Source organism: Balaenoptera ricei, chromosome 10 (assembly GCF_028023285.1).
Source record: "Balaenoptera ricei isolate mBalRic1 chromosome 10, mBalRic1.hap2, whole genome shotgun sequence".
NCBI classification, from domain to species: domain Eukaryota; kingdom Metazoa; phylum Chordata; class Mammalia; order Artiodactyla; family Balaenopteridae; genus Balaenoptera; species Balaenoptera ricei.
Window position 1 is genome coordinate 90,666,479 of NC_082648.1, and position 203,186 is coordinate 90,869,664.

Consider the following 203,186-nt stretch of genomic DNA (forward strand, 5'->3'; position numbering starts at 1 on the left):
TGTTCTTACATACACCTGATATCCTTAAAATAAATTTCCTATTTTTTTATTAAACTATATCCAAGTTTACTTGTAACCCAAAGAGTTCAAACTAATACTCTACAGAAGACTGCAATCAGCATAGATAAGATAATATGTGCACATGCATTATAAAGATATTTAAAACAATGAATGCATGCATATTGAGAAAGCCTTCCTCAGATTATTTGGGACACACATGGGAAATGTGGCAGAAGGAAGCATAAAGGTTGCCATGTTATAAGCACAGCATCCGGGGGAAAAATTAAAAGGATAGAAGAAGACATACTACTCTATAATACTATCCAGAAGAAATCTGTAGTAGCTATATTAATTTCAGACAAAGCAGACTTCAGAACAAGGAAAATTATCAGGAATAAAAAGAGACATTATATAATGATAAAGGGGTCAATTCTCCAAGAATACAAAATAACCCTTAATGTATATGCACCTGACAAGAAAACATCAAAATACATGAACCAAAAACGGATAGAATTGAATGGAAAAATAGACAAGTCCACTGTTATAGCTGGAGAGTTCAACACTCCTGTTTCAGTAACTGATAGACCAAGCAGACAATCAGTAAGGACATTTAACCTGAATGACACAGTCAGTCACCTCAATCAAATTGACATTTATAGAATGCTCCATCCAACAAGAGCAGAATATGCATTCTTCTCAAGCTCACATGAACATTCACCCAACAAAGACCACTTTCTGGGCCATAAAACATACTTGAACAAAATAGGTATAGGATCTATATGAAGAAACTGCAATACTCTAATAAAAGAAATCACAGAATACCTAAATACCAATAAATAGATATTCCATGTTCATGAATTGGAAACTCAGTATATTAAGATGTCAAATTTCCCAACTTGATGTATAGATTCAGCATGATCCAAACCCAATGTTATTTTGTGGATATCAACAAAAAGAGTCTAACATTTATATGGAAAGGCAAAAGATCTGGAATAAGCAAAATGGTCTTGAAAAAGAAGAACAAAATTGGGGGTTTCACCTACCCAATTTCAAGACTTACTGTGAACCTCAATAATCAAGACAGTGTAGTATTGGTGAAATAACAGACATATTGATTAATGGAACAGAATAGAGAACCCAGAAATAGACTTACACAAGTATAGTCTACTTACCTTTGAAAATGGAGAAATAATAGTCTTTTCAACAAATGATGCTGGAACAAATGGATGTCCATATGCAAAAAAAAAAAAATGAACCTACACCCAGACCTTACATTTTTCACAAAAATTAACTAAAAATGGATCAGAGACCTAAATATAAAATTCAAAACTAAAAACTTCTAGAAGAAAACCTAGGAGAAAATCTAGATGACCTTGGGCTCGGTAATGAGGTTTTAGATAAAACACTAAAATCATGAGCCATGAAAGAAAACTTGATGTTATTAGACTTTGTTAAAATTAAAAAGTCTGCTCTGTGGAAAACAAGCCACAAACTGGGAGAAAATATTTGCAAAACACATATCTGATTAAGCACTTGTGTTTAAAATATACAAAGAATCCATAAACCCCATTCATTAAAAGGAAGCAAACAACTCAAAAATGGGCAAAAGATCTGAACAGACACCTCAACAAAGAAGATACACAGATTTAAAATAGCATGTGAAAAGATGCTCAACATCGTTTGTCATTAGGGATTTCAAATTAAAACAATGAGATGCCACCACATACCTATGGAGTGGCAAAACTCCAAAAAAACTGACAATACAAATTGCTGGTGAGGGTGTGAAGCAACAGGACTTCTCATTCATTGCTGATAGAAATGCAAAATGGACAGCCACTTTGGAAGACAGCTGGGCAGTTTCTAACAAAACTAAACATTGTCTTACCATGCAATCTAGTAATCATGTTGCTAAGTATTTATCCAACTGATTGGAAAACTTATGCACACAGGAAAGTCTGCATAGGACTGTTCATAGCAGCTTTATTCATAATCCGCAAAAGAAGGGAAGCAACCAAGATATCCTTCAATAGGTGAATTGATAATCAAACTATGGTACATACATGCAGTGGGATATTATTAAACATTAAAAAAGAGCAATCAAGCCACTAAAATATGGTTGAATCTTAATTGTGTATTGCTAAGTGAAAGAGTCTGGAAAAGGCAAAACTTTTTGATAAAAAAGAGATGGTAAAAATATCAGTGATTGTCAGGTGTTTTGGGGCAATGCAGGAAGTAGAATAGGAGAGGTGAAGCACAGGAGATTTTTTTAGGGTGGATAAATTATTGCATATGATGCTGTAGTGGTGAATACATAATACTACGCATTTGTCAAAACCCATAGAACTTTATAGTACAAAGAGTGAACCTTAATGGATGTAAAGTTAAAGAAAATCATTTAGGAGGTTGGGGGATCCCAGGATGGGACGTAAAATGGGACAAAACAACCTGTGTTATACATTTATGAAGCAACTTCATTGATGGGAGTGGGAGGAAAATGCGCTGACCTAAGTAACCTCGGAAATTAGTAGTCTGTAAGACCTAGACCCTGTACTCTAGTTGATAAAGTTGTTTCCTATGGGGTATGGGTTAACAATTTTGGTACCACTATAAAATACTGGAATTGAACAGTTAAGAAAATGATGTAATATGGTGAGAGCCAGGTTTCTCACTGTTGGAGAGGGAGGGGCGAGAGGGAAACAAGAGGACCCTAAGGAAACATGATTACTAAATGTAATATGTATCTTGGACGGGATTCTGAAATAAGAAAAGGACATTTAGGTAAACAGTAAAGAAATCTAGATAAAGGGCCGACTTTAGTTAATCATGAATCAATGTTGGTTCATTAGTTAGTAAGTATACTATACCAATGTTAGATGTTAACAAGGGAAAATGGGTGTGGGGTTTATGTGAACTCTCTGTATGATCTTTGCAATTGCTCTGTAAATTTAAACTGTTCTAATAAAAAGTTTGGGAAGTTCCCTGGTGGCTTAGTGGTTAGGATTCTGAGCTTTCACTGCCATGGCCCATGTTCAGTCGCTAGTTGGGAAACTGAGATCCTGCAAGCTGCATGACATTAAATAAATAAATAAATAATTTGTTTAGAAAAAAGCATTATAGAAAAGTGAGAGTTCCTCAGAATTGCAATTAGAATGATCTAAACTGATATTTAATCTGTGTATGACAGTAAAATAATAAATGAAACAATACTGAGTGCTAAAATTTTGAAGAAAGGATTAGAGAAAACCACAATGAGATACCAATAAACCCATTAGAATGAGTAAAATTTTTTAATTTGACAATATTGAGTGATGATGTTGGCAATGATGTGGAGATATTGGAACTCTCATACATTGCTGATGGGATTGTAACATGCTACAACCTCTTTGGAAAACTGTTTTTGACAGTTTTCTCATAAGTTAAAAATTCACTTACCCTATGACCCAACAATTTAATTTCTAGGTGTTTCCCCAAGAGATATAAAAGCATATGCACGCACAAAGACTTGTTCGTCAATGTTCATACAAATTTTACTCATACTTGCCCAAAGCTGGTAACCACCCAAATTGGTGACTCACTAAACAAATTTTGATATTTTTATGTAATGGAATACTACTCAGAATTAAAAAGTAACAAACCTACTGCATATGCAATGAAATGGATCAATATAAAAAACATTATACTGAGTGAAAGAAGCCAGACAGAAAAAGAGTATATACTATATGATTCTATTTTGATGAAGCTCGAGGAAAGACAAATCTAATCTATAGTGATAGCAGATCAATGGTTGCTTGAGGCTGAGGATGGGAGGTGGAAATTGAGAAGGAACAAAAGGGAACTTTTTAGGATAATGAAAATATTAAATATCGATTCTGGTGATGGTTATACATATGTATATGTTTATCAACACTCATCTAACATTGTACACTTAAAATGTGTGCATTTTATTATAAATCATTTTATAATGAAGTTTATTTTTAAAAAAGAGTAGAGGGGGAAATGACAGATTAGAAGGTGAAGGTGATTAAATTTATGCAAAATTGACATCCTTGAAGAAGGATACCAAACAAATAGAACAACAGCCACAAAATCTTCAAAGTACAATTCAAGAAAAGTTTCTAGGAAAAAGAAAAGGCTCAAACTAAAGCTTGACAGACTCATCATATCCCAGGAATATTTGATACAGAAAAATCAACACTGAAATTAGAATATTTATTAGGTATCAAAGCAAAATAAAGAATATTTGGGGCTTCCATGTAAAAAATCAGGTTACTACATATTGTAACATAAAAAGACTAAAAAATACTAAATGTATCTGTTGCTATCAATAAATTCAAGTGGATAAACTAACTTATTAAAAGGAGAAATATTCTGGCTGGGTCACAGTGCAAGACTCAGCTATTTGCAGTAATGAATAGACACAAAACATGATAACCAAGGAAGTTTAAAATAGAGATATGGGGCAAAATCCTGGACTATATAAAAAAAAAGAATGCAAAAATGATCACAATAAAATTCAGGGCAAAAAGTATTAAATGGGGGTAAATAAAGGCAATTTATATTAAGGGGCAAACTGCACAATGAAGACCTTACATTTAAATTTATATACCAATTACAATGTAATCCTAATTTATGAAGCAAAAATATAAGGAAATAAAAGAAGAGGTAGAATACAAGTAGGACACTTCATCTCTCTTAGCCTAAGAGATAATGTTCAGTAAGCTGAGAGAAGACTTAAATAAATACATAAGACAAATTTAATGCACTGAACTTTATACAACCAAAACAAACAATCATTATCTTCTCAAGAACCATACAACATAACATTCTCCAGTCCCAATGCAAGAAGACTAAAAATCAATGGCAAAACTAGACGACAAAGGAAAGCAAAAAACCGTCACCAACTGCTGAATCAAAGAGAAAATCAAAGCAAAAGTTAGAGAGTATTTAGAAAATAATGGTAATGAAAACATATTTAAACTGATGAGATATGACTAAAGTAGTCTAGAGAGAGAAAAATCATAGCAAAAGACATAACAGTTATAAATAATAAAAATGAAAATTAATTAATAATCTAACTCAAGAAATTAGAAAGAGAACAATGGAATAAAGGCAAAGAAGCAGAAGGAAAATGAATATAAGAGTAGAATTTGGGCTTCCCTGGTGGCGCAGTCGTTGAGAATCTGCCTGCTAATGCAGGGGACACGGGTTCGAGCCCTGGTCTGGGAAGGTCCCACATGCCGTGGAGCAACTAGGCCCGTGAGCCACAACTACTGAGCCTGTACGTCTGGAGCCTGTGCTCCGCAACAAGAGAGGCCACGATAGTGAGAGGCCCGCGCACCGCGATGAAGAGTGGCCCCTGCTTGCCGCAACTGGAGGAAGCATTCACACAGAAACGAAGACCCAACACAGCCAAAATAAATAAATAAATAAATAAATAAATAAATAAATAATAATTTTAAAAAAGTAGAATTTAATGCATTAGAAAGTAAAAAAAGGTATAACTAATAAGTAAAAGAGGTTATTTAGAATAAAAACAAGAATCTAATCAAGAAAAAAGGAGAAAGCACAAAAAACACAAAATGTAAAGAAGAACAATGAAAATAATCTGAGAGTAAACTAGAATAATTATGTCTAATTTGTTCAGTTTCAAAATAAGATTTCCAGGGAAATATGAATATCTAATATTAACCTTAGAAAAGACAGTAAAATCTAAACAGACCATTAGATAGAGAAGAGTTAAGTGTTAAAAGATTTAGTAAGCTATCTTCCACGAAAGAAAAGCCCACATGGTTTCCCAGGGGAAATTGAACCAAAATTCTAAGGAACCGTAATGCTTTAAATTTTTTTTCTTTAAAATTAAAGAATAACGTTCTGTAAGTTTATGCATTGAGGTACTCCCTTTTTTCCCAAAGATAGCAATAATGGACAAAATACTCAAACAGAAAATTAAACAAACATAGCCAGTTTCAAAAACAAATTCAATATCTCTATGCACTGGGAAACAGGACAGTAACACAAAGTGCAAACCTCAGCTAAAGAACTGGCAAACTGGGTTCAGAACCTGCCATGGCAGCTTTTTCAGGGTCAACTGGGTCATCACCAGAAATCAGAGGCTGTACCAGGGCTCCCCCATCTGTGAAAGGAGGCTGAAAAATCATTGCCAGCTGCTGCCTTACAAGACTTGCATGAAGCTCTGGTCCTGGGGAGGCACAGTTTATGACCAGGAATTAAATCAAGCTGACCACTGACAGCTTGGTAGCATATTTGCCATTGCTTCAATATCACCATAGGGCAGGAACCCTACACTGCCAAATAAGACCTGGTTCAGGACCAAGAGGATGGGGTAGAACCACTAGTCTGGCTGGTGGGAGAGTGAAGAAAGGGGGTGGGGTGGGGTGGGGGGGGGAATGATGACAATAGAGACATTTTCCAACATACAAAGACTAAAAGAGTTTATTATCCTTCAACAAGAAGAAAAGAGGAAAGCTGTAGGATTCAAGAAACAGTGGTGAACAAAGAAATTAATAAATGTGTGGATAAATTTAATTAACTGTAGACTAAAAAAGCCGTTAACTTTTTGTGTATAGAAAAGTGAAACACATTATGGAAATCAGTATTAGGTGGGGTTATGTTCAATGGGCAGTTACAGCATGTTCAGATTCATGTTTTATTTGTGACTTTAGGCTTTTTATAAGAAAATTAACTAAGTATATATGCTGAAACTTCAAGGGCAACCCTTAAAAGAACAGAAATCCACTCAGCACAGAGGGAGGTAAAAGAATATAGAAAACCTTATTTGTTATACCATAACAAATTACTGCAAACTCGGTAACTTAAAACAACTGAAATTTATTCTCTCACTGTTCTGGAGGCCAGAAGTCCAAAATCAAGGTGTCAGTAGGGCTGTGCTCCCTCTGAAGTGTCTAGGGGAGATCTTTCTTTGTGTCTTCCAGCTTCTGGTGGCTTCAGGAGTTCCTTTGGCTTGTGGCTACATAATTCCAACCTCTGCCTCCTTTGCATGGCCTTCTCTTCTCTCTGTGTCTCTCCCCTGTGTGTCTCTTATAAGGACACTTGTCATCAGGTTTAGTGTGCGTCTGAATAATCCTGGATGGTCTCTTCTCAAGATTCTAAACTTATTTACATCTGCAAAGACCCTTTGTCCAAATGAGGTCATATTCACAGGCTCTGAGGGTCAGGAAGTGGACATGTCTTTTGGGAGGGCACCATTCAACCCACTATAAAGGTTAACTTGCCTATTATAAAAAAAAAGAGAGACTATCAAATTGGATTTTTATAATACATCTGTACACCAATTACAAATGATATGCCTAAAAGTAAATTATATATAATGATTGAAAATCAAGGGAAAAATATATCTACCAAGGACGTGCTAATCAAAAAAGTTATAGCAATGTTAAAGCAGACAGCTTATAACTTGCACTGTCACTTTATTTTTAATGTCTTTTGATGAATAGTTCTTAATTTTGTAGGGGCAAATTTGTCAGTATTTTCACTTTTTGAGTCTTAAGCTCTTCTTATCTACCCCCAAATCAGAATAATATTCACCTATATTTTCTATTAAAACTTATAAAGTTTTGCTTTTGACATATAAGTTTATGATCCATCTGAGTTAATTATTTGTGTGGTGTGAGGTAGGGATCAATTCCACTTTTTTTCAATATGGATAACAGTTTTTTTTTTTTCAGATTCACTTACAGAATAATACCTCTTTTCAACACTCATGTGCCCTGACAGATAAGTGAGTCTGTTTCTGGGATCTCTATTCTATCCAGTGTTCAGATTGTTTATCCTGTCCCTATACTGTGTTATCTTGGTTACTATAGCTTCATAATAAGTCCTAATAGCTGGTAGGACAAGTCTTTCCTCCCTACTTTTTTCTCTAGAAGGTATTGATTCTTTGGACCTTTTATTCTTCTATAACAGTTAAGAGACAGTAAAGATCTAAGTAAAGAAATCTATTATGTTCATGAACAGGAAGATAACAATATAAAGATGCCAGTTCTCCCAAAAATGATCTATGAAATTCCAATCACAGTTCCAACAGGTTGTTCATGGAACTTGATAAGCTGCTTGTTCTCTTTGATCCAGCAATTCTGTTTCTAGTAGTATATCCTACATATACTAGCACATATAGGCTAAGTGAATGTACAAAGCAATTCACTAAAGCATTATTGATACTAGAAAAAAGATTAGAAACAATCTAATATCAACAAAGATGGAACTGATTAAATTATGGAACATCCATATGAAGAAATATCATAAAAAAATTTTAAAGATAAAGCCAACTCCATATACATGTACTATGTCATGAACTCCAACATACATTGTTTAGTGGAAAAGAAAGGAGCATAGTAATTTAAATTATACTTCTAAATTATTAATTGTGATTTTAATCATTATCATTAATATCACTAATATTTATTGAGCATTTATTATGAGACAGACACTTTCCTAGGTGACAGAGCATGGCTGAGATGTTTTTACCCTAGTGGAGTTTTGAGAGGCGGCATTACCAGTCATCTACCATTGCCAGAGAGAAGGGTGGTGCAATGGAGGCAGCACACACTTATATTTAAATGGAGGGTTCAGCCCTGTGTTGAGGAAGAGGGAGGCAAGCTGGAAGACACCACGTCTATCGTGTGGGCCATCCTATCCACCATTCCACTCAATGGGCACATGGACAGAGGAGAAAGACCTATAAGGGAGATCAACATTGAAATAGTAATTAAGACATTGACTCAGTGTCTCAAAGGAGAACTGGGGATGATAAAAGTCTATGATGTAAGAAATTATTTATGTTGGACCTTTTGGTTGCAAGTAGCAGAAACCAAATTCAAACTGCCTTAAGCAAAAAGATGAATTTATTGGCTCACATATCTGAAAAGTCCAAAAGAAGATTGAATGTTGGGCATCATTGGATCCACTCAAAAGGCATCACTGGGACTCTCTCTCCCTTCATTTCTTGGCTCAGCTTCCATCTAGGTGGGATTCAGTGTCAGGCAAACTCCCTTCTCAGGTGGCCTTCAGCAGATCCAGAATTTCATCCTTCCAGTTTAAACTCTTGTTTGCAAGAATTCTAACAAAATCCCTGGCTATGTGTGGACCACATGCCCACACCCTGGCACTGGGAAAGGGGACAATTCCATATAGTTCAACCACATAGACTGAAGCAGATGGTATCAGAGAAGAAACAGAGCTGTTTTCAATAGAATGAGTGTGAATAGATAGATGGTGAGCAGGCGGAACCTACAATTGTCTACAATTGGGGCTTAACCTAGTTTGCAAACCCAGGAATGGCTATTTTGGGAATATGGAATTCAAGGTGGGGGTTTAGAAAACTCTAGCAAATATGAAAATGCTTACCGCTCTTCTGAATAAAGGTCCTTGGAGGTGCCTTTTATTGCTTCTACCCTTATGTGACGGTATTGAAGGGTCCCCTAAATTGGGAGGTAATAGAGGAAGAGCCATGATAGACTTGTCTTTTACTTTTGCCTTTATCTTGCGTCTATCCCTGAATTTAGGAGCAACGTCTTATTCATATTATATTCCTAGCACTTAGCCTGGTCTGTAGTGGGGAATAAATAAATATTTGACAATCAAAGGATAAACTAATGAATAAAATATAAGTTCTAAGAGTATCTTTTGTCATTAGATCTTCTAAACCGTATTCTTGCAATGAACTGTTTTGTCTTCCCACTTCACTTGCCATTCTTTTTCCTGGTTTCCCTGGCTCTTCTACCCCTTGATTTTGTATCCTGGTTCCTGATAACCACTTCAGGCTACTCGTGTTTTGATGACCCATTTCAACTCTCTGTTAGATTCCTCATTCTTCCATGGAAGTTTAACCCTCAGTTTTTATACAGCTACATTGATGCTCAGTTTGAAAATGATAGTTTCAAGCCTCCCTTGTAGCTAAGAATGGTCATGTGACTTAGTTCTGGATAATAGGAGGTAAGCAGAGGCGTATGACAACTTCCAGGAAACTTCCGTGGTCGCTAGCCTCCAGAGATCGCCCCCAACAATTCTTCCCCTCCTGTACATACCACTCTTCACATCAAGAGGTGGAGTGTGTCCACTTTCACCCCTTCTTTGGGCTTGTCCGGTGACAGCTTTGACCACTACAATGCAGAGGAAGGACATTCAGGGAATTCCAAGCTTAGGCTTCAAGAGGATTGGAACTTTCATTTTCTTCCTCTTGGGACACCCATGCTTGGAATGATACTTTTTGAATGCACTTCCATGCTATGAGGAGCCCAAGCAGCTGTGAGGAAAAATCCTCATGAAAGAGAACGGAGGCTTCAGGCAATGGCCCCAGAAAGCTCCTAGCTAATAGCCAGTGCCAACTTTCCAGCATTGTGGTTGAGGACCCCTTGGACCTATCATTTGTCCCAGAATGCTGGCCAACACCAAGTGAAGCAGAAGAACTGTGCAGTCTACTCACACAATCATGATGTATAATAAATTATTACTATGTTAAGCCACTAAGTTTTGGGGTGGCTTGTTATGCTTCAGTAGAAAATGAAAACACTTTCCTTAAAATATGGTTATCATATGTTCTTCGCCTCTTCTTTTTCCCTTTCTCCTTCATGTATATAGGAATATATACATGATAAATAGAGCTGAAGCAATCATATTGGACTATGAGGTAATCTTAGGAATGTAGGACATGCAAGAGAAAATAACTTGAAGTATCTCTACTTCATGTAAGAAATATAGCTTCTGTCTTGAATAAGCCACTCTTATTTTGGGTCTCTATTCAAGCTGAACCTAATTCTAACTGTATTGACTCATTCTCAGGCACCATTCAAATGATAACATCTGCACATCCCCTCAGTTTTTTCAGTTTGCTTGTTCTTCCATTTATTTTTTAATTAATTTTGGTTTTATCAAATATATGTGTATACAGTTTTTAAATCCACATAATTTTGGAGTTCCAGTTCCTGACAACATGAAGGATCAGCTTAATCTCACTAATTCCTTCCTCCAAATCCTACTTCATAAATGCTACAAAAGCCAGAAGGAAGTTGTGTGAAACTAACACAAATGCATGAGAAAACTCTGTGCAACAGGAGGTGTTTAGGTCCTGGTGTGGGGGAGAAGTAGAAGCCCAGAGCCAAACATGGCTGAGCCCCATGGATGAAAACTGGGTCAGGTGGGTTGCAGAGACTTTGAGATGTGCCTTTTGCTCTTTAACATTGTCCTGGGCAGACTTTGCTCATCTCCATGCCATGGTGAAGCAGAAAAAACAGCAGCCAGCCATGTAGTGTCCGGACTACCAATGTAACATCAGAGCAGGCACACTAGCCAAGTTGGGTGGTTAAGAGCTGGTTAATAATGGGTGCAAGCAGACTGGCCATCCCCTTAGCATTCCTTGCTTGCCCCACCCTGTGTTATGGTGACTGCTGCTTCACAGACAACGTTTGAAAAAGAGCAGGTCCAGGATGGAAGTCTAAACCATAAAGTCCTGAGGTGTGTTCTCACTCTCTCTCTGCAACCCCTATGTAAACTTACCAGGAAAGATAGAAAGTAGGGCTTATGCTTTGGTCCTCCTCACCAGCTCAGACATCACTACTTCTAGGATAGGATTTCTCAGTCTTGGCTCTATTGAAATTTTGGGCAGATAAATTATTGTTGTTAGAGGATGTCCTGTACACTGTAGGGTTTTTAGGAGCATCCCTGACCTCTACCCACTAAAAGCCAGTAGCAGTACTCTACTACTGCCCCCCTGCCCCTCGCCCAGATTGTGGCAACCCAAAATGTCTCCAGAAACTTCTAAATGTCTCCTGTTGGAGCAAAATCACCCCTGGTTGAGACCTCTATTTTAGGAGAATGGGTATAGGGCCCCTGCATTGCAATGTGATAGCCCTGAATATGAACTCATAGGAAAAAATAATTAGGCTTGTTGGGAGAGCCACTGGGTTAAGAGAGAAACAACAAATGGAAAACTCAAGTATATTAAAGATATAAGAAAGGATACTGCTATAATGCCAAAGGCGTAAAGGAGACCCAAGAATTTCTGAGTATAAAAAAAAAAACTGAAACCAGAAATTCAATAGGTTGACTATTGAATAGTAGATGGAATAGCAGAATAAATGTAGAATAAATAAATGAAGTGGAGGATTAGTTCCAGAAAACATCAGGATGGGTTATATAGTTGAAATATTAAAAGGAAAAGTGAAGAGACACAGAAAATAGAAATATAAGGATCAACATTCAAATAATAGAAGTCCCAGAAGAAGAGGAAAAATAGAGATAGTGGAACATTTAAAGATACAGTAACAGAAGATTTCTCAGATTAGAGGAAGTTTTAAAACCTCAAAGTACAAATATAAGTACTTAGACAAATATGATCAATGAGGAAAAATATGCCTAGATATATTTTTGTATCATTTACGTGCATTGAAGATGAAGGGAAAAGTCTAAGCAGTTCTAGATACAAAGCAAATTGCCTCCAAAGGACAAGAATCAGACCAACATCATATTTCTCAGAAGCAACATCTGCAAGGAGATCGCAGAGCAATACTTCCGGTGTTGAAGTAAAAGAACCTGGGACCTAAATTCCAAATCCAGCTAAACTACCATTTAAATGTGATGTCAAAATAATTATTTTTACCATACGAAGACCCTCTTTGAAAACCTTCTGAGAGCAAGTGCTCCAACAAGAAGCAAAAAAACACCAAGGGGATGTGACCAAAACTGGAAAGGTAGATAAATAACTTGGTGAATTTCACTGTTGTAAAACTCAGCAATCATTACAACAAAATAAGCAAACAAAACTTTACATGCATGGCAATCAGTAACTAAAATTGATCAGCTAGATTGAAATTTCTTTTGCTTAAAATTATACATTCAATTTTATTCTTCTGGTTGTTGCTCATAACTACTAAAATAAAACTTGGTTTAATTTTACGCTTTGTAATGGCAAGTAATAAGGACGACAAAAACAAAAAGAAGGTGTGATGAATAGAATACATGAGAAGAAGGCTGATATTATTTTTAAAGAAATTTAAATATAAGAGTAATTACAATAAGTAGAAATAGATAAAACAGTATAAAATATAAAGACACAGAGAGGATTAATGTGTAATATTATTTACAAGAGAAACACTTAAAGCAAAAGGATACAAAAGGATTAAAAATATAGGGATGAGAAAGACAAGTTAGAGAACTATGAATTTTTTAATATAGCAGTTTTATCATCAGAACCAATATGACAAAGAAGGATGCTATATATTTGTAAAACATTTCAATGGACAGTGACCACATATATATTCACCTAAGAATTCTCTGAAATATATATATATATATATATATATATTTAATGACCATTGAAAGAAATAACTAGGTCAACAAGTATAGTCGGTAGTGTGAGATACACAGGTGTAAGCATTTGTCATACTGACGGAACAGAAAACAAGGTCTGTGCACTTTACTGTATGTAAATTATTCCTTGTCTCAGCTCAGGTCCTCCAAGAAGCAGGAGCCAAAACACGATTAGATATGCAAGACATTTATTGGGGAGAAATACCCGTAGAGAGTAAAGGGAACAGAATGGAAAAAGATGGGGAGAATCTTCACACTGCAATGCACATCTGATCCCTGTGAAAGGAGAGGGGAAAGGCAAACTGGGCAGAAAGACTCCCAGACTTCGACATGGTTCTAGAATGTTTCAGCTAGGGGAAGAGGGAGACCTCAAGCCAAAGTCTGCATCCTGCAAGAATGAGCAGCCCTATTCCCCCTGCTGTGCCCAGTGACTGAAGTGTGGCCTCAGCAGGCAAGAATGCGATGGTGGATTCAACCATGTCCGTCAGCCGTGCTCTCTGCAGCAGGTTCTCTTGAGGGAAATCCGGGCGGCATATCTCCATGACTGTCACGTGCCTAAATAAGGTTATGAGAAAATAATCCTATAGTGTTCCTCCACACCAGCAATAACCACTTATGAAATATAACAAACGAGATGTCATGTACAATAGCAAATCAACCATAAAGTCTCCTGGAATAAATCAAACCAAGGCAAAGACTTTTACCAAGGAACTCAATTAAAGGGCACACAGATTTTTTGAATAAATGGAGAGATTATACTGTATTCATATATGGAATGACTAACATGCTGATTCAACTCAAAATGATTTTAATTTTAATTCAAGTCCAATTAAAATTCCTCAAGGATTTTTAATAAAGCTGACAAATTTATTCTAAAATATATATGGAAAAATTAGTTCATGAGTAGCTAAACCAATTTTGAAAAAGAAGAGAAGGGAGAACTTGCCTACCAGACATAAAGAAATGTTATAAAGCCATAGTAATTAAAATAGAGTAGCACCAGATCAGCAATAGGCAAAGAGATGAAAGGAAAAGACTAGAGAGTACATGTACAGGAAATTAGAATATGATTGCAATGGTACCAAAAACCAGTGGGGAGAGTATGGATTAACAGTTGGTTGCTGTGGACTGAGTTGTATGCTCTGCACCCCCCACAAATTCATGTGTCATGGCTCTAACCCTCAATGTGACTGTATTTGCAGATAGGGCCTTTAGGAGGAAATTAACGTTAAATGAGGTTTTAAGTGTGGGGCCCTAATCCTATAGGATTGGTGGCCTTATGAGAAGAGGAAGAGAGAAAGATCTCTCCATCTCTAGGCATGCACACCAAAGGCCATGTGAGGATGCAGAGAGAAGGCATCCGTCTGCAGGCCAGAAAGACAACTCTCCCATGAAATCAAATCGACCAGAACCTTGATCTTGGACTCATAGCCCCAGAACTGTGACAAAATAAAATTCTGTTGTTTAAACCACCCACTCTGTGGTATTCTGTTATGGCAGCCTGAGCTGACTAAGGCAATAGTTTGGTGGGGAAAAAAATGGTTAACTATATTGAAAGAATATATATATATAAAAGATGAACTGTAGTTGGATTAAATGTTTGGATGGAATGGTAAAAAGAGTAAACTAATGAAAGAAAAATAGAAACTTTGTAATTTTGGAGAAAGGAAGATTTCTTAAATAAGATCCTCAAAGCATAAACCATAGTGTGGAAAAAAAATTGGTAGTGATATCCCATCACTTTTGCCAAATTCTATTCATTAGAAGTGAGTCAGTAGGTCCAGCTCACACTCAAAGAGGGAGAATTACATGAGTGTCTGAATACCAGAGGTGGGGATTTAAAGGTTGCTTAACATAGGATAGAAATAAGCAATCCACAAAGGACAAAATGCTACAATCTAATAAATACAAGAAAAGGTGCTGAACCTTACTAGTTAAAACAGCAATTATTCACCATTTTTACTCCACATTTGGCTAAAAGTTTTTAAAAATAATAACATTTAGCACAAGCAAGGGCACGCATGCACTTTCATATATTGCTGGTGGAAGTGTGAACTGTTAAACTTTTGAGGAAAGCAGTCCATCCATGTCATTCAGATATTAAATGACCTAGCATTTCCCTTCATGGCAATCTATTTGATAGAGATAAAAACACCAGTACTTAAGAACATATGTGCACGGATGGTCTATTGTAACATTATTCATAATGGGAAAAAATAACAACAAAAAAACCAAATCTGGAAGCAGCCCTAAAAACCTTCAATAAAGTAAACATTGGAGAAATTATGGTACAACTACACTGTGAAATATTCTCATCCAGTTAATTTGTTTATGTTTGAGCACGGAGAAAGATGTAGAATCACATACACTAAACTATTAATACATGTTACCACAATATGATTATAGGGGGAAGGGAGCTTATTCATTTTTAATACATGCTCATATATAATTTGAGTTTTTGTAGCAAACATATTACTTTTGTTATTTAGCAAAGGCAAAAATAATTTTTTAAAAAAGATAAATTTACATTTCCAGATGAATTAAAATCACACTGGAATTTCTCTTGGAATTGCATTTAAGTGTGTAAATTATTTTCTCCCAGTCATTTATGCATTTAAAAAGCTTTACATAGTCCCTGAGTATGATCTGTCTACTATATGTAGGAGCACCAGCTACCAAGAGTCAAGCATTTCACTGTGGTTAATCAGTTCTCATGGACAACAACGGGAAGAGAGATTTTTGCAGGACTGGGGACATGGGTCTTCTCTGCACCTGTCAAACCAAACCAAGGAAGTGAGTTTTGAAGATTCCATCTTGAGGAATGGGTGGAGTGCAAAGCTTTGTGCCATTCTCAGTGAATATTTTTTCTCACGAGTGAACTGTTGATGGGAATCAAATGGGAGAGTGTTGGAGGTCATGTGCTCCAGCAAGGCAAGGACCTGGAGTGAAGGTATTCATGGACAAGATGTATGTTTTGTTAGTTGAGCAGAGGGCCCTTCCCACTACACAGCATGAAGTTATGCAAGGCTGATCTTCTTTTAAATGGTATGGCAGACACTACTGACTGCCTACCCATTCCTCTCCTTCTTCCTTGGTAACTGAACACAGATTTGGTTCAGGTACCTGGTGTCTGTGTATTTCAGAGGAAGATGGACCCCTTTCCAGCCCCCTGGGAGAGTTTTGGTTCATCTTAGCCTATCATGGTATTTATTTGCCCTTTGTCTATTATTGGTAAAGGAATGGACAGACAAGTCAATTGTCCCATGGGACAGGAAGAAAAATCTTCAAAAAGGCATTTTAGAAAGTTTTCCTACTCTTAAGAAAGGACAAAAGAAGAGAGATATTCTCTTTTCTGCTTCCAGTCTTGGCAAGGGGTTATTTATCTTGTAATTCTCTTAATTGACAGTTCATTCCTTTCTCCTTTCCTTTCCTTTCCTTTATTTCCTTTCCTCCCTCCTTCCTTCCTTCTTCATTCTGTCTTTCTTTCCCCTCTCTGAACTCCTTTTTGCAAATGCACATTTATTGACTCCCTCATAAGACATCTCCCTAAGACAGTGTTTCTTAAAATGGGTCCAAGAACCTTCATCATATCATGTAGGGCATTAATTTTAAAATAACAACAATGGGACGATAAACAAAAAGTTTTTAAAAAAAAGTTACTATAGAGGAAAGAGAATACAGAATAGATAGGGATAGAATAGGAAATCTTTATTAATATACCTTGTTTTGCCGATTTGATCTGCATATTTGGCTTTGGAAACATGCAAATGACTTACATGTGTTTTTTAAAAGAAATCAAAGTGGAAAGAAAAATCTAAATGAAACAAATGAATAAACTTCCAGTTTCAGCTCTCATGTAAAGAGCTTGGAAGTCATCAGTCCCATCCTTACAACAAGTAAAGACTGGACAAACTGAAAAGTAATGATTTTTTGGACCCATTAGAGAACTGAGGTTGCAGGACAAAGTACCACCCCAAACCATGGAGAGAGATGAGGACCTAGAGCATCATAATGAGATCTACTTACCTGGAGCAAAAGCCACTGGAGCCATGAACTGATAGGCGTTTAAATGGTAATGTTCATGAATTGTTGGAGACTGAGTGTGGATTAGTATGAGTGACAGCCCCTGGGGATCTCAGTCTTAAGGGGACCCCCAAGCTTCATGGGCTTTATCTTCAATAACCACACCAGGGTCTCAGGATAAAGAGCTGAAAAAACCCCTCATAGCTCTGGCAGGGGGAGGGAAAGAATAATAATTGTGAAATATGCCCAGAGCTTATTCCATAACAAATGCCTACTCTCCAGGGCAAAAGACTACCAGCACCTTGTTCCCGAGCCCTGGGAGAAGGGCATTGTTCCCGCTCCAGCCCCCTCTAGCTTTCTTGTCTTGTCTAAGGGGAGGGGAGGTAAGAAAGTTACTATAGAAGAATAAACACTTGTGAAAATTACAGTCCAGAGACACAGGCCCACTAAAAGACTGAGATTTAGTTGGAATATTAGGGAAGGCTCCCCGTCCCTCACACCTTACCACCACAACAACAGGGGTCCAGGATAATAATGGATCCACTGAAAGAGCTGCAAGATGCAGACCACGCATGAGAAGGAGTAGTTAAGGGAAGCCTGAAGTTGAAAGGGGAGCCAAAAACAAGGACACTGAGGGAAACTGAAGCCTCTGACGCCTACAGCTACAGCAAACATCAAATACAGCGCAGCTCCTCACCAGATTAATATAAATCCTCACACTAAAGGCTCAGTTCCTATTACCCAATGCAACATACCCATTTTTCAACAAAAAATTACAGGACATGCCAAAAGGCAAGAAAAAAACAGTCGGAAGAGACCCAGCAGACATCAGAACCAGACTTGGGTATGACGCAGACGTTGGAATTATCAGACATTTAGTTTAAAATAACTGATTAATATGTTAAAGGCTCTAGTGGAAAAGTAAACAACATTAAGAATAAGGCAGGTAATTTAAGCAGACAGATGGAAATTCAAATAAAGGATCTAAAGGAAATGCTAGAAATCAAAAACAGTGTAACAGAAATGAAGGATACTTTTGGCCCATTAATAGACTTGACACAGTTGAGGAGAGAATCAGTGAGCTTGAAGATAGGCCAATAGAAACTTCCCAAACTGAAATGCAAAGAGAAAAAAAGAATGAAAAAAATGGAACAGAATATCCAAGAACTGTTGGACAATTTCAAAATATGTAATATACATGTTGCAGGAATATCAGAAGGAGAAGATAGAAGAAAGGAAAAGAAATATCTAAAGTAACAATGGCCAAGAACTTTCCAAAATTAATGACAGACATCAAATCACAGACCCAGGAAGCTCAGAAAACACCAAGCAGAATTCAAAACAAAACAAAACAAACAAAAAAATCACCCTACACCTAGGCATATCATACTCAAAATGCAGAAAACCAGAGACAAGGACAAAGCCTTGAAAAAAGCCAAAGGGAAAAACACCTTACCTAGAGAGGAACAAGGGTAAGAATTACAGTGGACTTCTCATCAGACACCATGCAAATAAGAGAATAGAGTGATATATTTGAAGTTTTTTTTTTAAAAGAACCCCAACTTGGAATTCTGTATCCAACAAAATTATCCTTCAAAGTGAAGAAGAAAGACATTGTCTAACAAACAAAAACTGAGGAAACATTGCCACCAGACCTTTCTTGCAATAAATGTTAAAGGAAGTTCTTCAGAGAAGGAAAAAAATCAGAAACTCAGGTCTGTGTAAAGAACGTAAGAGCATTGGAAGAGGAAGAAATAAAGGCAAAATAAAATCTTTTATTTTTCTTATTCTTAATTGATCCAATAAGATCAATAAAAAAATAAAAGCTTACTGTTATTTAAAGGAATAATAGTAACAACGTAATAGGTGATTATAGCATATGGATAAGTGAAATAAATGGCAGCAATGTCATAAGGGACAGGCAGGAAGAATTGGGCCTACTCTGTTACAAGGTACCTGCACTACATGTGAAGCAGAATAGTGTCATTTGAAGGTGGGTTTAGATTAGTTAGAAATGTATATTGAAAACTCTAGGGCAATTACTAAAAAATTTTTTTAAGTATAATTTACTAGGAGAGGAGATAAAGTGCTCAATTAAAACTTAAAACCAAGGAAGGCAGAAAAAGAAGTTTCTGGCAATGACGAGGAAATGGTTACAAACATATTAATGTTTGGTTGACATTAACCCAAATATATCAATAATCACTTTAAATATGAATATTTAAATATACCAGTTAAAAAACAGAGATTGTCATGGTAGATTAAAAACATAAGACTCAACTATGTGTTGTCTACAAAAACACAATTTAAATATAAACGTTCTGATAGGTTAAAAGTAGAGAGATACAGAAAGATATATGTCCTGTGCTAACACTAATCAAAAGAAAGCTGGAATAACTCTACTAATTTCAGACAAAGCAGAATTCAGAATTAGGGAAATTATCAGAGGGGCATGACATAATAATAAAAAGATAAATTGTCCAAGAAGCTATAACAAATGAATAAAGTTGATAACTTATCTACACAGATATTTTCCCCATGGAACTTTAAAACAATTATTTGTACGGTCCTTGGAAAATATACCCTAATGACAAAATGCACCAAAAGAAAAAGATCTTAAATGACTTTCAGTAATCACATTGTTAATAATAATATTGATATTCTGAAACTATCACACACACATGCACACCACTATAAAGAGCCGGGTCCTATCCTTCAGGGACTTAGGGCCAAGTGCAAGAGACAGACATAAAAGCTATTAATCATAGCAACATGATAAGTAATATAATAGAGATATGAACAACTGCTGGGGTAATAGCCAGGAGGAAACACTTAACTTTGCATAATAAGGTCAGGAAAAGCTTCCTAGAGAAAGTAACAATTGAGCCATTATTTTTCCTTAGGGATTGAAAAAATGTAATATTTAATTCTGTCATTCCTTCTGCATATATTAGCTGGAATTCTCAATTTAAAAAATTTCCATCAACTATTTTGTTGCTGTGAGATAGAGTTCATATAGGAAAGGCAGGATAAATGTTTGACTTTCCCCCTTTACTTACTAGTTTTTAAGCTAATAATTCTGTTCCCTAGATTCCTCCAAAGGTGAACCTCTTCGGGTATTTTATTGTAGTAGTATTATGACCTCATAGCATTAACACATTTGATGTGCTTCAACCCATTAAGTTATTATTTCCAATTCTAAAATTGTCACATCTGTAAGCGCCCTTAAAGAATCTTGAAGTTTTTCATAGCTTCCTTTCTCGTTGGCATGACCAAATGATCCAGGCTCATCTTTTACATTTCTTGCCCCAGACATGGAATCAGCCATTTCTCCAAGACTCTGACTCCTTCAGTGGGAAATAGTATTTAGAGCATTTGGGAAGCTTTTTAAATGGTGGTCTCCTGTCTCTAGTTTCCCTCTCTTTAAAAACATTCTCCCCCTTTATGCCAGTGTCTGATGATCTTTCTCTAATGCAGATCTGATTATGTCCCTTACTTGATGATAATTGTCCATGCTGCATCATCTTCCACAGGTTCAAGTCTAAGCTCCTTAGATTGGCACACAGGACCCTTTTTTGCCTACCTTTGTGGTTCACATTTCTATCTACCTTTCTAGCCTACTTTCCTGGGCACATACTGCCCTCCAACCATGTCAAAGCATTTTGTAGCTTTCCAACTGAGCCCTGCATTTTGTCTTTATAATACATGTTTGCGACTGTTTTCTATTCATTGCCAGAAACTTCTTTTTCTGCCTTCTTTGGTTTTAACTGAGCATTTTCTGGATATCAGTGACAACTGTGGGCAGAAATCAATTCAGCCTTCAGGTGGTTCCAGAGTGAGCGGGGGGATCCCTTCCTGCCACAGCAGCTCCAGGCACCCTACTTGTAGATTACTTATCCAGATGTTTTATAGTTCTTCCTGAGTCACCTTCACTGAAACAAGACAACGTAAGGTAAACACAGTCTTATTGGACTATTTATCCCCACACCTTGCAGAGGTGCATTGAAGGTGCTCCGGCAATGTTTGTTGAAGTAAATAACTATGTAATTAACAAATGAGTCATTAACAAACATGAGGTTGGACTCATATCTTTACTATAATATAAGATCCATGAAGGCAGGAATATTGTTTAACATTTGTTTGTTTATCATCAGCCCTCCCAACAGCATGGAGACTCCAGGAGGTGGAAGGGAGGGGAGGAAGCTTGTCTATCCTGTTCACCTCTGAACCTCTGCCTAGAACAACACTGATTGTTCATATATTGGCTGAAATAAAGAAAGTAAGAAAGGAGGGAGGGGGATGAAAGGAGGAAGGGAAGGGCAGGGATGGGAAGGAAGAGTGAGTCTTCCTCAGCAGAGGTTTCTCTGCTGAAGGTGATCCAGGCCTAGACCCACACATAACGCAACTCTACAGTATAAACCCACAATTGGAGATTTTGATAGAGGACATATTGTCTTCCAGATTTCATTTTTAGAATTAGTTGCACAGGCCTCTGACTTTCGCTTAGAACCAGAGTGTTTCAGTGCTGTGCAAAGTGTGAAACTCGTGTCCGGTGACTTCACCGCACAAGGAAATCCATCACCTTGTGCTCTTGTGGGTCTGTGTCACCTGCTACCAGTCAGACCAGTGGATGGGCCATTCATAGCAATCAATAAACACTGTCCAGAGACAGGGATGACAGCAAGTGAGCAAGAGGGACAAAGTTCCAGCCCTCCTAAGGCTTGTGTCGTGGAGTGGAGAGGCATGCAATGAATAAGGAAACAAAACGAACAATTTTAGATGGTGGTAAGTTCTCTAGAGAAAATAGAACATCAGACAAGTAAATAATTACAATAAGGTGAGTGTTAGGATTGGGAAGTACAAGGCACTATGGAGACAACAGCAGTGGGGGGCAGAGCATTCCGGATGACCTGGGAGGGATTCACCCTGCACCCTCCTCTTCTGTGCTGCTCCTTCATCCATTCCAAGGGCTTCAGCAGCCACCAAGGTCTACACATCAGTGCCCACTCCACGCTTTCATGGGGCTACCTTCCAGTCATTGCCACTGGGCTACTGGGAAGTTTTATAAGCACTTCACGTCGCCTCTGCCTTGCTGCCAGATCTTCCCTCCTCCTGCCACTCCCTCCTCCCCCCATCAGACAATCTCTGTGAATGGTGTCAATAGCCCAAGTCAGAAACCTGTACATCACTCCACCCTGCCCCTCACTGGGCACATCCAGCTAACACCAAAGCTGATAGATGTGATCTCCTCAGTATCTCCTGAACTCAGTCACGTCTTCCTGCCCCCACTGACATGTCTCTATTTCAGGAAATCCATCAGGATTCCTCCCCCGCCCCATCAGTGACCACCACCTCTAGCAACCAACCCCCATCCTGGTGTCACACTGTGGCCACACTGGTATCTCCAAAATACAAGTGTAGTCCTGTATGCTCAGATCCCTTCCAGGATGGGGTTAGCATGACCCTCCTGACCTGATCCTCACCTACCTCCCGAAGAAATTGCCTGTTACTCCTCCCTCCCGTTCTATGTGCAGCCACGCCAGACTCCAGACCCCAAACGTACCACAGAGGCTCCTATGTCTATAACACCCCTCAACCCCCCTGCCTGCTGAATCCAGTTCCTGGCTTAGTCATCACTTCCTGGAGGAGGCCTGCCTTGACACCAGCCTCTTGGGCTCAGCTTCACATCCCCGCCCTTGGTTCCCACAGTACTCACACTTTCTCCACACCCCCACCCCCGCCGTGTATTTGTTTTGGAGGATAGGAGCTGGGTCACTCATTGTTGTGTCCACAGTGCCTGTGAAGTGCAAGAGTGCTACACTGCACCGCAGTTGTCCTCCTCTCTAAAAGTGGGGACAACAATAATACATGTTAGCTGTATTGTGAGGATCAAATGAGATAATGCGTGGAAAATACCTATCACAGTCAATACATAAAGAGTAAATGGTAGCTATTATTACTATATGATGTTGTTCATACTGAATCTAAACAAACATTTTATTGAAGTTTGAAATACATTCAGGAAAATACATAAAATCATAAGCATACAGAGCTCAGTGAATTTTCACAAATGAATGCACCCTTGTCACTGGCCCCCAGATAGTGCTATTTTATTTTATTTTATTTTTCTTTATTGAAGTATAGTTGATTTACAATGCTGTGTTAGTTTCAGGTGTACAGCAAAGTGATTCAGTTTATATATATATACATATTCTTTTTCAGATTCTTTTCCATTATATGTTATTACAAAATATTATAGTTCCCTGTGCTATACAGTAGGTCCTTGTTGTTTATCTACTTTATATATAGTAGTGTGTATCTGTTAATCCCAAACTCCTAATTTATCCCTCCCCCCCTTTGCCCTTTGGTAACCATAAGTCTGTTTTCTATGTCTGTGAGTCTGTTTCTGTTTTTGATTGGCAAGTAAGTTCATTTGTATCATTTTTTTAGATTCCACATATAAGTGATATCATATGATATTTGTCTGACTTTATTTAGTGTGATAATCTCTAGGTCCATCCATGTTGCTGCAAATGGTATTATTTCATGCTTTTTTATGGCTGGGTAATATTCCACTGTATATATGTACCACATTTTCTTTATTCATTCACCAGTCGATGGACATTTAGGTTGCTTCCATGTCTTGGCAATTGTAAATAGTGCTGCTCTAAACATTGGGATGCATGTATCTTTTTGAATTAGAGTTTTCGTCTTTTCTGGATATATGCCTAGGAGTGGGATTGCTGGATCATATGGTAACTCTATTTTTAGTTTTCTAAGGCACCTCTGTACTGTTCTCCATAGTGGCTGCACCAATTTACATTCCCACCAACAGCAGATAGCACTATTTTAAAGCTCAAATGTTACCTTCTCAGAGAGGCCCTCCCTTATGTCCCACCCCCTACACAGCACTCATCATCAGACATCCTAAATAACCTAATTATATATTTTGTATATTATCTATCTCACCTCACTCCAACATAAACTACAGGAGAGCATGAATTTTCTTTTTAGTCTATTTTGTTCACTGCTGTATCCTCAGCTCCTAGAATAGTGCTAGGCACATAGTAGGTATGCAACAAAAATTTATACTAAAGAATGAATGAATAAGTGCTTATATTCATTTCTTTAAGCTCCTGGGTGCTGCAGCACTGTCATGTCTGAGAAACAGTGCCCTCCCAGGTTAGACAGCGCAGGGCAGGGACCTAGCCCAGCCTGCGTCCTGAACTGTGCACGGCACGCATCTGCGCGGCCCACCTATGAGTTCTTTTTCCTCACTCCTCCCTGGCGAGTCTGGCCCATCCCGCCCCAATTTTGCGTGCATAATGATTAAAATAAGAATACTAGCAACAGCCATAATAATAGTCTCACCCGCCCTCTGGAGACAACCCGGCCCCTGGCATCCCTCAAGGATTTTCCCAGGGCCTGAAGCACGGGCTTCCCCGCAACCACCGGAAGGCACCTGGTCAAGCTCCCCGCCAAATCTTCTACCTCCCAATGGGCCCCTGCAGCTGGCTGGTGGAGGTTTTTATCATTCGCCCCATTTCGTCCAGGGAAAAACTGAGGCTGAGAAAGGAGAACCCGGCCTCTCTACTCTTCTGACTTGGAATCCCGCGGTCTTTGCCACCACGCACACCACGACCACGTGCGGTGATCACCACCGTCGCCTTTGGTTGGTTTCATACCCCCCTTCCCTTCACCAACCATCGCGGCCGGAAAGAATGTGCCTGGCGCTGCTCTGGGCTCTGAGCAAACGGCTGTGCAAGGTGTTCCTGCAGAAACAAACGGGTAATGAACCAGGCACCGGCCGGAGCAAGAGAGGCGCCTCACACAGAGTGGTCAGGCGCACTCCGAGGAGGCGACGCTAGCTGAGATCAGGGTGGTGGGAAAGAGCCGGTCACGCGGGGACGTGTTGGGAGGAGGTAGATGGTAAGGAGAGTTCCAAGTAGAATAGCGAATACTCAGCCCCTTTTACATCCACTACCTCGTTTAATCTTACCCCACACTTTGAGAGGGGACATCTTTGCCCCATTTTACAGACGAGGAAACTGAGGCCCATAAAGAGTAAAGCATTTATCGAATGGGATTCGAACCCAGCTCTCTGAAATACGCTAAGCCCGTACTCTCCAGCCCGCGTTCCGCGCCGCCTCCTTTCTTCCGCACCGTGACCTTAACTCGGCACGTGCTGGCCCCTCGCCCCCCATCCCAACATTGTCCCACTTAGGAGGGCAGACGGGGGGGGCTTTCGGAGGGACCGCGGAAGCCGCGCCCTGCTTGGGGTCCCGGGTTAGAGACTCCCTCGCCCTGAGTTGGGGACCCCTCCCGCGCGCCCCGCCCCTTCCGCGGCCGGGCCGGCGCTGCCTCTGTCCATGGTCAAAGCACCCGGGTAATCCGCCTTTCTCTTCCGCCCGCCGAGCCCCATTCATATTCTAATCACAGCGCGGCCGGCCCGCGAACAGCCACTTTATCGGGGCCTGCGGAGACGCAGCCGGCCCCCCCACTTCCACTTCCAGCCCCCCAGCTCCTCGCCCCCTCTTTCTGCACTCTAAACTCAGCCGAGGAGGGGGTCCCTGGGAAAACCGCGTCCCCACTCGCAGGCCCGGGCTTCTCGCAAACTTCGTGTCTGGCTGGGGGCGGGCGCGGGAGGAGGGAGGAAGGGACCGAGACACAGACAGACTGACAGACAAGAGTTACGGGAAGAGGCGGGGGCTGCGGGGAGTGTCAGAGAGACCAAGGGGGATAGAGACAGAGAGGGGCAGAGTCCTAGGGAGAGACAAAGAGGTGAGGGGGCAGGGGCTGGACCGAAACGCACGCAGCCCAAACCGGAGACATAGAGGGACACAGAGGACGAGGGAAGGACAGAGGGAGACAGAGACAGGGAGGCAGGCGGAGAGAGAGAGGCAGATACACCCAGAAGATAGAGAAAGTTCTGGAGATGAGTCAGCGCCTCACACCCTCCCTGCCAAGCGGCCTTCTCGCCGCCCGGGGTGGGGGTGGGGTCTTAGGGCTGCAGTTCCCCTTCCCCTCCCCCTTTCAGCGCTCTCCACTCCCCCACGCGTGTCCGCGGATCCGCGTGGAAGGGAGTCAAGGCTTACCTCATCCCCAGGGCTCTCACTCAAAATCTAACCCGGGACCAAACTTGGGGGCCCCAAGAGAAGAGGGAAAGGAGTGGGGCCCACTCGTGGCCAAGTAGGCGACTCCCCAGGCTCCTCGGAGTCCCCTGCCCACCCCCCAAGCCTGCGCCGCGCCTGGCCGGATCGGGGGAGGGGGGCAGGGGGGAGGGGGCCACATCTAAGCCAATTTTGATTTCGCCTATAATGAGTGCCGGGCGAAGGCTGGAGAAGGCCTCTGGAACTTTAAATAAGAAAAACGTTGCTAATGCTATAATAGAAGGGGGAAGTCGGAGGGCTGGGATTGCGTCGCTCTGAGCCCCCCTTTTCGGAGGAGGCTTTTCTTATTCAAAACAGGCCCACAATGGGCTTCACAGTGCGCCTCGCCACGGCCCCATCTGACGAGCGGCCATTCATCAGGCCGGCTGGCCTATCAATGACATTGCTCCCATCGGGGCTCCTATAAAATGATGCTTTTTCCCATGAAACATCCGCAAACATTTTGACGGGTTTGGCTTTGCCCGGCTGGATTACTGAGTGTCCCCTTGCTCGCTCGCTCTTTCTCTCTCCCCCTTCTCCGAGCTCTCTCCCTTCTCTCTCTCTCTCTCTCCTCTTTTCTTCTTTCTCTGTTCTCCTTTCTCTTTCTGCCTTTTCCTTTTCTTCTTTATCCTTCCGTCCTTGCACTCTCTGCGTCTCTTTCTCCTTCTCCCCTCCTTCCTCCCTTCCTCCCTGGGCAGCTCTAGCACAGGGGACCCCCAAACATCAGGACTTTTGGGGGGCGCCTGTGCTGTCCATGGGAAGAGCATGCATTGTGGGTTACTGGAGGAACCCGACATGGATTCCACAGGTTAGTCCTGGTGGGGGTTGGGGGGAGACATTGGGAGGGAAAGAAGAGGTAGAAGGGGAACTTCAGCAAGAGTCGCAAAAAGTTCAGAAGGGTCAACTTGACAGCGGAACCCCAGGAAATAACGGAGCCTGCAGAAGTTTTCAATCCCATGCGATGTGCGATGTCTGTAAGCGGATGCGTGGAAGTGTGCGCGTGTGTAAGCGTGTGACTGTGTAAATGTGTGTGTGCGCGCGCGCGCGCTGAGGAGCGCGCTTTTGCTAGCCCCGGACACAAAGTTATGTAAAGATTCGCTGGCTCGCGGCGAGCTCGAGGTGCCACTTGCAGAAACTTTGCGAGCCGACCGCCCCCTCCCGGGCCCGGCTCCTCCCCCGGTTTGGGGGCCCCGGAATAGCGGTGCGCTCTGGAGCTGGTGGCTAGGGCCAGGAAGCCGAGCGGAACGCCCCAGAGGCGGGGGAGGGAGACGGCTCCGCACAGCGCCTGGGAGGTGGGGACAGAGGCTCCGACTGGTGGAGATGCGCAGCTGGAGAGAGTGGCGGCGGCGAACCCGGTGGTCCTGGGGAATCCGCGCCTGGTCTGGAGGAGGGAGCCCCGGGCCGCCCGAGGCGGGGTGTAGCCTCCTTGCCCGGAAGGGGCACCCGACGATGCGCTCTGCTTGGGGATCGTAATTCTGCTGAAGGGAGGACAAGACGCCGAGCGGCTGGCGAGAGGCCTGGCGTCTGGGTGTGCAAACTGCTCGGCACTTTGGGGTCTGTTGGCTGTGGGCATCAGGTTTTGGGGTTGCGGCCGTCCGTAACAACAGAGAAAGCAAGCCAAGGAATCTCTTACAACGAAAAAGCCCAGCGTCTCGGTTCTTTCTCCAGTAGAGTCTTCGCCACCTCCCAGTTCTAGCGCCTTTGAAGAGCCGCCAAACTTCTAGATCAGAGTTATGCTCCCTACGCCCCTTCCAGGTGAAAGAAATTCTCTGGAAGTTCACCTCCTCCCCCAGCCGCAGTCTTCCAACCAGTGCAGTCCTATCCCGGCTTGGCTGCAGCCTTGGCGTTTCTTGGGGAGAGGCAGAAACAGGGCAGTGAGAGCAGCCTGGGCCGAGGCAGCAGCCTGACGCGATGCTGGAGGGGCTGCCTAGGAGCATCCGCTGCCGGACTTTGCAGCGCGGAGCAACAAGTGCCTTCCAGCCTCTGCCACCCCCTAACACACGCGCGACTCCTCCCTGAGCAAATAAACACCACACGATTGCTTCCCCATCTCCACTCCGAAGCAGGCTGGAAATGGATGTGGGGTGGGAGTAGGGGTCATCCGGGCATTGCCCCAGATGGTCTTTCTTCCGTCCTTGCAGAAAGATTTCCAGCCTCTCCTGGCTTCTGCTGGGGCCCTGGTGGACAAGACGCCCACCCCCTCTGACCAGGGGTATCTTTGATTTTCCAGGGTAATTGTCTGTCTCTGATCTCAAGAGCTAAGTCCCTCTCCATTGCGCTCTCCCGAGTGGGTGTGGGTCCCCCGGGAGTGGGGAAAGGCTGAGCCCCGCGGAACTCCTTACTATGTGCAATGACAAACGAAGGTAAGGAGAGGCATCGCCTGCCGCCCGCCCGGCTGCAAGTGCGCGGCCAGCCCTGCTGGATCCTCTCCACTGGCGGTAAAGAGGGCGCCCAGAGAGGGAAAAGAGACCCTCCCTGCATACTGCTATGCCAAGTGTTAGTGTCACTACGCAACTCCTGAGCACCCCAACTTTAGAGGTTAATATCCTTGAACAAAATTAAACCCACGTCTGCATGGTTTGCGACCAAGTATTTGCAAGGGGTCCACGTAGGGACTTGGGGTCTCCACGCCCCACACCAGCCATGGCCCAGCTGGGGGTTTTAGCCACCCCTTCCACACGACTGGAGCTTCTCGGTGCGTTCTGGGGAGAGCTGCGGGGTTGTGGAAACGTTCTGTTTTCTGTCCTCTAGCTAGTGGTCGTGGAGACACCTGGTCATTACTTACAGCAGACACCCCCAACGGGTTCTGAAATCTTTTCTCCCATCCACTCCCCTCCCCTTTTCGAAAATCTGAGACATCCCTAGATCGCCATCCTGAACTCAAAAAGTTCTGGGAAACGGCAGCGTGAAGAAATGACACGAGGCGCACCAGGTGACATTTTCACTCGGGCTTGCAAAACCGACGAGAAGGGAAGTGCGGCTCGGCGCGGTCCGATCCAGGACCTTCCCTCACCTCGCTTCCAGAGAACTTAATCCAATTAGCTTTTCTTTGGAGTTTCCCTTGTTATGTAAAGGTCCTTTCTCCCCGGCTTGCTGAGACCTGCGCTCCTTGGAGCAGTTCGATTCTGCTCCTTTTACGGCAGATTGCGCGCACATCTTACGGCAGAACCACGAATATTATCGTTATTATTATTTCATTCCGAAAGGGCTGGAACGATCGATTCGCAGCAAGTGCTGGGGCGATGTCCGGAGCGTCCGGGGTCGGAGAGGCCGGCGGGCCAGGCCTCCGTCCCCTCCTCTTAAAAGGAAAATTCCCGCAACGTGCCTCGGGCCCGGGAGGACAGTTTTGCAGGGGCCGGGGCTCTAGTGGTCCGCCTGGGGGCCCCTTCAGCGTGACCTGCGGAAACGCGCCCCTTTGTTCCGCGCACCGAGGCGGTAATATATTCCTCGACTTTTCCCAAAATACTCAACAAGTGTGAGGGCTGAGACAATGCCCCGTCGGAGGAGGCCGGGGAGCCGGCGCGCGCCTCTGGGCCCTGGGCTAGCCCGCCGCCGAGTGCCACAAAGCAGAGCTCCTCTCCCAGGAGGCCCGCAGCGCGGCCGGGCTCGGGGAGGCGGCGGAGGCCGCAGGCGCACGCGTGGGGCGGTCGACGTGCCCTCCGCCCGGTGCGCGGTTTGCAGCTGCGTCGCTCCCGGCTCGCGCCTCAGCCCCGCGCCGCGCAAACTCTGCGCCGAGCCCCGTGTGGCCCGCCCTCCCCACGAGGGTCGCCGCCGGCGCCTACGTGTTCGTGGCCTGTGGCTCCAATCCCGGCTGCCCTTCCCAGACGAGCGTTGCTCAGTTACTCAAGGTACCTGGAAATTCGAGAACGAGGGGCGGGGTGGGGGGAAAGTAGGTAGAGTTTTAGGCCACGGAGAACTTGTGCAAAGTGGGCCGGGGCCAGGTTGGTCGCCTACGCAACAGAAGGGTTGTTTCTTGTTAAACGGGATGGCGCCTTACAGAGGGGCACTGACGAACCCGACCTGGAAACTTCTGCCTCTACCCGCTTTCCGCCGCGACCTCCAAAACCCAGAGAGGCCAAAGCACCCCTGCAGCCGTATTTGAGCTCCCTGGGCCACAACGGCGGGAAGGCACTCTGGTGTACAGGCCCCCGGCTCAGCACAAGGCCCGACCTGGCTCCGAGGGCCCGCAGGTGGGGACATTTCAGTGGCTTTGGCGTGGGCCCGGTGGGGCAGAGAGCGCCCGGGTGGGAAGAGGCCCCGGGCCTAGGAAAGCAGTCGTCTTCTCCAGCCCCGGGACCCGGACTGCGAGCTCGGGGAACAAGGGGTCGGGGCTCTGAACTTTGCCCCCGCGCCCAAATCAGACTGTCTCGCCCTTCCCGGCGTGTGTGTGTGTGTGTGTGTGTGTGTGTGGCCGGTAAAGGGGACGTGCTCGCCCCACCCTCGCCACCTGCCAAGTGCCGACGTCTGGGTTTGGCATCAGGGTCAAGTAAGAGCCGCGTGGTCCCCAGGTCCCCTGTCCGGGTGGCTGCAGCACTAGCCAGCGCGGACGCGGGTGCAGGCCGGGCTCGGGGAGCCCCGCACGCGACTTGGTGCGGCGGCCGGGGACAACGCTCTTTCCCACCCGGCCTGTAGGTCCTGGAGACCCGGAAAAGTTTGCAGGGGCCGCCCGGCGGCTAGGCCCTGAGATTTCCATAGCTGCGCCCGCCCCCCTCCCCAGCGCGTCGCCATGGAGACTGCTGGAAGTTGGTGGTGGAAAACAGACCCAGCGCAAAGCAAAATATTATGAGTGCAGTCGGGGTGACTTCAGGGGGGGCAGGGGACCGGAGGGCATGAGCAGGAGCCAGAGGCAGAGGCGGACAACAAAAGGCCGAGTACGAGGAGGAGAGAGGAGTTTGCACGGGGCCTCCCCGCCGCTGTGTGAGAGCTGGACCATCCTGCTTCCCAGAGGCGCCGAGGTCTCTAATTTCTCTCCAGCAGCTACACCTTTTCTCAGCCCTCCTGCGCGCCCTCTCTCCCACCCCTCCTCCTCCGGGTTCTCGTCCAGCCTCCCTCCCCATCCCGAAGTTAGGCGCCAGCTGGGCAGTGCGCCCGCCCCCCCCAGGAGCCCCAGGCTCACCAACGTGAAAGGTTCTGGCTTTTCTTCCCCACGACCCGTGGGTCGCCCCAGATGAATTTCTCATCGCCCCCCCCCCACCCCAAACTGGATCTGAAAGGGTAAGGGGTTAGGATAAGGCGGGAAAGAGAAGAGAAGGAGGTGCTTTCTCCTTTGGAGGGGTGGGGAGGGTACTGAAGAGAAGATCCTCCGGATTTTTTCCTCCTTTGTACAGTGAGGAAAGCTCGGGGTTATCATTCTGACTCAGCCACTTGTAATGATACTTCAGGTAAATCTTCTAGCCTTTACAAGATTAATTTTAATTGCCTGTAAAATGAAGGGTAAGACAACTCACAGACTGGGATTCTCTGACAAGTTAGACGTATCCCTCTTTGTTATAGAACCCAGGTTACCACTATCTGAACTACGATCCACTGCACAATTAGTGACTCTCTCCCCAAACTAATAATATACTAAAATATTTTTACAAGTCATTTAGGATTTTAAGACTCAAGAACCTTGAATAACCCCCTTTTAAGGACCTGCAATTGCCTTTCTCAGTTACACCTGAGGTGCGTCCCTTAAGGTGTTAGATTTTATGGGGCTGTACCCGGCGTCAACACTGAAATGCCTCTGGGTGATGAAGCCAGCATCACAGACCCCCACAGATGCTGGATAAGAAGCCACACTGGCCCATGTGGTGAGATGTTGCTGTCAAGAGTACACCAGACTTCACCCTCCGTTGCTCAAGCTTTTAGGAAGAGGTGAGGCTCTTCTCACACCTGGCCACCCCTCCTGGTGATATGTTCAGCAGAGGAGTCCTTCCATTCTCCCCAGACTCTGTCGCCTCATCTGTAAATGAACGGATTGGATGTAAAGATTGCCACGGTCTGTCTGAAAGTGTATGACTAACTTACATGCCCGTGTCTGTGATATCTGCCTGGTACTAGGTTTATAAAGTAGTTCATCACACATTGATCCTCACAAGCGCTCCACGAGAGAGGTAATATTGTGACCTGCATCAGGCACAGGGTTTCTCTTCTATTTCCAACACTGCAAAATCGTGATTCTAAGTCAAGTTGATGTGTGTGTTTGCCTTGGTGTCTGTGCAAAAAAAAAAAAAAAAAAAAAAGGCTGAAAAGGTATGGAATGGTGACATCACAAGTTGGACGCCAGACAGTCAGGTCTCCACTTGCGTAGGCCCCTGAGAGCCTGCGCTGCCTGCTGAACAGGTTACTAGGGACGCTCTCCAGCTGCCCCTCCGGGATGCACGGCCCTGCAGGATGGAAAAGGCGGTGGGGGGGAGAATCTCTGACGTTGCTTCTCCCCACACCCCGCGCTATTTGAGATGTCTTTGCAATTTTATCAAGGTTAGGGGAGAGAATAACTCAAAGACAGATAATTTGGAGGTGTCAGGTAAAAGTTAAAAAAAATGACTTTGGGTGAATTTATCGGAGGTTTTATTCAGTCTCGCTCACTGAGCACCTGTTGGGTGGCAGAGCCTGGGGATGAATAAGGCCACAGTCCCTACTGTCAAGGACTTTAGAACGTTTTGATGAGGGAAGGCATGGACATACTGAGAGTGGTGAGCGCTACAAGGGACAGAAAAATAGTGTCCCCTTGGGGCTTGGAGGAAAGGTTGCTCTCTGTTGTTGAGCACCCACCATATGGCAGCCCCGTTAACAGGCACTTTTCCACACGTTAGCCATTTAAGCCTGACAGCAGTTCTGCGTTGTCCCTTTTTAGGATGAAAGAGGGTCTGGAACTTGCACAGGGTCACAACTTGTACGTGGCAGAGCTAGATTGGAGGCCAGCCTGGGAGAGCCCGTTCCCTCGCCCCACCCTGCCTGCTTCAGCCGGACACTGGTAGAGCGCTAGCCTGGCAGGGCTTGGTGATGACACTGGCCGCCAGGTGGATTTGAGTCCCACTTGGTGAGAAGGGAAATGCATGGATGAGAGTGGAGGAGCAAGGAATGTTGTGTCTTTGAGCTCCAGAGAAAACGTCTCTGAAGTTGTCATGTGATTCTGGATTTGAAGAGGATTTTAAATGATGGCAGTGGTAGGAGGCAGTGCATCATAAGGGTTGAGTAGAGTTATAGACTTTGGGCAAATTTTAGCTTGTTTCATCTATCCATTCATTCAAGAATTCTATGTGTCTTCTACATGCCCTGCATTCTGCTAAATGCTGAGCTTTAAAATGCCATCTCTGCTCCTCTGGAGCATAAATTCTAGACAGACAAACAGATAAACACAAAAATAGATAATCTCAGCTAGTGATACGTACTGTGAAGAGAAAACACTATCTAGATTAATGAAGATAGAGTGTGGTGATGGGGAGGTTGCTACCTTTCACAGGGTGCCTTTCTGCCACATGAAGCTGTGTGTCTTTGGTCTGGAAGCTAGATATTGCTGAGCTTCAATTTTCTTACAGAATTGAGAGAACTGTCTGATAGGGCTGTTGTGAGTCTGCAATGCGAAAGTGATAATAAATAACATATTCAATACTTACTATATATTTTCACTTTGCTAAGCATTTTAATTTAAATGCATTATCTAGGTAATGCTCACAACAACGCTACGAAGAAGGAACTGTTATAATTCGCAGTTTAAAGGAGGAAACCAACAGGCTCAAAACTGAAAAGTTTCTGAGCTCTAGAAGTTGGGCTGTGAGACATACCTTGACTGCATGGGAAGCAAGATCGATCTTAATTGCGTGTGTGCCAAACTTTCCTGAGACAGAATGCAAGTAATAAACCTAGGTTTTTGTTTTCATTTTTAAAGCTAATGTTTGTCAAGTGCCTTTCACATGCCGGGCATGTACTAAGCACTTTAAATTCATTATTAGTTGTATTTTAAAATATATGTTAGGGGTACTATTATTATCCATTCCATTCTATGCAATGGGAAATGGAGGCAGATAAAGGATATCCTTGAAGGGGGTAAGTACCCTAACCTGCAGTGATCCGCACCCTTAGTCACAAGGCTACACTGTCTTTCTCTTCTTTTTTGTTTTAGCGAGGGAGAGGGTTGTGTTGGAAAGGATGTCCAATGAAAGCGTATATTATTTTAGCAAAAGCATGCTATTTTCTTCCTGTTAGAAAGTGTTAGGATAGTCTTTTATACTGTGAAGACAAAATTGTAAATTATCGTTGGCAAAAATAGGTACATAAAGGGACACATCTTTACTACAGATATGAAATGCACTGTAGTCTTCTTGGGGATTCATTTGAAGTTTAGTTACCATTCGCTTTGTGTCTGTGAATGTCTAGGCTTCATTCATGCTCACATACAGACATACCTCAGCCAGAATAAACTAATGAGGCAGAAGCCATTAAGTACTGTGATTATATATGTAGCCTTTTGGTAATTTAACAAACCATATATTAGAGCTAGAAGTCATTCACAGATACGTGTTCCCCTGTGACTTCAGGTAGATGTGGGTGTGCTTTAATGAAAAGAACATGGGCTTTGCTATCAGATAGACCAAGATTTAAATCCCTGCTTGGTCACTTGCTAGCTGTGTGACCCAGGGCAAATGACCTAAGTTCTCAAGCCTCAACTTCCTTCTTTGTGAAAAAATCCACTCTTTACCTTCTAGGGTTCTTAAGAGGATATACTGGGGAGGGGGAGGTTGTTGGGTGAAATAAGTGAAGGGGATTAAGAAGTACAAGCTCCAGTTATAAAACAAATAAGTCACAGGGATGTACTGTAACAGCATAAGGAATATAGTCAATAATGCTGTAATAATTTTGTGTGGTGACAGATGGTTACTGGACTTGTCGTGGTGATTGTGTGGTAATGTATTTGTCGGATCACTATGTTGTACACTTGAAACTAACATAATATTGTATGTCGACTATACTTCAATAAGAACAAAAAGAGGATATAATGAGATTGTGCACTTTAAGTTAAGCCTGGCTCCTAGAAATTGCTCAGTAAATGGCAGACCTTACTATGATTGAAAATAACTATCTGGCCTTCCTGTGCCAAATCCTAGGTGTCTAGTTGGGAAAAGGGGATAAGAATGCTGAAAAAAATTTAGATTGTTTCAGCATATCTAGATGTTTTCTGTACCACGTAGACATAGTCTCAATTCTCACGTCAAGATAAATCATTCTCTTCTAAAAGGTTTTAGGCTGAGGGATTCATGTCATTTTCATTTCTCTACCTTTCCCATGAACAAGGCATTTTATGTGCTTCTGTTTGCCATGGTTTCACCCTTGCATTTTCCAGTTTGTTAAAGGAAGTGGAAAATGTGTCTTTGTAGAGGCAACACCTGTTGACTGGGATTTGAATCCTGCAAGAGAGTTCCATGGAGCTCTCAGAGGAGACGTATGGTGCACACCTCTGATGAAGGCCCCTGCACAACCCCTGACGCCCTCCCAGTTAGAACGTGATGGCCCACGTTCTTCATCCACTGCCCTCCCCCAGCTGCCCAATACTTGTAGGCATCACTGTTTTATTAAAGACTGAACCATTTTACACTTGACTTTCAAGAAGGGGAAACCAGTTTCAAGGGAGTCTTTCTCTGAAACTCGCCTTAGCAGGAAACTCGTTTAGTTCTTTGGCCTTTCTTGCATATTTTTCTAACGTGAGGAGAAAATGTCCATTTGTTCAGTTTCTGTCTTTATAACTTGATTTTATCTACATTGTGGTTTTTGGGCTTTTGAAATATTAACAGCTTTCTTTAAGAGAGAGAGAAAGATCATAAAAAGCAGAAAAGAAAGAATGAAATTCAGCCCTTCTGTTTTCAGTTGAATACGATCTGAATTTAGGCAACCAGGGCTGGATTACCTGTGCCAGTAGATTACGTTGTTTCTGTGGTCAGATCTGATCCTCAGAGCAGAATTTCTTTAAAATAGGTATATAGTTTCCACTCTTGTGGTTGGTTAATCCTCAATAAAATGTAAAAGCATAATCTGCCTCTGAGCAATCAATAATTATTAGTAGACAGGTGAACCTGGACGTGTTGGGTTTATATTGTTGTGATGGTTTTGCTTTAATTCAAGGGGATAATAAAGCCTTTGAAAAGGCTTCAACCCAGTGAAGGTTAGTTAGGGCTTAGTGCCCTGCGTGTTTTCTGACTACCCAATTGTGCTAAAGGTCAGCATTGTTTAGACTCAGCCTAAGTGAGATTGATGAATATAGCAGATTTTTATTTAATTGGAAGGGAGAATTACTACTTCATAAGCATTGATCTCCTGAATCCATCATGTTGGAGAAAATGCAGTATCAGTGAACACGAGTGAACTACTCCTGGACTAGATTTTGAACTGTCATTTGAATAATCTAAAGAGTGATTAGTGATTGCTAATTATACCGCCAGCAACCAATTTTTGAGGCACGAACGCATTTCGTGGAGAAGCTCATGTTAACATGTTTGTCTTGAATCTTGTGACGGCTCTGAAGTCATTTCAAGCTAATATTAGACTTCTGAAGAAGGAGGCGTTTCTTTGAATGTTACAATTACAGAATTTATAATTTTTTTAAAAAGCAGGGGTGATATTTGAGTTCCACATCATCTTTTTCTGAATGATGAGTCTAAATTTGGGGGTGTTGATACATGTGATGTATTTATAGTTTGTGAACTGGTTCGCAGAGCTCATGGGTAGGTGAAATTCTTATTGAAGTTGTTGGGGTTTTGTCAAGTTCCGGAATTGGGCCCGTGGCGTAAACGCAGATGTGTTTATGGTGGAATTGATTGATCACCTTAAGTATTTCGCCGTGTTTTCTTTCTGGTGTTCAGTTCCACTGCTGATAACAAATGCAGAGTGGGGGCAGGGGGAGAATTTGGCCGCCTCTATAAGTTCTTTGTTCTACCAAAAAGAAAATGAAGTAATTTTGTATCATTCTTACACGACTACAAAAAAAGCTAAAATTTCTGTTTCTAGGATTTTTTTTTTTCTTTTACTTGATGGCTCCTTTTACAAAAACAAACTAGTTTCTCCACAAAGCATTATTAGACATCATAAAAAAATACGTAACTTTGGCCGAGAAAGCCCTGGGAGTTTACAAGGAAGGAAGATCCCAGAGGGCTTCAGGCCCTCAGTTAAAATGTGAAAACTTTCAAGCATTGGAAAGAAGATTTCTAAAGCGTTGAGCTGTTGTTGTGAGAGGGCCTTTGGTCTCCATGAACTTTTATTTTCAACTCAGTGGGCAGAGTTTTTGAGGTTGCTGTGGTTTGGGTAGGGGACCTTTTCAGAAATGCCAGGCTTTTAGAAAAAAAAAAAACACAGCCTTTCTTCTAATCAGGGCTCTGTTTTAAAGTTTGAAAACTTTGCTGTGATTAGAAGAATGAATTATTTGTCTGCTTCGTTGGGGTTTTCTCTGGGTGCCCAGGTTGCGGGGCGTTCTCCGCCTGAGCTACCTTGCAGGGCACGGCTGAGGAGGCACTGGGAGCGGGGAGAGCTGCCTGCCTGGACCTGGTCTCACCCGCAACAGGCGTGAGCCTCACTCAGGCTGGTTGAGCCCCGAGCATAGCAGGGAAAGCGTGCAGGGCAGAGAGGTCCAGAGGGTTCCAGAGAGATCCAAGAGACGAGGAACCTAAAAAAAGGATTCCCTGTGGGTCCGTGTTCTGTTCAGAGTTTTTTTTAGTGTTGAGACATACGTAAAAAAGAAGAAGAAAGGAAAAAAACACCAAAGCCGTATGATTGTACATAGTACCTGGAGACTACATACTGATACGTAGATTGTTTTTCAGAAGGAAAGAATGAAGGAAAAGGGAATGAAGAGAGAAAGAAAGGAAAGAAGGAAGGAAGGAGACAAGGGAGGAAGGAAGGGACAGAGGGAGGATGGGAGAGAAGGAGGGAACTACACAAATTATTTTGGTAATTGACGGCAGGCTGCCTTAATGAATTATTTTCAAAATTATTAGTTGCTTTTTTTTAATCAAGTGGCTCCCTTTTTGAAATCGGGTAGCAGATTAATAACATTTATAATCTTTTCCAGTCACTGTGCTAAATGCTTATGCATGTTAACTCATCTAATTTTCATACCCAACCGATGGCATTATTTTCCCCATCTTACAGAAGAGGAAACCGAGGTGCAGAGAGCCTAGGTAACATGTCCAGGCCAAATGGCTAGTGTCAAACGAGGATTTGGGCACAGATTATTCTGATTTCAAAGCCAGGCTGCCTCCTTCCTCCTAAGACCTGGAGTTAGAAGGAGGACCTCGGAGATGTCCATCCTAGCTCACCTGCTCTACTGTATAACGAAGTTCAGGAGGTCAAGTCACCCCTAATCCTGGGGGAGATGGCCGCTCATGCTGCAGTTCTCTGGAGCACACTGTCACGGGTGTCAGTGGGCTTCTGGCTGACATGGGCACCTGGATGTGACTTTGGCAGCAGACTGCTGACTGAGGACACCCACGGGGGCTCCTTCCTGCGGGGGCACCTTCATGTCAGGTGTTCCTTTCATCTCTAAGTGTTCTCAGAGCTTCTGAGTTCAACCTGGCACCACCACTGGGGAGGTATCCCCCGCCTGCCAGTTACTCTGGCAAATTTGACATCTTATATCATCAAAGGCTTCCTACCTATTTACTTACAGACATGATTTTCCTTACAATAGGTTAAGCATAAAAACCTTGGGTGTTAAAATAACAGCCCCTTCCATGGCGTAGCATGTCGCAGTTTGCAATCACTGTTACAATCATATTTCAAAATATTTATTTATTCATTTTTTCATTTATTTATTTATTTATTTATTTATTTATTTATTTATTTATTTATGGCTGCGTTGGGTCTTCATTGCTGTGCACGGGCTTTCTCTAGTTGCAGTGTGCAGGGGCTACTCTTTGTTGCGGTGCGCAGGCTTCTCATTGTGGTGGCTTCTCTTGTTACGGAGCACGGGCTCTAGGTGCACGGGCTTCAGTAGTTGTGGCATGTGGGCTCAGTAGTTGTGGCATACGGGCTCAGTAGTTGTGGCATACGGGCTTAGTTGCTCCACGGCATGTGGGATCTTCCCAGACCAGGGCTCGAACCCGTGTCCCCTGCATTGGCAGGTGGATTCTTAACCACTGCGCCACCAGGGAAGTCCACTGATACAATCATTAATAGCAGGGAGTTTGCAATCACTGATACAATCATTTAACTGCTCTGGCTTTAGAATCCCATAGACTTAGTGAGAACCGGCTTTGCCATGGGCTAGATGTATGAATTCAGCAAGTCACGTGACTTCTCTGAGCCTCAGTTTGCTTGTTAGTAAAGTGGGATCATGCAGAGTACCTACCTTAGAGGGTATTGTGAGGATTAAATGAACTAATGCATATAAAGGGGTCCACACAGGGCCTTGGCATGTTGTAAAAGCTCAATAAACAGAAGGTGCTTCGAGCACTTGCTTCTCCTTGTGTCCCCCTAGTAGCTTCCAAGACCTGCCTTCTCCCCATTCCCCTTTCTGCCCCTTCCCCCAGGACTGCTTAGGAGAAGAAAACATTTTATACAACACTTCCACCGTGTTCAGTCTTTTCAGTACATAACCTCATAAACCTGTGATCTGGGCAGGATCATTCCCATCTTATACTTAGTGAAACTACCACTCTGTGGGATTCAGTCACTGTACGTGCATTGGTTCGTACAGCGAGAGTATCCGAACTGAGGTTGTTATGGCACCAAAGCTGGTCCTGCTTTCTTAAACCAGGCCATCGCCATTCCAATTAAAAACATGCAGTTGTAATGAAGGTGCTGGTGGTTTCCCTTCCACATAGAGCTCTGACTGTCTTGACTTTGCCTCACGGTGCTCTTATCCACCTGAGCCTAAAGTGCACATATTTCCAATCCTTGTTTTCAGTGTTTACTTGATGCTTCTTCCTTTGTTTCTCAAGATTTCCACCTGTGTCGTTATTCTCTGTGCTTAGCACAGGGTGTCTCGCACAAGTCAGTGCTTGATGAGTATTTACTTAAGATATAAATCAATTCCTCCTTCATATTCTGAGGAATGCTGCATCTCTTTGCCTGCTTTCTAGGAAGGCTGGCTCAAGGCTCCATGCAAGCAAGTACTTGATAGATTAACTGCAGATGAACTGACACTCTTGAGCCCCTGTGAGCCAGGCATGGTGCTGGTGCTTCATTCATTTCTTTCTTTCCCTGCCTCCTCTCAGCCCTTCCTCTTCTCCCCTCATTGATCTGCTCTTCTGTGCCGAGCACCGTCCTAAGTGTGGGGAATAAGGTCCAGTCAGCTCTTAAGGAGCTTATATTATTTCTCCTAATCCTCATAATAACCTCATGGGGTAAGTATTTTTAATATAGGCAGAAAATTGAGGTCCATGAGGTTAAGTAATTTGCCCAGGGTTGCAGAATTTACTTGGTCCCTTGTAAGGGGAGGATTAGAATTAGTGTCCTGCCGGCTCCCAAGGCCATGCACCAAGAGATCCAAGAATCAAACGGAAAGAATGATAACAGGAAGGAACTAAAGAGTAATTCCTGGGAGGTGGGCATGATATAAAAATTATAATAGCTAAGACTTATATAGTGCTTACCATGTAAACATTCTCTGTGCCTTATTCACTTAATTGTCATCCAAACCCCATGAGGTGCTATTATTACCACTCCCATTTTGCAGATTAAAAAAATTGAGGCTCAAGGAGGTCGAGTTGCTCACCCAAGGTCATACTTCAAGGAAGTCAGACTTGAACCTGGCAGTTGAGCTCCACGGTCTGTGTCCTTAACTACTACTTTGTTATTCAAACAAACCAGAAAAGTGCCTTAGTCATAAACAGGTGCCTGGGACTCACAGCGGTTCCATATATTTAGAACGTGCTCTGTGCCAGGCACTGTGCTCTAAGTGCTTTCCATGCATTTGTTCACTGCAATCTCACACCACTAAGATGAGGTAGGCACATTATTATTACTCACATTTTAAACAAGGGGACACTGAGGTTTAGAGAATTTGCCTAAAGTCTTTTCACTAGTAAGTACTAAGGCTGTAATTCAGACCATTCGTCTGTAGCTAGTTACGAAGCCCACATGCTTACTTTTCCTTCTCCTAGGTGATTCTCAGGAAATGATCCAAATGAAAGAAAACATTACCTGCACCACGTTGTCCATTAAAACATTGTAAAAAATAGGAACATTAGCTCAGTGGAACACTGGGCATGTATTAAACAATGACGAACGTGAGGACTGTAGCAGCAGAGGGGAAATCTGCATGATAGCATGTTGAGAGGAAAAGGAATAGAAATTGTACATTCCCTGAGCTTACAGTTCACATGTGCACAGGTGCACACGAGGCTGGGGAGCAATGCAGAAAGAGGACAAGTAGTTCACAAGTTCGAGGGGTGGGACTGTGGGTCAATATGTTTCTCTTTTCAACATTAAAAAGTATAGGGCTTCCCTGGTGGCACAGCGGTTGAGAATCTGCCTGCCAATGCAGGGGACATGGGTTCGAGCCCTGGTCTGGGAAGATCCCACATGCCGCGGAGCAACCAGGCCCGTGAGCCACAACTACTGAGCCTGCGCATCTGGAGCCTGTGCTCTGCAACAAGAGAGGCCGCGATAGTGAGAGGCCCACGCACCGCGATGAAGAGGGGCCCCCCGCTTGCTGCAACTAGAGAAAGCCCTCGCACAGAAACAAAGATCCAACACAGCCAAAAATAAATAAATAAATAAATAAAATTTTTTAAAAAAGTATAATTTCTTCGATAGATTAACACAGGAAAGAAAAAAGCGCTTTGCTTAAGAGAAGGATATTTTGTTGATTTATCTCAAAAGTTCAGGCTAGTTTGAAGTTTCTTTGGGTCCGGCAGCCAGGAGTGCCTGACTCCTGAGTTTTCAGAGGGGGAATCCACATCCTCTAATACAGGCGGTGAGAAGAAATGCAGGAGAGGTAAACAAACAAACAAAAACCTAGGAAAGGCAGTGATGTCAAGAATCAATACCAGATGATGTGCACAGCGAGTAGCCGTGGCTCCAGTAATCTTTTTCAGATTTTCTGTTTTAATAATATTGTAATAATAGCAATAGAAACAAAGAAAAAGTCTGTCAACATTGGGTAAGGGTAGGTATGCCCCCCCCCCGAGAAGTGGAGGGGAAATGAAATTTTTACAACCTGGTTATGCAATTGTGTACATTAACTCTGGTGTTCCCAGAGATATTTTCAGAGCAGAGATCTGCTTTTACATTGAGTTTATCTTCGACAGGAGATGGCACTGAACACCTTAGCTTTAATTTTCTCTAGTCTCTGGAGACTGTTGGTGAGTTCATGATCTGTGAAATATCAGCATTGGTATACCTTCAGGGTTCCCTCCCTAATTCTTGTATATTGCAAACAATGACATCTTAATTAATCTCTTTGCCCACTTTAGAGTTTTCTATATTGAGTTTTCCTGAAGTAAGAAGGAGCAGTAACATTACTGAGCACATATTGTGTGTTTGGTATTATTTTAGACACAGCTTAGTGCTCACAATGAGACTTTAAGGCATGTGTAATTATGCGTATTACAGTATAAGTTAATGGTTAGGTTAGAGTCAGATTCAAACCCTGGCTCAGCTGCTTACTGGCTGTGTGATCTTGGGCAAGTCATTGCTCTGATGATGATGTTGACGAGGATGATGGTACTTCATTGAGAGGCCACGTTCCAGGCTGTGTCATTAGTGGACTCACTTGCGTCATGCGGTGATTGAGACCCCAGCTGATGAAGAAGAGACATGGGGACACTGGTCACGTGGATCGGCCAGAGGAGTGGATACAGTTAGCTAGAAGGAGGATAGAGTTCTTATCTTTTCTCTTCTCACTCATCTGTTCTGGTTCAAGCATCGAAGACTTAGACTCTTGCAGTGGCCTCCTACTAGGGGGACATTAAGTCCCAGTTTGCCTGGGACAATCCTGGTTTACACATATGGTCCTGGCAAAATTATTACTAACACTGCTTTTCAGTCTCAGAAATGTCCAGGTTTAGATGATAAATGATATGGTCTCCTGCTTCCCTTTCCCTCCCCACTAAAATTGTGTTTAGCAGCCCCCGATGGAGCTGCCCACAGAACTGATTTGTTTATGCCACACTCTACCCAAAAACTTTTAGAGGTTCTCAACCATCTACTGAATAGAATCCAGACTCCTTAACCCAGCCCTGAGTACAGAGGCAGGGCTTTTATGTGCACATGCCCCTTAGCATGTTATACAGGATAGTCTCAGTAAACACATGTTGAATTAACACCTGAATGAATGTGTCCATTCACGCTCAGGCTGCTTGTCAATTTCTTGAGCGTGTCATTCTTCTGCCAGCTTCAGGGACTTTGCATATGCCGTTCCTTCTGCCAGGAACACTCCTCCCTCTTTTCCCTGGGGTAGTAACACATGTCTTCTTACTCTTTAGCTGTCAGTTTAATGCTGCCTCCTCTGAGAAGCTTCCTTGACTCTCACAGATTAGGTCAGACCTTTCTTTTTTTTTTCTCTACCCTGGCTTTCTTGGTAATTATGTCTCTATTTGTGTGATTATTGAATAGCTGACTTCTGCACTAAACTCTGACCTTCCATGAAGCCAGAAACTGTCTTGTTCCCTGCTATCTCCCTACTGTATAGCTCAGTGCCTGCAACATGCTAGCGCATAAATAGTTGATAAACGGACAGTGGGATGAATGAATGTAAGTCCCCTCACAGCCTGCCCTTTCTGAGCCAGTGCAGTTCATGTCACCTGGTTAAAGCCTTCCAATAGCGTCTTGGCACACTTGGAATAGATGTGGGGTTCTTACTCTGGCCAGCAAACTTCGGGCCCTTCCTAACCTTCTGACCTCAGTTCGCACTGCCCTCCCCCTTCCTTCCTCTCCTCCACCATACTGGTTTCCTGGCTCTTCCTCACACCCTCCAAGCCCACTCCCACCTTGGCCTTTGCAGTTGCCTCAACATCACCTCCTCCGAGAGGCCCTCAGCATCCCTGCCACCTAAAACAGCACCCCCATCTCTCTCTATCCCTTTCCAGGGCTTCGTTTCTTCAGAACACTCACCGTGCTCTAAGTCCTCTTGCTTATTTGTTTTTGTCTGTCTCCACCACAGAATATAAGCTCCCTGAGAGCAGGGACCTTGCCTGCCATGTTCATCACTAGATCCTCAGAGCCTGGCAAACAGTCGGCACTAAATCACTGTTTGGTGGGCGAGGGAAGGAATAAAAGCAGCGGCAGCGTGGGGCTGCCCCTTGGAGGCAGGGCAGGGACCCCTTCCTGGAACCCAGCAGCCCCTGGGGCGGGGCCTGTGGTGTCGCCATGGCAACCCACTGACCTGAGGTACCTCCTGGGCCCGCCTCCTGGGCCCACTTTCCACAGCATCCTGTGTGTCACCACCATGGGGAGTCCCGGGGAGAGAGGAAAAGCAGCATCCTGGTGCATGGGGGGACGGGAGCAGGCCCCGGTGGCATGGTTCGCCTGATAACGACCAGGGCCTGGGGGAGGGGACACTGGGGTGTGCTCTGGCACCTCCAGAGGGATCTGGGGCCCTGTCCTCCCTTGGTAGCTGCGAGTGTGGCATGTCAGCTCTTTCATGTAGCATTTCTAAAGCTGCAGGTTCCTAAAATAGGCCTCAGCACAGCACCCCAAAAGACTGTTGATATAAAGAGAATGAATAACGCCTTCTATTAAAACCCAGTGACACTTTATAAGTCAGGCGGTGTTTTCTTCAGGTATTGCATAAGTCAAAACTCCCTGTTCTCATCCAGTTCCTCAGAAACAAAGCTCATCGTGTTACTCCCCCACTGCTTAAAAATCATGGCTGGCTCCCAGCTGCCTGCAGGCTTCTTGGCCTGGTGGGTGAGGCCTTTGCAATCTGCTCCTAATGGAATCTCCCACTTGTCTCCCACCACTCTTTGGGTCACGGGTCAGTGGGCTCTTCACCTTTCTCAGAACCCATTTTGTGCCTTTGTCTGCGACGGTGGCCCTCTTCCCCGGAATGCCCTTTCCTCCTTGGTCTGGCCGATGCCGACTCCTTTAAGGACCAGCTGAAATGCCTTCCCCCCACCCTCTGTGAAGCAGCCAGGCTGAGCCAGAAGCACCTTATTGTAATCTAGACGTACTCCTGGTTACCTGCTGGCTTAGCAAGGCAGGGTGCCGTGGTGACAGCCAACAGCTTTGGGGTCAGACAGACCTGTGATGGTGACATCACCTAGTTTCTCCGAGACTTTCCTCTTCACAGATCGGAGTTGTTCAGGTCTCTGTTTCAGAGCTGCTGGAGGTGAGCAGAGGTGAAGAAGAGTGACCGGCATGGAGAGGACGCTCAATAAATGCTAAATGTCACCATTGCCGTCTGTCCCTATCATGGCTGTGAGCACCTGCTGGATAGAGACCAGGCTTTCCTCATCTTCCCACAAAGCCACGCATGCTCAGTGCCTCACCCGTATCATTTCAGTTAATTTTTGGAGAAACCTGGGAGGCAGGGCTTTAGGAAGGTTCCAGAACCATGTCAGTGTCTCATAGCTAGTGAGTAGCAGGACTGCGATTTGAAATCCAGTTGTTCTGACCCCAGGCCCCACATTCTTCCTGGCCTGCCTCTGTCTCCTCTTTCATCTTGTACTGTCTCCCCCATGGCCACTCCACATCAGCCCCCGGGCCTTCTTCCAGTTCCTTAAATAGGTCACACGTGACCCCACCTCAGAGCCTTTGCCTCTGTGGTCCCCGCTGTCAGGACTTTCGAAGGCCCTTTTTGCTCCCTCACCGCACTCGGTCCCTGCTCAAATGCTGTTTCTTCCCAGAGGCCTTCCTGGGGAGGACCCCCCGTCCAGCATTCCCTGCTCCTTCATTCTGCTTCGCTTCATCACGGCCATCACCGCCAGCTCTGTGCCCGACACCGCTCCAGGCTCTTGGGAACTAAGTGCTGAACAAGATCCTCAAGGTTGTTAGAACTTACAGTTTTAAGAGTGGGGGACATCAATAATAAAAAAAGAATACATAAGCAACCAAGATACTTTCAGGTCCTGAGACCCTGGTCCATCAGAGATATCCTGCTCTACTATATTGGCTTCCTGTTAAATAGCTTTTGTCCATCTCTTCTGTTAGAACTTTACACTGAAGACACTTGATAACTATATATTTGCAAAATGAATGGATAGACGGATGAGAGAGAACAACTAGCCTGTGCCCAGTAGGATGCAGCAGGAAGAATAAGCATAGGCTTTGGAGACTGAAGATCTGGGTTTGAATTCTGACTTTTACACCTTTGAACTGTGTGACCTTGGCCACACCACTGCCAACAAGCCACTGCCATGTTCAGTCTTCTTATCTGTAAAGTGGTGTAAATTTCTGTCTCATGAGGTAGACTGTCAAGCTCAGATCAGGTTCTCCATGTCAGTGTGCTCTGTAAACTTCAAGGATTACCTGCCTTTTGACAGCTAACTCAGTTGACTCCTCCTGCCAGGCCAATATATGTTCATGAAGCACTGCTCTGAGTCTTGGACCGCCTTGGACGTGCCATGCCTCCGATACAGCTACTTCCTGGTTGTTTTTGCTGCTGGAAAGGGAACCAAGTCTCCTAGGAAACCCAACAATCATTTATGGCTCATTCTATGAACTTGAGAAAGTCACTTCAAATTGGGGTTTCCAAATCTCCGATACGAAGTGGGGAGGAGTGAAGATTTGCCTCTAAGGAATGTGGGTTAAACTCCTTATCAGATGAAAATCTATAAGGCATTATCTGCATCCTCCTTCCTGCCCATGATCCCAGATGAGTCAGGTGAGGGATGCCTCACAGCCCAGGAGCCTATGCTCACAGCCGTCAGTAAATCCTGTTGGGCACTTAGAGCAAGCTTGGTCCTTACTAAAAGGTCTGATGGTTTTTATTATTATTTTTTAATCAGTCATCAATTTTATACACATCAGTGTATACATGTCAATCCCAATCGCCCAACTCAGCACACCACCATCCCCACCCCACCGCGGTTTTCCCCCCTTGGTGTCCGTACGTTTGTTCTCTACATCTGTGTCTCAACTTCTGCCCTGCAAACAGGTTCATCTGTACCATTTTTCTAGGTTCCACATACATGCGTTAATGTACGATATTTGTTTTTCTCTTTCTGACTTACTTCACTCCGTATGACAGTCTCTAGATCCATCCACGTCTCAACAAATGACTCAATTTCGTTCCTTTTTATGGCTGAGTAATATTCCATTGTATATATGTACCACAACTTCTTTATCCATTCGTCTGTCGATGGGCATTTAGGTTGCTTCCATGACCTGGCTATTGTAAATAGTGCTGCAATGAACATTGAGGTGCATGTGTCTTTTTGAATTACGGTTTTCTCTGGGTATATGCCCAGTAGTGGGATTGCTGGATCATATGGTAATTCTATTTTTAGTTTTTTAAGGAACCTCCATACTGTTCTCCATAGTGGCTGTATCAATTTACATTCCCACCAACAGTGCAAGAGGGTTCCCTTTCCTCCACACCCTCTCCAGCATTTATTGTTTGTAGATTTTCTGATGATGCCCATTCTAAGTGGTGTGAGGTGATACCTCATTGTAGTTTTGATTTGCATTTCTCTAATAATTAATGATGTTGAGCAGCTTTTCATGTGCTTCTTGGCCATCGGTCAGATGGTTTTTATGGATCAAGAATGAGGCAGTTGGGAGCAGGAAGTTATCCAAGTGTGAACTAAGCTCTCCTTCTCCCATGTCCCAGAGCACAGCGCCAATACTGCCACACTGATCACAGTATTAGAACTTTTGCTTCAAGCCTCAGTTTTCATATCAGTAAATAGAGATATTAAGACATACCACATCATACTGTTCTGAGGTTTAATTCAGACCGCACGTGTGAAAACTTGCGTAGTACCTGGCACACAGTAGGAACTTACTGTTGTTTTCTGAAGAAAGTAATACATTCAACAACATGTTTTTACTGCACAGTATCTGTGGGGCCAGGCACAGTGCCAGCCACTGGGGACAGGTGAATAAAGATGACAGGGTGGCTGCACTCATGAGCTGGCGGAGTAGCACCTTCCTTGCTTTCTTGATGGCAGCTAGAGGGCAGAAACCAGTCTTACTCATGTTTGTATCAGACTCACTCTACTACAGCTTCTTGTATCTAGACAGTATAAAATAAATTTTTGTTGAATTTTCCTTTCTTTATTTGGAAAATTGCCTTTGATGTGTTGTCCTTTTTCATGCCTTATGTGGTAAAAAAGAAAATGATTAGGAAATTCTGTAGATATGTGGATGTACCTCCTTACATGCTGTGCATTCTTTGATATCATGTGTGTCAATAAAGTAACGTCCATTGAGGCCAGACTATAGGAAAAACTTCATACCAGGCACTATTGGAGAGTCAAAAGAAATAGAATAAGATGGACAGCATTCTTAAGATGTTTATGTTTTGAACTGAAGAGCCTGTTATGTATAACAAAGGCTTGCAAAGAAATATGTAAGTGAATTTAGCAAAAATTGTAATATGTAAATTGAGTTTTAGCAAAAGTTGTAATGCAAGGCAGACTGTGATCAGTGCTGCAATATTGGCACCGTGTTTTGGAAACCATATGGGACACAGGATAAGGAGAGCTCAGGGTACACTTGGAGAGAGCGTTGTGGTTATGACCTGAGATTGAATGCTTGTCCTAACCCTACCTCTTACTAGCTGGGTGACTTTGGACAAGTCACCTAATCTTTCTGAGCCTTAGTTTTCTCATCTCTAAAATGTGCATATTAATAGAACCTACCTTGTAGAGCTGTTATGAGGATTAAGTATGATGGTGTATGGAATGCATTTGCATAATGCTTATAAGGGCTCAGTATATGGTGGCCTTTATTAAGTCACTTAATGTACAAATGAGTAAGATAGATGAACACAGTGCTTTATTAAAAATTCAATATACCTGTCATTCTGGTTGAGTAATTCTTGATCTTTGCAAGACAAAAATCCATTATTAGTAGTTTTAAAGTACATAAAGTTTACTTCAGGTGACCTAAATAGAGGCCTTCCAGTCCTGTGGAGCAACCTAACTTATGGGACACGAGTTTCAGATGCCACTGTTGAGGGTCCCCCTAGGGAAGAAGACAAACGTCAAAGGGCTCCAAGGCCCATGGCCTGTATAGATATTTCAGAGTGTTGCATCCATGCAGTCTGGAATGCAAGACCTTTGAATGCACTGGAAACCCCCATGTCCAGAGCAACACATGTGATGGTTCTGCTGTATTTGGCACTGCTCAGACCCCATCTGAACTCTCAGAGCTCATCCTGAGTGCGACATGTTCAAACAGACATAGAAGACAGCCAGAAATAGATGAACAGGATGGCAAAGAAGTGGGAACAATTTCTCCCAAGAAAGAGCTGAAACAAGTGGAGTACTTTGACTAGAATAATGGAGACAGGGACTTCCCTGGCAGTCCAGTGATTGGGACTTTGCCTTCCGATTCAGGGGGTGTGGGTTCGATCCCTGGTCGGGGAGCTAGGATCCCACATGCCTCGGGGCCAAGGGACCAAAACATAAAGCAGAAACAGTGTTGTGACAAATTCAGTAAAGACTTTAAAAATGGTCCACATCAAGGGCTTCCCTGGTGGCGCAGTGGTTAAGAATCCGCCTGCCAATGCAGGGGACACGGGTTCGAGCCCTAGTCCGGGAAGATCCCACATGCCGCAGAGCAGCTAAGCCCGTGCGCCACAACTACTGAGCCTGCGCTCTAGAGCCTGTGAGCCACAACTACTGAGCCCTTCTGCCACAACTACTGAAGCCTGCGTACCTAGAGCCCATGCTCCACCACAAGAGAAGCCACCGCAATGAGAAGCCCGTGCACAGCAACGGAGAGTAGCCCCCGCTCGCCGCAGCTAGAGAAAGCCCGCACGCAGCAACGAAGACCCAACGCAGCCAAAAATAAATAAATAAAAAGGAAAAAGAAAGGAAAATGGAGACATGGTGGCTTCTCCCTATATCTGCCGTCTGCAGCAGAGACCAAACTTACTCTGTGTTGCTCATGGGAGCAGAGCTGGGTAGCAGAGTGGCTACAGGCATAAGCCATGAGTCAGAGAGCCCTAAGTGGGGGCAGTGGGTGGGGGAAGGGAGTACTTGGTGGGATTTCTTCTCTCTACCCTCTTTCCCTTCGGTAACCTTGCTTTCATCTCTCTCCAGGGTTGAGGCTGGGCAGTGTGGGGAGAGGTACAGCCATCAGCAAAATTCTTTGACTTGAACTCTCGTGGGTGGGTGTTGCCTCTCTTGGCCCACATGGTGCTCAGAGCCACCTCCTCTCTGGGATGTTGCCATGAGTTCTTCAGAGAGTGTGCCCCACCAATCACTGGGAATTCTCACCTGCAACAGTAGGCCCTTCCAGGACTCCAGCGATAACAGGCCTGATCCTGGCACAGGCAGCTGGGTGAGAGCGAGAGTGTTGCCTTAGTTCCCTGTTTCTGATGAAAGAGGGTGGTGGTGTATGTGTGAATGTTGTGTGCCTACATGCACGTGAGAGTGCGAAGGTGTGCATACCTAGCTGGGAGACCAGGGACTGGCCCAGAACAATAGAAATTGCTTTTGGTGGTGTGCTTTGGTGGAGGAAGGGGCCGCAGATTTCAGGGAACGCCATCCAACATCAGCCATAGCTGTTGCCAGGGAAAACGTGCCAGGACTTGAAAGGGTTAGAAGATCTGAGTAGAGACATTCTAGAGAGTTCTGAAAAGAATTCCAGAGATTTGCATCCAGATGTGGTTTTGCATAAGATGTGATGAGAAACACCCATCCTGTGCCATCACAGCTTTGAAAACATTACAGGCCATTTGTTTCTATGTTGTGCGTTTGGAATCTGGAAGGGGGTAGCGTTTTAATGTTTTGAATCTCTCTGCAGCTCAGTGTTTCCTTAGAAATACCAGATTTCCATATACTCTTTAACAAGCTGGCTCCTGTTCCTCCCCTGATATTTCTCTCCTACTTATTTACAATTTTGGAAGCAGCTTTTAAAAGAGCAGTTTGTTGGGACATAAAATACAAACCAAAACCCTAACATTTCTCCCTGCTGTTGACGTTTGCTTTCCCCTCACTACACAGCTTACTCGCCAGCGTGAGCATGGCTTCCTTTTACAATATGTTACTAAGAGCCAAGGAAAAGTAATGATCTTTTCCTTGGCTCTTTGAATTACGAGGCGTCACATTGCTCGATTAAGCTTCAGTTGCTCTCTAGGGAAACTGGAGATGAAAATCCTTACTTCAGAGAATTGTCCAAATTCAATGAGATAACATATGTAAAGGGCCTGGCATGTTAAAATAGGGATTCAGTAAATGCTAGCTCCCATATTATAAAGAAGCGGGAGACAGCACTGTTCAAAAAGCACACATCCATAGGTATAGTCAGTTCTGCTGTAATACCACATATGCATTCCCCCAAATCGCCGTCATTCTACAAAATTGCACAATAAAAAGTACAGAGATCACTGGAATAATAAGCTAGGGGCACAACACTCAAAAACTTTGTCAGTGACGCATGGGAAAAGAGATAGGAACCTAATAGGATAGCACAGTTTTACACTTGTTAAATGGTTAAGAGGCACATAAATACAGTAAATATGGCATTTCACCTTGGACTTGAAGTTGCTTTTGAAGCTCTACGAGTCCTTAATAGTCTTTTTTTTATAATACATTTTTTTTTTTTTTAAAGGATGATAATTTTGAGAAACAGTGACCCCAGGGCAAGTTTAGGCAGTTCACATTCTATTGTATGATGGGTGGGGGACAACATTTAGTGCCATGTCAAATGAGTTTCTTAAATTTTTATTTATTTATTTATTTATTTATTTATTTAATTTATGGCTGTGTTGGGTCTTCGTTTCTGTGCGAGGGCTTTCTCTAGTTGCGGCAAGTGGGGGCCACTCTTCATCGCGGTGCGTGGGCCTCTCACTATCGCAGCCTCTCTTGTTGCGGAGCACAGGCTCCAGACACGCAGGCTCAGCAATTGTGGCTCACGGGCCCAGTTGCTCCGTGGCATGTGGGATCTTCCCAGACCGGGGCTCGAACCCGTGTCCCCTGCATTGGCAGGCAGATTCTCAACCACTGCGCCACCAGGAAAGCCCTATAATACATTTTTAAAAATTAATTTAATTTAACTTATTTATTTTTGGCTGTGTTGGGTCTTTGTTGCTGCACACGGGCTTTCTCTAGTTGCAGCGAGCGGGGGCTACACTTCGTTGCGGTGCGCAGGCTTCTCATTGTGGTGGCTTCTCTTGTTGCAGAGCGTGGGCTCTAGGTGCGTGGGCTTCCGTAGTTGTGGCACGCAGGCTCAGTAGTTGTGGCTCGTGGGCTCCAGAGCGCAGGCTCAGTAGTTGTGGCGCACGGGCTTAGTTGCTCCGCGGCATGTGGGATCTTCCCGGACCAGGGCTCGAACCCGTGTCCCCTGCATTAGCAGGCGGATTCTTAACCAGTGCACCACCAGGGAAGCCCTGAAGTTTGCTTTTGGAAGTGGACTTCGGAAGGGCTGCAGCTTGTGTGTTATTGTGAAATGTTAGAACGTGGGTTATCTGGGCAGGTGTGGCTCACAACCCACACTGTAAACTCAAGTAGCTGGTAGATGTTTGAGGTGTGAGCACGTGTGCATTTTTGCATATTCCTACAGGGCTTAGTTCAGCTAGGTGCACTTTTCTGCATTCATTCGATGTTTTTTAAGGAAGAAATCAAGCATAAGCAAACAGAAAGTTTGTGCTAGGCACAAATTGTTCCCTAATGTATCACTTGCATTGAATGCATTTGTGTTTTCAAAACAAGCAGTATAGCAGAAATGATGTGCTTAGCTGATGCTGTTGAATAAATGAATGAATAGTGGGTGGTCTAGATCAGTGATCCCCAACCTTTTCGGCACCAGGGACCGGTTTTGTGGAAGACAGTTTTTCCACTGATGGCGGTGGCGGGGGTGGTGAGGGCTGGTTTCGGGATGATTCAAGCGCATTACATTTATTGTGCACTTTATTTCTATTATTATTACCTTGTAATATATAATGAAATAATTATACAACTCACCATAATGCTGACAGGAGGCGGAGCTCAGGCCGTAATGTGAGGGATGGGGAGAAGCTGTAAATACAGATGAAGCTTCACTCGCTTGCCCGCCTCTCACCTCCTGCTGTGCGGCCCAGTTCCTAACAGGCCATGGATCGGTACTGGTCCGTCGGCCCAGGGGTTGGGGACCCCTGGTCTAGATGATAGAATAAGCATTATGCTGCATTGTGGAAAGTACATTTGTAGCCTTTGGAATTGGATTTTAAAAAAACCATGGTCTTCTGGATTTCAAAAGTAATGGATAACTATTACAGAGCTTTTGATGCCTCCTCCTGCAGTGACCTTCAGTCTGTGCTTGGAAGAGCCCCTTCAGGGGTCGCTGGCAAAGGGAGGGGAGCTGTAAGGTTCCCTGCCCTCCTCCTCTTCAACCAGAGCCCTCAGGGTTGTATCTGCTTTTCTTTTTTGTTTTCTTTTGAAGAAAGGGTTCTGCTGCTAATTTACAAGTCTCCAAACCACCACTAGTGATTCAGTTGACCAAATTTTGTTTTACAAACTAGTTCTCAGGAATGTGTCTTTTTTTGAAGAAACATAATCCTCAGTTGGTACTATTGGGCTATGAATACTCCAGAATTAGTAGAATTTGACCAAGAAATACTCAAGTGGGGCTTCAAATTACCATTTTGCCTCCAAACTACTCAGCCAAGTCTCATCAGCAACGGTGCATGTGGGACTTCCTGTCAAATCCAATTCCAGTCTGGGCAGATCTCAGATGAAAGTTGATGGGCATTTAAATCTAGCGCATTGATGATGTTCTCTTCTCTTCACAGACACCAACAACATGATTTTCTTTCTTTTCATTTTTAGAGAGCTGGATTGAAAGATGTCTCAACGAAAGTGAAAACAAACGTTATTCTAGCCACACATCTCTGGGGAATGTTTCTAATGATGAAAGTAAGTGCTTGAAACTCATTCTTCCACGGTGTCCTGGATGCGGACTGTGTCCTGATGAGGAATGGTGCTTCTAGAATGCTAGACTGGGGCAAGTTACCTGAAACAAGAGGCTCTCCAGCCATTTATGAAATACCCCAGGCCCTCCCTGTAATATCCTGCAGTAAGGAGTGCAATGCAGTCAGGTGAATGTGGAAACTGAGGCCACGGCACAAACTTGCTGTTTACACATTTTTATTGTCTGAGTCCCTAAAGACCCCATCTCAGTGATGCTCCAGTGGGAAAATGTGGACCTTGAATGGGAAAGGCCATTCCATGTAGATGTGGGTTTAAAGTGTGTCATGGGACCGTTGTTTTAGAGTCGTGAATGTCCTTGGTGTTTGAAAGTAACCATTTCTCCTGGATCTTGGGCTAGAGAATTGGTATTAATGGACAGATACAAACTGCTCTGTTTACACCTTTCCCTGTGTTATGTCAGACTGGGGCTGTGGGTGCCTTATATTAAGAGCAGAAGACTACTTGGGACTTGTATTTGTTCCTAAAGCACTGCAAAAAGGGGACAGCTTATTATAAAAGTCATTTCCAGCAGGGACAGAGTGTCTCTCTTGGTTGGTAAAGAGCATCTCCTTAGTTCAATTTTCTCGAAGATTCAGGGAATCTTCATGGAAGATTTAGCCATACTGTTGTATGTCACAGTAGTTTTTCTTTTTCATTGCTGCATAGTACTCCACTGTATGCATATATCACAACATATATATCAATCTAAACGTTGATGGATATTTAAATTGTTTCAAGTTTTTTACTGTTTCTTAAGCATCTCTGAACATTCTTTTATTAAGTGTATTTTATTGTGGTGGAATATACCTAACATAAAATGTATCATTTTAACCGTGTTAAGTATATAATTCAGTGGCATTCAGTACATTCCCCTTGTTTTGCAACCATCACCACCATCCACCTCCAGAACTTTTTATATCTCCCAGACTAAAATTCTGTACCCATTAAACAATAACTCTCCATCCCCCTTTCCCCCTAGTCCCTAGCAACTACTCTTCTACTTTCTGCCTCTATGAATTTGACTACTGTAAGAATCTCATTTAAGTGGAATCACATAGTATTTGTCCTTTTGTGACTGGCTAATTTCATTTAGCTTAATGTCTTCAGGGTTCATCCATGTTGTAGCATGTATCAGAATTTCCTTCCTTTTTAAGGTTGAGTGACACTCGCTTGTATGTATATACCACATTTTGTTTATCTGTTCATCCACTGATGGACATTTGGACTGTTTCTACCTTTTGGCTATTGTGAATAATGCTGCTATAAACATGGGTATACAAATACCTGGCCGATATCTGCTTTCAGTTCTTTTGGATATATAACCAGACGTGGAATTGCTGGATCATGTGGTAATTCTGTGTTTACTATTTTGAGGAACTGCCATATTTTCATGGTGGCTGCATCATTTTACATTCTCACCAATAATGTGCTAGAGTTCCAATTTCTCGACATCCTTGCCAATACTTGTTATTTTCTATTTTTCTGGGGGGTTTTTTGTAATAGTCATTCCAGTGTATAAGGTAGTATCTAATTGTGGTTTTGATTTGTATTTCCCTAATGATTAGTGATGTTGAGCATCTTTTCATGTGCTTATTGACCATTTGTATATACACTTTGGAGAAATGCCTATTCAAGTCTTTTGACCATCTGTTAATCAGATTGTTTATTTTTGTTGTTGTTGAATTGTAGGAATTTCCCTAATGATTAGTGATGTTGAACATCTTTTCATGTGCTTACTGATTATTTGTATATATTCTTTGTAGAAATGTCTATTCAAGTCTTCTGACTGCTTTTAAATCAGATTGTTTACTTTTTTGTTGGTAAATTGTAGTTCTTTATATATTTTGCATATTAACCCCTTATCAGATATATGTTGTGCAAATATTTTTCTCTCATTCTTTGGGTTGCCTTTTACTCTGTTGATTGTGTTCTTTGATGCACAGAAGTTTTCAATTTTGATGTGGTCTAATTTATTTATTTTTTCTTTTGTTGCCTGTGCTTTGGTGTCATATCCAAGAAATCATTGCCAAATCCGATGTCATGAAGGTTTTACTCTATGTTTTCTTTCAGAAGTTTTATAGTTTTAGCTCTTATGTTTAGGTCTTTGATCCATTTTGAGTTAATTTTTATATATGGTATAAGGTAAGGATTCACATTCATTCTTTCGTTTGTGGATATCCATTTTTCCCAACACCATTTGTTGAAAAGACTGTGCTTTCCGCATTGAATGTTGACACCCTTGTCAAAAGTCATTTGACCATGTATGTATCTGGACTCTCTATTCTGTTCATTGGTCTATATGTCTGTCTCTATGCCAGTACCACACTGTTCTAATTACTGTAGCTTTGTACTAAGTTTTGAAATCAGGAAATGTGAGATCTTTAATGTTGTTCTTTTTCAAGATTGTTTTGGCTATTCGGAGTCCCTTGAGATTCCATATGAATTTTAGGATGGATTTTTCTATTTCTGCAAAAATGTGTTGTTAGGATTTTTATAGGGATTGCATCGAATCTATAGATCTCTTTGGATAGTATTGACATCTTAACAATATTAAGTCTTCCAGTCCATAAACACAGGATGTCTTCACATTTACTGATGTCTTCTTTAATTCTTTCAGCAATGTTTTATAGTTTCAGTGTACAAGCCTTTTGCTTCCTTGGTTAAGTTTATTTCTAAGTATTTTATTCTTTTTGGTGCTATTGTAAATAGAATTGCTTTCTTTCTTTTTTTAAATATTTATTTATTTGGCTGTGTCGGGTCTTTGTTGTGGCACGCCGGCTCTTCATTGCAGCGCGCAGGCTTCTCTCTAGTTGTGGAGTGCGGGTTTTCTCTTCTCTAGTTGTGGCACAGGCTCCAGAGCATGTAGGCTCTGTAGTTTGTGGCACATGGGCTCTCTAGTTGAGGCGCGTGAGCTCAGTAGTTGTGGCACTTGGGCTTTGTTGCCCCCCGGCATGTGGGATCTTAGTTCCCCGACCAAGGATCGAACCCGCATTCCCTGCATTGGAAGGCGGATTCTTTACCACTGGACCACCAGGGAAGTCCCTAGAGTTGTTTTCTTAATTTCCTTTTTGGATTGTTCATTGGTAGTGCAGAAAAATGCAGCCGACTTTGTATGTTGATTCTGTATCTTGCAACTTTGCTCAATTCATTATTAGTTCTAGCAGTGTGTGTGTGTGTTCTTCTTCTGGTAGTATGTTGAATAGAAGTGGCAAAAGTGTTCCTCATCTTAGAGGAAAAGCTTGTAGTCTTTCCACTGAGTATGATGTTTGCTGTGGGTTTTTCATATAGGCTTTACTCTGTTAAAATAATTTTCTTCTCTTCCTATTTTGTTGAGTATTTTTATCATGAAAAGATTTTGAATTTTATCAAATGCTCTTTCTGCATCAATTGAGATGATCATGTGGTTGTTCTGTTAATGTGGTTTATTATATGAATTGCTTTTTGTATGTTGAACTATCCTAGCATTCAAGTAATAATCCCACTTGGTCATAGTGTATAATCCTTTTAATACACTGTTGAATTATGTTAACTAGCATTTTCTTGGGGATTTTTGCATCACTGTACATAAAGGATATTGATCTGTAGTTTTCTTATAGTGTCTTCATCTGGCTTTGGTATCAGGGTAATGCTGGGCTTGTAGGATGAGTTTGGAAGTGTTCACTCCTCTTCCATTTTTTGGAAGAGTTTGAGAAGGATTGGTAGTCTGAATATTCTTGTGGACATCCTCTTTTATGAACTACCTGTTCGGGATTTTACTTGTCAGGTTTTGTTGCTGTTGTTGTTGTTTGTTGTTGTTTTTTGATTGTGCTATTTGTCTTCCCCTTAATGATTTGTAAGAGTTGTTTTTATATTTTGAATAGGAGATATTTGTCAGATAAAAGTGTTGAAGTTTGTGGTCTGCCTTTTTATTCTTTTAGTGGTATCTTTTGATGAACAGAAGTTCTTACTTCTAATAAAACCCAGTTTATCAGTGTTTTTCTTTTATAGTTAGTGCTTTTGTGTCATATTCAGAAATTTTTGCCTACCTAAGGTCATGAAGCTTTTCTTCATGTTACTATCTAGAAGTTTTATTATTTTACCTTTTACTTTTCTATCAACAGACATCTGGAATTTTTATAAATGGTGTGAGGGAGGAGTCAAAATTCTTTTTTTATTTTTAATTTTGACTGATAGAGCACCATTTTTTCTGAAAAGAATGTTCTTTACCCACTGGTCATAAATCAGGAGATCATATACATGTGGATCTATGTCTTGATCTTTATTCTGAATCACTGGTCTGCTTGTCTGTTTTAGAGCCAGTACAATAGTCTTTATTACTGTACCTTTTATGGTACATTGTAATACATGGTGACATAAGACCTCTTTTTCAAGATGGTTTTGGTTAAGTTCTTAATATTTCTATATAGATTTTAGAATCAGCTTATCTATTTTCACATGCACAAAAAAAATCTAGGATTTTGATTGGGATTACATTGTATCCACAGTTAATTTCAGAAGAATAACATCTTGCCGACATCAAATTTCTAATCTGTGTATGTGCTTTAAACCTCCATGTGTTAGATGGCCTTTAGTTTCTCTCAACAGTGTTTTGTAGATTTCAGTGTAGAGATTTTGTACATCTTTCATTAGATTTATTCCTAGATAATTGATATTTTTCAGTACTATTGTAAGTAGTATTATTTTTAAATGTTTTCTAATTGTCAGTTGCTAGTATATGAAAATGCAATTTATTTTTTAGATAATGACTGTAACCAGGCACTTTGCTAAATTTGCTTATTATTTATGAGTTTACTATGAACATAATCATGTCACCGGATAATGATAGTTTTGCATTTTCTTTTATAGTCTTCAAATTTTTATTTCTTTTCTGTACCTTAGTGCACCTGCTGGGACCTCTACTGCAACGTTGAGTTGAAGTGGTGATAGCAGACATTATTGCCTTGTTCCTTACCTAGGGGAAAACATTTAATGTTTCACCACTAAGCTTGTTGGTTGTTATGAAGTTCTTGTAGGTATCATTATTGAATCCCTGGTTTGCTGAGAGACTTTTCTTGAATGGGTGTTGAACTTTATCAAATGGTTTACTGAGCTGAACATATGAGCTGATCATATGTTTTTCTCCTTTATTCTGTTAATGTCATGAATTACATTGATTAAATTTTTGAATGTTAAACCAATCTTGCATTCCTAGAAGACACTGCACTTGGTCAAAAGTTTAATTTTTGTATTTTTCTAGGTTAGATTGACTACTATTTTGTTAAGAATTTTGACATCTCTGTTTATGAGATTTATTGACCAATGATTTTCCTTTTATCCTCGTCAGGTTTTGGCATCAAGATTATACAGTCCTTATAAAAAGATGTGGAAACTTTCTTTTTTTTCTGCTCTTTTGAAAAGTTTGTGTAAGATTGGCTTCATTTATTTCTTAAATATTAGGAAAAACTTAACACTGAAGTCATCTGGGTTTGGAGTTTTCCTTGAGGGAAAGTTTTTAATGATGGATTCAGTTTTTAAAATAGCAATAGAATTATTCATATTTTTCTATTTCTTGTTTTGTTACTTTAAGCAAATTGTTATTTTTAAGGAATTCATTTCATCTAAATTTTCAAATTTATTTACATGATATTGTTTAAATTTTCCTTTTATTACTTTTTGTCATGTTTTTAGCATCTACAATATTGTCCTCCTTTCATTTCTGATATGTTTTCTCTATTTTTCTTGATCAGTTTTGCCAGAGTTTATCAACTGTATTAGTCTTTGCAGGTATCCAACTTTTGGCTTTTTTTTTCTCAATTTACATCTTTTAAAAATTTCATTTACTTTTGCTCTTTTCTCTAGTTTTTCCTTCCTTATACTTTCTTTGAGTTTAATTTTTTGTCTTTTTCTATTGTGAGATAGACATCTAGATCATTGATTTTCAACCTTTTCTAAGATAGACATTTAAAGTTATAAAATTTCCTCTAAGTACTACTTAACTGTATCACATAATTCTTCTGGTGTCATACTTTCATTACCATACAGTCAAACTTACTTTCTAATTCCTACTGTGATTTCTTATTTTACCCATGATTCATTTAGAAATCTATTGCTTAATTTCTAAAAACTTGGGGATTTCCTAGTTGCCTTTCTGTTACTGATTTCTATTATAATCCACTGTGGTCAGAGAACATATTCTGTATGACTTCAATATTTAAAATTAGTGAGACTTGCTTTTTTGTCCAAACATATGGTCTATTTGGCAAATGCACATGTATGCTTGTAAAGAATGTGTATTCTGCTGTTTTTGGATGGAATGTTCTGTAACTATCAATTAGGTCAGGTTGGTTAATCATGTTATTCAGATGTGCCATATCCTTATGGATTTTGTTGTTGTCTATAAGGTACTGAAAGAGGTGCTATATTGTGGTTATCTACCTCCTCAGTTTTGTTAATTCCTGCTTTACGTGTTTTGAAGTGTTCATTCCTTAGAAATTTAGTATTGTTGTATCCTCTTGTTGAAATGATCCTTTTTATCATTATTAGATGTCCCTCCTTATTTCTAGTAATACTTTTTGCCTTCAAGTCTATTTTGTCTGATATTAATATAACTACACCAGCTTTCTTTTTTATTGGGGTTGTTACGGTGTATCTTTGTCTTTTAATTTTCACCCTTTCTGAATTCAATATTAAGATTTTTTATATAGTTTTAAAAAGCCAGTCAGATAATCTTTATCTTTAATTGGAATATTTAGATCATTTAAATTTAATATAATTACTTACATTGTTGGGCTTAAATCAACAAACTTGGTACTGTATTTAATTTTTATTTCTCCCATCTGACTTTATTTCTTTATTCCTCCCTTGTTCCCTTTTTGGGAAGGATTAATGTAGTTAAATATTTTTAATGTTTTTCTCTGCTAGCTTTCCAATTAGATATTCTTTTAGAGTGTTTCTCTCGGGGATTACACTATGTACCCTTCCTTTCATGTCTGCCTCACGTTAATCCTTCCCCCACTTCAAATACAGTGCACGAACACTGTCATAGTTTAACCTCATTTACCACTTTCCCACCCTCTGTGCCATTGCTTTAATGTATCTTACATCTACATATGTTATAAGCCCTATAAGACATTATTATTATTATTGTTTTAAATATTAGTCATTCACATATTTTAATATGTGAATGTATTTATTCACATATTTGCCCTTTTCCAGGGCTCATCATTCTTGTCAGCAAGTCCATGCTTCCATCTGGGATCATTATTTCTTTAACCCAAAGAAACTCCTTTGCTATTTCTGGTAGTGCAGTATAGAGTAGTATAGATCATGAAAAACATTGTTATTTCACCTACATTTTTGAAGGACGTTTTTGCTGGATATAGAATTCTAGTCTGGTAAGATTTTTTTCCTTTCAACCCTTTAAAACTTTTATTGCATTGTCTTCTGGCTTCTAAAAGTTAGTCATCAGACTTATTTTTACTCCTTTGAATACAATGTCTTTTTGTCTCAGGCAAAAGATTTTTTTCCTTCTCTTTAGTTTACAGCTGTTTGACTATGATGTACATAAACATGGTTTTCTTATATTTTTCCTTCTTGGGTTCACTGAGCTTCTAGCATCTGTGGGTTGTCATTCATGAAATTTGTAAAATTGTTCACAATTGTCTCTTCAAATATCTTTTCTGCCCCATTCTCCCTTATCTCCTTCTGAAATTCCAGTTACATGAATACTAGACCTTTGACTGTACCCCATATGTTTCTTACACTCTGCTCTGGTTTGTCCATTTTTCTCTCTTCATTCTTCAGTTTGATGTATCCTGTTGACATCATTTTCAGTTCTCAATTCCCATTTTCTGTCATGTCTAGAGTCTGCTATTAAGCCCATCCAAGTTATCTTTTTTTTTTATAGTTTTGCGGTCTATTTTCATTTATTTATTCATTCATTCATTTATTTATCTATTTATTTGGCTGCACTGGGTCTTAGTTGTGGCACGCGAGATCTTCGTTGTGGCATGAGGGATCTTTCTTTAGTTGTGGCATGCAGGATCTTTTATTTGCAGCATGAGGGATCTTTAGTTGTGGCATGTGAACTCTTAGTTGTGGCACATGGTATCTAGTTCCCTGACCACAGATCAAACCCGGGCCCCCTGCATTGGGAGCTTGGAGTCCTAGCCACTGGACCACCAGGGAAGTCCCCTACCCAAGTTATCTTAATTTCAGATATTGTATTCTTTCTTTTACGGTAGATGTTCAGTTGATTCTTTTTTTTTTTTCCAAATCTCAGTTGATATTCTACATTTTTCGTCTGTTTTGTCCATCACTTCCTCTATTTTGACTGTCCTTTATCTCCTTAACCTTACTAACCATAGTTATTTTAAAGTCTCTGTCTGATAACTCTAATATCTCAATCATCTCTGGATCTATTTCTATTATCTGTTTTTTTCTTGGATTTCAGGGTTTTGGTCTTGTTTTTCAATATACCTTATAGTTTTTGATTCAGTGCTCGACATTATGGATGCAAAGTTGGAGAGGTTTTGAGTGAATGATGTTAACATCCTCCACAGAGTGTTAAATTTTGTTCTAGCAGGCAGATAGAGAACCAGCAAGTCTCCTTGATCCTGTCAAGCCTTGGTTAAGTCCAGTCTATTTCAGTTTTGTCCATACTACCAGAGTGTGGTCTTTACTCCTAGGTCATAGCTTTTCTGGGTCCACAACTGAAAGCCCTGGGTATTTACCAAGTTCCTTCTACCTTGACCCAGCTTGAACTCCAACTTCTGACACCCTAGCTAATCAATGACCAGCTCTTTAGCCTCTAAGCTGATGTTTTCTCTTTGGTTTTTTTGGTTTCTCACTCTCTGCATGTGCAGCATAGGAATGGGCTAAAGACTTGAGGGGAGTTTGAATGCAGGCATGTCTGTCTTCTTCTCTTCTCTCTGGAATGTTGCTCCTTATATCTTAGCCACTCTGTCATCTCCAAACTCTGACTTCAGTCTCATCAGCCCAATAGACTACACTCTTTGCTTAGGTTCCAGTGTAGCAATTTAGAAATATCCTCAGGAACACATCTAAGGTTGATGTGGAGCTCATGTTGGTGCCAGTGCTAGATCTAAAACGTGGGCCACCTGACTCCTATCAGTCCATATTTTGTTTTTGCTTTCAAAACGCAAAAATACTACATTAAAGAAATATACCCCCTGGCTATATGAGTCATGCGTGTATATATTTGAAAAATGTAGGGGAAAAGATATGAGGAAGAAAAATAATTGCCTCTATCCTGCTATCCAGAGGTAACCACTCTTGATGTTTTTGTATTTCCTTCTGGTTGTTCTTCTAAGCATATATTGTTAAACAAAGTTTCATATATGTATATATTTATAGCTAATATGTATATATGGCTATCATCTGTTAAGCAATGAGAAGTGCTTTAATTCCAATATCTCATTCAGTTATCACAGTGGTCCCAGGAGGTAACTTATTCTTATGAGCTTCAATTATACATGTGAAAACTGAGGCTCAAAGGTGTTACATAATTTTCCCAAAGTTACACGGCTGGTAAGTGGTAGAGCTAAGATTTCAGCCCAGGTCTGTATGTGTGCCTTTGAACATTAGGCAGTTAGTCTTTGCACTGTTCTGCCTCTCAGAAGGTAATGCTTCAAAGACTTGCCATTGAGGATTTCATACCTTGTCCATAGGGATACCAAGGCCAGAGCTAGGAAGGCCCACCACTCCCTCTCAGTGGCTGATTGGTATGTTAATACTTGTCTGTGCCTTGTCATCTCTTCCACTCGACTGAAAGCCCCATGAGGGCGGGAATGTTGTGTGGTTCACTGTTGTAACCCCAGGTCTTGGCACATAGTGGGGGCCTTAGAATATGGTTGAAGTTTCAAAAATTAATTTTTCTCTTAATTTTAGTATTTTAAGAATGTTTTGGATTGTAAAAGACAGTAACCTGACAGTGGTTTAAACTGTGTAAATATTTACTATCTTATTTAAACCAGAAGATGAGAGGTAGAAAGTTCCTAGGTTTATTCAAGAGCTCAACATCATCCGGGACCCAGGCTCTGTATGTATTTCTGCTAAGTCTTCCAAAGTTGTTGGCGTTTTGTCCTCATGTTGGCTTGTGACCTCATGGTCACAAGATTGCTGCTTCAGGTCCAGGATTCAGGTCCACATTTAAAACAGATGGATGGGGCAAGGGGAGGCACCAGGTAGCTTTCCTCTTATGTGTTTTCCTTTTATCAGAAAACAACAATAGGGACTTTCCTGGTGGTCCAGTGGTTAAGACACTGCACTTGCATTGCAGGGGCACGGGTTCAAATCCTGGTTGGGGAAATGAGATCCCTCATGGCATGCAGAGCAGCCAAATAAATAAATAAATAAAAATAAATTAATTAATTTTAAAAAAGGAAGAAGAAGAAAACAGCTTTCCCAGAAGCCCTCTGTAGACATTTTTTTAATTTTGTTTGTTTGTGTCCAAAGCTTTATCTAGTAGCTGAAAGGGAAAAGATGAGAGTGAATATTTGTCAAAATAATAGAAAAGAGTAGAATTATGATGGTTGGATTGCCCCCACTTCAAATCCAGCCTGTCTCTTGTTTTTATACAGCCCATGATCTAAAATATTTTTTTGTTTTGTTTTTTCCTTTTTCTTTTATTTTTTAAAATTTAAAAAAAAATTTATTTATTTATTTTTTTATACAGCAGGTTCTTATTAGTTATCCATTTTATACATATTAGTGTATACATGTTAATCCCAATCGCTCAATTCATCACACCACCCCCTGCCCCCACCACTTTCCCCCCTTGGTGTCCATACGTTTGTTCTCTACATCTGTGTCTCAGCTTCTGCTCTGCAAACCAGTTCATCTGTACCATTTTTCTAGGTTCCACATACATGAGTTAATATACGATATTTGTTTTTCTCTTTCTGACTTACTTCACTCTGTATGACAGTCTCTAGATCCATCCATGTGTCTACAGATGAACCAATTTCCTTCCTTTTTATGGCTGAGTAATATTCCATTGTACATATGTACCACTTCTTTATCCATTCGTCCGTCGATGGGCATTTAGGTTGCTTCCATGACCTGGCTATTGTAAATAGTGCTGCAGTGAACACTGGGGTACATGTGCCTTTTTGAATTACGGTTTTCTTTAGGTATATGCCCAGTAGTGGGATTGCTGGGTCATATGGTAATTCTATTCTAAGTTTTTTAAGGAACCTCCATACTGTTCTCCATAGTGGCTGTATCAATTTACAATCCCACCAAAAGTGCAAGAGGGTTCCCTTTCCTCCACACCCTCTCCAGCATTTGTTTTTTGTAGATTTCCTGATGATGCCCATTCTAAGTGGTGTGAGGTGATAACTCACTGTAGTTTTGATTTGCATTGCTCTAATATGTAGTGATGTTGACCAGCTTTTCATGTGCTTCTTGTCCATCTGTATGTCTTCTTTGGAGAAATGTCTATTTAGGTCCTCTGCCCATTTTTTGATTGGGTTGTTTGTTTTTTTAATATTGAGCTGCATGAGCTGTTTATATATTTTGGAGATTAATCCTTTGTCTGTTCATTCATTTGCAAATATTTTTCTCCCATTTTGAGGGTTGTCTTTTTGTCTTGTTTGTAGTTTCCTTTGCTTTGCAAAAGCTTTTAAGTTTCCTTAGGTCCTTAGGTCCCATTTGTTTATTTTATTTTTATTTCTGTTACTATAAGAGGTGGATCAAAGAAGGTCTTGCTGTGATTTATGTCAAAGAGTGTTCTTCCTATGTTTTCCTCTAAGAGTTTTATAGTGTCCGGTCTTACATTTAGGTCTCTAATCCATTTTGAGTTTATTTTTGTGTACGGTGTTAGCGAGTATTCTAAATTCATTCTTTTACATGCAGCTGTCCAGTTTTCCCAGCACCACTTATTGAAGAGACTGTCGTTTCTCCATTGTATATCCTTGCCTCCTTCTTATAGATTAGCTGACCATAGGTGCGTGGGTTTATCTCTGGAATTTCTATCCTGTTCCATTGATCTATATTTCTGTTTTTGTGTCAGTACCATACTGTCTTGATTACTGTAGCATTGTAGTATAGTCTGAAATCAGGGAGTCTTATTCCTCCAGCTCGGTTTCTTTCCCTCAAGACTGCTTTGGCTATTCAGGGTCTTTTGTGTCTCCATACAAATTTTAGGATTTTTTGTTCTAGTTCTGTAAAAAATGCCATTGGTAACTTGCTAGGGGTTGCACTGAATCTGTAGATTGCTTTGGGTAGTATAGTCATTTTCACAATATTGATTCTTCCAATCCAAGAACATGGTATATCTCTCCATCTGTTGGTATCATCTTTAATTTCTTTCATCAGTGTCTTATAGTTTTCTGCATACAGGTCTTTTGTCTCCCTAAGTAGGTTTATTCTTAGGTATTTTATTCTTTTTATTGCAGTGGTAAATGGGAGTGTTTCCTTAATTTCTCTTTCAGATTTTTCATCATTAGTGTATAGGAATGCAAGAGGTTTCTGTGCTTTAATTTTGTATCCTGCAACTTTACCAAATTCATTGATTAGCTCTAGTAGTGTTCTGGTGGCGTCTTTAGGATTCTCTATGTATAGTATCATGTCATCTGCAAACAGTGACAGTTTTACTTCTTCTTTTCCAATTTGTATTCCTTTTATTTCATTTTCCTCTCTGATTGCCGTGGCTAGGACTTCCAAAACTATGTTGAATAATAGTGGTGAGAGTGGACATCCTTGTCTTGTTCCTGATCTTAGAGGAAATGCTTTCAGTTTTTCACCATTAAGAATGATGTTTGCTGTGGGTTTGTCATATATGGCCTTTATTATGTTGAGGTAGGTTCCCTCTATGCCCACTTTCTGGAGAGTTTTTATCAGAAATGGGTGTTGAATTTTGTCAAAAGCTTTTTCTGCATCTATTGAGATGATCATATGGCTTTTCTTCTTCAGTATGTTAATATGGTGTATCACATTGATTGATTTGCATATATTGAAGAATCCTTGCATCCCTGGGATAAATCCCACTTGATCATCGTGTATGATCCTTTTAACGTGTTGTTGGATTCTGTTTGCTAGTATTTTCTTGAGGATTTTTGCATCTGTATTCATCAGTGATGTTGGTCTGTAATTTTCTTTTTTTGTAGTATCTTTGTCTGGTTTTGGTATCAGGGTGATGGTGGCCTCATAGAATGAGTTTGGGAGTGTTCCTTTCTCTGCAATTTTTTGGAAGAGTTTGAGAAGGATAGGTGTTAGCTCTTCTCTAAATGTTTGATAGAATTCACCTGTGAAGCCATCTGGTCCTGGACTTTTGTTTGTTGGAAGAGTTTTAATCACAGTTTCAATTTCATGACTTGTGATTGGTCTGTTCATATTTTCTATTTCTTCCTGGTTCAGTCTTGGAAGGTTATACCTTTCTAAGAATTTGTCCATTTCTTCCAGGTTGTCCATTTTATTGGCATAGAGTTGCTTGTAGTAGTCTCTTAGCATGCTTTGTATTTCTGCGGTGTCTGTTGTAACTTCTCCTTTTTCATTTCTAATTTTATTGATTTGAGTCCTGTCCCTCTTTTTCTTGATGAGTCTGGCTAATGGTTTATCAATTTTGTTTATCTTCTCAAAGAACCAGCTTTTACTTCTATTGATCTTTGCTATTGTTTTCTTTGTTTCTATTTCATTTATTTCTGCTCTGATCTTTATGGTTTCTTTCCTTCTGCTAACTTTGGGTTTTGTTTGTTCTTTCAACAGTTCGTTTAGGTGTAAGGTTAGATTGTTTATTTGAGAATTTTCTTGTTTCTTGAGGTACGCTTGTATAGCTATAAACTTCCCTCTTAGAATTGCTTTTGCTGCATCCCATAGGTTTTGGATCATCGTGCTTTCATTGTCATTTGTGTCTAGGTATTTTTTGATTTCCTCTTTGATTTCTTCAGTGATCTCTTGGTTATTTAGTAAAGTATTGTTTAACCTCCATGTGTTTGTGTTTTTTACATTTTTTTCCTTGTAATTGATTTCTAATCTCATAGCATTGTGGTCAGAAAAGATGCTTGATATGATTTCAGTTTTCTTAAATTTACTGAGGCTTGATTTGTCAACCAAGATGTGATCTATCCTGGAGACTATTCCATGCACACTTGAGAAGAAAGTGTAATCTGCTGTTTTTGGATGGAATGTCCTATAAATATCAATTAAATCTATCTGGTCTATTGTGTCATTTAAAGTTTGTGTTTCCTTATTAATTTTCTGTTTGGATGATCTGTCCATTGGTGTAAGTGAGGTGTTAAAGTCCCCCACTATTATTGTGTTACTGTCGATTTCCTCTTTTATAGCTGTTAGCAGTTGCCTTATGTACTGAGGTGCTCCTATGTTGGGTGCCTATATATTTATAATTGTTATATCTTCTTTTTGGATTGATCCTTTGATCATTATGTAGTGTCCTTCTTTGTCCCTTGTAACATTCTTTATTTTAAAGTCTAGTTTATCTGATATGAGTATAGCTACTCCAGCTTTCTTTTGATTTCCATTTGCATGGAATATCTTTTTCCATCCCCTCACTTTCAGTCTGTATGTGTCCCTAGGTCTGAAGTGGGTCTCTTGTAGACAGCATATATATGGGTCTTGTTTTTGTATCCATTCAGCAAGCCTGTGTCTTTTGGTTGGAGCATTTAATGCATTCACATGTAAGGTAATTATCGATATGTATGTTCCTGTTAACCACTTTCTTAATTGTAATGGGTTTGTTTTTGTAGGTCCTTTTCTTCTCTTGTGTTTCCCACTTAGAGAAGTTCCTTTAGCATTTGTTGTAGAGCTGGTTTGGTGGTGCTGAATTCTCTTAGCTTTTGCTTGTCTGAAAATCTTTTGACTTCTTCATCTAATCTAAATGAGATCCTTGCTGGGTAGAGTAATCTTGCTTGTAGGTTCTTCCCTTTTATCATTTTAAGTATATCATGCCACTCCCTTCTGGCTTGTAGAGTTTCTGCTGAGAAATCAGCTGTTAACCTTATGGGAGTTCCCTTGTATGTTATTTGTTGTTTTTCCCATGTTGCTTTCAATGATTTTTCTTTGTCTTTAATTTTTGTCAATTTGATTACTATGTGTCTTGGCATGATTCTCCTTGGGTTTATCCTGCCTGGGACTCTCTGTGCTTCCTGGATTTGGGTGGCAATTTCCTTTCCCATGTTAGGGAAGTTTTCGACTATAATCGCTTCAGATATTTTCCTGGGTCCTTTCTCTCTCTCTTCTCCTTCTGGGACCCTCTATAATGCGAATGTTGTTGCGTTTAATGTTGTCCCAGAGGTCTCTTAGGCTGTCTTCATTTCTTTTCATTCTTTTTTCTTTATTCTGTTCCGCAGCAGTGAATTCCACCATTTTGTCTTCCTGGTCACTTATCCGTTCTTTTGCCTCAGTTATTCTGCTATTGATTCCTTCTAGTGTATTTTTTATTTCAGTTATTGTATTGTTCATCTCTGTTTGTTTGTTCTTTAATTCTTCTAGGAGTTTGTTCTTTAATTCTTCTAGGTCTTTGTTAAACATTTCTTGCATCTCCTTGATCTTTGCCTCCATTCTTTTTCCGAGGTCCTGGATCATCTTCACTATCATTATTCTGATTTCTTTTTCTGGAAGATTGCCTATCTCCACTTCATTTAGTTATTTTTCTGGGGTTTTATCTTGTTCCTTCATCTGGTACATAGCCTCTGCCTTTTCATCTTGTCTGTCTTTCTGTGAATGTGGTTTTTGTTCCACAGGCTGCAGGATTGTAGTTCTTCTTGCTTCTGCTCTCTGCCCTCTGGTGGATGAGGCTATCTAAGAGGCTTGTGCAAATTTCCTGATGGGAGGGACTGGTGGTGGGTAGAGCTGGGTGTTGCTCTGGTGGGCAGAGCTCAGTAAAGCTTTAATCCACTTGTCTGCTGATGGGTGGGGCTGAGTTTCCTCCCTGTTGATTGTTTGGCCTGAGGCGACCCAACAGTGGAGCCTACCCAGGCTCTTTGGTGGGGCTAATGGCAGACTGTGGGAGGGCTCACGCCAAGGAGTACTTCCCAGAACTTCTGCTGCCAGTGTCCTTGTCCTCATGGTGAGCCACAGCTACCCCCCACCTCTGCAGGAGACCCTCCAACACTAGCAGGTAGGTCTGTCTGGTTCAGTCTCCTATGGGGTCACCACTCCTTCCCCTGGGTCTTGATGCGTATACTTTGTGTGTGCCCTCCAAGAGTGGAGTCTCTGTTTCCCCAGTCCTGTTGAAGTACTGCAGTCAAATCCTGCTAGCCTTCAAAGTCTAATTCTCTAGGAATTCCTCCTCCCGTTGCTGGGCCCCCAGGTTGGGAAGCCTGACGTGGGGCTCAGAACCTTCACTCCAGTGGGTGGACTTCTGGGGTGTAGGTGTTTTCCAGTTTTTGAGTCACCCACCCAGCAGTTATGGGATTTGATTTTATTGTGATTGTGCCCCTCCTACCGTCTCATTGCGGCTTCTCCTTTGTCTTTGGATGTGGGGTATCTTTTTTGGTGAGTTCCAGTGTCTTCCTTTCGATGATTGTTCAGCAGTTAGTTTTGATTCCGGTGCTCTTGCAAGAGGGAGTGAGAGCACATCCTTCTACTCCGCCATCTTACTCTCTCTTGTTTTTTAAAGAGTAGAGAAAAAAGGAGAAGCATGTGTGACAGCGACAATATGCCTGAAATATTTACTATTTGGCTCTTTACGGAACTTGTTTGCTGACCCCTGGATGAGACGAATCATGAGTACCTCTTTGGTTGTCACGTTACTACCTTGAATAAAACTGGGGTTTGATTAGCAAGCAGAAAAAATGAAAGACTAGCTATTGAGTGGCAAGCTAAAGGGTGTGCTGTAGAGTTTATCTCTGAGCCACACCAAGCAGGTCAAAATGCCTTCTCAGGGTGATTTGAGAGAGGTCAAAATTCCACCTGCTGAAAAATATTTCTTCCACTGGCCTGAGTAAAAGCTGGGCATTAGCACCAGGAGGGTGCTGGTTCGAATGAAATGGAGTGGGAGGATAATCAGTTTATTAGCCTAGAAAAGACTATGAGCCTTTATAGATCATGTTGGCCCACTCTCCAGTTTTATGGATGAGGAAACTGAGGCTCAGAGAAGGGAAGTATTTGTCTAAAATCTTACTCTTGGATAGTGCTAAAACCAAAATTGTAAACCCAGGTTTTCTGATTTCTATCTAATGCTCTTCCTGTTATGTCCCTTTTAGCAGCTCAGAAAAGATCAGTTTAATTGAGTAACTAGAGCTTAAGGGAGCATGAATAAATGGGACATGGGACATTTTGATGGAATACATTTGGGAAGAAAACCCTGGACCAGTGAGGTCAAGCCCTGAATGCCTGATGAGTGGGAGTCTGAATGAGAGTGGATGGGTTATTTACCATAGTTAGGGTCAAATGAATTTTCATTCCCAACCTGAATAAGTTGCAGTTTATCCCTGGTAGATGTCAGCAGATCTTTATGTTTAGAAACATATGGCATGCCTACCAACAAATAGGGAGACTATGACTGTAAAATATTATCAGGTTCATGACTGGTTAGAGCATTCTATCTAGAGAGGAAAGCTTAGCAGTGTGCATTGATGAGAATTGTACACGTTGGAACAGACGTTTCTGCAGAAATTGGGCCCAGAAGATTCCCTGCGCACTTATTACATATAAGACTCTGTGGAAAGCCCGAAGTTATACATGGAAGGAAAGAGCAGGGAGCCAAAATTAAAATATATTCAGCATCAGGCAGCGTGCTTGGCATAATCACAGCCACTCTTTCCTCTAATACTCTGGGAGGGAGGTTTTTTTAAATTTCCATTTTACAGATGAGGAAACTGAGAATCAGAGGTTATATGACTTATAGCCTGGCAAATAAGTGGTAAAGAGTCAAACTTAGAGCTGTCTGATTTTATAGCTGGTTCTCTGTCTACTGTATAAACTCTCTCTTCTGTGGGTCCCTGCTCTCAAAGAATTTTCATTCCCGAAGGGAAGCTAAGGCACATGCTTGAGTATTAATAATGCAAGATTGTATGTGATAAATTCCACTTGAATTACGCAAGGTGTTCTACCTTGCTATACCAGGTATGTTCCTGGACTCCAGCACGACCTCACTGGAACCTTGTTAGAAATGCAGAATCTTGGGCCGACTCCAGACCCACTGAGGCACACTCTGCATTTGAACAAACCCCCAGGTGATCAGATTGCTTGGTAAAGTTTGGGAGCAGTCACAAAGTTGGAAGGTGACCAGGGAAGGCATCTCAGAGAAGGTGGCATTTGCATTGGGCCTCATAGGATCCATGTGGTTCCTTTAAGTAAAGGGCTGGGAGGCAAAAGGCCACAAGGCAGGTTTTGAGCTTGGAGGGTTTTCTACATTGTCTGGAGCAGAGAGATTGAAGAATCATGGGAAACAGGGCTGAGAAGGGGAGTTTGGGCCATATTGTGGAAGGATTTTGATTCCCACAAGTGGTTTGGAGCTTGATAGTTAAGGTGCCACTGAAGGAGTTGGGTGGAGGAGTGACAGGTCAAAGTGGAGTTTTCAGAAGGCTAGTGTGGAGGTTCTCTGCAGGTGGGTTAAAGCCAGGAAGGCACTTCAGGGGCTTCCACCTGGTCCAGGTGAGGCAATGACGCTGTAGACCAGCATGGTATCAGTAGGATGGAGAGAATTGGAGAGACTGGGGTGATAGGATGTTGCCAAAGAGCAGGAACCCCGTGGGATTCCTTGGGATTCCTGTTTCCCTCCTTGGGAAACAGAACAAATTAAATATAAGCCCAAGCCCGCTAGTCTTCAGGTCATCGTTTCCTTAATATCTAAATCAAATGACTTCAGCCTCCATCTTATATCCTAGGCAGGAGTCCAGAGTTTTCCCTTTATCGCCAAGAGTTATCAGGCTCTGTGTGTGTGTGTGTGTGTGTGTGTGTGTGTGTGTGTGTGTGTGTGAGAGACAGTCCATACTGAGTCCCGTTCCCTCTGTTCTTCGACAGCTCTTAACAACTGCCATCCCCCATCCTGCCTGCCCCACTGGAATGTCCCTGCTTCCTTTATCCTCCCCAACCCTTCACCAACTCATCGTGGCAGTTACTGACAGACTGGTGGTGACAGAGGATATTTATAACACAGGGACAGGAAAAGTTGGAATTCATCAGCACGGTGGCGTAGAACTGGGGTCACAGTGGGTCACAACCTAATGTGACTCATCATTAACATATTAAAATCTCATCACATTTCAGGGCTCACATTTCAGGGCTATATTTGTGAAAGTCACATATCTCACTCCACTGAGCATGTCAGGTTATTATTCCAGTTTGGGATCTTATAACTCCATAGAAGGGGTTTCAGAGAAATGTGGTTAAACTCGTCCATATTCCCATCAAGTTGTGGACAAAAGCCCCCATCCCTGCCAACAGCAGAAAGGTTCTCAGACAGCTCCTAGAGCAAGGGCAGTGGCTTAGAGTGGGAAGTCCGGGGTGGGGAAGTTCACAGAGAGTCCTCCCATGATGGCTTTAAAAGCTGAATTGTCCTCGTGGGGTGAACGCTGCAGTTTTAGTCCTGGCTGGGAACTGAGGTACAACACTGCTGGAGAGCTCAGGAGGCCCAGTGGTTAGGTTATGATTTAAGACAACCCACCGACTCTTCCCCTTTCTCAGCCTCCATATCCATCACGGGCTGCCCTTTCTGCCCCCTGAGTGTCTATCTGTCCTCTCCTTGTGGAGAATTAGGCTCCCTCCTCTGTGTGTGGAGCACACTGCCAGGATCCTTCTGCACCTCCGCTCCCTCCCTCCACGGGCCCTCAGTCCCTGAGGGGAAGGGAGCCTGTCTGATTGACTGTGTCTCACCAGCACTTAATATGGAAGGCCTGGTACATAGTAGGTGCTCAGTGAGTGTTTATTCAGTAATGGATGTTAGCAAAGCAAAATACTATAAAGCCATGCTAGATTACGAGTAATAGTTGTAATTCACTTTCAGTTTTTGGCACTCCAGGACCACTTAGCCATTTGAAGAGGTTCTTCCTTCTGACGTTCCCTCCTTAATAGAGTCTTTTAATTTGTTCAAAATTAATTAGAGTATTTTTGAATGGATAATACATTCATACAGTCAAAAATCAAAATGCTGTAAAGGTACTCACTGAGAAGTCTTAGTCCCACCCTTGTCGTACCTCCTGAGCTCCCTAGTGGGAAGCATTTTTATTTGTTTTTTATGCATTCTTCGAGTATTTCCAATGTTTATTGTGTATTCTTCCAGCATTTGACTTTTTTATGCAAATAAAAATTCAAATATATGTTCTTTTTTTGCCACTTTATTACACACAAAAAATAGCACCCTATATGCATTTTGCTGTGACTTGCTTTTTTCACTTAATAATAAACCCTGGCGTGTTCCATATGAGTAAGAACAGAGAGAGCATTCTCATTCTTTTCTTGCTTTTAATCTTCTTTTTTTCACAGCTGTGTAGTATTCCACTGTGAGCATGTATTGTGATTTAGTTAACTAGATGAGCGCTGGGCTGTTTCCAACACTTTCGCTGTTACAGCCAAGTTGCAGTGAATAACCTCGTGTGCGGTCGTTTCCCATGTTTCCAGGAGTAGCGGCAGGATCTGTTCGCAGACGTGGGACTGCTGGATAAAAGGGCATGTAGGATTTCAGTAGATTCTGTGAAATGTCTTTCCATGTGGGGAGGCACCATTTTGCACTCCCCCTGCACCTGTTTCCCTATGGCAGAACACTTCAGGGCAGAGTTGTGTCATTGTGGTTTGGATTTTTGCCAATCCGATACATGAGAAATGGTATTGTAGTGTAGCTTTCATTTTCATTGATTGAGATTGTCTTTTCACATTTCAGGAACATTTGCATTTTTTCCACCAACTGTGTATCTTGGTCTTTTTCCTTGTGGTTTTATTGGAGCTGTTTCTGTGGCAGGGAGGTGAGACCATTGTCTGTGGTTGCAGTTTTCCCAAGTGGGTCATTATCTTTGTACTTGCAGTGTGTTTTTTTCCCTCACATAGAAGCTTTAGATTTTTTTATGTAGTAAAATTTCTCAATATTTTCTTGTATGGCTTTGGGTTTTGTATCAAAGTTAGAAAGGCCCCTTCCTACTCCAAGATTATGAAGGAATTCACCCAGAGGAGGTGAAAGGAAGCAGGTGTGGGCCCCCTCAGAGCAATGCTGCCAACATCCCAGTTTTGTTTGGGACTTAGCTCTGTTCCCACGGAGAGAAGGGTTTGCTGCCAGGGGCTGATGCACACTGCCAAAGGCCTGGTCCAGGCACCCTGAGCATCAGCTGATGCTCTTTGCAGGGGCTGGAAAGGAGGTAGATAAGGGGAAATGAAACGTTTGGCAGCCCCATGTTCCCAACAGGTGAGGTCTGGCCAGGTGCAGCCTGATTAGGATAATGAAAGGAAATAGAATTAGAACTTTGAAGTGAAACTTGAGATTCACATAAATTTGAACCGTTCTTGGGATTTGAAAAGAAGTAATTAATTTAGAAATGTTCTCCGTCAGTGTTAAACTCTGCCACATTGGCTCTAGGCAGGAAATATTCTAGAATAGGTTCCCAAATATCATGAATTCAATCAGCATAGAGGCAGAAAATAAATGATTAAGTAGATAGTTCCCTGAACATCTCTAGTTCAGTGCCACAGGTTTAAGGAGAGAATGAGGCTCGTAAATGTTTGTATTCAGGGAGGTTGAGATGTCAGCTAGCCTGGGTCCCTTTCCTGGCTCCATTGCTAAACTGTGTGACCTCAGACAAATTGCTTCACTTCTCTGAGCCTCAGTTTCTTCCTCTATGAAAGGGATAATACTCATAATTAAACCTAACATTGATTAAGCACTAAGTATATATCAAGCACCATATTTGATGTTTCACATGCATTAAATTATTCACTGTCTCAGGAAGCTATGAAAATTAAATGCAGTAATGTGAAGAGCTTTGCCCAGTGCCTGGCACATTATAAGACTCCAGTGAACGTTCCCGGATAGTATTGTTATTTTATATGCTTACTGCAATCAGATGGGTAGGCTCAGCATTTGACTGTGGTTTTATCTTAGCCATTCATTCATTCCACAAATACTTACATGTGTGGGTGCTGGAGACACAGTGGCAAATGTGGTCTATGCCCTACAGAGCTTACAAACCAGCAAGGCAGATGCACTGGTCAGCACGTAGCGACCACACCCTGTGACAAGGGCTTCGCCAGGGACCAGCCAAGGTGCTGTGGGAGCACAGGGGAGGAGTGGATAACTCTGGCCCAGATGCAGGACTTGACAAACCCAGGCCTACGGGCAGGACAGGGATCCAGGTACATGACCTCTCCGGAGGAGTGACGACTGTTATTGTAATCAGGAACACGTAGATAGCACGTGCCTTGTGCCAGGAGTGGTTTAGTTAACCCTCACAATTAGGGCTTGGTACTATTATTACCCCTATTTTACAAATAAGGAAACTAAGGCACCAAAAGTTTGTTTGAGGTCACACAGCTAGCAAGTGAAGGAGCCAGGATTTGAGCCTGGAAATTTGGCCCCAGAGTTAATATTAGGAAATAGATCCAGAAAGGGGAGTAGAGATGCTCACCATTGGGAATTGGACCAGGATTCCCTGGGCGGGGACGTATTAGGAATCATAATTGAAAAGTGGGAGGGAACAGGGTGTCAGGGAGAAGTCCAGGCACTGGGCAACATCTCGGTGGGAGGAATTTTAAACAGATGCTGCTCTCCGGCTTTGGTAGGACGAGCAGGGTGGGCCTGGAGGGTGGATGGCTCCGTGTGTGCCGTGAATGGCTCCAGGAGTCTTGTCAGCCTGGAATTCGGCCTTACAGGATGAATCTTGTTTGGTTTCTGCCTGTTAAAATGAAGAGGCATTTGGGAAGGCCAATTCCTAAAGTCTCTACCAACCATGGCTACTTCCATCTTCCTAAGATGTGCTCTCCTGTCCTCTTTGTCTAGCTGGCTCCTTCTTCTCCTTCAGATCCCAAGCCTGGGCTCGTACCCCACACTTGGTGCTGCCATAGCATCTTGGGCCTGCCCTTCTCAGCTCTTGCCCAGGACTTGCATTTTATTTGCTGACAATCTGAGCTCAAGAGAGTAGAGACCATGTCTGCTTTTTCTCCCCGATTAGCCCCTGGCATAGGGCTGGAACATACTAGACACTCAATAAATATTTGATGAATGAGTGCATGAGTTACCAGCACTTCTGGCGAATTAGGATTGAGAGCCATCAGATAGGAGGGTCAGGCCTGGGTGTGACACATAGTCTCTTTGGGGAAAAAAGGCTGGGAATGAAGTCACCAGTGTCTGGAGGGAAAGGGGCCTGCAGAGGTGGGAGGCACCTGTTTGATGACTGAGCGGAGGGTCCCTTTTGGCTCCAGGTAGACCAGTTCTTATCTAAATACTATCAGTAGCTGCCACATGCCCATCACTGAGTGAGGTCCAGTCTCCACTCACGGGCCGCATGGCTTCCTGCAGATTTTTCAGCCTCACGCAAAGCTCGATTTCCTTACTTATAAAATAGGGATATAGGGGACTTCCCTGGTGGCGCAGTGGTTAAGAATCCACCTGCCAGTGCAGGGGACACGGGTTCAAGCCCTGGTCCGTCAAGATCCCACATGCTGCAGAGCAACTAAGCCTGTGCGCCACAGCTACTGAAGCCCACATGCCTAGAGCCCGTGCTCCACAACAAGAGAAGCCACCACAATGAGAAGACCACGCACCACAACGAAGAGTAGCCCCTGCTCACTGCAACTAGAGAAAGCCCGTGCACAGCAACAACAAAGACCCAATGCAGCCAAATAAAGTGAAATGAAATGAAATGAAATAAAATAAAAATAAAACTAATTAATAACACTGTTGGGAGGAATAAAATGAGATGGCATATGAAAAGTGACACACAGTGCCTGGCTTAAGTACTTGGCCAATGAAGGCTATTAGTATTGTTATGGTATTCTTTTGAAATGTATCTAGTTTTTAACATATTTTATGATATTTAATCTTCAAACCATCCTTGTAACATAAGTTATGATTCTCATGTTTTAGGTGAGGGCCCTCCAACTTGGATGAGTCAAGTGACTGCTTAGGCTTCCACAGAGTTAGGGGCAAAGATGGAATTCAAAGCCAGGTCGGCCTGCCCTCAAAGCTAGTTCTCTTACCAGCGGTTGGTATTAGGAATGGGCCCTAACAAAGTTTAGTTGGGAAAAAAAATCTGACACGATAGAGACAGGTACCCCCTGAATGGGAGACACTGTGGTGGAATCCCAGAATGGGGAACTTTTCTGGCTCCAGGCAACAGACCATTTGCCTTTTCCCTCCCCCAGGACTTTTCTCATGCTGCTTGCTCCCCCTGGAGTACCCCTGCCCTCAGCATCCTTCTCTCAAAGTCTGACCTGTCCTTGCAAAGGTGACTGAGTAAAACAGGTTACAAGCCAGGAATGTGCTATGTGACCCTCACTTATTTTAAGTTAGGGGTGTGTGTGTGTGTGCGTGCTTGGTTGTGAAAGAGAACATTGAAAAAAAAGACTGGAGGTAGATAGGATAAAGAGTTGACAATAGTTTGTTCTATTGAGAGGGGCTTGTATTTCCAGAGATTTCTATTTTCCCTATGTACACTACTATGTATAAATAGATAACTAATGAGAACCTACTGTATAGCACAGGAACTCTACTCAATGCTCTGTGGTGACCTAAGTGGAAAGTACATCTAAAAAAGAGGGGATGTATGTATACGTATAGCTGATTCACTTTGCCGTATAGCAGAAACTAACACAACACTAGAAAGCAATTATACTCCAATAAAACTTGAAAAAAATAAAAAATATTTTCCAAATTAAAATGCAAATGAACATGTATTATCTTTGCAAACAGTAAACAAGGTTGTCTTTTAAATTCTGACCATCTCTTCAAGGCCAGCTCAAATGCCACGTCCTATTTGGAACCCTGATGTCCCTTGCTGTGTGTTTGCCTTGCAGAGTCCCTGTCGATGCCGTTGTGTTTGCCCCTGTAAACCTTCCCGAGCAGAGAGGCGGCCTCCCTTGCCTGCTTCCCACAGTAGATCCCAGCTGAGCAGAGTCACTCCAAGGCCTCCCAGCCAGAGCAGCCCAGGGCAGCCTTTGCCATGCAGCTCCTGCACTGATGTTTTCCAGCTCTTAGCTCTTAAGTTCATTTCACTCAATCCTCCCGAATATCTTTCCAGGTAGGCATTATTATTACTGTCAGTTTAGAGACCAGAGACTGTCTTAAAGATTGAACGGGATTACTAGATGTCACAGAGCACCGCTTCAGTGCCCTCACTCCACTCCACCGCTTGACCAGGACCCGTGCTGCAGCCACCTTGCTTCTGGGAAGGCTGCCTGATCTTTCAGGTCCCCATGGCTTTATCTGTCCCCCACCTTCTCCACCCTACCCCTGACTTCATCCCACCTTCCTTGACACCTGGTTCCCATCTCTGGCCCACTCAGGGCTCAGCTTACTTGTGGCTTCTTCTCGGAAGCCTCTCTTGACAGGCCCTGCTTTTTCATGCAGCCTGGGTTGGCAGGATCCTCCTTGCCTACCCACAGGACAGCATTTATCACTTCTTACTGAACTTGGCCTCTCTCTCTACTGTTCGTCTTTCTCTTTTCCCAACCAGACCAAAGGACAAGAGCTTAATTTCTTTATTCTCAGTGTCTAGCTGGCATACATTAGGTATTCAATAAATTTTTGTTGAATTAATTAATATGATCCCTTCAATAGCCCTTTAAAATGACCAGTTTTACAAGCGAAGAAAAATGAAGCTCAGAGGTTGAGGGGTTTTCTCAGTCATGGCCAGTAAGCTTTTAAATTGATTTTAGAATATAGATCTTTCGACATGTGGCCCACGTTGACTGATGTGTTGAAATTTAAAGAAGCAGAGAAAAAAAATACCCTGCCAATTCTAGGGGGGGACAAAAATGTAAATCATGGGCCAGCATAAGCTGGACAGAGATATATTTAGGTTGTTTATGTATTTTTCCTTGTTTAAAAAAATGCAATTGATCTTGTTTTTTAACATAGCCTTTCAATTATTTACTTAGTGTAATTCCTAGGAGTTGGGCTTGTTAGGCCAAGTGACTGGATATTGTAGATAGCTCTCAGTATCATTGCAAAATTACTTACCAAACCACTGTACCAGTTAACACTACCTTCAGAGAAATGAGAGAATGTCAGTTTTACCATTTACACACCAGCACTGGAGATTATTATTTAAAATTTTTGTTGTTCTCGGAGGTATAAAGTTGTGCCTCATTATTATCTTCTTTTTATTTCTTTGTGAACAGCTGAGGTTGAGTATTGTTCTTTGTGTCTGTCTACCTACATTCTTCTGAGACTCACGCTCCTTTTCGTGCTATTTGTTTTTAAGATTGTTGAAGACAGTTGTGAAAGGCAGACTCAACTATTTAATTAAGTGTGAATGGAAGGCATTGGCTGGAGGGAACACAAAGATGACTAAGATACCATCCCTGCTTTCTTCTTTTTTTTTAAGTTGAGATATAATTGACATACAAGACACTATATCAGTTTCAGGTGTACAACATAATAATTTGATGTTTGTACGTATTGCAAAATGATCACCACAGTAGTCTATAAACATCCATCACCACACATAGTTACAGAATTTTTTTTCTGGTGATGAGAACTTGTAAGATCTACTCTCTTAGCAACTTCCAAATATGCGGTTCAGTGTTGTTAACTGCAGTCACCATGCTGTCCACGGCATCCCCGTGACTTATTTATTTTATAATTGGAAGTATATACCTTTTGACTCCCTTCATCTATTTCACCCCCCACCTCCCCACCCCCTGGCAACCACCAGTCTGTATCTGTTCTTTTTATCTATGAGCTTTTTTTTTTTGTTCCACATGTAAATGAAATCATATGGTATTTGTCTTTCTCTTACTTAATTTCACTTAGCATAATGCCCTGAAGATCCATCATTATTGTTGCAAATGGCAAGATTTCATTCTTTTTTATGGCTGAATAATATTCATATATATATAAAATATTTTCTTTATTCATCTGTCATTGGATGCTTAGGTTGTTTCCATATCTTGGCTATTGTAAATAGTGCTACAGTGAACATGGGATGAGGATATCTTTTCTTATTAGTGTTTTCATTTTCTTCAAGTAAATACCCAGAAGTGGAATTGCTAGATCATGTAATAGTTCTATTTTGAATTTATTGATGAACCTCCATGCTGTTTTCCATAGTGGCTGCACCAATTTACATTCCCACCGATAGTACGTGAGGGTTCTCTTTTCTCCTCATCCTCACCAGCACTTATTTCTTGTCTTTTTGATAATATCCATTCTAAAAAGTGTGAGGTGATATCTCATTGTGGTTTTGATTTGCACTTCCCTGATGATTAGTGATGTTGAGCATCTTTTCATGTACCTATTGGCCATCTGTATATCTTCTTTGGAAAAATGTCTATTCAGATCTTCTGTGCATTTTTCAGTTGGATTGTTTGGCAGGGGCAGGGGGTTTGCAATTGAGTTGTATGATTTCTTTCTATATTTTGAATAGTAACCCCTTATCAGATACATGATTTGCGAATATTTTCTCCCATTCAGTAGGTTGCCTTTTTGTTGTTTTCACTGATTTCCTTTGCTGTGCAGAAGATTTTAAGTTTGATGTAATCCCACTTGTTTATTTTTTGCTTTTGTTTCCTTTGCTTTTGGTATCAAATCCAAAAAGTCATCACCAAGATGAATGTCAAGGAGCTTACTGCCTATGTTTTCTTCTATGACTTTTATTGTTTCAGGTTTTACATTCAAGTCTTTAATTGGTTTTGAGTTAATTTTTGTGTATGGTGTAAGATAGTGGTCCAGTTAAATTGTTTTGCAAGTTGCTGTCTAGTTTTCTCAACACCATTTATTGAAGAGACTGTCCTTTCCCCATTGCATATTCTTGGCTCCTGTGTCATAAATTAATTGACTGTGTGTGTGGGTTTATTTCTGGGCTCTCTGTTTTGTTCCATTGATCTATGTGTCTGTTTTTAGGCCAGTATTTTACTCTTTTGATTACTATAGCTTTGTAATATAGTTTGAAAACAGGCCTCCTTGCCTTCTTAAGTAGGATACATAAGTCAGAGAGATGGATATGGATATGCATAGAAATAATGATCCGGATGGCTAAACCATTTGACTGAGAGACAAATAATGGGGTACAGAAGAACAGAGTTAGGATTAATGATTCCTGACTTGGAGGCTTTGAAGAGGTGGTGTTGTATATTCTAAACTGGAAAGGATGACAAACATTTAGAAGTAACTCCAGGTTGACAAAGCAGCATGAACAGATGTTGAGCCCAATGATGTATTGGGACATTTTGTCCCTGAGAACATTTAGCGTTAGTGTTGTACCAGTTAACATGGTTTTGGAGGCAAGGAAGTGAATACCCAATGAAAAGAGGATTTATTAACTCAGAAAATTGTGTTATCTCATAAAGAGGCAGCAGTTTTTAGGGTTGGTTAGTCAGAGGCACATCATGACATTCAGAATCCCCAGGTTTTCCCCCTTTTTCTCTCTGCCTTCCTTGGCATTGACTTTGTCCTCAGGCTGCTCTTTTCCCAGTTGAAAGTTTACTGCTTCACTCCAATTATCTACTCACAGCTGTGTTCAAAAGCAGGACAGGCCAGTGTGTCTCTTCTGTTTCTTCCCCTCCTCCCTCCTTCCTTCCTTCCTTCCTTCCTTCCTTCCTTCCTCCCTCCCTCCCTCCCTCCCTCCCTTCCTTCAGTTTTGGAGGCCAGAAATTGACATCAAGGCCCCCATTCCTTTTTGTTAGGGAAAAATAACTTTCCCAGAAGCACCCAGAGGGCTCCTTCTTAATCTGATAGGCCACATCACCATGTCACATGCCCCACCTAATCCATCAGGGGCTAGATGACATAAAATTACCGTGATAGATTTAAATTAATCAACATTCATCTCTCTAGGATTTGAGAGGGGATAACCCTCCCTGAACACGTAGTCCCCTTTAAATTGGGATTCTATTAATAAGGAAGAAGGTGAGTATGTACAATTGTTGAATGAGCAACAACAATATCTTCACAGTTTTTATGAGCAGACATTTTAATCAGAATTATACCAATATTGATAAGCTTTCATCATGGAAATATTTTCTGAGGGCAACTTTATTAAGCTACTTCCTTTGCAGTATATTTTACTTTCTTCCACTTTCATTTTAGTTTTACTTAAATTATTTTCACAAGTACAAATTCTTTCCCATATAAATCTTATACCACAGATTTATTTCGTTGATTGTTTTACATGTTCCTATTAAATTTTGTTGATTATATTTGTAGGTTTTGACATTATTTTCTTTTGAGACTGTTATTTGTACCAGTTTTCTTGGGTCAGATTTTGTGGGTCAAGAAATTTTATTATTTTTTTATTTACTATTTCTTTTTGCTGTGCCATGCGGCTTGCAGGATCTTAGTTCCCCTACCAGGGATCAAACCTGCGCCCCTGAAGTGGAAGCGTGGAGTCCTAACCACTGGACCATCAGGGAATTCCCTAGAAATTTAATTTTATGTTGATTATTTCTATCAATAATCTTCATTAAGAATTGGATGCAACTAATTAAATCTATTTCTAGTTAATTCATGATAAAACTGTGAGCAGTTCTTCTTAGGTATGCAAAGATTGATCTGTTGTTCAGATTGCTGTGTTGCAGAGGTCTGCAAACTAGAACCCCACAGACCAAACCTGGCCTGACACCTGTTTTCGTAGGGCTGTAAACTAAGAATGATTTTATAGATGGATATTTGTAATCTGTTGGATGAAAGGGAATGTGAGCTTTGAACCCCAATTAAGAAAAATGTTACCCGCTCCCCCAAATTAATTTCATTTTTAATTAATAGACCTGTATTACAAAAATTATAATCAACTAGTATTATTATATTTTGAATTTTGTCAATATGGAAATGGAATTTGTTTTCTCTCGTGTTATATAAATATTGCATAATATTTTTGATTTTGCCTCTTGGCTCCCAAATCCTAAAATATTTACTAACTGGCTCTTTACAGAAAAAGTTTGCCAACCCCTGTTCTACTGTATTGCTAACCTGATTCTTCTGAACACTTACACTCTCCCTTCCCTACACTAACTGTCTGTTCCATTGGAGTTACAAGGAGCAGATAGTGTGCAAAGTCAGTGTGTTCTTAGGGTCAAAATCATCGTGTCAAATGTCCAGCTTCAGTTGCGAACATAGCACGTTGGGGGAGTGCAGTCATATTGTTCAGTGATGAAGAGAGATAGCTCTTCAAACTGTAACGTATTATGTCAAATAAAAATACAAATTGATATAAGAGTCTTCCGTAAAAGTCAGTTTCTCCTTTTTCTCTTATTAAAGTGTGATAAATTCAACATGTTAGAAAAGCCAAAATATCATTGCTTTCAAAGCATCAACATTTGAGGGCAACGTAGTCTTTTGAGACTTGGGAGAGCTGAAAGGCCTTGTACGTTTTCCTACTGAAGTTCACTCCTTTTTCTTTCATTTAACAGATGAGGAAAAAGAAAATAATAGAGCATCCAAGCCCCACTCCACTCCTGCTACTCTGCAATGGTAAGTTCCATTCTGAGCAAGTTCTCTCTTGATGGGAAGCTCATATAACTATGTCTTCCTACAGATAGGACAGCATATTACTTGGATATTTTGACATTGTCATAATAACTTGACATCCAATAGCCCATATGCAATCAGTTTAATTTGTAAGTATGCATAAAATACTCAACTTAGACATGGGCAGGAGATTTGAATTTTTCATATTTATTTTATTTGGGAGTAGATTTTTTTTCCCATCATCAAAACACTGGCAAGAACTGGATTCCACATGGATGTTATTAATTGATTTTAATAGAGTCTATTATTTTAATAAATAATGTTCCAGCCAATTATAGAAACAGGTCTGTTCACCCCTACCAATGAACTCTTAATAAATTAATAATTTATTGCAACTATACTACATTTATTTTAACATTAATACAAATTATCTACTTGAGTGGCTCTCCCTTTAATACTTGGAATTCCTGGACTTGATGTTATAGTTAATGATGTTGTTTAAGTGTTTGCACCCATGTTTGGTATTTACAGGTGAATTCTCCTCTAAGAGTTTTACTTAGAAATTATGTTGTAGCTTTGAACACCAAAGCTATTCTATACCTGAGACTCACCTCTCAGAAGAACTTGTCAGTTAAGTGCTATTACTACTCTCGTTCAGCCCAGCGAAGCTGAAGGAAGTAAGGAACAAAGGGGAAGGAGAGAGAAGTGAGGAGGGGAAAGGAATGAATCTACTGTGTGCCAGCCTGCATGCTAGGCACTTTGTATACATGCCTCATTTCATTCTCACAATCCTGTGAAGTTGGTATTGTTATGCCCATTTTACAGATGAGGAAAATAAAGCTTAGACAGTTAAATCATTTGCCTGAATATACACATAGCCATGAAGTGGCAGAGGCAGGAACCTGGCTGGGTCACTTTAATTGCAAAGCCTATGCTTTTGAAGAAAGGAAGAGAAAAACCAGGAAGGATGGAGAAGAAGAGAGACCAGATCAGAAAAGGAAGCAGATTGGCTCTAATGAGCAAATCATATTAGATTCTTTTGACTAATCCACCCACAGGTGAGAGGAAAACAACATTGGGAGAAAGCATTCACAAATGTAACTCAATCTTCTCTAACAAGAGTCTCGGTAGTCAACTTGTTTTGCTACAAGGATAGCAGAGGTTGTTTTCAAGAGCTCCATTTCCAGCCTTTTGGTTTGTTTCCATCAATGTGTCCCTGCATTCTTTTTCTCATTGCATTTGCTGCTTTTTGCTTTATTTAAAATTCTGCTCTACTTCCCTGGTCAAATCTCTCCCTGCACCCTTTCCCCCCAAATTATGGTCACACAGATTCTCATAATGCTAGCACATTGAATGAGGCATCAACATAAAAGACTTTGGGAGTGAGAGTTTCTAGAAACGCTAGGAATCAACAGACGCTCTTGCTTTAATAACCTGAACATGTCATACATTTCAGAATAAAAAATTTGAAAGGGACTAGAAGAAAATCACCTTGTTCATGTCTGTTTTTCTGTGATTCTCTGACATTTGCCTGGCAACAGCAAGGATGTAGATAGTGTAATCTCTTTTTTTTTTTAATTTTTTTTTTAATTTTTTTTTTTTTTAATGATATTCTTGTCTGCTTACGTTCTTTTTTTTTTTTATTTATGTATGTATGTATGTATGGCTGTGTTGGGTCTTCGTTTCTGTGCGAGGGCTTTCTCTAGTTGTGGCAAGCGGGGGCCACTCTTCATTGCGGTGCGCGGGCCTCTCACTATCGCGGCCTCTCGTTGCGGAGCACAGGCTCCAGACGCGCAGGCTCAGTAATTGTGGCTCACGGGCCTGGTTGCTCCGCGGCATGTGGGATCTTCCCAGACCAGGGCTCGAACCCGCGTCTCCTGCATTGGCAGGCAGACTCTCAACCACTGCGCCACCAGGGAAGCCCGATAGTGTAATCTCTTAAATCAGACTGCCAGGAATTAACTCCCAGCTCTGCTTTTCTAGCTGTGTGAACTTGGGCAAGGTCCTGCACCTCTCTGTGCCTCAGTCTACCTGTAAAATAGAGATGGCAGAAGTATTTACCTTGTATCAGGGGTCCCCAGCCCCCGGGCCGTGGACCGGTACTGGTCTGCAGCCTGTTAGGAGCCGGGCCGCCCAGCAGGAGGTGAGCAGCAGGTGAAGCTTTACGTGCCGCTCCCATCGCTCACATTACCACCTGAACCATCGCCCTGCCGCCCGCCCGTCCATGCCAAAATTGTCTTCCATGAAACGGGTCCCTGGTGCCAAAAAGGTTGGGGACCACTGCCTTCTAGGGTAGTTACAAAGAGGAAGTGAGTTCGTATATACAGAGTGCTTGAACAGTGTCTGGTGTAGGGTGGGTGCTAGGTAAATCTTAGCAGCCATGGATCGCTCAGCAGACCTCTTCCTTCGGAGTCCCACAGGGACATCCCAGAATAGGGCTTCCCTCCTTCCTGACATATGCATTATCAGTTCTCCTTCCACTGTACGTAATTCTATACACAATATCGGTTTTTCTAAATAAAAGGTCACATAGATCACTCCGGAAGAAATTTCATCCTCCAGTTCACAGAGTTAGGCAGTGGATTTGTTTTGATGAAAAAAATCTGTTTTCAGAGTCACATCAGGTTTGAAAATGTATAAATTTTAGTATTATTATTATCAAAAGGCAACAAGTTGTTCAAACATCAAATTTTCCTCCAATTCCCTTTATATTATATTTTTAAGATAGAATTTTAGTTATTAACTAATTTAAGAAATGTTTACTGAGCACCTACTGTTTGCTAGGCCCTATTCTAGGCTTTGGGAATGCAGTGGTGGATAAGACAGACCAAGAATAGGGGCTGATGAGAGAAAAAGTTGGGTGATAATTTTAAAAATTATTATATTAATGATAAATAAATCAAAAAGGAATGTATTAGATACGGATACGTGCTGTGCGGAGAATTAGAATTGGCTGATGTTATCATATCTCAGAGGCTATTTTAGGTTGAATGGTGAGGGAAAGCTTCCCTTAGGAGGTGATATTTAAGTGGACATTTGTATGACAAGAAGTCCTCAGACACCGTGACAATGTTAAAATCAGGGAGATGTTCTAGGCAGAGGGAACATTTCAGGTCAAGCTCTCCCAGAGGCAGACTCTGAGCAGAGCCGTGCCTACAGGTGGCTTATTAGGTAAGGCACCCAGTATTGACACCATGAGGGTACGAGGGGATGGGCAGAGGGGGTCTCGGGCTGCGAGGAGGCTACAGTAGAGGCTTCAGCGATCTCACAGGGAGTTCTGAAGCCAGGGTGGGCCTCAGAGATGAATTGAGGCAATGGATCCAGGTTTTTATTCCCCCATCTTGCTCATCACTGCAGGTAGTTTGCCCCCAGGGAGGGGATATAACTTTGGTGGGGTTTTGTTTTTTAATTATTGGAGTATAATTGCTTTACAATGTTGTGTTAGTTTCTGCTGTACAGTGAAGTGAATCGGCTATATGTATACCTATATCCCCTCCCTCTTGGACCTCCCCCCCGCCCCCATCCCACCCATCTAGGTCATCACAGAGCACCGAGCTGAGCTCCCTGTGCTACACAGCAAGTTCCCACTAGCTATCTGTTTTACACGTGGTAGTGCATTTATGTCAAACCTAATCTCCCAGTTCATCCCACCCTCCCCTTCCCGCCCTGTGAGGGGGCATAGCTTTGGGCGAGGCAGTTCCCATCCTGCTGAGGACAGCTCCCCAGGAAGGATTCAGCCTCAGCAATCAACGTCTCAGCGGTGGGGAAGAACACCTCAGTCCTGAAAGGTAACCTGGGCACAGACCACAGTATCCGCCACTCTCTCCAGGCTGGAAGCAGGCTGGGCTTGTTCAAGGAACTGCAGAAGGTGGCCCGTGTGGTTGGAGCGTAGCCAGCAAGGAAGACAGCAGTACAGATGAGGTGGGGGAAGGAGGCAGGGGAGTATGTAAATAGCAGGGAAGAAAAAGTAGGACATTTCTCTAAACTTAGGGATAGAGTCATGCTTAAGACCATGGTGGAGGACATGTGACATCCTATATCAAGTTCCACATGAGTAAACTTTTTTAGACTAGAGTTTCAGTGTGAAAACTTTGTCTCTCAAAAGGAACTGGATGCACCCTCCACTCTACAAGGGAAAGTGATACAATTTATACCATGTGTCCCCTCTTTGCTCTGGCTGCCAGGGAGTTCAGAGCGAAATCTGATGTTTATATACTTTTTAATCTCTTCCCTTTGTCTAATTTTTTTCTTTTTGTGTTTATTTTGTTAGCTTTTTAGAAAAAGGCAAGGTGCAAATAAATTCAACAAATACACATTTACATTTAAATTTTATTTTATTTACACAAAAATACATTTCCTTATTTTAAAACGAAAACATTACAGATAAGGTTAAAGTTCACTTCCTCCAGAGCAACGCTGTTACCAGTGAGAAATATGTATGTGTGTGGGTGTTTGTGCGTACATGCGTGTGTGTGTGTGTGTGTGTGTGTATATATATATATTTTTTTTTTTTTTACTGTCCCTTGCCTATGCATTTACATGCATAAGTACTGATAGAAGTTTCTGAATTGTGGTTTTTTATTTAGTATTTTCTCCTTTATAAAAAGAATACAGACATAGAACTCTAAAAATATTGTTCCACAACCTGTCACACTGTTTTGATCCACAGCTTGCTTTCTCTCCTTAGTCGAATATCCTGAAGCTATACCCAGATTCGTCCCCAAAGAACAACCTCATTTTAACCGCTGCACAGAATTTCATGTAAGACAGCGGCAGACTTCAGTTCGCCATTTCCCTCTTTGACCGACATTTAGGTTGTGTCCAAATCTCATCTTTGCCTTTACACATAAAGTCCCAAAGAACATCTTCATATGTCCCCTCACACACCTGCTGAAGTGTTTCTTCTGTATGGGTATCAGGCAGTGGAAGTGCTGGGTGCACAGAAAATGTTAACAGGATTGCAAAATTGCCCACTCTAATGGCCTTACCATTTTATATTCAGCCGAAGTATACAAAATGCTGTTTTTTAAAAAACAGGAACCTAGCTCCACAACACGGCATCTCGTCCTCCGAGGCATCTATATCCTTCACGTTGTCCCCTCTCTCCAGGGGTAGCGGGCAGCCCCAGGAAAGGACCTTGGCCTCACCGCCAAGGTGGTAGCCACTGGCCTGATAGTGCCCAGTTCTCCCGGGACGCTTGGCTTGTTCCTGGAATTGGTTTAGGAGCTATTTGCCTCTCTGCCTTCCCCCACCTTGCCGAGAGCCCCTCCCCATCGCCCCAGAGACCATCCCCACTCTAAGAACAAATAATACAACAGCCAAGCAGCTGAAAATAAGCAGGGCCACGTGACCTGGAGGCATTTCCCAGCAGAAAACAGGCAAATATTGTCAAATGCCTTCCGCCAAACCCTTTCCAGCATCCCATCCTTGGTCATGAGGTTAGTAAAGCCCAACCCACTGGGGATGGTGAGCCCTGCTGGAATCCTGGCCACACAATAACCTCTATTCACAATGAGGATTTCGGCAGGGAAAGCAGCCTGTCTGCTGTCCTGGCCTACTCGCTGCCAGCACGTGCCCCCCTCCACTGCCCCGCCCTCTCACACACCTCTCTTGTTGCCAGTGTCACTCTGAGCTCCTGTGTGCCATCAGCGGGGAGACACTTCCCTGTCTGCAGTTTCCAGGGAGAGAGGGAGGCCCTTCCCCAAAGGAAGAGGATTGAAGACCAAATTGTCACTTTCGTGGGAGACATTTTCCTTTCTTTGGAAAAAATAAAAATGAGGCTTGGGTGATTGCTAGGCTTTCAATATTTCAAATCAATATGAAACAAAATAAATTCGGTGTTTCTCTTTAAAATGTTCTCGGAGGCCAGAGGTAGAAAATTGGGCTGGGTACTGTGCCAAAGAAGTACGGTGACGTTTTAGACCCGGCCACAGCTGCTAGACCAGACCCATGGGATGTCACCAATACCTGACGTTGTGCACCCATTTCTGATTTAATTCTTTATTCAACGGTGGCATAACCTTATTTGCTCTCATAGTATGAGTTAGTCCACCTCATTCCAGAAAGGGAGGCTAAACATTTTTAGCTCTGAATGTAACCAGAAGTGACATATAGTGCCAATAGGCGTGACTGTGTCCCGCTAGAAGTCCTCAGCCAGAGATGGAGCAAGGTAGCTTAAGCAGGACAACACGAAGGGTGTAAATGTCTCAGAGAATGAGATGCTATGTTGTGGACCTAGGTTCTTATTTTTAGAAAATATTTTGTGCTGTGAGTGAAGGTATAAAATGGTAAAGCCATTTGAATGGGCAATTTTGCATCCCGTTAACATTTTAATATGTGCATCCACTCCTGGATACTGACATGGAGAAGCACTCCCCCAGGTGTGCAGGGGGACACATATGAAGATGTTCTTTGCAGCCCTATTTGTAACGGTGAAGTGGAGATGAGTAGAGGCAGGGAAGAGATGGAAAGGGAAGATTGAAGGGGGTGGTTTATGGTAGAGGATGGTGCCAAAATCCCCTCCGCTGCCATTCGGGGCCACCAGCGCTCTGGCTGCCAACCTCTAGCCTAGGCCCCGACAGGTGGGTTAGCAGCAGCACAGAACTTGTGACGCTCTGCTACTAGACTGCCTAGTTTTTGTCAAAAAAAAAAAAAGAAAAGAAAAGGACTTGATTAATCAAAAAACAAACAGAGGGATGCCAGAAGCTGGCTAATCCCAGGCTTTTCTGGAACACCACTTTGGTAGCTTGTAGGCAAAGCACAAGATTTGGATTAGATTACTCCAGATTCTGGTCCAGTTGAGTCATTACAATGGCAGAAATAAATCCCTGATTCAGTCCATGGCTGAGCAGGGACCAAACTTACAGGTTGAGCCAGTACCCCTGGTGTGCCAGGCTTACCCCAGCTGATGTTGCTGGCTGAGCTCACTGGATCTCACGAAAACCGGGTAGAGGAGGCAGGATTATTACCCCTATTGGAAGAGGAGGAAAAGCAAAGCAGGCAACTCAACACAGCAGATGGTCTCAGTCTCACTCCACCCACGTGGGGGAAATGCCTGCCTCCTCAGAAGACCCTCAACCAAGGGGAGGCGGGGCCAGCGAGGTCCTAGGAGAAACACCAGGGACCCACCTGAACTCGTGTTTGTCTACCCAGCAGCAAATTGTGGGCTTAATTGTTGCAGTTTAATAAAATAGATTGGATGGTTTTTGTTTATTTGTTTTGGCCTTCTGTAGAATCCGAGCCCATGTGAGCCAAATGCCACCATTTTGTACTTACTTATCATCTGGTGGTGTTCTCTCCTTGGTTCCCATCTTCCTTCTGAGAAACTGTCGGCTTCCTAAAGGCAGTGGTGGGGATTGCGTCTTCTCGTTCACCGCTGTATTCTGCGGTGCCTGGCGCATAGTAGGTGCTCAATAGGTAATGCTGACTCACTGAGCACATGGATGTCAGTCCCTCGCACAGAGGGAGAGCTTTAGAAGCATCGTCCCTGAGTTCATACTCCAAGGCAGGCTTTTCCCAGCCAGGTAGTTTGGGGCAAGTCACTTAGCCTCCCCAACCCTCCATTTCTTCCTCCATGTCATGGAGATAAAGTTACCCATTTGTGGGAGTAGTGATAACAAATATGAACATCTCTGGCACAAGAGTAGGCACTTGAAAATATAAATCAGGTCTGTTAATATAAACAGGCTTTTCCTTTAACCCCCCAGGTGTTAGGACTTTTTTAAACTTTTTTTTGATCTGTGCAAAAGCCTGCTTTCCTTTCTTGCCCAGAGCCCTCACCCTGCCGCCTCCTTCCTTCCACAGTGTTACTGACCGTGTTCAGGTCACAGTGTTAGGAACTATGCTGGCATAAATAGAAGTGTGGTTTGGTCCCTGCCTTGAAAGGACTTTCAGTCTAAGGTGTGAAGTGTTACCTGAATATTCTGCACTAATATAGAATGATACCGATAGTTACCCTCCGTTGAGTGATGTGCATATGCCAGCCGGAGGGCTGAGGGCAGTGCCTGGATTCTTGTTTAACCCTCACAGCAGGCTTGGGAGATGGGTGTTGGGGTATCATTTCCCTCATTTTGCAGATGAAGGAAGCAAGAGTCTGAGAGCTCAGGTAACATACCTGAGACCGTAGTGCTTGCAAGTGGTGAAGGAGGATTCAGACTCAGTGATCCCTGACTGCAAAACCACTGTCTCTCAGTGAAGCTGTTAGGAAGAGCTGTGGAAATCGCCAGGAGGCGGTGAGAGCTTTGGGAGCAGCAGGTGTGTCTGTTCAATCAAGGTGTTTTCCTCTACAGACATAACTCAGCACTCTCTACATGTTATCAAATGAATGAATACGTGAATTTGTCAAGGAAGAAATGATTAAGGAGTGATCAGCAGTTGGGGCTGGGTGGAAATTAAGCACAGTTTTGTGGAAGAGAAATTTGAGCTGAGCCTTGAAGGGTGAGGCCCAGCAGAGGGGGTTCCCTCCCATGGTGGGAAGGCCAGGGAACGTGTACCGTAGCTGGGAACGTGGCAAGATATGTTTGAGGAATGGCAGACAGTCCCGCCGGCTGGAGAGAAGCGTATGTGTAGGGGAATGAGGCCAGAGAAGCCTGGAGAAGGAGAAGTAGTCAGGGTCAGAGAGACAGGGGGCCTTGGGTGCCAAGATAAGGAATTTGAACTTCTGTGAGAGGCAGAGGGGAGCCACTGAAGGGTTTAGACTATTGTCTGGCTCTGATTGTTTGGCCAAATTTTTTTTCTCACATATTTTGCAGTCTCAGATCTCTCTGATAACCTCAGTAATAAATTATGATGTTTAGCAAGTAAAAAAAAAAAAAAAAAAAAATCCTGTTTTCTTTTCTTTGGGTAAAATAGAAGAAAAAAGTTTCTGTCCCAGACATGTCTACAAGGACTCGAGAAGTGGAGGCTGGACTGAAAGCCCATGTGAACATATAAGAAAACATAAGTTTAAAATGAGAGCAGAGGGAGAGATTATGCTACGTGCTGAGACATCTGCTGTTCACTGTAAAGCGCTAATATGAAGCTTCCACCATGTGCCCCTGGATGCTGCATGCTGAAACCTTGTGAGGAGGTCTTTTAAAAATGTATACTGCAGATAATGACTCATGTTGGCTAGTGGACCGAGGTCATTATCTCTCCATAATAGGATAGGCTCAGTTCAAATATGATCAAGTTGTTAAATAGAAGATCAGAAAATGGAAGACGTGGAGAATGTTTCTGTGATCATTAAAAAAAAAATATCCAGGTATAATGGAGTATTGTTCACCATGTCAGACTAATGATGTCCTGTAAAAGTGAGGAGGAAAAGGGGAAATTTCATCAGATATGAAGAGAAATAATTAACTGCCTTTCTGCCATGCCTTGGTCAGGAAGCTGGCATTTCAATTAGCAACTTCGGTACGTGCACGGACCCTCTGGAGTTTGTAAGAAGGTTTGGGGGAAAGGTGTCATGATGCTATTCCTGTAGAAACTCATCAAGCATCAAAGCTGCCCTTCACTCCAATTATGTGTCTTCACTCATAGAGCTTATTAAAATGCTTCATAGTCACAAGCCACCTAGATACCTTGAGGCAAAGAAGCTCCAGTAAGAGAAACAAAACGTGGATAAGAATATAGTTATTTAGAAGGCTCTGGCCTTTGGCAGGTAACTGCTTCATTATTTCAGCCTGTGTGAGCTGTGACTTACACCCATATGATTCAAATGTTGATAGTTTGTTGCAGCTGTGGATTCATTTAATGGGATGTATTTTAAACTTGATCTTGTATTTAATCCTGATTTCTTGACCAGATTTAGTGAGCAAACAAACCATACAAACAACAAATAGAAACTGAGGCACAGGGGGCTTAAGTAAAGTAACCAATGAGGGGAGGAGCCAGGAATTTATCTGGGAACCCATGCCCTTTAGCACAATATTTGGAAGCATTATTCCCACCCCCCCATAACTCACCTCGTCAGCTTTTCTTTTTTAAAAAAAAATTTGTTTATTTATTTATTTATTTTATTTCTGGCTGTGTTGGGTCTTCGTTTCTGTGTGAGGGCTTTCTCTAGTTGCGGCAAGCAGGGGCCACTCTTCATTGCGGTGCATGGGCCTCTCACTATCGCGGCCTCTCTTGTTGCGGAGCACAGGCTCCAGACGCGCAGGCTCAGTAGTTGTGGCTCACGGGCCTAGTTGCTCCGCGGCATGTGGGATCTTCCCAGACCAGGGCTCGAACCCGCGTCCCCTGCATTAGCAGGCAGACTCTCAACCACTGCGCCACCAGGGAAGGCTCAGTAGTTGTGGCTCACGGGCCTAGTTGCTCCGCGGCATGTGGGATCTTCCCAGACCAGGGCTCGAACCCGCGTCCCCTGCATTAGCAGGCAGACTCTCAACCACTGCACCACCAGGGAAGCCCCAGCTTTTCTTAATCATGGCGATGGAGCCCCCTTTCACCCATTCAACCCAGTTATGAACTTGAGGGCTTCCTTTGTTGCTCCCACCCTCCTCACATCTGGCAGCATGAGACCCACACCCTAGGTGTTATCTCTGCCCTGACAGCCACTCCTTCAATCCATGCTCCATCATTTCCTGCCCTGACTATTAACGTGGCTCCAAACCGATCTCATTTGTTCGTTCATTCACTCATTCATTCTACAAGTACTGCCTAGTCAGCCACTACGTGCCAGTCTTCACTAGTGCTCCTTGCCCACTCACCAGAGAGGTGCCAAGGTGACCTTTCCAGAGAATAAATTGGATCCTGGCACTCCTATGCTTTAAAAACTTAACTGGCTCCCTATAATTTAAAGGATCATATGCTTTTTATAAGATGAATTCTGAATGGTTTGAAATGCATGTTTGTTGAATGTGTCCATGGATTTTTCTGGCCAAAATTAATTTTAGAAAATCATTAGTAAATATAAGCAAAAAGCACACAGCTGGTTATGCACAAAGTTCCAGCTTCCCAGATTGTTCTTGTCTATGCATTAAACTGGAAAATATCCCACAACACAGTAGCCTAAAGAGTTGAAGTTAAGCTTTCTAAGGAAATTGCTTAGTGGCACTCTCAGTCGTCTAAGAGGAAACCTATGAGACTTGGGGTTTTTTTTTGGTTTTTTTTTGTTTAAACGTTCTTTTAGTCTCAATCCATTGCTGGCAAATACAACATATTAAACTTTAAATTAATGCTAGTTACTGTTGTTGATTACATTCTAAAATTGAAGTATAGTTGATTGACAATGTTGTGTTAGTTTCTGGTGTACAGCAAAGTGATTCAGTTACATATATATTAGTTTTCACATTTTTTCATTATGATTTGTTACAGGATATTGAATATAGTTCCCTGTGCTATACAGTAGGACCTTCTTCTTTATCTATTTTATGTATAGTAGTTGGCATCTGCTAATCCCAAACTCCTAATTTATCTGTCCCTCACCCCCTTACCCCTTTGGTTAACCATAAGTTTTCTATCTCTGTGAGTCTGTTTCTGTTTTGTAAATAAGTTAATTTGTATCGTATTTTAGATTCCACATATAAGTGGTATCATATTGTATTTGTCTTTCTCTTTCTGACTTACTTCACTTAGTATGATAATCTCTAGGTCCATCTATGTTGCTGAAAATGGCATTATTTCATTCCTTTTTATGGCTGAGCAGTATTCCATTGTATTTGATTACATTATTATTATTCCTACAGCATCCTGGAAACACTCGGGTCTTCCTGTCTCTGAATATTTTTTTCAATTCTGTCTGAGTAACACTCCATTGCCTTCTGAAAATAAGACTTTCATAGTAACTCTTCAGCTCTGGAGGTTGCTAAACTCTTAGGCCAAGCCATATTCTCTTATGCGGCATGCCCCTCCCCCATGGTTCCTTCCTTTTAGATACTCCTTTACAAGCCCTCTTCTACACTCAGACCAGTGTCTCCATCATCCAAAGCTCGAGCCACGTTTGTCTCTTAGCCTTGCTGTTCTGCTTGCCTGGAACCCCCTCCATCTCCCATGGCAGAATACCTCAGTGGTTCACAGTGAGACAAACTCTCCCATTTACCAGCTGCATGACCATGGGCAAATGAATTTCGCTCTCTGTGCCTCAGTTTCCTCACCTAAAATATGGGCTTCATATGGTTATTGTGAGATAATGTATACCCTGTGCCTGGCACCTAGTAAGAGCTCAACAGATGCTAGCTGTTGTTGTTGTTACAAAGTTCTAATTCCAGTTCATCATGAAACCTTAATCATCTGTTCCCATCTACACAGTAATCTCTCTGTCTTCCCACATTGCTCTGCACCTGTGGTTGGGAGTTGGTAGTATTTAAATATTCTTATTTCTGTGCATTATTCTCCCCACAATAAACTGCAAAGTGAACTAGGGCATAGATTTTGTCTTATGTCAACACAAGACCCTACAGGAGGCAGACAAGGAACAGAAAATAGATTGGGTGTAAGAAAAATAGGGAGGAGTGAGGACTCTGGCCGACCCGAGGGCACATGTAACTGGCCAATTGTCACGCGGGAATATGGGCCCAGTGTTGCCAGATCTCAGCCTTTTCAAAAGAAGCCAGAAATCCAGATTCTTATGTGAAATGTCCTGAATTTTAAAAGTTGGGCCAACACTGTTCAGGCCAAACAAAGAATGTTTGTGATACCCCATCTTGTGAAAGCCGCATTTTTCAGATGACCCCCACGAGTTTGTGCATAAGCTGGTTATTTGGACCTTTGAACTCACTTTTATAGGGAAACAATACTGTGAATGGCATTTAGGGGTCCAGGCTAAACTAGAAGGCTGATCCCCATTCACACCAGCCCTGAGGCTTAGGATAGTCCTAAGAAATCTAATCTCTATGTGAAACGATTTTCCCACAGGGAAATACATTTAGAGTTCCAATGTATGATGTTGGCGACACATAGAATGTAAGCCCTCTCAGGACAGGGCCTTTGTTTTGTTCGCCACTGTTTCCTTAAAGTCTAGAACACTGCCTGGCACTCAATAAATATTTGTTGAATTGAAGATTACCTGTGTCTTTATCCACCTGTCCACCATTAATCTGTTCTCCACGTGCAAACAAGGGCTACCTTGCACACCGTGGTATCCCCAGCACCTGTTGGGTGATAAGAGATCAGTAAATATTTGTTGAATGAATATATGACTGACACAATCTATCCATCAAACATTTACTGAGCACCTGCTGTGTGCTACGGAGTCTGTTGGACTTTAAAAATGCAGAAGTGAATCAGACACCACCCCAGCCTCAAGGAATTAGGTTGCCTAGAAGGGATTGCATAAACTATTTCCTGGAACACTTATAAAAATTGTCAGGCGTTACTCAGTGTTCCCCTTCCCAGAAGAGGGGGGAGTGGGTGAGACTACCTGGGACGGCTCAGCACAGGCATCTTCATCTATCCGAGCGTTCCTCGGGTTGTTTGGTCCTCTGCGTCATCCGTGGGGTTTGGGGATGAAATGATTGAACTGATTTTCTTTCAACCACATGTTGCAATGAGCCGAATGAGCTCTGCCCTTTCAAGTGGGCACCTCGGGAGGCCGTGTCCTCATTCCACTTCAGTTACAACAGCGCTGGACCACTTCTTTGGCAAGTGCCCTCAGAAAGTTAGAAGCCACTTGAGGACATTCATTTCATTGTTTTAGCATCATGCCTTATTTTTGAACCCCTAGAAAAACAGTTGGGAGAAAAGGGTTATTCTAGTCACTTAAGCCCTCAAACTTGGTTCCAAATGACTTGGGGTTGTTTCCTAAAATCCAATTCACAATCAGAGGAGAAATATTTTCTATTGGTGAGTTTATTGAACAGTGTGTACCCCACACTGAAGGCAGTGAGGCCCAAAGAGAAGTCCCCAAACTGTCACATGCCCCAGCAGTTTTGTTGGAAGAGATGTTTAACCTTCCAAAGTGTCCATGACAAAGGAGCCTGATTCTTTTGGATGCCTACATTCTTTTCTTTTTAACAGTGAAAACTTTTATATTTAGAATTAGCCAGCTGGACTCAGTGTAGATGATCCAACTTTGTTGGCAACATCCAAAGCATCATAGTCAGGAGCCAGTCAAACATATGCCTTCTTCTCTCCATCAGGCCTGATCAGGGTGTTGACCTTAGCCATGTCAATGTCATAGAGCTTCTTCACAGTCCGTTTAATTTGGTGCTTGTTGGCCTTGACATCCACAATGAACACCAGTGTGTTGTTTGTTGTCTTCTGTTTTCTTCATGGCTGACATGGTGGTGAGGGGGAACTTGATGATTGGATGTCTACATTCTGGTGTTTGGGTTAAAGAGGGAAAAAAAAAAACCGTATCTAGTTTACTTCTATGTTCCCAGTATCTAGCACAAATTCTGGACATCTGAGTGCCCAAAAATGTTTTATGGAGCAGAAAAGTGGATGATAATGAGGTCTAACACCTACTAAGCTCTCACCATGTGCCAGGCCCCATGCTGATGCATGTCACACGTTACATCTGATTGTCGTGACAACCTTGAGAGGCGGTTACAGTCAGTACCTCCAAAAGGAAACTGAGGGCTGAGGTTGAGTAACTTACCCGAGGTCACCAAGCCAGCAAGTAATAAGGCTGGGATTTGAACCCAGATGGAAAAGTTCCTACCCTGAAACCCTAACCTATAGTCATTAAGAAGGTAATGGGTGTAGAATCATATAATCCCAGTACAGCAGGGAAGGTGAGCCTAAAGGAAACAAGCAGTTCAGCTCCCTGCTGTGGTCATATAACCTCCCTCAGTCAGTGGGTTAGTGGCTGTCTAGCTATCCAGCCCGTGCTGGGGCATTTGTTTTTCCCAGGCTCTCACTCTGCTGCTCTTGTTAGCCAAGAAGCCCCAAGATTTTAACACCTATCAGGAATGGCTACACAGTGGGTAGCTTGGCTGAGGGGGGGCACCTGCAATATCCTCTATCATTTTTTGGAGTTTGGGGGAATCTCATTCACCCAGAATGTGGTCAGGCTAATGACAACACAGAGGAAAGGGACTGGGAATTTGGGCTGGAAAAGTGACCTGAGGTCATACCCAAAGGGACCAGGGGTCTGATCCTGCTAACCTGCTAACTCCGTTCCTGACCTTAGGCAGATTGTTTTGTCTTCGTGGGCCTTGGTTTCCCCATCTGTAAGAAAAGAGTGATTTCTCAGGTCTGCCCAGCTCTGGAGGAGGACTAGAAAGAACAGATCCTTCTTTCTTGGGTTTGTTCATTGGGCGTTTATTTCCCCAGGCTGGAGGAGAACTATGAGATTGCAGAAGGGGTCTGCATCCCTCGCAGTGCCCTCTACATGCATTACCTGGATTTCTGCGAGAAGAATGACACCCAGCCCGTCAATGCTGCCAGCTTTGGAAAGGTGAGTCCAACTTCACCAGGCTTTTTCCTTTTCTTCCCCACTTCTAAGTAATTTATGCACAGTTCCTAATCATGTTTTAAATCATTTAAATTTTTTTTTTTAGGTTACCAAAGTAAATACTTTGGTTACTTTGCTGTAAAAATTTCAAACAATTGTTAACAGAGTAATACCAAACCAAATACCAAAACAGAGTAATACCAAAGTATTAAAAATTTCAAATAATTCAGACATGTTGTAAAGTAAAAGTGAACATCTACCTTGAATTTCCTCGGTACTTAATTTGCAGACAGTAACTTCTTTTCTCTGAGCAGCAAATATTGCACTCGCAGGTGTGTTATGTGTATGTCAGTGAGCCTGGGACAGGCAAACTGCTTGGCTTAGTAATGTGAGCGCCTTAGAGAAACTGGGAAGTGGCCTTGTATCATAGCTTGGAGGTCTGGGAGTCCTCAGCTGGGAGTGGTACTGTTCGTAATATCACTGCAGGCCTGACTGTTCTCTATCCACTTATGATAAAAATACATCCCACCCTCAGGGCTCTCTCTACAAAAAACCACTACCCTTGGTCATTCATATTCAGCTGGCCAAGGAAGGCTATTGGAACTCTATTTAAGACTCATCGTGTGTTTATTTGATAAAGATCTAGATTTTTTTACACCCCCCAAATATTCAATTTAATTTGAGTCAATACATCTAAACTCTTTCTCCTTTTATTAGCTTCTTTTTCCTGTGTGTAACTATTTTTCCACATCGGCTAATAAAAAATAGGCAAGCTTGTCCTGCACCACTATTCCTTACCAGTTTCCTGAGTGCAAGCGTAACAAGGACTGAAATGGCAGGGAGGGGTCAATGTTTCAGAAATTCACTTTTCAGATCCTCAACAGATAAATCATCAGCAAGAAAAAAACAAAGGGCAATGTTAGGCCTGAGCCAACCACCCGGGAGAGTCTGAAACTGAGTGGCTGCGAATTGGCTCCACTCAGTAAATGAGAAGATGCTCTGTGGTGACTTAGGAAGGGAAAGATGCTTGTGTGATGGGTTAATGTTCCTTCTCCAAAGTGAAAGGAATTTTTTTAAAAAATCAGTGGCGAAACCCCCTTTGCTGTTTCATTCGTTCCTTTCTTCAGCCGGGCAGTGTTGGCTGAGACTGGTTGTGTGGCATGCGCTGTGTCAGGCAGTGGAGACTCAGAGGGATCCCGGAATGGGTCCTGCTGTGCAGGGGCTCCCAGTCTAGAGAGGGGCACTGAGAGCCTCTCAGCAGTGGGCGAAGGAAGAGCACAGCAGGAGTGTATCCCTGTCCTGTGTCTGGGGTCCTGGCACATTCTCTTGCATCTACACGCTCCCTCCCAGAGGCCGAAATGGAGAGTCAGGTTGGGTGAACCAAAAGACCAAGATTCCTAGCTCTCCTGGACTTATCACTTAACCTCTCTGAGACTCAGTCCTCTCAGCTGTGAAATGGGAATTAACCCCTGCCTTCTTCCTGGGATGTTGCAAGATTCACTTGAGAGGGTGGTGGGCTGCTGTAGGGTTCTGTGAACTCAGTCATCTGGTCGCTCAGATAGTAACACCTACCATGTGCCATTACAACTGTTGTTATGAATTTTCCATGAGATGCTTGTGCACAGATACAAATAGCCGTTTGTTAGCTTAGATTCTGAAACAAAAACAAAACCAAAAAACAAAAAAATTCAGCATTTCTAGAAACTTCAATTTGCCTGTGTAAGGACCTTCTATTCCTTTTTCTCTCAAATTCTTTTGTAACCCTGTTGTCAGCTGAGGGTTTCCTTGACCTTGTGATCTAGGTAAAATCGATTTAGCTCTTCCTCTCCTGCCAGCATCCCAGTTCCATTCCTATTTCAAGTCTCAAATCTGCCCCCAAGATTTCAGCAAGTCCCAGGGTGTTTGCATCCTCAGGGTCACCTTGACTTGGGACTCCTCTTTCTGCATATACCCCCTCTCTCCACACCTGTGCTATTCAGTACAGTAGCCTCTGGCCACACACAGTTGCTTAACTTACACAAAATTAAAATTCAGTTCCTCAGTCACACTAGCCATACTTCAGATGCTCAGTAGCCACATGTAACTAGAGGCTACCATATTGGACGGTGCAAATACAACATTTCCATCTCCACAGACAGTCCTGTTGGACAGCCCTGTTCTGTACCATCACGAGCTAGGGATGAAACTCAGGGTCCTCTTTGCTTTGCACAAGGCAGTCCACAGAAAGCATCCGTGTAGACTAAAGCGTCCTAGTAGACTGAAGTGTGCAGCGGTGGTTTACATCCCAAGCATTGTCCCATGGAGCAGACGTCCCCACCTCCAAACGCGCCCTGGTGCTCCTCCTGCCAGTGCCCCACAGCTGGTCCACGCCCTCTCTGCTCGGCCGCCTCTCCCGTCCTCCTCTGCCACCTCCTTCTGCTCCCTTCACTCTCCCTCTCCTTCCTTCTTGGGACAAGGTCCACCAACTTTCTTCTATTCTCTAGTCCTTGCTTCCTGCTGACATCTATGCCCACAAGTCTCGTTTAATCCAAATGGCTTTTCAGAATATTTTCCCAAATAATAAGTTTCCTCTCTAAGAAGAATTGCAGTGCCAGCTGCTTCCAAAATAGTCATTGAAAAAGGCATCCAAGGGTAAGCTGGGACGAAGTAAGAGAGTGGCATGGACTTATATACACTACCAAATGTAAAATAGATAGCTAGTGGGAAGCAGCCACGTAGCACAGGGAGATCAGCTTGGTGCTTTGTGACCACCTAGAGGGGTGGGTTAGGGAGGGTGGGAAGGAGGGAGACGCAAGAGGGAGGAGATATGGGGGTATATGTATATGTACAGCTGATTCACTTTGTTATAAAGCAGAAACTAACACACCATTGTAAAGCAATTATACTCCAATAAAGATGTTTAAAAAAAAAAAAAAAAGCATCTGAACTCCGTCTTATCTTCAGTCCCAAAGCAAGGGATTACTCTAATGGAAATAAAAGCACAAATGCAAAAGCTCTCTGCAGCTGCCTTGCCATCGATTTCAAGTGCACTGGAAATTGGGGTTCTCCTTCCAGCCACGGAGGACAGAAGGTACCTGCTGAGGGTTTTCGCATTGAGCCTGTTGAATTGAAATCCCAGACGCATTTTCCCTTCCTGAGGGCTCCCAGCACGCTGCAGCTGCCATCTCCTTGAGAGAAAGGGACTAGTTCTGTCAGACCTTGGAGTGTAATTGTGGACAGTCTTCCTTTGAGCCGATCCGTCCAAACTTATGATTCATCTCTGAACTTTTAACTCAGAGCAGGCAAAAAGTTCACTATTTCAGCTTCGGTTTTAGAGAAAAATTAGATTGGTGGTCGTCTTCCCAACTGGCTTGCAAGTGGGCTGAGGTGAAGCAGACCTCAGTGGTAAAGCTGTCCCCATGTCGCCTGGCTGGGATCCTGTTCTTGATAAAGTGGATGGCAGCGATTGCTTTGCTGCAAGTAAGATCTGAAATAAAAATCCCCTCTCCCAACACCGTGGCCAAGCTCCAAAAGCAGTGGCTTCCAGTAATGTTGCATTGACTTTGGGTCATGGAATTAATTTCGGAATGGCAGAGCGTGCTGAGGCTGCTAGCTGAACTAACTTCTTGTGCCTGCTTTTGCTGTTGGCTGGGGTGATGAAAGGTCACCCCACTTGGAGTCACTTAACTTTTCTGAGCTCCCATTTCCTTACCTTTAGATGGGAAGTATCCCAAATTACTCTAGGGATAAAATGAGACAGTGCTTATGATAATGTTTTTTAAAACTGTAAAGCTCTCTGTCAATGGAAGAAATCACTAGTTTCTAAAATTGGCTCCATTCCGTTCTAACTCCTCTATCTCCTTACCATACTTTATTTTTCTTTATAGCACTTATCACTGTCTGAACTACTATATATATATGTTGTTACTAATATATATGTATAGTTATCTATATATGGTGGTATTATCTATATATTTTATTACATATAATATATAATTATTAATGCATATAACTAATAAATATGTAACATATGTATTTTTTAGTTGCTTGTGTTTTGTCCGTCTCTTTCTCTAGGATGGAAGCTCCATGAGGACCTTTTTGTTCACTATGCATCCCTAGCCCCCAGAATAGTGCCTGGCACATAATAGATCTTCAGATATTTGAAGATTGAATGATTCATATTATTGCTGTTTGCTAAGAACACCATGAATTGTTTGACATATGGCAATTTGTTTAAGCCTTATGGTCACCATAGGAAATTGGCATTGTACCTACTTTCCATTAGTCCATTTGCTGAGTAGGGATGAACTTGTTGAGGTACCAATGGAAACTGGTTGTATCTTCACTTACTTTAAAGAGCTGCCTTCAGAGTCCTCTGTCCGTCCTTCCTGCTCTGCCCTCTGACAGCATCGCAGGGCAATCCCACGCATCAGACCGTGATCAGCCATCATATCAGTCTTGGCTGGATAATTAAAACTCATTCTCAGCTATGAAAAAGCCCAGTTCTGTCCAATTTAAAACTTCCATCTCACATGGAAGTCAGACCTCCCCCCACGATGCCTCCGAATTTGCTCTGTGAAAGGGAAGGGGGGACTCTTTCTCTCCTCTTCTGACTCCTCCAGGGTCGGGGGAGGGGGACAGTGAGGGAGGGTATCTAGAGGAAAGGCAACAGGAGCCTTTTTGACCAGTTGGTGCTCTCTGAAGGCTCCTCCCAGCTATCTGTGTCCTGTGCTGTGATCGTCATCCATACGCTGGGGGAAAGGGGTCCAGTGGTGGGTTTCTGGCGAGACCCCCCTGGATCTCTGTCCACACTGGCTGAAGGGCTGTGCTCTCCAGCTGACCTCCCGCTGCCCACCGCTCTTGCTTCTCCGCTGAGGATTCACCCTGTGGCTCTGGCCTTATGCTGGAGGGTTCTGACCAGCTCTCTGAATGCCTCGTGTTACACTCTTATTCTTAGAGAAGCCCAGAGGAGCCCCCACGAGTGTCACGGGTATGGAACAGGCCCACCTTGGTGATGTGCAAACAGAAAATGGCTTTGCTTTGTTCCTCAACCATGTTACGGCCAAACTCCCTTCCCTGATGCCTGATGGTTTTGTGGCAGGTTTAATAGCTTTTCGGTTATTGATTATAAAAACAAGCCTCAGCAGACGTAGAGAATGGACTTGAGGACACGGGGAGGGGGAAGGGTAAGCTGGGACGAAGTGAGAGAATGGCATGGACTTATATATACTACCAAATGTAAAATAGATAGCTAGTGGGAAGCAGCCACATAGCACAGGGAGATCAGCTCGGTGCCTTGTGACCACCTAGAGGGATGAGATAGGGAGGGTGGGAGGGAGACGCAAGAGGGAGGAGATATGGGGATATATGTATATGTATAGCTTATTCACTTTGTTATAAAGCAGAAACTAACACACCATTGTAAAGCAGTTATACTCCAATAAAGATGTTAAAACAAAAACCAAAAAACAAGCCTCTTTTCAACAATTTAGGTGCTCTTGTATACACTAAAGTCCAGTCTAGTGCTCTAGTTGAAACCTGCAGTCTCTCATCCATTTGAAAACTCCTCCCCTCCCCCCCAGCTCAGGACTGACCACGCGTGGCCTGGGGACCTGCAGTGGAGGAGGGGAGAGTGGTCTGACCTTCTGCTCTTCCCTGACCTTTCCTTCCTGCTACTGGTGCCTCCAGGCTTGTCAGGGTGAGAAAAAACACTTCCAAAATGATACCCCTAGTTCTCCAGCAAAAGCAGTGAAATAAATGTTTAGAGAGCCACAGAACTGTAAATTGAAACAAACACAAGGTAATGTCAGAATTGGCCTACACATGACATCATACTCAGCTAAATTACCCAAGCTTATTAAAGACAGTTCTTTTTAACAGATATTAGAAGTGTCTAGCTATGTCTAATTATGAATGCAGCATTCACAGATGTTTAATAAAATTAATAAAAATAGCAAACACTTACATAGTGCTTTCTATTACCTGGCACTATTCTAAGCACTTGACATATGTCAACCTTGTCTAATCCCCCAAACAACTCTATGAGCTAGAAACTATTATCCCCATTTCATACATGGGTAAACTGAGTCCCAGAGAAGTTAGGTAATTTGCCCAAGGTCAAACAGCCAGTAAGTAGATCTGTGATTCAGAATGTGACCCTGAGAAGTCTGGCTCTAGAGTCCATGGACTTAACTGTCTCATTTACACAGAGCAACTTATTTTGGGGGTACGGTCGGGTCGGTATGTGTAGAGGCAGGTTTTGTGTAAACAGTTGTCCTTTTGACTTTGGTGTTGTCATTAGCAGTCACCTGGACACCTCCATATGATCAAATTTGGAAGTGAAGTCTCGGCCTCTCTGTCTCTCGGGGTCAAGTGCGCTGGTCACTGCAGTTGAGAAATTTCCCCTCAGATCTTCCCCCCAGGGTGTTCCAGGCACTGGGAACCCCCCTACCAGTATTTCCCATTCTGCTTCCCCCTCAACACTTGGGTTCACCCAAGTGAACCTTAGGTATGCATTTATTAGGTATGCATTTATCTCAGGAGATGGGAAATGGAGTCCTCTAGGGGAGGAGGCTGCAAAGGGGCATATGCATGTGAGAAACTGCAAAGCAAGATGGCACATGTGCCCCCTGAGCTATGAACACCCAGGATCGGAGGGATGCAGAGGAGGAAACTGCTGCCTCCTCGGGGTGGGGAGTGAGGGCAGCCTGAGAACCAGGTCAATCCCGGAGTACCTCTAGGTACCCAGTATTGCCTTCTCCGAACCTGCAGACTTGCGAGATCCATGGAAGCTGAAGCGAGTGTTTCAGTTTCACCAAATGCTTCTTTCTCCTGCTTTTCCACTGGTCTTTTGGAAACTAAAAACTCCACCTGCCCAGAGATGGAGCATTAGTGTGCTTAGCAAGAGCTAAGCTTTTTTCGGAAAGAAAAAGTGGACCTCAGATTTCTGAGCTAAGAGAATATCTCTAACTTACAAATTGGATTGCTTTCCATGCATTTGTACAGGCATTCCGGTGGAGGATTAAAGGCAAAAGAATGTCTTCTTCCACAAACTTTTACTGAGGGTCCACCATGTGCAGTAGGCGAGGAGTTTCCAAGAACGCCACGTTTTGGGCCCTGAATTTGAGGATCTATCACTCTTACTCTCTGTATTACCCTGGACAGGTCCCATTTCCCTCTCTGAACCTCAGTCCCTGCATCTATCACGTGGGGAAGTTAGTCTGCAAGGGTGTGAGGATCTTTACCATATCAACTGGAAACACTTTTCAACAAGAAATCATAATGACAATAACACTGACTCTTTGCCAGGCACTGGGCCAAGCCCTTTGCACATATTACCTCATTTAATCCTCAGCCCTGTGAACTAGATGCCGTTTTTTGTTCCTGTTTAAAGATGAGATAGCTGATTCCAGGACCACTGGAACCTTTCCTGTGAGGTAAATCCTGGGTGGAAATCAAAAGGTGTATCAGTTAGGAATTGTATTGGGGCTGTGCGTAAAAGACGCCTTTCCTCGTTCCCAAACAATGGCTTAAATAAATTTGTGGTTTTACTTTTCTTCACATAGAATAAGTCTAAAAGAAGGTAACCTATGCTAGTATAACAGCTCTATAAGAGCATCAGGGACCTGGGCTCCTTCTCTCTCTGTGCTCTGCCATCCTTAGCAGATGGCTTCTAATTTCTAGGTCACCTCATGGTCCAAAGTGACTGCTGGACAACAAAGCCTATATTCCAGGCAAAAAGTAGAAAACAGGGTGTAGGGAGAGAAAGGTCAAAACTCCAGCTGAGTCAGCTGTCTTTAGGAGCTTTCCCAGAGCCCTGCCCAGTGATTTTCCCTTTTGTCTCACTGTCTGCCCTTGGCTGTCAGGGAGGCAGGAAAATGTAGTCCATTGCCTCCTGGAATAAAAAATTAGAGTTTGGTTAGAAAGGGAAAGGGGCAGACAACTAGCCATTTTATCCACATAAGGGCATTTCAGAAATCCACGTATCCTTTTTCATTTAAAAAAATGAGATCTAATTGACATCTAACATCGTATTAGTTTTAGGTGTACAACATGGTGATTTGATGTATGTATGTACTGCAAAATGATCAACACAATAAATTTAGTTAACATCCATCACTACACAGAGTTACACATTTTGTTTTCTTGTGATGAGAACTTTTGAGATCTCTTCTCCTTACAACTTTCAATCATACGATACAGTATTGTTAACTATAGTCAGCATACTGTACGTGACAACCCAGGACTTATTTATCTTATAACTGGAAGTTTGTCCCTTTTGATCACCTTCACCCATTTCTTTCCATGTGTCCTTTTATGTGTCACGACTATAAAATGGAACCCAGGATCCTGAGAGAGTGCAGGGTGTACTCTCAAATGTGGAGCCCATGGGAGGAAACATAGGTGGCACCAAGTGACTAGCTTAGACTGTGTGGGGTAACGTGATTTATGGTCAAAGATTTGTTGAACTTGTCAGGAAGAGGCTGATTCATGGATAGGCAACTAGACAGCTGTGACACAGTGCGACTTGAATACGTGGGGAGGCGCTTTATCCTCGCAAATACACCTCCCCCGAAGGCTTGCTGATATCTCAAAATCCTCAGTTCCTTTCGTTTAAGTCTGTGGAGATGCAACTACAAAAGAGCAGGATAATTCATTAATACTTACCAGTTACTAACACCTCAATGTAAATAAGTTTAATCTATTAAGGGGACTTAGAGATCTGTTGGTGAGACCTTCTCATTTTCCAGACAAGGACGTTGAAAGTCAAAGAGATTGAGTGGGCTTCCCAAGGTCCGACATGTAGTGGCAGGGCTGGATCTGAGGGGAAGGGGGGAGACCAGTGGATGCCACCTGCTGGGCAGGGACCCACCCCCCCCACCCCCCCAGTAAGAGGTAGGGAGACAGGAGGAACAGAATCTGGGGCGGCAGATGTACTTGTATGAATTGAATTTATTTATATCCTGCCTTTTCCCCGTGAGGGCTTGAGGTACTTAGCCATTTGGGCTGTGGGTGTTGCTTCCTTGAATATGTGGCTCCTTCCTCCCCGCCGCCCATGCTTGAGCACTGCAAGAAACAAACAGACAGACAACAGTGTTCTGGGGACCTATGCTTCTGTCAGCCACATATGCCTGGAACAGAGGTAAGGCTAAAGGTTCCTCTCGTTTTACATGACTGCCCTCTTCCTCAAGAGCGCTCACAATCTGCCCTGACCCCAGGTCGTTTGCGCACCTGTGGAGGGGCACAGAGGGAGATAAATGTACTCTTGAGGCATCTTTAGGATTCTTCAGGAATGGTCTCTTTTCAATTTGCAAAGGAAAAAAATTAAGCACATGGACAGTTTCCTTCTACTTTAAATTCTTGCATATGTTTTTCTTAACCCTTAGTATCTGCTGTGATGTCAGAATGCCTGATTTCACACCAGATTCCATATTTTGTTATTTCACACGTCTTTACTGATGTGCAGTGTAAAAGCTCAGAAATCAAATTGTGTGGGTTTGAATCCCAGCTCCACCATTTACCAGCTGTGTGAACTCAGGAGATTTCTTAATAGCTATGAGCCTCAATTTTCTCCTCTGTAAAATGGGGACATGGTACCAACCACCTGAGGACTGTTGAGATAATGACTGTTAAAAGGGCTGCCTTAGCACAGTGCCTGGTAAGTATAAACACTCAATGCACTTTAGCTATAATTATGATTTCAGTTTACCATCACAACATTTCATGACTTTAATACATCCTGTTTTTAATATATCATCACTAACATATGAATATTTCAGCCTTTCTAGCTGCTCTTCCTTCTGAGCAATTTTGAGAACAATTGTTCTAAAAATTTCCCGCATTGCACACATGCTACCATCGCCACCCTCACCCTTTCGTATTATCATCTTCAGAATTATTCCATTTTTGACTTAACCTCTATCTTATGTAACTCACCACATTCTAGCTAAATGGGTGTATGATGACTGTCTATTCTCACAGTCACAGACATGACACATCATCCCATCATCCCAAGGACAATACTGGGCTCACATATGGATTTTTGGACTTCTTGGAATTGTTACCCACGGTACTTATCAGGGGGCAACAGATTGTTACCTTTCTAGCCATGGGGGTTTTCTCGGAATCCTTCATCAATCCGTATGCATAATTTGAAATTCCATTTCTGTCTCATTGCTCTAGATGTAAATTTCTTGTAATTTTTAAAAATTTCTTTTGTGGAATTTCCTGTGGAACCTGCAGTGGGGTGGAACCCAACTCAACCTCCAGTGCCTGGCACCCAGTAGGTGTTACTCCTCCCAAAATTGTTAAATGGATAGAGTTATACCAGCATAGTAAAATTACTCTGGCAAACACCCATTTCAAGATGGTAGCATTGAGGTAAAGTGTTTAGGAAAACTTATTCATACTACCAGGCTTAATTATTTTTTCTTCTTTGAAAAAGGCGCAAGGTCTATTGCCAATAAAGAAAGTGAGTACCCCACTTTCAGACTTAAAGTTGTGACAATTAGAATCCCTTTAACCTCTTTCCCTAGCCATTTCTCTCTCTTGTTCAAAAAATTGTTGTGTGTGTTTTTTAAGAGAAGGAACAAGTACTTGCCATTGTACTGAATTTATAATTTCTTGCTGTTTGAAAAGCCCCTTTTCTTTTTCCCACACCCAAATGACCTCTGAAATAAGACCAGGAGCTCTTGTTTTAAAACTGTCTTAAGCATACTTGATTCTTTGTATACACGAGTTTGTCTCCCTCAGAGTGTGGGAGAATATCCACTTATTCCATTACACTGGAACTTCTTTTGGATCAGTTCTTGTTGGTGGCAAATCTTTGCCTACTGAGGGTGGATTGAATTTTTGGGAACAACCAAAAGGCTTTTTTCAGAGCGTCCCTGATGACTAAGTTTGGAGATCAAGCTGGATCAAGACCATACGACTTGGGGTCAAAATTAAACAAGGCCTCTCTGTAGAGTAATGAGGCCGAGTGGCTTTGCTGTGTGGCTCTGAAGGTGTCTCTTGAGGTGACACCCACAGAGGATGCTGAGGGTTTCATGCACAGTCAGCGGACACTTGCTGGCTCCCTTGGGTGTCGGTGACAGTGATGACCAGGAGACAGTGGAACTGGATCCCTGCTGCTTCTACTCGCTGGCATTTGTGAATCCGAGCGGCCTGTATCACCCTAGACCCCAGTTCCTCATTTGTGAAACGGGGACCATCGTATTCTCCTCCAGTGCGATTTTTAGGATAAATTTAATACCGAGAGTAAAATACTTTGTCTAGTGCGTGGTGCCTACTAATGCCCGATGGGTGTCAGTTCCTCTTCTCACTCTTCCCCTTCCTTATCTTAAATGAGGCCTGTGGTTTGAAGATGCCATTTCAGGAAGGTTTGCCCCAAACTCACTCATGTTTCTTAGAAAACTACAACCACAAAATTATGTCAGGGTAGCCTGCGTGCCGAGTTTCCTTCCACCTGGAGCCACGTGTTTAATGGAGAGAAGAACGGACGGAAGAGATGAATAACCCGACCACCACCTAAAAAAGAATGCCAGCAGCCCCGGAGAGACTGGTTCCCCAGAGCTTCTCCGCGTCCCACCCCTGGCCCATGGAGACCCCAGCCCCGTCTGCCCAGGCTGAAAGAGCAGAGGGTGGGATTCCTGAGTAATTAAAGGGAATTTGGAAGGCTGGGATGTTGCGGAATGTTAGATCAGTAGCTAGAACAGCATGTGGTGTTCTTTAGGCAGGCTTCATTGAATCCATACAAAAAAAGAAAGAGGGGCTGCCTGCCGTCTGCCCATTTATCAAACAGTGAAGCTCAACTCTCACAGCTCCACAAAAGTGTTTGACTGTTTGCTGAGTCTTGCTCCAGAAATTAAAAGCTGAACAGCCTTAGCAGGGCTGAACCGACCCTGCATTTTGAGACTCAAACTAAATTGTGCTGGGCTTTCAGATTCAGGGACCAGCTGATTATTTGGTGAAAGGCAAGGAGAATAATTTGTAATTTGCAGCCCATAAGAAACACTTCAAAAAAAAAGCAAACTCCCTTCCCACAGGTTTTTGTTGCGGCTGGAAGGAGGAGGTGCTGTCTGCAACAGCTTTCTTTGCTCAGAGTGGGAAAAGTCTTGACCTCCAGTTGGGCAGAGAGCGATGTGGTGCAGCAGGGCCTCCACCCATCCCCCACCCCCAACTCCTAACAGGCTTCCTTTCCTCTTCGTGCTTTATTTGAAGTGACCTTTCTCTCTTTTTGGAGGAGGAGGAGAGGATTTGGCCATCAAATATTTTTAGGGAAAAAGTATTTTCACAAATGGAATGAAAGATTCTAACCCCGCAAATATATTGCTTGGGAGACCATAAGATAACCACAAAAGCCTGGAAACTGGGTTTTCTGAGAATCCTCTGAAGAGCCATCAAAGGATTGAAGGATACCTCTGTCAATGAAGAGAATGTGCTAGAAAAGGGTGATGCTCCTGGAAGACATCAAGGGGGGGCAGAGACGTATTAGCAGAGGGGCCCCTCCCTGGCAGCTGGTCCCTCCTCTCCACCCATCCAGCCAATGAAATTCCACTGGGGTGGATCTCCTACCCTCCATCCTCCTCCTCCTCCTGGCTGACAAAGCTCTAGGTGCACTCCCTAACTCCTTTAACTCTGCTGTAAGCCTGGAAGATAGGTTGAAAAAGTGTCATTATCCCCATTTGATAGATGAAAAAGCCTGTTGCTCAAATGGAAGAAAGAAGCAAAGGTCTTTTCTTGGCTCTTCAATTTAGCACATTTTTAAAGTGGGGTAATACCCTTCAGTACTTCATGGGATTGGGAGAGGAGGAGGAGGACGAGAGGTGAGCTGGAATGAAGGCAGGACCTGGTGGGTTTGGACTTTGTCTGGAGTCTTCATGAAGGAGTGGTTGAGGTGAGGCATACCTGGCAGTAGGGGCAGTGAGACCATTGCAGCAACCCAGGTGTGAGATTATGGCCCTGGGGCCGGTGGAGACGGAGATGCGGGGAGAATCAGGATATGTTCACGATAGAGGGAGGATGGAACTTGGTCACAGACTGGAAGCAGCAGGTGCAGCGGTTTGGAGGAGGAAGAGCTCTTACCTGGTCAGGGGATCAGCAAAGGCTTGGAAGAGGGTGTAAGCGGATCGTAGAGATTCCTCCCCACCTCTGAGAAGGTGCTCGTAGTTCATGCCCTGCCAGTGGGGAATCAGCAGCAGCATCTCTTATGAAGGACGGTGTGCAGGTTCCCTCGCTCTGACCACACCTGCCTGCTCCATGCTGTATTAGAAGAGAAGGGAGTTAGAAGAATGTGGCTAGACTTAAACATCCCTGGTAATAAAAGGGAATGAATGAGTCATCAGGATAATCACTGGTCATAATGGGCAACGTTTATTGAGCCCTTACTAAGTGCCAGGCACTGTTGCTAATTATTTACATGCGTTTACTTTTTAAATTTTCACAAAAATTCTCTGAGGTAGGGGTTGGTATCATTCCCATTTTACAAATGAGGAAGCTGAGTCATTTGAATGTTAAATAATTTGCCCAAGGGCCCTGGAATAACAAATGGCTGAGCTTGGATCTAATCCAGGTAATCTAGCTCCAAAGCTCTTGCACAGAACCCCTCTACCGTACTGCCTCTTCACAAACACCATCGCTGTACACACCAAGAAAGAGGCCCATCGGTTGTGTTTTCACCTTGGCAGACGGCCCCTCCTCCTAGGTTTCTGGCAGATCTACGTGGTTGTCCTGGGAAGCAGCACTTAGCGTCGTCCACTTGGCAAATGAGTAAAGAGTATTCTCCAGGCCAGGGGTCGGGCTTCATGCCTTCATTCAACAAACATGGACTGAGCTCTTCACATGTGACCTGGGCCAGGTCCCTGCTCTCGTGGAGCTTATGTTCAAGTCGGGGGAGATGTGAAATAAGCACTCAGAGAGTAAGCGAGCGAGACAACTGCGGAGAGTGCCGAGAGGAGGACAGAAAGCAGGGTCGCCTGCTGGGGGTGCTGCTTGTTTACTCTGCACCCGCTGGTCAGAGAAGGCCTCTGGGCAGAGGGACCTTGCCCAGAGGCCCGAATGTTGTAGGAGAAGGAGCTAATCTTGTGACGATCTGGGTGAAATTGCATTCCTCATGGAGAGAGCTGCAGTACAAAGGCCCCCAGTGGGGGAGGAAGCCTGGCATGTTTCAGGAACAGGGAAAAACTAAAATAAAAAGCAAGCCAGTGTGGCTGGTATCCAGTGAGGAAGGGTGAGAGTCAGAGGAGAAGAAGGCCAGGAGGTAAGCAGGGACCGGGTTACAGAGGCTGAGGTGGGGGTGAGTTCCAGGTGCAGCGGAAGCCTTTGGAGGGCTGTAAACAGGGGTGACATGTTCTGGATGAAAGCGTACACTGCCTACGTTGTGAGGAGGGGGGTGAAGCCCAGAGCGGCCAAGTGAGACCCCCGCTGAGGATCCAGAGCCCCACCGTCACTCAGGTGCTCCCCCCCCGGCATCCCCAGCACCAGTGGTCTTCTCGGGGTTCCTCTTGGACTCCTAATAAGTCATCGCAACCAAGGGTGTATGTTTTCCTTCATTCTTTAGATTGCTGTTTGTAAACTCCGTCACTGTGCTCCCAGCTTTTCCCAGTGCGTAACTGATGCTTGTGTTGACTTACAGATCATAAGGCAGCAGTTTCCTCAGTTAACTACCAGAAGACTCGGGACCCGAGGACAGTCCAAGTAAGCACCGACAGCCTTTCCACCTGCAGAGTGCACGTCCACGGGCCTCCAGTCAGGCCCGGACCCCAGGCCTTTCATCCTGAGCTCAGTCCGCAGGCCTCGGGGGAAGTCTGTGGCTGGAGAGAGTGGCCCCCTCTCCCAGGAGCCCCGAGAGAAAGGCTGTCCAAAAGGCCAGCTGCTTTAAGGAATCCGACATGGTGCCACCCTGCCTTTAGTTGTTTTTGTGAAAGAGTCTTGGGCATTCTTTAAAAGGAGCACCTTGTGGTTTCTTGACCAATCTCCAGGTTACTTGGCTTGTTTTGGTCAACAAACTCTACTCTGACAGTATCCAGTCTGCCAGAGAAGCAACCCTGTACCAATCCCTGCAAGGGAGATGGGGTGGAAAGCTTCAGCCATGCTGTGGTACCCAGGGTGTACTGCTTCCCATTCATCCATTCGGTCAACCAACCAACCAGCCAATGTTTGCTTCACATTTTCTGCATGTCAGATAAATGGTGCTAAGTGCTGGGGACACACGAGCAAACAGGTTTCCGCCCTACTGGATGGAACATGTATTCTCCAGGGGAAGACAGACAAAAAAAGATCATCAAATTGTGAAGAGGGTTGTCCTAGAGAATAACAAAAGGTTGGCCTGGTTTAGAGAGGGTAGCCCTGGAAGGGCTTACTGAGGAGGTGATCCGAGGAGTGAGAGGCTGTGTAGATGCCTGTCTCCCAGGTGAGCGTCAATGGGAAGGGACTCTGCCTTTTTTGCCCAGGCTTCACTAAAATCTGGATTTATAGAGACTTGCCTCGAAGGGTGTTTCAAAAAACTGTTGGAAGTGACTAGGTGTTCCATGAAGAAGGTCTGTTGGCCATGTAAGTTTGGTAAGCACTGAGCTAAACAGGTTCCTTTATGCAGGACTTGTCAGAACCTTTATTATACTACTGTACACCGTGATTCCATTAGAGGGGGCCTTATTCAGCATTTCTAAACGTTTTTACCATGCTGAGTAGCAGATCAACACATACTGACTTATGAAATAATGAAACTTTTTATTAAAAGACAACAACCACATAGGACTTGTAAGACTTGTCACTAAAAGTGTTTCAAAAGCAGCATGTCCAATACTGCCCCCCGACTCTAACCCCGGCCATCCCCAGGCAGCACATTCCCATCCTGCAAGGGTGGGTTTAACTTTGGAGCCAAATTAGGTAAAGAAAGTGGAAAGTGGATGATCAAACTGGGGGAAACCCTTTTTAGTAAAGTTCTGAAAATAAACGAGACTCATTTTTTTCATGTGGCTCAGAAGCTCTGGGGGCAATTTCCAAAGAGACTTACAGAAAATTTTTGAGCAAGGGACATTTTGGAATAAATTTCTAATAATTTTTTCAGGGTGACTCCTCTGATGAACAAATCTCATTCATAATGAAAAATTCCAGTATTTGTTTAAAAATGAGCTTTCAGCCCTAGTAAGAGTATAGAGTAGAAAACCCAGATTCTTCCTTATTTGTTTGCTGGTGAGCACAGTGGTTGGCACACAAGGGGAAATCACAGAGAAGAGGATGGTTGGAAGACTATTGAATGAATGGAAAGGAATTATTTTTCTCCAGCTTATGGTCTTTTTAGAGTCACTGGCTCCAATACATTGTTGCCCATTTCTGAGATAAAAGTGTACAAATAGATAGTAAAGATAGATAGTAAAGACAGGCAGTAAAAGTAGTAAAGATAGAACAGCATGGTTTCCCATCCTGCATAAGTTTGGAGAAAGTTTCCTTCTGTCTACATGTAAGAGCCTGCTTTTGTTTTTTTGTTTTCTTTTTCTTTAACCTAGAGGTTGGCAAATTGGGCAATATCTTCTTTAAAAATTCAGTTTCATTGTATCCTCTCCATAAGGATCCTCCAAGGTTGGTCTCACCTTCAACCAATTGAAAGGTAATAAGAAGCTCTAGTCTCCAACATGCCACTTGGCCTTATAGAGAAAATCCCTCAGCAAATTTACTTTGACAGAATAAATTGGGGGGGCAGGGGGCTGATGGAGAGTGTGTTGACGTGCCTTACAGACCTGAAACAGAAAACTGAGAAGTGGTCAGAGCACTGGCTTCACTGCAGTTGTCAATTCTAGCAACATACAGTCTGAAAAATCAAGAAGCGGTCTGATATGAACATGTTATTACTAGCTTGATCTTAAGAAAGTGTAAGGGGGGACTTTGAAAGTTAGGGAGGCGTGTCATAACTGCCCTCCCGCCTGGAGGGGCTTCCAGAGCAAATGGAACCCGCCCCCCGCCCCCACTACCAAAGGAGTGCCCTCCAGGTGGAAAGGCAGTTATGACAGTTGGGAAGTAGAAGGCGCAGAAGACAGAGATCAGCTCAACACAAAGAAGAACTTTCTGATCACTACACCGACCTAAAATGAACTGGGCTACCTTCGGAGGGTCCGAGTGCTTCATCCCAGGAGGCATTCAGATAGAGGCGAGATGCCCACTAAGCAGAAGTATCACAGAATGGTATTAGGAGTGAAGGGGGAGCGGGGAGAGGGAAGGTTACCTGCGCTCAGCTCTCCTCTCCCTGGGAAGCCTCTCCCAGAACTCAGACTGCTTTCTCTTTTGTATTATTTTGTGACTGACACCACCATATCTCCATGAGTAGAAAAGAGTAGTTAATGCGTTGTACAGCGTTTCTGAAAGTGAGGTCCATGAATTACTTACATTAGTATTGCCATGTGATCGTAAAAATCTACTCTGGATCTGCTAAATCAGAATCTTTGGAAGCAGGGCCTGGGAGTCTGTATTTTAATATGTTTTGTAGGTGATTCTTATTATTAGTAAAATTTGACAATCACTGGCTCAGCGCTTAAAAGCACTTTTAGAGGTTCAAATCCTGCCTCTACTGCTTACTCACTATATGATCTTGGGTGTGTTACTTAAATTCTCTGGGTCTTAGTTTCCTAGTCTGTAATATGGGGATAATAATTAGTTCTAGCCTCCCAGGGGTTTTGTGAGATGAAATCGGGCAATGTGTGTAAAGCACTTAGTACCTTGTTAGCTGCTGTGTTACAATAGTAGGTAATGGCAGTCTCATAGAGCCAGGAATGTAATGCAGGGGCCTAACCCAGCAGGCTTGCTGATCTCAAACGGATGTGCATCAGAATTATCTGTGGTGTTCGTTTCAGTGCTGATTCTTGGCCCCTATTCCCTGTTCTGAATCCTTAGGTCTGGGAAGGGGCCTTGGAATCTGTATTTTTATTACACTCCATAAGTGGCTCTGACAAACATCAAAGTTTGTTAACACCACCATGCAGTGTGTTTTCTTAGTGTAGCACAGTGCCTCTGTAGTCAGACAAACCTGCTTCCTCCCCTAAACAGCCATATGACCTTGAACAAATTACTTAAGCTTTCTTGCCTCCATTTTCTCATCTGTAGAAAGATTATAATAATCCCCATTTCATAGAATTATTTTACAAATTAATGTAGGTAAAGCACTTTCCAAAGTGCCCAGCACATAGCAAGTGTTCAATAGATTGTAGCTAAAACCCAAGCAAAATGCAGCCTCCATCCCTCATTAGTCTTAATTGAAAACATTGCTGTTATTAAGCCCATTCTGAGTTAATAAAAGGTCCTGGTCTTTGTCTTACATTCAGTGTCAACTGAGACACTGAGTTTATCCTTTTTAAGATACAGTTCTTTAAGACTGCCATTTATTGATTAAGAAAAACATAGGCCAAGTGAATTTTTGCTGGTGGTACAGTTAGCAGTCATAAACACACTCTTCTTCTTGGGTCCCTGTATATAAGAGATTAAGTACAAATGGAAATTTTTTTATCCCACTTTCTGCTTTGCAAAGTATTTGACTTAACATTTTCTGTAGGAGGCAATTTTGGTTATTTTTACCTGTCTGATTGATGGCTGGCAACATGGAACTTTGGTTTAATTCTAGACTTCCAACATGTTGAGCCTTACAGAGGAGTTAACTCTTCTAGCTCAGGGAGGATGGGTCCAGCCGTCTTTGGCCTTGGGCTCCTGCGGCTCAGGAACCCCCACCTGATGAGGGTGCATGTGGGTCTCTCTCTCTTCCTTTGTGGCCCAGGTATCATTACTACGGCATCGCGGTGAAGGAAAGCTCCCAATATTATGATGTGATGTATTCCAAGAAAGGAGCCGCCTGGGTGAGCGAGACGGGCAAGAAGGAAGTGAGCAAACAGACGGTGGCATATTCACCCCGGTCCAAACTTGGAACATTGCTGCCAGAGTTTCCAAATGTCAAAGATCTAAATCTGCCGGCCAGTCTGCCAGAGGAGAAGGTGACCACGTCTGAAGTGTTGCTGGGAGTGGGTGGTTTCTCTCTCTCTCTCTCTCTCTCTTTCTCTCTCTCTTTTTCTCTCACACACCACAGCGCGCGTACACACACACACACACACACACACACACACACACACTTTTATTGCAAAATGGTGAGTTTAAAAATATAAAGATAGAAATCAGATTCAAGTATGGACTTTAGTTGACAATAACAATGTGTCCGTGTTGGTCCATTAGTTGTGACAAATGTTCCATCCTAATGCAAGATGTTAACGGTAGAGGTAACTGGGTTTGAGCTATAAAGGAACTGACTGAACTATCTTCAAAACTGTACTACAACCCAATACTATTCTAAAATTAAAAGTTTATCTCTCTACCTATCTATCTTACCTACCTTCCTACCCATCTATGATGTTGCACTGTCTCATTTCACAAGGGCCCCCTCCTCTGGATTGCTTTTATAAAGGATAAAGTTTATTTTCCCATGTGCTGCAGAGGATGTGGTGAAATTATCGTCCCATAGACCAAGAAGATTTTATAGGTATAGTGAATCGGATAGTTTGGGCCATAGGGTATTGGGAAGAAATAATTGGAAACACAAACTTCGAGACTTTCCCCTGGGTGATCACATCCTAGTGCACCTATCTTGTGCTGCCCAGTGTGCCAGTAGGTGATGAGTTTCTACGTATCACACTGGGATGCAGTGGTGAATGAGACTTGAGTCCTGCTCTCAGGAAGCTTACAGTCAAGCAGGGAGACAGATGCTTGCATAAGTAAACTAAGTTTACATAAAACATATATCAAGGTTCTACAGCAAAAAGAATACCTGGAAAGAATGCTTTAAATCTAAGAACTAGATAAATCCTTATTTTTTCTCAAATTTGCTTTCTTTCTCAACAAACTTCCTGTACCATTGCTTTAAAATTCTTAGTTAAATGGAGCTGGAGATGCAGTTCTTTTGCTAAGCAGATTCTAGAGAATTTCCAAATGTCTTTTTGTGATTTGGGCAAAAGCACCTCCTCTTATGAGTACATGCTGGGTTTTAACTTTTTAATATATCAGCTGATGAGAATTTAATTTGGAAGGCGTCTACTATGTGCCAGGCACTGTACTAAATTCTGGATACACAAGCATGAATAATATGCTATTTTTATTTTCCCAGAGTCCACAGTTTCAGGGGGTGGAGATGGGGCAGAGGGAGAAACCCATGATTTCCGTACCACAGGGTGAGTGCTCTGAGGGAGAAACACACTCAGGTGCTATGGGAGCACAGAGGAGGGAGCTGAGAGTCAGCGGGCCCCACCTAATGAAAATGAGTTTTGTCTGGGTCTTGCAGGATGAGTAGGAATTAGGCGAATTTCATCCCCTCAACAGAGAATAAATGACTTGAAATTCTAAGGGCAGAAGTAACGTGTATTAATCTATGCCTTTATTGTTGATCCCTCCTCACCCCTCACAGGTTTCTACCTTTATTATGATGTACAGAACACACTGTCAGAGAATACTGGACACTGTAATAAGAGCCAACTTTGATGAGGTAGGTCAACAAGTGTTGAGCTATGAATACTCTGCAATAAAATATTATGATAACACTAGCTTCTGTTTCATGAGCTCCCTACTAGTGGCCAGGCCTCTGGAAGCCCTTGGTGTACATTAGCTCATTTAGTCCTCACAGTGATCCTAGGAAGCAGGCACTGTTACTATCCCCATTTTACAGATTCTCAGTGTGAACAGCAGTTGGCAAGGCTTTTTAGTTGCTCTGTCTAGTGAACTGCATCCTGCCTAGTTGGCCTCCTGGGAACACAGTTTTGCCAAGGTATCATTACACCCAGAATTATACATTCAGAAAAACTAAAGGAAAGCTTTTCTTTATTTTGGATTTAACCTTTTCCTGAGGCTCATCCACTTCAGTGCATTTGGAGCCGGTTACCCTCCATTCTCAAGGTCTGGTCCCCATGTCCCTCTAACACTGCCAGTAGGGCCATCTTTGAATACAGACAATCTAAGAATTTCATTTCATTTCATTTTTATTTAAAAATATTACAGTTAAGGAATGGAGAGGAGAAATAAGGGAGGATTGAAGCACTGGTTACATGACCAAAGAGACAATAAAATCTTCTTGCCTAAAATGCCATCCAAAAGAATCTTCCAACAGGATGGCAGGAAACCACACATTTCACCCCATAAAGCTGAGGCCTTTCGGTTTAAAGAAGATGCCTTTCAGGCAGGAAAAAAAGAAAAACAACTAAACCAAAGACACCACCCTGGGATCAGGTGTGGGCATTCAACTTCAGGGAAGACAACCCAGGTTCTATAGGGGCTATAAAAATCATTAGTTATTGGTGAAAAAGATGCTGGAGATTCCCTTTTTGTGTGTTTTAGGGGGGCATGTGCTGTTGGAGATGGAGGGGAAGAGGATTAGGTAAGGCAGTGAATGCTTGTTGAGCACTTGCCGGTACTTGTGCAGCTTATTTACTGTTCCCTCAGGAGCCCAGTGTAACAGTGGTACCACCATATGTGAGCTATCGCTCGGTTCTTAGACACGGCTCCAGAAGAGGTGGCAGCGTGTTGGCAGAGAAGGACTATTCTTCCTGCTCTTGACTTTCATCCACTAGATTCTTAAATTTCCCAAATTCCTTGAGTGACCATTCAAGTGGAATTATTTTCTTTTTAAAGAAAGAAAACTCACTGCTTTCTCTCGTATTGTAGTTTGGCTGTGTCTCACGTATCAAAGGCAGTGCACTGAGATCTGGGCAAACCATGACACATGATTGGTTAAGACAACACTGGCTTCTGTAACAGATAAGCCCCAAGTCTTAACACGGTGAGACAATACATGTCACAATCCAATGTGGACGCCCTTGGTTGGAAGGCTGGTTTCTGGGGGTGGTTCAGGGACCCAGGCTTCTTCCACCTTGTGGCCACACCCTGCCCTAGAGCCTTGGAGTCCTCTGTTCAGCTGATGGATGGGGAAAAGGATTACAGGAAAGACATCCCCCTTCTTAACCTTGTCAGCCCAGAAATAAAATGCATCACTTTTGCCCATAGTCTATTGGCAAGAGCTGGTCTCACAGCCCCGCCTTGAGGTGAGGGGAGCTGGGAAGTGTGGCCCCTCATGGGCGGCAGCTTATGCTACTAGAGAAGAGGAGCTCTAGTGGATAGCTGTCCCTCTCTGCCACAGGTACTAACAACAGAACTGGTGACAGTCCTGGCGGCAGCTTACGCTACTAGGGAAGAGGAGCTCTAGTGGATAGCTGTCCCTCTCTGCCACAGGTACTAACAACAGAACTGGTGACAGTCCTGGCGGCAGCTTACGCTACTAGGGAAGAGGAGCTCTAGTGGATAGCTGTCCCTCTCTGCCACAGGTACTAACAACAGAACTGGTGACAGTCCTGGCGGCAGCTTACGCTACTAGGGAAGAGGAGCTCTAGTGGATAGCTGTCCCTCTCTGCCACAGGTACTAACAACAGAACTGGTGACAGTCCTGGCGGCAGCTTACGCTACTAGGGAAGAGGAGCTCTAGTGGATAGCTGTCCCTCTCTGCCACAAGTACTAACAACAGAACTGGTGACAGTCCTGGCGGCAGCTTACGCTACTAGGGAAGAGGAGCCCTAGTGGATAGCTGTCCCTCTCTGCCACAAGTACTAACAACAGAACTGGTGACAGTCCTGGCGGCAGCTTACGCTACTAGGGAAGAGGAGCCCTAGTGGATAGCTGTCCCTCTCTGCCACAGGTACTAACAACAGAACTGGTGACAGTCCTGGCGGCAGCTTACGCTACTAGGGAAGAGGAGCTCTAGTGGATAGCTGTCCCTCTCTGCCACAAGTACTAACAACAGAACTGGTGACAGTCCTGGCGGCAGCTTACGCTACTAGGGAAGAGGAGCTCTAGTGGATAGCTGTCCCTCTCTGCCACAAGTACTAACAACAGAACTGGTGACAGTCCTGGCGGCAGCTTACGCTACTAGGGAAGAGGAGCTCTAGTGGATAGCTGTCCCTCTCTGCCACAAGTACTAACAACAGAACTGGTGACAGTCCTGGCGGCAGCTTACGCTACTAGGGAAGAGGAGCTCTAGTGGATAGCTGTCCCTCTCTGCCACAAGTACTAACAACAGAACTGGTGACAGTCCTGGCGGCAGCTTACGCTACTAGGGAAGAGGAGCTCTAGTGGATAGCTGTCCCTCTCTGCCACAAGTACTAACAACAGAACTGGTGACAGTCCTGGCGGCAGCTTACGCTACTAGGGAAGAGGAGCTCTAGTGGATAGCTGTCCCTCTCTGCCACAAGTACTAACAACAGAACTGGTGACAGTCCTGGCGGCAGCTTACGCTACTAGGGAAGAGGAGCTCTAGTGGATAGCTGTCCCTCTCTGCCACAGGTACTAACAACAGAACTGGTGACAGTCCTGGCGGCAGCTTATGCTACTAGGGAAGAGGAGCTCTAGTGGATAGCTGTCCCTCTCTGCCACAGGTACTAACAACAGAACTGGTGACAGTCCTGGCGGCAGCTTACGCTACTAGGGAAGAGGAGCTCTAGTGGATAGCTGTCCCTCTCTGCCACAAGTACTAACAACAGAACTGGTGACAGTCCTGGCGGCAGCTTACGCTACTAGGGAAGAGGAGCCCTAGTGGATAGCTGTCCCTCTCTGCCACAGGTACTAACAACAGAACTGGTGACAGTCCTGGCGGCAGCTTACGCTACTAGGGAAGAGGAGCCCTAGTGGATAGCTGTCCCTCTCTGCCACAGGTACTAACAACAGAACTGGTGACAGTCCTGGCGGCAGCTTACGCTACTAGGGAAGAGGAGCTCTAGTGGATAGCTGTCCCTCTCTGCCACAAGTACTAACAACAGAACTGGTGACAGTCCTGGCGGCAGCTTACGCTACTAGGGAAGAGGAGCTCTAGTGGATAGCTGTCCCTCTCTGCCACAGGTACTAACAACAGAACTGGTGACAGTCCTGGCGGCAGCTTACGCTACTAGGGAAGAGGAGCCCTAGTGGATAGCTGTCCCTCTCTGCCACAGGTACTAACAACAGAACTGGTGACAGTCCTGGCGGCAGCTTACGCTACTAGGGAAGAGGAGCTCTAGTGGATAGCTGTCCCTCTCTGCCACAAGTACTAACAACAGAACTGGTGACAGTCCTGGCGGCAGCTTACGCTACTAGGGAAGAGGAGCTCTAGTGGATAGCTGTCCCTCTCTGCCACAAGTACTAACAACAGAACTGGTGACAGTCCTGGCGGCAGCTTATGCTACTAGGGAAGAGGAGCTCTAGTGGATAGCTGTCCCTCTCTGCCACAAGTACTAACAACAGAACTGGTGACAGTCCTCCCTTATGTTCATATCTAGCTTTATACATCTCAAAACTTGACCATCATCTCACTTCACTGAACTCCATTCGTTAATTCCAACAATTGTTGGGCATCTAATAGTGCCGTATGCTGCTCTAGCCCCCAGAAATGGGGTGACAGGACACAGTCTTGAGGGGAAAAAAAGGCATGCACACCAGCAATTAGGATGCAGAATATATGGTCCAGAAACCTTGTGAGGGCTTGAGTGCTCCTGCAGGAAGAGTGCTAGACTTGGAGCTTAGGCTTGCATTCAAGACGTGGCTCAATTCCTCATCCTAGAATTGAAGATAAAAATATCATCCCTGCCTATCCAGTTCACAGGATTACTGGAAGGAGGAGATGAGACAATGCCCGGTAAAAGGTCATACAAATGATTGCTCTCGTCAGATACGTCAACCAGAGAGTTAAGAGAGGTCACACAGTTGGTTAGATCTTTGTCGCCTAACACTGCTGGTCCAGTATTCTTTCCACCCCTGGGCAGGGGTATTTGTGGCTGTTTTTGAGATGGCTGATGGAGATGTTGTTCATTCTACCCAAACACAAAAGAATGAAGGGGGGTATTTTACCTCTGATGGGCATGGCTTTCTCCTACAGCTGAAAAAAGTCATTGGTAAATAAATGGTGGATGCATCTGGTACACTTTGATGGTATAGTTTGTTTCAGGTCTTCAAGATCTTTAATATCCGTTGAGGTCACAATGTATACTAGTGTCACAATCTTAAATTATCTTATTGTTTGCTTGTTCATTGTTTGTCTCCTACCACCACCATGGAAGCCCTTGAGGGCAGGGACCTTGTTTGTCTTGCTTACTACTGTATCCAGGTCAACTATACTCTCAGGCTCTCAGTAAATGTTTCTTGGGTGGGTGAGTGGATGGATGGATGGGTGAGTGGATGGATGGGTGGATGGGTGGATGGGTGGATGGATGGAAAACCGCCACAGACTTATAGCATTGTCAGGCAAGCACAAAGAGTCCAAATCTGCATGTAGGGGACTTGCTGCAAAGCCTTCTCCAAACTACATTGCACAGAGAGCTGTAAAATCAGATAGTCCTGTGTTTGAGTCCCAAATTTACCACTTACTAGCCTGTGACCTTGAGCAAGGTACTTAACCTCTCTGAGCCTCAATTTCTTTTTCTGTAAAATGGAGGTAATAACTATATCTACCTCATAGTAAAATTGTGATGATTACATGGAAATTGTATAGATAAAGTATCTGATTTCAAACTCAGAGCATAATAAGTGGTAGGTATTTTGGTAGTTATTGTTTTGTCAAGTTCCTTTTAACACTGTAACAATTAAGTGCCCATGACTGGAAATCATCAGATATGTTTCCACAAGGTGCCAATATATTAGGAATGAACTAAACATAGGCATGGAAAAGAAATAGGAAACTTACTTAGGTATTCTTAAGGAAATCATCTCCTGATACTTCATTGAACAGAGAGAAAAAGGGCTGGGAGTTCAAGGGACTAAAGTAGATAATCCAGGAAACTTGGTTTAAATAATCATTTTCAGTCATTTACCCCTGATTCGTTCGCCATTTATGCTTGCAAGGAGTAAGGAGAACTTCTCCCTTCTGTCTAATTATGTTTCCATTTGTTAAATGCCTTCATCATGCCAGGCATCTTATAAGTTATCTTATTTCATCCTACTAATAGGTAGACACCATCTCCATTTTGTAAAGGCTGGGAACTCTCATATGTATATATTTATTTAGTCCGAGCTCCGGATTCAAATGACTTGCCATCTAACTTACGGTGGTCTAATCAGAGCTCTAATTTTCGCTCCCAGATTTGTTCTTCCCAAGTCTTAGATTGCCACTACCACACACAATTGCTCAAACCACAAACCTCGGTTCTTCTTTTCCCCTCACGCTTCGTATCTAGTCTATCAGGAGGTCCTGTTGGCTCAGCCTCCTGATATGAACACTGTGTCTGTCCATTTCACCCCGACTTCCAAGTATCACCCCTTGAGCTTTACACTGTTCTCCCTCCTTTTCTTTTTCTTCTCACTGTGAGGAACTAGTCCACTGGACATTAAATGCTCTTAAATGCAGAGTAGGAAGGGAGGTCAAAACTGGATAATATGCCCTCTACAAAGGCTGCCCCGGTACCAGGACTGATCAGGGCTCCCTGTGCCACTTGAACAGACTTGGAAAAGACAGATGGCTGCTAATGAGAGTGACTTTCTACAGATTTGTTTTAATGTACACAGCAGCTAATGTTTTCCAGAATTTCTGCTGGAAATTGACTGCTCATAAAAAAAAAAAAGAGTAGGGCTACATGCAAGGAGAGCTTAGAAAGGCAAATGAATTCAGAATCTACCAAATACTAGGAATCAACTGGGCAATGCTTATTTGGAGTTGAAAGGACAGGCAGGGAGGTCCAGGACCTGGCCAGAGGCCAGTGCCCAGGGATGAGATGGGATCCGGGGACAGCAGAGGGTTGTCTGGAGGGTAAGCACCTTGTCTAAGAGATGTGGCCACCTCCAGGCCCAAGGCGGCCAGCAGTCAGACACCAGGTGTCCCAATAAGAACAGGAACCTTGACAGGTGAGCAGAGCCACCATGGTGATCCTAGGTGGGTGACGCTCAGAAACGTAGGCAAGGGTGTCTCAAATGTCTTAGGGCAGTGGACTGATTTCTTGGGCCTCATAGTTGTAGTGCCTCCATGATACAAATAATAATAATAATAATAGTAATAATAATAGCAGCTAACCTTTATTGAGCATTTACTATGTGCCAACCACTGTAATAAGTACTTTTTAGGAATCTTTACCAAAATCTAGTAAATAATTACTTTTATTCCCATTTCACAGGTAAATAAACTGAGGCATAGAGATATTATACCCCTAGTTGGTAGTGGTGACAGGATTAGAACCCTGGAAGGCAGTCTTTACTCAATTGGATTTTTTTTTTGTTGGTTTTAATTTTCAATCTCGTTGTAAACTTTGCAATATTTTCACTCTTGTGGAATTAACAGAACTGTGACTTTGAGTTTCATAATTTACAAACCTGGCCTCATTTACCACTTTGATCCTGTTTTTGGAAATCACCATTTTTCCTCTAGGAAGTCAGGAGGCATGCTTTTTTCCTCATTCCTCACCCCCCAAGCCTCCCATCCAGTGTTTACCCTGGGAATTCCAGCCTGGCAATGGGGATCAGGGAATTCTGTCCATCCGAGGCTGAGCTCAGGTCACCAAGCTGGGGTCAGAGGTAGCCTGGTCAAAGGAAAGCAAGACCCTACTCCTAAGAGGGGCCTGAAGGACAACTGCAGGTCCCCAGGCTAGGGGCAGAAAGCTGGGATGTGGGCAGCAGTCCAAGAAGAGGCATAGGTCTCAGGAATGGGGTAGAAGCCCATGTGAAGAGCCACTAGACTGATTTGTGAAAAGACAGATTCATCCATTCCCTGACTTGCTGTCTGGCTTTGGACAAATAAGTTCATGTCTCTACAAAATGGGAGCAGTGATCCTAAGCTGTAGTATTAACTGAGAGAACCTGTGCTAAGTTCCTGGCATATAGCAACACTCAGTAAATACATAACGCTGACGCCATTAATAATACCACCTCCAAAGTGTTAGACTTGGGTACTAAATGACCTCCTGCCTTGGGTCAGGATTGATTTGGGGAACCAGGGATGTGGGCAGCGCTGTACACCAGGGGTTCAGGAGTGCCCATCTGTGGAGGAAAGAAAGATACATAGTACAGGAACCAAGTTGAGCTTGTAAGAATTCACAAAACTTCAGTTATTTGTTCCCTAACTTTAAGATGAGTCACTCCTCAATGTTAGCTGAAGTCTAGGTATCTTTAGTGTTATTTTACGTACCAGATAACCATCTTCTACCATGTCCCTTCACTTCCCTTATCTTGTCCCACCCCCCCACCTGCTCTCTCCCTGACCTCCAACTCAGACCCTGGAAGACACAGGGGTCGGGGGCCTGCTATCCTCGTATTAATAACAATAACTCCATTTTGAGTGCCCGCTAGATTTCTGTCCTGTGCTAGTGGTTGGGCTTGGGTGTCCTCGTACCTTACTGTCCAGATGGCACCGTCTAGCATCCCATAATGGCGCTAGCCAGCCAAGGCTGCACCAAGGGCTCTTTGAGAAAATGGTCGAATTTGGCCACGAAGAGGCCTTTGCACTTTATCCGTTTTTGGGGCGCACAAGATTGTATCAGGAGACTTCTGTCTGTGACACCTACTCTTCTTCCTCCTACATATAGTCCGCTTACCAGCAACTCACACAATGTTCCCTTCCTTTCCAGAACACCCTGGGGTCCCCGAGGCACCAACAGGTCCAAAGAATAGTTGTAGTGCTCTGAGCTTTTTAGAAGCAACATCCCACCTTCCCTTTCTTAAACTTGTTACCCAGACCACGGTAAGCATGAAGAGGCAGACGGGTTAACTTGCTACTGCTCTCTCCCAGGGCAGGGTAGACCCCAGGCTGCCAGGCCAAGTGCTTCTCCAGCAGGGGGCATGCACCCAGACGGGCAGGGTGAAGACTTGGGACAGGAGGACCTTCCAGGGCCTCGTAAGCCACCCAGGCTGGGACGGCCTCTGCTGCCGCAAGGGGAGGGGAGAAAATAGCGCTGTGGACTGGGCTGGCCTTCGCTGAGTCCCAAGGCTCTGCTGGGAGGGCCTTGTGTAACCTCAACGGTTCTTCTCTCTGTGGGTTGATACAGGTTCAAAGTTTCCTTCTGCACTTTTGGCAAGGAATGCCGCCCCACATGCTGCCCGTGCTGGGCTCCTCCACGGTGGTGAACATCGTCGGCGTGTGTGACTCCATCCTCTACAAAGCTATCTCCGGAGTGCTGATGCCCACCGTGCTGCAGGCATTACCTGACAGGTGGGCACGCTTCTTCTCATATCCCCTCATGGTTGGTCCTCAGCAGGTATCGTTCCTGCTTCTCATTTACTGAATAGAACCATGGACTGTCTGGGGGCCTCCCTTGTAAAGACCATTAATATTGGACTTTAAAATATTAAATTTTATTTATATTTTTGAATATAAATAAAATTTAATATTTCCAGTATAAATAAAATTTAATATTTTGAACCTCTTGTATCATTCAGAATTCAAAAGGGATAATATGTTACACAGTGAAAAGTCTCCCTCCTAATCTTCTTCCCCAGATACCCAGGTCCTCTCCCCAGAGCATCAAATACAGTCATTTTCTTAGGGCCCCGTCCGGATCTGCTATGTACACGTAACCAGTGCATGACATATACTTTTTCTTACTCAGATGATGACATACTACATATACTGTTCTGTACCTTGTTTCAAAAAAACACGTCTTGGAGATTGTGTTGGGCAGCTTCTGTGCCCCTTCCGATGCAGGCTCCGCTGTGTTCCATGCTGCCTCCTGCCCTGTGAGGGGTAGGTGGGGAGGGTGATCTGCATGGAACACCTTACGGGGCCCCCTTTCTCTCTGGCTTCCAGCCCCGATCAGCCAGTGGTGGGGAGGGGGTCAGAAGGGACATCAAAGGGAGGGAGGAGAGTGAAGTCAGGAGATGGCCTCATTACCTCCCTCCCTATGAGGTCACCCCCGGCTGGCCACGTCCCTCCACTGGGCTCTGCTGCCTTCCAGGCCGCCTCTCTCCCTCCAGGTTGTCCTTTGGTCGTGAGGTGGATGAGAGCCTGCTGGCCCTAACCCCCGGTTGCAGCGGTCACCTTTATGGGTTCTCCTGTGCCTATCCACGCCTTTACGACTTGTCCATTATAAATAAACTCTACAGTTTTGAGTGTCATCTGTTTCCTGTTGGGACTGCTACAGAGAGCATTTTACATCAGTCTATAAAGAGGTTTTTTTTTTTTCTTTTTCACACCTGCATATTGTTCCTCTGTATTGAGTTTAATTAGTTGTCTTGATGTTTCCAATCTTGTCCTATTACAATGCTGTGATGAATGATGTTTTTAATACATTCTTTTACGTGGTGCAGTTTGTTAGTTTCCTAGGGCTGCAATAACCAAGTACCACAAACTGGGTGGCTGAAAACAACAAACGTTATTTCCTCACAGTTCTGGAGGCCACAGGTCTAAAATCAAGGTGTTGTCAGGGTTGGTTCTTTGCAGAGACTTTGAGGGAGGATCTGATCTATGCCCCTCTCATAGCTTCTGATGGGTGCCATCTATCCTTGCGTTCCTTGGCTTGTAGCTGCATCACTCCAGTCTCTGCCTCCCATCTTCACATTGATTCCCACTCTGTGTCTTGCTGTCTCCCGTAAGGACACTTGTCATTGGATTTAAGGCCCACCCAGTTAATCCAAGGTTTCGTCTCAAGATCCTTAATTTAATCATATCTGCAAAGGTCCTTTTATCAAATAAGGTCAGCTTCACAGGTTCTAGGTGGGCATATTATGGGGGGGAACAACACTTCATCCTACTACACAGAGTATAGGTGCAGGATAAATTCCTAAAGGGCTGAATTGCTGGTTCAAAGGGTCTGTGACTTAAACTTGTCTCAGTGAAGTTTTAATTTGCATTTATCTTATTATGAATGGAGTTGAATATTTATATTTTTATACAGCAGTTTCTTATTAGTTATCCATTTTATACATATTAGTGTATATATGTCAATCCCAATCTCCCAATTCATCACACCACCACCACCACCACCACTTTCCCCCGTTAGTGTCCGTACGTTTCTTCTCTGCATCTGTGTCTCAATTTCTGCCCTGCAGACCGGTTCATCTGTACCATTTTTCTAGGTTCTGCATATATGCGTTAATATACGATACTTGTTTTTCTCTTTCTGACTTCCTTCACTCTGTATGACAGACTCTAGGTCCATCCACGTCTCTACAAATGACCCAATTTCGTTCCTTTTTATGGCTGAGTAATATTCCATTGTATATATGTACCACATCTTCTTTATCCATTCATCTGTCGATGGGCATTTAGTATGCTTCCATGACCTGGCTATTGTAAATAGTGCTGCAATGAACATTGGGGTACATGTGTCTTTTTGAATTATGGTTTTCTCTGGGTATATGCCCAGTAGTGGATTGCTGGGTCGTATGGTAGTTCTCTTTTTAGTTTTTTAAGGAACCTCCATACTGTGCTCCATAGTGGCTGTATCAATTTACATTCCCACCAACAGTGCAAGAGGGTTCCCTTTTCTCCACACCCTCTCCAGCATTTGTTGTTTGTAGATTTCCTGAGGATGCCCATTCTAACTGGTGTGAGGTGATACCTCATTGTAGTTTTGATTTGCATTTCTCTAATAATTAGTGTTGTTGAGCAGCTTTTCATGTGCTTCTTGGCCATCTGTATGTCTTCTTTGGAGAAATGTCTGTTTAGGGCTTCTGCCCATTTTTGGATTGGGTTGTTTGTTTTTTTCATGTTGAGCTGCATGAGCTGTTTATATATTTTGGAGATTAATCCTTTGTCCATTGATTCGTTTGCAAATATTTTCTCCCATTATGAGGGTTCTTTTTTTGTCTTGTTTGTAGTTTCCTTTGCTGTGCAAAAACTTTTAAGTTTCATTACGTCCCATTTGTTTATTTTTGTTTTCATTTCCATTACTCTAGGAGGTGGATTAAAAAAGATCTTGCTGTGATTTATGTCAAAGAGTGTTCTTCCTATGTTTTCCTCTCAGAGTTTTACAGTGTCCAGTCTTACATTTAGATCTCTAATCCATTTTGAGTTTATTTTTGTGTATGGTGTTAGGGAGTGTTCTAATTTCATTCTTTTACATGTAGCTGTCCAGTTCTCCCAGCACCACTTATTGAAGAGACTCTCTTTTTTCCATTGTATATCCTTGCCACCTTTGTCATAGATTAGTTGACCATAGGTGCGTGGGTTTATCTCTGGGCTTTCTATCCTGTTGCATTGATCTATATTTCTGTTTTTTTGTCAGTACCATACTGTCTTGATTACTGTAGCTTTGTAGTATAGTCTGAAGTCCAGGAGCCTGATTCCTCCAGCTCCGTTTTCTTCCTTCAAGACTGCTTTGGCTATTTGGGGTCTTTTGTGTCTCCATACAAATTTTAAGATTTTTTTCTTCTAGTTCTGTAAAAAATGCCATTGGTAATTTGATAGGGATTGCACTGAATCTGTAGATTGCTTTGGGTAGTATAGTCATTTTCACAGTATCGATTCTTCCAATCCAAGAACATACTATATCTCTCCATCTGTTGGTATCATCTTTAATTTCTTTTATCAGTGTCTTATAGTTTTCTGCATACAGGTCTTTTGTCTCCCTAGGTAGGTTTATTCCTAGGTATTTTATTCTTTTTGTTGCAGTGGTAAATGGGAGTGTTTCCTTAATTTCTCTTTCAGATTTTTCATCATTAGTGTATAGGAATGCAAGAGGCTTCTGTGCATTCATTTTGTATCCTGCAACTTTTCCAAATTCATGGATTAGCTCTAGTAGTTTTCTGGTGGCATCTTTAGGATTCTCTATGTATAGTATCATGTCATCTGCAAACAGTGACAGTTTTACTTCTTCTTTTCCAATTTGTATTCCTTTTATTTCTTTTTCATCTCTGATTGCTGTGGCTAGTACTTCCAAAACTATGTTGAACAATAGTGGTGAGAGTGGACATCCTTGTCCTGTTACTGATCTTAGAGGAAATGCTTTCAGTTTTTCACCATTGAGAATGACATTTGCTGTGGGTTTGTCATATATGGCCTTTATTATGTTGAGGTAGGTTCCCTCTGTGCCCACTTTCTAGAGAGTTTGTATCATAAATGGGTGTTGAATTTTGTCAAAAGCTTTGTCTGCATCTATTGAGATGATCATATGGTTTTTATTCTTCAATTTGTTAATGTGGTATATCACATTGATTGTTTTGCTTATACTGAAGAATCCTTGCCTCACTGGGATAAATCCCAATTGATCATGGTGTATGATCCTTTTAATGTGCTGTTGGATCCTGTTTGCTAGTATTTTGTTGAGGATTTCTGCATCTATATTCATCAGTGATATTGGTCTGTAATTTTCTTTTTTTGTAGTATCTTTGTCTGGTGTTGGTATCAGGGTGATGGTGGCCTCATAGAATGAGTTTGGGAGTGTTCCTTCCTCTGCAGTTTTTGGGAGGAGTTTGAGAAGGATAGGTGTTAGCTATTCTCTAAATGTTTGATAGTATTCACCTGTGCAGCCATCTGGTCCTGGACTTTTGTTTTTTGGAAGATTTTTAATCCCAGTTTCAATTTCATTACTTGTGATTGGTCTGTTCATATTTCCTATTTCTTTCTGGTTCAGTCTTGGAAGGTTATACCTTTCTAAGAATTTGTCCATTTCTTCCAGGTTGTCCATTTTACTGGCATAGAGTTGCTTGTAGTAGTCTCTTAGGATGCTTTGTATTTCTGTGGTGTCTGTTGTAACGTCTCCTTTTTCATTTCTGATTTTATTGATTTGAGTCCTCTCCCTCTTTCTCTTGATGAGTCTGGCTAATGGTTTATCAATTTTGTTTATCTTCTCAAAGAACCAGCTTTTACTTCTATTGATCTTTGCTATTGTTTTCTTTGTTTCTATTTCATTTATTTCTGCTCTGATTTTTATGATTTCTTTCCTTCTACTAACTTAGGGGTTTGTTTTTTCTTCTTTCTCTAGTTCTTTTACGTGTAAGGTTAGATTGTTTATTTTAGATGTTTGTTGTTTCTTGAGGTAGGATTGTATTGCTATAAACTTCCCTCTTAGAACTGCTTTTGCTGCATCCCATAGGTTTTGGATCATCGTGTTTTCATTGTTATTTGTCTCTAGGTATTTTTTGATTTCCTCTTTGATTTCTTCAGTGATCTCTTGGTTATTTAGTAACGTATTGTTTAGCCTCCATGTGTTTGTGTTTTTTATGTTTTTTTTCCCTGTAATTGATTTCTAATCTCATAGCATTGTGGTTAGAAAAGATGCTTGATATGATTTCAGTTTTCTTAAATTTACTGAAGCTTGATTTGTGACCCAGGATGTGATCAATCCTGGAGAATGTTCTGTGTGCACTTGAGAAGAAAGTGTAATCTGCCGTTTTTGGATGGAATGTCCTATAAATATCAATTAAATCTATCTGGTCTATTGTGTCATTTAAAGCTTCTGTTTCCTTATTAATTTTCTGTTTGGATGATCTGTCCATTGGTGTAAGTGAGGTGTTAAAGTCCCCCACTATTATTGTGTTACTGTCAATTTCCTCATTTACAGCTGTTAGCAGTTGTCTTAAGTATTGAGGTGCTCCTATGTTGGGTGCATATATATTTATAATTGTTACATCTTCTTCTTGGATTGATCCCTTGGTCATTATGTAGTGTCCTTCCTTGTCTCTTGTAACATTCCTTATTTTAAAGTCTATTTTATCTGATAGGAGTATTGCTACTCCAGCTTTCTTTTGATTACCATTTGCATGGAATATCTTTTTCCATCCCCTCACTTTCACTCTGTATGTGTCCCTAAGTCTGAAGGGGTCTCTTGTAGACAGCATATATATGAGTCTTTTTTTTGTATCCCTTCAGGCAGTCTATGTCTTTTGGTTGGAGCATTTAATCCATTGACGTTTAAGGTAATTATCGATATGTATGCTCCTATGACCATTTTCTTAATTATAATGGGTTTGTTTTTGTAGGTCCTTTTCTTCTCTTGTGTTTCCCACTTAGAGAAGTTCCTTTAGCATTTGTTGTAGAGCTGGTTTGGTGGTGCTGAATTCTCTTAGCTTTTGCTTGTCTGTAAAGCTTTTGATTTCTCCATTGAATCTGAATGAGATCCTTGCCAGGTAGAGTAATCTTGGTTGTAGGTTCTTCCCTGTCATCACTTTAAGTATGTAATGCCACTCCCTTCTGGCTTGTAGAGTTTCTGCTGAGAAATCAGCTGTTAACCTTATGGGAGTTCCCTTGTATGTTATTTGTCATTTTTCCCTTGCTGCTTTCAATAATTTTTCTTTGTCTTTAATTTTTGCCACTTTGATTACTATGTGTCTCAGCGTGTTTCTCCTTGGGTTTATCCTGTATGGGACTCGCTGCACTTCCTGGACTTGGGTGGCAATTTCCTTTCCCATGTTAGGGAAGTTTTTGACTATAATCTCTTCAAATATTTTCTTGGGTCCTTTCTCTCTCTCTTTTCCTTCTGGGACCCCTATACTGCGAATGTTGTTGCGTTTAATGTTGTCCCAGCGGTCTCTTAAGCTGTCTTCAGTTCGTTTCATTTTTTTTTCTTTATTCAGTTCTGCAGCAGTGAATTCCACCATTCTGTCTTCCAGGTCACTTATCCTTTCTTCTTCCTCAGTTATTGTGCTATTGATTCCTTCTAGTGTAGTTTTCATTTCAGTTATTGGATTGTTCATCTCTGTTTGTTTGTTCTTTAATTTTTCTAGGTCTTTGTTAAACATTTTTTGCATCTTCTCGATCTTTGCCTCCATTGTTTTTCCGAGGTCCTGGATCATCTTCACTCTCATTATTCTGAATTCTTTTTCTGGAAGGTTGCCTATCTCCACTTCATTTAGTTGTTTTTCTGGGGTTTTATCTTGTTCCTTCATCTGGTACATAGCCCTCTGCCTTTTCATCTTGTCTTTCTGTGAATGTGGTTTTTGTTCCACAGGCTGCAAGATTGTAGTTCTTCTTGCTTCTGCTGTCTGCCCTCTGGTGGATGAGACTATCTCATTGATTTTTTTTTTTTTTGAAGAGGTAATTCTTTTTTTTTTTAAACTTTGGGTTTATTTATTTATTTATGGCTGTGTTGGGTCTTCGTTTCTGTGCAAGGGCTTTCTCTAGTTGCGGCAAGTGGGGGCCACTCTTCATCGCGGTGCACGGGCCTCTCATTATCGTGGCCTCTCTTGTAGCGGAGCACAGGCTCCAGACGCACAGGCTCAGTAATTGTGGCTCACGGGCCTAGTTGCTCCACGGCATGTGGGATCTTCCCAGACCAGGGCTTGAACCCATGTCCCCTGCACTGGCAGGCAGATTCTCAACCACTGCGCCACCAGGGAAGCCCTATCTCATTGATTTTTAAGAGCTCTTTATTTTTTAGGACTATTAACCACTTATCTGTAATAAGAGTTGTAAATATTTTCTCATTTTGTTCTTTTGTTTTTGCCATACAGAAAATATATTTGTGTAGTTGAATTTATCAGTCTTTGTTTTTATGGCTTCTGGATTTTGTATCATTGTTTTAGAAGTCTTTCCCACTGCAATTACAAATAATTTTCCCATGGCTTATCCTGCAAACTTTATGCTTTGATTTTGTACTTTTGAACTTTTATCCAATTTGGAATTCATCCTTGTGTAAGATGTAAAGTATGGCTTCATTTTTTCCCGAACAGCTCTCCTTATGCCGATACATATGTTAATTATTCCATTTTTTCTTCACAGATTTGAGGTGCCTCCTATTTAATGTAGTAAATGTTATATGTATTGGTGCTATTTCTAGACTTGCTAGCCTATACCATAGATATTTCTATATATTCATGTTCCAGGGTCACGCTGTCTTTAAGTTTTGCGCTTTTAGACATATTTTAATATTTGATAGGCTAGCTCCTCATACTTACTTCTGTTTTTAGAATTTTCCTGTTATTGTCTCTTATTTTTCCATATGAACTACCTTAGCATCAGTTTGTCTATTTAAGTATTTATATACATATAAAAATGTATATATAAATATATGTATGTTCATTGGGATTACATTACACTTATAGATTAATTTAGGGAGAATTATATCTTTATGGTATTGAGAATTCCTAGAAAAGAACAGTGTTTGCCTTGTCTGATCTTAAATTTTGTGGCCTTCAGGAATGTTGTAAATATTTTTTCATATAAATCATATATATTTTTAAAATTAAATTCTTTCTTACTTTTTTTTTGTTGCTATTGTAAATGCAGTCTTTTCCTCCATATCTCTTGACTGGTGGTTGTTTATATATATGAAAGCTATTGGTTTCTGTGTGTTATATTTGGACCTGACTGTTTTAAATTTAACTATCTTAATGTTGTATTCCTTTTGGGGGCTTCTCTTAAATTTTCCAGGTTTAGAATTATATTATCTAAAAATGTCTTTTTATTTTATTTCTCTTATCTAATTATGTTGGCTTATTCCTCAAGAACATGTTAAAAGCTCTTGACTTTAATGAGAATGCATCTAGTGTTTCTTGGTTAAACATGATGCTGGCTTTGGGTTAAGAATGAGATATTGGGCTTCCCTGGTGGCACAGTGGTTGAGAATCTGCCTGCCAATGCAGGGGACACGGGTTCGAGCCCTGGCCTGGGAAGATCCCACATGCCGCGGAGCAACTGGGCCCGTGAGCCACAACTACTGAGCCTGCGCGTCTGGAGCCTGTGCTCCGGAACGAGAGGCCGCAATAGTGAGGGGCCTGCGCACCGCGATGAAGAGTGGCCCCCGCTCGCCGCAACTAGAGAAAGCCCTCGCACGAAACGAAGACCCAACACAGCCAAAAATAAATAAATAAATAAATAAATAAATAAATAAATAAATTTATAAAAAAAAAAAAAGAAAAAAAAGAATGAGATATTCTATCATGCTAAGGAATATCTGTATTTTCTTAATTCATTAAACTTTTGATGAAGAATGGTTGTTGCATATTATCCAGTGCTTACCATCATCTGTAGAAGTGATCATATTACCCATATCCTAATATTGAACCATTCTTGAATTCCTAGAATACACCCCACTTACTCATAGTATATTATTTTCTTTAATGTGTTGCAGGATTTTATTTTCTATTTTATTTAGGATTTCTGCATCAAGAGTCGGAAGTGAGATTGGTTTGCACTTTTCTTTTTTGTTGAATATTTGTCAGTTGTTGGTATCAATGTTATTTTTGCTTCATAAAAGGAATCTGGAAGGTTCCCTCTGCCCCTACTTTTTTTTCCTAAGGTCTGAAACAGTTTAAGTAGCATTGAAATTATTTGCTCTTGAAGATTACACCGAATTAATTTCTCTTTGAAGGCATCTGGGCCTAGTGTTTTGCGGGAGTAAATCTTTGAAATTTTTCTTTTTTTCCTATAGTAATTGGTCAGTTTAGGTTTTCTATCTTCTCTGAGGTAAGTTTTGGTAAATTATATTTTCCTAGAAAATTATCGGTTTCTTCCAGATCTTTAAATTTACTTGCTTAGGGTTGAACAAAGGGAGTTTGTAGATTCATTGAGTTTCCTTTGTGTCTGTGATTATTTCTGTTTTACTGCATTTTTGTTTGTGTAGTTGTGCTTTCTGCCATTTCTTTGTGAATAGGTTACCTAATTTATTTAATTTTTTTCAAGGAAAAAGCTCTTGGATGTATTTATTGGTATTATTATTATTTCTTTTTTTCTAACATATTAATTTCTACCTTTATTTTATTTATTTATTTATTTTTAAATAAATTTATTTATTTTATTTATTTATTTTTGGCTGCATGGGATCTTTGTTGCTGTGTGCAGGCTTTCTCTAGTTGCAGTGAGCGTGGGCTACTATTCATTGCAGTGTGCAGGCTTCTCATTGTGGTGGCTTCTCTTGTTGCGGAGCATGGGCTCCAGGCATCGGGCCTCAGTAGTTGTGGCATGCAGGCTCAGTAGTTGTGGCTCATGGGGTCTAGAGTGCAGACTCAGTAGTTGTGGGCACGGGCTTAGTTGCTCCGTGGCATGTAGGATCTTCCCAGACCAGGGATCAAACCCATACCCCTGCATTGGCAGGCGGATTCCTAACCACTGCGCCACCAGGGAAGTCTGGCAGGCGGATTCTTAACCACAGCATCCCCAGGGAAGTCCCTATGTACTTTCTTTTACTTTTGGTTAGTAACATAATTATTTCAGGCTTGGCTTTTTTCCTTTGAGCACTATTTTAGCTTTATCTCATAGGTTTTTATATGTAATATTTTAATACTGTTATTTTCTAGATATTTTGTGACATTGACTTGGAGTTCCTTCTTGTCCTAAGAATTTAAATAGCACATTAAAAAATATCCAGTTGTTTGGAGCTATTATTTTCTGGTTATGTTATTCACTTTAACTTTACTGCTTTGTGATTAGACTGTTTTCTGAACTATTTCTTCTTTTGAGACTATGCTTAGATTTTGTTGTCTAATATATGGTCAGTTTTGTTACACTTGAAGAAGCACTCTGTATCTTCATACAGACTTTGACATATATGTATTTGGACCAAATTTATTGTTATTTAGTTCTTATGTTGTCTTAGTGTTTGTCCATTTAGACTGTTATGGACTGAGAAAGGTTAGTAAGTTAAAGACTGATTTCTAATGTGTGCCAACCTATTTCACCTTGTATTTCCTATTATTTTGTTTTTGAATGTTAGTGCTTTGATATTTCTAACTGCTTCATCTTCAGTGTGAGTTGTAATGCCTTCCTTATGAATTACAATATCTTCATTGTAAATTGCACTCTTAGCATTATAAAGTCTCATTTAATTTTTTTTGGCCCAGAATTTAATTTGTCTGATATTGAAATCATGACCTCTATTTTCTTTTTGTTTTCATCGGAGGGAATACATTTGCCCACCCTTTTATTTTTAACCTTTATAACTGACTTGTATACAGAACCATTAGAATTTGTTTTATTATCCAATCTGATATTTTTCTCTTACAAGGTAAGTCCAGCCCATATACATTTATTGATACAACGGATACTTTTGTTTTTAGTTCTATCAGTTTATTTTCTATTATTATTTATATTTTATAGCCTTTAATTTAATTTTTTAAATTCAAGTTTATTGAAGTATACCTTGTATTCATTAACATTCATCATTTTTAGTGTATACAACAAAATATAAAATAGTTTCATCACTTCAAAAACTTCCCCTATTTTGTCAATGCCTCTCCCCACTGGCAGCCCCTGGCAATCACTCATTTGTTTTCTGTGCTCATACTTTAACTTTTTCCAAAATCTTATATAAATGGAATCACATGGTAAGTAGCCTTTTGAGTTTGACTTACTTCACTTAGCATAATCCATGTTGTTGTGTGTAACAGTAATTTGTTCTTTTTTTAAATTGAAATATAGTTGATTTACAATGTTGTGTTAATTTCTGCTGTACTGCAAAGTCACTCAGTTATACACATATATACATTCTTTTTTTATATTCTTTTCCATTATGGTTTATCCCAGGATACTGAGTATAGTTCCCTGTGCTATACAGTAGGACCTTGTTGTTTATCCATTCTATATGTAATAGTTTGCATCTACTAAGTCCAAACTCCAGTCCATCCCTCTCCTACTCCCCCTCTCCCTTGGCAACCTCTATGTCTGTGAATCTGTTTCTGTTTTGTAGGTAGGTTCATTTGTGCCATATATTGGATTCCACATATACGTGATATCATATGGCATTTGTCTTTGTCTGGCTTAATTCACTTAGTATGATAATCTCTAGTTGCATCCGTCTTGCTGCAAATGGCATTATTTCATTCTTTTTTATGGCTGAGTAGTATTCCATTGTGTATATGTACCACATCTTCTTTATCCATTCATCTGTCAGTGGACATGTAGGTTGTTTCCATGTCTTGGCTATTGTAAATAGTGCTGCTATGAACATAGGGGTGCGTATATCTTTGTGAATTATAGTTTTGTATGAATATATGCCCAGGAGTGGGATTGCTGGATTGTACGGTAATTCTATTTTTAGCTTTCTGAGGAACCTCCATACTGTTTTCTGTAGTGGCTGCACCAATTTACATTCTCACCAACAGTGTAGGAGGGTTCCCTTTTCTCCACACCTTCTCCAGCATTTGTTATCTGTAGGCTTTTTAATGATGGCCATTCTGACTGGTGTGAGGTAGTACCTCACTGTAGTTTTGATTTGCATTTCTCTAATAATTAGCGATGTTGAGCATCTTTTCATGTGCCTATTTGGCCATCTGTATGTCTTCTTTGGAGAAATGTCTATTTAGGTCTTCTGCCCATTTTTTGATTGGGTTGTTTGTTTTTTTGTTGTTGTTGAGCTGTTTGTATATTTTGGAAATCAAGCCCTTGTTGTTTGCATCGTTTGCAAATATTTTCTCCCATTCTGTAGGTTGTCTTTTCATTTTTTTTATGGTTTCCTTTTCAGTGAGAGAGCTTTTAAGTTTAATTGGGTCCCATTTATTTATTTTTGCTTTTGTTTCCATTACTCTAGGAGACGGATCAAAAAAAAAATTTTTGCCATTTACGTCACAGAATGTTCTGCCTATGTTTTCCTCTATTAGTTTTATAGTATCTATCTTTTTTTTTCTTTTTTTTTTAATTTATGGCTGTGTTGGGTCTTCGTTTCTGTGCGAGGGCTTTCTCTAGTTGTGGCAAGCGGGGGCCACTCTTCATCGCGGTGCGCGGGCCTCTTACTATCGCGGCCTCTCTTGTTGCAGAGCACAGGCTCCAGACGCGCAGGCTCAGTAATTATGGCTCACGGGCCCAGCTGCTCCGCGGCATGTGGGATCTTCCCAGACCAGGGCTCGAACCCGTGTCCCCTGCATTGGCAGGCGAATTCTCAACCACTGCGCCACCAGGGAAGCCCAGTATCTATCTTATATTTAGGTCTTTAATCCATTTTGAGTTTATTTTTGTATATGGTGTTAGAGAATGTTCTAATTTCATTACATGTAGCTATCCAGTTTTCCAAGCACCACTTATTGAAGAGACCATCTTTTCTCCAATGTATATTCTTGTCTCCTTTGTTGTAGATTAATTGATCATAAGTGCATAGGTTTATTTCTGGGCTTTGTATCCTGTTCTGTTGAACTATGTGTCTGTTTTTGTGCCAGTACCATACTGTTTTGATTACTGTAGCTTTGTAGTATAGTCTTAAATCTGGAAGGGTTACACCTCCAGCTTTTTTCTTTTTTCTTTTTTCTTTTTTTTATACTTTGGCAATTCTGGATCTTTTTCAGTTCCATATAAATTTTAGGATTATTTTTTCTAGTTCTGTGAAAAATGTCGTGGGTATTTTGATAGGAATCGCATTGAATCTGTAGATTACCTTGGCTAGTATGGTCATGTTAACATTATTGATTCTTCCAGTCCAAGAACACAGTAAATCTTTCCGTCTGTTTGTGTCATCTTCAGTTTCTTTCATCAGCATCTTATAGTTTTGGGAGTACAGGTTTTTTGCCTCCTTAGGTAGGTTTATTCCTAGGTATTTTATTCTTTTTGTTGTGATGGTAAATGGGGTTGTTTTCTTTATTTCTATTCATGCTATTTTGTTGTTAGTGTATAGGAATGCAAGAGACTTCTGTGCATTAATTTTGTATCCTGCAACTTTACCAAATTCATTGATGACCTTTAGGAGTTTTCTGGTGGTGTCTTTAGGATTTTCTATGTATAGTATCATGTCATCTGCAAAATGACAGTTTTACTCTTTCTTTTCAATTTGGATTCCTTTTATTTCTTTTCCTTGTCTGATTGCTGTGGCTAGGACTTCCAAAACTGTGTTGAATAGAAGCGGCAAGAGTGGGCATCCTTGTCTTGTTCCTGATCTTAGAGGAAATGCTTTCAGCTTTTCACCATTGAGTATGATGTTAGCTATGGGTTTGTCATGTATGACCTTTATTATGTTGAGGTATGTTCCCTCTATGCCCACTTTCCGGAGAGTTTTTATCATAAATGGATGTTGCAGAATTCTGTATGTATTCTGCATACAAGTTCTTTTCCAGAGTTGTGTTTTGAAACTATTTTCTCTCAATCTTTGCTTGGCTTTTCATGTTTTACACAATTATCACTTGAGGAGCAGAATTTTCAACTTTTGGTGAAGTCCAATTTATCAATATTTTATATTGTGGATTTTGCTTTTGGTGTTATATCTAATAATCATTTGCCAAGAAAGGTCACAGTGTTTTCCTAGATTATGTTCTAGATGTTTTAGGTTTTACAATTTTTACATTTTATAATTTTTTAGACTTTACATTGGTTCATTTTGAGTTTTCCATATGGTGGAAGGTGTAGGGATAAAGGTTCATTTCTGCTTTTTGCAGATGGAAGTCCAAATATCCTAGCACCGTTTGTTAAAAAGACTTAACCTTTATTTATTGAATTACATTGAAGTTTTGTGGGAACTTACTTGGCCATGTGTGTGTGTGTGTGTGTGTGTGTGTATGTATTTCTGGACTCTCAATTCTGTTCCATTTCTTTATATGTCCTCCTTTCACCAATATCACACTGTTCTGATGACTGTGGCTTTGTAATAAGTCTTAAAGTCAGTTAGTACGGGTGCTCCAACTTTGTTCTTCTTTTTCAAAACTGTTCCTTTGCTTCTGCATATTAAGTTCGTAGAATCTGCAAAAAGTTCTGTGAAATTTTGTTTAGGATTATATTGAATCTATAGATAAATTTTGAAAGAATTGACATCCTAACTATATTGTGTCTTCCAATCCATGAATGTGGTATATCTCTCTATCTATTTAGGTCCTCTTTAATATTCTTCATTGGTGTTTCGTAGTTTTGGAGTTTTTAGCAAATAGATCTTGTACATATTTTGCTAGGTTTATATCTAATTATTTTGTGGGTTTTGGTGCTATTGTAAATGCTACTATTTTTTAAGTTCAGTTTCCAATTGTTCATTGATAGTTGAATAAAAATGATTGATTTTTGTTTGTTGATCTTGTATGAGATCCTATTAAACTCACTGATTAGTTCTAATAGCTTTTTTGTAGATTCTTTGGGATTTTCTATGAGTATAATCACGTAATCTAGGAATAAAGGCACTTTTATGTCTTGATTTGCAATCTGTATACTCTTTTCTCCCCCTGTCTTATTGCACCTCTCAAATGATGTCCCCGTTTAAGTAGGGGTGGCATTTTTTGCATTTTCCCTCATCTTAAGGAAAAGCATTCAGTATTCATTATAAAAATGATGCTAGCCGTAGGGTTTTTTTATGGATGCACTTTATCAGGTTGGAGAAATTCCTTTCCATTTCTAGTTTTTTGAGAATTTGTATCATGAAAAGATTTTGAATTTTGTTAAAAGCTTTTTTGTACCAAGATCATCATATGGTTTTTTTCTTTAGTTTGTTAATAAGGTGGGTTACATTGTTTGACTTTCAAATATTGAACCAGGCTTTCATCCCCAGGGTAAACTCACTTGGTCATGATAGTTTCATACATATGTATAATTGCTACATCTGAATTGTTAATATTTTGTTGAGGATTTACATTCATGAGAGTTATTGATCTTTAGTTTTATTTTCTTTTAATGTCTTCTGGTTTAGGTATCAGGGTAATCCTGGCCTCATAAAATGAGTCCCTCTCTTCCTTTTTCTGTAAGAGTTTGTGTAGAATTTTATCTAAAATTTTAAATCCATGAGCTTAAACGTGTTCATAGTATTTCCTTATTATCCTTTGAACATCTGTAGGATCTGTAGTGATGTCCCTTTTTTCATTCCTGATGTGGGTAGTTTATATCTTCTTTTCTTTTTCTTGGTCAGTGTCCCAAGACGTTTATCAATGTTCTTAATCTTCTCCAAAAACCATCTTTTAGTCTCTGATTTCTTTGGTTTCTTACTGTTTTCCTGTTTTCAATATTATCAATATATGCTTTTATCCTTTGTTCTTGCTTTGAGTTTAATATACTCTTCTTTTTTTATTTTCTTTAAGTGGAAGCTTAGGTCATTGATTATAAATCTTTCTACTTTCCTAATAAAGCATTTAATGCTATAAATTTTCCTCTAATCACTGCTTAGCTGCATCCCACAAATTTTGATGTTATGTTTTCATTTTAATTCAGTTAAAATATTTTCCCTTGTGACTTTCTTTTTGACTCATGTGTTATTTAGAAGTGAGTTGTTTAATTTCCAAATATTTCAGGATTTTCAAGATATCTTTCTGTTATTTCTAGTTTAATTTTCTTATAGTCAGGTTACATATGTTGTATTGTATCAGTTCTTTCACATTTTTTTGAGACTTGTCTGATGGCCCAGAATATGTTGGTGAATATGTTGGTGAATATTCCATGTGTACTTGAAAAGACTGTATATTCTGCTGTCATATGGTGGAATGTTCTATAAATGTCAATTAGGTCAAGTTTATTGTTAGCATTTTTTACGTTTTCTATGCCCTTGTTGATTTTCTGTCCATTTGTTCTATTGTTTACCAAGAGAGGAGTATAGATGTCTCTAACTATAATTTTGGATTTGTCTATTTCTTTTTTTACTTCTGTTTGTTTTTGCTTCGTGTATTTTGAAGCTCTATTAAGTATATACACATTAGGGTTGTTGTGACATCTTGATGAATTGCCTGCTTTTCATAATGTAATGTCTTTCTTTATCATTGGTAATATTTCTTGTTCAGAAGTTTACTTTGATAGTAAGATAGCTACTCCAGCTATTTTTTTTATTAGTGTTTGCATGGTATATCTTTTTTCCACTCTGTTACTCTATGTCTTCATATTTAAAGTAGATTTCATATACTCAACATATAATGAGGTCTTGCTTTTTTATCCAATATGACAGTTTCTAATTTTTAGTTGCTATGTCTAGACCTTTATATTTAAAGTAATTAATTTACATGGTTGGATTAAAATCTTCTATCTTGCTAGTTGTTTTCTATTAGTTCCTTCAGCTTTTGTTTCTTTTTTTCCTCCTTTTGTGCCCGGTTTATAGGAAGCACACAGGATAAATGAACAGTTAAGTGTCACTACAAGGAAGAAATCAACCAAATCAGAATGTGGGGCATTCCATGGAACAGATAACATGATGTTGCCAATAAACCAATGGCATGAAATAGAATTTTTTAAAAAGGCTTAAGAAATAGAACGAGGCAATTATATCTTTTATGCAATGTGTGGAACTTGTTTGGATCCTGATTCAGACAAACTAGATGTCGTCATTGAGAGGAATAGAGAAATTGGAGTACAGACTCAGCGTTAGATAATATTAAGGAACTACTGTTCATTCTGTTGGGTATAACAATGGCATGGTGGTTTTAAGTGTTTGTGTGTGCATGTATGTACATATATAAATACATATTTAAAACTTGTCAGTTAGAAATGCATAACATCTTGAATTTGCTTAAAACACTCCAGAAAAGAAAGAGAAGCATGTGATAAATTAAACTGGCAAAATGTTGCTAATTATTGATGCTGGGTCATGGGTATTTGAAGGTTTGAAGTTTTTCATAATAAAAATGTTAAAAACAAAACTCAACAGAAAGTAGAGTGCACACTGAAATAGAGAACACAGAAAAGAACCAGGTCTGATGGGGAAATGATGAATTCTGTTTGGACATGTTTAGTTCGATGGACCTTTTGGGGCTTTGAAATGGACGTGTCCTACATGCAGTTGGTCCAGAGTTCTGAAGTCCTCTGCTCTAGAGATGGTGACTGAAGCTGTGGGCATGGAGAAACTATCCAAGGAAGGAATACAGTGTGATAAGAGAGGGCCCAGGACTAGACTTGGAAGAACTGGAAGATGTAATGGCCAGGTAGAGGGGGCTGAGCTTTGTGACTGGGGAGAAGTAGCCAGAAGATGGAGGGGTCACAAATGCCAAGGGAAGCAAAACGTTTCCAAAAGGAGGAAGGGCTCACAGAGCCGAATGCTGCCAGATGTCAAGCAATGTGAGGACCAAAATGAGTCTATGGGTTTGTGTCATGGATGGAGGTTGCTGCCTGGGTGGGAGCTTTGTAGGCGGAGGGACAGGAGTGAGGTGAGGAGTGAACGGGAGGTGAAGAGGAGACGGAGAGTCTAGACAACTCTGAAGAAGTATGTCTGTGAAGTGGAAGAAAGAGGGTAGTAGCTCGAGGAGACAGAGTGAGCAAAGAAGAGGGTCTTTTGTTTTTAAGGTGAGACAGTTTTCAGCACGTTAATATGACAAGAGGAATGATCGAGAGAGAGGGAAAGGTGAATATGCAGTACAGGGAGCAGTCAGCAGTGGGAGGTTCCTGAGAAGGCAGGAGGGGAAGAGGTGGGGCTGGCTCCTTGATTCTGTCAGGAAGGCTGACTTCTTTTGGGGTATTTTCCCTGAGAAGTAGGAGGTGATGCCAACTGCTGGTGTAGAGGGGGGAAGTGGGGGTTTGGAAGTGTGAGGAGCACGGAGAAGGTTGTAGTAAGTCATGGAAGAGGAAAGAGTGAGTGAGCAGAGGAACACAGTTAGGACTGCTCAGCTAGGGGGAGAATCCGAGGGAGACTGAATGAGAGCAGGGTAGGCGGTGTTGGTGGAAGGCAAGGATGGTGTGGATGGTGAGGGTGGGGAGAGGTCCTTATGGCCGGCATGACTAAGGAGGACCTCATGGAGGACACCGGACCTGTGGTGATGAGCAGATGATTTTGATGGTGAGAGCCTGAAAATGGTGCTCAATGTCTCCTCGACTCCAAATTCCCATCTCATATTGCAACCGACTGCCCCCTCAACCCTTCACCCCTCTAGCCACCGCCCCCCATCTCCTGCCCCCAAACAGTCCTTGACTTTCCAAATCTGACATGGCTTCCAGGTCTGTGTCAGGGTTGTCTGTCAGTTTAAAAATGTACTGTTGCTTCCCAGTTCCTGCCAAGAGGCAAACATTTTAGTAAGCCTGAGTCCCGGCTGGGTGGGCCAGCGTGGCGGTACGCTGCAGATGGGGTTCCTGCCCGCCTGGGGAGCTCCAACAGGACCGGGCAGCATGAGGAGGAGAGGCCAGTTGCAAACGGTGCTCTCAGGCCCACTGTCCACCGTCATCACCCCTCCCACAAGCCTCTTCAAAAACACGAAGGATGGTGTCCTACTCGCAGACAGGGTTCTGGATGCTGCCAAGCATTGCAGTGGGCTCTTCCCCACACCTGCGTATGCTGTGTCTCCCTCGTCGGCCAGCGTGGGCACCAGAGCACGTTCTGTCCACGCCCTTCTCAGACCCACCAGCTCTCCACAGGGCTTGGGCTGCCGGCCCTGTCCCTGAGGTTGCTGCTTTCAGTGGCACCTAATGGTTGCAGTCAAAACACCATCAGAGGAAATAAGACTCTGTAGGGGCCTGTGGGGAGGACTGGGCAACCCACGAGGCACTTAGCATGTGTCATTTCTCTTTCTAGCTTAACTCAGGTGATCCGAAAGTTTGCCAAACAGCTGGATGAGTGGCTAAAAGTGGCTCTCCATGACCTCCCAGAAAATTTACGAAACATCAAGTTTGAATGTAAGTATGAAGTTTGGGAGCAGAGGGGAAGGGAGGGCAACATTTTAGTGCCAGATATTTTACATAGGTCGTCAATAAAATAATAGTAATAGCTAAGAATTTACTGATGCCTACAAAGCACCAACTATCATACTTAGCACTTTCCATGCGTTAACTTAGTTAATCCTCACAAAATGTTTATGATGGGTGGCACACCTCTCTTTACAGAAAATGAAACAGGCTTAGAGAGGAAGTAAGCAGCAGAGGCAGGATTGGCCCCTAGATCTGTTTGACGCCAAAGTTTCTACTGTCACAACCACACTCCTTATCCCATTTAATCCTCACCCATCTCTGCAATGCAGGAAACAGTATCCCTCTTCTACGGGTGAAGCGCCGAGAGGCAAAGAAACTTCGCCAAAGCCACACAGCCACACAGATGGTAATTAGGGGCCAGGAGTCAAACTCACGCCTATCTGACCCTAAAATGGAGATTTCCCCGAAGCTCCTGTCCACAAAGTGGGGGTAATAGAAGACAGAAAAGAGCTTCAGGGCTTCACATATTTAATTCTCTGCCTAAGGAGAAAGCAAAATTAATATTTCTCATGGGGGATTCGGACTGTGAATCGTTTCTCTGCTGAGTATCACCACTCATTCCCCAGCATTCATTTTGCCTGAGAAAACTGGTCCTATTTCTCTGTCTCGATGTGTCTTTACTTGTGGGAAGTCTCACGTGCTATTAAGCCAAGGTGAAATGATTTTAAGCAAAATAAAGTTTTAAGATATATGTTTCTTAAAGCCCCATTTGAATACAGCTGGCCATTCTTGCCCGAAATAAGTGCCAGCAAGGAAAATGAAGGAGATCAAATTACCCTCTCTCCACAGGCAAAGGGGGCCCTTTCAGACGTGCTTTGAGGCCGCCTGCCGTGCCCATCACCTATTGATAAAGCCTGCTTTATTTCACGGCTCTCAGTTCTTTTCTTTTCATGAGCACTAAATTCCACATCACAAAGTTAAAGAAAAAGTAATTAAGGAGAAGGATTAACGATTGATCAGCCTGGAAAATTAGAAGTTCATCTGTCCCCCGACTCCGCCTGCCCCCCCCCCATTCCTCCACCCCATGCCCTATTTTTCCAACCAAGCTGGTTCTGAGTACAAATTAGAATAATCCCAGGGAAATTTCTGATTGTTTCTTGACCAGTTCAGAAATTAATGAGAAGAATGCCCCGTGCCCATTTTAATTATGCTGGCAAAGCAAACCTGTTGAAAGTCCGAAGCCAGGAGGTTTGTTGGACCTGCCACCTATGGGAGCCTGGAGGCGCCCACTCTCCCCAGGGATCCTTGGGGGTGCACTTCGAGAACGTGCAAGGAGTGGAGACACACACCTCTCCAAAGGACTCTGTAAGGATGAAGACCTTGGGCTGGCACATGGCTTGTCTGCTTCGAAATCTACACATATAAGATCACCCCACTTCAAAGCATCGGCCTATTATGTCAGCATAGGACCCAGGATCATCCATACAAATAGGTCGTGGAGACTGTTGGATGAAAACGACAGATTATGAATGCAAAGCCACATTCAAGGTGCCGCCCAGGGTTCTATCCTAGAAGCAACCCTGCTCAATCAAGGTTTCCTAGTAGATATACTACTTTTTAAAGGGCCTTCTTCAAAGCTTCCACTTGATTCCTGCAATTATTTATGGGGAGAAGTGATTGAGCTTGCAATTAGCGAAATGAAAGACAAGTAAATAATTGCTTTTACTCACGGTTGATTGACGCCACAATTTCTCACACCTGCCAGTGTGGAGTGTGGGCAACTTTGAAATATGTACCCCAAATATCGCCGTCTTAGGAAATAGTTGTCCACATGGGAGAACAAAGAAGCAGATGCAGGGTTTTGCCAGTGGGTGCAGAAAATAGGGTTGGACAGTGACAAAGTTAGGCAAACAAGGAAGCTACTTTTTGAAATCGGCCTGGGGAAAATCCAAGGTTGGACCATAAAGCATAAAATATTTCATACTCACTCTTTTCTTCTTGCAGTGTCGAGAAGATTTTCCCAAATTCTGAGACGGCAAACATCACTAAATCACCTTTGCCAGGTAGCTGTCCTGTGTTATGTGTTCTAACTACTGCTAAGTCATTGCAAATGAGGGGCAAATCCTCAGTAACTCTGGAGAGGATCTGTCAGGGTGTGGTTGTTTAATAGTACACTCTCACCATTATCTTAAATTTCTACAGGTAAGGAAATGAAACACTAGCCAATCACTAAATAGTTTCAACTAACATACAAAATAATTTCTGACATCATTTCCCCATTAACCTTTCATATATTCTAGGTCCACAGGTTTTGTGTTTTGCTTAAGTACATCGGGGTTTCTCAGCCACTGTTGCCTTTTTGGGCTGGGTAATTCTTTGTTGTGGGGAGTTGTTTTGTGTATTGTAGATGCTTAGTAGTATCCCTGGCCTCTACCCACTAGATGCCAGTAAGACCACCCACCCCCAAGTACCACTTTGGTTGCGACAGTCAAGAATGTCTCCAGCCATTGCCACATGTAGCCTGGAGGGTGCAAAATCACCCCAATTTTGTTTTTTCCCCAGGTTTCTGTTCTTTTTAGCACAAAAGTGACATGTGCTTACTATTAAAAAACTTTTTTAATTAATGAAAGTATATACGTACAGTAAAAAGTGGAAGATCCCGCTATAGCTCTGTAGTTCTAACTGATGGCATAGTTTTTCATTTCTGTTAATTTTGAACCTTAAGGAAGGGAATCTAAGTCTGTTAAGGCAGGCCATTAACATTCATTAAAATATTAATGACCTTAAAGCCCAGGGGACAAACTGGTGGCTGCAGGTCAAATCTGGCCCCACAAATGTGTGGGGTTATTTTTGTTTGATTGGCATATGTTCAAAAATTTTTTTTTACTTAGTCACTAACAGTTGAAACTAGGAGATGACAACTAAACACCCAAATTTTCTGTAGAAAAATTGTATGAGCTGGCAACCCCAGAGCTAATTTCCCCAGGGCAATAACCAGCTGGATGGGTGGAGCTTTTCTCCAGCAGGCAGGGTCCTCTCATCACCTCCGCTTTCTCTTACACTTGGCCCACCTCACTCATGCACTTCACCTGCCTGCCTTGTTTGTGTGTTCGGGTTTGTAACCTCTCCCTTATATTGTTGGTTCTGGGTTGGTGTTGGTTACTCAAGGTCAAGGTGGGAGGGGGAGGGGTCTCTAGCTAGAGTGGCCTGAAGGAAGGCTCCAGGCCAGGAACCAGACAGTGTAAAACTACCCCCACCTACCCCCACACACACCTCACTGTTCCACCCCTGCCCCTGGCATAAATGACACAGAGGGAAACCTTCCACGTTTGTGCTGTTTCAGAGGCCACACCTGGGCACTGTTCTGGGGTAGGGCAGAGCCTCACAGATTAATGGGATTCAGGAAATAAAATGAATAGTAACAAAATAAAGAAACACTGCCAGGGTTAGTTTTCAGATCCTACCTCTGTCCATCAAAAGGTTTTAGGAGGGACTCAACACAAGCCTGAGGGTTCTATTAATATCACTAAACATAGTATCTACACATAAAGATAAAAAATTTCTTGTTTAATTTTTTCTATTAAATTTCAATTGCATAAATATGTGTATCTTTTTAAAACAAAAACAATAATAATTTTACAATAACAAAAACAGCAATTAGATGGAAGCAAATATTTCCAGACCTTAATGATGGTAAATTCTGGGTCAGGGAAACTCATATTCGTCATGGGTATTGGGTCTTGGGAGTTGTCATTTTTGTCTTTGTATCTTACACATTTATTAAATATAAAAGATTTTAGTGTGTATATAAAATAAATTGATTTGAGATATTCTTCTAAAAAAAAAAAAAAAAAAAAAGGAAAGACTGCCTTGTTTCCGAGGGTGCATGCCGTCTGGTTCTTCTTCCCAGCTTGGAAGAGCCGGTCTTGGGTCATATCAGGGAAGTAGATACGGTTTTAGGACATAGTTAAAACTAGACATTTAGGAAGTCTAGAAAGGCCTTTGACCCTTTAATGTACCATGTAGGTAAAAGCATCCACACCCATGCCTGCAACCACCCGCATGCTCACGTGCATGCGCACACACCCACTTGCCGCTTCTCACATAGACAGTGCGTAATTTAATCAGCAATTGCTACCTTTCCATCTTCACTGGACAGCTATCAGACACATTTCTGGATCAGCCAAAGGACTAGGGTTAGTGCTGGGAATGAAACACCATGGAACATCTTAGCTAATATCCTAGCAAGCTTTCCTGAACACACACAAGGCAAGTCAGACTAAACAACATCCAGCCAAAAACTCACCCTCAGATACTTAAACCCAAGAGCCAACTCTTCAGGCCCTTTTGGATACACTGAGCAAGCAACTTGGCATTCATATCTCAGCCATTCATCCCACAAAATCTTTTGAGTGCCTACTGTGTGCGAGACACTTATGCTTAGTGGTACTTACTTGCCCAACAAAAAATAATGAAAAGTGATAAGCGTTATGAAGGAAAGAGAATGGAAATAGAGAATAACGGGGCATTTTAGATCCTATTTAGATAGTGTGGTTAGAGAAGCCCTCTCCATGGGTACTCCATTTAATTTGGAGCACACATGATGGCAGGGTGGCCGGGGCAGGGTGAGAGGAGAACATTCCAGCAGCAGGAGCACCCTGTGCAAAGGTCCTGGGGTGTCAGAGCGATCACAACAAAGAGAATCGACCTGCATGGCAGGAGCCTCATTTATTGAGCTCTTACTCCCTGAATTATGCACCTTGCAAGCATTATCCCAAGGAGTCTTCAACAGTGGCCCTCCTGAAGAGATAGGTACTATTACATCTCCATTTTATAGATCAGGAAACTGAGGTTAATCTGCTTGCCTACCCCCAATCAATCAGCTGGTCAGTAGCAAGGTCAGGATTTGAACTAAGTATATTTGAATCCAGAATCCTAGACCTTCACATTCAGTTATCATTAGAAACCAACCCAACTCACTTTTCATATATTCATATATTCTAGGCCTCTGTGTTGTGCAAAGAGTTCTACAATGATTTAAGTAAGATTTTATTTTACCTGTGCTCGGACAGTCTACATGTAAAAGGGTTGTCAGTATTTACATTTGATTGGAAATTCATAAGCATTAGGCGACTTATAATGTCCATGTGTCTTTGAAATCTTGTTTTGTTTTATTAAAGACATTTTTGAAAACATGCAAGTAAAGGAAATGATTCTGGAAGTGTTTTTCTTTGCTTTTATCAGTATTGTTACAACTTGGTAGTTCCAAGTATTGTTGTTCCGAGTATTGTTCCAGCTTACCAATTTAAGTTCTACTATGAGGGTTGCTGAGGAAGCCCCAGATTAAACACACACACACACACACACACACACACACACAGACACACTCACACACTCTCACATTCATACAGACCACATTAAAGACCACTGAGTTGTAAGGTATAGTTTCCTTTTCTTCCATCTCAATTATTCATATTTGTTTTAATTATTGTAGTTACATAAAAACCAAAAAGCAAAAGCAGAAAGCTAGACCATAAACTGCTTCAGAATGCACTTAGATGAAAAATACACCTTGTAAAATTTCTGGGGTTGAATCTATCATAGGCCCAAGGGTAGCAGGACCCTTCCTAGATCTGAGCCTGTTGCTTCTCACACGCTAGAGACACGGGTTATTAAACACAGAACTCTCGCCCACAAGCTCACATCAGGAGGCTGACAGATCTCTGGGCTTCATCCCATTGTTCCACGGGGTCAAGACCAAAGGGGCTGGGAACAGCAGGTTTGGTCTGGCCTAGGCCGCCATGGGGTAGTTGCTTATAAAGAGAGATGTGAGGAGAGAGCCGCAGAGAAAATGGTATACGGGTCTTCTGAGTCATAGACTCGTCATCTGAGTTTTCTTGAATTTCAAAGTACTTTGCAAAGTACCATAAGCAGATTCATTAAAAAGAACTAAAAGGAAATAAAGGAAGGGGTTTTAACCTAACAACCCATGAGCTAATGAGTTGATTGGATTGGATTCCAGGCATCTCGAACAGTGATCCACAGTGCAGACATCACATTCCAAATGCTGGAAGACTGGAGGAACGTGGACCTCAACAGCATCACCAAGCAAACCCTTTACACCATGGAAGACACTCGAGATGAGCACCGGAAGCTCATAATCCAGTGTAAGATGCTCTACCAGGGCGTGTGTCTTTTTATTTGTTTAAAAAGAAAGAAAAAAAGAAAGAGTATCTTGGTACATAATTAGGTGGCATTCCCACCCTGTCCTTCTCCCTGGGATCCCATCCCCTCTCTTGTTCCTGTTAAATGGCTAGGCCTAGATGGAGGGGCTAGCTGATTTGCAAGGACATGGGTCAGCCTTGCTGGAGAAAATGGGTGCTGGGGCATTGGGCAGCCCACAGTGTCAGGCAAAAGGCCCCCACCCGTGACCCTCGATGCCAGGTGCTGTTCCCTAGGTGGCATCAACAAATGAGGACAAAAGCTTGCTGCCTCTCTCGGTGTATGTCATTATGTCAGCCTGGAGGCAGCTGGAAATGCTGCTTTCTTTTCTGTGGAGGGTCACGGGAGTCAGCCCACCTATTTCCTGGCAGGTGAACCTCTCAATCGTAGTAGATGTTTGAGAAGGGGATGGAAGGTGATTCACTTCTGTGGATAAAGATGGCTAGAGTACCGCTCCAGGTATTATCCTGATGTGGTCGGGTTGCTCTTAGCGGCAGAGGACATGGAGGACCAGAGAACACCACCATTCTTAGTGCTGTTCCTCAACAGCCCCTCACAGCCTCTGCCCAGGGAATCCCCTGCACCAGGGTCTGTTGGCTCCTTCCTTATTTTGCTCAGCCTTCCCTTCTTGTGCCTCGGGGTAAGGGAGCATGAGGACAGAGGGTGAGTCTGTCCCCACCCCCATCAGCTCTTGGAAAGCTTGGTGCTGAGGCTGTGCTGGATGTGGGGGGCGGGATATGGCAGCAGCTGTGCCTTCTGGATGGGGTGAGGCCCAAGGCCCTTATAGTGACATTCAGGAAGCTGCAGAGTGGCTGTCCCCTCCTCCACCCTGAGAAGAGGGGCCTACTCTTCTGAGAGCCCCGAGCCCCTTAGGTTTCCACTACACCCCCTCAACACTGTTGCCCTGAAGGAAAACTTTCTTCATCCAGCCTAAGCATGTCATGTTTATAAACAGAGTTCTCTAAGATGTTCCTATTAGAGACGTCTTTTCAAAAACAAATGGAGCAGCTGAAGCATTGGATCACGTGGACCTTCCCTGGGGCTTCTTCTTTCCTGGTGACCCCAGAGCTCCTCTCAGGCTCTTATTTCTTCCTGTGCAACAGCCTCCGGCCTGCTTCCCCCTGTTAAGAATTTTAGAGATTGTCACAAATAATAATTCAGCTGATAGAGTGCCTAGTTTATGCCAGGTCCTGTGTCATGATCTCAATCTCCACATCAACCCTTTGGGGAAGATTCACTTAATCACCCCCATATTACAGATGAGAAAACAGCCCCAGAGAGGTGGTGAACCTTTCCCAAGGTAGCAGAGCTAGACCTGGAACCCAGGTCTAGTTTTGGTGTCACCGCCATGCACTAGCGCATGCCAGAGGAGACAAAAATAACGAGATGTGGGCAAGCTTTAGAGGTTCCAGGATCTTTCCAAGTGCTTACAATCATGCTTCCTGTTCTGTTTTTCCTTCTGGAAGGCAATGGAAAGCATGGCTAAGAGCACCCTAACAGTGCTAGCTATACTCCTGATGGCCATGTCCCCAGGGCCTCACACAGGGCCAGGGGGTAGAGGCAGGGGCCAGCAGTGTTTGTGGAGGACCAAATAGATGGGTGGAATCCCGGAATGATCCAACTTCCTGGTTCTGCTAACCACTCCTAGCAGCATTAGACTCAGCTCTCTTCTCCCCTCAGCACCTTTCATGGGGGGAAGAAAATGTGACCCAGACCCATAAGGAAAAATACAATCACCATTGCTTGTTTTAGGGACCAGGCTCTGAGCCTTTGCTGGAGCCGCACGAAGGTCACTGCTGCTTCTCCAAGAAAGAACCTTTTGGGGCTTTCTCTTCTAGCTTTCTTAGGCTGGGGGCAGAATGTTGTCCTTTAAATCTGTGATTGTATTCTTCTAGAGGAAGGGAGTCATAATGAGGTTCAGTGCAGCCCACCTGGTACTTAGTGAATGCCTGTCCTGGGTCTAGCACTGTGTTAGACGCTGAGCAAAGAGCAGTGAATAAGATGGACACTGCCCTTCCCACGTGGAGCTTAGAGCTAATGACAAATCAGAAGTTGAACAAGTAATTTCCAAATGGTTGCGTTTTACCAAAGAGGACATACTATGTGATGCAGTGCCAGGATGAGGGGGATTGAGGAAGCCTGAAGGCAGATGGCCTGGCACACGGGTATCATCCTTGCTCCTTCCAGACAGCTGGGAAGTAAGTCCCTGAACACAATGAGCTGGACCAAAGGTCAGTTTGAATAGGACTAGGGGCAACTGTGTGCTGCACCCTCCTTTCCTTACAACCAATTGACAAGTCTGCAGATTCTTGCTTTAGGGGGTTACCATCACATCCATGATGTAGATGCTGGCTGGGGATGCCTGGCTTACCTTAAATTAAAAAGTACACATTGGGACTTGAGCATGATGATTAGAACGAGTCTTAAGTGGTGCTGTGGTAAGAGCATGCGGTTGGGATGCCCGACAGACCTTGATTCAAACCCTGGCTCTGGTGCGCTGTGACCTTGGCTTCCAAATCTGTAAAATGGGGATAATGCAAAAGGATTAAATGGGACAATGTGTGCCACATACATGGTACACAGCGTAGAGCTAGTGTAGAGAAGAGGTTGGGAGGCAAGCACTTGAATCAGGCTGTGTTTGAAACTTGCCTCTGCCATTAACCAGCTGTGAAAGTCACTCATCTCTGTGTGCCTCTTTTGCCTCATTTGTCAAAAGGCTGGGGTGGGGTGGGTAATAATAGTACCTACCTCCGTGGGCCGTTCATCCTTTCAACAAACATTTGAGCAACTACTATGTACCAGGCACTGTTCTAGGTCCTGGCCTCATGACATTCACATTCTAGGGGTAGTCTAAGGTCAGAGTGTGTCCGTAGAAAACATTTTAGGAGAGTGCCTGGCGTGCGGCAAGCACTCAGTAAATGTTGGCAGTTAGCACTTTGATTGCCATCTCGATCATTATCATCACGGATTGAAGCACAGTGGCTCAGACGCACAGACAGTGCCGGGAAGAGTGAAGGAACACCAGAGAGAAAGTCAGAGACTGGGTTCCAGTTCCTGCTCTGCCACCACCTCACCCTCTGACTCTGAGGGGGTCATCTGATCTCTAAGACATAGCTTCCTCATCTATAAAATGAGACAGATGAACTAAATGGGTTTTTTAAAGTCCTTTCTCATTCTAAAGTATATGATTTCGGGTCCTGGAAGCTGACCTCTTGCAGCAGTTATCAATTAAGTAAAATAGAGCAGATTGGCCAGTCCTGGAAAATGGGACAACAAAAGCTGCTCAGACAAATGAAAACTGTAGGAACATGTGAATCCTGAATTGTGGTTTGGTTTATTGAGCTTCACATACAAAAACACAAAGAAATGTAATAAGAAGAGATGTTTCGGATTGGAGATCACCACAGCAATGTTTCTACTTTCTGCAGTGCTTCACTGATTACAGAGTCCTTCTATATTCAATTATTTGACTTGTACCTGAAGACAGGCTGTAAAGTGATATGACGATCCTCCTTTGACCAATATGGAAACTTGAGGGCACAGTGATTGTTTCCTTTACACAAATGTTTATTAAGCATCTACTACGTGTCAAGCACTGAGAGGCTGGTTAGGCTGCTTGTCCAATATGGTTGTGGTTCAGAAACATTTGAATGGTCAAATGTGCCTTACCACGGGGCAGAGAGCAAGAGGGCAGCAGCGCATCTCCCCTGTCATGCAAGCAAGTGCGTACTGGATAAGAGCTATATCACGGGTAATGTGCCAGCTAATATAGCTATCAGGCAAAGAAGTGGCAGGGGGACACACCCATGCACACCCCTAACTATAACAGTGTTCTTAGTGATATAGTGAAGGTAGAATGCAGATAGTAAAGTGCTGTGAAAGTACAGAGGGAGAGTGATCAGTTCTGCCGGCAAAGGGGCATGGGAGGGTAAATAGGGTTTCATCGGAGGATCATTTCAGCTGTTTCATGACAGACTAAACAGTCTACGCAGAGGGAACTGCCTGAGAAAAGCAGGAATGGCAAGTAACCCGGGGTGGCCAGGGCTTAAAGTGTTCACAGGCATGGAAGATGAGCCTGGAAAGGTAAGTTGGGGTGTATTCTCTAAATCCTTGAATGCCCTGCTAAGACTTCGGAGTTTTTTATTTTATTCAGTTGTATTCCTTTGCTCTTTGAACACCTGTGTGTGTTTAAACACAACTGCATGGTGTGTGGGGTCTCCTCTGTTTGACAGTGTATCAGGAGTTCGACCATCTCCTGGAGGAGCAGTCTCCCATCGAGTCCTACATCGAGTGGCTGGACACCATGGTGGACCGGTGTGTTGTGAAGGTTGGTAAGCTGAAGCGGAAGGTGCAGGCCCGGGTATGGCAGCCCATCACTCGCCTTGATGGCGCTTGGGTAATACAGAGCCCCACAGTGAGCTAGCTGAGTGTTTCCTCAGCAGCCTTGGAGCCCTAGGGATACAAGGAGAGGCCTGGGCCCCCCTCAGGAGGTGGGGAGGGGTGCGTCACGGGGCAGGACTCTGAGTCTCCCTCCCCTGGTTCAACCAAGTCAGCATCTCTCTTAGCGGTTGTATGTGTTGAATCTCGACATAAGATTTCATTTCTTAAAGTGTATTTTCGCTGTTAAAAATAAAAAGTCTATAACATTGAACTTAGAGACCCAAAGCCTTCCTGTCATTTTAATAAGAGACAGTAATAAATGAAGGTCAAATCAACCACTCATGCAGCCGTTCACTCTCTTGTAGGTGGCTGCCAAGAGGCAAGGGTCCCTGAAGAAGGTGGCCCAGCAGTTCCTCTTGATGTGGTCCTGTTTTGGCACAAGGGTGATCCGGGACATGACCTTGCACAGTGCCCCCAGCTTCGGTAAGGCCACCCCAGCCCTCCCCACATCCAAACACTTCTTCTCCGGGCTCCATGTACCAAGGCCATCTCTCCGGAGTCAGGCATGGTCTTGCTGTCTCTGAGACCACGAGGACATCACCCGGAAACATTCTCTGTTCTGGGGGGACACGGTATTGTTAGGACTTTCAGGGAGAAAGATGGCATTGCATGCTAAAGGAGAAGTATACATATCTGAAAATGAGAGGCTTGCACACAGATAACATTATTTGAGTTTAAAGAGGAGTAAATAGCAGTGGCTGTGCTCCCCTTTTTCTGGAAGTCCCCAGTCATGGCTGCTTCCACCGGTCTATTTTGCCAAATTTCATAGTGTGGATTTGCCAAGACTGGGCACATGAAGAAGCCTCTGAGTTCAAACATTTGCAAATGGCTTGATTGACAGGCCAGTGGTGGGTAAAGTTTTCTTTGATAACGTGCCCCAGTCTGATCCCTAGTAAAGGACTTTTGCACTCATTTTCCCTTTTGTTTTACTGACCCCTTGGGTTTTCATCACCTCCAGGAGACATCCCTACCCCAAGTCCTTGTCTCCTGTTTTCCAGTGTAACGGGACTTGAAATCTCTGACCGGAGGTGCTTACAGTAGTCTCTGCGGGCAGGAACCTAATCACCGACTTGGGGTGAATGCCATTTTTCATTGGAAAGAATGGCATATGCATTGAGTCCAGGTCATCATTAGCAAAGTGAGGTGGAACTTTAAGGCATTATCCAGACATTTGAAATCTCAAAACACTTTGGCCTCAGTTTTCTAGGCATTTCGGCAAAGGGCTGTTGGTGAATTTTCTGGGTAATTGCTTCAGTTCTCTGTTTTACTTTGCAAGTAGAGATGTGGTTTTGCTTCTCATTATCTCCAATTAAGCCAATCAGCTCTGGGTTTTGCTCTGGGTTTAATTTGACACTTTTCCATCTAGCTTTTTATGGTCTTGTCACTATTTCCCAGTTGTGCTATACAATGCAGTGAATATGTGGTGAAACAAAGAAGGCACTATTTTTTCTAAACAGCTCTGTCCATGAAAGACTGTGTTTACCCAATTGGAGAAGCGTTTTGTTGTGGATTTCTTTAATCTCAGCATTGGGAAGTTCTCTGAACCTGCCTGCACCATGGCTACAGATGGAAATTCTCTTTGAGCTGTATATGGAAGTGCTCTGGTGACTGCTACCTGGGCAGTGCCATCAGGCATGGCATTTTGATGACTTCCAGTTCAGCTTAGTTAGTGTTAGCACATGTTACCTCTGGCTCTGGGAAAATCATTTGTGCATAACTGCTTTCAGTTAAGCTGATGCGTGAAAAATATTCGAGATTTTTTTCATTGCTTCAGAATCAAAGAAGAACGATACCACACAAATAAGTATATATACATCCACAAAGCAAGCACCCTTTCCTTGTTTTATATCTTATTCTTCAATTTGCTGATTCTTATACTGACTGTGTATTATCAAACACCCTTCATTAGACAGGGAAAGTAGTCTATGTTGTAATAGTCTTTGAAATCCATTTGTATGTACTAAGTTAACAGTCACTGTTATGGACAGTAGAACAGTTAGAATAGGTTGAATTTATTACTAAGAAATATTATTCCTTAAAATGTGTTTATTTCTTTTTGAACCACACACATTCTAGGATACACTGGAAACTCAGGCAAATGGCAAAAATGGTCACAAATCTTTTAGAAAAGGAAAGGAAAAAGATATTAACGCAATTTCACTTTTACAGTATTTTTCAACCCTGAACAGATGGAAATAATACCTGTCTCCAAGTCTATTTAGCAAACTATCTGAAATGGTCCTGCTCATCCGACTCATTGTTGAGTTTTACAGCTTGGGGTGACAGGCAAGTTGAAAGAATTTGCGGCAGACAAAAGCCCAGCTCCCCCGTTCTGCCTGTATATGTCAAAGACACAGTTGGTGGTTGTGTTTGGGTCATGTGTTCCCTGTATAAAAACAGCTAATTAGGAAAAAGAGCCCTCTGTTCCCTGGCCCCTCCCCCAACCACAGGGGCCAGCTCTATATATCTTATAACTCCCACACGGTCCTGGTAGCTGTGAATGGTGCGGGGTTTGTATGTCCGAGTAGCAGGCTGACCGTCACAATGATCGTGTGGAATATCACAGTGATCCCGCGGGGGACTCTATCACCTCTTCCCAGAACAGCCTCTTTCAAAGGTAGTTGACTCCTTTCTTCTCCTTAATTCCTTTTCACTCTTTTCTCCCTAATTCCTTTTCACTGAAAGAGCCTATGCGGTGAACTAAAGTAGCCAGACTTTCTTTCTTTGCTGCAAGCAGCACTTTCTAGCAAAATTAGTCAGCAAAGGTAGGGTAGCAGGCAATGAACTTTTCATTCTAATGGGGCTGAGGAAATTAGAGGTTCTATTTAAAAAAAGCAACAACAACATATTTTCAGTTGACTGCTCTGATTTTAGTTCGTAGGCTACCTGGATCCCAAGTCAGTGCAGGTGCCTTTACCTTTCACTATGGGTTTTTACCACATGCCCCTGTTTCACTGTTAGGAACATCCGGAAGGCAGCAATAGTTCCTGGAAGTGCTTCAGCAGGAAATGCTGTGAAAGGCTGCCTCGGGTTCGACGGCTAAGGGGGCAGGGCTACGTATCATTTCCCAGGTTTTCACCTTTTTACACACTTGTTTTCTGGCCTAGCATCAAAGCTCACCCACTCGGGCAGGGCCGGGGAGGCCACATGGGAGCAACTCCCAGGCCAAGTGGCCATGACGGACGGAGCCTCCAGACTGCTTCTCAATGTTTAGATGTCCTGGCCTGGCTCTCTTACCCAGAACCTGCTAAATTGCAGAATCTTGACATTCAAAATGTCTCTCAGGCCTCCTCCAAGCACCAGGAGGCAGGAATTGCTTTCCCTGTATTCGGGAGAAGCAGCAGAGACCCAGAGAGGAGAGGGGGCTTGCCGAGGATGCACAGCAAAGTGAGCTGAGCTCGCCCGGGGATCCATCCCATGCGAGAGCCACACTGCCAAGGCCTCTCCTCACTTCCTTCCGCTGAATAGTAATAGGAAAAGCAAAGTAACACTTATTCAGGGCCTAGTGTACACTAGACATAACATTAGGCACTTGCTCATTTAATTCTCACAACAACTTATGAGGTCCACTATTACTGCCCTCAATATAACAGACAAGGAAGCCGTGATAGAACATGAAGCAAAGGCAGGATAATGCTAACTCTTTATAACAAATGTGTACGAAGCACACAGAACCATTTAATTCTCACATCAACTCTGCAAGGCAGATAATAATAGGTACCTTTTTACTGAGTTGGAGAATTTTCTTGCCCAAAATCAATATGGCAAGTGGCAGAGCTCTGTTTCAAAATCAGATCTGCATGACCACAAAACCCATGCTTTTTCAATTACCACAATTAAGACAAATATCCTGGGCTCAGATGCATGGCACAAAAAGGCTAGACAAATTTGTTCACCCCTCATAGGTGGTTTTTCTAAAACCATATTGATAGAGTAAAAAAATTTTTAAGCTATGAGAGAAAAGAACAATAATTAGACTATCATGAGTAATAAGAGATGCCAGAAGACAATGGAATAATATCTTTTAAGTGCTGAGAACAAAGAACTGTCAACCATTATTCAAGAGTGAGGGCAAAGCAAAGACATATTCAGTTATACAAAAACTAAGAGAACTATATGGCACCCATAGAACTTCACATAAAAAAAAATTAAAGGATGGATTTCAATAAGAAGAAAAATAAAACCATAGCTAAGGTCTGGGATACAAGAAACAACAATATTCTAGTTACTGTTGTTGTTTAACAAAAGTGTAGTGGTTTAAAACAGTATTATGCTTACTGATTCTACGGGTCAGGAATTTGGACAGGGTCCAGCGGGGATAGCTTGTCTCTGTTCTATGATGTCTGGGACCTCAGAGGGGAAGACTCAAAAGCTGGAGCTCATCGACGGCTGGAGGCTGGCATCCTCTGGAAGCTTCTTCCCTCACGTGTCTTGTGCCTGAGCTGGGATGACTTGAACACTAGGACTGCCGATTGGAATGTGTTCAAGTGGCCTCTCCATGTGGCTCAATTTCCTCACAACACAGTGGCCCCTGACCAGTTGAACCTCTCACATGGAAGCTTAGGCCCCATGAGTGAGTGTGCCGAGGGGGGAGCTGCATTGCCTTTATGACCCAATCTCAGAAGTGAAAGTTTCATTCCCCCTTACTCTGTTGATCAAAGCAGTCACAAACCTACCAAGACTGAAGGAAGTGCATAGACACCCCCCCACAATTTTCCCAGGAAGGAGTGTCAAAGAATTTGGGAGCCCTGTTTTAAGATGAGAGAAATTTTAAAATATATAAGCAAATTTAATTAACTTTTGGTTGTAATTTAAAAACTAATTTGTGTGTGTTTCAAAAAGGTAAAACCAAATTCCAGGGAACAATAAAACACAGGGTAGTGGGGAGAGAATCTTTAAGGAATAGTTAATGCATGCTAAGGTCTTTGTCTTGAAATACTAAATAAATGTAGACTTTGTTGAAAACAATTTATAGTTTGGATTTAATAGATGTTTGGATATATGATCATCACTGAAAGAATAGAATCATAAGTTACCAAAGAAAAATGGAAAAATGTGAAAACTTAAATGGCAAGAATTGAGAAGATAAAAGAAGCTTAGAAAAAGGATCGTAAACTCAAAATATAAAACAGGATGCTAGAAATAAGATCAAATAATAACCACAGTAAATGAAAAGGTCTCTTCCCTCAAAAAACATCAGGCATAAATTGCAACATTTACTAAACTTTTAAGAAGCATAAAATCCTTAGTTTATGAAAATGAACACAAAAACAAAAGAAGGAAAGCTGTACAATTAATTTTATGAAACTAATATAATCTCAGTTGCAAAATCTTGGAAGAGCTGTAGAGGAAAAGAAAGTTATGACTCAACCACACATAAATATAGATGAAAACATTCTAAATAAAATACTAGCAGATCAAATCCAGGGCAGATTTTTTTTAAATCATGGTTAATGAGGCCTATGCCAAGAATTCAAGTATGATTCAAAGTCAGAAAATTACTAATTAACATACTGCATTAACAAATTAAAAGAGAAAAATCATATGATCATCTCTATAGATACAAAGGAAAAAATGTATTTGATACAGTTCAGCTTTCAAGTATAATTTTTAAAAACTCTTGGCAAACTAGGAATAGAAGGGATTTATTTAATATGTTAAAGAGCATTCAAAAATCTGCAGAAAACAATATACTAAATGGTGAAACTTCAGAAGTTTTCCCATTCCCGTCATGAATAAGACACAAATGCCTTCTAATGCTGTTTCTGATAGATACGTACTGGAGGTCCTAGCCAATGCAATAAGAAAAGGAAATGAAATATAAGAATTGGAAAGGAAAACACAAAATTGTCTTTATTTATAGACATGTCATGATGGCTGACAAGAAAAAGAGAATCTACAAACTAATAGAACAAATAAGAATTCAGGCAGGTTACTGAATTCAGTTTTTTAAAAATCATTGACATTCTTACCATTAACTAGAAAATATCTATCTGTATGTATCTATGTATCTATGTCTATATATTCCCATTCACAATAGCAACAGAAATGTGCCCATAAAAAAATTCTGACAAAAATTATTTTAAGACCTTCAAGGAAAAACATTTAAAAATATTACTGAAATATACCCTGTTCATATCTGGAAAAGGATATGCCCTTCAAATATATAAATCAATTGGAATTTCCATCTGGTTCTTAACTTTTTCTTCCTTTGATTTTGAAAATCTGATGTTAAAATTCATATAGAAAAGCAAAAGGCTGAGAATAGTAAAGGCATTTTGAAAGTAATGAAGAACAGGTATAGGGACTTGCTTACCTGATATTCAGGTTTATTAAGGAGTAAGATGATGTGGTCATCTAACAGTGCTAGACAAAGAGTAGTGAAACAGCAGAGATGCCCAAGACAGACTGACATGAAACTTGTCTTTACCTCATCAAATTCTTGCCTTTCTGTCTCAACAAGAGGATTGTACAGATGATCTGTGTGACAGAGATATGGCATTAAAAATCAGTGGACAAAGGTTCTGGGACATGCATTTTAGGATAAATAAAATAAAATTAGACCCCTTCCCTAGAAACAATTTTCCCCTTCTGAAAAGAAACATCTAAATGAAAGAAAAAAAACAAAACTTAAAACCTTTTAGAAGAAAATATGGATGATAAGTTTATGACTTTGGAATAGGAAATTATTTCTTTAAAAAAGTACCAAAAAGGATAAATCATAAGGAAAATATTGGCAAAGTTGACTGCACTCAGATTTTAAACTTCTGTTTAATAAGCACAACATAGATGAAATTAAAAGGTAAAAGCCACAGAGGGAATTCCCTGGATGTCCAGTGGTTAGGACTCCAGACTTTCACTGCCGAGGGCCTGGGTTCGATTCCTGGTCAGGGAACTAAGATCCCACAAGTCGCATGGCGTGGCCAAAAAAACAAAAAGCCACAGAAAGGGGGGATGATATTTTGCAATGCATATAACGAACAAAGTATTAATATCCAGAATATATGATAAATCCCTCTAAATACATTTTTAAAAGACAAATACCCCAGTAGAAAAATGGGCAAAGAATATGAATAGACAGTTCACAGAAGAGGAAATTCAAATGGGCAATATCATATGAAAAGAGGTGGACCTTTCTAGTAATTAGGGTACTGCAACTTATAAAGAGAGTAACATTTCATACCCTTCAGATGGCAAATACTGTATTTTCTACACTACCAGTAAGGATGTAGAAGATTTTGGTGAGCAATTTGGCACTATCTCATTAAGACTTAAGATGCAGGTGTTCTTGGACCCAGTGATTCCACCTCTGGTCCTAGACCCCGGTATTTTTTGTACCTAGGCAACAGGTACAAAAAATATTCATTAGAGCCAGTTTCCAATAGTGAAAAATGTAAATAACCTAAATTCCATCGACAGGAGAATGGACAAATAAATTGTGGTATAGTCACACAATGGCCATTAAACAAGACCTACATGTGTCAGTGTGGATAGATCTAAAAACACCCAAAGTATCAAGTGCAGGTTGTAGAATACTCTGTAAAGTATGGTACCATTTCTATCAAGTTTGAAAATAAAAAACACTATCATGTGTTTTTATGGATATATAAATATATGTAGTAACAGTATAGAAATGCATGTAAACAATAAATACCAGATTCGAGGCAGTGATTACATCAGGGCATGAACACAGGAAGCAGAGAAGTAGGATTAAGGAAGGGAACACAGGGGGTTCATTTTTATCTTCAATTTAAAAATATGATTCAAATATGGTAAAATGTTAAAATATTATAAAGCTTGGTGTTGAGTACACTGGTGTTCATTTTAAAATTCATTTTTTTTTTTGGCCATGCTGTGCAGCACGCGGGATCTTAGTTCCCCAACCAGGGATCAAACCCCTGCCCCCTGCATTGGAAGCACAGAGTCCTAACCCCTGACCACCAGGGAATTCCCTTAAAATTCTTTATACTTTTCCATATGTTTGAAATTTTTCATAAGAAAAAAGAAATGCTTTGATTTTATAAGATGCCATTAACTATGTTACCATATAACAAAAACAATCTCCTTTTGTCTCTATCCTAGTACCTTTTTCCATAACAGGCTCTGATGCTCAATAGCTCTGTAACTTTAGGCAAGTGGTTTAAAATCCTCTGAGACTTCATTTCCCCCATGTGTTAACTGAAGATAATAATACCTCCTTGGGACTTCCCTGGTGGTGCAGTGGTTAAGAATCTGCCTGCCAATGCAGGGGACATGGGTTCGAGCCCTGGTTCAGGAAAATCCCACATGCTGTGGAGCAACTAAGCCCGCAAGCCACAACTACTGAGCCTGTGCTCTAGAGCCCGCGAGCCACAACTACTGAGCCTGTGTGCCACCACTACTGAAGCCCCCGCACCTAGAGCCCGTGCTCCACAACAAGAGAAGCCACCGCAATGAGAAGCCTGCGCACCGCAACGAAGAGTAGCCCCCGGTCGCCCCAACTAGAGAAAGCCCGCGTGCAGCAACAAAGACCCAATGCAGCCAAAATATAAATAAATAAATTTTAAAAAAAAACCCTTCATAGTGTTGTTGGAAAATTAAAAGGGCTTAGCACAGAGCATATGGTAAGTGGTCAGTGCTTGCTCATTTGATTCATTCATCCAACAAATAACCATTGAGCCTCTACTGTGCCTGGCACTGTTCTAGACACCGGGTATAGAACAGTGGGGAAAAAAAAAAACAGATAAAAATCCCTGCATTTATGGAGCTTACAATCTAGTGTAGGGAGGCACGTGATAAAGATAAATAAGTTCAGTATATAGTATAGCAGATGGTGTTAAGTGCTAAGGGAAGAAATAAAGCAGGAATGTTAGCTATAATTGCCTCTCTCCTGTCTTTGCTGTTTCTCTTTTCCTCTCCCTCTCTCCCTCCCCTGCCTCCTTCTCCTCTCCCTCTCCCTCTCATCAGTCTTTGTGTACCCTGGCACTGAACTGTTTGTTACCTAATAATCTTAAGGATTGATTTTTGTTAGGGACACTGTAGCTTTTGTGGAGTCAGTGACTGAGCTTTAAGTTTCCTTTGTACTCAGAGCACTTTGCACAATAGTAATAAGCAAGCAGCAGTAGCTCTACAAACTCTCCTTGTTTGAAAGATGATTGAAAATTATCAGACCAATTGGGTAACTGATCAGAGTCATTAGGAAGAGAGCTTGAAACCCCAAATCAACACTTCCCCTGGAGTACTGGCCTCCAAACCCAGCTCTGATGTTTTCTAACAGTGTGGTCTTAGGCAAGTGTCTTCACCTCAGATCTTGTTTCTTTATCTGTTAGACAGGGGTGCTGTATAGATGATCCAAGGTGCCTGCCTGTGCTAAAACTACTAAATCCACTTTTATTATCTAGGGTTTTCCATTCTAATTCGGTTTCATAGTGTCTTTCTCTCTTTCTATCCTTATTGACTTAGAGCCACATCTCAGCAAATACTTCTTCATTTTGGAGACCTTTTCCTTTTAGGTATTTGAGGCTATCTTTTGACTTCTTTGACTCTATGAACAAAGCAGTCACATCACAGGGTGTTAGAATATTAATAGCAAAAGGGACCTTAGTTACTATTTATTAAGCATCTAGTATATACTTTTCCTCATTATGGTACTTCTGTAAAATAGGTTTGACTGTTTCCCTTTTAGAGAGCCGTATTGCACGATTGAAGAACAACTTCAGAATCAGTCTTGGATTCAAATCCCATGTCTGCCACTTAATAATTGTGTGACATTGGACAGTTACTTTCCTCCTCTAAGTCTCAGTTTCCTCCTTTGCAGAAGGAGGGTATTGCTCATCTCAGATGGTTGTGATGAGGATGAAATGCAATAATAAATCTGCAGCAGTTAACCCCATGGCGGCCGCAGAGCAAGGGCTCAGTAAATGGCTGGTTTTATTTTTAACATTTTCGAGGAGCAGCTCATCCAAGGTCCCAGTTACTAAGTGGCAGAGCTGGAGCTCAACCTGGGCAGTTTGATCCAACCCCAGGCAGTTACCCACAGTGCTGTACCTCCTCAGCGGTTCACAGGACTCATTTTGGGGAAGGAGATGGAAAGTTTAGTCTTGGAAGCCTGCATTTCACAATGACTCAAAAAAACCCTGAACCTTGCTGAATTCCAAGTGGGGTCAAAAAAACAGACACAGCACCCTGGAGATGGAGGAAAAATGTGAAGAAAGTGCAGGACAGGGGACGTGGGCGTGGAGCTCTGTGGGCACAGGGATCACAGGTGGCGGCAGGCTCCGGAGAGAGGGGGTATTGGTGTAGATGTGCGTGACCTACAGGGCATCCAGTGGCCTCAGAGTTAAGCCAGGGATTTTCTTCTGTAACATTTCTGAAGCAAAAGGATCTATCTATCTGAAATGAAGTGTGTGTGTGTGTGTGTGTGTGCGTGCACGCGCGTGTGCACACAAGGAAGCCAGGTGCAACTAAAAAGGAGAAAATTAATAAATTCCACCAAAGAGGAGTCATCCAAAAGCCCCCAACTGGCCCTCATCACCTTATTTCTGAGACCTGAAAAGGCATAGAGCCCAACTCAATTGGCCCTTCTGGGGACCATGTCCTTTATTTTCCCCATCTGTGCTGTGAGGAGACTGGACCAGATGATCTGTAGGGGAAATGGGAACAGATTTTTGGAGCCAGAGCAAACTGAGGCCGATCCCTACTTAATTCCAATGGAGAGGCTCATTTCCTTGTGTGTAAGAGGATAATACCACCTATCTCACAGTCTGGTGAAAGGATGAGACCTGTGTTAAGTGCTTAGCAGAGTTCTTGGCACATAGTAAGCATTCAATAAATGGGAGGTGCGATGACGATGATGATGACAATAATAGTGGTGTTGATGAGGATGCTAGGATCACAAGATAATAAATAATGCCAGAGTCTCATAAGGCTTCTAAGAAAAGCAAACTCGAGGGAAATAGGAAGAGGAGGGCAGCTTGTAAATAGTCAGTGAGACGTTTTGGACACTTCATGGGACAGCAGGATGTCCATGTGGAGATGTCCCTTTGAGAGGTGGAAACATGGGACTAGAGATGAAGGCTTGGCCTCTCTGACGCTGGCATCCGTGAGGTCTTCATGACAGCAGACATGAAGGCCCCTTCCATATGTGGATCTTCCACTGTCCATGGTGGCAGCATGACATGCAAGAAAAGATGGTTTGGGGGACTCCCCTGGTGGTCCAGTGGCTAAGACTGCACTCCCAATGCAGGGGGCCCGGGTTCAATCCCTGGTCAGGCAACTAGATCCCACATGCCTTGACTAAGAGTTTGCCTGCCACAACTAAAGATCCCGCATGCCACAACGAAGATCCCACAGGCTGCAACCGGAACAGCCAAATAAATAAATAAATAAATAAATAACTAAATATTTTTTTTAAAAAAAGATGGTTTTGAAGTAAGGTACTGTGTCATCTTGCACAAGTACTTGACTTTGCAAAACAGGAGTAAGAGCACCTGCCTTACAAGGTGGTGGTAGATATTAAATTAGAGAATATAATACTTTGAGCACAAAGACTGGCACATGGGAAAAATCTTTTAAAATGATTGTTCACATCCCTTTTTATGAAGTAATCTACTCTAAATTTAAAATGAAGAATACTGCTTGAGGATACCAAATCTTTTCAATTTAATACCTTTTGTAACAACCATGTGCTAAACGGAAGTCTCAGAAACATTTAAGGAAATAATTCAGTTGTTGCTAATTTAAAGTGTCAATTATGCTCCTGGAATTATGTTGTGTACATTGGTAGACACCAGTGAGTTAGAAGGCAAAGTCCCTGCCGTGAATATCCTTAAGTCCAGTCGGGGAAATAAGATAAACTTGTGGAAGAGAGAAAAATGCAAGACACTACGTCAAGCAATGCTGAACAAAGTGAGGGGTGCCCAGACGAGGATGACGCCAGTGCAAATGTGAGAGCTCAGGCGCGTTTCGACAGATGGCTGAATAGGTGCCATTTTTGATGATGTCCTATTAATAAATCGAGCAAGGAAAAGACTCACTTGCCACAGTGTTAATGACACTTACCTTATGCTAAACACCAGGCTAGGTGAGGAGACGACAAAGGAGAGCAACCTCTGACCGCCAGGTGATCCGTAACTGAGAGGGAATGAGGGTCCAGGACAGAGGGTCAGAGCACCGTGTGACGTGTTATCGACCAGGCTGAGGGCCACACCCGAGCCGACATGACTTACCTTTCTGTTTGGATCTTCTCTCACCAGGGTCTTTTCACCTAATTCACTTGATGTTTGATGACTATGTGCTCTACCTGTTAGAATCCCTGCACTCCCAGGAGCGCGCCAGTGAGCTCATGCGAGCCATGAAGGGAGAAGGAAGCACTGGTAAGCCGGCACCTCACTGGGAATCGTCCTCCTTGTCAATTTGACTTGTATCCTTACTTCTGTGCTCTGTGTTTCTTTAGCTCCGCATCCCGAAGAATTTAGTTATGGTGAACAAGTCAAATGGTGGGAAACCAATAATGTCTTTTTCTTCTTGAGAGTGGGCATGTGTGTACGTGGGAATTCCCTTGCATGCCACCACGGTGATGGGAAACCATCAGAGGTTTTAAGCAGAGGCGTGACATGACACAGATTAGAAAGAATATTTGCTTTTGAAAAGTCCCTTAAGGACAACTTGCCTTGACCTTTGGCTCTAAGAACCCACCCTTTCTCTACCCATAGCAGAAGTCCGAGAGGAGATTATCTTGACGGAGGCTGCCCCACCAACCCCTTCACCAGTGCCATCGTTTTCTCCAGCAAAATCTGCCACGTCCGTGGAAGTGCCACCTCCCTCCTCCCCTGTCAGCAACCCATCCCCTGAGTACACTGGCCTCAGCACTACAGGTAATGAACAGTCCCTCAAAGGCTTTGAGTGGGGAGTTGATGTTTAAAGCCAGAGCTTTCTGGAAAAACATTCTCCCTCCAGCCCCCTCCCAAAACAATGCCAAAATCTGAGTGTCCTCCTGGATTTATGGATGACTTGCAGTTATCCATTTATTCGTTCGTATGTATTCCTTATGCTTCTGTTTTCAAGTTGGCAGATTAAGTCCATGATAAAATCTCCACCCCCCCACAAAAAAATAAGTCACTAAAACGATATAAAACACAGAACACAGCCATTCTTGAAAACAAGAAAGGGAGCCCTCCATGAGCCAGAAACTGAGAGGCGTCTCTGGAAAGTGGGGAGACAGGAAGTCATATGCTAAGCCATGGTAGCCAGAATCAAGGCAGGGGCAATAATGGAGGTTCAAGCTAATGCCGCAGGGTCCCCAAGGAAGGGGAGAGTCCATCTGGTTGGAGACCTCACAAAGGAGGGGATTTGAGCTGAAACTTGATTTTAACTGACAAAGGTATTACAGAAGGGCCTCTGGGGAGAGGTCGGTGTGTGCAAATGCACAGGGCAGGAAGTATGGGGCCTTTTCGGGGAATGGGAAAGTGGTTAAAATGTAGGTGGTCATGAAGAAGTGTTACAAGCCTGGAAAGGTAAGTTGGAGTCACATCCTGCAGGATCTTGCATGCCAAGACAAGGTTTGAAAATGGAAGAAATGTTACAAGGATAATAATAGCTAGTTACTAGTGTCTAAATGTTGCTTTACCATGTACAAAGGACCCTCAATTGTCTCACTTGATATTCACAGTAACACTGCAAGGTAACTATTGTTCCATTTTATGGAGGAGGAAAAGTAAAGGGTGGAGAAGGGTTAAATTCCTGGTCCCAGGCACCACAGTCAGCAGTTACCATAAACAAATTGATTCATTCAGTCATTCAGCAAATGTCCTTGCTCTCAAGACTTGTGGAAATGATATACTGGATGTGGAATCTGCAGTAAGTGTTAGCTAATATATAATAATAAATAGAGTGCGTGTGTGTGCACGTGTGTGTGTGTGCGCGCACATGTGTGTGTTTGTGTGCACCTCCACGTTTTTTCACATGGTTGCTGTGGGGATTAGATGAGGTAAGAAAAGCCAAAGTGCTTTGTTAACAGTGCACTGCTATCCAGATAGAAGGGGTTACTGTTAGGAGTGCCTATAAGATGAGGGCTGCAGCCAAGAGGGGTATAGGAGTTCAGAGGGAGGAGCAGACCCTTTCCATCCCACTGGAACCCGGGCAGGCAGGAGGAGAGTCTTCAGGAGAGAGGTGAGACTCAAAGGCAGCCTTAAAAGACGAGAAGGGGGCCTCCCTAGTGGCGCAGTGGTTGAGAATCTGCCTGCTAATGCAGGGGACACGGGTTTGAGCCCAGGGGACACGGGTTTGAGCCCTGGTCTGGGAAGATCCCACATGCCGTGGAGTAACTAGGCCCGTGAGCCACAACTACTGAGCCTGCGCATCTGGAGCCTGTGCTCCGCAACAAGAGAGGCCACGATAGTGAGAGGCCCGCGCACCGCGATGAAGAGTGGCCCCTGCTTGCCGCAACTAGAGAAAGCCCTAGCACAGAAACGAAAACCCAACATAGCAATCAATCAATCATCAATCAATCAATCAAATCAAAAAAAAAAAAAAAAAAAAAAAAACGATGAGAAGGACTCAGCTAACCGAGGAGTGAGCACACAGGAACCAAAGGCAGAAACAACCTTCTGCTAGATGGCCCTGTGTGAGGGTGGGGCAGGTGAACAGACCAGACTGTGGAGTGGAGAGCTTGGTTAAGACTGTGCTAATTAAGTCATTATCTTCTATTCCCTCATTTACCCAAGTACCAAATCTGGAAATCAGCTCTCCTCTCCCTCAGCTCTTCCTCTATTAGCTAGGATAGGCTAAGTTACTGTAACAGATAGACCCAAACATGGATGGCATTAACACAGTGGAAATCTATTTCATGCAGGGTGTTTCAGTCAGAGAGGAGGCTCTCTTTAATGCAACCATTTAGAGACACGTGTTCCTTCAATATGAGGCTCCACCGTACCCCAGGGCAGTGGTTCTCAAAGTGTGGTCCATGGACCAGAAGTATCAGCATCACCTGGGAGCTTGTTGGAAATGCTCATTACCAGAGCCCACGGGCAGGCCTACTGAATCAGAAGCTCTAGGGTGGGGCCCAACCATTTGCTCAAGAAGCCTCCAGGTGATTCTGAGGCTGACTAGTTTGAGGACCACTGCCTTAGGGCTTTGTCAAGTCTGCAACCAGCTAATGGAAATGGAGAGTGGGTCTGGAGGAGGAAGACCCACTCGGAAAAGCCCTGGCCTGAAGCTGGCGGATGTCACTTCCACTTAGATTCCATCAGCGAGAACTTAGTCACATGGCCTCATGTAACTGTAAAGAGAGGCGGGGAAATGTAGGATAGGGTTCCCAGGCAGGGAAGGGGAAACAGATATGGGAGAGACAGCTGGCATTCTCCTCCACACCTCCCAAGGCCAGTTGTTCTAACACAAATCTTGACCCACCCTTTCCTTCCCAGCCCACTGCTGCCATCTGGTTCAGGCCTTCCCCACCTCTCATGGGCATCCACAGTGACTCTCAAGCTGGGTATCCTCCAGGTTAGAATCTTCCTCCAGCCCCTCGTAGCGTGGGCTTAGTTATATCCCACTTCTAGTTAGAATACACTGGGAACTAAATTATGTAGTTTTGAAGAACAAATAGGATGAGATTGTCGTATTTAGGTGCTATCTTTTATCTGCTCATTCACTCACACGTCCATCCATTTATTCATTTATCTAATAAATATTTCTCAAGTGGTTTCTGTCAGCTAAACACTTCAAAAGCTGGTGATACAAACAAGTGAATCGTGGTCCCTGCCCCTGGGAGTTTATTGTGAGAGGTTAGGGTTCTGATGAGCAAGACGGCAGTTACAATATAATGTCATGAGTGCTGAGTTGGGAGAAAGGTCAGAGTGTTAGGGAGCACAAAGCAGGGTTTCCAGCCTCTATTTGGAGGGTCTGGTGGGGGGCCAAATAATGAGAGAAAAGGTATTCCAAGCAGAGGAAGTAAGTAGTACAGAGGCCTGGAGGCAAGAGAGCATGTCATTTTCCAAGAGCCTTTTGATTAATTCTTTCACTAAAGTTTCCAGAACCAGAGCTACTCAGAGAGGGAGTGAACAGATGCTTAAGAGCCTATAAGGTGCCTGCCCTCTTTTGCACGTTGCCAGGGGCAGAAACGTGTCAACAAACCCAGTGGCCCTTTGTCAGAGACAGCTCAGGAGACTGGGTTCTTCAGAGCAGTGATGAAAAAAAGCAGGGTTGTCAACAACTGGCATTAGATGGAGCGGTGATTTCACTTTGGGTCCACAGCTGGAGAGTCCTTCTCTTCTGTGGAAATTCACATGTGAGCATCCCTGCATTTGTTTACATAGATGCACCTCAAATCGCATTTAGTTTTCTACTTGGAGCAGAAAGAACTTGACCGCCTTCCACCTCCCTCCCATGTCCTCTCCCTAGTGGATTGCTGTAGTTCCTGCTTAGAAGGGTCCGGAAGGAAAGTACAGAACAACGTTATTCGCTGAAAATAAAAAGGGAAAAGAACTTAAGCACTGTTCACAGCTCTGCAGCTGCTCAGGGGTCCATCGGAGACTGGAATTGGGGGTCTCCTGCCTCACTAAGGAAGGAAGGGCAGTGAGAGCAGCTAGGAGCCACTTACCTGAATAATCCTGCCCACGTACTCCCACCACCGCCCAGCAGACACACATGTCAGTCAGTCAGTGATAACATCCTTACTTCTAAAATAAACAGGGAAATTATGCAAATGAAACAGTTCTGCATTATGAAGCAGAAACAATTTGAGTGGAACCTTTCTTCCAATGTAGCAACAGATCAAACAAGGGGACACTAAGGAAATAAGGGGAAGGAGGAGTGCGAAGGAAAGATTTCTAGGATCTCATCATCATTCTCAGCCAGCTAGTGGGTCTGCTGCTGGCTTTCTTTGTAGCAATTTGGAGGCCTCATGGTATGGCAGGTGTGATAGTCAGAGGCACGGGAATATCATAAATGTGTACAGAGATTTCTGTGCAATGTGTTCAGGAGTCGTAAAAGTAGCTTCTTAGAAATACAAATGTGAAACAGGTTCTCTTCAGATGAGTGTAGCCTTTGAAGATTTTGACACATTCCAGCTTTGTTCTCAGATATCTCCAGGGGGCATTAAAAATGTTATCCTGTATAAAACTATCTGTAATATTTTTCTCAAGTACCACTTTTGAAATACTCCATTGCTAAATTGGACTGGACCTTGGCATGCATTGTGGGTCTTGGAGGGAACATAAACATAATTTCCTGACAACATGTATGGTTTTATAGCTATTACAATATAAAGCACAAATTATCCATGATATACACCTAAATCTTAGGAAATCTATTATAGTAGGCTTCTTAAGTTTGGGAATTTGTGCAGTTTTTTATTGAATAATGTTGTAAATTGGAGAACAATTATTATACATTTTATAAAATGCATTTGCCATGTTTTTTTTTAAGTTAACTCAGCATATGGTTTTCATGACCAGCTAATTTTTATTTCCATCTTTAAATTATTGCTTGATTTGTATACCATTACTTTCCAAGAAGTATCTAAAGTGGTTAACAATTAAAAAAAAAAAGCAAAACCAATTTTTTTAAAAGGACCCAAACCAGGAAGCAAGAAATAGAAAAGTAGAGAAGATTAAACAAAACAAAACAACTCCTGGCTGAAACAGCTTATTAACACCTTAAATGAAATTTTATGTGATCTAGTGACTTTGTTGGGCTTCTAGGACTCTGAATATCATTGCTCAGATGATATACATGTTATCAAGTTTAGCTCATTGAGAGTCAGGGACAACCAGGTATCTGCAGCTCTTCCACATAGCAGTGTCTCACTGTTGATGGACACTTCCCCATTTTTCAGCTGTGAAAAAGAGAACAGTATTATGTCTGTTTGGTGAGCACAAAGAGAAAATTAATTCATTGCACATAACCTTTTGGGAACCTTTGACACAAGGACTAGTGAATACAAAGTAGTGTGAGAATGAGTTATGACTCACTAGGAAAACAGCCACCCATCTGTATCTGTATCTGGTTCTCTGTCCATACCTGTATGTATTTCTAAATATGTTTTAGGATGGTATTTATTAATTGTTTTTAAAAGTCAGAGGGAAAAGGAAAGGCATATCAAGCACCCCAAACCACCTGATGCATGGCCAGTTTTGATTGGCTATGTCAGAGTCTGTGGCAGTGCCATGAGAAGAGACTGGGTAAAAGGTTCCATTTCAACAGATTTCCACAAGGTAGAATCTGGCCCATGTATCCTTTTTTTTCTAATGTTGTGGGCTTGCCACCTTCCTCCTGGCCCAGCAAGTGCAGAAACCCTAGCTTTCTTTAAGGAAAACTGGTGCTTCTCCTCTTCAGGAGCATGGCAGGTGGTTCCAAACGGAGCAACCCACTTCACAGGACACTGGGCTGCAATTCTTTAATGTCTTTTAAAGCAAAACGTTAAGATCCCACTCTGTCCAAGTCAGGCCCCCGAAGGGTTCTAAGACCTCGTTTATGATGTCATTTTAAGTATTCCCTCCTTCAGCACTGACAATAAAAGTTAACTATTAAACTTATGTTTTCAGCTTCCCACCGTGGGTTCCCTGCAACACAAGGCCAGCAAATTAAATCATTGAGATGCTAGGATGCCTAAAGAAATATAAAGGCAAATTCCTCATAAATAGCCCTAACTGTAGAACATCTGGCCTGCCCAGCTGCGTTTTCTCTGCATCAGTTGAGGATGTAACAAAGATAACTGGTGGCTAGTCTTTCCAAGTAACAAAAGCTCAGTTATTCTGAGGGCAGCTGAAGTGAGTGGGAGTTGGTGGACACTGCGGCCCCGCCACAGAGCCGCAGTGACTCACTCACAGAGCCCCAGAGTTGTCCCTGCCAGTGAATTCCTCCTCCTCCTCCATCCCTGCTGCTTCCTTTTCTCCAAAGGAATGAAATTAGGAAATAAAAGCTGGGATTGAAAATAGATTGTTTAATCTGCCCCTGACTTCACACCACCAGGGGCTTGGCTTCATGTTGGGACCTTTGGATTTGCTCATTCATTCATCTGTTCATTCATTCCGCAAAAAGTAATTCCATGTCTCATCTGTGCCATGCCCTGGGTTACACAAGCGAGAAAAACGGGCGCAGTTGCTGTCCTCATGATCCTTACATTCTAGCGGGTAAGAGAGTCAGTACAGAAGTAAAGCACCAGGTAAATATATAATTTCGAATGGTCAGAAGTGCTCTGGGGACCCATCATAGATGGTGGTCAGAGGAGGCCTCTCTGAGGATGTGACATTTATCTGAGACCTGGAGTATCACAAGGGGCCAGCCACATATGTGGCTGGGGAGCAGAAAAGACCATTTTAGGTAGTGGGGATCAGCATGTGTATGGGCTTGAGGCAGAAAAGAGCCTGGCATAGTGAGGGCCGACTGCTGTATACAAACGAGGGAGAGGGTGCAGGAGAGGAAGCTGCAGAGGTGGGCAGGGGCCAGGTCATGCCGTATCAGCTTCTCTCTCCGGGAACTGATGCATTTGCTGCACCCGGTCAGTTCTGTCAGTCAGATTTTGGCCATGGAACTATTGGTAAAGTGTAACTCAAACAGATGAGGTTTTCAACTTCAGCAAATATTCTCCTTAAGCACAGCTACCTTTAGGATAGATGATAGCCAGTGGGGGTGGAGATCGATATAAAATCTTCTTTCTCTTCTCAGTGTTGAAGGTTACAGGAAATGTTTGTTTAGTATCAAATACTCTCAAACAATGCTGTTCAAATGGAACTTTCTGTGATGATGGAAACCTTTTTTTTGTTTGTTTTTGAATCTGAGCTGTCCAAAACAGTAGATACCAGCCACTTGAGGCTACTGAGTACTTGAAATGTGGTTAGTGCGACTAAGGAGCTGAATTTTTAATTGTATTTAACTTTAGTTAATTTAAATTTATACTGGCTAATGTATAGGGCAGGACAGCTCTAGAATCTAGACATACTTAAAGGAGCTTATTTCTCAGGAAGGTACTAAGAAAAGCTTAGGCTGGCCCAAAACCTGAGCAACATCTGTAATGGTCCATAGAATCCTAGTGGGGAAAAGGTTCAAATGATTTAGTCCAAAACCTGACAGAAGGGTATGGCCAGGTAGACTAGGAAGCAGTTTAAATGTTCACAAGTCTGTACCAGAGTCTCACAACTTGTGATCTGTAATGGCCCTGAACATACACGCCGCATGATAGGAGGCAGTGTTTCCGAGAGGCTTGCTACTCAAAGTGTGCTCCATGGACCAACAGCATCGTCATCATTTAGAAGCTTGTTATACACGCAGAATCGCTGGCTCAACTCCCAATCTCCCACTGAATCAGATCTGCATTTTAACAAAATCCCCAGCGATTCAAATGCACATGCAAGTGTGAGAAGCAACTGTTATTGCGGAAATGTTATGGAGTTGGGCAGACCTGGGTTCAAATCCCAACTCTGCCACTTACCTGACCAAGTTTTGGGCCTCAATTTTTTTCTCACCTGAAAAAGGAGGTAATACTACTTACCTCAAAAGGATTATTGTGAAGATCCAATGAGTCAATATATAAAAAGAAACTAGGGGGGCTTCCTTGGTGGCGCAGTGGTTGAGAATCTGCCTGCCAATGCAGGGGACACCGGTTCGAGCCCTGGTCTGGGAAGATCCCACATGCCACGGAGCAACTAGGCCCGTGAGCCACAATTACTGAGCCTGCACGTCTGGAGCCTGTGCTCCGCAACAAGAGAGGCCGCGATAATGAGAGGCCCGCGCACCGCGATGAGGAGTGGCCCCCACTTGCCGCAACTAGAGAAAGCGCTCGCACAGAAACAAAGACCCAACACAGCCATAAATAAATAAATAAATAAATAAATACATACATACATACATACATACATACATACCAAAAAAAACCACTTATAAAAAAAAAAACTAGTATGAGAACTGGTTTATGTTGGATGATCATTCATTCACTCGTTTAACAAATCATTATTGATTGCCTATTATATTCTAAGCATCCTCTCTGTCCTGAGGCACCCCTTTCAAGAAAAGAAGAAAATAAACAACAACAACAAAAACTCGGGGAAGAAGAATGTTTTACTGGGGATGGGAAGGAAAGAAAACATTCCTATCTAGCAGTTTCAGTACTATAACATGGACAACAATTTTATAGGATTCTCAAAGATCAGGGACTTTCACCACTATTCTCAGACTTTTAATTAGACGTGGGGGAATGGGGAGGGGAGAATAAGAGAAAGATGGGAATTAGACAAACATGGAAGGTTTGTTATTGTTTTACCAACAAATAAAAAGCATTAGAGCTGTCTTAAAAGTTAAGCACAAACTATTAACTGCACAGATTTTCTTTTATTAGTTTCCTTAAAAACGAAGCAGCAGCAATCCTCACTGGAGGTCCCACCGGTAGGAAAGGGAATGCAAGGGGTGTTCTTTTCTGCTCCCCAGGCAGAGAGCGTTTCTCACCCAAGCCAGTAGGTGTTAATCTGCTTAAGCCTGCCTGAGTGGATCTGTTAGGTTGCTGGCACATGGCCATTTAGGGGTTTTGTTTCCCAGACCACAGGAGCCCATTTTCCCGAGAGTTCCACTAGCTTTTTGTTTGATAACGTCTATTTCTAGCAGCATTTACTCCTTCAACAACAAATTCAATGGAACAAAAATTTACTGAACACCTACTATTTGGCAAACCCTCTGTTGGGGATACAGAGATGAATAAGGAACCGTTGCTGTGCTCCAGGAACTCACACAAAAGTAACTTGTGCTGCATTCTCTCAGGTGATGGCTATTCTCACTGTGTCTTCCTACTGCTTGCGGAGCTGGGGGAAGAAAATCCTTTGGCTTCCCCGACTGCCCCTTTTAAAATACCCACTGACCTCGCTGTGCTCTCCTGAGGTCCCAGGGCCTTGAAGGGTTAATTACTTGCTTGCTGTGGCTGGTTCATTGTTTTCCCAAACTTCCCACCCCCTCCAATTCAATTTCTAATTGTGAAATTTGTTTAATACATTTTAATAATGTTTTTCTTTTCACAGAGGCAATACACATTCTTTACAGATAAGCAAAATGAAGAAAATGTTAAAACCATCCTCAGCAATAAGCTGTTTTAATAAAAAAGGGTCTTTTTAAAAATTACAACAGTTATATAATTTCATATGAAGTTCAAAATATAGAGGAGAGCAGTCAGGCATAATCCAGTCCTCTGAGACATGATCATTTTGGGGGTTTTTTCCTTCTAGTCTTCTTGCATTTATTATAAATGACACCTAGCACACAGCCTGCTAAAGTCATTATCTTTGGGGGAAAATAATGGTGTGGATATCCAAACCAAGAAGGGGTGCTTTTAGCCATACTGGTGGATAAGGATATTTGTGATTTTGCAGAAGAATATGGGTTTAGAGGTTTGCTGTCATTAGTTAAATCACTGTCGCTATTCAAACGTTTCACCCCTGGTGACAGAATCTGACCCAAGAAACTTGTCTTTCTTCCTTGGAATCTGAAATGGGAAATAAAGAAATTTCTACTTTAAGAAAGTCTGATGTAAGAATACCTGAATTCATAATGAAGAGTGCTTGAATATCAGTAAAAGCCTACCACGTGCCAGGCTTTTTGACATATATTATCTCAGTTAATCCACACAACAGTCATACAAGGTATGACTTACATGACTTATATGACTTACATGATATAATAGGTGTAATTATCCCTATTTTACAGATTATGAAAGAAAGGCAGATAAAATTTAAGAGGCTGGCTCAAGATCTTACAGCCAGTGCATGGCAGAATTAGGACCCAGAGCAAAGAGACATTATGGTAGAGTTCCACTTTTAAATGAAAACCTTTCCTTTATCTTCCCAGAAGAATTTCAGGATTAAACATGGTCTGCGTAGAAGGTACAGGATTGGAGGACCACAGTTTTCTCTTTTAGTTCACCTTAAAAATGACCTCCCTTAACCAGTTCTTCAGTCTTCCATGTGCCTACAAGGAGGTGCTGAATCCTATTCCCGCTACCTTTTAAAATAGGTTTAATCCTTTCCGTTATATCAACATTCTAAATTTATCAGAAATTAAGTTGATGAGTTTATTATCACTATTAGTGATTTCTTAAATTACCATTTTTTATTCTATCTCATAAAGTTCCTAAGCCTCTTGAAGGTTTTAAATTTTGTCAGTTTCTTTTCCCAGTCCCTAGCACTTTCAAGGTATCCAATTAAAAAGCAAATTAATGGAATTAATAATATGTATGGAATAGGTCACCGTTAAGGTCACTGTCTAATAATCTTCAAAAAGACCTGGGCAGGCAGAGTCCAATAATCTACTTATCTTTGCTTAAAGCAATTTGTTGGATCCTTAACACCTGTTTAGTTGAGTGCTGAGAAGTTATTTGGGGAGCCCGTCTGAGCTACATTGCCCTGAGCTTTCTTTTGTCCTTTCTCCTTCCCTCCCTCTTTTTCTTTCTTCCTGTCTTCCCTTTCCCTTTTCTTCCTTTTAAAATTTTTATTGAAAATCTTTTGGCCACCGGTCTCCGTGCTAAGCACCAGGAACCTAATGGTGGGCAAAATAGACAAGGCTCCTACCCTCATGGAACTTACAGTCTGGTGTGGGGAATTAGGCATTAATTCTATCACATTCATTAATGGGTGTAAGATTACAAATTGTGGTAGGCACCACCATGCAGTAAGGGATCTGACTTAGTCTGGGGTTAGGAGACAGCTTCTTTGTATTGAGATATGAAGAACGAGTGGGTACTAAGGGAAAACTGAGGATTCCAGGCGGCAGAAACAGCATGTGCCAAGGCCCTGTGTTGCTGGGAATCAAGGTACTCTGGAAAACATGAAAGAAAGCTATTGTGGCTGGATCAGATAGCACAAAGGCACAGGGTAGGGGATGCTTCTTGTGAGATCAGCAAGGACCAAGACACATGCTTTATAAAGATTTTGGCTTTCCGCTGAAGAGCAATGGGAAGCCACTAGCATTCTAAGGAAGAACTGGGGGTGTGAGAACTGTTACTGACTGATGCATCTTCGTTTGTCTCTGCAGGAGCGATGCAGTCATACACGTGGTCTCTAACATACACAGTGACAACGGCGGCAGGGTCCCCAGCTGAAAACTCCCAACAGCTGCCCTGTATGAGGAGTACACACGTGCCTTCCTCCTCGGTCACACACAGGATCCCAGTTTATCCCCACAGAGACGAGCACGGGTAGGTGACTTTCCTGGGATGTTGCCTTGCTTTTACAATTGATTTGAAAGGGGAGGGTTTACTCGGTAGTGGTTTTCTCAGAGGACAGGAAGGTCGCGCCTTCTGTTGAGTTCTCAGCGTGCTCTAGCCCCTGTACAGCTGTCTCATGCAGTCCCCGCAATGACCAGGTGAGGTAAGCGGGTGACCCCGCTTGACAGATGAGGAAGTTGAGGCTGCACCAAGTCCAGTTCCCCAAGGCCACACAGCTGGTAAGGGTCAGGCTGACTGAGCCTGTGTCTGCCTCCTTTAGGAAGGAAAACTGAATACTCCCTCTCCGCAGCTCCCCTGGGTGGCTCCTCGTGCACTTTGTAGCCTTATAACATACAGCTTCATGGTGGGTCCAAGTCTTTTATGACTCCATAGGAGGAGGGCTTCCTCACCCGAGGCTGGAGGTCCCTGGAGGGCAGCAGTCATTCATGGGGTTCAGGGAATCCCCCTGGGTTCCAGTGGCGCTTTGGACCCTGAATAAATAAATCATTGATTTTGCCCATATTTTTTCCCCAAATCTGTAGTGATGTTACCGTGATGAATAAGCTACACATCCATTTAAAAGGGTAACCTGAACTGTAGCAGCTTTTTGCCACTTTGCATTGTCTTTATTAAAAGACATTCCTCACACAGTGTCTAATGTGCAGTTATCTGAAAAACACTTACGATGTTAAAAAGGGCCCTTCTTCTCAAGAAGGCGAGACTGCCATGTAGGTACAGTAAGCCTCACCAGCCAGGTTCCAACAGACCAGCTCTGGGGGACACAGGAGGGGACGGAGGAGGACCGCTCAGGTCCCTTCCACGTGGTAGCCTGAGGCCTGGCTGTGGGCATACTTGGAGTGAATTCCACAGGCTCACGTGCCCCTGCCCTGTCAGCGGGGCGGCCCCCATCTCCTCACGGGGCCTCCTGGAGTACTTCCCCACACATTTAAAATCAACTTAGAAATTGTTTCAGAGAGCTTCCGACTCTGCCGAAGTGGCACAACAGACACCCGCATGGTCATATGTCAGCGTCTTTGCTGTAAAGATGTTATTAAGAAGAATAGTGGTAACAGTATCCTATGTTTCCACAAGACTTTCTATTTTATAATAGAAAGTGACCCTCAGGGTCATGTGCAGCATTTTTATTACAGATGTGAGACACAAGGGTGCGAGTAGCCCAAGGTCCCACAGCTGGGAAGGGGTGGAGCCAGGCTTAGAACCGGAAGCCGACACCTGGTTGGCCGTGGTGTCCCCCCACCACCAGAGAGATGGGGAAGCAAAGGCCTGAACAATACAAAAACAGAAGTCCCAAAGTAATTTCTTCTTTTTTTCCTATTTGACTTCAGGCTATAATATGGGGCTTTTTACCACAACAGGAGAAGAGGTTTCCATCACTAATGATGTTTTGCTCAGGGCTGGTTTTCATTCCCTGCGCACTCGCCGGGTGGTGAGGGAGGTATGCTGAGGGGAGGAGGAAAACCCACCTGGGAGTTTAAAACTATCACAACAAAGCCGCAGAGTGGAGATGGTAGGAAACAGAAAGAAGAAAAATGGAAAACAAAAAGAAAGAAAAGAACAAAGAGGAAAAAAAGTAGATGAGGTTGATTTTTAAAGATGTCAAACTGATTTGTTCTCCCTGCTGGTACTCACAATATTCAACGTGCCTAATGCGTTTTAGATACACGGGAAGCTATAACTATGGGAGCTATGGCAACCAGCATCCTCCCCCAATGCAGAGCCAGTACCCGGCCCTCCCACACGACACGGCCATCTCGGGACCGCTGCACTACTCCCCGTACCACAGGAGCTCCGCACAGGTGAGTCGGTGGCCCCGCTTGCTGTCCAGGCCTTGGTGTGCTTGGTGCCAGGTCTGGTCAATTCAACACAATTAATAAGCACCTTCTGCATACTGTGTGCCTCCAAGGAAAGGACTGTCTTTTCCTCAGTGCCATCTCTTCCCTCCAGTGGCTGCCCACAGTGGGTGCTCAGCCAGCGTTCACCCCTACTTGCTTTCACGTACATGGGCGCCGACCGCATGCCTTTAGTTCTGTCCTCCCTTTGACCTCTCTCCCAGGAGCCAGGCGGCCGCAATGTCTGTTGTCCTTTTTTGGGGCAGCCACCCTCAGACTGGATCTTTTGTGTCCTCTCCCATCACCCCCTCCTGGTGCAGTCAGACCCTCATGGAGTCCTGTCATGGAGGACTGTCATGCCAGCATCAGCCTGACTGGTCTCTTGGTTTCACGTCTGTTCCTTTTCAGTCCAGCCCACACACACAACCTTACCAGAAGAGTCCTCCTGAAATGGACCCTTATCAGACCATTCTCAGGCCTTTGGCTCTTCACTGTCTAACAAACCACGTTGCTCCTCTGTGGCCTTGGTGAGTGGGGACAGTGGCTGCACCTGTCACACCAGTGCTGGGTGCTCCACTTGTCTCAGACGTGTTCCTGTGCACTGGGCCCCAAACACAACTGGTCACCAGTTCCATCCAGTTCTGCGTCCTCGTAATCTCTGCACGCTCACTGTCCTTGCCTCAGGTCAGGTCTTTATCCAACCTGGATGATGACAAGAGCCTTCCCATCTGTTGCCATGCCACTGAACTTGCCCCGTCTCTGGTCCATCCCCAGTACTGCAGCTGGAGGAATCTTTTGGGAAAAAAAAGCCAACTGGCTATAACACTCTCCCTCTTTTGCATGTCATCGCTTTCAAAGTCAAGTTCAACTCCTTAGCACGTCTCTCAAGACTCATGATCATCTGGGCTCTGCTTGCCTTTCTGGCCTGCCAGCCGTACCCCACCTTTGCCCCAGCCATGGCAGCCCACGTGCAGTTCCCCCGGGTCTTCGCAGATACCGTTGCCTCGGGCTGGGATTCTCTTCCTCAGCCTCTTCTGCTTGCTGTTCAGGACAAGCATCCCACTGTCTGCGCGGCACTTGCTGACGCTGCCCTCGTCCTTCCTCCAGGACCGTATTCGGTGCCACTCCTCTGTACTCACATAGTGCATTGGGCTTTCTTCTGTTGGCATACTTGTCATCACTGACTTTCCTGACACCCACAGGAGACCCCAGAGCTCCTTGAAGGCAGAAATTAAGTCTAGGGTCTCCGGGTCACAGCACCCATCAAAAAGAACAGCCAGCTTTTACTGAATGCTGTCCCGTGCCAAGCATAGTGCCGAGCACTTTCCACACCTCCATGGTAACCGTTGCAGAAGGGCAGCGAGAATAACTTGCCCGAGGACTTGAACCCAGGCAGTGTGACCCTGGCTGCCCAGGCTCTTGAGCACCAGCCTCTGTCACCTCTCCTGGAGGGCATCCACTGTTTATTGAACAGAGGAGTGAACAGGAGGTGGGGCAGCATAGACAACCGTGGTGTGTGGCAGGCAGGGTGGGAGGTACAGAAGGTTTGGGAGGCAAGATGAGAGCTGTGCTTAGGAAAGAGCTCCTGCAGCACCGGCCGAAGGACGCCGAAGCAGAGAGGGGATTGGCAGAACAGGAGCGCTGCCGGGAAGCACTTGCAGGAGTCCAGGACGGAGGTGGCGGGACGTGAGCTGGGATGCAGGCTGCAGTGACATCAGCTGTCAGCACAGGCCTGCCTCCGAGGGAGGGCACCGAGCAGAGTGTACCCGCGGTACACGGGCACTCGGGGCGAGCAGGCGTCTGTTTTGATTTCCATCCGCAGTACCAGGGGGAGCCCTGGTATAATCCCCAGACAAGCCAAGAAGTGGATTCCTCTAAATCATCACCTGGGGCATTCATTATAGGTCTCCAACTGCGTCACACAGAGAGGCCTGTTCCCTAGGTACTGCTTCCCTTGGGAGCAGAGTCTGTGCTCCCCACGGTGATCCCCTAAGCGACTTAGAGCTGCTGCCATAGACTGGGTCACACACAGTCTAAGCAGCCCACTCATTCATTCATTCAATCAATCACCCCCCCACGACTGTCGAGTGCCCACTATGCGGCAAGCACTGCTTAGCCTCTGAGAATACGGGGAGAATGAGACGGAAGCGTGCCTGCTTTGGGAGAGCTTCGGCTCCAGTAAGGAGACACTGGCAAGATCAAGCTAAAATCCCAGCCACAGCTCCTGGCATTATCTTCCCTCTTTCTTCACTCCCTCATTCCTCCTCATGAAATTTCTGGAGCTGGTTTTTCTGGGATGTTATTTTTAAAGCCTTTTGCTACAAAAAGAAGCCAGCGGCTCCTAAAGGCCCGCGCGGTCCCTGGTGATCAAAGACAGGTGGAAGCATCCACCCTGGAAACCACAACGGTCCCCAGCTGGAGCATTATCATTTAATCGCTGGTCCTAATCGAAGGGCTGAGGACTAAACGAACGCCCGTGGAGGAGCCCACGGAACCCAGACTAGGTGTGGGAGGTGAAAGGGTCCTGCAGCCTCTTCACCACCGTGTCCTGTGGCTCTCAGCCAAGGTCCTTTCACAACTTCTGACCCCCACCACCCGCTCATGCTCCCCACTTGGTGCTTAATGCCTTTGTCTCCATTTGTAAAGTGTGGTGGGGAGGCGTTAGTCATATAACATCTCTGCCCAGGTTGATGGGTTAGGGTTAGGGTTAGAAGGGTGAGATCAGTGCTTCTCCTGGGGAGGGTACTGTCTAAAGACAAAGAATCCTTCGTTTAGTTTTTCATTAACATTTATGCGTCAAGCACTGTTTTAGGCACTTTCAAATACAGAGGCTCACTTAATTCTCAGAGCAACCTCAGGAAGAAAGCATTTTCCCCAGGATTTAAAGACGAGGAAAACCTCAGAAGGTAATTTGCCCCGGGTCATGCATCCAGTAAGTGACAAAGCAGACTCTAAAGGCAAATCCTCCAAATCTCAACCCAAGGCCCGTGGCACTGAACACTACATGGTGTGTGTTTTGGAGGGTGGGAGGTAAATTGGAGAGGTTACTGCAGCTGTTCTTAATAAGTTTCAAGTTCCCAAAGAGAAGAATCACACACCCAAGATACTGTGTTTCTTTCCTTTCCTGGTACTTTGGTTTAAGGTTGAGCACATAGGGGAAAATCCACTGCAGGGCTCATTAGTTTTAGCTTTCCAGAGCAGAGGTCAAGCCGTTCCACTCCTGAATACTGAATATCACACTTCATTACATTGGACTTGGTGGGGAAAAGATTAGTCTGAATGGAAGAAGAATCACGACCATAGAATATGGTTAAAGAATGCAGTTGGTCATTAGCACAAGAAACTAACTTCCGCAAGTAAATGCTTACCAGGTTTGCCTTAAAGAACGGATACAACACCTCTGTGAAGTTCAGTAATCGCAGGCATCCCAGCATTTATATACACAAAATAACGTGAAGTCATTTGTTTTTTGAAATAGGGCATTGTGTGCCCTTGCTTATACTACTCATTTATACAAGACATGCTTTCTTCATGGGTACTACAAAGGTAAACCTCCAGTCCTGCTTGAATTCTCATAATTTCTCAATTAGTGAGTCCAGATGAATCAGATTGCACAGGGTAAGGTTTGAATTATTTCAGAAAAACACCCTTCTTGCCGCTGTGCTGCACTTGTCCACACCAAAATAAGTGAACAAGGGATAGTATTAGCTGCCCTTTCCCAGGTTCCCCATTCTCATGCCCAACCAGAAAGGGAAAACAAACCAAACACACGGCCACAAAGTATTTCTGAGCCTCATTCAACACACATTCATGGAACCTCTACCCTGTCAGCAGCCATGAATGTGAAGTGGGCCCTTGAGCTCAAAAGCCATTTGATCAACCAGAAGCAAACTGGCTAGAAAGACACTTAGAGTGGACCAGAAAGTTGTTCCGCATTTCTCGTCTGTATGGCCAAGGCCCAGCCTTGCCAGCCGGTCACACAGCTCTCACAGCAACTCCAGCAGACCAGCCCAGGGCCAGCGGGTCCTCAATCTCAGTGGCCCAGTGACGGCTACAAAGTTTGCTTAGCATGCTCCACTTTGGGATAGCATCCTGGGCCGAAGGGAATAAAAGCAGTCCACCATAGTGGAATAAAAGCAGTCCACCATAGTGGAGTAAAAGCAGTCCACCATAGTGGAGTAAAAGCAGTCCACCATAGTGGAGTAAAAGCAGTCCACCATAGTGGAATAAAAGCAGTCCACCATAGTGGAATAAAATCTCTGACTGTAGAGCCAGGCTTCCTGAGTTCAGATCTCAGCTCTGCCTCTGATTAGCTCTGTGCCTCAGTCTCCTCATCTGAAAAATGGAGATAATTCTAGTACCTATTTCATAGGGTTGTTGTGAGGTTTGAGTGAGTTAATAAAGGTTAGAACAGGGCCTAGCTCATAGTTAACACTCTGTGTGTATATTTTCATCATTATCCTTTGTAACACCACTGTTATTGTATTTTCGTAATTAGAGAATTAATTTCTGTCTTCCTCAACTCTACTAGCTCTGTGAAGGCAGGGACCAGGTTCTTTTTTTCTGACCATTATATTCCCAGGACCCAGAACAGACCTGGCCCTTGGTGGGTCCTCAGGAAATACTCGTCAATGAATGAAGGGATGAGTGGATCCTTACTCTGGTAGTAAGTTGCTGTGTGACCTCACGTAGATCATTTCCCCTCTCTTGCCCTCAGTTCCCTCATCTGTAAAGTGAGAGGTAGGACCAGGTGGTTAGTCCCTAAGGCTCTTCCTGTCATTAGTGGACCACGATGCTAGGACTTGAAGAAGAAGAATATCCATAATAGTTACCACGTTTTGAAAACTTACTGTGTGGAAGCTCGAAGTGTTTCACATGTATTAACTCAATTAATCCTGACCCGAAGAACTCAGCAGATGTGGACCGTCTGGCACAGTCTTGGGGGAGCCATGTCCTGGGTGGGGGGGCGGTGCCTGTTGGCAGAACTTTGGTCAGTGAGAGCCGCCTTTCATAGGAAAACAGTTTGTGCTCCTGACAGGGGCCACCTTTCACCCGTGCTCAAGTAGCAGTCCGTTTGGCGAGGGTCAGGGATAAAGGGCTCATTCTTCCCTCTCCAAGTGCAGGAAAGTCAGCCCTTGGTGTGAGGAGTCACTTCTCAAAATAGCACTTCCTAAAATGGTTCCAGAGAGGCCCGGGGTCAGTCTCAGCTGAGATGGACTCACGTCACGGCGCCTTGAGGGAACCTTTGCCCACATGTGCACACACACGTGCACATACACGTGCCCACAGACACCCCTCGCACACCTCTCACGGGGCGGGGACCGGTGACTCATCTCCATTTTCACATCAGTAGCAACAGTGTGGGATTTGACCTAGACAAGGCTAACCTCTGGTTAGGGGCCCTCAACAAAAAGTGCCTTTATCCTGAGCAGAGCTCTCGGGACCCCAGGGTTTGTGCCCAGCGGGCCCGAGAAGCCCGCCTGAACCCGGATGTGAAGTGTGAAAGGTGAGGCGGGTGCTCCCGCCAGACTAAAGAGAGGCCTCACTGGTGGCTTTAATGGCCAGGCCGGGCAGCGGGCACCCCAGCCTCTCAGCTCTCAATGGTCTCTTCACCACGGGGAAGACGAGTCACTGACTCATTTGCAATTAGCTGACCTAACGGGACAGAATTTTCCAGGCCGGATTCTGTGGTAACAGAATTTTATTGTCACATTGGAGATATTTTGAGCCAGTCTCATTTCCAGGCAATTACTCTTTTGAGCCTGTGACACAACCCCTGGGCACAGCTGCATCTAGGGTCCTTGATTTGGCACAAAAGCCACGCTCTCTTGGGTTCTGTGGGGAGGAGCCTCCAAGTCCACACGGTGACATGGTACCTACACAAGCCAGGCAAGTAGGACTCTGTCAGAAGCATCAAGCTGAGGCCTGGTCAGGGTTGTAAGACCCTGTGGTCTGTAGGGGAGGGGGGAGCTTAAAGGAAGAGTGACAGAGAGATTCAAGTTTAATGGGCTGTGTTCCAGGAAAGGAGTGTCTTCCTCTCTGAATTCTCTGTAGTTCAGTTGTGGTGGGTCATGCCTCGTTTGGGCCAGTCAAATTGATGTGGAGGAAAGTACCAGCCCAGGACCGGGCTTTTCTGCCAGCTCTCCCACTAGCTTGCCATGTGGCACCTCACTTTACGGATCCTAGTTTTCTGTACAACATCTGTACAACATGGGGTTGGATTATATGATCCCTAACGTTCTTTCTAGCGGTAACGTCCTAGTGTTCATTCACCAGATAAGTTATGTAGCACCTGCTAGGTGCCAGGCATCAATTCAGATGTTGGGCATATGGTAGAGAACATGACAAAGCCCCACCAGGAGCTTAGGAATATAAGCCAGTGGAAGGAGACAGCTGACAAGCAGGATGTTAAGATCCTGACCTGAGAGATGGGGGGTGAGGCACTTAGCTTGGAGAGAGAGGATGTCCAGAAACGTCTCTCTGAAGAGGGGACATTTGAGCTGAGGTCTGAAGAATGATGAAAAGGCAAGCATGGAAGGGGCTTGGGGGTAGGGGTGGGGAAGAAGTGTTCTAGGCAGAGGGAACAGGTGGGACAAAATTCTCTGAGGTGGGAACCAGCTGGGCAGGCCAAAGGACCAGAGTGGAGGCCTCTGTGCCAGGGAGGGGACATGCATCCGGGGAGCTTACTTGAGAGACTATCAGCAGGGGAAAGCCACCTTTTGGAAAAAATTAGAGACCATTTTGTAATAATACTAATTAATATATTACCTATTTAACACCCGGGATCTTGTTATCTTGGGCAGGGCCCAATCTCCGTACGGTCTCTTTGGGGTTTAGAATGGGTCCTGGGCTAGAATCCCACCGCCCAGGCCTGAGGGTCCACCGTGGCTGCCGTACACACAGCTGATTTGGGGATTATGAAAGGCTCCGTATGCTGTCCCTGGTCTCCTTGGCAACACCCCTTGGTGCCTTCTCCCCCGAGCTCCCAGATACCACCTACGCCCTTCTCCCTCTTTCCTACCTGTTCTTCTGACTGCGGAGGGCGTGTCGTCTGTCCTAGGTAGGACAAAACCCTCATACTAGAACTTGGCGCCCTCCCCCTTGACCTGTGAGTAGCTGGTTCTCTTCATGTGCTTTGGGCCTAACAGCCTTCCCCTGCTGCCCCTCGGGCTCCCTCTCAAAGAGGCGGAACAGTTCCCCTCTGGCCCACTCTACAGGGGGCACCACTGTTGTCACAACCCCTTCTCCTGGCTGTCTAGGCTTCAGCCTGTCTGTCTCCCTCACAGGGGGCAGCTTCCCACCGAACCCCTCGGGGCTCCACTCTCCAACTGTCAGGGAAGACAGATGGGGAGCAGAAGAATTCCGACATTTGCACATATAGGCTCTCTCCCTACTCGTTGCCCTTGCCACCCTTATTGACTGGCTCCTGCTCTTGTCGGGGTGGCCCTTAGCACAGCAAGGAAATCTTTGTGTTGCCTGGCCTGCAGACCGGGAGCTCGCAAAGGGAGCCCAGAGCTCCTCCCCTTCCTCCCCTCTGATTGTACTAAAAGCGGCTTATTTGCATAGCTGTCTCGGTAACGGAAAAGAATGTAAAAGAAGCAGCACTTCAGGGGCACTCCTCTTATTCCCGATTCTCTCCAGAACGGCTTCCCCTCTTCTTGTAGCTATTAACACCTGTTTTCCTGGCCCGCACAAAAGCACCTCCCCTCCCAGTTGGCTTATCTTGACTCCTTCTTCCACATTCACACCAAGCCCAATAATTTACCATTTCCTGCTTGTATATCTTCTAGGACTTCAGTGAATGTGAACCAAAAAGAGAGATGTTCTGTGAATGATAGGCACTAATAATAACCTTTGAAGCTGTTGACTTGCTTCCTCTTCAAAAGCCTGCTTTTAGGTTGCAGTTCATAATTGAATTCAACTGTAAAATGCTATTTTTAATGATGTCATTGTGTTTTTCTTGGCAGTATTGTTCCCTTGGGTTGGTGGAGTGGGACCTATCACATCTCCTAAAATGATAAAGTGATAAAGCTCAAAACCATCCATCCATATATCTGTATCTCTTTGGACATGCTGTTCTTCCTGTACACACACACACACTCTCTCTCTCTCTCTCTCTCTCTCTCTCCTGTATTCCCAGTGGGGTTATTCCTTCTTTTGGGTTTGACTTCCCAAAATATTGCAGGTTAAGAGCACAAAGTCAGTATTTTTGGTTGAGTGACTATCAGCCTAGCTCTGGCTATGAAATCCTTTGCATTTCTCCTGTTATATGCTTCCTAGACCAAGAGTCAATCTTTCAGAATTTCACTGATTACTTCCCATCAACTTTCATTAACAGCGTCTTAAGAAATTTAACTTAAACTGTGAACATGACTGATATTGTGTATGTGCAACTTCAAGCTAATTTTAACTTTGTGGAATTTCTTTCCCCTCAACAAGTACCCGTTTAATAGCCCCACTTCCCGGATGGAGCCTTGTTTGATGAGCAGTACTCCCAGACTGCATCCTACCCCAGTCACCCCCCGATGGCCAGAGGTGCCCACAGCCAACACGTGCTACACAAGCCCGTCTGTGCATTCCACAAGGTATGGAAACTCTAGTGACATGTACACACCCCTGACCACGCGCAGGAATTCTGAGTATGAGCACATGCAACACTTTCCTGGCTTTGCTTACATCAACGGAGAGGCCTCCACAGGATGGGCTAAGTGACTGCTTTCATAGGAATCCATATTTAATATTAATAATAATTATTAATAATAATAATAAACTCAACACCCACCCCCCAGAAGAATTTTATCTCAATACATCATAACTCCTGGACTATTCCTAGGCGTCCATTTTCCTAATGAACATGAGGCTGGGATTCAGTGTGGGATGAATAAACTTTAGTTCAGAAATGGGACTCACTAAAAGTCAGTGAGGTTGGGTTCCTGTAGCCAAGCCAGACTTGACTGTTTGTATAGAGCACTATCTCGGGCAGGCCGACCTGTGCCTTTTCCCTCTGTTCCATGCCTTCACTTTATGCTGGCAACCATTCCCAGTAAATTACCTATTTTCCTGTTGACAAAAGCTCTTTAGTCTTGAAGGGTGGATACTAGAGACGGAACCTGGCTTGTGCTTTTGGATGGGCACATAATTTAACCAAGAGCATTCACCTTTCCATCTGGGTGTCATCTTACTGTACAACAGACAGCCCCCCCCAGATATGTCCTAAGCATCCCTTCTTCCTGGTGGTGTCATCACTGCTTCCTGGAGCACCAGGGCTAAGTGGAGGTATCTGGAAACTCTAGATTCCCTGTTACACTCATGTCTGTCACAGTACCTGCATTGTCTTGGAATGTAAGCACTGTTTAGAGGGAAGGAAGAGGCCTGTTCTGTATGCCTTAAGTTGAGTGAGGTTTGTAGGGGACCGGTTCTTCTACATGCAAGTATTTGTCCTAAGTTTGCACAATGGCTAGTGTCAGCAAAAGGCAGGAGAGGGGTTTTTAAAGTTCTGTGAGAATGTGGATTTATGGCACTGAGTATCATACTCAGCTCTGCTGTATTAACTCTGTGAAACTGAATGGACCAAACTTTTAACTTACCAAGCACCAAGTGTGAAAATGACTTTCATGGTTCCTTCATAAGACTATAATAATTTCCGACACTTTGATAGAAAAAAAAATTCAAAGCTGTGCCTTTGAGCCTATACTATACTGTGTATGTGTGGAAATAAAAATGTATTGTACTTTTGGAAAATCTTTTCGTAGGCATTTTTCTGTCAGATTTGTAGCAATTTGTGAGGTTTGTTAGAGATTAACATAGGTTTTCTTTCTGTATTATAAAAAACACCAAGAAATTATGGTGGACCTATTACCCTATGGGTAAGAAATAAATGGAAACATGACATCGGATGTTTTAGCAATTGTTCTGTAAATAAAATATTTGATCGCACCACTCAGTGTGATAATCATGTCTACAGCTAAAATGGAAATAGTTTTATCTGTACAGTTGTGCAAGATATGAATGGTTTCACACTCAAATAAAAAGTATTGGAATGACCTGCTTTCTTCATTTTCATTTTGCATTTGATAATGACCTGTGTGTGTGTGTGTAATATAAATGACATTCTGAATACTTAGGGTGTAAGTAGGCAAAACAAAACTAAGTGGTCTTCTGTGGTTGTGCTTATCCAGCTCCCTGTGATCTTGTCATCATTAAAATGTGGATAAGGCCACACATGCAGTCCTTAAACGATGATTTAGTACCCACAGCCTGATGGAGGGAACCAGTTCTACATACAAGGATTTACCTGAAGTTTTCATGATGGCTAGCGTCAGCAAAGGGCAGGAGCCTTTCAGCTCTTGCAGGGAATATTATTCTTCAATACCAGCATCATTAAGAGGTCCCCTGGTACTTAGTTCATTATGCTTTAATGATCACTGGTTATAAAGATATTTCAAGCACAGTGCTTTAAACGCTAATAAACTTCTGGAACAGAACAGTAACAGTACTAAATACTTAGTAAGTACCAACAAATTCTTCTCCAAAACTGCATTTTGATTCTAGGGTTGGGAAGTGAGGACACAGAGGGAAAATGATTAAATGTTTTGCCCAAATGTTAAGAGTCTAGGATCTATGAGAAATTCAGAGCCACAGATTTCCAGAAATGGCAGTAGTGACTATTTTAACTAAAAGGCATGAGAATTTGACAACTCAATTTGCATTTTGAAAGATTTATTTTTAAAGCCAAGCTCTTACTTGCTATTACATAACATACTTATACCTGAAATTTTAATTTTAGGATTAAAATTATACATTTTACATAGTATCCCCTTTAAAAAAATTAGCTGTGTTGTTCTACCAAAAGAAAGCAGATGTTGGATTTCACTCTCTGATGGTAAATTAGTTTGCTCTTTCAGCCAAGGTCCATTAGTTGGCTTTATATGAGGCAAATAAGGGAGAGGACGAATAAAATTTCATATTTAGTCACTGAAAATACGCCTAAGAATAACCAGACCTATTGCTCTCCTGCAATCCAAAGCTCATGCTCCACAAATGAATGGGTGTAGTAAGTCTGACTTTCGACCTACTAAGCACAAAAAACTAAGCAATTGCCAGATTCTCCAGCCAGGTAGCAGCAGCACAGAATAAACAACACCCGTGTACAAGTAACAACCACAAGCTCTTTAAATGCACAGATATTTAGGCAAAAAATAGTCACAATCAACAAGGGCCTGAATCCCAGAAAATAGAGTGGTTGCTCGAGGAACTCTGCAGAGGAGAGAACAAGGGCCTCCTCGTCACAGCACAGCCGAGAACCGGGAGTCAGCAGCGCTGTAGGAGGAAGGAGGCAGCTTCAGATGAGGCAAGTGGCCACTGGGCGCTCTCTCCAGAGCACAAGGTCCCCATATCTTGGGAGTTTAGCGTACTGCTTATGTTCCCAATTGTTCTAAAGCTTCCACTTCAGAACACAGAGGGATCTGATTAGGAGAAGACAACAGCTGCTGTGAGCTCATGACTCAGCTGCATCTTCTCTCCCTCTGGTGGCCCCTAGCCAGCCACCAGGAAGGGAATGGGCAAGGCCGGCAGCTGGGAGCGGGGCCAGCCGCTTGTCAGAGGGTGCACAGAGGAGTCTTGGCAATAAAGGGACCCTGCCCTCTTCAGGACTGTCTCTGAAAAGGACTTGGCCAGCTTGAAGCTGGCTGAAGTCATGAACAGCAGCCAGGATGTCTCGCCCACGTCACAGGCCTGTGGCGTCCTAGGCACCCATCCTGCTGTGTCCTTGTCAGGCCTCTAGTATAGCCCAGGTCTGGAAAGAAAGGGGAGCTGTGGCCCCTCGGAGACGGCAACCCAGTTACAGACCGATCAAAAACGTCTGCCGTCGAGTGAGCCCAACCTCACTGAGGAGAGGGGCCGAAATCATGGAAAGAGAACAGAAAGGGAGCCGTGGCTTCACCACCATGTGACCTTGGAGGGGTCACCTCCCCACTGGACCTCGAGCGGACCTGCTCTATGACTGTGACATCCTGAATTATAGTCTGTGTGCTGATGGACCAGGGCGGGCAGATCTGGGTGAGGAGGGTGGACAGCTTAGGGAAAACAAAGAACAGACTGGCAGCTGGGCAGTGATTCAGGAAGGCAGCAATGAGAGAGAAGGCGACGGCTCCACCAGCTGGTGCTAAAGAAACGGGCTGCGGTTCATGCCCAGGAGCTGAGTCCCATATACCTGCACCACCGTCACCAAGCAACACCCCTTCCTCGTATCCAACCCCACCCTCTCTTACACGACTCCCCTGGGGATGGCAGTCTCCTGCTATTTCCCCCTCCCTCCAGACTTGTCCTGAATATTTGCTTTAAAGTGACATCAATCAAAATGTCTGAAGTGAATCTGGAGAAGGAAAGAGCAAAAACAAATAGGCTGTTTGTCCCAGCTTCTCATACCCCTTAAAGGCAGAATCGAAAGATTTTTTTTAAAAATCCTGGGAAGGGGCTAGTCTCCCTTTATTACAGGGGAAAGAGTGTGGGGAGGGGCAGCTGTAGATATCTTGAGGCTCAGAGTTCAGACTTAGTCAAGAGTCTGAAGTATGCACATCATCATCATAGGAAGCTTAAAAGAAAAAAGGTGGATGTACTTAACTGGCTTCAAAGTGAGGTAGAAATGAGATTAAATCTTGGTTCCACCAGAGATGTTACAGAAGGGACATTCCTGCTCTAAGTAGGCCTGGACTTCAGCGGTTCTCATCCCTGGCTGCCCGTCAGAGTTACTCTGTCAACTTTATAAAAATACTGATAGGTAGGACCCACCCACAGTCAATACTTGACCTGGAATGTGATGGGGAATCAGTAGTCTTTTAAGCTCCCCAGATGATTCTAATATGCAGCCAGGGTTGACAAACACCACCCCTTCCACCTTGAAGTTCTAAGATCCAGGGACTGCTCTTCCCTGAATAGGCACCCCAAGTTTCTTTTGTGCGGAGTGGCAGATGCCAGTCATCCACACTGTTCACAGTTTCCCCCCAGCTGACAAACCTTTCCCTGACTATACTGTTTTGTTTGTCCTTCAGCCCAGCCCACCTCCCTACCACTCTGCCGCCTGCCCTCCTAACCTGGCCCTTCTCTGCTTCAGTTCCTTGGCAGCCTCCCAAGCTAAGCCAGCCCTTGTGGTTTCCTCTTCTTCCGAGGAGGTCAGAACCTTTTGTGCTTCATCAGCCTCCTCCCTGAAGCTCTTCCCCCATTCCTCCTCCTGCACCTCGACCACCCCCCACTCCAGCCTTCTCACCCCCATATTTTGCTGCTACTGGTGTAGGTGGGACGGAAGACGTAGGCCCAAGAGTTGAGAAAAGAGCTGTTGCTAGGAAAAGAGTGTGGGTGAAGAGAGAGGGTGGGCGGGAGAAATAGGGCTCCCCAGTTTTATTCCTCCGTTTGTCATCATAAATGCCTCCAGAGCTAAAACCAGTTGTTTAAGAACTATTATGAAAAATAACAAGGTCTGACCGAGACAGCAGGGGTGAGAGCATCAGCCTCAGAAGCAGCTGCAGTGCTGATCCTTGATATTTAAAATAGTCTCCTGATAGAAGGGAAAGCCACTGAGAGAAGTTCAGAAGAGTGAATTCTCAAAGAACTGCCAAACGATGCCCCCACCAGAGATGGAATCCGAAATGTCTTGGCCCGGGCTACACCTCTCGGAGACAAACTGCAAAATGTCTTCTTAAGAACTGAAATGTAGTTAAGACAGAAGGACAAGCTTTAAATGAGACACGCTTTCCTCATCTCACACTGAGTGACATATGGTCCATTCCTGAAACAGCTCTGCCTCACTCCATAGAGGTTCCCGTTTCTGGGGGTCTGCTGCGTGCCAGGTCCATCAGAGGCGTCATCTCCACTTCTCAAAACCTCCTTGAGAAGTGTCAGTAGTATAATCATTTCTCTTTACAGGTGGAGAGACAGAGGCTCTGAGCAGGTTAGTGCCCTGCCAGAGTCATACACAGTAAATGGCAGAGCTGGGATGTGGAAACTACGTTGCCCCACTCCCAGAGCCTGTGCTCTTTTGCTATAGCGCCCTGCCTTCTTCCTCCTTCCTACTTTTGTTTCCACCCCACCCCCATTCCTCTCTCCTAAGCGGCTTTGCAGTTTTTAAATCAACCTTGACCGTGGTAAGAGAACCTGCTGGGGTTGAAGAGAGTTTCAGAAGTTCTGGGAAAGTTTTGTGTGTTAAATGAAGGCAGATTGTAAGCTGCACCTGAGGTGGCATCCACTCACTGTAAGTAAACAGCAGACCAGCTTTCCCTCCATCACTTCCCAGGGTACGTACAAACCAATACGTTTTCAAGGACCAAGACTTGGTCATTCTATAGAGAAACAGGAACAAAAGAAAATAATAATGTAAAAAAAACACCAGGTCACAGGAGGATTTTTATTACTAGGTCAAAAAAAAAGCTCTGCAGGGGAGGTGCAATGAGTCAAGTATTCACTAGAATGAAGTCATTGGAGGGGGTGGAGGGGGGCGCTGGCTCCCTCTTGCTGTTCAGGTCACTACCCTTTGACAGCAGTGGCCTCTGACCTCGACAACCTTACAATTCTGTTTTGACTGACCCTGAAACCCATGAAAGTCAGATGCAGGCACTGCCCAAAAGTTGAGATAAAGCTGACTAATATGGGAAAAGCTCCCGGTATGTGCCCCCAGCTGAAAGGAGCTGGCAGTTCTTTGGCGGGAGATGCAATTTATTCTGTCCTCCTCCTTTCAGGGAAATGCTAATCCTTCATAGGCAACTGGAGGGGAAGACTAAAATGTGTTGATGATGAATGACAATAATCCTTTGTCCACTGCCACCTCCTCCTAGGGTTGAACCTTAAGAGTTTAGTCAAATGTTGGTAAGTAAATTAATGCTTTACTGCATACAGAGCTAAAAAGGAAGTGACGGGAAGAAGGGCTGTGAGAATATATTTCCTCTGACATGTGAATCTCAAAAGCTTAATTGCAAAGACATTGATATGGGGTGTGTGTGTGTAGTGTTTTAGGCTCCTTATTTACATACACACATATATGACAGTCACTATCCCCAAACTGTCTTATGTCAAAGCATGTCAGTGTTAAAGACATTAACTTCAAGGTTTAAAGATCAAAGCAGTGTGTTGGAATTACTTTTCTGTTGTTAAAAACAACATCAGCAACAACACAACTCAAGCATTTGTGCATCGATAGGAATAACATGACCTTTGTCCCCACATCTTCCAACATCATTGTGAGGGGGGTTGCATTTTGTATTCCAGTTCAGCTAACATTTGAGTGGCTACTCCATGCCAGGTCTGCTGTGCTGGCCACTCTGACAGCCATCTCCTTTAACCCTAAAGACATCCTGCAAAGTAGATATGATTATGTTCATCACAGTTGAGAAAAATCAATGCTCAAAGAGGGCAAGTAGAGTCCTTTGGCTTTCAAGTCTTCCTCTGAGATACAAAAAACTGGTTGCCAGAAGGGTTTTAAGGAATTTGACAAATGATGGGCTTCTGAGACTCACACAGTGAGTCTGGACTAAAAACCAGGTTTTCCAATTCCCAGTCCCACTTCTTTCGCCACATTACAGCATTGCCACCCAAAGCGCTGGGTTTTCCCAAGAGGTGTTTGGATGGGATTCCAAGCCAGCGAGATGCAAATAGGTCTGACCCACATTCCAGCTCTTGGATAAATAAAAACTCCTAAAGGGCAGCGCCCATTTTGTGTGCTTAATTGGAGAGCCCCACTGTGGATAGTCAATCAGTGTTGAACAACTATAGGTACATTTGCCAAGGACTAACATCATGGGCTCAATGTTAGCAATTAGAACACTGGGAATACTATGGAGGAACCTCATAAAGGTGCTGAAAGCCTGGATCAAGTAGTCATAAATCTCTAAGAGTTTAAAATAAAAACCTCTGAAGTCATCTAATTAAACTCTGATTTTATAAATAAGATCCTGAGAAATTAAAATAACGTGCACAAGGGTTTGACACCAGTTGGCAACAGACCCTTTTCTGTCTCCCAGTTCTATTTGTGTCGTATGGTATTGTGAGATAGTTTTCAGGAATGTAACATGTTGTAAGCTCAAGTTGGATAGGCTGGTTATAGAGTCAAAAGTGATAATGAAATGCCTCTCAGATTTAATTTTTCCTTATCCCACTGACCAATTGACCTCTAAGGAGTCTCCCTTACTGGCTTTCAAATTCAGCCAAGTTGGTTATCATTTCTCAACAAGTGTTTCATTGGTTTTGGCCTCCTGAACTTCTCTCCTGGCATTTCCCCCTATCTGCTAGCCCTCTAAGCGCTCTGTACTATTCTCTATATAGTTCTCCTCCTCCAAGAAGGCTTCTCTGATTACTCTTCTTCCATCAATGTTTATCTTACTTTGATTTGCATAATACTTACATTTAATTTGTTCCTACCTGTCAGTAGAAACGATTTGCTGATTGCCTGGATGTTTTTTGTATCCCTGAAGAACAGGATCAATTGATTCTACTGTTTTTCTTTTTTATGGTACGTAAGACAATGCTGTGCTCCAATGAGCACCAAATATTTGTTAAAGGTACAAATCATGTTAATTAACTTTGCTACAAAAGGGAGACTTCATTCTTGATAGAAAGTGAAATTAAGATAACTTTTACCTTGCTATATTTTTCTGATTTCTCAAAGACTAATTAGTGAGTCACGTGCACCTAAGTTTGGTAGTCTAGCAAGAAATTAGTTTAGTGGTTGATATTCTACCAGAATATTAGTCCAGTGGTTCTCAACCCTGGCTGTTCATTCGAATCAACCGGGAAGCTTTTAAAACTACCAATACCCAGGCCTCACCACAGATCAACTGAATCAGAATCCTTGCAGGTATGCCCAAGCAATGATTTGCATGTATCATATTGATATTTTGATTTGCACACATTGATATGTACAACCTCACTCTCATTAACAGATTTGTCTAAAGAATGAGCATGTTCAAATGTGGTTTTGTTGTTGTCCTTAGTATCACAAAATTTTAGAACTGAGAGAGAACCAAGATTCTATCTGGATCAGTCCCTTTATTTTACAGCTGAGGACACCATGGCTTAAGAGAGATTGAGAGAGTAGCCTCACATAGTGGCACAGTGGTTGTTGAGTGACAGTTTGTATCTTGAATTAGCGAAATTCTCTGAACTCCAGTTCTGGAGCTGTAGCGACTAGACCAAGCTGTTTAGTTTTTTAATTTCTGCTTTCTTCTAAAGAAAATGTATAAAAAGTATTACATGTGAAAGATTTGGATTCTAAAAGCTGTTAGCACCAGGTGCTCCTTTAAGACCCTCAATTTGGCACATTCCAACTAGTCCATTGTCACGGCAGAGGAAATGCCACCGCAGGATATATCAAATTGTCACGGCAGAGGAAATGCCACCGCAGGATATATCAAAGTCGAAAATAAATGACTGGTAACTATTTGCAGGGTTTTTCATTGGCCCTGACCTATAAGTTCATAACATTTTATGCTATCAGAGCCCAGAGTGTTTCTAGCCCTTAACTATACCACTTATTAGCATACTTATTGCTTATGAGCAAGCTAATCAACACACTGAACTTCCCTTTTCTTTATAAAAAGGAAGATAGCGCCTGTCCTACTGACCTTGCATTTTTCAGCTATTACAAGGATTAAATCAGATGATCTACGTGGAGATATTTTGAGAACAGTAAAGCACTATTCATATATATGTACAGAATTATATTACTACATCTCAGAGCAGTGACTTTTGAATAAATATTTGTTGCTTTGATTACCCAGGCTCTAAATCCTAATTCCTTGGCACCAAGCCACGCAAGAATCAACAGGAACTGGAGTTACCGCTGGACCAGAGACTCTAGTCACTGAAAGTATCACATAACTAAATATTCAGGGAGGTAAAGTGATGTAGTGACCCAGGATTTAGCTAG

General features: G+C 43.0%; 1 protein-coding gene across 2 annotated transcripts; it reads left to right on the plus strand.

Annotated features, from left to right (window-relative positions):
* The first annotated feature begins 27,281 nt into the window (after nt 1-27,281).
* RFX4 (regulatory factor X4) lies at nt 27,282-193,987 on the plus strand. 2 transcript variants are annotated; one of them, XM_059934815.1, is made up of 18 exons: nt 27,282-27,324; nt 54,350-54,436; nt 84,944-85,004; nt 100,197-100,320; nt 114,929-114,990; nt 119,054-119,267; nt 120,725-120,802; nt 129,294-129,457; nt 148,494-148,594; nt 150,611-150,669; nt 154,629-154,773; nt 159,061-159,155; nt 159,574-159,691; nt 171,502-171,621; nt 171,961-172,122; nt 183,254-183,416; nt 185,104-185,242; nt 193,715-193,987. In XM_059934815.1, exons 1-18 carry the CDS (start codon nt 27,282-27,284, stop codon nt 193,985-193,987), a joined length of 2,208 nt encoding a protein of 735 aa, XP_059790798.1. The 2 variants fall into 2 exon arrangements, with proteins under 2 accessions (XP_059790798.1, XP_059790799.1); XM_059934816.1 differs by lacking the exons at nt 27,282-27,324; nt 54,350-54,436; nt 84,944-85,004; nt 100,197-100,320; nt 114,929-114,990 and adding an exon at nt 117,380-117,474.
* The last annotated feature ends 9,199 nt before the right edge of the window (nt 193,988-203,186 follow it).

Coding starts and splice junctions, on each gene's coding strand:
- RFX4 (XM_059934815.1), top strand. CDS start 27,282: ATGCATTGTGGGTTACTGGAGGAACCCGACATGGATTCCACAG. Junction 120,803..129,293: donor TAAGAGCCAACTTTGATGAG/GTAGGTCAACAA, acceptor GGGTTGATACAG/GTTCAAAGTTTCCTTCTGCA. Junction 129,458..148,493: donor CTGCAGGCATTACCTGACAG/GTGGGCACGCTT, acceptor TTCTCTTTCTAG/CTTAACTCAGGTGATCCGAA.